The 288,358-nt window shown below is 38.9% G+C and overlaps 3 protein-coding genes, 1 long non-coding RNA gene and 2 other non-coding genes across 12 annotated transcripts; 4 read left to right on the top strand and 2 right to left on the bottom strand.

Annotated features, from left to right (window-relative positions):
* Positions 1-28,476: 28,476 nt before the first annotated feature.
* On the bottom strand, positions 28,477-28,591 carry LOC117098168. The gene has a single exon (XR_004443223.1). It is a non-coding gene; the product is annotated as a small nucleolar RNA SNORA2/SNORA34 family (small nucleolar RNA).
* A 24,482-nt stretch (positions 28,592-53,073) lies between these two features.
* On the top strand, positions 53,074-76,036 carry POPDC3 (popeye domain containing 3). Of its 5 annotated transcripts, none has more exons than XR_004442830.1 (4): positions 53,074-53,272; positions 72,166-72,536; positions 74,503-74,611; positions 75,562-76,036. XR_004442830.1 is itself a non-coding variant. In XM_033234724.1 (4 exons), the coding sequence occupies exons 2-4, from the start codon at positions 72,423-72,425 to the stop codon at positions 75,841-75,843; spliced, it is 876 nt and encodes a 291-aa protein (XP_033090615.1). In that variant the 5' UTR covers positions 53,074-53,272; positions 72,166-72,422; the 3' UTR covers positions 75,844-76,036. The 5 variants fall into 5 exon arrangements, 3 of the variants coding, with proteins under 3 accessions (XP_033090615.1, XP_033090614.1, XP_033090616.1); XR_004442829.1 differs by having other exon boundaries at positions 53,074-53,280; XM_033234724.1 differs by having other exon boundaries at positions 72,166-72,907.
* Positions 76,037-91,820: 15,784 nt separating this feature from the next.
* BVES (blood vessel epicardial substance) lies at positions 91,821-132,497 on the top strand. The gene is made up of 8 exons (XM_033234722.1): positions 91,821-92,004; positions 95,360-95,596; positions 99,684-99,808; positions 102,769-102,956; positions 103,693-103,801; positions 112,416-112,583; positions 113,448-113,589; positions 128,510-132,497. Exons 2-8 carry the CDS (start codon positions 95,371-95,373, stop codon positions 128,632-128,634), a joined length of 1,083 nt encoding a protein of 360 aa, XP_033090613.1. The 5' UTR covers positions 91,821-92,004; positions 95,360-95,370; the 3' UTR covers positions 128,635-132,497.
* Positions 132,498-145,371: 12,874 nt separating this feature from the next.
* Positions 145,372-272,017, bottom strand: LIN28B (lin-28 homolog B). 2 transcript variants are annotated; one of them, XM_033234721.1, is made up of 4 exons: positions 265,284-265,496; positions 264,252-264,439; positions 198,272-198,456; positions 145,372-150,293 (listed from the first exon to the last, which is right to left on the bottom strand). In XM_033234721.1, the coding sequence occupies exons 1-4, from the start codon at positions 265,291-265,293 to the stop codon at positions 149,930-149,932; spliced, it is 747 nt and encodes a 248-aa protein (XP_033090612.1). In that variant the 5' UTR covers positions 265,294-265,496; the 3' UTR covers positions 145,372-149,929. The 2 variants fall into 2 exon arrangements, with proteins under 2 accessions (XP_033090612.1, XP_033090611.1); XM_033234720.1 differs by lacking the exon at positions 265,284-265,496 and adding an exon at positions 271,975-272,017 and having other exon boundaries at positions 149,678-150,293.
* On the top strand, positions 178,478-178,586 carry LOC117098133. Its single transcript, XR_004443193.1, has one exon. It is a non-coding gene; the product is annotated as a U6 spliceosomal RNA (small nuclear RNA).
* A 9,333-nt stretch (positions 272,018-281,350) lies between the features above and the next one.
* Positions 281,351-286,431, top strand: LOC117097140. Of its 2 annotated transcripts, XR_004442827.1 has the most exons (4): positions 281,351-281,478; positions 282,241-282,276; positions 282,887-283,073; positions 285,725-286,431. It is a non-coding gene; the product is annotated as an uncharacterized LOC117097140 (long non-coding RNA). The 2 variants fall into 2 exon arrangements; XR_004442826.1 differs by lacking the exon at positions 281,351-281,478 and having other exon boundaries at positions 282,100-282,276.
* Positions 286,432-288,358: the final 1,927 nt, after the last annotated feature.

Genomic DNA, 288,358 nt, shown 5'->3' with positions numbered 1-288,358 from the left:
GCAGAAACCCTATAAGCCAGAAGAGAGTGGGGGCCAACATTCAACATTCTTAAAGAATTTTCAACCCAGAATTTCATATCTGCCCAAACTAAGTTTCATAAGTGAAGGAGAAATAAAATCCTCTATAGACAAGCAAAAGCTGAGAGATTTTGTCACCACCAGGCCTACTTTACAAGAGCTCCTGAAGGAAGCACTAAATATTGAAAGGAAAAACCAGTACCAACCACTGCAAAAACACACCAAAATGTAAAGACCAATGACACTATGAAGAAACTGCATCAACAAATGTGCAAAATAAATAGCTGGCATCATGATGACAGGATCAAATTCACATATAACAATATTAATCTTAAATGTAAATGTGCTAAATGCCCCAATTAAAAGACACAGACTGGCAAATTGGATAAAGAGTCAAGACCCATCAATGTGCTGTATTCAGGAGACCCATCTCATGTGCAAAGACACACATAGGCTCAGAATAAAGGGATGGAGAAATATTTACCAAGAAAATGGAAAGCAAAAAAAAAGCAGGGGTAGCAATCTTAGTCTCTGATCAAACAGACTTTAAACCAGCAGAGATCAAAAAAGACAAAGAAGGGCATTGTACAATGGTAAAGGGATCAATGCAACAAGAAGAGCTGACTATCCTAAATGTATATGCACCTAATACAGGAGCACCCAGATTCATAAAGCAAGTTTGTGGAGACTTACAAAGAGGCTTAGACTCCCACACAACAATATTGGGAGACTTTAACACCCCACTGTCAATATTAGATCAATGAGACAGAAAATTAACAAGGATATTTAGGACTTTAACTCAGCTCTGGACCAAGTGGACCAGAACTCTACAGAACTCTCCAGCCCAAATCAACAGAATATATATTCTTCTCAGCACCACATAGCACTTATTCTAAAATCAACCACATAATTGAAAGTAAAACACTCCTCAGCAAATGTAAAAGAATGGAAATCACAAGTCTCTCAGACCACAGCACAATCAAATTAGAACTCAGGATTAAGAAATTCACTCAAAACTGCACAACTACATGGAAATTGAACAACCTGCTCCTGAATGACTACTGGGTAAATAATGAAAATAAGGCAGAAATAAAGAAGTTCTTTGAAAAGTTCTGAAATTGAGGGAATAATTAATAGCCTACCAATCAACAAAAGCCCACAACCAGATGGATTCACAACAAAATTCTACCAGAGGTACAAAGAGGAGCTGGTACCATTCCTTCTGAAACTATTCCAATCAATAGAAAAAGAGGGAATCCTCCCTAACTCATTTTATGAAGCCAGTATCATCCTGACACACACACACACAAAAGAAAATTTCAGGCCAATATACCTGATGAATATCAGTGCAAAACTCTTCAAGAAAATACTGGCACACTGAATCTAGCAGCACATCAAAAATCTTATCCACCACGATCAAGTCGGCTTCATCCCTGGGATGCAAGGCCGGTTCTACATATGCAAATCAATAAATGTAATCCATCACATAAACAGAACCAATGACAAAAACCACATGATTATCTCAATAGATGCAGAAAAGGCCTTCAACAAAATTCAACAGCCCTTCATGCTAAAAACTCTCAATAAACTAGGTATTGATGGAACATATCTCAAAATAATAAGAGCTATTTATGACAAACCCACAGCCAATATCATACTGAATGGGCAAAAACTGGAAGCATCCCTTTTGAAAACCAGAACAAGAAAAGGATGCCCTTTCTCACCACTCCTATTCAACACAGTGTTGGAAGTTCTGGCCAGGGCAATCAGGCAGGAGAAAGAAATAAAGGGTATTCAATGAGGAAAAGAGGAAGTCAAATTGTCCCTGTTTGCAGATGACATGATTGTATATTTAGAAAACCCCATCATTTCAGCCCAAGAATTCCTTAAGCTGATAAGCAACTTCAGCAAAGTCTCAAGATACAAAATCAATGTGCAAAAATCACAAGCATTCCTATACACCAGTAACAGACAAGCAGAGAGCCCAATCATGAGTGAACTCCCATTCACAATTGCTACTAAGAGAATAAAATACCTAGGAATAAAACTTACAAGGGACATGAAGGACCTCTTCAAGGAGAACTACAAACCACTGTTCAAGGAAATAGGAGGGGACACAAACAAATGGAAAAACATTCCATGCTCATGGATAGGAAGAACCAATATCGTGAAAATGGCCATACTGCCCAAAGTAATTTGTAGATTCAATGCTATTCCCATCAAGCTACCATTGACTTTCTTCACAGAATTAGGAAAAACTACTTTAAATTTCCTATGGAACTAAAAAAGAGCCTATATAGCCAAGACAATCCTGAGCAAAAAGAACAAAGCTGGAGGCAACAAGCTACCCAACTTCAAACTATACTACAAGGCTACAGTAACCAAAATAGCATGGTACTCGTACCAAACAGAGATATAGACCAATGGAACAGAACAGAGCCCTCAGAAATAATACCAAACATCTACAACCATCTGATCTTTGACAAACCTGACAAAAACAAGCAATGGGGAAAAGATTCCCTATTTAATAAATAGTACTGGGAAAACTGGCTAGCCATATGCAGAAAATAGGAACTGGACCCCTTCCTTCACACCTTATACAAAAATTAACTCAAGATGGATTAAAGACTTAAATTAAAACCCCAAACCAGAAAAACCCTAGAAGAAAACCTAGGCAATGCTATTCAGGACATAGATAAGGGCAAAGACTTCAAGACTAAAACACCAAAAGCAATTGCAACAAAAGCTAAAATTGACAAATGGGATCTAATTAAACTAGATAGCTTCTGCACTGCAAAAGAAACTATCATCGGAGTGAACGGGCAACGTACAGAATGGGAGAAAATTTTTGCCATCTACTCATCTGACAAAGGGCTAATATCCAGAATATACAAGGAATTTAAATTATGAGAAAAAAGAAACACCATCAAAAAGTGAGTAAAGGATATGAACAGACACTTCTCATAAGAAGACATTTATGTAGGCAATAAATATATGAAAAAAGTTCATTATCACTGGTCATTAGAGAAATGCCAATCAAAACTACAATGAGATACCATCTTATTGAGATACCATCTCATGAGATGTTGCTGGGAGTGTAAATTAGTTCAACCATTGGGGAAGACAGTGTGGCGATTCCTCAATGATCTAGAACCAGAAATATCATTTGACCCAGCTATCCCATTACTGGGTATATACTCAAAGGATTATAAATCATTCTGCTCTAAAGACACATGCACATGTATGTTTATTGCAGCACTATTCCCAAGAGCAAAGACTTGGAACCAACCCAAATGCCCATCAATGATAGACTGGATAAAGAAAATGTAGCACATATACACCACAGAATACTATGCAGCCATAAAAAAGAATGAGTTAATGTCCTTTGCAGGGACATGGATGAATCTAGGAGCCATCATCCTCAGCAAACACAGGAACAGAAAACCAAACACCGCATGTTTTCACTCAGAAATGGGAGTTGAACAATGAGAACACATGGACACAGGGAGGGGAACATCACACACCGGGGCATGTCAGGGTTTGGGGGCAAGGGAAGGGAGAGCATTAGGACAAATACCTAATGCATGTGGGGCTTAAAACCTAGATGATGGGTTGATGGGTGCAGCAAACCACCATGGCACATGTATACCTATGTAACAAACCTGCACATTCTGCACATGTATCCCAGAACTTAAAGTAAAATTTTAAAAAATAAATACAAATAGGCTGGGCGTGGCGGCTCATGCCTGTAATCCCAGCACTTTGGGAGGCCGAGGCAGGCAGATCCCATGGTCAGGAGTTCGAGACCAGCCTGGGCAAGAGACCAGCCTGGCCAATATGGTGAAACCCCGTCTCTACTAAAAATACAGAAATTAGCCGCGCATGGTGATGGGCACCTGTAATCCCAGCTACTCAGGAGCCTGAGGCAGGAGAATTGCTTGAATCCAGGAGGCAGAGGTTGCAGTGAGCCGAGATCGCACCATTGCCCTTCAGCCTGGGCAACAGAGCGAGACTTTGACTCAAAATAAATCAATAAATTAATTAATCAAATATGAATATAAATAAATTCCCCCTTTCACATGCAAATTAAACATGTTAATATTTAATTGTATATTTTACATTTTCAGCACCCTTTTAGATACCTAAATTCATCCTCACAACATCCCTTTAAGGTAGGTGGGGTAGAAGCTATAAGGGTGGAATGTCAAAGCAAGTTGGCTGAAATCACCATGGGATCTCAGCAGTGGACAGATGGGAAATAGAAAAAAGCTAGCATGGGAAGGCCTAGAGTTGGGAGACCTGACAGTGTCGTAGGGTAAACCCCCAGAGGAAAAACTAGTGGCTCATATTACACAGGGAAGGGCCGGGCCCAGCCTGGGCCAGAAGACACCTCATCTAGACAGAGAGTGGCAGAAAGAGCTACAGGGAGCTTGTAAATCCCCAGCTGATGACTAAGGTACCCAGAGAAAGAAGATGCTGACCCGATCTGTAACAAGGTTCTGATTCAGGGAGAATATTAACCAAAACCAAGGCAGAACACTTTGCCTAATGGGCTTTTTACTCTGCCCCAAATTAGTCAGAACTACACAGAACTCAGCCTTCTGAAGACTTTAGGAACACCACTAGAAACCTGGAGACAATTATTCCCATTTTTCAACTGAAGAAGTTAAGCAATTTAATCAAGGTGGACTTTGCAGCCGGACTGCCTGGTTTCAAATCAAGATTCTATCACTCCCTGGGGTGTTAGCCACAGCAGGCTACACTGTGGTAATAAGAGGCCCCTCAAAGATATCATGGTCCAGACAGAGGAGAAGTTTGTTTTTCATCTATGAGATAGTCTGAGGAGGGGCTCCTGGTTGGTGAGAGTGATTCAAGGAACCCAGGCTCTCCTTCCACCTGTGGCTCTGCAGCCAGCTGGCAGCAGGTGAAAGAGCAGGGAGGGCCACTCCTGCTTCTTAGATTCTTTGGTCTAGAAATGGCACATTCTCTCACATTCATGGGTGGCACTCAGTCCCCCAGCCACTCCTTACTGCAAAAGGACTGAGAACTGTCAGCTGGCTATGTCCCCAGAAAGAAGAAACATAGCTGATACAATTTGGATGTGTGCCCTGCCCAAATCTCATACTGAAATGTAATCCCCAATGTTGGAGTTGGGGCCTGGTGGGAGGCGATTGGATCTTGGGGGTGGATTTCTCATGAATGTTTTAGCACTATCCTGCTTCGTACTGTCCTCACAACAGTGAGTTCTTGTGAGATCTAGCCATTTAAAAGCATGTAGCACCTCCACCAGGCTCTCTTGCTCCTGCTCTGGCCATGTGACATGCCTGCTCCTGCTTCCTCTTTTGCAATGACTGTAAGTTTCCTGAGGACTCTCTAGAAGCTGATGTCATCATAGGCTGCAGAACCATGAACCAATTAAACTTCTTTTCTCTGTGAATTACCCAGTCTCAGGTATTTCTTGATAGCAAAGCAAGAATGGCCTAATACAATATCTTAGCCAACTGTATATGTACATTAGCTATATAACCTTGAGAGAAGTACTTAGCATCTTTGTGCCTCATTTTTCCCCCAACTATAAAATGGAATTTTTATGAGGATTACCTGAGTTAAACACAGAAAGCGTGTGAATGTTCTCAGTAAGCTCCAGGCATGCTGGCTATTGTCACTGTCACCATCATCTTTGTCCTCATCATGATTATGTAAAAACTAGGTAGCAGGAATTTTTTTTTTTTTCTTTTGAGACAGAGTCTCTGTCACCCAGGCTGGAGTACAGTGGTGCAATCTTAGCTCACTGCAAACTCCACCTCCCAAGTTCAAGTGATTCTCCTGCCTCAGCCTCCCGAGTAGCTGGGACTACAGGCGCACACCACCACACCCGGCTAATATTGTATTTTTAGTAGAGATGGGGTTTCACCATGTTGGCCAGGCTGGTCTCAAACTCTTGACTTAAGTGATCCACCTGCCTAGCCTCCCAAAGTGCTGAGATTACAGGTGTGAGCCACTGTGCCCAGCCAATAGAAGGGATTTAGTCTGGGCACGGTGTCTCATGCCTGTAATCCCAGCACTTTGGGAGGGTGGGAGACCAAGGCAGGTGGATCACAAGGTCAGGAGTTCCAGATCATCCTGGCCAACATGGTGAAACCCCATCTCTACTAAAAATACAAAAATTAGCCGGGTGTGGTGGTGGGTGCCTGTAGTCCCAGCTACTCGGGAGGCTGAGGCAGGAGAATCACTTGAACTTGGGAGGCGGAGGTTGCAGTGAGCCAAGATTGCACCACTGCACTCCAGCCTGGGTGACAGAGACTCCGTCTCAAAAAAAGAAAAGAAAAGAAAAAATATAGTGGGGATTTAAATCTATATCTTTTGACTCAGAATCCAGGGAGAGTTCTTCCTGCTTTTTGACACTGCTGGTACTGTCTGGAGGATCTACATGAAATGATTCAATTCTCAGCTTTCCTCCTGAATACAAATATTATTTCTCTAAAAAGTACAAATGAGAAAGTCTGGTCACGATAATTGGAAGCAACTGCTGGGGCTAATGGAAGGACATGGCAGCCTTATTTGATTTCAGGTTATATTTCGGGCTTTTTTTCTTATATATGAAATTGTTCATTTCAGTGAAAGACCACATAAAAATGCCATACTGGGAAGAAAATCCAACTAAGAGCTCATTGTTCCCTAGGCCTGTATTTTGAGGGGGCAATATGCATATTTAATTTGTGTGTGTGTGTGTCAGAGAACAGCCCAGTATGACTCTCCCTTCACTTTTGTTTGTTAAGGAAATATCAAAGAAGCCTTGGAGCGCTTACTTGATTATTCCTTGCCCCTCTAGCCTTTCAGCTAAAGCAGATGATATCTCTCTGCTTTTAGTTAATTCTATTTCATTTGCTTGAGTATTGAGAAGAATATTAGGAAATGAAAATTTCCATCTGCAAAGACGCTGGACACTTTCAATCAGGTAAATAAAAATGAAGGGCAAATCTCATCACTCACAAACAATACGTTTTTCCTTCATTATCCTTGAGCTCTTTGACTATCTAATGTTGTCGTTTGTCTGCAGAATAAACTGCAATTTTATCATAAATGTACTGTGGTTATAACTCTGCTCTCAGGCTGCCCGTGTATCTTGCCAACTGCCTGGACTCATTTATTATCCTATCTCACCCACTCATCGGACAGGAAAATCTGCAGCGCAGTGATTCAGCCCAGCAAGACTGTCTTTGCTGGAATAATGTAAGACTAGGATTGAAGCATCAATTTCTTCTCACCAAAACAGGAAGAATTAAACAAGTTGATTTTAAAGAGACATAATCTGGTCATCTCGTTCACTTCCAAAGTCATGAAAGCGGAAAGAAAAAGTAGATTTGTACATTCTCCCCTAAATAAATACATAAACCTCTATACTCAGGAAATTCTGGGAGAATTTTTCAAGTACGTGCTGAAGGGAAGAATGCTGTGAAGTTCATGTCTGGAAAGCCTCCTGGACACTTCTGAGTACACTTCACCTGATTGGGCGGGCACCAGGAGTCTCTGGGAGGTGTGTGAGGGGACTTCAGATAGAGTAATGTGGCAGGGACTGTGATTTGTCTGCCAACATCTGCTCCCCGCTCTTTGAAAGTAATAGAATTGTAGCTTTGTATGTGGTTGTCAGGCAAGATTACGTTTCTCAGATGTCCTTGCAGTTAGGTGTAACCATGTAACTAGGTTTTCACCCAAATAATGTGAGTGGAAGTGATATGTACCCTCACCAGGTGTGGGATTAAAGACATCAACGGAGGCTCCCCCACCCTGCCTTCTCTCCTTCCGTGCAGGTTAGAACCTGAATGTGGCAGTCACAGCTTTGACAAGTGATAACATTCTAGGGTCTCGCTACTCCAGTGTGGTCAGGGAACAGAAGCATTGCATCATCTGGGAACTGTTAGAAATGCAGAATGTCAGGTCCAGTCACAGACCTACAAAAGTAGAATTGGCATTTTAATAACATTTCCAGGGGAGTCGAACATGCTTGAAGTTTGAGGCACCCTGGCCGAGGGCTGGCAGAGCCTAGACCTAGAACAAACCTGGGTCTTCATGTCTTTGTTACTGATGCTTAGATGTATCTTGATACAAGTAGCGTGACACTGTTCACAGGGTCTCATTTATCAGAACATCTTTTAAACTTGCCATGGAAGTTCCCGTCCCAAAGTAGTTCAATCTTAAACCCTACACATGCCCGCACTCGAATCAGCTTGAAGATCTACCAGGTGTGACTTCAGGACCCAAAGATATTTCCCACAACTAATTTGGGATCCTCATCCTAGAAGATACAGCCACTCAGAAACCACCAGCCAAGTCAGGAACTGGGAAAGAGGAAGAGAGTCCCTAATGAATGGTCACCCGTGGAAATTTAGACTAGAAATCAGGAGAGGAATTGCAGTGGATGAAGTTAGAACTGTAGGTCTGAGAACTCACAGGACCCTTCTAGCTGTCCATAGCAGCCACCTTCTAACTGCACTCTGCTTGCCCCCAGCTGACCCCTGCCTTTCCTGGTGGCCACAGGCCTATTCAGGACACTTCAGTCTTTGCCCTACCCAACTAAGCCCCAGAATCGTTTTAAAGTCAACATCTTATCTATAAAGAAAGTGACGGGGGCTGGGCACAGTGGCTCACACCTGTAATCCCAGCACTTTGGGAGGCTGAGGCAGGTGGATCACTTGAGGTCAGGAGTCGAGACCAGCCTGACCAACATGGTAAAACTCCGCATCTACTAAAAATACAAAAATTAGCTGGGTGTGGTGGTGCGCACCTGTAATCCTGCTACTTGGGAGGCTGAGGTTTGAGAATTGGTTGAACCTGAGATGGAGGTTGTAGTGAGCCAAGATTGCACCACTGCACTCCAGTCAGGGTGACAGAGCGAGACTGTCAGAAGAGGAAAGAGGAGAGAAGAGAGACAGAAAGAAAATGACCAAACTATTTCCAAATGATATTCCCCACGTGAATTCAATCATGTTTAACGATCTAAACAACTCAAATGGGTTGGTACAGCATATAACCCCAGACTCTGTTTGACCACTGTGTACATCTTCATACTCATCACCTCCTCATCCCAGGCCCACTCCAAGTACCCTTTCTTTGTATTCACAAAACACTTTGCCATCCCAAAAGGACATTCCCTTGTCTGTCTCCTTGATTTTGCACACAAGTTTTCCTCATGCATTTGTCAAAATTAATCCTGTTGATAACTTCATCTTTCTATTTTTGAAACCTTTTATTTAACTAATCTGAGACTTGGATTTCCTTGCAGTGTTCTGCCACTTTACCATTCATGCCCAGATTGTGCCTCTGAATACCATTCCCCACCAAAATGAACCAGGGCTCCTTGCAGAAATGGCTGATGCCAGGTCTGGGTCAGGAAATGTACAAGATACTTTGTCATGCCTCAAAGCAAGGAAGCTTTCAGAGACTTCTGGGTCATGCTAGTAGGAGTCAGGAAACAATTTGTAGTGGCTCCCACTTGCCAAAGAAGGGACAAATTGGACATTTATAAAAGTGTATTTATTTATGTGAAATATAAATTCCAATGGATTGAAATAAATCATTACATTTTTTCAAAAATCCAAAAACAAAACAGGATTTAAAACCTTCATTATCACTCTTAGAGGATCTATGGAGTCAACCCTATTCTGAAAAGCTGTTTAAAAGAGAAAGTCAAGACCATATCCTACCTCTCTTATATGCAGTCTACCTCAAGCACATAAAAGGTAATTCCTGCACCTCCCCATACTTGCACATCCCCACCTATCCCCGTCTCAACCACTTGTTTAATGGACATCCTCACCACCACCATCACTGTCTGCTCACCTAACACTGTCAGTGTGTCAGCCTCCCGAGTCAAGGGCTGGGTTCATGAGCACGGCTGCGGTCATCCCTGCTGCCTTGGGAACAGCTGCTCTGGTGCCCTGGTCCATTCTGAGGGGGTAGGCACCAAGGTACGGGCTCCTTCCATTACTTCTGGGCCCAGACAAAGTGCCAATCATTAGTGCAAGGGATCTGGCTTCTCCAGATGCTGCCCTGACCAGTCTGACAGCTCAGTCTGGTTAGAGGAGTTATACCTCAAGGAAAACTTTGACCAATGAGAGACAAAATATAGGAAATTATCAGCAGATAAGTTTGCTTCCCTTCCTCCCCTAATGATGCACAGGCAGCCTCAGAGTTGAATTATATTCACAGTATATTTGCAATAGAGCCTCAGTTTATTTTGCCCACTAGCAGTAACATTAGATGGTCAAAGAACTCAAGGGTAGGGAAGGAAAAACTAATTGTTCACAAGTAATGATATTTGCCCCCCACCTCCCTCACCTTTTTTTTTTTGAGACAGAGTCTCGCTCTTTTCCCAGGCTGGAGTGCAATGGCTCTATCTCAGCTCACTGCAACTTCCGCCTCCCAGATTCAAGTGATTCTCCTACATCAGCCTCCTGAGTAGCTGGGGTTACAGGCACATACCACCATGCCTGGCTAATTTTTGTATTTTAGTAGAGAGCAGTTTTCACCATGTTGACCAGACCGGTCTCCAACTCCTGGCCTCAAGTGACCCTCCCTCCTTGGTCTCCCAAAGTGCTGGCATTACAGGCATGAGCCACCATGCCTGGCCTGCCCTTCTATTTTTATTTGCCTCAGTGGAAGTGTCCTCTATGGAGTATTCCAAGGTGTAGTATTTCACACTGGCCCTCTGGAAAATGTTCTACATAACCAAACAACCAGTTGTGTATTTTTGTGAGGTTGTGCTGGCTCAGTAACATACCACCTTGCATTTGCTTTTCCTCATTCCCTGCCTCACTTACTTTTTCCTTCACTGCTGCTCTTGAATTGCATCTCCCAGTAAAACCTTAGTATTCAAACTTTGCCTTAGGCTTTGGGTTCTAGGGAACTAGCTAATTCATGAAGTAGCTGTGATGGTTAATACTGAAAGTCAACTTGATTGGATTGAAGGATGCAAAGTATTAATCCTGGGTGGGTCTGTGTGGGTGTTGCCAAAGGAGATTAACATTTGAGTCAGTGGGCTGGGGAAGGCCAGACCCACCCTTATTCTGGGTGGGCACCATCTAATCAGCTGCCAGCAAATATAAAGCAGGCAGGAAAACCTAGAAAGGTTAGACTGGCTTAGCCTTCCCACCTACATCTTTCTCTCATGCTGGATGTTTCCTGCCCTCAAACATCAGACTCCAAGTTGTTCAGCTTTGCGACTCAGACTCAGACTGGCTTCCTTGCTCCTCAGCTTGCAGACTGTGGAACTTTGTGATCATGTGAGTTAAAATTTAATAAACTCCCCTTTATGTATATGTCTATCCTATTAGTTCTGTCCCTCTAGAGAACCCTAATACAGATTTTCGTACCAGGACTGGTTCTAGAGGAACAGAATATTAAGGATGGAGTTCTCTTGTTGGTTTGGGGGTTTCTGGAGGTGACTGCTTAACATGATTAGACCCAAAAATGCTAAGGACTCTACTTCTAATAGTATAGAGAATACCGAGAGTCCCTGGCATGGACTGTTTAGAAAGTTAGGCAAAATAAATGTATTTGACACTCCTGATTAGTTTAGTGACTCTATACATAATATCTTTGACAATATGTGGAGAACCAAGGTACATAATGAAGCTGGCTGGTTGCTCCTAAGTTCACTAGACACAGTGATGAAAGAAAATAATGAACTCAGGGATTCTAACTCCCAGCTTCAGAAGCAGATATTGAGCCTCAAATCTTCTAAGATTGCCCTGAGTGATAGTCTTATCCCCTGCGGAGAAAGAGCTGAAATTGTAGAAAATCAGACACAAGCTCTAATCATGCAAGTGGCCGACCTGCAACGAAAGGTGCATGCACAGCCTCGCCAGGTGTCTACTGTTAAACTGAGGGCATTAATTGGAGAAGAATGGGACCCTGAAACTTGGAATGGGGACGTGAGGGATGAAGCTGGGGACTGAGCTTATAAACTCTAGTGAACCCTTTTTGCCAGAAGAAACAGCTTCCCCATCACCAGTAGTGGCAACCTTCCCTCCCTGACCTACACTGGCATCAGCCTTTCCACCTTTCTCTAAGGAGATATACCCTATGTTGCCTGAGGCAGTTGCCAGGCAAGATCATGTTGATTCTCCTCAGGAGCCACCCCCAACACCTCTGTTTGCTTCTAAAGTCCCCGCAGGCCCCTAGAAATGAGGTTGAGAGTGTGACCCATGAGGAGGTGCACTACACTCGAGAACTGCTCGAGTTCTCTAAAATGAACAGGAATCTGGAGAACAGGCATGGGAAGGGATATTAAGGGTGTGAGATAATGGAGGAAGGAACATAGAGTTGGATCAGGCTGAATTTGTTGATTTGGGCCCACTAAGTAGGGATTCTGCATTTAATGTTGCAACTCAGGGAGTTAAAAAAGGTTCTAATAGTGTACTCGCTTGGTTAGCTGAAATATGGATTAAAAGATAGCCCACTGTGAGTGAGCTGGAAATGCCTGATCTCCCTTGGTTTGATGTAGAGGAAGGGATCCAAAGGCTTAGGGAGATTGGAATGCTGAAGTGGACTAGTCACTTTAGACCTACTCATCCCAGCTGGGAGGGTCCAGAAGATATACCCTTGACCAATGCTTTGTGAAATAGATTTGTGAGGGAAGCACCTGCATTTTTAAAAAGCCCTGTAATTGCTCTTCTCTGTATGTCAGATCTAACAGTGGGAACCACAGTCACCCGACTACAAAATTTAAATACAATGGGAATAATTGGATCCCGAGAGGGCAGGGGCCAATTGGCAGCACTCAACTGTCAAAGGCAAGGTGGGCACAGCTACCATAATGGACAGCAGTGGCAAAGCAGCAATCACAATAGTCTGACTCACATACAGCTCTGGCATTGGCTAATTAATGATGGTGTTCCTAAAAATGAAATTGATAGGAAGCCTACTGCATTCCTACATAATTTATATAAGCAGAAAACTTGCAGGTCAAATGAACAAAAGACTAATTTGAACGGAGAGTTGTGGTCCCTCAGTCAATGTCCAGACTTGAGCCAGTTTACAGAGCTGGAACCCCTTGAATGAAGGGGCAGCCGGGTCTCTCTGAGGCAGGACCCTGCTATACTACCAACAATTTCTGCTAATCTTTCTCCCATCCTTCCCCAAAGACACCTGCCTTTTATCAGAATAACTGTGCACTGGGGAAAAGGAAATGATCAGACATTTCAGGGACGACTGGACACTGGCTGTGAGCTCACACTGATTCCAGGGGCTCAAATTGTCATTGTGGTCCTCCAGTTAAAGTAGGGGCTTATGGAGGTAATCAATGGAGTTTTAGCCCAGGTCCAACTTATGGTGAGTCCAGGGGGCCCCGACTCATCCCGTGTTCATTTCTCCAGTGCCAGAATGCATAATTGGCATAGACATACTTAGCAGCTGGCAGAACCCTCATATTGGCTCCCTGACTGGTAGGGTAAGGGCTATTACAGTGGGAAAGGCCAAATGGAAGCCATTAGAGCAGCCTCTACCTAGAAAAATAGTAAATCAAAAACAATACTGCATCCCTGGAGGGACTGCAGAGATTAGTGCTACCATCAAAGGCTGGAAAAACACAGGGGCAGGGCTGGCGATTTCCACATCCCCATTCAACTCTCCTATCTGGCCTGTGCAGAAGACAGATGGATCTTAGAGAATGACAGTATATTATCATAAGCTTAACCAAGTGGTGACTTCAACTGAAGCTGCTGTACCAGATGTGGTTGCGTCACCTGTGCAAATTAACACATCTCCTGGTACCTGGTATCAGTCATTGACTTGGCAAATGCCTTTTTCTTCATTCCTGTCTGTAAGGCCCACCAGAAGCAATTTGCCTTCAGCTGGCAAGGTCAGCAATATACTTTTATTGTCCTGCCTCAGGGGTATATAAAGTCTCCGGCTTTGTGTCATAATCTTATTCAGAGAGACCTTGATCACTTTTCACTTCCACAATATATTACATTGGTCCATTACATTGATGACATTATGCTGATTGGTTCCAGTGAGCAAGTAGCAGCAAACACACTGGACTTATTGGTGAGACATTCGTGCGCCACAGGATGGGAAATAAATGCAACTATAATTCAGGGACCTTCTACCTCTGTAAAATTTCTAGGGGTTCAGTGGTGTGGGGCATGTTGAGATATTCCTTCTAAGGTGAAAGATAAGTTGCTGCATTTGGTCCCTCCTACAACCAAGAAAGAGGCACAACACCTAGTGGGCCTATTTGCATTTTGGAGGCAACACATTCCTCATTTGGGTGTGTTACTCTGGCCCATTTATTGAGTGACCCAAAAAGCCTGCCAGTTTTGAGTGGGGTCCAGAACAGGAGAAGACTCTGCACCAGGTCCAGGCTGCTGTGTAAGCTGCTCTGCCACTTGGGCCATATGAGCCAGCAGATCCAATGGTGCTTGAGGTGTCAGTGGCAGAAAGAGATGCTATTTGGAGCCTTTGGCAGGCCCCCATAGGTGGATCACAGCAGAGGCCTCTAGGATTTTGGAGCAAGGTTCTGCCATCTTCTGCAGATAATTACTCTCCTTTTGAGAGACAGCTATGGTAGAAACTGAACGTTTGACTATGGGTCATCAAGTCACTATGCAACCTGAACTGCCTATCACGAACTAGGTGCTTTCTGACTCATCTAGTCATGAAGTGAGTCATGCACAGCACCATCTCATCATCAAATGGAAGTGGTATATACATGATCTGGCTCGAGAAAGACCTGAAGGCACAGGTGAATTACATGAGGAAGTGGCTCAAATGCCCATGGTCTCCACTCCTGCCACCCTGCCTTCTCTCCCCCAGCCTGCACCGATGGCCTCATGGGGAGTTCCCTATGATCAGTTGGCAGAGGAAGAGAAGACTAGAGCCTGGGTTATAGATGGTTCTGCACGATATGCAGGCACCACCCAAAAGTGGACAGCTGCAGCACTACAACCCCTTGCTAGGGCATCCCCAAAGGACAGTGGTGAAGAGAAATCTTCCCAGTGGGCAGAACTTTGAGAAATGCACCTGGCTGGGCACTTTGCATGGAAGGAGAAATGGCCAGATGTGCAATTATATGCTGATTCATGGGCTGTAGCCAATGGTTTGGCTGGATGGTCAGGGAGTTGGAAGAAGCATAATTGGAAAATTGGTAACAAAGAAATTTGGGGAAGAGGTATGTGGATATGTACCTCTCTGAGTGTCAAAAACTGAAGATATTTGTATTTCATGTGAGTGCTCAGCAACAGGTTACCTCAGCAGAGGAGAATTTTAATAATCAAGTTGATAGGATGGCCTGTTTTGTGGACACCACCCAGTGTCTTTCCCCAGCCACCCGTCATCACCCAATGGACCCATGAAAAAAGTGGCCATGGTGGCAGGGATGGAGGTCATGCACGGACTCAGCAACATGGACTTCTACTCACCAAGGCTGACCTATCTACAGACACTGCTGAGTACCCAATTTGCCAGCAGCAGAGACCAACGCTGAGCCCTTGATATGGCACTGTTCCTCAGGGTGATCAGCCAGCAACCTGATGGCAGGTTGATTATATTGGACCTCTTCCATCACGAAAAGGGCAGAGGTTTGTCCTCACTGGAATAGATACTTACTCCAGATATGGATTTACCTCTCCGGCACACATGCTTCTGCCAAGACTACCATCCGTGGACACACAGAATATGTTATCCACCGTCACGGTGTTCCACACAGCATTGTCTCTGACCAAGGCACTCACTTTGTGACTGAAGAAGTGCGGCAGTGGGCGCATGCTCGTGGAATTCACTGGACTTACGATGTTCCCCATCATCCTGAAGCAACTGAATTGATAGAATGGTGGAATGGCCTTTTGAAATCACAATTACAATGCCAACTAGGTGATAATACTTTGCAGGGCTGGGGCAAAGTTCTCCAGAAGGCCATGTATGCTCTGAATCAGCATCCAGTATAGAGTAGTTTCTCCCATAGCCAGAATTCATGGGTCCAGGAATCAAGAGGTAGAAGTTAATGTGATACCACACGCCATCATCCCTGGTGATCCACTAGCAAAATTTTTGCTTCCTATTCCCCATTACGTTCTGCTGGCCTAGAGGTTTTAGTTCCAGAGGGAGGAACTCTGCCACCAGGAGACACAATGATTCCATTAAACTGGAAGTTAAGACTTACACCTGGACACTTTGGACTATTCCTACCTTAAGTCAACTGTCTAAGAAGGGAGTTACAGTGTTGGCTGGGGTGATTGACCCAGGCTATCATGATGAAATCAGTCTACTGCTCCACAATGGAGGTAAGAAGAATAAGCATAGAATACTGGTGATCCCTTGGGGCGTCTCTTAGTATTACTATGCCCTGTGATTAAGGTCAATGGGAAACTATGACAGCCCAATCCAGGCAGGACTGCAAATGGCCCAGACACTTCAGGGATGAAGGTTTGGGTCACTCCACCAGGGAAAAAACCTGCTGAGGTGCTTGCTGAAGGCAAAGGGAATACAAAATGGGTAGTAGAAGAAGGTAGTTATCAATACCAGCTACAATCACATGACCAGCTGCAGAAACGAGGACTGTAATTGTCATGAGTATTTCTTTTGTTAAAAACACATTTGTGGCCATTCGCAGTGGCTCAGGCCTGTAATCCCAGCACTTTGGGAGGCTGAGGTGGGCAGATCACGAGGGCGGGAGATCGAGACCATCCTGGCTAACATGGTGAAACACTGTCTCTACTAAAAAATACAAAAACCTAGCCAGGCGAGGTGGCAGGTGCCTGTAGTCCCAGCTACTCAGGAGGCTGAGTCAGGAGAATGGCGTGAACCCAGGAGGCGGAGCTTGCAGTGAGCCGAGGTGGCACCACTGCACTCCAGCCTGGGCGACAGAACGAGACTCCGTCTCAAAAAAAAACAAACCTCCCCTCCCATTTGTACATGTATACTTGTACTAGGAAAATAACTTCGTTTTATTTCCTTTTCCTTTATCATGTGACATAACATTTATTGACTTCATATCAGCATTTAAGTGTTGTTAACTTTATGAAATAGCATTTGGGTTGCGGATCGGTGCATTTCCAGTTGTATGAAAGATAGTTGTATTATGTTAGGCACAATTATGACCTTATTGTCTTTATTGGAAGATTATGTAGATCTCAGGAGATACATTTGGGTTCAAGTTGACAGGGGGTGCACTTGTGATGGCTAATACCGAGTGTCAACTTGATTGGATTGAAGAATGCAAAGTATTGTTCCTGGGTGTGTCTGTTGCCAAAGGAGATTAAGATTTGAGTTAGTGGGCTGGGAAAGGCAACCTACCTTTAACCTGGGTGGGCACCATCTCATCAGCTGCCAGCAAATATAAAGCAGGCAGAAAAATGTGAAATGGTTAGACTGGCTTAGTCTCCCCACATACATCTTTCTCCCATACTGTGTGCTTCCTGTCCTTGAACATCAGATTCTAAGTTCTTTGGTTTTGTTTGTTTTTGTTTTTTTTGAGACAGAGTCTCGCTCTGTCGCCCAGGCTGAAGTGCAGTGGTGGATCTCGGCTCACTGCAAGCTCCGCCTCCCAGGTCACACCATTCTCCTGCCTCAGCCTCCCAAGTAGCTGGGACTACAGGAGCCTGCCACCATGTCCGGCTAATTTTTGTATTTTTAGTAGAGATGGGGTTTCACTGTGTTAGCCAGGATGGTCTTGATCTCCTGACCTTATGATCCGCCCGCCTCAGCCTCCCAAAGTGCTGGGATTACAGACGTGAGCCACAGCTCCCGGCCCAGACTCCAGGTTCTTCAGCTTTGGGACTCGGACTGGCTTCCTTGCTTCTCAGCTTGCTGACAGCCTATTGTGGGACCTGGTGATCATGTGAGTTACTACTACTTAATAAACTTCCTTTTAAATACATATATCTATCTTATTAGTTCTATCCCTCTATAGAACTCTAATACAGTAACCAAATGTTTGAAGAAGCAAACATCTGACATTATTTCGGTTAATAGATGAAGAAATTATACAACTAGATTGTCACCATTTTATAATCTCTTATAATAGATTATTTTTCATCTATCAATGGCTGATAATATCACAAGAAGAGAGATAAGTAGATATCTATCTATCAGGTGGTGTGTTACTGAGCTGGCACTACCTCACACAAATACACAACCCATTTTTGGGTTACATAGGACATTTTCCAGAGGGCCAGTATGAAATCCTACACCTCAGAATAGTCCATAGGGGATACTTCCACTCAGGTAAATAAAATGGAAGCAGGCAGAGAGAATGTCTCCATTGTCTGTGGTGGGAAGAAAGATCTTTCTCCTTTTCCTATCTCACTTTCTAATCTACTTCCTTATTACTCTAAACATAACCACCATCCCTAGTTAATTACTGTATTTATGTGAAGACGGGCAACAGACAGATGTGTATAAATTTGTGCAAATACGTACACACTGTATTCCTACGTTTCTTATGTAATCCTAGTTACACAATTTGCATTCCTTGAGGGCAAAACACCTCCTCCAGTGTTTCATCTCCTAATCCTCCAGATCACATAAAACAGGCTTCTAGGGACTGTGGGTGGACACTTGGTGAAATTTATGAATTAACTGGGAAAGTTACTGTAGAGAATATCATCATTTGCTCAGTCCTTCCAGGAAATGAGGATTTTTATGAATAGGGTATATTAATAAAAAGCTGTCTCGATGGGTTTCACAACGTTATTTTCGTCACTAACACTTTCACAATCTCAAAACACAATTCTCCACATTTAATAAGAAATGAATGGTAAAAGATTTAAGAGATTATCTTTTATTGCATGAAACAATTATCTTATACAGGAATTCCATTTTGTTATGAGCTGGAAATGATCTCAATCCATGTAAACAGATCTGTACAAGATTTAGTGTTTTTTTTTGTATTGACACAGGCATCGTCAGAATTCAAGGCATGCCTTCATTTCCTTGGAGTATAAAAGAGGCAGAAATAGGAACCCGGATTTGTCCTGTTAGAGAATAAATATATGTACGCATGTGTTTTACACTGGGCTTTTCAAGGAAAAATATTGGTGTAGGTAGCATGGTCTTTCATTGCAGATACTTCTCTCCTGTCTAGTGTTCATAGAATCAATGCTTGTGCCAAAACATTTTGTTTCATGGAGCACTTGGACTTTTGCCATAATGAGGATCTATGAATCTTACAAGGTCAGTGTGAAGGTTATCAATAAAGACCCAGAGTCTGCAAATCAATCGTAGCCAACTGAGTTGTAGGATGGCTATTAGAAGAACACCATTGTCAGCAGAATTGTAACTAAATGAAGAAAAATAATGACTTTCTCAACCTGAGTGCAAAAAGTGACTGGCTTGTTAACAGGCTGCACAGAACCAGCATGAATTGTGATTTGCAAGACTTCTCAGAAAGGCCAAGTTTGTTTTATTCTTTACTATTGACTGAGGTTCACAGTATAAACTTCATTTGGACTTTTTCTAGTTATTTTTCTCATTAGCCTTATTTTTAAATGTAATTACAACGCCTACCTGTGATAAGAAAAGGACTCGTTTCATTGAGTTATTTGTAATAACTCAAAGAGACTAATATGGAAATCAGCATTCACCAATCTGCCCTATTCCTTTAATGGATATTTAAAATCTATGTTTATATATGAAAACTGCCACTTCTATTTCTTAGCAGATAAGGATAAACCAATGACAAAGTTCTGTTCAAAGGCTTTCAGTAACATTTAGGTGTGGATACTCATATCAGGCAGATCCTAAAATTCACTGAATAACAAATAGTTTGATAAAATATGGCTAATAAATTACTGGGAGTGTTAACACATAGTAAGAATACATTTTTAACAGATAATGCAATAATTATATTTCATGAGACTTGGAATTGTTTTGATGAGAAAAGTAGGTAGAATAATAAAAGTTTTTCAGAAGATAGACTTAATATTTTTCACATCAACTTTAAAGTATTTACAGATAGTAAATAAGATGTATCCATTTAAATGTAAAGTTTGATGAGTCTGACAAACATACACATACATGGCTATCACTACATGGAAGATATGAAACCGTTCCTTCACCCCAAAAAGACTCCTCATGCCATTTTGCATTTATTCCTCCTTCCCACTGGCAACCAGTGATCTAATTTCTGTCCATTTAGATTTTTTCCTTTTCTAGGATTTCATTTAATTGGTGTCATACAAATGTACAGACTGTAACTGTCTTTTGTTCAGCTTAATGTTTTTGAGATTCATCTATGTTTTGGCATGAAAAAAGTGCTTTATTTGTTTTTATTGCTAAGTGGTAACCATTGGGCATATCTTTCAAATCTATTTGAGCAGTTGTTTTTGACTCATAATAGAATGTAGTGAACTCAGAATTTCCTACTTTATTAACAGTTAGCTGCTGACTCTTGATTAGGTGCATCCAACTGTCATCACCATTAAAAGGTCCAGATGGTCGGGCTGACCATGATTTTGGTTAAACTGATACAAGAAAATGGTATTTCAAAGCTTAAAAGAACTGGGTAAAAACTAAGTTGGTATGATTATAAGGTCCAGTGGTTTATCACCACTATTATGGCAGGTACACTGCTTAAAAATTTTTTTTTTTTTTTTTTTTTTTTGCCTCATTGAATATGGTGAATAAGAAACCATCTTCATATCAACTTCTGGCTTTTTATTTCCTGTCCTTTGCAAGTTGGCATGGTCCTTTTGTGTTCCTTAGGGACACTTAATTATTTTAAAGTTAAAACACTGCATATTTTTATCAGTTTAAAGGTTTATATATTTAAAATATAAAAGAATAAAAACAAAAACATTATGAAAGAAAAACAAAATTCCTAGTCTGAGAAACATATATGTCATCTACGTTTGTCAGCAAACCTCTACAATTAACTTAAAACCTGAAGTTCATCCATATAGATATGAATTGGATACCAGCAGGGAAAAAAGAAAAGCAACTAGTTGGAATAGCAATTGTGGAAGATTTTTTTCATTTACTTTTTTTTATATCACCAATAAGTTTGTGTAATAAGCATAATGTTTAAAAATATACTTAGAGACAAAAGAAATTCTCAGTCAAAAAATTAGCACAAAAATATGAGCTAGAATAAAGTCTTCTTGAATTTCTTTTCATGAAAAGAAAATTGAAAAGTAGTTTGTGCTACCAAATCACTAGTGTTATATTTTTCATAAAATGAGTCAAAACAGTTTAATTGAGTAAGCAGGGACTCAGTGAGGATGTGGTGTGCAAAGCAGATTCCTGCCTCCCATTGGCCTCATGTTCTAGTGTGTGGTGAGAGAGACAGCAAACAAAATAAAAACCAAATAGATCTATTTTGTAATGTTAGAGAAGAAGAAATGTAAAGCAGGGTCAGTAGCTAGAGAATGACAGGGCCCATTTTAAATAGGGTGGTCTGGAAAGGGCTCTCTGAGGAGACCTGAGGAAGGGAACTTCATGAAGATCTGGGAGAGAAGATACTAAGCAGAGGGAAGAGTAAAGGCAGTTTATTCCCTCACTGTGGCCTACACGATTCAAGCAATTATGGTCCAATCGGGTCTGGATTATGGATGCTCCAAATAAATGAAAATCACTTCATCAAACTGCAATCACACACCCAAACACACGCACACTCCCCACCCCCCACCCCAACAAGCCAACCAAGAATGTAACTTAGCTAAATGGTTCTCAAATTGTCATGTGCACAAGAATCCCCTGGAGATTCTGCTAAAATAACAAGTGAATATGGCAGGACAATCGGTAGTCAGCCAGGCACATCGTTAGCTCTCATTTTCTACTGGGGGTGATCGGGCTTCAACCTTCTTTGAGCATAAACTTTCAGTAAAGGACAATTTGCTGGTGTGGATCCAGTATTTGCTATACTATCTCTTTACCTTTTCTATAAATCTAAAACCATTCTGAAATTAAAAGTTTGTTTAAAAAGCAAGACTGCCCCATTCTGATGATTTCTGAAACTGGGTGTGGTGATCTCCAGTCTCTGACTCAAGAGGATTCCCCTCCCTCCTTCCTGCACTGGGCTTTATAAAGGAAGTAGTTTTTATTTGATCATTTGTTTTTTAATATTTTTAATTCTGACTTTGTGGTCAGTGAAGGGATGATAGACAACAGTAAGGAAAGATACCTTAGGCAACAATGAACAAGCAATCCTATGTTTGGCAGTAAGATTGGGTCCTCATCAACATACACCAAACACCGCCAACAGCAAAAGGCAAATTGACTGCCGCCAGTCTTCATGTGAAAGTCAAAACTGACCTGTCTCTGGGTCCTTCTATCAAATCACCTCATCAACTTCACTATTTTTTTTTTTTTTTTTTAAATAATCACCATGGCCAGGCATGGTGGCTCATGTCTGTAATCCTAGCACTTCGGGAGGCCAAGGCAGGAGGATCCCTTGAGCCCAGGAGTTCAAGACCAGCTTGGGCAACATAGGCGGACCCTATCTTATAAAAAAATACATAAATTAAGTAACCACCCTACTATACTGGCAATTTCTGAGTCTCCCAGGAAATGTTGATATTTTATAAGACAGGCTACCAGAAACTCTTTCAAAGCCCTGTCAGGGTATTACCAGCTCATCTCTGAAGCACATAATTTTTCATCTTTGATGTCAGAAAAGGCGAATGGAAAGATTCATCAAGTGACAATAAGGAAAAAAGTAGAAAATGTGACACTCACACTAAGAACCTTTTTAAAAGGTCTATTGTTTTTCTGTCTTGGTATAGCTTTACATGTGGATTTGTCTTCCATAAAAGAGGCAAGTACACAATTAATCAAAGATACAGATGAAAAGTCATGCTGTTTACCTTTATATCCTAGAAAACTATTCCCAGCATTGTTTATTTTAGCACTGCTAGCACATGTTGAAATGAATTAGAATAATAAAGGTAAGATCTTTAGGGGTCATATACCTATTTTTATCCTGAGGAAGTAAATATAGTAACTACAGTGGTTCCAAATTACAAGTTGTTGGGGGTGGGGGGGAGATATGAAAAAGTACACGCAGTTATGATAGAGTCAGAAATCTATGAACTAACTTGAGATGACATACTAGAAAAATACAGAGAGCTACACACTTCTAAACTTTCGCTATTAGAGATATTTATGATAAAGTGGCCTGAAATCTGTATGAACGTCAAAAGGAATGAACACTTTTCTCCTAAAAGTTGTCACTATGTTGTTCTCCATAAATATTTCCCTGTGTCTAATGAATTCCCCAACTTACAAGTTGTTTGATCAGAGGTAAAGCTCACCTTCCACCATGCGAGTTGAAATTACCAGATACCCTCAAAGCATTATTTGCAGTTTTAACAACCTAGGCCTCATCAGACAAACATACCCACTCCAGACTGTGAAACAGGAGAAGCAGAGGAGCTGGGATAGCAGGGAATCATCTCCAGCAGCAGCACCCAGAGTTCGGGGACCACAGCAGCACGGTGCTACAATGGAGTGTCCTGTCCAGTGCACAAGCTATAAAATTTAATGTTTGGGGTGCCAATGGCAGTGACCTTACCAGATCTACTTCATGGTATAGTATTAGATGTCTAGTATCCAGATGAATTGGGCTACCTGATTTCAGTGAGGATGCCACAATCCAGCCCTCCTGGTATTTCTGTGAGCTATCCAATATTCTTACAATAAACTTTTCTTTTAAATCAAGATGGCTTGTTTTTCTTGCAACAGCATTTTAACTGACTGCAGGCCATAAACTCCAAAGAAATAGAAAGGAATCTGAGATTGATCACCCAGCCTGGTAGGGATAAAAGGCAATGAAAATCCAGCTAGTATTGAAAAATTGGGAAGGGAAGGGACTCTGGCTGACTCAAGACCAGCAGAGGTGAAACAACTGATTTCATTATTTCCCCATGGTCATCCAGAATGAAGTGCCCACTGAGTCATTATGGCCTTAGAGCAGTTTCTCAACCACAGCACTATTAACACTTGAGGCTGGATCATTTTTGTTGTGGGGTTATCCCATGTGTTGTAGGATATTTAGCAACATTCCTGGCCTCTGCCCACTAGATGCCAATAGTACCCCCACACTCAGTAATAACAACTAATGTCTTCAGATACTTCCAAATATCCCCTGGAGGGCAAAATTGCCCCTGGTTGAGAAGCACTGCCATAAAGAACATGAAGAAGCTGATGAATTAAAATGACTTTGGAGTGGGTAACTTAATTAAAGAGAATGACAATCCAGAATTTTTAGTCCAAGAGGATGGAGAGAAAGCCAGCGACTCCATTTGACGTTTGCCAAAAGACTCCTTTATCTCATACAGCTCTAAAGGTCAATCTTGAGCTTGAACCATGCTCCCAACCCAGTGGGACCAGAGGTACTCAGAGCTACAAATGGGAGGCCATATGGAAGCTGTGGACCCTGGTTTATAGCATTTGCCAATTTCCATACAAGCTAGCTCCTGCATACCACATGTCATGGCCAATTTCCCCCTTAGCCCCTTTCTGCTTTCTTCCTTCTCTTCTACAGGTAGTAATCCAAGGAGCACACCCTGACAAAACTCCTACTCTCCAATCTCTGTCTTAGAGTCTGCTTCCAACCTGCAACCAATGTGACTCAAGCATAGTGAACCCCAAGAAGGGAGAGGATAAACTCCCATTATCGAGATAAAAGACTTCACCATTCAAATCATGAAGAGCCCTGTTCATCATAAAAAGTAGTTTAAAATTTATCTTGTTGTCAATGGGGAGATAGGGAAGTGTTTTAAATAGGGCACTAACAATACTAAACAGTTTAGGAAGGTTATTCTGAAACAGAACAGAGAGTAGAGTGGCAATTACTGTTGTAATTGTTCCAGCTGGGACAGCTAGAGTGGGGCTAGAGGAAAGCCCAGAATAAATTGATAGGATTTGATAACTAATTACACATGAGGTTGGGGGAGAACGAAGAGTCAAAGATTTAAGATTACCGCTAGTTTGGGAGACTGATCAGGTGAGGTCATGGCACAGAATTTAGGAGGATAAATTTTCAATGTGTTGAACTTAAGGTATCGCCACATGGACTATCAAGGTGGAGATACTCAGCAGGGGTGTGTGTACAGTCCCAGGCCACATAACAGCCTTTCTGTCCACAACGGACCACATACACAACAGTGGTCTTTTAAGATTATAATGGAGCTGATACAGTCCTATCACTCAGTACTTACCGTACCTTTTGTAGTTATTTTTAGACTGTATTCCTATTTAAAACAATCAAACAAAAAAAAGCTAACTGGGGCCAGGCATGGTGGCTCATGCCTGTAATCCCAGCACTTTGGGAAGTTAAGACTGGAGATTGCTTGAGCCCAGGAGTTTGGGACCAGCCCGGGCAACATAGCAAGACCCTTCCTCTACAGTAAATAAATAAAATGGAAAGCTAACTGTAAAACAGCCCCAGGCAGTTCCTTCAGGTCTTCCAGAGGCATTGTTGTCAGGAGATGTCAGCTCCTCCACGTGTGTTAGTGCCCCCGAAGGCCTTCCAGTGGGACAAGATGTGGACGTGGAAGGCAATGATATTGACGATCCTGATCTCTACAGGTGTACCTTTTAAAATCTTTGATACCATATTTTTACTATACCTTTTCTATGTTGATATGTTTTGATACAAATACTTACAATTATGTTACAATTGCCTAGGAGCAATAGGCTACACCATATAGCAGAGTAGTAGCATAGTAGGCCAGCTCACCTAGGTTTCTGTAAGTGGATTCTGTGATTTTTACACAATGACGAAATCACCTAACAATGCGTTTCTCAGAATGTATTCCTGACATTAAGCAAAGTATAGCTGTATTTATAGACACAGGCAGCCTTCTGTATCTGTGGCTTCTGCACCTGTGGATTCAGCTGACCATGAATCAAAAATATTCAGAAAAAAATGAATTGTTTGTACCGAACATGTACAGACTTTGTCATTCCCAAACACCACAATATAACAACTATTTACATTGCATTTACATTGTATTAGTTATTATAAATAATCTAGAGATGATTTAAATATATGGAAGCACATGCATAGGATATATGCAAATATCATTTTCTATCAAAAACTTAAACATCCATGGATTTTGGTATCTGCAAGGGGTCCTGAAACCAATCCCCCATGGATACTGAGGGAGGACTATATATACAAATGATTATATATTTAAATAATCTGTACATATAAAATACATTACATCATGTATTATTTACATTTATACCCCCTCCTAGGTTAAAAGCAAGGTTATATAAATTCATACAACAGGATAAAAAACAGATGAAACATTTAGGCAAAGGGAATTGAGGTGAATTTAATACACAAAAGACAGATCTTAAACAGCTACAGATAGGCCACCAAATCTGTCCTGAATTTCCTAGTGGCAAAACAGAGGGAAACTGTTACAATTTTTTTTTTTTTTTTTTTTTGAGACAGAGTTTTGTTCTTGTTGCTCAGGCTAGAGTACTGCAACCTCCACCCACCCCAGGTTTAAGCAATTCTCCTGCCACAGCGTCTCAAGGAGCTGGGATTACAGGCGCCTGCCACCATGCCCGGTCAATTTTTTTTTTTTTTTTAAAGTAGAGACAGGGTTTCACCACGTCGGCCAGGCCAGTCTCAAACTCCTGACCTCAGGTGATCCACCCACCTTGGCTTCCCAAAGTGCTAGGATTACAGGAACGAGCTGCTGCACCCAGCCCTGTTATGATTTTTATTGTTACGGTTTATTTTGGTCTTAAAGTTTCTCTGGCAACAGTGGCCATATAACTCAAGTTAGCCACACTCTAGGAGAGTCGAAAGTTAGCTTCCAGTGTGATGGTCAGGTGAGACACAATGAAGAGATCAAACCAAAATCCATGAAACAGAAGAAACTTATCACTTACAGAAGCAGAGAGGTTAGGAGGGCTGACGAAAAGTCTGGAGGCAGCAGGGAGCTCAACCATCGGGTGGTGAGTGAGAGAGAGGAGCTGCGGGATAATACCTCTATTAAGGCCCACGAGGATTAGCATTTGCATTTTCCCAAGAGAGTTGTGGATTGGCTAATTTAAGGAAAGCATGTGAGAAGAGGGAAAACCTATTTGAATGACTGGTGTTGACCGCTAGGTTTTATCGAGGTTAGCAGCTGTGGAGGTTTTGGGTGAACGGAATGAGGAACGAGTGGGCTCAACAGTATACAACCACACAGGGAGGGGAAGTTTTAACTGGGCCAAAGGTGGTGCAGTACCACTGGGTTTGAAACAACTTAGGGCTAAAAATGGATGCTGAGGCAGCAATGATGTTAAAGTTATAACAGAAACACAGTCAAGCACATGGTTCACTGAGACTGTAGGTTAAAAGCAAGTCAACGCTTCCGAGAATCACCTGTTTTAGGGTAGTGAGCTCTGACGGAAGCACCTTTAAGGCAAACCAGCAGTTGCATATACAGAAAAAGGAGGCTTAGAAGAGGGGCTTTCATTAGAGATGAAGATGGGGGAGCCAAGGAGTACGGGTGCTAGTGATGACCACAGGCACAAGGAGAGTGTGTAACAGCAAGAAAAGGACCAAAGATGGAACCCTAGGCAACACTGGCATTGAAAAGGAAAGCTAGAGAACCAGGGAAAGTGAAAGAACAGGGAAAAATAAGCTGCCACAGGAAAAATAAGGTATCACAGCTATAAGAATTGCAGATATAGGCTGGGCATGGTGGCTCACACCTCTAATCCTAGCACTTTGGGAAGCCGAGGCGGGTGGATTACCTGAGGTCAGGAGTTCAAGACCAGCCTGGCCAACAGGGTGAAACCTCATCTCTACTAAAAATACAAAAATTAGCTGGGTGTAGTGGCAGGCGTCTATAATTCCAGCTACTCGGGAGGCAGAAGCAGGAGAATCCGTTGAACCCGAGAGGCAGACGTTGCAGTGAGCTGAGATTGTGCCATTGCACCTGGGCAACAAGAGTGAGACTGTCTCAAAAAATAAATAAATAAAAAAAGAATCGCAGATATGCTGTTTGGGAGTACTTGCAAGTATATTTTATTCCATTCCATTGTCTACTGAATGAAAGCAGAAACTATAGTCTTGAAATCTACCAATAATAGCCTTCAAATGCTTGTCTGGGGGAAAAAAATTCAGCAATCTCCTATCTATCTTCAAAAACACAGAAAAGGCCACTGTCATTAACATAACCTCAAATACAAAGGAATATTAGATTATGTCAATGATACCATGGTTATTACGATACGACTAAAGTAACTGGCAGTGGCAGAATGTCTATATAAATTATTAATAGTTGCTATCTCAACTCTGATTTTAAAGTAAAATATTTTATATTCACTTCAGGAATGACTGAGTCTTCAGAAAACAATATTTTTGACGAATAAGTTTCTTCCACTCCGCTGTCTTAAAAGTATAAAACTTTGGTTCAGTGTTTTTTTTTTTTTTTTAATATTTTACAGATATTTTGGAATCCAAGTATTAAGACTATACATAAATATTAGCCCACATCTATGAAAAATGACTCATGTTTCTTTCTAATGAATTGACCACTACATTTCCGAAGTTATGAAATGGCCAACAGACCACAGAAAGACAATTCTTTAGGCTCCTGCAGGTTCAGTGTTTTTTATTTGCCTCACAGATAAATTCCTCTCTATATCCTATGTAACAGAAGAATCACTAGCTTTATCTATGGATTAGCTGATAAATGAAATCAGGTGATCTCTGCCCTGTGGAACTGTGAGACTTGCCTACTCTCTGAGAAAGAAGGCTTGTGGGAATCAGTTCAAGAGGTCATTGCAGGCTCTGCTTGCCTCAAGCAGTGGGAGGAGACACCATGAAATACAAAGATATAACGTAAATAAAAATGATAGTGCCTCCCTAATCCAAATAGTTTCTGAGAAGTCTTCAGCCAATGAAAATGTCATGGGGAAAAATACACTATTTTACATCAGATTTTTAATAGAAAATAGGAGTAGGTTGTGCATCTTGTATGAGAAAGGAATGAACAGATGTAAAATGCACCCATATGAAAAGCCCATTGGAGAGAACTGGATGATTAATACTCTACAAACAGGTTGGGACAGCATGATTGATCTCCATCTCAGAATGAAAACCTACGATGCAGAAAATGAGGTTAAAATGAAAAATGAAGGAATCCTGACAAACAACAGAATAATGGATAATCTGTGTTTAAAGTAAGGACATAAATTAAAATGTAGAACTGAACTCTTCTTTTTAAGGAATTCAAGAATCTACAGACAAGTCTTGGTGAGTAAGCAGATGTGGAATGCTTCCTTAGAGAACTTGGAATTTTTCTCTAGCACAAGACAAACCATAGCTCTAGAATGAAATGACCCACTGCATTTCTTAGTAAGATGATGATGCTTTACTAGAAACAGCAACAACAAAAATGTACAGAGAGAGCAAGGGCAAGGAATGGAAGCCACCTAGATTTTTCTTTGTGGTAGATGCAGAGGAATAATTTAGGGTTCCCAGGAAAATAGTTGTGCTCAGGTGAAATTATTTGCAGAAATTAAAAACAAACTAGAACTAAACTTGCTGTTTGATAATATTCTAATAACATTATTAATAATTAAAAGATCACCGGCCGGGCATGGTGGCTCATGCCTATAATCCCAGCACTTTAGGAGGCCAGGTGGGCGAATCACTTAAGGTCAGGAGTTCGAGACCAGCCTGGCCAAAATAGTGAAACCCGTCTCTACTAAAAAAGACAAACATTGGTTGGGCACGGTGGCTCACGCCTCTAATCCCAGCACTTTGGGAGGCCGAGTTGGGTGGATCACAAGGTCAAGCGATAGAGACTATCCTGGCCAACATGGTGTATTTGTAGTCTCTACTAAAAATACAAAAATTAGCTGGGCATGGTGGCAAGCACCACTGCACTCCAGCCTGGTGACAGAGTGAGACTCTATTTAAAAAAACACAAAAAAAAACAAAAACAAAAAAACCCCACAAAAATTAGCCAAATGTGGTCTTGCATGCCTGTAATCCCAGCTACTTGGGAGGCTAAGGCACGAGAGTCACTTGAACCTGGGAGGCAGAGGTTGCAGTGAGCGGCGATTGCATCACTGCGCTCCAGCCTGGGCAACAAATTGAGACCCTGTCTCAAAAAAACAAACAAAGAAACAGATCACCTACCAGCTGCCAGCAAGGTGGTAGGTATGACTTTCCTTTCTACAGATGGAGAAACAGGCTTAGAGTAGACAGTCGATGAAGACAACTGTCAGAGAATAGGATTAATTACTATATGGGTCAGACTTCTGATGGCCTAAAGGGCACAGTGTGCTTCATAATCCTGCAGTATATCTTAAAGGGAAGGAGTGTTTTCCTACCCTTAGAAGAATAAGTATCTTCATTTTCCTATTCCCATTTCTCACGAGTAAGACCATGAGCTTTCTGGAAAAAGTTATTAAAAAGCTACTTTCATTATGTTAACCCTTTTTGTTAGCACAAACCTTTTAAAACAAACAAACAAACAAGAGCAGCATCAGGTAGATATTTTCTTTATTTACTTAAATAAATTTTGTGGCTATTATATTTCACTTTAATTTTTTGTAATATAAAAATTTATAGAAATATATATACAAAAAGTACACACATAAAAGGATACAGTCCAATGAATTTTCATGAAATGAACACATGTATGTATAAGCTTTCAGATTAAAAAAAAAAAATAGAACACGACCAGATCCCCAGAAGTTCCCTTGTGCCCATTCGCTGTCACTAACCTCTCAAGGGTAACAGTCATCTTGACTCCTAACACAATTGTCTTAGTCTGTTTTCTGTTTCTATAACATAATACAACAGACAGGATAACTTATAAAGAAAAGAAATGTATTTCTTACAGTTTTTGGAGGCTGGGAAGTCCAAGAGTATGACATCAGCACCTGGCGAGGGTCAGCCCATGACAGGAGGGCAAGAACAAGAGAGCCAAAGAGAGCTCACCTTTATAACAAAGCCACTCCCACACTAACAAACTCACTCCTGTGACAGTGACAATCCATTCATGAAGGCAGAACCCTCAATAATCTGTTAATCCATTCATGAGGGCAAAGGGATTAACTTTCCAACACATCAACTTTTGGGGAACACATTTAAACCAAAGTGACAATAAATTAGTTGTGTCTGTTACTGAACCTCATGTTTAAGTGCAGTTGCACAGATTCGCATATTATCTTGAGCTTCTCTCATTCGATGATCTCTGTATTTATGAGGATCATTCATATAGTTGGATATGGTTATAGTTTGTTCATTGTTGTATGGTATTCCACAATTTATCTATCCTACCATAATAGATATGTGGTGTTGTTTTCAAATTTTGACGGGAAAAATGCTGCTATGTATACTTCTGTGTCTTTTTGGCAGATATGTGGGAGCCATTTTGTAATCATTCGGACTTATTGGCTATACTTTTGAGGACTCTGAATGGAACTTAAAAGCATACAATCTCTCTTTTCAATGTGCATTCCTCTTGTGTTATGTACCTAGACAATATATCTTGCACATGGTCAAATGATAAATCTAGGAGGAGTGGAATTATTATTTTTTAATTTTAATTTTAATTTTGAGTTCTGGGATACATGTGCAGGATGTGTAGGTTTGTTGCACAGGTAAACATGTGCCGTGGTGATTTGCTGCACCAATCAACCCATCACCTAGCACTAGCTATTTTTCCTAATACACTCCCTCCCCCGACTCGACCCCCTCAACAGGCCCCAGTGTGTGTTGTTCCCCTCCTTGTGTTCATGTGATCTCCTTTTTCAGCTCCTACTTAAAAGTGAGAACACGTGGTGTTTGACTTTCTGTTCCTGTGTTAGTTTGCTCCCCGCTTGATCCATGTCCATGCAAAGAACATGGTCTTATTCCTTTTTATGGCTGCATAGTATTAGGAGTGTAATTATTAATATATACTCGGATCAACAATGTAGAAAGGTTTTTTTTAATCATGAATTCAGTTTATTTAGGAGTGTTTAGGTATTTCACTTATTTTTGAGTCAGTTTTGTCAAGTTATAGACACACTCCTAGGAAATTATAATCGTAATTATGACAAGGCTGGCCATAATTGATGGAGCTGATAGGTATAGGTGTTCATTATTTCACCCTCTTCATTTTTGTATAAGTTTGAAATTTTTCATAACAGAATTTTTTAAAGTTCCCAGCAACGAGAACCATGAGTCACATATATTTTATGAGCATATTTTTTGATCTACTTAAGAGTTAATTTTAAAAATTAAAAAGTGGGCTGGGCATGGTGGCTCATGCCTGTAATCCCAGCACTTAGGGAGGCCAAGGTCAGCAGATCACTTGAGGTCAGGAGTTTGAGACCATCCTGGCCAACATGGTGAAACCCCATCTCTACTAAAAATACAAATATTAGCCAGGTGTGGTGGTACGCACCTGTGGTCCCAGCTACCCAGGAGGCTGAGGCAGGAGGATTGCTTGAACCTGGGAGGAGGAGGTTGCAGTGAGCCAAGATCATGCCACTGCACTCCAGCCTGGGCAACAGAGTGAGACTGTCTTAAAAAAGAAAAAAAGGATTAAAAAGTGAATTAAGTGAATTCAGGAGCCAGGGAGGTGGGGTTCATACCTGAAATCTTAGCACTTTGGGCAGGAGGATCACTTGAGGCCAGGAGTTCAAGACCAGCCTGGGCAATATAGCAAGACCCTGTCTCTACAGAAATACAAAAATCACATGGCTGTAGTCCTAGCTACTTGGGAGGATTAGGCAGGAGGATCATCCCAGGAGTTCAAGGCTGTATTGAACTATGATCATGCTCAATGACTGCACCCCAGCCTGGGCAATACAGCATGATTCTATCTCAAATGATAAATAAATAAACAAACAAACTCAGCATTGCCAACATAAACTTGATACAACTTCTTAGATAATTTGGATACTTCCCATATCTATGTTTCCAGGGAAATACTTGGCAATTTTACCTTTGAAGAAATTTCAAATACTTTTTAGAATGAAGTGAATATGAAGAAAGAAATTATTTATGCCAATTGCTATAACATCATATAGCAAAGAATTTTAACAGCAAGAAAAATGTCAGAATCTCCCATCTTCTTGCCAAGGCCAAATTATTAAGTCCATTTATGCAAACTCAGCCTCTTCTGAAAACAGACACCAACACTCACAGCAATTTCATGTACAATTTCCTGTCTCAATTTCGCTGCTACATACCCACTACAATGCATGTCACTCCCTTCAGAACAGGCACCTCACTATATGTACCTTTATATTGGTGATCCTGCTAGAGGACCTGGCCCACAGCTCACTCTCCATAAATGGAAAGGTTAAGTATAATATTATGCCAGCTCCCACCTTCTTCACTGGCTTATGGGGAGGCTCAGAGGAGATGATGAAAGTAAAAGCCTTGTAAATTGGATGTCTAATTGTGCTTACGTCTCTGCCCCAGGTAGAAAGCAGGCAGTTCTCTTCTTTGGATTTTTCTTTTTCTTTTTTTAACCTTTCCTATAGTGCTGAAGTTCTTATCTTTAGAAAGAAACTTCTTTGAGTGGAGGAGGAGGCTCCTTCCCTCGCGCAGTCCACCACCACGGGCCGATGGAGGGGCTCTCTGCTTTCTGTCTCTTCACTCTCGGCTAGCTGGGTCTGCCCAGAATGGAATAAAGAGGCTGAAGTCAAAAGAGCACAGGAAAAGCCCTGGCTTGCTGCCACTCATGCCACGGCTGTCGCTGCAGGGACATGTTACTCAGAGTATTTTGGCATAAACTGTCACCATGAGGAGCATGGTGGGAACGCATGGGCAGGTGCTATATCGTTACTAAAGGGCACAAAATAATGGGGATTATTCTCTGTGGCCTTATTCAATTTAAGGTACAGCCATCCCTTGAAGATATTGTGGGTTTGGTTCCAGACCACCACAATGAAGCGAATACTGCAATAAAGTGAGTCACAAAAATTATTTGGTTTCCCAAGCATATAAAAGTTATGTTTATACTATACTGTAGTCTAAGTGTGCAATAACATTATATTTTTAAAAAGCGAGGTACACACCTTAGTTATCAAATACCTTATTGCCAAGAAATGTTACAGATCATCTGAGCCTTCATTGAGTTGTACTTTTTTGCTGATGGAGGGTCTTGCCTTGATGTTGATGGCTGCTGACTGATGGAGATGGTGACTGCTGAAGCTTGTAGTGGCTGTGCAATTTCTTAAAATAAGACAACAATGAAGTTTGCTGCATCTATTGACTCTTTCAAAGATTTCTCTTACCAGCTAATGCTGTTTGATGGCATTTTACCCACAGCAGAACTTCTTTCAAAATTGACCAAGGGTGGTGGCTCATGCCTGTCATCCCAGCACTTTGGGAGACCGAGGCGGCAGATCACTTGAGGTCAGGGGTTCAAGACCAGCCTGGCCAACATGGTGAAACCTCGTCTCTACTAAAAATACAAAACCTAGCCAGGGTTGGTGGCAGTCACCTGTAATCCCAGCTACTCGGGAGGCTGAGGCAGGAGAATCGCTTGAACCTGGGAGGTGGAGGTTGCAGTGAGCCAAGATTGCACCACTGCACTCCAGCCTGGGTGACAGAGCGAGATTCCATCTTAAAAAAAAAAAAAATTGGAGTCAATCCCCTCAAACTGGCCACTGCTTTATCAATTAAGTTTATGGAATATTCTAAAACCTTTGTTATCATTTTAACAATGTTCATAGCATCTTCACCAGGAGTAGATTCCATCCCAAGAAACCACTTTATTTATTCATCCCTAAAACGCAACTCACCATCCATTCAAGTTTTATCATGAGAGTGCAACAATTCAATCATATCTACGGTTTCCACTTCTAATTCTAGTTCTATTGCTATTTCCACCCCATCTGTACGGACTGCCTCCAAGACTCTGAAATCTTGAACCCTTCAGAGTCATCCATGAGGGTTGGAATCAACTTCTTCCAAACTCCTGTTAATGTGGATATTTTGACCTCCTCCTATGAATCATGAATGTTCTTTTTTTTTTTTTTTTTTTTTTTTTTGAGATGGAGTCTCACTCCATTGCCCCGGCTGGAGTGCAATGGCATGATCTTGTCTCACTGCAATCTCTGCCTCCTGAGTTCAAGTGATTTTCTTGCGTTAGCCTCCCAAGTAGCTGGGATTACAGGCGTGCACTACCAACCCCAGCTATTTTCTTATTTTTTATTTTTTGTATTTTTAGTAGAGACAGGGTTTCACCATGTTGGCGAGGCTGGTCTTGATCTCCTGACCTCAAGTGATCTGCCCGCCTCAGCCTCCCAAAACGCTGGGATTAGAGGCATGAGTCACTGAACCCAGTGGAATCATGAATATTCTTAATGGCATTTAGAATGGTGAATCCTTTCCAGAAGGTTTTCAATTTATTTTGCCAGATCCATCAGAAGAATCACTACCTATGGGAGCTATATCCTTGTTAAATGTCTTTCTTTTTCTTTCTTTCTTTCTTTTTTTTTTTTTTTTTTTTTGATACAGGTTCTTGCTGTGTTACCAGGCTGGAGTGCAGTGGCACGATCTCACGATCTCGGCTCACTGCAACCTCCGCCTCCCAGATTCAAGCGATTCTCCTGCCTCAACCTCCCAAGTAATTGGGACTACAGGTGAATGCCACCATACCCAGCTAATTTTTGCACTTTTAGTAGAGACAAGGTTTCACCATGTTGGCCAGGATGGTCTCAAAATGTATTTCTTAAATAAGACTTGAAAGTCAAAATTACTCCTTCATCCATTGGTTCTATGTCAGCAGGCATGAAAACATTTATATCCTTATATATCTCTGTCAGAGCTCTCAGATGAGTGGGTGCATTGTCAATAAGAAGTCATCTTTTGAGAAAGATCTTTTTTGCTAAGCAGTGGGTCTCAACTATGGGCTTAAAATATTCAGTAAAGCATGCTGCAAACAGATGTGCTATCTTCCAGGCTTTGTTGTTCTGTTTATAGAGGACAGGCAGAGCAGATTTAGCATAATTCTTAAGGTCCCTAGGATTTTTGGAATGATGAATAAGTATTAGCCCCTAACAAGAGAGTCAAGCTTTGAAGCCAGGCATTAACTTCTCTTCTCTAGATGGCATCTTCTTCCAATAGAAGGCTATTATTCTGTCTACATTGAAAATCTGTTGTTTAGTGTAGCCACCTTCAAAAATGACCTTAGCTAGATCTTCTGGAGAATTTGCTGCAGCTTCTACATCAGCACTTCCTGCTGCAGCTTTCACTTTTATGTTATGGCTTCTTTCCTTAAACCTCTTGAACCATCTTCTGCTAGCTTCACAGTTTTCTTTTGCAGCTTCCTCACCTCCCTCAGCTTTCATAGAATTGAAGAGAGTTAGGGCCAGCTCTGGATTAGGCTGTGGCTTAAGAGAATGTTGTGGCCGTTTTGATCTTTCATCCAGACCACTCAAACTTTCTCCATATCAGCAATAAGGCTGTTTCACTTTCTAATCATTTGTGTATTCACTGGAGTAGCACTTTTGATTTCTTTCAAGAACTTTTCTTTGCATTCACAACTTGGCTAACTCGTTGGTGCAAAAGGCCTGGCTGTCAGCCTATCACAAAGTTTTTTGAGGTGGAGCCTTGCTCTGTCACCAGGCTGGAGTACAGTGGCGCCATCTCAGCTCGCTGCAACCTCCGCATCCCGGGTTCAAGTGATTCCCCTGCCTCAGTCTCCCAGGTAGCTGGGATTACAGGCACGCGCCACTATGTCCAGCTAATTTTTTGTATTTTAGTAGAAACGGGGTTTCACCATGTTGGCCAAGATGGTCTCAATCTCCTGACCTTGTGATCCGCCTGCCTCGGCCTCCCAAAGTGCTGGGATTACAGGTGTGAGTCACCACTGCCTATCACAAATTTTGACATGCCTTCCTCACTAAGCTTAATTATAGCTAGTTTTGATTTGAAGTGAGATATGTGACTCTCCCTTTAACCTGAACACTTAAAGGCTATTGTAGGATTATTAATTGGCCTAATTCCATTATTGTTATATCTCAGGGAATGAGGAAACTGGAGGGGGGAGAGGGAGTCAGGGGAAAGGCCGGTTGATGGAGCAGTCAGAACACACACAACACATTAAGTTTGCCATCTTATGTGGGTGTGGCTTGTGGTATCCCAAAACAATTGTAATAATAACATAAAAAATCACTGACCACAGGTCACCATAACAGGCATAATAATAATGAAAAAGTTTGAAATATTGTGAGAATTACCAAATGTGAAACAGAGACAAGAAATGAATACATGCTGTTGGAAAATGGTGTCAATAGACTTGCTTCATGTAGGATTGCTACAAACATTCACTCAAAAAAAAAAAAAAAAAAAGCCAGGTGCGGTGGCTCACACCTGTAATCCCAGCACTTCAGGAGGCCAACGCAGGTGGATCTCTTGAGGTCAGGAGTTTAAGACCAACCTGGCCAACATGGTAAAACCCCGTCTCTATTAAAAATACAAAAATTAGCCAGGTGTGGTGGCGCGTGCCTGTAGTCCCAGTTACTCAGGAGGCTGAGGCAGGAGAATCGCTTGAACCTAGGAGGCAGAGGCTGTAGTGAGCTGAGACTGCACCACTGTACTTCAGCCTAGGCGATAGAGTGAGATTCTGCCCCCCGCCAAAAATAATAATAATAATAATAAAATAAATAAATAAAAGCAGCATCTGTGAAATGCAATAAAGTGAAATCCAGTTAAGCAAGCAATGCATGTATCTTATCCCATGTTCAATCTTTACGATCTCCCAGGCTCAAGCAATCCTCCCACCTCAGCCTCCCAAGTAGGGACCACAAGCATGTACCACCACATCTGGCTAATTTTTTGTGTGTTTTATAGAGACAGTTTGTCTCTATGTTGTGCAGGCTGGTCTTGAACTCCTAGCTTCAAGAGATCCTCCCTTCTTGGCCTCCGAAAGAGCTAGGATCACAGGTGTGAGCCACTGCACTCGGCCTTTTGCTCCTGATGAGATAAGAGAAACTTGAGAGATTACTTTTTATTTCTCCTTCTTTTGCCCTTCCATCTTCAAGACAGAATAAAAGAGTGAATATTATATTTCACAGGGATATGGAATTATTGCAGTTAAATTTGAGGTAAGTATTTAACATTCCAGTTTGTAATTTAAATTGATTTCTCTGTGCAGATCAAGAAACAAAAGAGGGTTTTGGAATGAAGTCCAATGGAGTTCAATGACCAGCCATACTGGGCAGATTTTGTAAAGCCCCAAGTAAGAAATAGTCTATATATACTGTTTTTGAGCTGTTCAGATGAATTTTTATGACTTCTCCTTTGTCTGGTAGATATTTGTTTTTCCGTGTGGTATAAAGTAGATTAATGAAAGAGTTTCACACCCAAGAACAGCTAAAGGATAATTTTACATCTGAATATATCGATGTCCTTAGGGCCACTTCTTTCCTTCCCACCACTGTGACAGCTCTACTTTTCCTATCCTCTTGTTGTGATTCCGGCCACATTCTCTCATCTCACCCGGAATACAAATGCACAATGTTGCCAACTCTAGATCGTAGGAGCTAATAATCTATCCTTGTAGCTCAGAAATTTTATGATACCTTCCACAGAGGACCTCCCCAACCCCGCTTTAGCCCCAAGATCAATTTACTCTTTAAGCCAAAAATCTCAGTTCATCAGGAGACTCATGCATCAGATACACTTTATAAAATGTACCTGGCTATCAGATATGTCTTACTAGAAATGTGTCATAGGGCCACATACATGTTGACAAGCTCTGTTTTCTTTGTTCAGTAGGTCATTAGTGTTTTCTGAAAAACTGGAGAGAGAAATAACCTCTTTTCCCACCCCTTTCCACCCATCTCTGTTCTACACACATGGCAACCAGATCTGACCCATTTGTTTCTGTGCCTCTGAGATGGAGGGGAAGTAGGAGCTGTTCAAACTTAAGATTAGTTGCTTTGGTTACCATTTCCACTGTAAATTGGTTCATTTTTGTTTTCTTCTCTCAATCACCCATTTTAGTTAATGAACAGAAGGTCACACAATGAAGAAATTCATATGTCCTGAAATGGTATGTGTCTATGCACACGTGTGTATATTATATGTGTTGTTTAGGTAACTTAGAAAAAAGCATACTTGAAAGATAAACCAGTAAGAACCTGGAACTGATGTCCTATAACTTGTTTTCCTGTTGCATTAAACATTGACTACAATCACATACTTGCCAGTGGCCAACTGAATTTAAAAGCAAAACATGCATAGCATAGGCTAATATAGTCCCTTCCCAGATTCCAGAGAATAGCTTGCGGTAGCTCTGTTTCATTAAAGGAAGGTTGGCTCTGTTGCAAGAATGGCTTGCTCATTCTGCTGATGAAGTAGTTGTATTAATGTGCCAGAAACAAAATAACAATCTGGGGACGATTTCTATAAAACTTGGTGTTTCATTCAAATGTGATTAACACAACCAAGATTTTTTTTTGCCCTTGCTACTGTGAAATAACTCAGAGTCAGAGATTGAGTTCATAAGGGCTAATCTTCTGTCTACATTTGAAGAAGTGTACCCATCAATTTTCCTTCCTTTGTGTATTAGTCTGTTTTGCATTGCTATAAAGAAATACCTGGAGATCAGGTAATTTATGTAGAAAAGAAGTTTATTTTGGCTCACAGTTCAGCAGATTGTACAAGAAGCATAATGTATATAGAAGCACAAAGCTCATGCTTCTAGTGACGGCCTCAGGAAGCTTACAATGACGGCAGAAGGCGAAGGAGGAGCAGGCATTTCACATGATGAGAGATGGAGCAATAGAGAGGGAGGGAGAGAGGTCCTAGACTTTTTAAACAACCAGCTCTCACATGAACTAGCAGAGTGAGAACTTGCTCATCACCAAGGGGAGGGCACAAAGTCATTCATGAAAGATCTATCCCCATGACCCAAACACCAGGCCCCACCTCCAACACTGGTGATCACATTTCATTCCAGTTAACGTGAGAATTGGAAGGCATTAATATCCAAGCCATATCACTTTGGATACTAGTTTTTGAGAGAGCCATAAATAAGCCTCTTATTTTTTCAGTTTGAGGATTTTTTAATGAGGATCAGAGTATAGAATCTGCCACATCGGAGGGTAACCTAGGGATGCAGGGTACTCAGAGATCAACGACTATGCACATTTTGTAACAAAATAGCTATGAGACAGATACTGACTTTTAAAGCTGTGCTGTGGCAAGTCAGAAGCTGTAAACATAGCCTTGTCTTTATACTTTGAGAATCAGTAGAGGATTGTGGTTAAATACACATGGGCATCAGGATGACTCAAAGTTTTAACACTGCCTCCATCACTTTAGATTCTACTTGGAACAGAAGCTAGATGCTGGAGACTGCTCTATGTGTCAATTTCTCATCAACCAATCTCGCTAAGAAATTGAACAAGATAGTTTAACCCTTTTCCTGTTTAGGAAAAAAAAAAGTGCGACTCGCTGCTAGCACTCATTTAATTTTACATAAACATGCTCTTTGAGGCTGAAGCACATCTGACTGGTTTTCAATGTGAAAATAAAATATAAAAACTGTTCTTGGAGTTATTTCTAAACAGAACTAACATCAGAATTGTCTATTTTGGAAAAATCGGGTTCATTAAATGAATCTTTGGCCAACAACTGTTTGAGAATGATGCTAACATCCTGTGTAGGAATGCTGTTTTCTAGGATTTGACATTTTTAGCAATCGAGAATCGCTGTATTTTGTAAATGGAAATACCACAGCTAAAAATAGTATGCTATAGCTGTAATCTCAGCACTTTGAGAGGCCAAGGTGGGCAGATCACTTAAGGTCAGGAGTTCAAGACCAGCCCGGCCAACATGGTGAAACCTCATCTCTACTGAAAATACAAACATTAGCCGGGCGCAGTGGCTCACACCTGTAATCCCAGCACTTTGGGAAGCCAAGGCGGGCAGATCATTTGAGGTCAGGAGTTCGAGACCAGCCTGGTCAACATAGTGAAACCCTGTCTACTAAAAATACAAAAAATTAGCTGGCCTTGGTGGCGGGCGCCTGCCATCCCAGCTACTCTGGAGTCTGAGGCACGAGAATCGCTTGAAGCCGGGATACAAAGGTTGCAGTGAGCCAAGATTGTGCCACTGGGCAACAGAGTAAGACTCTGTCTCAAAACAAACAAACAAACAAAAACCAGAATGCTATAAATAGAATGATATGTTTTGTTTCCAAAGTTGATATACTATAGTGATGTGAAAATAATAATAAAAGCAAGACCTTTAGTGGCCAAGTTATCTTGGGGTAAACACTGCTGCTGCTAGCACTGCTGGCAAGTATTCTCGGGGTAAAGGGGAAAGGGTTTTAAGTAAAGTTCCTAATTCAAAGTAAGTGCTCAACAAATGGTAGCTACTCCTACTAGTTGCTTAACTATTAAATGAATATAATAATTATACCTTAGGTGATAGTAAAGATTTTGCACTAAATCAGAGGAAATAGTGAGAATTTATCTTATTTAAGTTAATGTTAATTCAAAATGTTAATACACAAATTAATTTTCTCCATAATTCACACTGTCTTATTCATGTATACTTAGTAGATTGCATTTTTATAAAAAACACCACTTAGTGATCTGAAACAGCTGATGTACAGGAAGCTTTCTGAATCAAGCTGACTCAGAAGGTGGCAAAACAACTCAGTGTTTGGGTACAGAACATGATTTCTATTTTAAATATCTTAATCCTTTAGACTTCAGTTTCTCTACCAGCCAGGATCCAAGATGGAAGGAGCAAGGAAACTCATCAAATTGCCCTTCCCTGATTTTCCATCAAGTGGTGGAGCCAGGGGTAAAAAGACAAATTATTGATTTAGGTTGGGGCAAAAGTAATCCTGGTTTTTAGCATTACTTTTAATGTCAAAAAAACTGTGACTACTTTTGCCACAATTTGATTGATAACCTCCAAATGTGCATTTAACTACTGTGCTATACTGCTTCCCACGTTAGAATAAAGACAAGCCTGTGCTAGAAGTCCCCAACCAGAAACACCCCAGAAAAGTGACATGGTACAGTGGTGAAAGGTGTGGCTTCTCAGAACCTGCTGCCTGAGTAGGAATCCAGCTCGGCCACACGTGCTGCTGTGAAACCGTGGGGAAATTAATCTTTCTATGCCTGAGCTTCCTTATCCAGAAAAGGAGAATGGAAACAATACCTGCTTATAAGTTCACAGGAGGATTACATGCCTTACTACATGTAACCTGCTTAGAACGATGCCTGATTATAAGTGGTTGTTATCTACCTCATTGAGCATATGGAAAATATCCTAAGGTTTTAGGGGTTTTTCTTCATCTGTTTGTTATTAGATCTAAAGAAACTTGCTTCATTTGCAACGTATTTTTTTTGTTTGTCTTAAAAATCTGGGGATGCACCTTTTATCTCAAACATTGACTACTTCAAACACTGCTCATATATATATATATATTTTTCTATTTCACAGGGATTTCCAGTGATTGAAGGAGATATTCTAAATCAAGTTCTCTTTCCCTGAGGCCTATAAACGTTATTTATCTTTGGGGCAATGGTTCCAAAATCACTAAACTTAAAAAAAGAAAAAAGATCATAGGAACTGCTTTGTAAGCTGCAGAGAACTGTAAAATAGTAAGGCAAACTCTTACCCAGGGGAATTGCAGTTTATCATGGAGCGAGGTTCAGCATTTCGGGCAAAAATTAAAGACAGTTAAAATTACCCCTGAAAATCCCTTAGAATACAGGACAGTTCTGTTTTTCAGTAAGTTCACTGTAGTCACTTTTTTCTTCAGCATTGGAAAAGATCACATTTCTTCCATTGAACACTTGATGATGTGATTGTCTTGTATGTAAGCACCTTTTATATGAAATATATACAACATAAACCAAGCATTTTCTATATACCACCTCACTCCTCATATGACCTTATGAAGTAATATTATTATTTTGGAGACAGAGTCTCGCTCTGTCGCCAGGCTGGAGTGTAGTAGCACGATCTTGGCCCACTGCAACCTCCGCCTCCTGGGTTCAAGCGATTCTCCTGCCTCAGCCTCCCGAGTAGCTGGGATAACAGGCACATGCCACCATGCCCAGCTAATTTTTGTATTTTTAATACAGACAGGGTTTCACCATGTTGGCCAGGATGGTCTCAATCTCCTGACCTTGTGATCCACCCGCCTCAGCCTCCCCAAGTGGTGGGATTACTGGTGTGAGCCATCGTGCCTGGCCATGAAGTATTATTATTCTTCCTCTTTTACCTTTGAAGAACTGAGGCAAAGTAAACCCCTTGCCAGTGATCACCAGCAGGCGAACTGTGGAACAGAATCTTGTTTTCAGTTCTCTTAGCCATCGAAGCCCCTACTTTCCCTCTATGGGGTGCTCCCGAGGCCTAGCATTACTGCTACATGGCATTGAGGGATACAAGCTGCCTTTTCCTCTGCTCAAGACTGCTTAGTACCTATTGGAGGAAACACTGAGTTCAGAGCTACTCAGCTTCAATTCAGTACAATACAAAGAAACTGGAGACAGTCCAGAGAAGACTAAGGAACTGATTTTTCTGAAAGAAGTCCCAAGAGGGATTCCGTTTAGGAGTGGAAAGATTTAGAGTGGAACAGAAGGCATTACTGGGTTTTAGGTCCATAAATAAGTGATGCAAGGAAGCTGAGGAAGACTCAGCGCTGGCAGTCTTCACTGTTTGGTTGCAACCCTCCTTAAAGATGGGCTGGATGGGCGCCCTACAAAGACATCTTTCTATCTGGCGATTCTAGGAATCCACCCCCAGACATCACTAATAAATGTGGCAAAGTGAGAGAGATCAGATACACTCAGGTGGTTCCTGGAACGCCTGTATAAAGGGGGAACACACATTACTGTCTTCCTCTCGTTGAACGATGAGGAAATGAGACCCAGAGACACAATTCACAGGAAAAGTGACTGTTCAACAGGACTTTTTCCAGGCCAGGCAGCCCCAAAGGAGCTACTTCACTTGTGCAGGGTTCCAAGGACACTACTGAGTGAGAGAGGATGCCACTACCTACGTGCCAAGTGTCCAGGCCTCCCCTCCTGGCCTGGAGGAAGTGCAAGGAGGATACTTAGTCACCCGAATCAGGGGGTTGGTGTGATGAGGGGGTTTGTCAGATGTTCCTGATGGCTGGTGCCAGCTACCTGTGACCCCCGGACAAGCCCACTTCCTCTACAGAAATAGGCCTGTGAAGGAGACCAATTACTCAAATTGCCTGGTCCATAATAAAGTCAGGATCCTTTCTTGTGGCCTTGCTCTCTCTAAAGAGTTCTTTGTCTTTCAATTGCTTTTATCAAATTATACATAGTTCAAGATTTAAAAAGGAAAAAAACAGAAGGCATAAAAAGATAAATATCACTTCTAATATCAAAGATTGTATATTTAATATATATAATTTTTTCTTAAGAAACTCATATAATAATCTATCATACAGATAATGGTAATAACAATAATGATGAAAGGTGCCAGTTGCTGTGCCAGTGCTTAATTTGCATCATCTTGCTTATAAAAGCCAACCTAGAGAGGAAAAGTCTGACACTTCCTCCAGGTCCAATCCAGTATGGCACCTTTAAGGGGTCAGATACTTTCTTTTTGCTTTCCTTGGGAAAAAAAAAAAAAAAAGCTAAATATCTAATGATGCTTAACATTGAAATCATCTTATCGTCTTAATTATAGCCTCCAAGGTTGTGGCTAATATTAAAACCTAGGAAGAGCCAGTGAAAATTAACGTGAAGATAAGCCTCTGATCAGTAAGGCCCCTCTGGGCTCTAAGAAAATGAAAATTCAACAATTGCCTACCCCACTTAACCACCAAGCCAGTGGTAAAATTAGCAGCCTGATCTGAGAACTGTTTCTGGAGCTTGTGCTTCAGCTGCATTTCGTTTTGACGATCTTCTGTAAGATCTACTGTTCTTTTTAGTTCTGCAATTTTTAGTCTTGTAACTGTTGAGGGTTTTTGTCTTGTACCTGTTAAAGATGATACTGGTACAAACATTCTGCTAACATTTGTGAAAGGTATAATTTTAAAAAGGCCAACGTGTCTAAACAAAAATGTTTTCAACTACAATTTCTCAATAGAATTGGGTTTGAAGCATACTATAATATGGAAAAATAATCAATAAAAATCTTAAAGTCCTTACAGAGGAATCCAACTTTTCATCTTCTTACTTTCTCTTCACTTTTGTTGGTTTGTATTTCTATTTTTCAATGACTTCCTTTTTCTCTACTAATTCTGAACATCAATTCTCCCTCTAGAACTCATATATAATTTGTGATTTAAAAATCCCATTAGGATATTGAATTACTATTTTTTATTTATTTTATTATTTAATATATCTTGAGACAGGATCTCGCTCTGTTGCCCAAGCTGAACTACAAAGACACGATCACAGCTCACTGCAGCCTCAACCTCCCAGGCTCAAGCCTCCTGTCTCAGCCACCCTAGTAACTGGGACTACAGGCGCACACCACTGCACCCAACTAATTTTTGTGTGTTTTGTAGAGACAGGGTTTTGCCATGTTGCCTAGGCTGGTCTCAAACTTCTGAGTTCAAGCAAACTGCCCACCTCAATGTCCCAGAGTGCTGGGATTGCAGACATGAGCCACTGATGACTGGCCAGGCTACTGAATTTCAAAATGTGCTTTCTTAATTAAAATCTTAGCAACAAGACCTAATAGAGGGCTTACTATTGTGAGACACTTTTTGCATACTATTTTTTTCTCTTTGCACTGTGTTTCAATTCCAACTATTACTTATAGTAATAGTTGGTAGAAAATTAGACATATTCCATTCGCCATTCCCACATATTAAAGCAACTTCTATATCAGAGTGACTTCAGATAGTAGTGTGCTTTGCTGAACTGTATCTTAAAGTTTTCCTATTCCCCTGACCAAATCTCCAGCTCAGGTCCTGCTGCCCTAAGGCCTGCTGGGCTCCTACCTACCTAAAAAACAATTGTCACTCTCAGTTCTGGGAGCAGCTCTGACAGTCTTGCCTCTGACAGTCTTGCCTCTGACATGTGTGAAGAGGAGAGAAGCTCAAGCACTTTCTATGAGCAAGATTGCAGGAAGAGTAAGGAGGTGGATGGAGTCTTTACAAGAACAAGAAATGCTTTGATCTATAGCTATGAAATGGACTTGATATTTTAATGAGGGAAAGAGTCAGCTTCTGAGACCGAAAAAGGAGGGAGACAGATAGATGGACATTGAAAACAAAAGCAAAAGGGTTAGAAATAAATTTAGTCAGGGAGACACAGACTGGTACACTGAATATGAAAAACATTGCAGAAAGAAATTAGAGAAGACCTAAATAAATGTTCATGTATTGGAAGACTTAAGATAGCAATATTACCCAAAGTGTTTTACAGATCTTTATAATTCCTATTAAAATACTAATGACTCTTTTTAAGACACTGAACAAATCATAACATTCATATAGATTGCAGGGGACCACAAATAGCCAAAACAATCTTGAAAAAGGAAAAAAAAAAGGTTGGAAGACTCATAATTCCTGATTTCAAAACTTAGTAGAAAAAAAATTACTAAGTAATCATAACAGTGTGGTACTGGCATTAAGAAAAGACATATAGGCTGGGCAATGCCATGGCTCATGCCTGTAATCCCAGCACTTTGGGAGCCTCAGACGTATGGATCACCTGAGGTCAGGAGTTGGAGACCAGCCTGACCAACACGGTGAAACCTTGTCTCTACTAAAAATACAAAAATTAGCCAGGCGTGGTGGCATGTGCCTGTAATCCCAGCTACTCAGGAGGCTGAGGCAGGAGAATCGCTTGGACCCAGGAGGCAGAGGTTGCAGTGAGCCAAGATCACGCCACTGCACTCCAGCCTGGGTGACAGAGTGAGACTGTGTCCCTTGCCTCACCCCCCCCCAAAATAGACATATAGATCAATATATGAGATAAAATTAAAATTGAGAGTCCAGAAATAACCCATATATCGATAGTTGATTTCAATAAAGGTGCCAATATCACTCCATAGGAAAAGAATAGACTTTTCAACAAATATTGCTGAGACAACTGGATATCTACATGCAAAACAATGAAGTTGGGTATATATAAATATAGATACAAAATATATCCACAAGATATACACAAACTAACTCAAAATGAATCAATAGACTAAATATAAGATTTTAAACCATAAACTTCTAAAACTCTTACAAGAAAACAGGGATAAATCTTCATGACCTTGGATTTGGTGACGAATTATTACATATGATCTCAAAAGAAAGTACAAGCAACAAAAGAAAAAATAAATACATTAGAAATCAGCAAGATTAAAAACCTTTTGGGCATTATGGCCAGGCACAGTGTCTCATGCCTATAATCATAGCACTTTGGGAGGCCAAGGTGGGGGGATTGCCTCAGCTCGGGAGTTCAAGACCAGCCTGAGCAACATGTTGAAACCCCATCTTTACTAAAATACAAAAAATCAGCCGGTGTGGTGGCGTGCAACTGTAGTCCCAGCTAATCGGGAGGCTGAAGCAGGAGAACTGCTTGAACCCGGGAGATGGAGGTTGCAGTGAGCTGAGATCATGCCACTGCACTCCAGCCTGGGTGACAAAGTGAAACTCTGTCTCAAAAAACAAAGCAAACAAAATAAAAAACTTTTGGGCATCAAAGGACATTATTAAGATAATGAGAAGACCATCCGCAGAAAGAGAGAAAACACTTGAAAGCTGTATACTTTTTTTTTTTTTTTTGAGACAGAATCTCACTTTGTTGCCCAGGCTGGAGTGAAATGGCATGATCTCGGCTCACTGCAACCTCCGCTTCCTGGGTTCAAGCGATTCTCTTCCCTCAGTCTCCTGAGTAGCTGGGATTACAGGTGCCCGCCACCATGCCCAGCTAATTTTTGTAGTTTTAGTCAAGATGGGGTTCACCATGTTGGCCAGGCTGGTCTTGAACTCCTGACCTTGGGTGATTCGCCCACCTCAGCCTCCCAAAGTGCTGATATTACAGGTGTGAGCCACCATGTCCAGCTGAAAGTCATATATCTGATAGAGGTTGTCTGGTATCCAAAATATATAAAGAACTCTTACAACTCAACAACAAAAAGATAGGCAACCCAACTGAAAAATTGGCAAAGGACTTAAACAGGCATTCCTCTAAAGATATGGAAATGCCCAACAACCACATGAAATGACATTCAACATCATGAGTCATTAGAGATGCAAATCAAAACAATGAGATACTACTTCACACCCACTAAAATAGCTATATTTTTTAAAAAAGAAAATAATAAGTGTTGCCAAGAATGTGGAGAAATAAGAACACTCATAAATTGTTAGTAGGACTGTAAAATGATACAGTTGTTATAGAAAACAGTGTGGTAGTTCCTTAAAAAAATAAACATAGAATTACCATATGACCCAGCAATTCTTCCCCAAGGTGTATAGGCAAAAGTATTCAAACAAAAACTTACACAAAAATGTTAACAGCAGCACTATTCACAATACTCAAATGGTGGAAATGCCCAAATGTTCATCATCAGAAAATGGATTAACAAAATATGGCATAATAAACAATGTAATATTATTTAGACATAAAAAGGAAGAAATTCCTACATGCTACAATGTGGATTAATCTCAAAAACATTATGCCAAGTGAAAGAAACCAGACATACAATGTCATACATTGTATGATTCCATTTATATGAAACATCTAGAACAGGAAAATCCATAGAGACAAAAAGCCGGTCAGTGGTTGCCAGGGGAGAAAGGGGAATTGGAAAGTGAAGGTTTTATGTATATGGAGTTTTCCTTTGGAGAGATTAAATGTTTTGAGCTAGAGAGAGGTGTTGGTTGCACAACACTTAATGTACTAAATGTTACTGACTTGTACATTTTGAGATGGTTACTTTTATGTTACGGCTATTTTACATCAATTTTTTTTAAAACATGGTTGGCCACTAACATACAACCCACTATATTGTCATTGGCAATGACATTGGCAGTTATTTTGTAAATGTACATTTGCTGACAGATTTTTTATAATCTTCATTATGAATCAGGTTACAAATTAAATTTTAAAGATTATAAATTTTACATTAAAACAAATTATAAATTTTTACAAAGCAGATGAGCAAACAAAAGAACAGAAGAAACTGAAAGAGAGGGAACAGAGGCAGGAAACATGAGGGAGGAGAGAGAGAAGGAGGAGGAAGAAAAGGAAAATGCAAGAAAAGAGAGGAGAACAGGAATATGAAAGAGAGTTAGAGCAAAAATTTTAAAGTTGGGTAATATCAGGTATCAGTGGGGGGTGTGAAGAAAGAAGAGTGCAGGCAAGAGCACTCTCCTACATACCTGGTAGGGATATAAATGGACATATACACTCTGGAGAACGATTTGTCAGTAGCAAATAAAATGAAAATGAACACACTCAGAGCCCTACTTCTGAGCATATATTCTGGAGAAATAATCACATATGTGTCCAAGGAACACGCACACATTTGTTTGCTACATCAAATACTAGAAACAGGCTGAGTGACGTGGCTCATGCCTGTAATCCCAGCACTTTGGGAGGCCAAGGCAGGTGGATCACTTGAGGTCAGGAGTTCAAGACCAGCCTGACCAACATGGTGAAACTCCACCTCTATTAAAAAACACAAAAATTAGCTGGGTGTGGTGGCAGGTGCCTATAATCCCAGTTACTTGGGAGGCTGAAGCAGGAGAAGTGCTTAAACCCAGGAGGCAGAGGTTGCAGTTGCAGTGAGCCAAGACTGTACCACTGCGCTACTCCAGCCTGGGCGGCACAATGAGACTGTGTCTCAAAAAAAAAAAATCCTACAAACAATCTAAATAGTTAAGAGGATGGATGCACTGTTATATGTTTGTGAAAACAAGTAAAAATCTAAGCTGTTGGAACTTTAAAACATTTTGAGCCTTAAGGGAATCCTGATTATGGGATCTGAGTCACATGTAAATAGGCAGCTTTATAAAGTAGGCAGCTGTGACCTTTGTTTCTCTGATGATAGATTAGCCTTTTTCCTTACCTATGTTGTTTTGTAAAATGTTATAAACGACTAAGGGGCACCAGGGAAGACCCCTTCTCTCTTAACTGTTGACCTTCATTATAAAGTAACTTCCCTCTTTCCTCTTTCACAGACTTCATGACTAGCACATTGTCTAAGATGGAATGTTAAATACACTCTTTCAAATAGGAAAAGAAAATAAACTTATGGAAAAGAAAACAACTTGTAACTAATTAAATTGTTGTAACTCATAAGCCAGCCTTGTATAGAAAATGTTATAATCCCACTAAGTTTCTTTGTTTTCTGCCTGTATATGCAAGATCTTAACTCTGGAGCACTGACTCCCTTCCTTTGGAGTCTGTGTTATCTGAACAGCATTCTCAGCTTTTCAGGTGAATAAAGGCTTTTAAACTGGATTCTGATCCTTTCCATTATTTCAGGTAGACGTACTAATAATATGGTAGTATATAGTCATTTTAAAAGACGAATTTTATATATACTATATATGTGAAAAGATAAATGAACTTCAAGGTATTTTGTCGTCTGGAAAAGATAGTTGGCAGATACAGTATGATGCCAAGCAATATAACTTAGTATATCACATTATATTCATGTATTACTTATATAATAAAATGTATAATAACAAAAAATGGAGGGATACAGAAAAAGAGAACTCTGCCATCATCAAGGTAAGAAAATGTACGTGAAGGAGTAAGAAAGAGAGAAATCAGAACGCAGCAGGGCAGCAGTATTTAACACAAAATTTTCAAACAGGGGTTGTACTCTATATAATATACTGTCAAAATTTGGGGCAGTGGGTGCATTTAGGAGTACAGGCATGGATTAAGTGGATCCTCTGCTTAGGGTTTCACAAAACTGCAATTTTGGTGTCATTGGTCTGTGTTCTCATGTGGATGATTGGGGAAAGATTTACTTCCAAGTTCACTTAGACTGTTGACAGAATTCATTTCCTGGAGTTTGTAGGACTTCTTGCTGGTTGGCTATGGGCCAGAAGCTGCCTTACAGCGCCTAGAGGCTGCCCATGGTTCCTCACCATGTGGACTTGGCAAGCATGGCCACTGCCTTCATCAGGCCAGACAGGACAGTCTCTAGAGAGAGTCTGTTCATAAGAGAGAGTCTTTTATAATGTAATGTGGTAGTCATGGGAGTGATATCCATCACCTTTGTTATATTTACTTTCAGAAGCAAGTCACAAGTCCAAACCCCTCTTAGGAGGACGGGACCCAATACAAGTATGAACATGAAGAGATACTGGGAATCAGAAACCATTGGGGCCACTGAAGAATCTGTCACACAGGCATATATTTGTTGCATTGAGACAGGGAAGCTATTTTAAGATGGTGTGGTGAAAAAGGATAAAAGCTCCTTACTCAGGCTCTAACTTATCCTACTCTCAGTCAATCGGTAACAAAAGACCCAAGAAGCTGTTAACTGCAAGCTCCTATTTCAGAGGGCTAGGGACTTCCCCAGATCCCCACCTGTACAGTTAGACTCCAACCTACAGTTACCCCTTCCTCACTTTAATGCTAAAAATTACTCCTGGGGTGGAGATTTAAAACGCTAATGCTACATATGATGTATGAAAAAGCACATTGGGCCACTGTGCAAGCACTAGAAAAACTCCTCCTATAGGTGCCCTGATGTAACCCCCCCATAGAAAGATCCTATAAAACTCACCCACACACTAGCCTCAGAGCAGTTCGTTCCTTTGCCTTTCTTGGTGCTGACTCCCTTGCGCACAAGCTGAATACACTTTCCTTTGCTACCATGTTTGGTGATCTCTTTTAATCTCTATCATGGGAGATCATAAGAACCCAGGGCAACAGTAACAGCTTCTGAGTTTTTTTAATTAAAAATAACTGTAATATAATCCTTGAATTTTTAAAATGTAGGGCACTAAAGTAAAACCTAAATCCAGAGTACATCTGACCTCAAAGTTCATGGCCTTCTCACTTCCCTGGCCATAGTTTAAAGGTATACATATATAATATATATAATATATATACACACACACACACACACACACACCCCATGGACTACATCCAGTTCAAACTGGATTTCCAACATTTCAGCAAATCTCTGGAATGAAGAGTGTAAGTAAAGGCCTAGGAGTCACCTGGTTTCTACCCATTTCTGGGTTGTAAGAATATGTATATTTCTTGATCCTCAGTTCCAGCATCAATTAAAGGGAGTTAATTTTACCATCTATATTCATTGTTTTTGTGGTTACCCTGGAACTCAAAAAAGACACCGATTGCTCAATAAATGCTTGTTCCTGGAGTCACTATTACCAATATGGTTATATAAAATGAAAGTGAGCGAGAAGAAAGGAGATGAAATTCTTAAAATTAGTGGCGTGTTTTACTGGTCGTCACCAACCCTCAACCCTCACATTTGTTCCATCACAAAAACAAAACAAAACTTTGCTAATTGCAAAGGAAGAAAAAAATGCATGTGATTGCTTTAAAAAATGTATGCATTTGGTTATTACTGATATGAGTTTGTCATTTGTGTTTTTAAATTTTTTCCTTTTATGATTGTCTATGCCCTTTACTCGTTTGCTTTTGGAGATGTTCACTGATTTGAATATAGATATTTTATTGGTTGGGTGTGGTGCAATCCTAAGCTTTGGAGGCTGAGTCAGGAGGATACTTGGGCCCAGGAGGTCGAGATAGAAGTGAGCCGTGATCGCCACTGCACTCCAGCCTGGGTGACAGAGAGAGACCTCATCTCTAAGAAGAAAAGAAATACTATATTTACCTCTCTCTTTCTCTCTGTCCAATACACCCAGATATTCCCGTCCCCACTATGGTGATTTACCTCTTCATTTTGTTTACGCTGTGTGTGGAGTGGGAGTGAGAGAGCCAGCGTGCAGTTGCCTTGGTTCAGCAGCCAGCCCATCGCTCCTGCCTAGTGTGACTGTGAATACTAGGTGTATGTTACAACCGGGAGCCGTGTATACTCGGGGAAGCGCATCTTTGGAAACTTTGGTCTGTAGCGGCCGCCAGGATTCTCTGCAGCCCCGCACCCCGGTGGCCGAACCGCCTGCCCCGGCCCAGACACTGCAGCCGCGCCCGCCCACCCGGCTGCGCCCCGGGGCGCGCGCCCGTGCCCGGCCCCCGTCCGCGCCGCCGCGCCGCCCCGGAGCCCGCTGCGGTCACGCTGCGCCCGGCGTCGCGGGGTGGGCGGCGAGGCACTCGCAAAGCGGGTGCTGAGGGCGTCCGCGCGGGCCATCCGCGTCCAGGGCGCTCCGCCGGTAAACTTCTGCGGGCGCCGGGCTGGAGCTCCACGCAGGGCCGGGAAGGAAAGGTAAGAAGGTGAGTCCGGGGGCGCTGCGGCCGCCGCCTTCCGAGCTGTCCGCACCCTCGCACCTCGCGGCCGCTTGGGGCAACTTAGCGGGCGCGACTTCTGCTGGGCCGGCGACCCCTGCGAGCGCTTGCGTCTCGCTGCTCCGCGTTCCCGCGCTGCCCGCGCCGCTCCCTTCCCGGCTCCCGTCAACTCCGCGCCCTAGGGTCTGGGGTCTGGGGTCTGGGGTCCAGTCTGCGCAGCTAGCTGCTCGCAGCTCGGAAGTCTAGGGGTGTCCTCTGCTGCGGTTCCTATCCGCGCCGACCCCTGGAGAAGGCGAGTCGTCTGCCCTAGAGGCTTCTGGGCGAATGTTCCTCCCAGATCTTCTCCCGCAGGTCCTACTCTGGCCCCAGGCACCCTGGAGTCCAAATAAACAGGCCAGGTTTGCAAGGAAGAAAAGCCGTTCCTAGGGGCCCTTATCAGTCTTGGGTTTCCTGGGGAAGTCATGCCACCGCCGGGAGTTTCCTTTCCCCTGTCTGTAAGCAAAGGGCCTGACTGGTGTCAGTGCTCTCACACTGTTGTCACAGAGTTGGGGGTACGAAAAAGCTGCCTCATCAAAGGTCGCGCTGACCTGTTTTCTCTATTTGGGGATCCCCTGCCAAAAAAGAAATTTGCCAATTAGTAAGTTGTCTTATCACCATGTCGGTTACAGTGGTATAGTTTTGATGGTCTGTATTTTAGGCAAAGATGAAAGACACAATCAAAATACAGTAAGGGGCAGTGCCAAAAATTTAGTCAGAAGACATTTGCAGAAAGTGAAAAATTCTGTTTGTAAATAATAAATGGAAAAGTAGAATTAGAAGCCCCCTTTTGAACGCAATTTGATTTACTAAACTTCGTTGCTTCCTGACTTTTCACTCTAATATCAGTAGTTAGATATTTTGAATTTGCAAGCCTACAAACTGCAATTGAGTTTTATAGCAGCCTTAAAAAATTATTGTTGCCTGTTCATACTAAGGTGGCTATTTTTTCTTCTTGTTTTTAATTCTACAGACTGTTGCGTGAAAATATCCTCTTGTGAGAGTACAATAACTTGGCATTGTTCTTTGTGACAATAGAAAGCCAAACAAGAACTACGTGAGACAGAAAATATAAACAAAAAATTGGATCTCAGTTTCCATATTTGCAAATTGAAGAGCTCTGGATGATCCCAGATTCCAGATATCTCTTAGGTTCTTTCCTGTCCTGAAAAATTGTGGGTGGGTATGTGTGTGTGTCTTCAGGAGCTTGGGATACAAATATTAATTGAAATCTAAGATATTCTCTGTCTTCAAAATTTTATACATTTAAATGGGAAATATTTGATAGTTGAGTTTCTTTAATCATATCAGTCCCTCAAAATAGCTGAATCATGGTGCATCCTCTGCCTCTAAATGGTTACATTCTATGCTATTAAATAAAAATGTGTCATGGGAAACAAAAATCGCATACTTTTCACCACAAGACTGACACACTAGATAGGATTGACACAGTAGATAGGGTTGACACACTAGAGCGCTGATGCCTGCTTATTTTGAAAGTCTCTAGGAAAAATTAAGAATGTTATGAAGCATTTGCTACAGTATGTGAGCGTAACACATAAGCAACATGGCAGGCAAGAGATTTCAAAACTACTTTGGAAATATCCATGATAGATCTGAAAGTCTATAAACTGCAGTTGAGATCACATTTGGTAATTATGGTCATTGGTCAGCTCGGATTATGAGCTCTCTCGAGAGAATGAATTTCCCTCCAATTAACAGAAGAGTATATTGAATCACTGATTAGATTGTTTTAAAGGAAGAGAGAAAATGTCTCTCCCTTTTATCTAAGTAGTTATAAGAAAAAGTCTTACAGGTAAAATTATATTATGTGTTTTCTAAATTAAATAAATAAATAACGAAAAGTTCCTGACTGAAGTTACCTGTAAAAATGCAGGGTCCTCCTCCAAACCAGAAAATCCAGGGATTAATTCACACAGACTTACAGCAATACTTTCTTATTTTGTGTTCTTCAACAGGGTAATAACCTCCAGTGACTCTGGCACACTGAAATTGGCTAGGATGGGATCATGAAGGAAGGGGTTGTGGGGTAGTAGTATTGGAAGGACAAGCAACTGGCTATGCTTATAGAAGAATCTCCATCCCTCTGAGCTTCATTTTCCACTCTGAACAATGCTGACAATAATATGTAGGTTTCAGAGTTGCTGTGACTCCTAAATGGATCTGTGTTTGTAGGAACTAGTAACCTGCACAGAGAAAAGAGCACAGCTAATCTTGGTTCTTCCTGTCTTTCTTGGAAGGTGTTTGTTTCCTAGCTGAACAAGTTGCAGCTGAATTGTAGATAACAGCTTTTGCTTTTAATTTCAAAAATTCTATGTGGCAAAATCTTGATAATTGTTGAGTCTGGGTAACAAGTATATGGGAATTTATTGTATACTATTTTGTCTATTTTTGTGTGTGTTCAAAATTATTCATCAGAAAAAAAATTTAAGTGCGAATCTGAAAAAAAACCCAACACTTTGAGTTATTTCTAGTCCAGAATTTCATTTTATATTGTATGTTTCATTTTACATTGTATTTTTAAATTAGTGAATATTTAAATATAAAGAAATATAAATTATGTACTATATAGGGAGTGGATGGGCAGCGACTGGTCCTGGAGAACAATCCATGGCAGTCTTCAAATTTTTGTGTGGAATTTTTCTTTATTATGAAACAATCTAAAGAAAATATGACAGTGTTGATGTTTGTTAATTCTGTTTGTTGGGTTCATGGATTTTTTGAAGTTTTTATATTTAAAATTTTTTTACATTGATATACAATCACCATATTGTTTCCCAAAATAATTATAATACAAATAATGCAGCTATTTTTAAAAAGGTAAAAATAGTTTCTATACCACCATCAAGACATATTCATCTTTAACATGAAGTGAAAATCATTGCATATGTCTTTCTATTTTTATACAAATAGGATATATTGGCCAGGCTTGGTGGCTTACGCCTGTAATCCCAGCACTTTGGGAGGCTGAGGCAGGCGGATCACCTGAGGTCAGGAGTTTGAGACCAGCCTGGACAACGTGGTGAAACCCTGTATCTACTAAAAATACAAAAATTAGCCAGGCATGGTTGCCCGCGCCTGTAGTCCCAGCTACTTGGGAGGCTGAGGCAGGAGAATCATTTGAACCTGGGAGGTGGAGGTTGCAGTGAGCCAAGATCGCACCACTGCACTCCAGCCTAGGTGACAGAGCAAAGCTCTGTCTTAAAAAAAAAAAAAAAAAAAAAAAAAAAGTCAATCGATTAAAAAGAAATGCTTTTATAAAAAATAGAATTGTTAAATAAGCAGGACGCCATTGGCCTGAGGCTTTCTCCCTACTTTGAGTTCCTATGTGAAAAACTAACTTTGTACATAAACAAACAAATCTAACTCAAGAGTATATTTTTTGTAATATATAAAAATATACTTTTTAAAATATATTACATTATATATTAAAATAGCCAGGTTTCAGCCAATCATAGGCAGCCAGCTCATCACACCATGCCCAAATAAAGCAGATGCAGAGCTGTAGCCAATCGAGTGATTTTGGTTTTTTACTTCTGTGATCAGTTTATAAAAACTGCAGCTCATGCTGCTGGATAGAGCTCTGTGAACCTCTTCTGGTTCTGAGTGCTGCCTGATTTGTGAGTTGTTCGTTGTTCAGGTAAACTGTTAAATTTATCTAAAGTTTTAACAGGATGATACTATATATGCTTTTTAAAATAAAAAAATTATGATATTTTTAACAGAAGAAACTGTAGTGAAAGTGAAGGAATTGCTGAATTTGACATCAGTATTCCTTCATCCTGAGAGATAACAGATTCTAAACAAGTCTTCCAAACTAAGAGAAAAGATTCTGAATACATCTTGAGATCAAGATTTTTAAAGCATACATTTATTTAGACAGAGGCTCCTTATTATAAAGGATGGAACACTGGGCACTTTTACATTACCTATAGTTTCACTTCTACTCATATCCCAATTTTTATTATTTGTTTATTATTTATTTATTGAGATAGTCTCGCTCTGTCACCCCAGGCTGGAGTGCAGTGGTGCGATCTCAGCCCACTGCAACCTCTGCCTCCTGGGTTCAAGCGATTCCCCTGCCTCAGCCTCCCGAGTAGCTGGGATTACAGGCATGCACCATGCCACCCAGCTAATTTTTGTACTTTTAGTAGAGATGGGGTTTCACCATATTGCCCAACCTAGTCTCAAACTCCTGACCTCAGGTGATCCTCCCGCCTTGTCCTCCCAAAGTGCTGGGATTACAGGCATGAGCCACTGCACCCGGCCTATTTTTTATTATTTTTTTAAATTTTGGAGACAGGGTCACACTCTGTCACCCAGGCTGAGTGTAGTGGTATGATCAAGTTCACGGTAACCTCAGCCTCCCAGGCTCAAGCAGTCCTTCCACCTCAGCCTCCCATGTAGCTGGGACGACAAGCACACACCACCACACCCAGCTTTTTTTTTTTTTTTTTTTGGGTAGAGTTAGGGTCTCACTATGTTGCCCAGGCTGATCTCAAACTCCTAGGCTCAAGGCATCCTCCCGCCTCAGCCTCCCAAAGTGCTGGGATTACAGGCATAAGCCACTATACCCAGCCCCAATTTTAAAAATATGTTTATATTGTGAGGATCTATAACATTTGCATTGGGTTTTGTAAACTTCATTTCTGATACAATTTTTTTTTTTTTTTGAGATGGAGTCTTGCTCTGTTGCCCAGGCTAGAGTGCAGAGGTGTGATGTTGGCTCACTGCAACCTCAGCCTCCCAGGTTCAAGCGATTCTTCTGCCTCAGCCTCCTTAGTAGCTGGGATTACAGGCATGTACCACCACGCCCAGCTAATTTTTGTATTTTTAGTAGAGACAGGTTTTACCATGTTGGTCAGGCTGGTCTCGAACTCCTGACCTTGTGATCCACCCGCCTCGGCCTCCCAAAGTGCTGGGATTACAGGTGTGAGACACCACGCCTGGCCATTTCAGATATAATTTACTCTCATTTTTATAACTAAATGAAATCATGATGAATCACTGGTTCTTTTACCATGGCATCTCAAGTATCAAGTTTTGATTCATCCTTTGATTGGCTAGATTTTGTCAATGTGTTTGTTTCCAAGAAGGGCTCATTTCCTGTGTCTTTTTATGTTTGAAATGTCCATGTTTCTTTCCAGACAGTCCCTGACTCACAATGGTTTGACTTAACCATTTTTCAACTTTATAACGGCACAGAGACAATACACATTCAGTATGCTAAACTTTTGGTGTGGTTACACCCAAGTAAACACATCATCAACATAAATTGAAAATATTGTAAGTCCAACATGTGTTTTCAGCTTATGATATTTGCAACTTACCATGAGTTCACTGTACATTGGGGAGCATCTGTACTTGAATGACCATTTGGCTGGCTATACCATTTTTGAGCCAGTTTCCTTACCTCCGGATTATATAGCCCTTGCTCCATTCACTGCTAGCATCTAATGTGGCTGTAGAGAAGTCTAAGGTTGGTTTCAAAATTTCTGGCTGGGTGCTGTGGCTCACGCCTGTAATTCCAGCACTTTGGGAGGCCAAGGCGGGCAGATCACTTGAAGTCAGGAGTTCAAGACCAGGCTGGCCAACATTGTAAAACCCCATCTCTACTAAAAATACAAAAAATTAGCCAGATGTGGTATCATGCACCTTTAATCCCAATTACTTGCAAGGGTGAGGCAGGTGAATTACTTGAACCCCAGAGGTGGAAGTTGCAGTGAGCCGAGATTGTGCCATTGCACTCCAGCCTGGGGCAAAGAGGGAAACTCCATCTAAAACAAAATTTCTTCCTTACAATTGATTTGCTTTTTCTGCCTGGAGTCCTAAAGTATCCTTTCTAATCCTGAAGTGTAATAATTCAGGCTATATCATTGTTAAGCTCTATATCAATTTTTCATGGAACCTGGTGCATTCCTTCTGTTTCTATCCTTTCTATTGGAATAATCTGTTGTTCTTAATTTCAGAGTTTTTTTTTTTCCCATTATAAATGCTTTTTCTTTCCCATTTTGTAATTCTCTACTTCAAAGACACCAATTATTCTTACACTATGTCATCTTTGTTCTCCATAATGATTATATTATCTTGTTTTAATTTCTCCTCTGTTTTCTTCATTCACCATACTTGTCTAAATGATTAAAATGTAACTGATTTATAAATGAAAGTGTAGCATGGTATAAACAGAAGCAGGTTAGGTATGAGGATATTTGGATTCTAACTTGGCCAAGTCTTTCTTAAAGAGGTTTTCTTGCTTGAAAAATAGGAAAACAACTAACCCTCCCTCCTGCCCCCCCAGTATTTTTGGAGCTATGAAATAATATACATGTAGTAGTCCACGCAGGTTCTGACACAGGGTTGCTACTCAAAAGATGCTGGTAGTTATTACTTATTCCTCCATTCAAGATGGAGGAGGGGTGGTGTTAGAATTCAAGTTCCATACACATTTTACATTATAATTGTTCTGGAAGTCACAATGCATGAAGGATAGATAGTACCTTTTTCCCTCTTGTTATAAAAGGAAATTTAACCTCCATGAGAAAAAGAGAAAAACAGAAGCACTTTAAAACATTCTGTTTGGAATTTATTTTGTGGAATCTCAGCTTATTTTCTGTTGTTTGTATTCATTTTCAAGTTTATATTAAATCTTGGTAATGCATGGAAACCCACCAACTAGTGGACCATCCTTGATCAATACTTGGTCAGATATGAAAGGAAATTTAAGCTAATGATTCTAATCTCATTAAGACTTTAGACTGCTTTAAAATGTAGCATTTATTTAAAATTTAGTATGCAACAACTGACTTTAAATGAGTTTTAATGGCTGGGCACAGTGGCTCACGCCTGTAATCCCAGCACTTTGGGAGGCCAAGGTGGGAGGATTACTTGAGTCTGGGAGTTTAAGACCAGGCTGGGCAACACAGGGAGACTCCATCTCTAATTTAATAAAATAAATAAAATAAGTGTTAGGTAGTTTATTTGTAGATAAAGTGTATTTTTAGTAATATTTAAAATAGACCTCAGTTTTGAAGACGACTTAAATAGTGTTAACATTTGAATTTCACTAAAATGCAGGCTCCATGAGGACAGGATTTTAATGAATAATAATAATTATTATTATTATTATTTGAGAAAGGGTCTTTCTCTGTCACCCAAGCTGGAGTGCAGTGGTGTGATCACAGCTCTCTGCAACCTTGACCTCCTGGGCTTAAGTGGTTCGCCTGCCTCAGCCTCCTGAGTAGCTCGGAATACAAGTGCATGCCACCATGCCCACCAAATTTTTTTTATTTTTTGTAGAGCTGGGGTCTCACTTTGTTGCTCAGGCTGGTCTTAAACTCCTGTGCTCAAGCACTCCTCCCACCTCGGCCTCCCAAAGTGCTGGGATTATAGGCAGGAGCCACTATACCTGCCCTAAATTATTGCATATATTAATTGACTATTTTTATGGCCATTTGAGAGCTAATGATACAGTTAATTATGTTATAATGCATGTTTTGAAAGTAAGCATTATTCCAACAAAATTGACATATATTAGGGAACGATTTGGGCATAATACAACTTTTGTGTTTGCTTATGCATGTTTTACCCAGAAGAAACACTGGGTGAATGCATTAGATTGCAACTAGCTGACCTAAGCTATGTAGGGATACACAAAATGCAAAATGCAAACACATACTTCTCAAACATCTACCAGCTCTCTTGGTTTGCCATGTATTATTCTGAAAATTTACACTTTGCTGTCCTTTCACACTTGTGAACTTTCCTATGTAAAAACATGCTCATTCTAGGATTTAAGGGCTGAGAAAGAGTGCAGTTTTTTATTCCTTCTTCCACCACTTCACTGTAACTCACAAATTGCAACCATTCCCATACCACTTCCCTAGCAAAATTTTGGCGTTCTTTTTTTTAAGATCAAGTGCCATATTTGTGTATTTTAAAGCATTTAACATAAATAGATAGATAAGCTGTGCTATTGTTTTTATTAAATTCCTATCTTTTAAAGAATGTGCCACTGATGAAGATTTAAAGTGTTATATCCCTAACCCCATTTTCTTGTGAGCCCTGTGGTGGTTACTGCACAGTTTAGTATAGTGCAGCGACTGTTCAGAATCATATGTTGTTGGGTTACAGTAGAATTGACTCTAGTTGATTAAAGTAGCGTAGGAGTGCTATTAAGTGTCATGCTGTCGAGACAATAAGGGTGATATCTACATCTGGCATACTCTCTACTAAAAGAGTCCACCTGGTTATTTAGCCAGAAAAAAAAGAAAAGGCAGAGATTATGGCTAATTAGCTATCATACATGATCTTGTTAGGGCTGTTTGCCAGGAAGGAACTTGAGAACTTGATCTAAACATAGAAAACGTGAGTTCATTTTCTGCATATAGGTCACTTGGAGTACAGGAAAGCACAGGTGTCTACCATTGATTCATATAAAGAAACGACTGCTTGATGTATCTAGTTTCTCTTGCATCTTTCATCAGGAATCTCTCTTTAGTAAACTTACTGCATGATGTCATAGCAGCTCATCAAAAGGGAGTGGCTTCCTGCTTATGCCTTTAGCCATTTCCAGGATATGGAGAAGTCAGAAGAACTTGAGCAGAGCCTGTCAATTATTTAAAACAGTCTAATGGCAAGCTTGAGAAGTAGAGATTTACTGCTGCTTCTTCAAATTAAGGATTTTTGCAACTATAGGGCTGAGTGACTCGTAGGACATACCCTCCTAGCCCTCTGAGCCTCAAAAAACTGTAGTTTCTTAAGAAGACATTTAAATTATTGAATCTAAACTGAAGAAAGAAAATAAGAATGTTGTTGATTTGTTTTGTTCCAGTAAATCCAGATATTTGTTGAAATTATACATGTAGCAGGATATTTTGGTGGTGAAGAGAGCAGACACTGGCATCTACCTGCCTGGGAGTGAATCTGGGCTCTATCATTCGTGTTTCCTTAGGCAACCAACTTAACTTTCCTAATACCTCAATTTTCACATCTTTAAAAACTGGACAATAAAACTATGTGCTCAGTAAATGCTAGATGCTCGGGGTAGCACATGAGAATCAGGAAGATGAGAGCTGGATATTGCCTTCCCAATGCTGAAGTCATCTGGCCTTGGTGGCGTCACACAATTTGAAGAAATACAGAGTTAATTATTTTGAGTTTCTCTGGGCTGTATTTTGAGTGTCAATCTCTGAATGTATCTGAAACGGTTAAGTATTTGCCCTATCTTTAGGGCTCAATGTTACAAAGAACTGACTGATCAACCATGAAAACCATGGTATTCCAGGAATTTTGGAGATTGGTATATGAATGTCATAACTATTGTGGAAGTTCCCCATGTGTTCAAATGCTTAACGGTATAGTGACTACCTGACTGTATGAAAGGAAAACCTCTTCAGTGACACTGGGAACCACAGTGAATTTAATGTAATTCCCAGGGTCTCTCATAGGGTCTTGTTTTCCAGGTTCTATCAAGGAATGATTCTCACCTGATTTTCCTGATTTAAATCTAGCAAGGATTGAGTGTCTTCAGCTTCACAGATCTATATTCTGATTCCATTGTAAAATATAGATTATTAGATTAATGAAAAGCCTCATATACAGTGAGTACTTATAACTGTTTATGTGTGTGTTCAGTTTTCTGTTGCTGTATAAAAAATGATTACAAACTTAACATCTTAAAACAATAAACATTTGTTATCAGTTTTTGTGGGTTGGGAGTCCAGGCACTGTTGAGCTGGATCTTCTGCTCAGGACCTCCCAAGCCTGCAATCAAGCTGTCAGACACTCTGAGCTTCTTCTTTGGAGTATAGGGTCCTCTTCCAAGCTTCTCAGATGGTTCACAGAATACAGTTCCTTGTGGTTGTAGTACTAAAATCCCAGTTATCTTGCTAACTGTTGGCTGGGACTTCTTCAAGCTCATAGAGGCTGCCTGCTGTTCCTTTCCTTGTAAACCCCACAGGCAGTTCACACATGGATGTTCGCCTTCTTCCAGTAGGAGTACATCGATCACTCTGACATCCAATCTCTCTCCAGTCCTACGATGGAGTCCTATATAACTTAACATAATCATGAGAGTGACTATTCCACCACCATTTGCCATATAATGTTACCTAATCAAGGGAGCATCTATCCCATTCCATTCACGGGTTCTGCCCACACTCAAGGAGAGGGAATGACACAGGGCATGTATACCAGGAGGGTGGGAATGTTGAGAGCATCTTAGAATTCTGCCTGCCACAGTGTGTGATAAAATGAGAGATAAATCATGGGTAGAGATAAATGTGATGTTAGCTGAGACATGAGAACAGAAAAATATCCAGTGTAGCCTGTCCGCATGTTTTTTGATTTCCTCAAGTCTCAAGGAGACTCCAAGATCTCATTGATAAGGAGGATCAAAGGCATGCTCCAGCCAAAGAGACTGGTGGCACATGAAGAGTCTCCAAGTATTGTGTGAAAGCAAAGGCTGGCATGGATACTCTGGAATCCACATCAGAAGATGAAATGAGAAAATGAAACCATGTAATATAATTGCTTGGGAAGGGGGAACTCTCCTCAGGCAAAAGGAAAAAAGTGATACTTCCCTTGGTAGGATAAAGGAGCCAAGTGCTATACTGGGGTTGGCCACCCCTGTAGGCAGAAACCAGATGGTGACATCTATGCTTTGGGTAACATCTGACTGATGGCAGCATATGAGTATTGTAACCTATACCACTTACATTTCCGTCAACACTCCGTTCTGAATCTTGGATAATTCTTCCACATTTATACACTTATGCATTATACATATGCAATGTTTGCATAGCATCATGCCAAGTCTTCTCATTTCTTCTGTTACTTGAGAGACTCTAGACCAGCATTGTCCAATAGAAATATAATGTAAGTCACATAAGCAACATTTTTTTAAAGTAAGAACAAATGAAGACAGCTTTAATAATAGGTTTTATTTAACCCACTATTTCTAAAACTATCATTTCAATATGTAATCAATATAAACATTAATGACTTATTCTTTACTTTTTTTTTGAGGCTGAGTCTCGCTCTGCAGCTTATTGCAACCTCTGCCTCCCAGGTTCAAGCAATTCTCCTGCCTCAGCCTCCCAAGTAGCTGGGATTATAGGCGCCCACCATCACACCTGGCTAATTTTTGTATTTTTAGTAGAGATGGGGTCTCACCATGTTGACCAGGCTGGTCTTGAACTCCTGGCCTCAAGTGATGGGATTACAGGCGTGAGCCACCGCACCCAGCCCATTCTTTACTTTTGTACAGTCTTCACAATCTATTGTGAAGACTTTCATTTCTCCCTATGCTCTTTTTCAATAACCTTAACAACCCCAGTTTTTATTTAGCATTGACCTGTGTGATGTGTGATAGTAACTGCTAATTCTCTCTCCCTTTATCCTACCCTTTATCCTCTGCTGTAAATTCTGCTAGACTCAGAAAATCAGATTAAACATGGCTAAAACTGAGTTCCTTTTTCCTCTGACTTATTCCCTAACTTCAAGATCTTGCATAACTCCAAAATGTCTTCAACCCTTCTTTGTTCCTCTGTCTCAATAGATCCTTTCACTTCTTCTTCATATTCTTCATAGTCTAATAGATGCCTCCTTTTTTTTTTTTTTAAATTCAACAACTGTTGATTCAGGAGCTTTCTGACTTACTAACCCTTATTCCCAAGCTTATTTCAAACACGGTTTTCCTACTTGTGCACTCATCTTTATCAGTCAATAAATGTTTACTAAAGACCACTTTGTGCTAGACAGAGAAATATTTCAAATATATTTAAATATATATATACACACACAATGATCAATAAAGCTGTTATTCTACACACACACACACACACACACACACCACCTAAGCTCATTTTTTTTTTTTTTTTTTGAGACGGAGTCTAGCTCTGTCGCCCAGGCTGGAGTGCAGTGGCGCGATCTCCGCTCACTGCAAGCTCCGCCTCCTGGGTTTACGCCATTCTCCTGCCTCAGCCTCCCGAGTAGCTGGGACTACAGGCGCCCACCATCTCACCCGGCTAGTTTTTTGTATTTTTTAGTAGAGACGGGGTTTCACCGTGTAGACCAGGATGGTCTCGATCTCCTGACCTCATGATCCACCCGTCTCGGCCTCCCAAAGTGCTGGGATTACAGGCTTGAGCCACCGTGCCTGGCCCTAAGCTCATTTTTTTAATGCTTGAATATGTAACCCAACTGAAAAAAAATTAAAAAATTGTGATGCTTTAAAAAGGAAAAATACATAATGGTCAATATGACACAATCTATGATGGAGGCTATGTAGACAGATAAAAAGGCCATTAAAAACTCAGCTTACAAGATGCACTTCAAGCTACCATGGTCAGGAAAGGCTGCTGCAAAATGTCCACGAGCCTTCATCCCTCTTGGACTGATGAGTGTATGGAAGGAAAACATCTTTTCACCAGGGCAAAGGATGGAAGTGAGAACACATGAAGAGAAAATGTGCCTTTCCAGCTCCTTAAAAACAAGGATTAAAATCCAGATCCTTTATTATGTGGAATGTTCTGGTGTCTCTTTTCCCTCCCCCGCCCCCACCTGTCACCTCCTTCCTATCTCTTAGATTTGTTCAACAGTTCTTAACCCTGGTTGAACATCAAAATCCCTGGGAATTTTGTGAAAAAATTCAGTGCCCCGCCGACAAAACAGGCCAGTTAAGTAGCAGTCTCTGGAGCTGGGCCCCAAACACCTGGTGTTAAGACCTGCAGTTCTGCCACTCGGCTCTATATTTTGACCTATGTTTGGAATCATCTTCTACACATCATATGGAGTCATGTCGTTTTAGAGCTCTTATGATGTCCAATTCTTTCATTTTACCAATGAAGAAACCGGTCTAAGGAGATTAAAATCACATAGCTTTGGGAGGCTGAGGCGGGCGGATCACGAGGTCAGGAGATCGAGACCATCCTGGCTAACACGGTGAAACCCCGTCTCTACTAAAAAAAAAAATACAAAAAACTAGCCGGGCGAGGTGGCGGGTGCCTGTAGTCCCAGCTACTCGGGAGGCTGAGGCAGGAGAATGGCGTAAACCCGGGAGGCGGAGCTTGCAGTGAGCTGAGATCTGGCCACTGCACTCCAGCCTGGGTGGCAGAGTGAGACTCCGTCTCAAAAAAAAAAAAAAAAATCACATAGCTATCTAGGGATACAGCTAAGACTAGAACCCTTCTCTTGAGTAGTAATCAAGCTGGATAGACTAGATAAGAGAATGGTGAGCTAACACCGCACTACATCCCACCAACAGAAAACAGGACGGAAGCACATGACGTTGAGTAATCAGCATGGAAGGACAGCCAGCTGTCAGGCAAAAATGGACAAAGCTGAAGTCCTACAAACGTGTTTGGCAAGGGTAATTCAGACGTCATTCAGGAATAGCATAAAACAATGCCTGTCAAACTTTAGTGTGCAGAAGAATCAACTGAGAGCTTATTAGAAATTCATCTTCCTGGGTCCTACTGCAGTGAGTCTGGCTCAGTTTTCTTGGGTTGGGCCAGAGAAGGGGCATGTTTAACAGGTTACCCAGGTGATTCTGATGCAGATGATCTGAGGACACCCTTGCAGTTTAGGAAGCACTAAACATTGAGGTAGAAGATTGATGATGGCTTCCCAGAAACAGGCTCTTTGACCACTAGACCATGAAGACTCAGGAGAAGCATGGTTACTGGTCTGTATCTACCACCAGTAGGAAGTCAGAACACACAAGATAGGGGAGAATAACACAGAGATCACCCCTGCAGAAATGAGTAAGTTTAGAATTTATAATTTAAAGATTGATAGCAGCCAAAAGTGACTCATCAGTATTTCTGTCTTCAGTTGTAATCATCTGGGGGAAAGAAGGTTTTTGAAAACTATACTCTCGGCCGGGCGCAGTGGCTCATGCCTGCAATCCCAATACTTTGGGAGGCCGAGGTGGGCGGATCACTTGAGGTTGAGTTCATGACCAGCCTGGCCAACATGGTGAAACCCCGTCTCTACTAAAAATACAAAAATTAGCTGGGGTGGTGGCACATGCCTCTAATCCCAGCTACTTAAGAGGCTGAGGCAGGAGAATCACTTGAACCCGGGAGGCGGAGGTTGTAGTGAGCCGAGATTGCACCACTGCACTCCAGCCTGGGTGACAGAGCGAGACTCCATCTCAAAAAAAAAAAAAAAAAAAACACCACCAACAAAACCATACTCTCCTAATGGCCCAACTCTGTAACACAAAACCAACAAGTATAGTGATGCTATTTCTATATTGTTTTCAAATTTGCAAATCATATTTAATATAGGTTTTTGTTTCAACCTCCAGTACTCTTTAGGTAGATAGAATAGGATGATATTTCCTCTGCTTTACTGATGAATAAACATGCCGGAGCTCACCTATGTGGCAGAGAGGAGGCTAAAGCTACATTTTCTAAATCTTTTTGTAGTGGAAGCAAAATAATGTGGTATAGACTATGAGCTTTGGAATCAGGCAGACCTGGGTGCAATCTTAGTTCCATTATAAGCAAAGTGACCCTGAACAACTTATTTTTTCTCTGAATTTAAATTTTCTTATCTGTAAAATGGAGATAATAGTACTTTCCTCCTGGGGTTGTTAAATAATTTTAAAAATATGCCTGGCACATAGTTGCTGGGTAAATGTACCACCTCAAGGACAAGTCAAAAAAAACAGCTTAAGAAATGAGAATTTAGCTTAGGGAACACATGCCAAAGTTGAGAGCTGATCCCAATTAATGAGTAGAATATTGATGGAATGTTGAGTTTGTGGGTTGCTTAGCAACCAAAACTCACTCAATACCACTGACTGCCCGAGTTGTTGTTTTTAATCAAAGCAGTAAACTGTTCTTAAGGAGTTCAAGGTTGTGAACAGACATAAGGATTCCCTTATGCATTTGGGGTTGTGCCAGGCATTTTGAAAAAGTGATGCCCCAGCTCCTCTGTGTTCTTGCACTTAAACATCTTGGACATTTGGATCTCCCCATTTCTGTGCCCATAGATGACAGAAGATGTTACAACATCTGTTACATTGGATAGAGGGAGAAGGGAGAAGGCAGAGTGCTTGCACTTCTATACCAATGTATTAAGCCAAACTTATGGAGTGCTAGGGCTCAGAAATACAAAAGCATTTGTCTTTGCCCCTGCTGCCCTTTAGAATTTCAGTCTAGGAGAGGAAACCAGTCAATATTGAATAATACAGCAAATGATTCATGAGCAGCTCTCTGTGTCCCCAGCAATATTCTAAGAGTTACAAACTGAACAGTACAAGAACATATTAGGGTAAGTCTGAAATATCTATGGTTAGGATTTTTATTTTCTTGGCAAAGCAGCCCTGGAAGAATATCCCTGTTAGGTTCCCCAAAACATTAATACTTGATTCACAGTCTTGAGAGCTGGCACTGAGTGTTGGAGAGGGTCTAAAGAGGGGCGGAGGGGAACTGGAGCTCCATGCCACCACCTCTTTTACCTGAAGCCAGAGACTCAACCAATCTGTGCCCTTCTTTTCTCATTAGTAAGCTGGGCATAATGATTTAGATTCTGCCTCCCTCGTGGCAATGAGTGTGATGCAATGAGATAATAAATGCATAAGTTCTATTGCAATAAATGCAGTTTGTAGCTAATTTGCCAGCAGGTTTACATTGCATGTCATTGAGCATCCTTGTATCTTCATTTACATTTCCTATTCCTGTATAACTCATAATCTTAACAATTTAAAGAGAAAAAAAAAAAAAACAGATGAGCTTGGAACAACTGTGTTTATTTGCACTTGAGTTTGTCTTCATCATTTGTAGCTCAGTGTGCTAACTTCTTTTGCAGTGAAGATCAACTTTAGTGCTTAGGAAAGAAATCCATTGTGCCACTTTGGCATGTGAGCATTTATTTACGCAAAATATGACCTCAGGCCTACAGGCCTTTAAGGCAGACAGCTGGTTGATGAATCATGTTGAACATTCATATAGTGCTGCTGGCACAAGTCAGAAGGACACTCCTGCTCATCACCTGCCCCTGTCAGTTCTTCCACTTCTAATAAAGCATATCTGTTTTGGTGACCAAATAAAAACACACCAAGTGGAGAAGGGCTGGGTGTGGAGTAATTTAATCCGGGCAAGTCAGCACGCTGCATTGAGCGGTACAGTATCAAGGATAAAAAGATGGGTTGGTAACAGCTGAATGAAACGAAGTAGATTAGAAAGGTGGAAGCACAGTTCCCCTTATAATCATAATGGGTCATGACCCTGGAATGTAGGAGCCCCAATATATCCTACAAATCAAGATTTTTAAGGAGACAGGGTTCCCAAAAGTTCCCTTCTGAATTGCCACGAACGTTTTACATGGCCTTTCTCTATTAGCATCATTTAACATTTCGCTGAGGAATATAAATTTTTAAGGAAGTTGAAACCAAAGTTCAGAGCTCCACTAGCAAATCTTTTTAATACTGGCTTTCGTGGGTGTGTTTGGTATCCTGAAAAATTGATTGATTTAAAATGCCCTAGTTTTGAAACAGCAGGGAGACTGACATTTGCAGCCTGGTATTTTGCAATTCTCACTACTCATTGTATTTTTAAAATAATTTTTCTTTGTTGTCATATCCAATAGAATAGAATTTTGTGCTTTGTTTAGAAGAGGAGAAACTGAACATGTTCAGGATGCTGGCCTGTCTTGAATTTCATCACTATCATCTCATAGATTGATTGGTGGGGAGAATAATTAGGGATATGCAGGATGTTTGAAATGTAATTGAAAACAAGTAAAAACAACAATATGACTATAAGTTGTAAGTCTAAGTGTTTTTTTTCTTTTTTTTTAAATGATTCACCTGGCAGTGTTCTTTTTTTTTTTTTTTTTTTTTTTTTTTTTTGAGGCGGAGTCTCACTCTGTCGCCCGGACTGGAGTGCAGTGGCCAGATCTCAGCTCACTGCAAGCTCTGCCTCCTGGGTTTATGCCATTCTCCTGCCTCAGCCTCCTGAGTAGCTGGGACTACAGGCGCCCGCCACCTCGCCCGGCTAGTTTTTGTATTTTTAGTAGAGACGGGGTTTCACCGTGTTAGCCAGGATGGTCTCGATCTCCTGACCTCGTGATCCACCCGTCTCGGCCTCCCAAAGTGCTGGGATTACAGGCTTGAGCCACCGCGCCCGGCCCGTTCTTAAAGTCATTACTTACTGAGAAAAGAATCACTAAGATAAAAAATCAGGAACTTCAACAACAGCTCCTTTATTTCCATTTCTACTTCTGTCGGTGATTACACTGTTCCATTTTTTTTTACTCCAGCTAAGTTATTTTCACCTCTGTGTATTTTTTCCCCGATGGGGCAAGATCTGTGATATCTGATAGTTTATTAACAGGTGTGCTGGAAATAATCTATTTCAAAAATAAAACACTAAATATAGCACACAAGTTCAAGGCTTTTGAATGTTACCATGGTTTTAAAAAATCAATGTCATGAATGCTTTACACTGAAATCATTTATTGTTAGGAAACCGGGTGGCAAATGATACATATATCCTGTAGCTCTGTCATCATAGCTAATGCTCTCCTGACTCAGATTACATATTAGCATTTCCACCATATGGCTGAAAGGCTAGAGAATATATGTGCAGAGGAACAGAGCTGGTAATATTTTTGACCATCTGGTAAATAAATACATAACAGGAATATTAATATTTATTTAGTCATATGATGCAAACTTTAACCTGAAATAACTACTAATACAACAAAGTAGTACTACATTTATGTTTCTCAAATAATTTCGATCTAATTTATTAAACATTTTCACAGTCAATTAATGCTCTTAGAATGTGACTTCTAATTATGTTTCTTATGTTTATTGATACAGTAGGGTTCCTTTTCATGCCAAATTTAAAAATCTTTCATGAGAGGCCACATGATTGGACCCAGCACATGGGCATGAGCGCCAAAGTTCTGCTCTGCCAGTGACCACTGTGTGGCCTGGGATAAATTACCTGACCTCTCTAAGCCTCAAATTCATGTGTAAGTGGTGAATGACCTATTATCAGATAGTATCCCTCAAAGGGTGGGCCATGGAGAACCAAGGATTAACACATCAGAATCACATGGGGAGCTTAAAATACAAACATCTGGGTCCTGCCTGCAATGATTCTGATTCATGTATCTGGAAGCAGTCCATGAATCTGCAATTTTATATATATATACACACACACATATACAGACACACACATATGTACACACATATACGTGTCTGTGTGTGTGTAAATATATATATATATTTTTTTAATACAGAGTCTTACTCTTTCACCTAGGCTGAAGTGCAGTGGTGCGATCTTGGCTCACTGAAGCCTCTGTCTCCCAAGTCCAAGTGATTCTTGTGCCTCAGCATCTTGAGTAGCTGGGATCCCAGGCGCACGCCACCACGCCCGGGTAATTTTTGTATTTTTAGTAGAGACAGGGTTTCGCCATGTTGGCCAGGCTGGTCTCAAACGTCCGGACTCAAGTGATCCACCCGCCTCAGCCTCCCAAAGGGATAGGATTCCAGGCACACGCCACCTCGCCCGGCCCACATTTTTAGTCACTGTCCCAGGTGATTCTGAGGTATACTGAATCACTCCCATAGAGACGAGATTAATATAGAGCACTTAGCTACCTTGAAAAATACGTAGCTAATTTTAATAAATATACTTTTTAGACCATAGAAATTTAACACCCAACAGCACTTGTGCTTAAAATACTCTAACTTCATAGAAAATAGGAGGTTAGCTTGCTCTGCTGATCATTAAATATACCTCACAGTTCTCCTTTTTGTTTAATTAGATCCTTTATCTTTTTTCTCTTGCATAGAAAATAGCAAAATATTTGCGGACTGGATCCAAATCAGGAGCCCAGATGAACTTAAAGAAGCAAGCATGGGATTCTTAGTTTTTCAAGATCCATACACACGAAGCCTTTAATCAGCACCAACTCCAGTGTCCAAGTTTTCTCTGGTTTTGTGAAGACTGAGCAAAACTCCCATGATGGAAAGAAAACCAAAGGACTTAGTTACCTGTTTCAGTGTCATCTAAAGTCAACTGAAAAGTGAAGCAGGCAGTAATATAGCCATGGAAAGAAATTCAAGTTTATGGAAGAACCTAATAGATGAACACCCAGTCTGCACAACCTGGAAGCAAGAGGCCGAAGGAGCCATTTATCATCTTGCCAGTATTTTGTTTGTAGTAGGTTTCATGGGTGGCAGTGGATTCTTCGGGCTCCTTTATGTCTTCAGTTTGCTGGGGTTGGGTTTTCTCTGTTCTGCTGTCTGGGCTTGGGTAGATGTCTGTGCAGCCGACATATTTTCCTGGAATTTTGTCCTCTTTGTCATCTGCTTCATGCAATTTGTTCATATTGCATATCAAGTTCGCAGCGTAACCTTTGCCCGAGAATTCCAAGTGCTGTACAGCTCCCTTTTCCAGCCCCTGGGGATCTCTTTGCCTGTCTTCAGAACGATTGCTTTGAGCTCTGAAGTGGTTACTTTGGAAAAGGAACACTGTTATGCCATGCAGGGGAAAACTTCCATTGATAAACTCTCCTTGCTTGTTTCAGGAAGGTTTGTACCTTTGGTGCTTGCATGTCTTTCCTCAAGTATTAGTTGTTTGTATTTCTTTCCACTATATTTTTCCATCTCAGTATTGCATAGTCCTTGGTGGCATTTAGCACCCTGAGGCTTGAGGAACTCTTCGATACATGAGTCACAGGCAGCCATTTAGAGTATATGGCATTATTTACTTGAAGCAGAAAATAATCAAGAGCCTTAATATTTCATCTTAGAAATCAAATTACATGAAACTTAAAATTAAAGTATGAATTTGTTTATCTGGATATGATATTTGTTTCCTAGATAATTACTGAAAGTCAAGAAGAGGATGATGTCAGCTTGAATTAATAGAATACTTATATTGGCGTGCAAAGTATTTTAAAGACTCTTTGATAGGGCATTCTTTTAAGTAACAGAGAACATTTAAAATTTTATTATTATCTTTTATTCTTCAGTACATTCTAGCAATTGCCCATGGGAAGCAGGCGGGGGGACACTTCAGGCACATACATAGAAATCTAAACTTTGAAAATAGGCCAGGTGTGGTGGCTCACACCTATAATCCCAGCACTTTGGGAGGCCGAGGCAGGATAATCACCTGAGGTCAGCGGTTCAAGACCAGCCTGGCCAACATTGTGAAACTCCCATCTCTAACTATAAATACAAAAACAAAATTATCCAGGCATGGTGGCATGTGCCTGTAGTCCCAGTTACTCGGGATGGTGAGGCAGGATAATTGCTTGAGCCTGGGTGGGAGGTGGAAGTTGCAGTGAGCTGAGATCATGCCACTACACTCCAGCCTAAGCAACAGAATGAGACTCTATCTCAAAAATAAAATAAACTTTGAAAACAAAGTTTGGGAGAGGAAACAATAGTGGGATTACTCATGGTTTTCAAAAAGTTAAACATTTGGCTTACAGGCCAAGCGTGGTGGCTCATGCCTGTAATCCCAGCACTTTGGGAGGCCAAGGCTAGTGGATCACTTGAGGTCAGGAGTTCGAGACCAGCCTGGCCAACATGGGGAAACCCCATCTCTACTAAAAATACAAAAAACTTAGCTGGACATCGTGGTGCATGCTTGTAATCCCAGCTACTCGGGAGGCTGAGGCATGAGAATCGCTTCAACCTGGGAGGAGGACGTTCCAGGGAGCCGAGATCATGCCACTGCACTCCACACTGGGCAACAGACTGAGACTCCGTCTCAAAAAATAAATAAATAAAAATTTGGTTGACAGAGGTACTTGCAGAACTCCTCTATGTTAAATGTTTCCCTACTTAATGTAAAATCTGACAGAGTCCATTAAAACGTTTTATTGAAGCATAATATGCATGCATACATAGATATATATCATAAATGTACAACTTGATGCATTTTCTGAATTTCACTCAATATTCCAGAATCCTGACTGTGTAAGGAACGTGAGAACATGAATCTTACAGGATATTATGTCACTTATTATAATGTATGAATTTAATATTTGCCTTTCAAAATCGTAAAGGGCAAAAGAGTCATCAGGGATGTGAAATACACTTCCTCTACCCCCACCCCTCCCCAGTTAGTCTGTCTTTCTCTTTCCCTTATAAATGTTGTTCTTGTGTTTTGATAGGATCAGAGTGACAGTTGATGGCGAATTTCTGCATTACATTTTCCCCCTTCAGTTCCTGGATTCTCCTGAGTGGGATTCACTGAGACCCACAGAGGAAGGCATTTTTCAGGTAAGGGATACCAGACCACACAGTTAGCACTCCCTCTTTCAAACAGATGTTTGTTTAATAATAAGTAACCAAACAGAACAATGGATAAGAAAAGAATATTTTAAGACTTTGGAATGTACTTTGCAGCATACATGACTTCCCAATTCTGTTGGACTCCTGATGATTAATGCCATTTTATAGGTCCAGTGATGAGAAGAGCAGGTGCTACATATGACAGAAAGGAGGCTGTGATCAATACTTTAAGCTATACTTTGCATAACTGCATGTTTAGGAATTAAAATATAATTGAGATTTGACTAAACACTGCTAATGCGACAGTCTAGAAAACATCAAGAACAAAAACTGCACTTATTAAAAAATAAATGATTTTTTAAATTTAAAATGCCAGTGGATTTCACTTGTTTTCCAGCAACAGAATGCTAAACTTACTGTCGTTACTCTGCTGCCACGTCTGGCAGTTTTGAAAGATAATCATTTCAGCAGGTTTCATTTATTTTGTTACACAATTTTCTTATAAATATATGTGTGTATGCAGCACACTCAAATATGTATGCAAATTAGGTATATACATTCTATTTTTGCTGCAGAAACTGCATTAGGGTTAAATGTCCGCAATCTTCAGAATTGACTTGGAAATATTTCTGTAACATTAGCCAACTTTTTAAAAAAATATCAAGTAGTTCTCCCTTCAATGAAAGAAATATAGATACTGGGACTTAGAAAAACAGATAGATTGAAGATGGCTAGAACATTGTGATTATTCATATTATAGATTATATATATAGTGACAAATTTTATAGTTTCGATTTTTGCAATATATTGTAGGTCAGTGGGCTTTTTCAACCGTAAAAAGGCAGCAGGTGAAATTAATTTAACATTTGGGGTAGAAAAAATGTGGCAGAAGTTTTCTTGCTTCCACATCTGTTTATGTGTGGTCTTGTGTTTTTTAGGTAACCCTCACTGCAGAAACTGATTGTCGATATGTGTCTTGGAGGAGAAAGAAATTGTATCTGCTCTTTGCTCAGCATCGTTATATCTCCCGCTTGTTTTCAGTGCTAATTGGCAGTGACATTGCAGATAAACTCTATGCCTTGAATGACAGGGTATATATAGGAAAAAGATATCACTATGATATTCGGCTACCCAACTTCTATCAAATGTCAAGTCCAGAAATACGCAGATCACCCCTGACACAACATTTTCGGAATTCCAGACGATACTGTGATAAATGACATCAGAGTCTGAAATGTATAAGTATAAAAAAAGACTCTCTCTTCATCATTCCCCAAATGAAATAGGAAAATACAAAAAGAAAGAGCTCCCTAATATTTTTATAAATCAAATTCAGGAGTGAGATACCATTGCTAACTGTTTTATTCCTTTCAACAACTGCATTGTAAATAAATTTTACAAATGTTTCTTGTATTTCTTATTGTTATAATTGAGGAGGGGGTAGATGACTATGGGCAGTTTGCCCTTTTCTGCATCAAACCTGGGAGAATGAAATTCCACATTTTCATTCTTTTCTCACATTTACTCAAATGCATTGTCTTGCCCTATAGACTCAGTGGTTGCTTCTCAAGAAGCAGCCAGCAAGTATTCTCAGCCTGAGGGTGGGTTGCTACTGTCCACATAAGCATTTCCAGAATTCACTTTTTTGCTACAACCTCCAGTGAAAGGAAGATATATTACTGTGGTGGGCAGCAATTATTTATTTTAAATGTGCAGTTACTTGATATGACTAAAAAGTAGAATAAATGCAAGAGATAATATGTGAATCCTGAAGCCTATTTTATTGCTAGAAAATAAAATAACATTTAAAAAGAAGCATTTCGTGGAAAACAAAGCTGCCTGATCATTACTAAAAGAGTACTCCTGAACCAATAGTAAAAATGTTGCATGGTGTTTCAGTTTCAGGTGTTCAGCAGAAAGAGCTTTCAGTGGTGTGAATGGGCAGTGAGGGTTCACAGGGACTGCAGAGCCCATCACACAAACACAAGGGTCTGCCTCATAGCAAGTGCTTCAGCTTTGTGAAGAAGAGCTTAAGAAAGAACCCTAGTTGCAGATCTGATCCCCTCCTTTGGAAAACTGGTTTTCTGAAGATCCCATGCAGACTATATTCTCTGATACATTATCAAATATTTAACAAGTGTATATTGAGCACCTTCTATGGCTCTAGGTGCTGACCTGGGCATGGGGATACATCAGGTAACAGATGCAGATCCCACCCCTCATAGAGCTTACATTCTGGGGATGCCGGAGACATAATAAAGTAAATCAGAAAAACCTATATTTAGAAGGTGATAGTACCAAGGGGAGTGATAAATTAGAGAAGATGGATAAGAAAGGGCATTGCAATTTTCACAGGGTGGTCAAGGAAAGCCTCCACAAGAAGGAATGTTTGAAGACCTGAAAGAGGCAATGGAAGAATCCATGCAGATATCTGGGGGAAGAGCAATTTGGGCAAAGGGGACAGCAACTGAGCAGGCCCTTAGGCATGAGCATGACTGGCCTGTTCCAGGAGCAGCTGGAAGGCTAGCGTGGCTGGCACAGAATGAAGAGAAACTAACTGCAGGCGGACTGGGTAAGGCCTAAATAAGTCATGGTAAGGATTTTGATTTTTTCTAAGAGTGACCAGAAGCCATTGTAGGGTCTGAAGTAGAAGAGTGATATGATCTGCCCCATGTTTTAATAGGATCACTCTGGCTAGCCTGCTGAGAATAGACTAGGGGGAGGAGAGAAAAGAGTGAACTTGGAAAGTAAAATGAGGATTAAGAGTGAGATGCCTGCTAGACACTGAAGTAGAGTAGACAGCTGGAGATAAGAGCCTGGAGTTCCAAAGAAAAGTCTGGGCTCTAGACAGCTTTGGGAGTATTTAGCATATACATGGTGTTTAAAGCCATTAGTCTCCATGAGGTGGCCAAAAGAGTGAGTGTAGATTCCGAAGAAAAATGGTCTGAAGGCTTGCCTTGGAGCACTCCATTTTTAGGGGAACAAAGAGATGAGGAAGAGTCAGCAAAGGATTTGAGGAGGAGCAGCCAATGAGGTGGAAAGAAAATGAGGAGAGCCTGGGATCCTGGAAGCCAAGCAAAAAGAATTTCTGGGAGAAGGGAGTGATGAACTGTCTCAGATGTGGCTGAGAGGCCTGAGAATGAACCACTGGGTTAAGCAACATGGAAGTCATGGGGGAACTTAACAAGAGCAGTTTTGGTGGAGTGAGCAGGAACAAAAACTTGACTAAAGCAGGCTGAAGGAGAATGAGAGGCACGAAGTTGGAACAGTAAGGGTAGGTAAGGTTTTCAAGGAGTTTTGATGTGAACTGAAACAGAAATGGTCAATAGCCTGGGCAGAAAGTGGGGTCAAGAGAGGGGGTTGTTATTGATTTTCAGATAACATGGCACATTTGCATGCAGATGGAAATGATCCAGAAGTGAGGAGTGAACTGCGGGAGTAATGACCTTGAGCAGGTGATGGGATCCAGTGGCCTTAAACAGAAATGTGGACAATTCTTCATTAATAAAAAGAGAAGAGTATCTGGGAGAGTAGTTGCTGGCAAGTGGGAGATGTGGTGAGAGGTTGTGGTATACAGACACAATTTTCAGCCACAGAAAATAATGAAATACTGTCATTTCCAACGACATGGATGGAACTGGAGGACAATATTTTAAGTGAAATAAGCCAGGTACAGAGAGACAAATATTGCATGTTCTCACTCATTTGTGGGAGCTGAAAAAAAAAAAGCTGAATTCATGGAAATAGAAAGTAGAATGATGGTGACTAGATACTCAGAAGGGTAGTGGGTAAAGGGGGTATGAAGTGGAATCGTTAATGGATACAAAAATACCATTAGATAGAATGAATAAGATCTAGTATTCAGTAGCACAATAAATAGGGTGACTATAATTAACAACAAATTACTGCGTATTTTTAATAACCAAAAGAGCAGAATTATAATGTTCCCAATGCAAAAAATTGATAAATGCTTGAAGTGACAAGTATTCCAATTACCCTGACTCAATCATTACACATTGTATGCCTGTATCAAATATCACATGTACCCCAGAAATATATACAACGATTATGTACCCATAACAATTGTTAAATGTTTTAAAAAGATGTTTCTTGCCATTTTAGACAGTTATATTCTTTTTAATTTAATTAATTAATTAATTTATTTTTGCAAAGAGGTCTCACTCCATCACCCAGGCTGGAGTGCAGTGGCATGACCACGGCTCACTGCAGCCTAGAACTCCCAGGCTCAAGTGACGCTCCCACCTCAGCCTCCCAAGTAGCTACAACTACCATGGTATGTGCCACTACGCCCTGCTAATATTTTTTTAAGAGATGGGGTCTCGCCGTGTTGCCCAGGGTGATCTTGAACTCCTAATTCCTCCCTGGATTGAACGCAATGTTGCTTGGGTAGGTGGTCTCTGGGTATCTGGGCTGATGGCCCCTAGAGTGTGGTTGGCTATTCTACTGACTCTGACTTGGGGGCCTCTGCCTTCTTCCCCTACTGCTATGGTCTGACCCAAAGCATTTCCCACCCATCAGACCACTCAGTGTTTCTGAATGAATGAATGAGTTCTGAATGAATCTCAGGGTTAAACCTTCCCTCTGCTCCACCATCTCTTTCCACTCCTTCCAAACCTATCTTTTCCGAGTTGTTCCTGTTCCATCATTAATCAGCTAGATAGGACAGGGGAGAAGTGGATGCTGGTGATGGGGAGTGTGAGGGTGGGCAGTGGGGTGGGGTGTCATTGTCATGGTGAGGGCTCACCATAATTCTAATAAAGGAATATAACCTGGTAGAATATTAAGTGTCACTTTGTTATTTATTCTATTAGAAAAATAATGGCCAGATGCGGTGGCTCACGCCTGTAATCCCAGCCCTTTGGGAGGCTGAGGTGGGTGGATCACAAAGTCAGGAGATCGAGACCGTGGTGAAACCCCATCTCTACTAAAAATACAAAAAATTAGCCGGGCGCGGTGGCAGGCGCCTGTAGTCCCAGCTACTCGGGAGACTGAGGCAGGAGAATGGCATGAACCCGGGAGGCAGAGCCTTGCAGTGAACTGAGATTGCACCACTGCAGTCCAGCCTGGGTGACAGAGTGAGACTCCATCAAAAAAAAAAAAGAAAAAAGAAAAAAGAAAAAGAATGTATTATAAACAAGTTAGAATAGAAAAAAGAAAGGACAATCATTCCACTATCCTAACCCAATTTCTATTAACATATTGGTGTACATTTCTTCTACTGTTTTCCCCATTCATAATTTAACTTGTAAAACACAATTTTAAAAAAGGTTTACTGTTTCTTCTATTGGAGAATTTACCGAGTTCCAAATATATGTAAATCACGTGCTAAGCACCATGGAGATATGAAAGATAAATCCGATACACTTCTTATCCTCCAGAAACTTTCGACCTAGAGGGAGAAAAAGACTTTTACATAAATATGTAAAAGGTAGCAAGTGATAAAGGCCATAACAGAGATAGAGAAAAATGGCTCTAGGGAATCACACATCTGTAGTGTCACCTTAAAACAACTGGGAATCACATGCCAGCATGTTAAGTCATCAATAATGTAAGTACTGAATGCCAAGTCATTAACAGCAATATTTTCTGTTTTATTTTTCCCATTCAACATCAATGTTCTGGGTATTACGTTTTATTTATTTATTAAACCAAGTCATTTGAAACCTTTAAAACGTGAAAAATTTCCTGATTCACACTGTAATGCTCTATTGCTTTTAGATGCCATTTTCTAAGCTTATAATATATTCATACACTTCTACTCAGATGACTTAGTATGGCTGATGTAAAAGATATTAAGACATCCTATGTTGTGGCATGCAGTAAAACTGCATAATAGTTCTCTATATCTCATGTAAACCCAAATCATCTTCTGTCAGAAACTGCTCTATCAAAAGTATTTCTATTCTTCCCATACTCTCAAAAGAGATTCAGTGGCTCTAAAATCTTTTGCAAAGCATGATCTTTTTGTTCTTTCATGGGAGTGAGGGTGCCTATAGTTTTCAAACTAAATAGCATTTGCAATCACTTTGTGTGGTTCTAAATTATATCAAATATGTTTGACCTTAGACTAGAGAAATGTTTCATCATGTTTACCAATTTTTTATGCAAAATGATAAAACTGCTGGATGTGGCTCATAAATATTTTATTAGGTGTTATATATGTATTAAACTAGAGAGGTGTCTTATTTTCATGAATTTATTACAATTTAAGTAGTAGTAATAATAAAAATTTGCATTTAAATAATTCTTTTCTCCTGGGAAGTGAGTGCTTTTGCACATCAATTAACGCTGGATGGCAGCGTCATTATTCCCAACTTTATTTTATTATTCCATCTTTATGATGTGCTGCTTTGGGTTTTTGTTTCTAGCCTTATGTCCAATTACTTGGCTGGCTATTATCAGGCCTCACACTTGCCTCCCAAACCAGCCTTTTTGGAGGATTAATTGTATAAAAGAATGATACAGAACTCTATGTCACATAGTAGAAACTCTATGATAATTGAAAGTTCTGTTTTCACCAGATATAGATTAAAAGTCCTTACATGGCTTCACTTTCTTTTTTTTTTTTTTTTTTGAGATGGAGTCTCACTTTGTTACCCGGGCTGGAGTGCAGTGATAAGATCTCAGCTTACTGCAACCTCTGCCTCCTGGGTTCAGCAATTCTTCTGCCTCAGCCTCCTGAGTAGCTGGGATTATAGTTGTATTTTTAGTAGACACTGGGTTTCACCATGTTGGCCAGGCTGGTCTTGAACTCCTGACCTCAGGTGATCCACCCACCTTGGCCTCCCAAAGTGCTGGGATTACAGGTGTTAGCCACTGTGCCCAGCCTATAGCTTCATTTTCAACCAATCAAAATCTTATCTATACCACTAAATTACATACTATTAAAAATTGTCGAAAGTTATTTTTCTACCATTAACAAGTTTTCCTTTCTAACCACTAAATACCTCATATAAAGCAGTTGCTTACACACTAAATAAAATGGTACCTTTAAAAGTGTTGTCCTCAGAGACTAAATGGTTGTTGGCATTTCTCTTCTCTGAAAGTGGACATGCTTGAGATTTATAGATGGGCTTTACAGGTCTGTAAATTCCTAGAAGTTCCCAACAGGGAAAGAACAAAAGACAAGCAAGGTTGTAACTATAGCTGGTGCCAGACATTTGGGGTATCTGCCTAGGCCCCGATCCAGTTTTGTTTTGAGGATCCAATCTGGCCCAGAGATTGAATCCTTCTGGTTACAGGTTGAAGCTTCTTAGGGAATTGAGTGGAATTCAGGGTCACTTCTCTGATCCTCTTTTTATACTTACCTTTTTTATTTAAAACAAGATTTTGTTATGCCTGGTTTACTTATAATAATTTCCTTCTCTTTGAAACAATTTCCAAAAGGATTAGGAAATCCTATGAAATGCTTCATCTGTGGCCTTTGTTTGTTATTATTAATATTTAAAACAAATATTCACAAATGTAATTCTTCTGTTTTAGAAGAAAAGCTATGTGAAAGAGAATAGACAGAGAGGAGATCAGGGATCTCGTTTTTGACAGTATAGTTACTGTATACACATTTCTGCCAACCCCAAGATGGTGAATTACTGTAACTTAGCTCTGCCAACTGTCCAGTTTCTACAATCTAGCCTGTTGCATATTTCATAAGTTTGCTTTTGAAGCCAATATCTTTTTTTTCTTTTTTTTTTTTTTTTGAGACGGAGTCTCACTCTGTGGCCTAGGCTGGAGTGCAGTGGCACAATCTCAGCTCACTGCAAGCTCCGCCTCCCGGGTTCACACCATTCTCCTGCCTCAGCCTCCCGAGTAGCTGGGACTACAGGCGCCCACCACCATGCCCAGCTAATTTTTTGTATTTTTAGTAGAGACGGGTTTCACCGTGTTAGCCAGGATGGTCTAGATCTCCTGACCTCGTGATCTGCTGGCTATTCCAGGGAAATCCCAAACTACTGGAAATTTTAGCATGCATCAAAGTCTTATAATGTATAAGCAAGTTTCATTTAAAATACTTTGTGTATTCTGTATTCCATCTATTTAAAACAGGCAAATACATAGAAAAATGAAACTACATTTTAGCTACTTCATGTGTTCACAGGATAGTTTAACTATTTCTTCAGACTAGGGAATTTTGATGATTCAAATTCATTTCCATTAAACAATTAAACTAGAATTCAAATAATTTTTATGAATTTGAACCATGTGCAGGGCACTATTAGGGGGATACAAGAGATATGCAATTATGCTACCAAGAACTAGATGCCAGGCATTTTAAAAAACAATCTCTAAAAGTCAAAATCATCTTGGTAACTATGAGTTATCTTCTCAGTTTTATAGACAAGTAAACTGAGGCTCAGAAGAAATAATTATCTGAATACACATACAGCTTATTAAATACAAAACTGTTGTTCAAATCCAGCTGCTAATTCCAAAGCTACCACTCTTTGAACTACCTTAATAATTCACTATCTTCTTAAAGTTCGGGGTCAGTTTTTAAAATTTTGGTTGTGTGTGTGTGGGTTTTTTTTTTTTTTTTAAGACTGAGTCTCGCTCTGTCACCAGGCTGGAGTATAGTGGTGCGATCTCAGCTCACTGCAACCTCCGCCTCCTGGGTTCAAGCAATTCTCCTGCCTCGGCCTCCCAAGTAGCTGGGACTACAGGCGTACACCACCACGCCCGGCTAATTTTTGTACTTTTAATAGAGACAGGGTTTCACCATGTTGGCCAGGATGGTATCAATCTCTTGACCTCGTGATCCACCCACCTCGGCCTCCAAAATTGCTGGGATTACAGGTGTGAGCCACTGTGCCCGGCCGCGTGTGTTTTTTTCCATTGTGTTTTGTTTGTTTGTTTTTTGAGACAGGGTCTTGCTCTGCCGCCCTTGCTGGAGTGCAGTTATGTGATCACAGCTCACTACAGCCTCAGCCTCCCAGGCTCAAGGGATCCTCCCCTCAGCTGAGGTGAGGAGCTCAGACTGAGACTACAGGCGCCAAGTCGCCATGCTGGCCCATTTGTAGAGATAGGGTTTTGCCATGTTACCCAAGCTGGTCTCAAACTTTTGGGCTCAAGCAAACAGCCTGCCTCAGCCTCCTAAAGTGCTGGGGTCACAGGCACGAGCCACCATACCCAGCCTGTGTGTCACTTCTTTTAGGAGCTGTGAAGCCTTTTGGTGAAAGTTTATTATCCAATGATTAAATTGTTACATGACTTCTTTAGGGAGTTTCTCCCTGCATTTAACATTAACAATATTTGGACACTGCAATTTTTAGACGGCAGGACTTGTGAAACAATACAAAAGTTAAGGCCCTTTGCTTTGAGATGTTGTTTCTAGTTTTCTATCTAACAAAAATATAGATCTGTTGAGTGCATAACCTGCTTGGTTATTTTGAACAAAGTAAGTAATTGAATCAATTTATGAAGTAAAAAACACACCTATTAGAATGGCTAGAATTCCCCACCCCACCCTACAAAAAAATGATAGTATTAAATGTTAGTAAACATGTGAAGCAACAGGAACTGTCATTCATTGCTAGTGAGATTGCAAAATGGTGCAGCTACTTTGGAAGACAGTTTGGAAGGTTTCTTACAAACCTAAACGTAGTCTTACCATATGATCCTAAGTATTTACCCAACTGAGTCGAAAATATATGCACACAAAAAACTCCACACAAATGTTTATATATGTTTAGACATAATTTGCCAAAACTGGAAGAAACCAAGATGTCCTTAAAATGGTAAATGAATATATGAACTGTGATACATCCAGTAATAAAAAGATATGGGCTATTAAAACTCAAAAAGACATGAAGGTTACAACTGATACCACAGAAACAGAAAAGATCATAAGACACTACTATGAATAATTATATGCCCACAAATTGGGTAACCTAAAATAAATAAATAAACAGCTAGAAACAGACAACCTACCAAAACTAAGTCACAAAGTAATAGAAAATCTAGACAGACCAACAACGGTGAGGAGAATGAATAGTAATAAAGACTCAACGAGAAAAGTATAGGACCAAATGACTTCACTGGTGAGTTTTACCAAATATTTAAAGCTTCAATCTTTAACTTTTAATTTAACATCAGTCTTTTTCAAACTCTTCCAGAAAGCTAAAGAGGAGAGAACACTTCCAAATACGTTTTATGGGCCCAGCATTATCCTCACACCAAAGCCAGATAAGGACACCACAAGAAAAGAAAATGACAGGCTAATATCCCCGATGAACATAGATGCAAAAATCCTCAACAAAATACTAGCAAACTGATTTCAACAACACATTAAAGATATCGTACACCCTGATCAAGGGGGTTTTATCCCTGGGATGCAAGGATAGTTCAACATGTACAAATAAATAAATATGATACACCACAGTGACTGAATGAAACACAAGCACCATATGATGATCATTTCAGTAACTGCAGAAAAACATCTGACAAAATTCAACATCCTTTCATGGTAAAAACTCTCAAAAGGAACGTTCCTCAACACAATAAAGGCCATATATCACAAGCCCACAGCTAACATCACACTCAGTGGAGAAGGCTAAAAGCTGACTGGGCATGGTGGCTCATGCCTGTAATTCCAACACTTTGGGAAGCCGATGTAGGAAGATCACTTGAGGTCAGGAGTTTGAGACCAGCCTGGCCAACACAGTGAGCAGTGAGACCTGTCTCTGAAAAAATGTAAAAATTAGCAGGGTGTGGCAGCACACAGCATTAGTTGCAGTTACTCAGGAGGCTGACAGAAGAGGATTACTTGAGCCCAGAGTTCAAAGCTACAGTGAGCTATGATCATGCCACTGCATACTAGACTAGGCAACACAGCAAGACCTCGTCTCAAAAAAACAAAGAAAAAGGAAAAGCTGAAGTCAGGAACAAGATAAGTATGTCTTGTCTTCTATTTAAGACAGTACTGAAAGTCCTCGCTGGGGCAGAAAAAGGAATACAAGGCTTCCAAATCAGATAGGAAGAAGTAAAATTGTATGTTTGCAGAAGACATGATCTTATATTAAAAAACCCTGTATACTCCACCAAAAACTATTAAAACTAATAAGCGCATTCGGTAAAATTAAAGGATATAATATCAACATGTGAAAATCAGTTGTATTTCTATATGTGAATAACAACCTATCTGAAATGAGGTAGCAATCTCATTGACAACAGCATCAAAACAATAAAATATTTAGCAATTAATTTAACCAAGAACATGAAAGACCTATACACGAAAAGTATAAAACATTGATGAAATAAATTAAAGAAGACACAAATAAATGAAAATATGTCCTACGTTCATGGTTTGGAAGAATTAATATTATTAAAATGTCTATACTACCAAGAGTAATCTATAAACTCAATGCATTTTCTATCAGAATTCCAATGGCATTTTTCACAGAGATAGAAAAAAATCCTAAAATTCGCATGGAACTACAAAAGGCCCCAAATAGGACAGGCGCCGTGGCTCACCATGCCTGTAATCCCTCCCAGTACTTTGGGAGTCCCAGGTGGGTGGATCATGTGCAGTCAGGAGTTCGAGACCAGCCTGGCCAACATGGGGAAACCGCGTCTCTACTGAAAATACAAAACTTAGCCAGGCATGGTGATGGGCACCTGTAATCCCAGCTACTTGGGAGGCTATGGCAGGAGAATCGCTTGAACCCAGGAGGCAGAGATTGCAGTTAGCCGAGATCGCACCACTGCACTCCAGCCTGGCCGACAGAGCGAGACTCCATCTCAAAAAAACAAAACCAAACAAAACAAAACCCAAATAGCCAAAGCAATCTTGAGAAAGAACAACAAAGCTTGGGGCATCACATTTCCTTATTTCAAGCTGTATTACAAACCTGCAGTAATCAGAACAGTATGGTACCAGCATAAAATCACACGGATAGACCAATGTAACAGAACAGCCCAAAATGAGGCCATGTGTTTATGATCAAGTAATTTTTGATAAGAGCACCAAAAATATACAATGGGGGAAAGATAGTATCTTTAATAAATTGTTTCGGGAAGACTGACTATTGGACCCTTATCTTATACCACTCACATAAATTAACTCCAAATGGATTAAAGACTTAAATGAAACCATAAAACTACTAGAAGAAAATGTAATAAAAAAAAAAAAAGAAAATGTAAGAAAAGGTATTCTTGACATTGGTCTTGGCCATGACCTTTTATATATGATACCAAAAGCAAAAACAAACAAGTGGGATTCCATCAAACTTAAAGGCTTCTGCACAGCAAAGGAAACAATCAACAAAATGAAAAGGCAACTTATGGAATGGGAGAAGATATTTGCAAACCATACCTCTGATAAGGGGTTAATATCCAAAATATGTAAGAAATTTACAGCAATAAATAGATAAATAAATAGTAGGCAAAGGACCTCAACAGACATTTTTCCAAAGACATACAAATGGCTCACAGATACACGAAAAGGCGTTCACCATTACTATCATTAGAGAAATGCAAATCAAAACTACAATGACATAATCGCCTCACACCTGTCAGAATAGCTACTATCAAAAAGACAAGAGATAACAAGTATTGGCCAGAATGTGAAGAAAAGGGAGCCCCTGTGCATTGTTGGTGAGAGTGTAAATTGGTATAGCCATTATGGAAAACAGTATAGAGGTTCCTCGAAAAATTAAAAATATAATTACCATATGATCCAACAAGCCCACTTCTAGGTATAAATTGAAGGAAATAAAATCAGTATCTCAAAGAGATATCTGCACTCCCACGTTCATTGCAGCAGTATTAACAACAGCCAAGACAGGGAAACAATGTAAGTGTCCGCTGAGGAAGGAATGGATAACGAAAATGTGGCATATGTACACAATGAAATATTATCCAGCCATAAAAGAAGGAAATTCTTTCATTTGTAACATGAATAAAAATGGAGGGCTTACACTAAGTGAAATAAGTCAGATAGAGACAGACAAATGTTGAATGATCTCACTCATGCATGGAATCTAAAAAAGTTGAACTCACAGAAACAGAGAATACAGTCCAGGGGCTGAAGAGTGGGGAAACTGGGGGAGAACGTGGTCAAAGGGTACAAACTTCCAGTTATAAGATGAATAAGCTCTGGGGATCCAATGTATGGAGTAGTGACTCTAGTTAGCCGTATTGTATTTCATAACTGAATTTGCTAAGAGAGTAGATCTTACATGTTCTCACTACACACATAGAAATGGTAACTGAGGTGACAAATGTGTCAACTAATTTGATTGTGGCAATCATTTCACAATATATAGATATATCACATTAAAAAAAAGGCATGGAGAAAACTTAAATGCATACTGCTTAGTGAAAGAAGCCAATCTGAAAAGGCAATACATCATATAATGCCAACAATAGGATATTTTGGAAAAGGCAAAACTATGAAGACAGTAAAAAGATCAGTGGTTGCCAGAGGTGTGGGAGGAGGATAGACAGAGGGATGAAGAACTGGAGCACAGTAGATTGAGATTGTTCTGTATGATACTGTAATGGTAGATACATGACATTATACATTTGGCAAAACCCGCAGAATCTATAGCATGAAGAGTGAACCATAAAGCAAACTACAGACCTTTGTTAATAATGGTGGATCAATTTGAGTTCTCCCTTTGTGACACACATACCACACTAATGCAAGGTGTTAATAATGGGGGAAGCTATCTGCTCAGTCATCTGTAAACTTAAACTGGTCTTTAAAAAAGTCCATTAATTTTTTAAAAATCAAAAGAAATGCAAAAGCAATCAGTGAAGTTGGTTTTCAAACTGGTCACTGAAAAGGTTAATGCAACAATTCATGAGAGGAATGTGGGTTCAGAAACCAGTCGTGACCAGAACTGTCTGCTATGAGACTATCAGAAGTAGCTATAGTCTCCATGCAATTAGTAATAACAGTTGAAATAAAGTCTACACTGATGTATGCCATGGGCAGATTTATAGATAAGGAAGATAATTATACTTATGTGAGTACTTGTTTTTTTGTTTTTTGTTTGAGACAGAGTCTCACTCTATCGCCCAGGATGGAGTGCAGTGGTGTGATCTCGGCTGATCGCAACCTCTGTCTCCCGGGTTCAAGCGATTCCTGACCCTCAGCCTCCAGCGTAGCTGGATTACAGGCATGCACCACCATGCCAGGCTAATTTTTGTAGTTTTTGGTAGAAATGGGGTTTCACCATGTTGGCTAGAACTCCTGACCTCAGGTGATCTGCCCATTTCGGCCTCCCAATACATGAGTACTTTTAAAACAAGTGACTCCCTCAGATCTTGTTTTATTTTCACAAAACTTATTCTATCTGAACTTTGAAGTCTCATTAAGGTTTTATCCAACTGGTAAAAGTAGACTAGGATGCCTATGGAGAAATAAAGGTAAAAATAATGATGTCAATCTAACACTAGCCAGAGTTTTTACAGAGGAGACAGACTGTCCTGTATTTCGTTATTTATGCTTCTTACCCTTTTCATTCTACACGTATGTGCAAATTAGCTTCTTGCTTCATATTAACTTTCAAATAGCACTCGGAAGCTTTCAATCTGACCTTTCTGTGGCCAGCAGGAGACCAGGGAGCTTAAGGTATTCCCATATCCTGGTTTCTGTGTCTAGAATTCTTGCTTTGAATTTTATAAAGCTACTATTCATACATCTGAGATAAGAAATTCAAATACAGTAAGATACTCATTATAAATAATGGTTTTAATCCTAGATGGGTTATAGTGAGGGGATTAGGTTTTTTCCAATCTTCACTTTCTATAGAACACAGACTCAAAGAAAACAGAGACTCTGTCAAAGGCTAGAACTCAAATCTTACGATAATTCAGTGCTCTTTGCATAAAAACATGCTGTCTTTATATGATCTACATGCCTTACAGGTATCCTATCCTGAAGGTAAGCAGTGGGTGTGTAATAGGTGACAATATATCTGAGTCACTTATAACACTGCCTGGCACAAAGCATACCCTATGTGAGGGGTCAGTAAGCTGCTTCTGCAGAGCCAGAGAGTAAACATTTTAGGCTTTGCCGGCTGTAAGGTTTCTGTTGTAACTAATCAAAGCTGCGTTGGCAGCATGAAAGCAGCCATAAAAATGAACGTGACCAGGTTCCAATAAAACTTTATGGACACTGAATTCGTATTTTATATAATGTTCACATATTATGAAATATTTTTCTAATTTTTTTCAACCATAAAAAACGCAAAAATGGATGTAAAAACAGGCAGTGTGCTGGGGTTTTGGGGCATAGTTGGCTTTATACAATTAGTAGACATTATGATGTCTATAATATCTTTCTAGAAATTATTTTTAATGGTTGCTTAAACATAGAGTCTGTTTCTATGTTTTTTATTTTTAATGGCTGCCTAAACTGGTAGGACTGGGAGGATTCAAACCCAGCTTGTGTGACATCAAGGCCCACGCTCTTTCATAAACAAGATTGTCTGGATGTTCTATAATTTACTTAGTCCCCTGTGGTAAGAATTTAGGCTATTTCCAATATTCATTATTATAATTCACCCTCCAGTGAACATCTGTGTAGTTAAGTCTTTACGTGCACATAGTATTATACCCATACCTTAGAATGTATTTAGTGGTAGCTATCAAAACGGCTGGCAGAGGCGTGCGCGCGCCTGTAATCCCAGCTACTCGGGAGGCTAAGGCAGGAGAATCACTTGAACCCGGGGGGCGGAGTTTGCAGTGAGCCCAGATCGCGCCATTGCACTCCAGCTTGGGCAACAAGAGCAAAACTGTCTCAAAAAAAAGGTTGACAGAGCATCTAAAGAAACAGACTCTAAAGAAGTAATCTCAAAAAGTAATCTTTTACGGTTACAAGAAAGTTCAGACATACTAGAAAAGGAGTTTTATAAATACAATATATATACATAGAACTTACGTCCCAAACACCATTTTAAGACCTTTATATATAATTACACCATTTAGTCCTCAAAACAATACTATGAAGTGCAGGTACAATTATCACTATCATCATCATCATTATCCCCATGTTCCTAAAAGGAAACTGAGGCACAGAAGGGCTAGGTAACTTCTCCAAGGTCACACAGTAAACTGGTAGGAGAGGGAGGATTCAAACCCAGCTTGTGTGACATCAAGGCCCACTCTCTTTCATACCAGGCTGCACCATCTCTTTAACCAGATACTTGCCCAGTGTGCACCTCCAGGTACTCTTTATAATGTGCCTTCACACAATCGGTGGTGGTCTTTGTTATACTGAGATCACATTTCACATGCATGAACGACCTCATACTCTAATAACTGGTGCCAATTTTAACCCATAATGGGACACTTTTGGTGGAAACTGGCTACCCATCTAACCTTCCTCTATTGTCCTACAAGACACCCCCGCACCAACGCCAATTCTTCATTAACTTTCCCTGTTTTTCTTACCCAAAATAGCTGTCTAGTAAACAACAGAGGTAGATTGGAGCATACTCTCATGTCTTATTTTCCAGTGTATGGCCCCAAATCTACATTCAGGTGGTGCTTTGCCTACAATGGAGGGCCCTGTACCGCCTGGGATGGCTAGTTTCGATTAAGTACCTTTCTTTGAAAACAAAAACAGTGGCACGTGTCAGAAGTCCCTCCCGCGCGGCCTCTTTCCCCTCTTCTTCCGCAGCAGGAGGCCTGGCCCCCGCGTCCTGCACCCGTCTGGACCAAACGTTCAGCCTGCCCCTTCCAGACTCGGACGGGAACTCGCGCGCACTCCGGGGTATTCCCTGTTTGTACTGAGTTACACGCGAATCTCCCAAAAAGGAGATATGCGAATGGGCCGTCCAACTTTGAAGGGAAACGAGGATTCCCTTTCTCATTTTCTCTCCTGATTTCTCTCCCTAACCGGACCACACTTCTCGAATGATCCCCGTGGGGAGGAACGAAAAATGCCGCCGGTCCCACGAAACTGCCGCCCCCTACTCATGCCCGAACAAGGATAGAATCTTCTAGCAAGGGAACAAAAAAATAAATAAGCGGGCGTTTCAAACCGAGTCCTCGGGTGTGCAGACTCGTCGCGGAGTCGCAAGCCGAGCGGGCAGTCCTGGCCGCGGCGCGGGGCTCCGCCCGCCGGGGGGCGCGGGGCGGCTGGCGCGTGCGCGGTACGGCCCCAGCCCTGGCCGCCGCCGCCCGCCGCCGCCCGCCGCCGCCGCCGCCGTCGCGATGCCTATTTTAGTCAAAGCGGCTCCGGGCGTGGGGACCCGGCCCGGGCAGCGGAGCTTCCGGACTCGCCGACCCGCCGAGGAGGGCGCGTCGGGCTCCCGTCGAGCAGCTGAGCCCGTGTTCCCCGCGTCCCGCGCGCCGAAGCTGCTGCTCCGAACTTTGGTCGGCGCTGCCCAGGCTCCCCGCCAGGGACCAGCCAGGTAAGGATGGGAGGCGCAGCTACAGCCTGCTGTCCCCTTGCACCGGGCTGTGTGCGGCCTCGCGCTCCCCTGGCTAAATCAGGAAGCGAAAGTTGGATCTCAGCCCCTCGGGGACCAACTTTGTCGGCCCAGGGGGCTGTTGCTTGTTCTCCGCGCCCGGGCAGCCGGGGTCGCCGCCCTCTGTCCCTCCTCGCTGGCCGCGCCCTCGAGGGGCTCCCGGTCCTTGAAGGCCGCCCTGCTCCCCGGGTCTGGGCCCTGCGGCCACAGAGACCCTCAGGGGTCAGCGGCCGCCGCTTGGGTCAGGCAGCCCTAGCGTCCTCGGGCCCTCGGCCCCACCGAGTGCTGGCTCCCGCGCTCTGCGGCGGGCATGCCCCTTGGTGAGCTCCGCTTCTGCTCTCCCCGCCGCCGGATCCCCGGGATTCCTCCTCGCCCCCTGTAGGGCCACCGCGTGCAGCGCAGAGCCTGCGTGCAGGCGGGCGCGCGGTGTCGCCCACTCTGTCCCCGCTCCGAGAATAGGGTGGGCCACGGCGCTCACTCCTCACCCCCGCGTCCCGAGAGCTCCTGGCCGAGGAGGACCGTTGCGGCGGACCTTCCTCCTTTAAGGAGCGAGGTCAGAGGGCCCCGGGAGAGCGCCGATGGCTGGTGACCGGAGGTCCACGCCACCCACCCGCAACCTCCTTCCCCGAGCCTTTGGGAACGGGTTGTTGGCCAGACAAGTCCCAGAAACTGCCTCCTTTGAAGCATGAATAAGTGCGAAAAGACTCTTAGCAATGTAATGCCATTTGCCATTCGGAAGATGTGTGAAGATTCAGTTAGAATTACAGAATGAATTAACTCGACTAGCAAGACTTGCCCGTTGCAGTTATCTTTTTCCTTTTTTTAGTTTGGTAAAGGTTTAATGTTAGTTTCAGCATTTAGCTATTTAGCCCTACAATCACTTATTGAAAACCGATAAACAGAACTTTACAAGTATGGATAACTTAAGGACTTCAGCTTTGATGATCTGATGAGGGAAAGATGATTTCTCTTGATTTAGTCAAAATTAATCAGAAAAGTTTACCAATTTAGCAGTCTAACCTCTTTCCACCTATTCTCTGTATAAGAATTGTTCAGTGTAAGCCACTAAACGATTAAGTGGTAATCAGAGTAAACTGATCTGATCAATATTTTCAACAATAGGTAACTGGCATTTCACAATAGACAATTATGTAGATATATAGATACATCTATATGCCTTTGCGTGTATCTCTGTATATACATATCTCTTTAATAAGGTGTGGTGCATCAAAACATGTTTAGGATGACCCTGCCTTCTAAAAGTTGCTAATAATATTTTCTGGTTCTTGGGTCATAATTGTAGTTTTCCTGTCATTTTCCTTGGACCAGATATTGAATTATAGTGGATTAATAGGCAATACAGGTGAAATTGGGTGAACTCAAGGGGAATATGTATTGATTGATTGATTATGTAAATGTATGTTAGAACCATAGGCTATTAAAATTTTCCCTATTCCAAGGAAGAAACAGACTGGAGGAGCAGAAATGGCTTTCCCTGGCTTATGTGGCTCCCTGGTGGCTTGTGGTATAGAACCTGACTCAACCTCAGGAAGTCTAGGCACTCTCCTGGCTTTATTACTGAGATGTGAGGAGACTGAACAGTGATTTCTAAAAGTATTTGTCAGGTTGAGGTTCCTTCAGAGTGGCTTTCTTCCCTGCCTCAGTGGCCTCCTCTACAGAGGCTAGGCCTTGGGAGTACATAGATAGATAAATATTGTCCCTGCCTCATAGAGGACAAACAGGACAATGGGAGTGTAGGTACATTCTACAGTGCTGTTGAAATGGTAGTTATTATTAAGCTATGTAATGCTAGGGTAGGTGATGTTAGGTTATGAGTGATAGAGGACATGTCATATCATTCTCTCTCCTGCAGAAGTTACGAGATTCATTCTCCTTTGGCCTTGAAAAGCAAACTTTGTATAAATGGAGTTATTAAAATAATGATCTTCCCCCTCTCCATCCTGATAGGCTTATATATTTGCTGATTTTAGACATTTGGAAAATAGGTAAATTTTTGTTTCTTCCCTTTTTGTAGCAAATCAGTATCTAAGTCAACTATTACTATTATATTTACGAGCTATTTCAACATTTTGTGAAAAGATCTTCAGTTGACTTGATCATTTCATTCACAATTTGTAAATTGGTGTGTTTGTTTTTTTATCAGCTTTAAGCTGTGGAATTCTTTCACATTTGTCTGTTAACATCCTTTCAAAATACCCATTTTGTACCAATTATTCTACTACCTAAAACCTTTACTTTAGTATGTTAAGAACAAGCAGTAGAGAAGTAAGATTAATTGCATGACCTTATTTTGAAAGAAATACATATTTCTAAATTTAGATGTATTTAGGGTCCCCATTTGGAATTTTCCTGAAGCAGAATAATTCATATATTCTGTGAACCTACATAGTGTTTGGCAAGGACCAGATTTGTGCAATTAATAATAGAGTTTCTTTTAAGGACCAGAGACTGAAGACAGGTAACATAGGAAATGGTTTTATATAAGCATGTGTAAAATGTGTATTTTTAAAATGTACTTGCTATGGACTTTAATATGTATAAGTAAACTGGAAGTTTACTACTTTTTAATTTGTGATATGCTACCAACTAGAATTATTATGGGAAATAAAGTAGAGATTTAAATTAGACAATAAAAGTTTCATGTTGTATCTCTCTGTGTACATATAAATGTTTATATGGCTATGTATTATTTGCATATATGATAATGTATTATGTATGTATGGTACAGTGATTTAATGGCGGTATACAAATAGAGCCTTCTAAATATCCTAAGCCTTCAGACAGATGTGAGGGTATTCATATTTTTTTAAGTATTCAAATAATTAGTTTTCTAGTTATTTTTCCTGTGTTTGGATTCAGTCACCAGTGGGAATTTGATGGAAGACTTGACTAAATAACTTTGTAATTACCATGGTTTATGAACATTGGTGATTGTCTTCAAGACTAATTCCCTCACTCCTCCCTTCCCTACAAGTCTGTATATGTATATATGTGCCTATGAGGGAATAGTTGTGCGCTATGCTAAGTATAATGATAAGTATGTATCATTTCATTTAATCATAAGGCATATGAGGTATTATTATCATCCTTTAACAGGTAAGGAACTGAATACATTTAATATGTGACAGAGTTGGGATTTGAATCTGGGTCTGTCTAATTCATAAGCACTAAATAAGTCTATTTAATTCACAGAAATAATTTTGTTATAATACCTATGGAAGTAAAAAGATACAATTACCATTTTTATGATTTTACTTTTGTTTACTTGTTTTTACAGGAATTTTCAAAATGAATTATACAGAGTCCAGCCCATTGAGAGAATCAACTGCCATAGGTTTTACACCTGAGTTAGAAAGCATCATACCTGTGCCTTCCAATGAGACCGCTTGTGAAAATTGGAGAGAGATACATCATCTGGTTTTTCATGTAGCAAATATTTGTTTTGCAGTTGGGTTGGTTATTCCAACTACTCTTCACCTGCATATGATATTTCTTAGGGGAATGTTAACTCTAGGTAAGATACCTAACTAATATTTTATGTAACTTTTCTGTAACTGACATAAGATGGGCTTTGCATTGAGATCTTCAGAGTATTCTTTGTCAGGCCCATAGCAAGCCAAAAAATGTAAGTCTTCATTAATGAATTAGCAGTATATCAATTAGCTTAGAGCATAGGCCTTCACATGCCATCTCTCTCCCTTACTTACTTTGTTTATATGTGCTTTCATGTGTTCTTTAGGTTTTCCAGATACCAGAAAATTCATTCATGTGTAAGAGTGTGGACTTTAGAGCCAAATTGTGTGATTCAAATCCTGGTTCTACATCTTGTTAACTGTAACTTGGGCAAATGATTTAATCTTTCTACTGCCTCAGTTTCCTCATGTATCAGATAAGGGTAAAAATAATACCACCTCCCAAAGTTGTTATGAATTAAATGTGTGTCATATATATATTTAACTTGGAATATTGCCTGCACATAGTAAATACTGTATAGTTTTAACTATTATTACTTGAAAAGATATTTGCTGTGGGCGGTAAAGAATCATTGGGAACAAAAACAATTACCCAGATACAGTAGTTCAAATAAAACAAATTTTTTTTTGGTCCCAGTAACCCTAATGAAGCAAGTTAAATTAATTCACATCAGAATATTAAAACAATTGAATCTGTTACTTTAGCCAGTGATTCTTGACAAATTACTCTCTATGTGATTACTTCCCTAATGGCCCATTTATTCAGGTGCATTTTTTAGCACCTGTGATGTGTCAGAAAAAGATTAAGGAAGGCTGTCTTCATCCTTGAGAAAGACACTCTTGTGGGGGCTGGTAGAGAAACAGATGGGCAATCCCAGTATGGCGTATCAGATGCTGGGATGTAAGTGTGCACACATTATCTAGGGGGACACGGAGAAGGTGATAGGCTCAGTAGGAGGGCAGAGCAGGATCCCACTGAGGAGGTGACATGGGACCTGGATTTTGGAAGATGAGCAGGATTTCTCTAAGTGAGTATGTGCAGTATCCAAGCAAAGAGCACAGAAGAGAAGGAAATTGAGCATATTGGGATGAACATAGAGCAGTGCATTGTGCTTAAAAATGTATGATAAATGGGCTGGACACAGTGGCTCATGCCTGTAATCCCAGCACTGTGGGAGGCCGAGGTGGGCAGATTACCTGAAGTTAGGAGTTTGAGACCAGCTTGGCCAACATGGTGAAACCTTGTCTCTACTAAAAGTACAAAAACTAGCTGGACATGGTGGCAGGCGCTTGTAATCCCAGCTACTCAAGAGGCTGAGGCAGAAGAATCACTTGAACCCAGGAGACAGAGGTTGCAGTGGGCCAAGATTGGGCCACTTGGAATTTTCCTGAAGCAGAATAATTCATATATTCTGTAAAACTACATAGTGTTTGGCAAGGACCAAATTTGTGCAATTAATAAGAGTTTTTTTTAAGGACCAGAGACCGAAGACAGGTAACATAGGAAATGGTTTTATATAAGTATGTGTAAAATGTATATTTTTTAAATGTACTTGCTATGGATTTTAATATGTATAAGTAAACTGGTGACAGATTGCTCTGTCCTACCTGGTGACAGAACTAGACTCCGCCTCAAAAAAAAAAAAAAAGTGATAAATGACAAGGGAAAAGAGGCTGGAAGGATAGTAGAAGCTTGTGGGACCTCTGTGGCTGTGTGACTGTGACCTGTGAGTAAGGTGAGGACTGCAGCAGTAGGAACAGGGAGTTGAATGGAAAAAAAAAAAACTGTACCGTATAAAAAAGCAAACATCAATTGTGAATTTTAAGACAGAGTTTCGGTGGTGGAGTGAACCAAAGATATTATCAAATCTAACACTTTATTCTGTAAATGCAGAAAGAGAAACCTAGGCTAGGCATAGTAGCTAATGCCTGTAGTCCCAGCACTTTTGGAGGCTGAAGTGAGAGTATCTCTTGAAGCCAGGAGTTCAAAACCAGCCTGGGCAATGTAGTGAGACCCTATGTCTACAAAAAATTTAAAAAGTAGCTGGGCATGGTGACACACATCTGTGGTCCCAGCTGTTTGGGAGGGTGCAGTGGGAGGATGGCTTGAGCCTGGAATATCGAGACTACTGCACTCCAGCCTGGGTGAGCGAGCAAGACCCTGTCTCAAAAAAAAAAAAAAAAAAATTAAAAAAAGTGAAACTTAGACAAATAAAATGACCCATCCAGAATTAAGATGGAGAAAAAAACGGCCAAACCAGGACTATAATTCAGGTCCTCCATTTTTTCTCTATCCTCCCATTGTATACCTTGTCTCCTTTAAATTAAAATATTTTAAATTGCTTCACTATTTGCTATGAAATATTACTTAAAGAATATTTAAATTTTTACATTTGGGGCTTTAGGTGCCTCAAATCATTCTTGTGAAATAAAAAATTGCAAGTGAATAACTTTTAAAGTGTGAGGTTAGCTTTTGTGAGTATGCGTGTGTCAATGATTTTATCTTAATGATAGTTTTATTTTAAATATATACACTGTATTAACTCTCCTACCATAAAATTGATCAAAAGAAACTGGGAATATTTTATATAAGGTAAGAGAATCAATAAGAAAACACAGGAAGATTCTCAGAGTTAGATGGATAATCACTAAGGGAAAATTCAGATGGCTAAAACATTTTGGTAAAATATGCAGGCTCACCAGTAATCATGGAAATGCAAAATAAAGTATACATAATTCCTCACTATCAAGTTAGGAGTTTTCACATTTTATAATACAGTCATGCATCGTATAACGAAAGTGGTCCCATAGTATAGTACCACATGTTCACCTTTTCCATGTTTAGATATAATTAGATATACAAATACTTACCATTGTGTTATAGTTGCCTGCAATATTCAATATTCAATACAGTAACAAGCTGCACTGTACTGATTTACACCCTATAGTGTAGTAGACTGTGCCATCTGGGTTTATGTACGTATGCTCTATGATGTTCACACAGCAACAAAATCATCTAACGAAATATTTCTCAGAATGTATCCCTGTCATTGAGCGACACATGACTATACTGACAACTTGATATTGGCATTTCTAACTAGTAGGATTGCAAATTTGTACAAACATTTTGAAAAACAATTCTTCAATATTGTAAAAAACTATAAAGTTCATTCCCTAGGTTCACCTTCAGGTAATCCAGACTAAGTAAACAATCACAAATACAGAAAAATTTGTATGTATAAAATTTTTTTTCCACTTGTTAAAAATTATACCCTCAGAATCTTGTCTTTCCAGCAGTAGGGGGAGGGTTAAATAAGTTATGGTTTAATCAGTTGCAGTCATTTAAAACTGTGCTTGCAAAGAGTTTAATGAAATGGGAAAATCACTGGAATAAGTTAAAAAGGAGATTTTAAAATTGTATGTGTGCTAGGTTTGCCATCAGGTAAAACTGTATGAAAACTAATTCTGTAAGGCAGAATTAAATTATATGATATTTAATGGCCTTTTTTAAGTAGTAGAAGTATGGACTTTTCCCCTTTAAAAATATTTTTTATACTTTGTATTTCCTGTGTATTTTTAATACAGATTTTATTCAACAAAGCATATATTTGGGGTTTTTTTTGGTCACTGGACAAAAAACAAAATGAAACGATGTGATATTTGGCTTAGGTAGTTCTGAAATGTGTTTGATTTATAGTAGTCCCCACATCCAGTGGGGGATTCACTTTCGGTGGTCAACAACAGTCCAATAATATTAAATGGAAAATACCAAGAATAAACAATTCATAAGTTTTAAGTGCAAGACATTCTGATTAGTGCAATGAAATCTTGCAGTGTTCTGCTCTATCCTGCCTGGGATGTGAATCATCCCTTTGTCCAACTTATCCACACTTTCTGTGTTACCCACCCAGTAGTCACTTATTAGCTGTTTTGGGTATCAGAACAATAAAACATAGTGTTTATAGAGTTGTGTACTACCCATGGTTTCAGGCATCCACTGGGGGGTCTTAGAAAGTATTACCTTCAGAAAAGGGAGGACTACTGTATATATAGAGGATATCAAGTTTATTAAGCTCCCTGCTTAGGCTCTTCTAGATTATCTAACAGGTTAACTTTGCTCTTCAACAGGATGTACCCTTTATATTGTCTGGGCCACTCTCTACCGATGTGCCTTGGATATAATGATCTGGAACTCTGTGTTCTTGGGTGTCAACATTTTGCATCTGTCATATCTTTTATACAAGAAGAGACCGGTAATTACTAAAATTAATTAATAAGGAAGTGATTTTAAAGCTAAAACTTTGAAAGGTACTTTGTTCACACTTAAAAGTAAGCATCTAGCATGTTTAGTCACTTTAATATCATTTCTCTGAAGTTTAGGCTTTCAGTTTACATATGCCTGAAAGTGAAACATTTTAGTACCATGAAATTTGTTCTACATATGAGTTTTTAGAACTTTAAAAATCATTAGCATATGAGAGAACATGAATAATATTCTCCTTTTTAAGTCATATTACTTGATTTTTTTGTATTGATATTCAGATGTTACCTGGAAATATCATTGCCTAGTTACAAAGTTATTTACTAATAGGCAACTTCTGTAAACATTCTAATGATTTACAGGTAGTTCATGCTAGTTTTTAGTGTAATAACTATATATTTTTCTAATGCCCAAAATATTCATTTAAGGAAGTCACCAAATTTGGTGGGTTGCTACCAAAACACCAGTCTTTAACTTTTTCTTTTCAACTCTGATTTATCTTGTTGTATTCCTTGATCATATCAAGAACAAAAATAGAGTAGGAAAACAGCAGGGTCCTAGAAATCACCCCATATGTATTTACTGACTTTCCTAAGCACAGCAAACATTCAGTATAAAAGATATAATGCTTGCCTTAATCTTACGTTTGGGGCCAGATTTGCATGTAGAAAACTATCAGAAAACAAGACGATTCATAGAAGATTCTAATTTGAATGATACAGATGATATGTAATAGGCATTCAACTAGACTGTAACCTCGTCCAGACATAGTGATTGAGTCTGTGTTGTTTTACTGTATTACTCAGTTTTCTCTAGGTTATACTATGTAATGAATCTCAATGCTATATAACAGCAAATGGGCTTTTTTTCTCACCCACCTTGTATCTTGACTCTGGCAGCTATGTGTCAGCTGTGATTCTGTTCTATGCATCTCATTCATTTCAGGGTCTGTACTGAAGCAGCAGGTTCTATTTGGACCGTGCATTCTCATAGCAGAGGGAAAAGTACTAGAAAGCAAAAGAGAGACACCCGATGTCTCTTAAAACTTCTGCTCAAAAGGGACATATATTGTTTCTGTTCACATTTCATTGGCAAAAACGAGTGACATGGCCAAGTTTGATAATATGGGGCATGGGGTGGAGTAAGGGGATGTACAGTCCTCTTACAGAGGTTGGGAGCAGTGAATAATTGGGAACAGTAATCTGACCCACTAACTGTTGTATCCACTTTTGCTGTCGAACATGATTGGCACACAGTAGGTGCTCAAAAAAACCTTTGATGAGTAAATGCTTTCAAAGAAGAAAAGAATTAGGCCAAGTGAAGTGGCTTATGCCTGTAATCCCAACACTTTAGGAAGCCTAGGTGGGTGGATCACCTGAGGTCAGGAGTTCAAGACCAGCCTGGCCAACATAGCAAAACCCTGTCTCTACTGAAAAATACAAAAATTAGCCGGCATGGTGGTGCACACCTGGAGTCCCAGCTACTCAGAGGCTGAGGCACAAGAATCGCTTGAACCCAGGAGGCGGAAGTTGCAATGAGCCGAGATTGTGCCACTGCACTCCAGCCTGGGTGACAGAGCGACACTCTTGTCTAAAAAAAAGAAGGAAAATAATTAATAAGAGGGCTTCATGCGGCTGGGCACCGTGGCTCATGCCTGTAATTCCAGCACTTTGGGAGGCCTAGGTTGGAATGTCACTTGAGCCCAAGAGTTTGAGACCAGCCTGTGCAACATAACAAGACCCTGTCTCTACAAAAACATTTAAAAATCAGGTGGATGCAGTAGCACACACTGTTGTCTCAGCTTCTCGGGAGGATCACTGGAACCCAGGAGTCTGAGACTGCGGTGAGCTATGATCACACCACTGCACTCCAGCACAGGCAACAGAATGAGACTCCGTCTCCAAAAAATAAATACATAAAAAGGGCTTGATCTGAGAGTTACGGGATGAGCAGATTATGAATAAATCATATTAAATGCTCATTACTAGAGGTTTGGAGTAGAAGAGGTGGATAATGATTGCATTTTCTGAATGTCAGAACTTGCTGGAACCCCAAAATTTAAGGTTCAGAAGTTGCTAATGTGATCATAGCATCAAATAGGTTAAATCACTTAGTATCTGTGCTTTTGTTTCTTCTCATACTATAAATCTACTTTTTTGAAAAATACAAATGCTGGATTTTCCTCACAATGAAACAGCAGGACAAGTAGGAGCATTGCAAATGCTACAGTGACATCAGGTTGTAGCAGCTGTCATGATCCGAGTCTATAGGCTTCATATCGTGCCTGGCAGAGATACAGTGCAGTATGGTTTTCCATCCACCTAATTAGTGTGGCTTCCAGAGACTAATGCTGGGCCCAAAGGTGGGGCATGACCTGGGCTTTGGAGAATCTTACAACAAAAATGATTAAGCCATTTTGTTTTTCTCTTCCTCCAGTAGCCAGCCTTATTTGCCAGTGGGTTCTCCATTTTACAGAGTTCATTTTAGCTTAGGATGAAACTTCTACACTAAGACTCTTACACCGTTTTATTTTTCCTTCACTTTGCTTGAGAGTACATAAATGTGAGCAGTGATTGCAGCTGTGCATTTTTGTTTTTCTATATTGGTGCATTAAGTAATTACGTGGAGATAAAATGCTTAATGTATGTGTTACTTTTGTAGACTGCTCTCAAACTCTTGGACTCAAGTGATCCTCCCACCTCAGCCTCCCAAAGTGCCAGAACTACAGGCATGAACCACCTCACATGACCTAACCGTACCCTTTTAGGATCTAAAGTATAAACTTCTATCACCATTTCACTTGCTGTGTAAGATTCTGTTGGCCTCAATACAGAAGGGTGATGGTATATATCAAAGATTTCTTTATTCTCAAAACCATATTTGGACCACAGAGGTCAGTGTTTTGGGGTTGCCGCTGCATTGGTACAGCATCTAGTCATTGCTACATTTCAGGTAAAGATTGAAAAGGAACTCAGTGGCATCTACCGGCGGTTGTTTGAACCACTCCGTGTGCCTCCAGATTTGTTCAGAAGACTAACTGGACAGTTTTGCATGATCCAAAACTTGAAAAAGGGCCAGACTTATGCTGCAGAGGATAAAACCTCAGTTGATGACCGTCTGAGTATTCTCTTAAAGGGAAAGTAAGTGTTCTGCGGAAATCAGAATTCCTAGTTTACCTTTACTCTTTTCATGGCCTCTGGGAAGGAAATGAATGGAAGGAAATGTTGCCAATGAATGGAGGAAGTAGTCACAGAATTTGTTGTTGGTGGAATTTTATGCTACAACTACACTTTACAACACTGCAGAGCAACATGTTAAAGCCGGGTTGAATGTACTGCTCTGAATCTTGATGTCAGGATTTTCAATTGCAAGTATTTTAACCATTTTTGACCTTTTATTAAAAATGAATGAGTCAAAATTGAAGTGGATTTAAATTAGACATTGAAATTCAAAAAGCCTATGCATGCTTCAGAGTTAATTTGTCTTGAATATCACAAAAATGCAACTTCTAGGAATATCAGCCTTTCGCAGTGAGAGTCAGTCTCTGCTGTGCTGGCATTGTTATTAATGACACCTCTTTCCCTCTCAGAAGTGTCCCAGCTAGAGTAACAGATTATATGGTCACTTCCATTACACGAGCAATAGTTACCACTAGATGGCATACATCTGACTCAATATTGGACATTGTTTTTTTCTTTCTCCAACGTTATTTTTTGAAATACTTGTGCCTCAAGAAGTGCTTTTAGTTCTGTCCATCATCTGTGGAATTTTAAACACTGTACTACAAAATAAAATCGCATAAGATTATAGCAGTTTTAAGGATCGTGATGGTATTTGTGAAATATTGCTTTTATTAATATTAATTTCTGTTATCAGAATGAAGGTCTCCTATCGAGGACATTTTCTGCATAACATTTACCCCTGTGCCTTTATAGATTCTCCTGAATTTAGATCAACTCAGATGCACAAAGGTGAAAAATTCCAGGTACGTTTTCACATGATTTTTAAGGAGATTGAAGCTAGTTTGCCTCTCATTCAGAATCCAGAGGATATTAATAGAAACACAGCTATGAGTTATTGGAGAAAAGAAACAAGTTTACCATAGGGCGTGTATAGTATTGTCTCTTTTTTTTTTTTTTTGAGACGGAGTCTCGCACTGTTGCCCAGACTGGAGTGCAGTGGTGCAATCTCAGCTCACTGCAAGCTCCGTCTCCCGGGTTCACGCCATTCTCCTGCCTCAGCCTCCCGAGTAGCTGGAACTACAGGCACCCGCCACCACGCCTGGCTAATTTTTTGTATTTTTAGTAGAGAGGGGGTTTCACCATGTTAGCCAGAATGGTCTCAATCTCCTGACCTCATGACCTGCGCGCCTCGGCTTCCCAAAGTGCTGGGATTACAGGCGTGAGCCACCACATCTGGCCTAAAAAATACTGTATATATTATATGTACAGAAAATGTTCTAGAAAGATATATTCTAACTTTGTCATAATGTTATTTATAGACTGTGTTTGATTGCTTTTTTAAACTTTTTTTGCTTATTTGAATTTTTATAAGTTTTTCTATAGAAAACGTCTTATGCTTTATTAGCAAAAAGGAAAATGTGAGTTGTAGATAGTCAGTGTTCTTAAACCATGTAATTGACATTTATTGGGGAGAACCAGAAAACTGGCTTTGCCTTAGGGAATTAATTTTGTTAATTCTTATGGAAGAAATCTAATCACTAAACTCTTGTACTTAATGAATATGTTTAAGGGTAAAGAATGAAGTTCTTCATGATGGCAGTAATTTGAACGTGGACTACTTAGTGTGACTCCTTTTGTGTTAAAACAAATTGCTCTGGCCGGGCGCGGTGGCTCATACCTGTAATCCTAGCCCATTGGGAGGCCGAGGTGGGCAGATCACGAGGTCAGGAGATCGAGACCATCCTGGCTAACATGGCGAAACTCCGTCTCTACTAAAAATACAAAAAATTAGCCGGGCGTGCTGGCAGGCGCCTGCAATCCCAGTTACTCCGGAGGCTGAGGCAGGAGAATGGCATGAACCCGGGAGGCAGAGCTGCAGTGAGCCAAGATCGTGCCACTGCACTCCAGCCTGGGAGACAGAGCGAGACTCTGTCTCAAAAAAAAAAAAAAAAAATTGCTCCATTACCTGGCACTTTGTTCTGATTCTTTCTGTAAGTGTCCAGCCCTCCTATTATATTCATTCACTTTGTTATTGGAAGGAAATTAACCAAGAAAAGAAATGGGTGAGAGTTTCCTTTAGTCTCAGCTTCTGGATTAAGAGCAGTAAGGGAATGTCTTGGGATTGCTTATGGGCAAGTAGGTAAATCTATTTAGGTAAGAAATGGAAATAAAGAGGCTATTACTACCTGAGGGAGGATGAAATGTTAGTGTTTCTTGATGACAGTCTTATTTTAGAGTCTCATTTTGGGATGCTATACAGTTTGGGATGCAACAAAAGTGGAGATAAAAGAACATTTACAGACATACAGTTTAGTTTATATCATTTACGATGGTTTCAGCCCTGCCCTGCTCCCACCCTTCCTGAATAACTGGCCTGAGTAATCATGCAGCTTGTTCGTTATGTGCATTTACTAAAAGGTTGCATATAGATTCACTGTTACGCAACGTTCTTCCCAAGCTGGCTGCGCTTACAATACAGGAGACAGCTAATGCTGTGTCCTCGTCCTCTCTACACTCTCACCTTTTCAGCTTTGCTGTGAGATTTATGTTCTTATTTTGTCTTTAATCACCAGCATCTACAAACTGGTGCAGGACCACATCTTTTTTCTCTCCTTCTTTCCTGTGACCTTTTTACACTTTCTTCTTCCAAAGTCCAACATTTATTGCCTGTATTTCTTTTGCCTCTATTTCTCTGTGTATAGTAGCAGGTTGTTTTGTGTGATAACTATCTCATATAATCCTGAAGAGACGGGGATTTGAGGATGGGGTGGGAATTGAACCTGCTTTGTTTCCAAAATCAAAGTGGTCCCCAAGAGGCCAGAAATACTAATATACTATCTTTTCCACTGGACTTCAGATTATATTTATAATTAAGTCAACAAAAAGGAATTCCTACCACTAGCTACAGTTCTCTTTCTTCTTGGGGACTAGGAATTGGATTTTGGTAGTTGAGAATTATTCCCAGTAATTATTACAAAGATTCCAAAATCGTGACCAAAATTTTATAGTACCATAGCTTGGTGAAGAAAATGTATTCAGCTTTTCCTAATGCCAGTCAGCTTTTCTCTGCATAGAGTCTCGTGTGGCATTTCCTGATTGGCCAGTAGATTAAAACTAGCATCATCAAGCCTGTGTCCTGTATAGCTGGAGCCATCAGAGTAAGCCCTTGGGAGAGACTGTACTTTGATTGTTTACAAAATGTTCCTGTTGGCAGATCCTCGAGAGTAATAAATAGCTGTTACACGTCTGTGTAGGAGTATGTATATTGCCACTTACCCATGCAAGTTCCCAAATGAAAAATGTCACATTCTCCCAGAGCCAACTTCTCACTACCTGTGCCGATGGCAGAGGACGCTTGAAATTATCAGCCATCAGGCTTCTTCACCTTCACACTTTTTAGCTGCTAAACTCATCCTTCCCTAACTCTGACCAGTTAAAGGTGTTGGATGAGGAGCTACTTCCTTTGAATTTCTCTTTCTTTAAATTCATTCCGTGGTCAGGGTGCTCATGAATTGTACAATAGGATGAAAAGGAGGAAAGAGAATGCAAGTGGACTCAATGACTGTCCCTTGAGATTGCACAACAGGTGTTGCTCAGGTAAATATGTAGTAATTATCATGATAATAAGCATAGCGATAGAGCTGAGAAAACAGATTCTGAACTTACAGTTTGTTATCCCTAGGAACTTATAGTGATTTTGGTACTTATAGCCCAGAGTTGCTGTTTATAAGTATTCATAGAATCTTGAGTATTATTATTACAAAAGATAAAAGTAGGCTGGGCGTGGCAGCCTACGCCTGTAATCCCGGCACTTTGGGAGGCCAAGGTGGGTGGATCACCTGAGGTCAGGAGTTTGAGACCAGCCTGGCCAACATGGTGAAACCTCATGTCTACAAAAATTGGCTGGGCATGGTGGCAGGTGCCTGTAATCCCAGCCCCTCAGGAGGCTGAGGCAGGAGAATCGCTTGAACCCAGGAGGCAGAGGCTGAGGCAGAGGCTGAGGCAGGAGAATCGCTTGAACCCGGGAGGCAGAGGCTGAGGCAGGAGAATCGCTTGAACCCGGGAGGCCGAGATCACGCCACTGCACTCCAGCCTGGGCGACAGAGTGAGACTCCATCTCGGAAAAAAAAAAAAAAGGATAAAAGTAGTGTTTTATTTGGTTTCTTCTTCTTTATGTAGATGTTTTATATTAAGTGAGCTTTACTGTTTACAAGCTTTTCTTTTGTATTCTATCTCATGCTGCTGCCTTCCCATAGCCAATAGCATGCCCTGGTGTTGCAAAGCCCAAAAATCAAAGTTTTACTGACTTTAAGGGGAGAGGAATGTCTTGCAGGTATATGTCCATGCTCTTGTAAAAGAAATGAACACAGACATTTCTCAAAAGAAGACATGCATACAGCCAACAGACACATGAAAAAATGCTCGTCATCACTGGCCATCAGAGAAATGCAAATCAAAACCACAATGAGATACCATCTCACACCAGTTAGAATGGCAATCATTAAAAAGTCAGGAAACAACAGATGCTGGAGAGGATGTGGAGAAATAGGAACACTTTTACACTGTTGGTGGGATTGTAAACTAGTTCAACCATTATGGAAAACAGTATGGCAAATCCTCAAGGATCTAGAACTAGAAGTACCATATGACCCAGCCATCCCATTATTGGGTATATACCCACAGGATTATAAATCATGCTGCTATAAAGACACATGCACACATATGTTCATTGCAGCACTATTCACAATAGCAAAGACTTGGAATCAACCCAAATGTCCATCAGTGACAGACTGGATTAAGAAAATGTGGCACATATACACCATGGAATACTATGCAGTCATAAAAAAGGATGAGTTTGTGTCCTTTGTAGGGACATGGATGCAGCTGGAAACCATCATTCTCAGCAAACTATCGCAAGAACAGAAAACCAAATACCGCATGTTCTCACTCATAGGTGGGAACTGAACAATGAGATCACTTGGACTCGGGAAGGGGAACGTCACACACCGGAGCCTATTATGGGGAGCAGGGAGGGGGGAGGGATTGCATTGGGAGTTATACCTGATGTAAATGATGAGTTGATGGGTGCTGACGAGTTGATGAGTGCAGCACTCCAACATGGCACAAGTATACATATGTAACAAACCTGCATGTTGTGCACATGTACCCTAGAACTTAAAGCATAATAATAATAAATTAAATAAATAAATAAATATTTAGGAAAAAAAAGAAATGAACACTCAGTTTAATGGCATTGAAAGAAAACATTATCTTAACTAAATATTTTGGTGGAGCTGTGAAGCGATTTCCTCTGCCACTTTTGAATCTGTGTTATTTTAGTGCTTAGGAGAACTCAGTCAGCATCAGTAGAATAGACCACTTCTAGGATATTTTAGTGTTTGGTGTATGAAATGCAGTATGATGCATGCAAAAAGTATTAAATGATTTCCTCAGAACAGCCAGCCAGTCCTATTGCCACACTGCGGTTTCTGATTCTAGCACAGGTGGCAGATCCCTCAGAGACCTTTGTTTCCAGCAGTGGAGCCCAGTGTCTTCTCTTTCTGACAGGCTGTAGAATTGGTTTGGAATCTAAAGGGAGGAACTGATCCAGTATCTTGTGGTAATCATGGCAAACCTGTTTGCAAATGCTTAGTCTAATTCTCGACCTGAAAGATGTCCTTTTATGTCTTCTGTTGCCATATTTGCTTTTATTTCTTCAGTAAAATTCTTCACAAGGACATAAGCATAGCACTGCTAAAATGCCTAATAAGTAAATTTATTTTATGGAAACTTTTAAAATTCTCATATTGCTTTATAAGATATTCTCATAAAAAATACACTTTGCTTGACTGTTGTGACAGGAAATCATTAAATAAAACTGTCTATTTGGTAGAAATGAAGCATTAGGTATCAAGTAAAATGACCTCAGTCAGCACTTAACTGCTGGCTTCCAACTAAATCCATGTTTTTATGGGTCTGTAAGTTACTCATATGAACTAAGTACAGCTTATTATTTGAATACTGTTATTTTATATTCAATAATAACTTAAACAGGTCAAAAGTAATTTTTTAACCATCAATAAAAAGTGAACTTGCTAAGGAAATTACAGTGTCATTGTAAAAGTTTCATTGCCTCAGTGGAAACTTGAGGTAATTCAGAAGGCTGAAGAAAAAGTTAACGGCCTTATGTATCATCTAAATATAATTTCTTCATCTTCTGGATGATTTCCATTACCTCTTTTAACTCCTTCTCCCATTGTTTTCCAGAGTCCCGGGTGACATCTTTGCCCAACAAAGGGACGTCAGTCCTAACTGTCTTTAGCGCTTGGGTGCTTGGCTGGGGCCTCATGAGGACCCCATGCTCACTTTTCCGTTATTACGCCAGGAGTATTTTTTAGCTGCCTTCCATTTATGCACCCGCCTGATACCGTTTGTAGGAATTCCCCAGGGGCAGTTTGCTGATACTCCTCTTCCTGTAAATTGTGACATGTTTTTTATCCTGTTTCTTTATTAGCAGCCTCCTCCACTAGAATGTAGGCTTCATGGCATGTGTTCAGCCGTTCTTTGCATGAGGGGCTGTTGTGGACTGCACAGCTAACCTCGTAGTCACTAGGCAGAAATACTTTCTATGAAATGGTATTGATGAGTATTGGGTATATCGGGTAGATTTTGACCTGGTGGGAAAATACATTTGGGCTGAAAGTCAAAAGTGCTCACAGTACCACTAATTTTTTTTTTTTTTTTTGAAATGGAGTCTCACTCTGTCCCCCAGGCTGGAGTGCAGCGGCGCCATCTCGGCTCACTGCAAGCTCCGCCTCCCGGTTCAAGTTATTATTGTGCCTCAGCCTCCTGAATAGCTGGAATTACAGGCGCCTGCCACCACGCCTGGCTAATTTTTTGTACTTTTAGTAGAGACGGGGTTTCACCATGTTGGCCCAGGCTGGTCTCGAGCTCCTGGCCTCAAGTGATCTGCCCATCTCAGCCTCCCAAGTTAGCTGGGACTATAGGCACATGCCAGCAGGCCCGGCTAATTTTTGTATGTTTTGTAGAGCCACTCTACCACTAATTAATATGTGTTTGTGAGTTTTTTGGTCCTTCTCATTTGGCATCTAAAAAATGGAGAAGAGTATTACTTGTCTTATTTTAAACAGACTTTTGAGGATCCACTTACATGATAGATATGAAAGCACCTTAAAGTTTAAAAGTACATATACAAAGTGAGTGGCATTATGTGCAACTGTCACCTGCTAGTCATTCTCGACCACTTTCCCCTGTTCTATAGTTGTCAGAACACTTACTGCCACCTGAAATGGTCATATTTCTTTATTAATTATCATCCTTTTCCACTAGAATGTAAGCTTCACGGGGCAAGCATCTTGTCTTTCTTGTTCACCACTGTAACTTCATACCTTGAAGAGTATCTAGCATAAAGTACATGCATAGTAATGTACATCGAAAGAATGAATGAAATTTAGTGTTTCATCAAGTCTTAGACGCTGATGCACTTCTTAAAAACAAATCCATTTGGTTTTGGAAATTCCTACTTTTTATATAGTAAAAAAACACAAGCTTTTTTTCCTAGGAACCTTGACACCACTTTTTAAAGTAGCCAGACATTCTTAATTTGCCAACGATCAGATTTCAGCTTGTTGAAGTAAGGAGACAAGCTGGGGTTTTCGTTTTCTGTCTTGGTAGACGTACATACCCCCTTGTCCTCTGAAATGTGTTTACTTTTGTGACAAAAGGGACAGAGCTTCTTTGGAAACATTTGCTCTGAGGCTCAGCTAGGACTGGATGTCAGTTTAACAAACCTTTTATTAGGACAGAAATTGGTTTTTGCCTTCTACAGTATTTGTGTTCATTTGTTTTGTTTTTGTTTTTGAGATGAGGTCTCATGCTGTCACCCAGGGATCTCCTGCTGCCACTGTATGATCGAGTGTAGTTGTGTGATCATGGTTCACCGCAGCCTCGACCTTCCTGGGCTTAGGTGATCCTCCCACCTCAGCCTCCCAAGTAACTGGGACCACAGGCACATGCCACCATGTCCAGCTAATTTGTGTATGTTTTGTAGAGCCAGGGTTTTGCCATGTTGTGTGTTCATTTGCTTAAGTCCTTCATACAATAGTCATGCATTGAGCACCACTCCATGTTGGAAGTCAGGCATTCAGACAGACATGAAGATAGACAATCCCTCGCTTCACAGTGCTTAGAACAGGCAGATTTGTCAACTGATTAGCTTGGAATTACTAATAGGATTTAAGCCATAATGAAGCTTACAGGAGTGTTAACTGATAGAAGAGGACTACATGGGAGGAAGGGCTTCCTGACACTGAGTTGTGAGGACATGGCCCCTCACTTTGGCAGAGGGATTTATTTGAGGGATGCTTGAGCTCTGTGTTGTGCAGTTATAGTACCTTTCTGCTTTCCTATGTACAATACTGAAAGAAAGGGGGTATGATTTCCAGTTCTGAGCTAATTCAGGGTTGTCTGTGAATATCTCTAATGGGCTAGCCTGGATCTAACCTTGAAATGTGACACTCGAGAAACACCTATGACAGAAGGACCCTCACCAACCATATTCATCAGCAACAGCCGGGGGCCCTTGAAGTTTTCTCAGTCTTTAGTGTATATTTGCAGAGTTGGATGGGCAGAAGGTCTTTCATCTATAACTTGCCTCGTGAATCTTACCCAGTTCATCTGCTTGAAGCTGTATTTTTGAACTTCATTGTAATGTACAGGGTGTAAAGAAATATTTCGTGTAAGTTATATGTCCAGTGGCATCCTCAGTTGAATACATGCTCTGGCAGCGGTAACAATACAGTGGCCATTCTTCTGTCACCAGACCTCACAAAACAAAACAACAATGAAACCCAGAGAATTTGCTTTTATTTAGTCTGGAGACTGCTTTTGTAAAAACATAATTTTATACATGTAGAAGCCTGTGTGCATTAAGTCTTAATTTAATTTGACAAATCATTGTTTTTGTTTTGTTTTGTTTTGTTTTTTGAGACAGAGTCTCGGTCCGTCGCTGGGGCTGGAGTGCAGTGGCCGGATCTCAGCTCACTGCAAGCTCTGCCTCCCGGGTTCCCGCCATTCTCCTGCCTCAGCCTCCGGAGTAGCTGGGACTACAGGCGCCCGCCACCACACCCGGCTAGTTTTTTGTATTTTTTAGTAGAGACGGGGTTTCACCGTGTTAGCCAGGATGGTCTCGATCTCCTGACCTCGTGATCCGCCCGTCTCGGCCTCCCAAAGTGCTGGGATTACAGGCTTGAGCCACCGCACCCGGCCTTTAATTTGACAAATCATTGTTATGATAATGCCCACTAAATCATTCCTACTTTTCTCTTCTAAATCACTACAGTCGTAATTCATATACATAGAAGTACTTTATTCTTTGCATGCTTGTTTCTTTGGCAGGTCACCATTATTGCAGATGATAACTGCAGATTTTTATGCTGGTCAAGAGAAAGATTAACATACTTTCTGGAATCAGAACCTTTCTTATATGAAATCTTTAGGTATCTTATTGGAAAAGACATTACAAATAAGCTCTACTCATTGAATGATCCCACCTTAAATGATAAAGTAAGTGTCTTCTGAGTTTATTTTGTTAAATAAATATGTATATGAGGTATATTTCACTTTATGAAATATGTTTTCCTGAATTTTTAGTAACCATATGTTAAATGCACTGGGGATACTTGTAATCTTGAGAGGAGAAAGTATTTTGTAATGATTAGATTTGCTGTTACTTAGTAAGGAGTCTGTAATTGTCAGGGACTAGTGTTTATGGTGATAAGGCACCCTCTTCATCAAGAGCATGTTAAGGAAGATGGTAAAGGAGTAAGAGAGGATAGAGGATGGAGTAGGTTAGGGAGGACAGGGCAGCTGGAGGTTTGCAGACCGAGAAAGGCTGACAGACCCCAGCGATCAGGAAGTTGGCCTTGGAACCCTGCTGTCTTCCAGTCTTGCATATCTTCAGGTCAGGCCAGAAGGTGAAAGGAGAGGTGTAGAGCTGCATAGATCTTCAACAGTTTTCAATTTGATCTTAATTTTCCTGTATCTTTTTAGAAAGAAATTAAAATGATTACAAGAGAGAATTTTAAAAAATATCATTTCTCTGATAAGTACTGTTACCCAGTGACAATTGAGTATATGTGCCCTTTCAAAATCATCTTATTGGGCTGTTTATCAAATTAAGCTGGTGCTTATTTTAGTTAATGATTTAGCTTGTTATAAATAGGCTACTAAGTATATTTGATTTTTTATAATATATTTATAGTAATAGCTAATAATAAAAATCATAGCTTATATTTATTGGTCACCTAATATGTATCGGTATTCTTTTTTTATGCCCTGGCATATTTCTCGGAAAAGTACATGCTGCTTAAATGGAATATATGATTCAACTCCCATAAATCTCAGAAAGCTTAAAACTTTGCTTTGTAGAAAGCCAAAAAGCTGGAACATCAGCTCAGCCTCTGCACACAGATCTCCATGTTGGAAATGAGGAACAGTATAGCCAGCTCCAGTGACAGTGATGACGGCTTGCACCAGTTTCTTCGGGGTACCTCCAGCATGTCCTCTCTTCGTAAGTTATCCCAAAACTGATACTACTCCAGAGTTCTGATGGATATTTCTGGACATAGACAAATGGCAACTTTGATTAGAAAAATAACTTTGCAGGTAACTATTTGGCAACCTAAAGGTAACAATAAAAACAATCAAATTTTGTTTAGCATTTCCCCCATATTGCATATGAGCTAAAAGCCAACTTTAGAACTCTTATTTCTGTTTCAGAAATTGTTCACTGATTTTGCCATATACTTTGCTTAAATAGTGGCTCACCAGCTGGGCACGGTGGCTTATGCCTGTAATCCTAGCACTTTGGGAGGCTGAAGTGGGCAGATCACAAGGTCAGGAGATCGAGACCATCCTGACTAATACGGTGAAACTCCATCTCTACTAAAAATACAAAAAAAAAAAAAAAATAGCTGGGCATGGTGGTGGGCGCCTGTAGTCTCAGCTACTAGGGAGGCTGAGGCAGGAGAATGGCGTGAACCCAGGAGGTGGAGCCTGCAGTGAGCTGAGATCGTGCCACTGCACTCCAGCCTGGGCAACAGAGCGAGATTCTGTCTCAAAAAAAAAAAAAAAAAAAAAAAGTGGCTCACCAGAATACTCTGAAAGAGTCCACATGGTTTGGTTTGGTTGCTTTGGTTTTGTTTGGTTTTGTTGCCATTTGGTTTTGTTACTTTCATGACTTTAGTTAGAGTGAAGGTCTAGACCCAGAAATGTTTTGAAAAATGGTAGACAAATAAATGCTGGATGTTCTGCTGCTGGCTAGTTATCTCAGTATGAGTGCCATGAGTTAAAAAGTGATTGGTAACTGGAATATTCCTAAAGACAAAGGAGATCACTAAACACCCTTGTGAGTTACCTCATTCACACACCTGGCCAGTGGCACATTTTCCAGGATTCTTCCATAGTTTAGATTGTTTCAAAACATTTTAAGTAGCACAAACAACCCAGATGTTGAAAATTAGTAAGTAAAATGAGAAAAACTAAATTAAGCATTAAATGCTTAATATTAAGAATTAGTCTAAGAATGATAGTATAAAAACTTTGAACAAATTCATATGAAATAGCAAAAAGGCAGACATTCTTCCATTGCATGAATTAAAAACTATTTGTATTTCTAATTGTATTTTAAACCAAATTAACTTTTAAAAAATGCAAACACATTAAACAATTCTTTATGTAAATAGATCTTGTAACTTTGTATGCCTCAGATAAGTTAGATTGGGGATTTTAAGTATTATATAGTCAGGAGAGGCTGGAATTTACAAGGCCATGTAATTGGTGTGTAGGAAAGAAAAAACTTTACCTCTTCCCTTTTAGGGTTGTTTTTGGGCTGGACCTGAGAATTAAATTGACATAAGACAGATTAACAAGAGAAAAGGATACACATTTAATACAAGTTGTATGAGTTTGTGTTAAAAGCTCATACGGGTTTTACATGGCACAAAAGCTTTCATAAGGAAATGAAGACCTGAAAAAGCAAACAGTTTATAGTGAATTGGACAAAGAATAGTAAGTTGTGAAAAAGCAACTAAATTATGCTGGAAGACTTGAAGACAAAAGAGTTATTTTAATAAAGGCTTGTACAGAATTCTCTCTGCCTCAACATCTTGATGATAAGAATGTTGTTTTCCTTCTAATATTTTTGGAGGTCACCTTTCATACAAGAATTTCATCTCCTGTTTTTTTTTTTGTTGTTGTTTTTTTGTGGGGTTGGGAGATTGTTTTTTTGTTTGTTTTTTGTTTTTTGTGTTTGTTTTTTTGAAGCAGTGTCGCTTTTTGTCACCCAGGCTGGAGTGCAGTGGCACAATTACAGGTCACTGCAGCCTTGAACTCCTGGGCTCAAGGGAACCTTGTCTCTATAAAAATTTAAAAAATTGCTGGGTGTTGTGGTGCAGGCCTGTAGTCCTAGCTACTCAACAGGCTGAGGCAGGAGGATCCCACCCGCCTCGGCCTCCCAAAGTGCTGGGATTTCAGGCGTGAGCCACTGCACCTGGCCTGCATAGTAACTTTTTGAAGGTATTAACTAAAGCTTATATGAAGGTCGGGAGCTGCACTTCCCTACTCTTGGGGCTCAGCCAAAGGACCAGCTGCCATCTGGATCATTGCCATTGTGACTGCAGAGGGAAGACAGTGGTGGCAGATTTACAAGATGGCTGTTAAAGCTCCTGTTCCAAAGGAGCAAGTACCTCTTCCGTGCATGTTCCCTCGGCCACAGAAGTCACTTGCCAGAACCAACATCAATGGATAGATCATTTAACCCGCCTGCAGGGGCTGTGAAGGGGCTAATGAGAAACAAAACAGGTAGAAAGCTGGACTATAACACAATCTACTATAGCAAGTGTTATGTCATTTTACAGATGAGGAAATGGGGAATATGAGATGCTTATTCACTTGCTCCCCTTCCATAGTGACTGGTTCTGCAATACAAACCTAGGGATCCCGTCTGATTCCAAAGCTCATGTTTGGCCAGGCACAGTGCCTCACACCTGTAGTCTCAGCACTTTGGGAGGTTGAGGCTGGAGGATCGCTTGAGCCCAGGAGTTCAAGACCAGCCTGGGCAACATAATAAGACCCCTTCTCTACAAAAAAATTAAAACATTATCCAGGCATGGTGATACAGGCCTGTGATTTCATCTTCTTGGGAGGCTGAGGTGAGAGGATTGCTTGAGCCAGGGAAGTCAACATTGCAGTGAGCCATAATTGAGCCACTGCACCAAAGCCTGGGTAACAGAGTGAGACCCTGTATCGAAAAGAAAAAAGAAAAAGAAAAACAGAAGCTCATGCTTGTAGACCAGATTACCTCTGTGGTTTTTTTAAATGCACGTAACAGTTGACTTGTGTTTTTAGATGTACAGGTAACCTTCACATCTGTTCTTGCATTTGAACCTGACAGCTGTGTGAGCTAGGCACAGGAGCTGTTATTATTTGCCTCTTTGCAGATGAGTCCACCTAGAGTTGGTGAAGGTAGTGACTCGTCCTGAACCACTTTTTCTCAACTCCCACCTACTTTTCTGGGGTAACCTGTCATCCCGATTCCTTCCTTGTGATCAAGTAGTGCTGCAGATAGGTTTTCGTAGATGGGTTAATATAATCCATTTTAGTGAACATTTTTGCCTGATTCTTAGCACTGGAGTACTAGGGTCCTACTTAGGAACATGTGAAATTATCCAATGATAATCTCCAGTGTCATTTAGCTTTTAGTTAGAGTACTTACAGAATTACAAGCAGTGTCACTCCATACAAAATTAAATATACCTTATACCTTATATACCTTATACCTTAAACCTTTTTACATTGTTCCACCTATTCATTAACCCAAATCTAGGTCGGTTTAAACATTAACATGCATATGAATATTTATAATTATTTTTCGAATCACGATCTGAATAGCATGGGCACATTGCATTCAGCCGCTACACCTCGGGGCTCCCTTTCCAGTCTCTCTGTCTCTCTGTCTCTGTGTGTGTGTTTCTGCATATGTTTTTATTTTGGTTTTTTGGTTTGTCCTGTAGAACAGCAGATTCTTAAATGTGCATATGAATCACCTGGAGATCTTGTTAAAGATCCTGATGTAGCAGGCTGGGGTGGGGGTTTGGGAGTGCACAGGTTTAACCAGTGCCCAGGTGATACCAGTGTGGCTGTTCTGTGAACTACGCTTTGAGTAGGGAGGCTGTAGAATTTTCCACCTTCTGGAATTTTGCTGAGTTCATCCCCATGGTGGTGATTATGGTGTTCTTGTCTTTCTCATCTGCCTGGTAGTTGGGTCTAGAAGCTTGCATAAATTCTGGTAAAGGCTACTTTAAAGATCTCAATCAGTAATGCAACAAATATACTTCATAACTTTACACAGCAAATGTTCAGTAAAGCAGAAATATGGATCAGAAAAAGGTGGAGGAAAACTAAGTGACCTGTTTTAATGAAATTGCTGCTGCTCCCATATCTCATGTTGTACTCTGCTTTTATATATGCCACACAACACTAAATCCGCAGCAAGGTCTCTACTCCTTTCCACACAGATTCTGTATTCCCACTCCAAATTGTCATTTAAAGGGAAGAAAGTGAAGTCATGAGATAGCCTGAGAAAAAGTCATTTTTCTCTCTGTTTTTTCAATACATAATTCATTTAACTCTTTCACTTTCTCATTGCTTTGTTTACTGGGTTTCATGTTTGCAAACATGGAACATAGTGAGATAGGAAGAGAGGAAGAGACAAACTGTATGAGATGTGTGAGAATCTTTAGTGCCAGTGTATGTCGGAAAGCTTTCTTCTCTTGGCTTCTGGACCAAGGAGTTGCTCATCAGCGTACCTTGTTGTCATCTTCTTGTCATCTTCTCTCCTCGTTAGCTCCCTTCATGTATAAAACACACACATTCACACAGATGGATTGTATTAGCAATTCCATCAGTAGTAAGTGCTGCCCAGCTCAGGCATTGCTATGGTAACAGGAAGACATATGTTTCCTTGAATGTTACAGAACTGTATTTTACTTAATTGGGGTTAAATAACTTATCATTTGGATTTTTTTTTTAATCACAAGACAATATAGGCAATGCAATTGGTTAGAACTCATCTTTGAAAAAGCTTGTTTAAACCATGTCTTTTTTCATGAAATAAAAATTATGTTGTTTTTAAAGATGCTGTGAGATCTTTAGAGAGATGTTTCTTATTAAGATCTTTGTAAGTGGCCGGGCGCGGTGGCTCAAGCCTGTAATCCCAGCACTTTGGGAGGCCGAGACGGGCGGATACGAGGTCAGGAGATCGAGACCATCCTGGCTAGCATGGTGAAACCCCGTCTCTACTAAAAATACAAAAACTAGCCGGGCGAGGTGGCGGGCGCCTGTAGTCCCAGCTACTTGGGAGGCTGAGGCAGGAGAATGGCGTAAACCCGGGAGGTGGAGCTTGCAGTGAGCTGAGATCTGGCCACTGCACTCCAGTCCGGGCGACAAAGCGAGACTCCGCCTCAAAAAAAAAAGATCTTTGTAAGTATTTTGTTTGTTATTAGTGTCAAGACAGTACTACATTGGCCAGGCACACTGGCTTACGCCTATAATCCCAGCACTTTGGGAGGTCAAGGCAGGAGGATCTCTTGACCCCAGGAGTTCAAGACGAGCATGGGGAAGATAGCAAGACCCCCCTTTCTACAAAAAATTTTTTTTAATTATATGGAGGTGGTGGCATGCGTCTGTGGTCCCAGCTACTTAGGAGACTGAGCTAAGAGGACCACTTTAGCCTGGGAGATCTAGGCTGCAGTGAGCCATCGTCTTGCCACTACACTCCAGCCTGGGTGAAAGAGTGAGACCCTGTCTCAAAGAAAAAAAAAAAAGATGCTGCTGTGGACAGTCTACTAATGTCATATGACCTAGTTGTACAAATATTTAGTTAGCTTGCAGTCTGAAAAGGCTAGCAGTATGTCTGAGAGAAACTAATAGGTTTCTCTCGGTTCTCTTCTGTGTTTGTTTACCTGGAAAGATGCAAAAAGCCATTACAGCATTCTTAGTTTCGAGGCTGGTTTCATGAAATAATCTGTTCAGCTCAATTTGTATTTCATTCCTGTTGTGAGCAACCATAAACTTACAAACAGTAAGCTTTACATGAATTCTGCAGAGAGGTAGAAAGATGTGATTAGGCAGCAGGTTTCTGGGAGATGAGCCTGAACAACTCTCAGACATACCCAGATGGCTAGAGAAAAGCAACACCCTCATTTTGTAGATGAGTAAAATGCAGTTTAGGGAGATCAGTGTGAGCATAAACTTGTTTGGGGATATTCACCTCCTGCTGCAGCAGCTGCCACATCCTGACCACTTTCATCCGGGTTCTCAGTGAATCCTCGCAACCACCCTGTGAGGCGGGTGTTTCATTTTCCGCTTTTAGGCTTAGGCATGTGACCCTGTCTCTCCCAGCCAGTAGAGGCTGTGCTCTCTCATGCCAGTGCCTCCCTCCTCGCCCCAGGAGGGGGCTTCTATCCTCACGCAGCATTTTCTTACCTGTAAAATCTTATCTGAAGGTATTTTATACAGTTGTACATTTTTAGTCTGTTAGTCAAATTTTTTTAAATTATCAAGTTAATATACATAGATATCACGTGGTTAAAAAAAACCTTACAATGAAAAGAACTGACTCCCCTCCAAGCTGATCTTAGTCCTACTCCCAAGGAACAATCACTTTGAAACACTTGTTACCCACAGTGCTAATCTTTTTTTTTTGAGAAAGGGTCTCACTCTGTCATCCAGGCTAGAGTGCAGTGGCCACATCACAGCTCACTGCATCCTCCACCTCCCAGGCTCAAGATGTCCTCCCGCCTCAGCCTTCCGAGTGGCTGGGACTACAGGTGCGTGCCACCATGCCTGGCTGATTTTTGTATTTTTTTTGTAGAGACCAGGTCTTGCTATGTTGCCCAGGCTGGTCTCAAATTCCTGGGCTCAAGTGATCTGTCCGTCTTGGCCTCCCAAAGTACTGGGATTCTAGGCAAGTGACTACCTTCTCACCAACTCTAGGTGGACTTAGTAACTTTTATCTACTGACCTACTTAGCTCACTGCTAACTTCCCCTCCGCTTTCTGCTCAACATGGTGAGGTCACTACTTTTTGTTCTTTTATTGTTTAACTTTGTAACATTAAACAATGCACTTAAATCTCTGTTTCTTCTTCTTGCTGGACTAATTTTAAAGGTGAGGGACATTAGGGCTGGGCCCAATGGCTCACTCCTGTAGTCTTCACACTTTTGGAGGCCAAGGCAGGCAGATCAGTTGAGCCCAGGAGTTCAAGACCAGCCTGGTCAACACGGCGAAACCCTGTCTCTACAAAACATGTAAAAAATAGCTGAGCATGGTGGCCTGCCTGTGCCTGTAATCCCAGCTACTCAGGAGACTGAGGACCACCTGAGCCTGAGGAGGTTGAAGTTGCAGTGAGCCAAGATTGTGCCACTGCATTCCAGCCTGGGCACAGAGTGAGACCCTGCTCAAAAAAAATAATTTTTTTTAAAAGGTGAGGACATTAGCATCCCTACTTTCTTATTCTTCCCCCTTCTACCTTCTAACTGTTCTGGGTCTCTTCTTTTACTTTGAAATGGTCAAGTTGTTATATGTTCTCTTTTATAACTGCAAATAGCCTTTGTCTATGAATTGTTCCACAAAGTCTGGGACAAATAAACAATGTTGAGATTATTGTGCTTTATGTAGAACCAAGTAGTGGGCAATGCTTACATTTATTTCTGTTTCCAGTGTCATGACTCTTGTTCAGTTCAAAGGAGACTGTTCCTAAAAATCAAGTTCAAGTGGATTCTTCTTTGGTATACAACATGACAGTCATGCCACGGTTTACTTTATGCCTTGACTCTCTTTTTTCCCCTAAGGTTGTTTCATTGCCTTGCTGTTGTGGGACACATTCACCATATCCCTGGGGTCTTCAGGCTTCTTCCTCATTCTCTCTTTTAGGTGAAGCCCATTTCATTTTTTCTTCAAGTCTCTGAGTGGTTGTCCTTTGTTTGAACCCTGCCTTTTCATGTGGCTTATTGTTTCTACGGGCATTTCTAGCTGCCTTCCTTTTCCTCATCCTTGCCTTTTCTGTCCTCATACCCTTTCTCCCGGCTCTGTGGCCCATGTTTCCTAGAGACTTTCCTTACAGAGGCTGCCGTCCTCCAGCCTCATCCTGGACGGATTGTTCTCTGGGCTGTTGCATGGCTGCCAGCCTGGATCCTGCCCTCACTTTTCTCCTGGATTCATTCACCTTCTCCTCTACCCTGTTTCTTCTATGTGAGCAGGAAGGGGCCGCAGCACTTTTGCTCCTCCTTGGTTGCTCACACCACACCTTGTGGTCTGCAGCTCAAGGCCCTGATGGTGCATCCGAGTAGTTAGGGACTGATGTGAGAATGTGCTCTTGGGGCCGAGTAGACCTCATCACGGGACCCACTAAGCTACTCCAAACTCCGCATTTGCCCTAATTTTTATGCTTTGCTTGAGTTCCTCAGTGCTGGTGCTGAGTGTATTAAAGGAAACATTTGGTGCACAGGCCAAAGCTACCCTTCAGTATTGTTGTTCAGAAAGCTTCAATTCAAACTCAGTTTCCTCAATTAAAAAAAACTTAGGATATAATAAGCAAAGACAGGAAAAGAAATAATTCTTTCCAGAAAAAAAAAAAAGCCATTAAAGCCTTCCCCATTCCCATTCTTCAGAAATTGTACAATCTAATTAAAATTCTAAACTCCTGTAGGTTTTTAATTACTTGCTAAAGCAGTTGGCCAGATGGTTAAACATAATAAAAATAATAACGTTTTGAAAGAAATGGAGCAAACGTCATTAAAGTTAACAGGGGAGAAAAGAAAATCTTAGCACATTATATTAACTTACAGAAATGTTGCTCCTTTTTAAAAAGTGTGTTTCTTAAGCAAGGATAAAAGTCACCTGACACATTTCACATCATGGTATTCTACTTACTTGAAGCTCAGATTTGAGACAGTTTGTTCATCCTTTGGAATAGGCATGACCTTCTAGATTTAAGAACAGCAAATGTTTACTTTTACTTCCTAGGAGAGGCCCTCAGGCCCTCCTGTAATTAGAAGTACACTGAAATAGAAATAAGATTAATAGGGACAGAATCTTACCTCATTTTTTCTTACCCTGTATGCCGGAGATTTGACTGTCCTATAAGAGCTCCCTGGTTCATGTATAAAAAGGCCTGCTCTCATTATGTTAAGTGAAATAAACCAGGCACAGAAAGACAAACTTCACATGTTCTCACATATTTGTAGAAGCTAAAAACTAAAAGAACTGAACTCTAGGACAGAGAGAGTAGAAGGATGGTTATCAGAGGCTGGAAAAGGTAATGGGGGTGGAGGGAGGTAGAGGGGAAGTGGAGATGGTTAATGGATACAAAAAATAGGTAGAAAGAATGAATAAGACCTGGTATTTGCTAGCACAACAGGATAACTATAGTAAAAAATAAGATACCTTTTTAAAATAACTAAAAGAGTAAGTTGGATTGTTTGTAACACAAAGGATAAATGCTTGAGGTGATAGATAGCCTGTTTACCCTGATGTGATTATTTCACATTGCATTCCTGTATCAAAATATCTCATGTAACTCATACATATATATATCCACTATGTACCCACAAACATTTTAAACTAAAAAAAAGTTTTTGTAAGGCCTTCTATGGTTCTTTAACTCAAGACTCTGGAAGACAGAGAAGGATCTGCAGGGCAGCCCCAGCCTGCCCTCCACGGAGGTCGATGTTTCGTCTGCCGTTGTAGCCGGTGACCCTCAGGGACATGGAGTGGGTCTTAACGATGGGTTCCCCTCCTTCCTCACCAGCACGCAGCCCTAGCTGCTGTCTGAACGGTTCTGCCCAGGAGAGACTCTGCTGGCCGTATCTGAAGCCCCTTGTGAGAGCCCACGGTTTGGTCACCCCCTGCCATCCGGCAGAAGCAGAGGTATCCACTGTTAGCTCAGGGCTCTCACTGCTGTCTCAGTCTTCCACATGTGCTCAATGGCCTTGACTTGGAGTTTTTCTTTCTCAGCCACAGCACGGCAGCCTGGTGCTACAGTTCTGTTTCCCACCTGAACATACTGCGACTGTGGCAGACAGCCCAGGGCACAATTCTGCTCCACTGGCTGTACCTTCTCGATGCCTTGGTCCTTGTGGAAGTCCTTTGAGCAGAGGATTTTTTTGCCACTTGGTCTAATACGAAACATCCCTCCAGCAACAGTAACTCTTGACGTAACTGTTTAACAGTTTCACACCTGTGAAGTCTGGATTGCAGTTCAGTATGATACTGTTTATATGCTTTCATAATAAAATGTATTAACTGGTAGGTAGAAGGTGATTATAGCTAACAGAAAAAAAATTACTACCAAAGTCTTTTCCTGATCACAGTAAATACAACAGGATGGAGTTAACCACTCTGCCTCCCAACTGTAAAAATAGTTTTAATAGAAAACTAAGAATCAATTTTCTGGGAAATTTATGGGTATGGAATTATTTGCCCCTCTACAATTGGGAATAAATGAAAAGTAAAGTATTCTACAGAGATCATGAACCTTACAGTAACATCCTTAAAGGACAAAAGTGATTTGAAAAAGCACTTTACTAAAGATAAGCTCTATTTTTTCCTCTCTCTTCTCATGTTCTCACACCTCTAGAAGATAGTTGGGCCTCTGGGCAAATTTCTGATGATCCGTGAGTACATAAAATTAATGAAAAGCCAGGCACACCTGTAGAAGTTATTTATTAATGTTCAACTTGTGAAATGTAAGAGCATTCCTTTGAAATATAATATTCCCTCATTTTTTTTTTTTTTGTTCATATATAAATTGGTTTTGGATGTATTAGGGCTTCAAAGAAATAATTTCCAGCTATATAGGGATGGACTCTGGGTCTTTCCATTGAACCAGTAAGTCTCCTGATGGGGCCAGAGAGCCCCATGTCTAGGGGCCAGGTGAGCCCCTCACTCCTCAAAGCCGGCCTTTCTGGTGGCCATGACAGTTGCAGATTCTGAGGCAGGGCAGGTGATCCTTTTGTCTTCCTGGATGTGAATGTTATACTTGGCCCTCAGTGGTACAGAAGGCCAGGCTAACGGGTTGGTACAAAGAGTGGACACTGTGATTCTGATTCCAAGTGAGGGGTTGGCAGCCAGCTGGCACCGGGTAGTCCCTGGAAGTGGCAGGTTGGGCTGTGCTCCTGTCTGCCAGTGTGTGTACCATGGTGGAAAAAGCAACAAGGCAATGTTGTTGTAAGCATAGGGACTTGCCAGGGGGATTGCAGATTCTCAGCCACAAAGCTTGAAATGAAAGTGAGTCAAGAACTTTTGTAGAAAATTTCCATCTTTCCAGGCTGTTAGGGCTCCCTGGTTATAGCTAACAGGACACCTCTGCTCCTTCTAGGATGTGTTCTAAGTGGTTCACACCCTGGTGAGAAATAAGCTCATTCATGGCATCTACCCCTCTCTGTTTGTTTTCACGGATGTCTTTGCTCTAGCTTCTGAGTATACAGTAGAAATAATAGTACAGATGTGGTTTGGGCGAATTGCTCTGAAAAGTGCTTTGAGTTTCTGAGAAATAAAATAAGACAGCATGAAAGACCAGGCGTGATTCCTTTTTATTTCCCCAACATTTAACTCATTGTCTAGCACCTTGTGGTCACTCCCTGATTCCTTTTACTTATTGGATGAAAACACTGTAGCAGGTGATGGTGCTATTAAGCCTATTGATATTCCCTTGAGAGAACAGTGTTCTTGTCCATGCTCTAAGCAGTGTCAAATCAATTCTACCAAAGTGATTTCCTTCAGGGGACACACTACAGAGTGGAGTGATGACAGTCCCTTTTCCTAATGAGATTTACTGGACCCTGAAGCCTGCCTGTGCTTGAGGAATGCTGGCGATGCCCCACTGGGAGACCCGCCAGAGATTAAAGGTGATACCCATGTCTTTTTCCCTCATCCTCAGGATCCTTTCTCAGGTTCCCTATGTGGCCTTTCAGAGGAGAGATTTTTTCATCACTGTGTACTTAAGGACATGATCAAGGTCCTGGCTATGTGTGGGGTACTTCTGTGAGGCTGCAGGAGAAAAGAGGCCTTGGTTACAGCATTCAAGATGCCTGTTTTCTAATAAGGAAGAGATGCAAGTACGGCAACCACAATGTGACACGGAACATGTAAGGGCTGAAGCTATTGAGGTGAAGAGGGTAGAATCTTCCCACAGGAGTCAGGAAGGGTTACACATAAAGGAGGTGGAGTTTGAACCCTGCTTGAGGAAACGATAGGAGTTTGGTGGTTAGGGATGGGAGCGAAGGAACCATTCCAAGTAGAGGGAAAAAAGCAAGAGGAAAAGAGGAGGATGGGCTGGATTTGAAGAGCAGTGAGTTTGCAAGAGCTTGGACTGGAAGAGGGAGGGAGGCCCAACTTGGAGGTCCCTGGATGTCACCCCAAGGATTGTGAATGACTCTCATTATCCCTTTAATGTTATATAGTAAGTTCCACAGCTCTTCTTCTTCCCCAGCAAACATGGTGGGAGTAGAATAAATTCTTTCACAGAAAAGCTGAAAACTCTTGGGAAGTTGTTACTTAACCATTTCCTTTTGTGTTGAGTCCTCCCTTCATTTTCTCTCAGTGAAAAAAAATGCAAGGATAGGTGAGAGAGTTGGGAGGGTCGGATAGCATTGTGGCTCCAGAGTATAGATAGCTGCCTCAGTATAACTGTAGGATGTCCCTCCTGGTTTGATAGGTGAGCTTAAAAACCAGAAACCACTTAGTCCTACTTCCTCAGACGAAATAAACTGGGTTTGTTTCTGTTAAGCTATTATACAATTATGTCTAAATACGATTTATTATTGATTTGGTTTAATGCTCTTAGACATGCCATCTTATTGTTTGTTCTGAGAGTTTTGTCTCATTGTAGTTACTCAGCCTAAGTTAATATTTTATGAGACCCAGTGATAACTTAAGGCTAAAAATATGATAGAAGCCAGGGCTATTTTTTTGTTTTTAAAGACAATTTTGCTACACTCAGGAGAGCTAAGATTGAGAAACACAAACCCCCATTTGAGCACAAGGCCTACTTCCTTTATTGACCGTTCTTATGAGCAATGATGAATTGTAACAGATTTTCTCATTACTAAGTCCATAGCCTTCCAAAGACTATAGTAATCGATTTTTATATTCTTACAAATATTTACAAAGTGGTTATTACATCCCAGGTACTGATCTAAGAACTTCACAAATATCAAGCTGTTTTATCCTTATAACAACCATATGAAATGGGTGCTGTTATTATTCCTATTTTACAGACAAGGAAATTAAGGCACAAAGACTCATTATTAAGTCCATAGCCTTCCAAAGACTATAGTAATTGATTTTTATATTCTTACAAATATTTACAAAGTGGTTATTACATCCCAGGTACTGATCTAAGAACTTCACAAATATCAAGCTGTTTTATCCTTATAACAACCATATGAAATGGGTGCTGTTATTATTCCTATTTTACAGACAAGGAAATTAAGGCACAAAGAAGTAAAGTAACTTGTCCAGGGTCACACAGATAGTATTCACTGCCATATGAGTAGACATGTGAAGTAAAGGTTGTGTTTGGTGTGTTTGATGTCGCTGGGAAAGGGGAAGAATTTGCCTGAGAATTTCCCATGCTGTGCCCTATGCAGAATTGGGTTCTTGGACCATTTTATTAGACGCTTCTTTTCTACAGTTTATGTCAGTAGTTGTCATTCAAGAAACTCAGTATTTTTGCTGTGAATGTCTGTAAGTGAACAGTTTCCATATATGTACAGCAAGTATACATTAGCTGTACCACAGTCGAGCCCTGAATATTTTCTTATGTTAGAAGATGTGACTGGTAGCAGCATTTCCCCAGATGTATAGCAGTGACTGGACAGTTAATAAGAAATGACATTTTGTCATATGTTCTATAGGCCCAACACCCTGCTAAGCACATCGTATGCATTATTCAGTTTAATCCTTCCAGCAATCCCATGGAGCAGATCCTAAGAATATCCCCTTTTTATAGATATGGAAACAGAGGCCTAGAAAGGTATTGTAATTGAGTGCAGGTTGCAGAGTAGGGATTTGAACCCTGGAACTATTTCCTGAGCCTCTGGTCTTGACCACTCTGCATGCTCCCTCCCCATGTGCCATACCAGGGGCCAGGAATGACCACTCACTCATGACTGAGTGCCAGGGCAAAGTCTTTGCTGCTGTCTCAGCCTCCCTCCAGGAGTGGCCGTGTGGCATGCTCATGGCCCATGGCCCTCCTTGCTGGTTGTGGCATTCTCCGGGTTGTGCTGGCCAACCCGGATGTCTGCTCCTGACTCCTGGCAGTGAATGACAGCTGATCTTGACAAGCTTCTGTGATCATCTTGTGGCAGATCTGCTTCATGTCTTAATAGATCCTCCACTCGCTTTTGCTGTTAGCACGTGTTGAAAGAGCCAGGTTTCACCCCATGTCCCTCCACCATCAACCTTCTCCCCAGCTAGGTTCAGCATTTGTGGGCTGCCTGAATGCCATTCCACCGTATGACTGGGCAGCAGGGAGATGGGTGTGGGTGGAGCAGGTGGAAACCCAGACAACATGGATCCTGACAGTGATGGTGGTGACTGTAAGGAGGGGAGTTTATGCAGTCACGTTAGCTGCTCGTTAGGCACCTTGAGAGGCCTATTGATAATGACTTCTACTCTTACTTTTAGATGTATTTTCTTCTACACCAAGCATGGTATCCATGGTAGATGCTCGATAAGCATTTGGTGAATGCATGAGCCAGTGAGTGACTGAATGAATGAATTGTTGCCTGGTTCCTTTGATTAAATGGCATCCTAAAAGGCCCTGGGGATGCGTTTTCTCCTGTTGCTACCTGGGATTGTGTTTCCTCCACTCGGCTCTTCCCTCCTGAATGCCTGGCCTTTCTTCCTCTTCCCCTTTCTCCTTTGCGTATCAGCCCAGGGAGTGGCTGGACTCCATGGTGGAGGCAAGAAATGTGTTTTAGGTGATATTACAGATGGCGATAGGTTCCATAATTTTAGAATAGAAGTATTCTTTGGGGAAATTAGGAGTTAAATCAACTTTCAGGGGCTAATATGAGACCCAAGCGCCCACGTATGATATTAATGTAGGAACATGCATTTTGAGTCCTAAACAGACTGTGGGGCAAATCCCTGAGAACAGAATATATTTGAGCAGCTCAGATCATCCAAGCACGTGCAGTGGAATCTGTCCCTCATCTGTGCTCCTGACTGAGAGTCTCTTCTTGACTTGGTGGTTTTCCTGAGATGCTGGATTGAAATAGAATGGTTTCTGGAAATTGTGTTCTTGGTACTTAGTGATAGATTCCTACGGTTTTGTTTTCCAGTTGGAATTTATAATTGATACATCACACCAGTGTCTGGGCAGACTGTGCCTTCAGTGGTTTTCCCTCCTGTATCTTTCCACAGATGTGTCATCCCCACACCAGCGAGCCTCTGCCAAGATGAAACCGATAGAAGAAGGAGCAGAAGATGACGATGAGGTCTTTGAACCAGCATCTCCAAATACATTGAAACTCCATCAGCTGCCTTGATCAGAGAGAGAATTCAGATTACCAAGATGGAACGTGTCTTGAAGAGATCCTGAAAAATACCAGCACTTTTTCGTGGCTTTTAGGTTATTCTGCTTTTTTAGTGCATCCAGACTGGTAGCGTCTGAGGGAGGAAGTGAGGAAGGGTCAAGGATGGATGGGTTCTTTCACTTACCCTTTTTATTAGTCAGCTTTTAAATTAATTGTTTTACTGAGCCTTCTGACTATGCCTTGTTCTCTTTTGAGATATATATTTTCACAGTCTTTTCTAGATATATTGTTTTGACTTAACAAATCTTAGCAATCTCTCAATGCCTTTTCACTTACTTTTTTCCAAGTTGTGATTCTTTTTCCTCACAGTCTTTTTTGTTCCATGGCAATGGGGTTGTCCATTTGATAATTTTAACAAACAATGTAAGTTTAAATTTGAGGCGAAGGTAACGTGAAAAAGCAGGGAATCTCAAATTTTATTCCATATTTTTTAACAGGACGTTTTAGAGAAAGGTGTGATTTGACTGGTTTCATTTTTCTCCCAGGCCGGAAGTATTACCCCACTGGATCACCTTCCTTACTTGGGCTCTGTGTCGATAACTTGATAATGAACACAACTCTCAGACTTGACTCACATTACCCTTGTATTATGCCGTTTATAAACTGCTCTGAAACCTGAAGCGGGAAAGATAACAGATGGTTTCTGAGCATGGGGTTAACCTCCAGCCAAACTCAACTTCCTTGGGATTTGGAGTCACCTTGTCCTGCACACACTGGTGTGGGAAACACTTTATGTAGGTTGGGAGGACAGGGGAGTTAAATGGCTGGGCAGGTGCCACAGGATGCAGTGACTGAAAGATCCGCTTCATTCTTTGGTCTGTATTCTGAAGTTCCAGATTGTTCATCTAGAGGCAGAGACGTCGCTTTTAAAAAAGTGCCAGATGCCCCAGTGCCAGAGCTGTGAACGTGAACACAGTGGACGGCAGAGGGTTTACCACAGGCCAGGCTGTGGACACCCAACCCAGATACTGCAGTGAGGGCCTTCATTCCAGAGCTCTCTTTTCTACTGAAATCATGGTTTAGTAAACAGTGGCGTTGGGCTGGTGGGAAATGCATAACTGGTCAGTGTGTCTGGTCAGCGTGGCTGTGGCACTTGGCCAGGACACTCCGTTGAGTGAAGCTCGTTGATTGGCCATGCTGGTCATGTCTCTTTTGCTTCATCCACTAGAACCAACTTTGAGTCAGTCCCCTGTTAGGTTAAACGGCTAAGAAAAGTTCCAAATGAAATTGTTTTCAGGTGAACTGAGCCAAAAGCAGCAACTCTTCCCATGAGGTGATTTCTGTTAGAGGAGGCATATAAATAAGCTCATCTATGGTCACCTCATTTTCCTAAATATGTTTTTAAAGCAATTATTTTAGTAATTTCATTTGAGTTAAATTTACATGCTCGGTCACTCATTGAGAAAATTTACGCAGAGTCTGAATCCAGTTTCTGACATCTTCATCAGATGTTGGTTTATTGACATCACAGTAAAAAGGCTGCTGTTGACCGGACACGGTGGCTCACACCTGTAATCACAGCACTTTGGGAGGCCAAGGTGGATGGATTACTTAAGCCCAGGAGTTCAAGACCAGCCTGGGCAAGACCAGCCTGGGCAACATGGCTAAACCCCATCTCTACAAACAAAATTAGCTGGGTGTGGTGGTGCACACCTGTATTCCAGCTACTCAGAAGGCTAAGGTAGGAGGTTCGCTTGAACCTGAGAGGTTGAGGTTGCAGTGAGCCCAGATCACACCACTGCACTCTAGCCTGGGCAACAGAGTGAGACCCTATTTCAAAAAAAAGGCTGCTTTCACTGTACTGCTGCAGCACTTTCTTCAGGTAGCTAAATTAGGAACTTGTTTTGGAGAAATGAAGCAAAGGTGAATGACAGCCTAGGCTTTGAAATTATAAAGCTCTCTCAAGTTGAACTCTCACGCTCTCACTCTCACCCTCTCCCTGTACCTGAGAGCACAGGTGTGACTGTGACATCATAGCCGATACTACTTTCCTTTACCCACTGGGGTAAAGTTAGGCAACCCATTTAGTTTACACATGCATAAGACTAATTTACAAAATCACTCTATACAGTCATTAGATGTAACATCCTTCCCTGAGTAGAAAATAATGGAGTAATGGATGTGTTTGGAGATTATTTTCTGTAATGCTGGGAACAAACCTGTTTTAAAGCACAGTGCTAAAAGTAGGTGACATAAGACCATTTACTGTTTTTATTAAAGTGTGTGTGTGTATCAGTGTCTCAATGTGAAGATTGTAATCTCAAGGTTAGGACTCTTAAAAGAGCCACTTAGCCTGAATGGGAAACATGAAACTATTTTTAAATACACACCTCTAAGGAAGACAGTGAGACTCTGAAAAAAGGTATAAGGCATTGAGAAGCCCTCCCATATAGACTTGATTGCAAGAAGCAGATAAGAAGACAGAAAAGTGTTTTAAATGTAAGATCTCCTATGGAGTACTTTAAATTCATTTATACAAATGAATAAGTATATCTTTGTATAACGCATAAATACATAGATAAAAACACGTTTGCTGCCAGAGTTCCCAGTAAGATGCTTCCTGTGTTTTTTAGCCTTTACTTAGCTGAATGATCAAAGTTCAGAAAATGGTCTGTAAAAGTTACTCCATATACAACCCCATATCTACTAGTTTTAAATCTGGAGTGTAATATTTATATTAGAATGTATATGTCATTTAAAATATTTTGAAAGCCCTCATAAATATTTATATTTACTAAACTAATAGCATAGACACTATATAAATCTGCAGTGATGCTAAAATAAATTAGTAATAATGGGTGCTATATAATTATTTTTAGTTATCATCCCTGGCTCTCTGGAATCTTCTCCATTTCTCCCTATCACTCAATTTCATTTTAATCATTGGACACCTTTGCGTTTTGCTGCTAACTGTGTGTATGTCACCCTCTTTATATCTGGTGTTCCCACTTGTCTGAAGCTCTCTTGGTCTTAGAACCTGGAGCTGCAGATTCCACCATGTCAGCTCCCATCACAGCCCCAAAGACAGAGTCACTTGGTTGCTGGAAGAATCTTTGGGGAAAGCTGGTACAGCCTACACACTGACCTGTCCCCAGTGTTTCCAGGTAATGACTTGGCACTCCAGAGGTTTCATGTTGTTGCGTGTGGTGGCTCCAAGCCAAGCGCCTGGCATACAGGTCAGCCCCTACCAGCAGGGCGTGGTGTCATCCTCTTCTCGCCATGTTGCAGCCCCAAGGTCTCACCATTTTGTGGTTTTTAGAAACCCATTTTCTTGGTCATTTTTATAAAGCTGCTTTATAGATATCTTTGATCCTGGCATGCCTTGGTTTCCTCTCCCTTCCGTCTTTCCAATCCTGGTTTCCCCGCACCTCTTTTAGTAATTCTCAAATCAAAGTCCCAAGAATTTGGAATGGTAGGATGCTGTGCGGGGAGCTCGAGGCTGAGGCGTAATCACCACTTCGGTTCTGCTCCTCGGGACACGCTTCCTTACTCACGGCAGCCATGTTGGATTGTCACAGAGCCCCGAATACTGTCTAGAGAGACACACTGTAGGTATCATAAATTTTAAGAAATCTGCTTTTAAGTACTGTTTATAGGTTTTTCTGTTACACTTGCAACCTAGTTTTAAAAAACATGAGGATTTTATGAAAGCTTTATACAGACCTTTATAGGAAACTCATTCTTTGATTTTAGGTACTGTTTAAATTGATAACACTTACTTTATAATAAAGATGCTTTTTGTCTGGATACAGCCTTATAGTTTAAAATATCTTCATATATTGCCACTTGATCAAATAAATTTCTTACTTAGAAAATGTGTATATTTTTTATTTCATCCCTCTTCCATGTATCTAGCTTGTTCGAGTGCTGTGCCCAAAGGCCGAGGTTGTGGGGACTGCCCTGGTGCAGGCCACTGTGTTCTGAGCGGACCAACAGGGGCAGTGCTCACGGGTCGGTGATGCCTAACTTCAAAGGTCCTGCCATCCTGGCTGCTTTGACTGTGAAAAAAGAAAAATGGCCAGAAGGCAGTGTAGACAGTGTTGACTAGATGCAGCAATGAAGAAGCCTTCAGAGTTTTACTGACGGGACTTGGTGGACTTCAGCTTTTTATCCACTGCGTCTGAACATTCACTCCCTTCTAGCTTCCTAAGATTCAACAATAAGAGAAGTCACATGTAGGAGTCAGAAAACCTCCCTGGGTCTGTTCTGTGGTGGACGAGGGGGACAGTCTTTCTATTCTTTGAGAAACCCACATTTTCTCCCATAAGCTGTCCTAGGTATTGGAATGGAAACTTGACAGCCCATCTTTTGGCCTTGAGTAGCAAGCCCTTGGCATCTAACACACTCGCCCTAGTTGGCCTCAAGGATAGGCCCAAATGGAAGGAGCATCTTACACCATGAGAGAAATTAATTCTGTCACTCAACAGGCCATGGCATCTAGGCCTGATGTCCGGGTTTCCAGCCCTGAACTTTGTGCTGAGCCAGCTTTTGACCAGCTTCCCCTTACCTAAGACTGTGTTGTAAGAGCTGGGAGTCTCCACTGATGTCCACTTGGGGGTTTTCTGTGGACAGACATGGCTACAGCCCACCAGAAGATAAAGCTGACAGTACTTGGCTATTCTTGAGAACAGAAGTGGTGGTGAGGGAGGGGGCATGTCAGAGATTTCTGGCTTATGTTACTGCTGGTGATTCTCTGGCCAGGAACATGGCAGAGCACCAGGTTTGAATGCAAAGCCTGAGTATGTTTTCTTCATGGTAAGTTCGAGGGGCCTTGAGAATAATGAAGAGATGTCAAGCAGGCAATTGGGTAAGTCAGCCTGGAACTCAGTGAAGGGATCTGGGCTGAAGATACAGATTTCCAAGGTGAAGACATCACTGTGAGTTTACCAGCTTCCTAATACATAAAGATTTTTCTAGTTAAGGTTTTTTCTTTTCCTCGTTCCTAGCACCCCCCCCCCATGAATGAATGAATGAATAATAATAAATGAGTGAATTTTGGATCTTTTATTCTGAAACGTGTTAACATTTGAAAGATCTGCATAAGTGAGCCAGTATTTTTTAAGTGATCAACACATGATGTTGTAAAGTCACACACATGGATATAAGATCTATTCCAAGCACAAGCTAGACCAGTGCAGTGGCACAAAACTGCCATTAACAGGGTTTCAGACTCCACACTGCAAACAACCTTTACGAAAGATTATTCCTTTTCCACTCCCACTGCTTCACTTGACTAACCTTAAAAAAAAGAAAAAAGAAACTATTAAGTATAGAGTTTCTTGTAGTATCAAGAATAACCTCAGCTGGCTGGGCGTGGTGGCTCATGCCTGTAATCCCAACACTTCGGGGAGGCCAAGGTGGGTGGATCACTTAAGGTCAGGAATTCAAGACCAGCACGGGCAACATGACAAAACCACATCTCTACTAAAAGAACAAAAATTAGCCAGGTGTGGTGGTGCGCACCTACAATCCCAGCTACTCAGGAGAATTGCTGGAACCCAGGAGGCAGAAGCTGCAGTGAGCAGAGATCATGCCACAGAACTCCAGCCTGGGTGACAGAGCAAGACTGTCTCAAAAAAAAAAAAAAAAAAAAAATCCAATTATCTCAAGATTATTAAAGTACTTACTCTGTCCTCCTACCTTTTCCAAAATCTATGTGAGACTAGGTTTTCTTCATATACTTCAACCAGAACAATAGGCTACAATCCATTGAATGCAGGGCAGATGTGAACATCCAGCTCTTCTATGGAGCCACACTTCTAAAAGAATTGCAAAAGCGTAAAACAATGCCACTGTATGCTTTTTTGTTTTATAAAATAGTGATTTTATAAATTTTATAAATAGAAAAGTGTTCTTCATGTTAACATGTAATAAGTTATTTATTATTTTCAAGCAGAATGACGAATGTCATCATTCTCTAAGCGCCTCTGTTTCTAGCCCCTGTGGCTCTCCCCGGATTCCTGCAATAGAACCCCACCTTGTTTCTCCACCCCTGGCCTTGCATTTTCCAGTCAACCTTTGTGCTGCTATCGGAATGATCTGAAAATTTGCCAACAGAATTGAAAACCTTCCGATGGAGCTTCCTTTCCTGCAGAGAAAAGGCCACACTCTCTGCATGACCACCAAGGCCCTTCCCATACCCAATCACCTGCACCCAGCCAAGGCGGTGACTTCTCCATCCCCTGAACTCATCACACAGGAGCCCACCTCTACCCGAAATGCCCACATTTCTCATCCAGCGGTGCCCCCAGGGTAAACTCTCACACCTCTGTGGATCTGCTCTTCCCTCCTTTGCTGCCCTCTGTGGCTTATGCACACAGTATGGTTGGTTGTATGGCAGCCACAGCAGGGACGTTTGCTTAGGTCTCAGTGTCTCTTCATATCATTGTTGAATCTAGCAACGCTGTTTCACTTATCTATTTGAACCCTCAACAGTACTGTCAGTGTGGGAGGGCAGGCCCTGTGTCCCCTTTTTAGAAGGGAGAGAAGGTGGGTACAGAGAAGATGGTAAGTGATTAACCCAAGGTCACGCTGGCAGGTCCCAAACATACGTGGTCTGTTCACTTTCCTAGTTCTGCTTGTAACTCTGGTTCTTTTTTTTTTTTTTTTAGAGACAGGTTCTTGCTCTGTTGTCCAGACTGGAGTGCAGTGGCGTGATCATAGCTCACTGCAGCTTTGAACTCCCGGATTCAAGTGATCCTCCCAGATCAGCTTCTCCAATAGCTGGGACCACAAGTGCACACCAGCATGCCTGGCTAACTTTTTTTTTTGGTAGAGATGGGATCTCGCTATGCTTCTCAGTCTGTGTCTTCAACTCTGAGAAACCGACTTATTTTCTATTTATTCTACTCCTACTCTATGCTTAGGCCTTGTTCTCATCCCAGTTTTGGGCCATGTTCACAGTTCCAGCGTCATCCATAGCAGCGTCCTCTTGGTTGCTGCACCACTGGGTCTTGGATTTTGTTTTGCGTTTTTCGTATTTTGTTTGTTTGCTTGTTTTTGAGACAGGTTCTTGCTCTGTTGCCCAGGCTGGAGTGCAGTGGTGCAATCTCAGCTCACTGTAGCCTCAACCTGCCAGGGTCCAGTGATCCTCCCACCTCGGCCTCCCGAGAAGCTGGGACTAGAGGCGTGCGCCACTATGCCTGGGTAGTTTTTGTAATTTTTTGTTGAGATGGGGTCTCACCGTGTTCCCCAGGCTGGTCTCAAACTCCTGAACTCAAGCGATCTGCCCACCTTGGCCTCCCAAAGTGCTAGGATTACAGGTGTGAGCCGCCGTGCCCAGCTGGATCCTGGATGTTAAACACTATGTTAATATTTTCTTGCTGTTCACTGAGGACAAATATATTCCACTGACTTCCAAGTTCTCCCAGCTTTCTTCTTCATCGTGTCATGAGAAAATTCACATCTTTCCCACTTCTAGTTGTGTCTTCCTGATTTTCTTCGTCTATTCGCTCGTCCCGGCTGCCTGTTAAATGCCACGGTGCTCATCATTGCTGGGCCAGTGCACGGGGCCTGCTCCCAGGAGGACATAGCACCTTGACTCCGGATTTTACCTTCTGACTCCTTGATTGGCAGGCCAACAGAACCAAAAGTGGTTTGAACTGGGCTAAACTATCTCACGTCCAAGTCCATGGAGGTCCCACGACTGTAAAACAGCTCTTATAAGAAGGGACCTTGAATGGGGAAGTGATGATAGCCATTTGATTCTTGATATTTATCTGCAAATGAGGAAAGCATACTGAGCTGTTCACAACTGTTGGTGACTACATTATAATTATTTCATTTGTGTAGAGACTGGCTAAGGCAAGACCTCAGAAGGATCTCAGGGAACAAACCTCAGGTTCAACCTCCCAGGGGCCCAGCTACACTGTGCAGAAAACAGAACTATAATTCACTCATCTGCTATGACATTACATCTCTTAAAATTGCTTCTGTAGGCCGGGCGCGGTGGCTCATGCCTGTAATCCCAGCACTTTGGGAGGCTGAGGCAGGGAGATCCCTTGAGCCCAGGAGTTCAAGACCAGCCTGGCCAACATGGCGAAACTCTGTCTCTACAAAAAAACACAAAAATGAGCCCGGCATGGTAGTGCATGCCTATAATCCCAGCTACTGGGGAGGCTGGGGTGGGAGGATTACTTGAGCCTGGGAGGCGGAGCTTGCAGTGAGTTGAGCTCATGTCACTGTACTCCAATGCTCTCTGGGCAATGGAATGAGACCCTATCTCATAAAAAGAAAAAAAGAATCACTTCTGTTGTCTTGGGGACCTATTTTTTTTTAATGTGCTTCTCACTACTTTTATTGTTCTCACCCGATCCCTTCTAACTTTTCGTATTAGGGCTGATATGTTTTGTTAGTAAGAACGATTAGATGTAATGGGAGATAGTGAGAACAGCATGTATTGAGGGCCTATTATTTACCAGAGACTGCATTTAAAATACATGATTTAGTATTTTCACAATGATTGTGCAAGGTAGTTATGATCACCACTTTGCAGAAGAGGAAACTGAAGCTCAAATAGATTGAATTTACCAAGACAATTCAGCAAGTCACAAAGCCAGGACTTCCTCCCAGACCTCTGAGACTGAGGCCCCGCCTGTCTGCGGCCCTCTTTCTCTCCAGTGCTCCTGGAGGTTGAGTGTGAGGACACCAGCGTATCTGCTTCCCAGCTCCTTTCCTTAGGTTATCAAGGAGTTTTCATACTAAAATAGAAAAATGTAAGACTCTCTTATTTTTTGTACATGTATTTATATAGATGGGCATTTTCTTAGAAAAAAGAAAAATTAAACTCTGACATTGGCCTTTAAAATTATCTACCAATTCCTGTGAAAAAATGGGGTCCTAGTATATTTTGTCCCAAACTGATTTCTTATCTATATTGTTTACCTCCACTTCCCTCATAGATGGAAGCAGCTGAAAAGCACAGGCCTGAAAAAGGAGGCAGAGTCCTGCCCTGGATGTGGCTTGGAGGTTGGACAGAAGCAGTTCTGAGTGCTGGCTCTGACAGTGTGATCTTAGGCAACGCTGTGAAGCCTTCAGAGCCACTGTGTCCTCACATATACACGGGAACCTTTCCTAACACATAGCTCGCACCCAGTACATGTTTGATCTCCTCTTTCCCTTTTTCCTTTGTCAAATCGAATCCTTAAGCCTTCTGGAATCTTGGTAGCCACGGTCCTTGTAAAGAGCCTTATAAAGGTCAGTGCCAGGACCCACAGGACAGACAGGGCAGGGGATTATTACCAGGGCTCCTTCTGCTTATAGCAGAAATGGCTGGAGGCCTGAGCGGCCCACACTCACGGCTGCAATCTCACTGGACCTGTTTGCCTGGGGCAGGGAGAAGAGCCAATTCCAACTTAGATAAGTGGCTCCAGAAAGCACTAGGCAGAGAGAGGGGGCTGCAGAGACCTCTCTGAGGCAGCCAGTGGATGGATAGCACTGGTGTAACAGTGAAGCAGGAAAAAAACTAACACAACTAACTCCATTTGTTTAAAGGGCCTGTTCCCATTCCTGCACGCAGCCTAGGATAATTTTAGAGAACTGAGATAAAACACAAAAACAGCGATCATGTAGCTTTTGAAACCAGCTCTGAGATTAAAGGGGAAGTATATATGTACTTTTTAAAAAATAAACCAACTACTTTGGTAAAGGTTTACAGGAGCATTGTGACCTGACCAAGGACCAGGAAGTTCTGAACCCCCTGGGACCCTTGCTGGCACTCAGATGTCGGCGATTATTGGTCACCTCTTGATCCGAAAAAGTTATGTTGAGGATAACTTTCTTTTTGTTTTGAGACAGAGCCTCCCTCTGTTGTCCAGGCTGGAGTGTGGTGGCACTATCACAGCTCACTGCAGCCTTGATCTCCTGGCTTCAAGTGATCCTACCGCCTCAGCCTCCCAAGAAGCTGGAACTACAGGCACGCACCACCACGCTTCGCTAATTTTTGTATTTTTTGTAGAGACGAAGTTTTGCCGTGTTGCCAGGGCAGGATGCCGATGCCGCTGTTAAGGGAACCACACTTTGAGGTCCTCTTGACCACTTTGAGGTCTGATCATTTGAGTCTACCTCCTGCACCCATTGGGCAGATGAAAAACACAGCCAGGAAAATGGAACCCAAGAAAAACTAGAACCCAAGTATTCTTGTTCACAGTCCAATTAAAAGCAGCTTGTATTTATTGGCTCCTGGCCAGCTTTCAGACTTTTTATAAAAGAATCACTCAGGGAACCAGTTAAAAGTCTAGCTCCAAGAGCCCACCCTCACAGATACTGATGCAATATACCCGGGACAGTGGGTTTAGCCTGGGGTGCACATTGGGATAAAAGATTCGAATGCCATTCATCTGGGCATCGGGAGTCTTAAAAGCTCCCCAGGTGATCCATATGGATGGGAACTTTGAGAAACTGGTCTGGGGTGAGGTCCAGGAACTTCCTTGCACAAGCACGCCAGGATTGGGTAGAACTCCTGGCAGGTCCAGACTTTGCAGGCTAGTGCATTCATAACCTTGCTTCCCACTGTAAGAAACACAGCCAGGCGCAGTGGCTCACGCCTGTAATCCCAGCACTTTGGGAGGCTGCAGCAGGTGGATTACTTGAGTCAGGAGTTCCAGACCAGCCTGGTCACCATGGTGAAACCCCACCTGTACTAAATATACAAAAATTAGCCAGGCATGGTGCGCGCCTGTAATCCCAACTACTCAGGAGGCTGAGGCAGGAGAATTGCTCGAACCCGGGAGGCAGAGGTTGCAGCAGTGAGCTGAGATTGCGCCATTGCACTCCAGCCTGGGAAACAAAAGCAAAACTCTGTCTCAAAAAAAAAAAAAAAAAAAAAAAGGCCGGGTGCGGTGGCTCACTCCTCTAATCCCAGCACTTTGGGAGGCCAAGGTGGGTGGATCACGAGGTCAGGAGACGGAGACCATCCTGGGCAACATGGTGAAACCCCGTCTCTACTAGAAATACAAAAATTAGCTGGGCGTGGCGGCATGTGCCTGTAATCCCAGCTACTCGGGCTGGGTAACTCCCTCCCACAACACCTGGGAATTATAAGCACTACAATTCAAGATGAGACTTGGGTGAGGAAACAGCCAAACCATATCACAGAGTCTCACTATGTTCATCAGGCGAACTCCTGGCCTCAAGTGATCCCTCCAGGTTGGCCTCCAAAGCACTGGGATTTCAGGCGTGAGCCACCATGCTTGGGAGAAGCTTTATATTGCTCATAGCTTGAAAGGTGGGGGAGAAATGTATGGGATAACAATGCAGTATGATTATTTAATGTAACTGAATGTTTACAGTCCTGTGGTTTCTTATTACAAGAAGACTTTTAGAAACACTTTTTTCTAGACGAGTTACCAATATCTGATTATCTCTTCAGTATTGTGAACTGTGTTGACAGCCCGTCTTCTGCATAAGAGCTCAAAAGGCATTACTTATAATTACACATTTTTTTCAGTCAGAAAATTTCCTATGTAAGTTTATCAATCATATGGATATTCAGATACTCAAGAGTATTACAGCTATGAGGGGATGGAAAATAAAATGTTTCAGAGAGCAAGTGAAGAGTGCCCTCTGGTGGTGGCAAGCAACAACTGAAGTGCATCATGTTCAATCTTTATTCAGAATTAGTAAATTCCGGTTCTACAGTTAAAAGTCAGACTTTCACCTTAACCATAAGGAATTTTTACACTTCTAAAGGCCCACTGCACATTGGAGTACATTATGACATGCTTTTTAGATTGTGTTATATAGGACATCTTTTACATAAGCCTTGAAGAAAATTTTAGTAGGGATAGTGTTCCATTAAGAAATAATGTCGGCCGGGCGCGGTGGCTGAAGCCTGTAATCCCAGCACTTTGGGAGGCCGAGACGGGCGGATCACAAGGTCAGGAGATCGAGACCATCCTGGCTAACACGGTGAAACCCCGTCTCTACTAAAAATACAAAAACTAGCCGGGCGAGATGGCGGGCGCCTGTAGTCCCAGCTACTCGGGAGGCTGAGGCAGGAGAATGGCGTAAACCCGGGAGGCGGAGCTTGCAGTGAGCTGAGATCTGGCCACTGCACTCCAGTCCCGGCCACAGAGCGAGACTCCGCCTCAAAAAAAAAAAAAAAAAAAAGAAATAACGTCTTACTAAAAAGAAACACTGCAGGTTGTCAATATAGTCCCTTTAAATGGCATCTCTTTTTAAATTATTTTTTAGTTTCTGTGGGTATGTAGTAGGCGTATATATTTACAGGGTACATGAGATATTTTGGTAGAGCCATGCAATGCGTAATAACCACATCATGGAAAATTGAGTATCCATCTAAATGGGATCTCTTATATAATCTGACATTGGCCCACAGTCTGTTATTACTTATTTTTGTTGTTGTTGTTTACTGATTCCCTTCTAAAGAAACTCGTGGAATCTTCTCCAGCAGATTTTGGAAATTACCATCTAGGATGGTCAGGTATGATCCTAGACGGAGACAGACTACTGAACCAGATGCCAGTCCAGGGTCCCTTCCCACTGTTTGGTTTTATGTTACATTTTCCCCAGCCCCATTAGTGCTGTGCAGTCTCAGCAAACAAAAGCCACCTAAGGAAACAGAGCGTGGGCCGGGCACATCGTCAGAACACCGCCGCAGGAGCTTCTCACGTGGCAGCCCCTCCCCTGCATTTTCCAAGATTTTTAGTGAGGAAATTGATTATTATCGAAATTAGATTTTTATTAATATTGTTTTAAATGGATTTTTTTGGGCAAGTTTGATTGCTTTTGGGCAGAAGCAGTTTAACATGGGACTAGCGAAACTAATATCTGAACTAGTTAATGAAAGTTGTGGAGAATTAATTTCACGAAGAAATGAGAGAACTTAAGAGCCGATGTGGAGATTGATAACTATAAGGGTTTAATATGTGGCCCGATGATCTCAATGAAAGAGTGATAAATGGCCAGGCACAGTGGCTCACATCCCTAAACTAGCACTTTGGGAGGCTGAGGTGGGTGGATTGCCTGAGCCCAGAAGTTTGAGACCAGCCTGGGCAACATGGCAAAACCCTGTCTCTACTAAAAACACAAAACATTAGCTGAGAGCGGTGGTGCGCACCTGGAATCCCAGTTACTTGGGAGGCTGAGACACAAGAATAGCTTGAACCCGGGAGGCAGAGGTTGCAGTGAGCTGAGATCATACCACTGCACTCCAGCCTGGGTAAGAGAGTGAGATTGCGTCAAAAAAAAAAAAAAAAAAGAGAGAGAGAGAAAAAGAAAAAGAAAGAAAGAAGAAAGAAAAGAGAGAAAGAGAAAGAAAGAAAAAGAAAAGAAAAACAAAAAGAAAGAAGAAAGAGATAAATAACACTTGAAATATCTGACATACTGGCAGTGAGGGAGAGGCCACACTTCTAGAAGTAAAGGTGAAAAAGCAGTATGAAAGGACAGGTCAACAGTATGTCTATTTGCACCAAGTCAGACAGAAATGTGGTTTGATACTTAAGTGTGAAATAGTCTTTCCCTGGACTTTGACTTTGGGCATTGTCCTTACTTTAACAGGCCTCTTCCTTCTTCTTGACAAAAGAAAACAAATCATGTGATTTGGGATGTAAGCAAAACCTCCAAGGTTGGAGTTTGTGTTTTAAATAACTTTTACAAACTGGAGCAGGCGTATATAGTTACAGATGCTGAGCAGCTCAGAAATTAAGTAGAAATGGAAGCCCTTGGCCTTCAGAAAACAGCCCACATCTTTCAGAAATTTTGAGTAATTTTAGAAACAAAACACACTATAAATATAATAAACTATCCTCTACTGTGTTAAGAAACATGCCTGCTATGCAGCCACAGAAACATTTACCATTTCCCAGGCAGTCCAAACTAATTCAGAAAGTGTGTGTGTTGTGTGTGTGTGTGTGTGTGTGTGTGAGAGAGAGAGGAGACAGGATGAGAAAGGGCAACATACTGATTTCTAAATTGAGGATGACAGAAATTACATTTGAGCAACTGTGAAAGTTTTAAGAATTTTCAGGCTGGGCGCGGTGGCTCAAGCCTGTAATCCCAGCACTTTGGGAGGCCGAGACGGGCGGATCACGAGGTCAGGAGATCGAGACCATCCTGGCTAACACGGTGAAACCCTGTCTCTACTAAAAAATACAAAAACTAGCCGGGCAAGGTGGCGGGCGCCTGTAGTCCCAGCTACTCGGGAGGCTGAGGCAGGAGAATGGCATAAACCCGGGAGGCGGAGCTTGCAGTGAGCTGAGCTCTGGCCACTGCACTCCAGTCCGGGCGACAGAGCGAGACTCCGCCTCAAAAAAAAAAAAAAAAAAAGAATTTTCAATTATTTCTAGAAAGCAAAGCAAACAAGAAACCCCACAGAGTTTTTGAGGAATGTTTTACAAAACTAACAGGCAATCAGGAGCAGAATCGATCACAAAACGGTGGCTATCATACAGCACTGCTTTGATTTAGTAGCCTAGCAAGCAAAAGCTTCATACAAAGGCCCTTACAAAAAGCTTACACGGGAGACACAGACAGGGGCAGGAAACATAGTACTCTGTACAGAGAAGGGCAGCCTGGAATTCTGGCTGGGTCTTCCTGTTATCCTGAATGTGCCTTACAGCTCTTCTTTATTCAAAAAAAAAAGCAACATTAATTATGTAAGCATATTGGACTATTTGTTTTAATGATCACATTCTTCTATGTATCAACTCTGGTAGGGCGTGGTGGTTCACGCCTGTAATCCCAGCACTTTTGGAGGCCAAGGCAGATGGATCACCCGAGGTCAGGAGTTCGAGAACCAGCCTGGCTAACATGGTGAAATCCTCTACTAAAAATACAAAATCAGCCGGATGCAGAGGCATGCGCCTACAGTCCCAGCTGGAGAATCGCTTGAACCCGGAAGGTGGAGGTTGCAGTGAGCCGAGATTGTGCCACTGGTCTCCAGCCTGGTGACAGAGCGAGAATATGTCTCAAAAAAAACACACTCTCGTGTATATGTGTGTGTGTATACATATATATATAACCAGAAGAAAATTAAAAATGCTAATGGTTATTTCTGGGCAATGGGATTATGTGTATATATATGTCTATATATATGTATATATACACACATATGTCTATATATATTTTATATACACACACATATATATGTCTATATATATATATATATATATATTTCAAGCTTTTCAGCCAGGTGTGGTGGCTCACGCCTGTAATCCCAACACTTTGGGAGGCTGAGGTGGGATCCTTGAAGCCAGGAGTTAAAGATTAGCCTGGCTAACATAGGGAAACAGTCCCTACAAAAAATTTACAAATTGGCCAGCGGGGGGGTGGTTCATACCTGTAATTCCAGCACTTTGGGAGGCCAAGGCAGAAGGATCAATTGAGCCCAGGAGTTCAAGACCAGCCTGGGCCACAAGATAGAAAATTTTTGTTTTGTGATTTTACCATCTCTACAAAAAATGCAAAAAAATAGCCAGGCATGGTGGTGTAGGCCTATAGTCCCAGCTACTTGGGAGACTGAGCTGGAAGAATCACTTGAGCCTGGGGAGGTTGAGGCTGCACTCCAGCTTGGGTGACCAAGACCCTGTCTCACAAAAAGAAAAAAAAAAAATTTTCCATATACTAAATATAAATTAAAAGCTGTTATTGTTTACTTTCAGATGATGGGATTACATATATTTTTAAGGTTTAAAGGTTTTCCATATTCTCGAAAGCACAAAAAGCCCTTCACATTCAAAGAAAAGTGAATCATACATGGTTGTACAAGAATGTGAACATACTTAACAATCAAAAATGGTTAAGGCTAGGCATGGTGGCTCACTTGTAATCCCAGTCCTTTGGGAGGCTGAGGAGAGAGGACTGCTTGAAGCCAGGAGTTAAAGACCAGCCTGGGCAGCAAAGCAAGATTCCATCTCTCTAAAAAAAAAAAAAAAAATTAGCTAGGCATGGTGCGCATCTGTAGTCCAGCTACTCAAGAGGCTGAAGTGGGAGGATCGCTCAAATCTAGGAATTGAGCCTGCAGTAAGCTACAATTGCACCACTGCACTCCAGCCTGGGCAACAGAATGAGACCTCATCTTAAAAAAAAAAAAAAAAAAAAGGTTAAGACAGTAAATTTCATGTTATGTGATTTTACCAAATTTTAAAATAAAATAAGAAGAGTTATAACAGATCATCAAAAAAAAAAGAAAGCATCCAGCTGTAGAGAGGAAAATAAGTTTGATTGTGGAACTGGCCAATTTATAGAACTCAATAGTTTTACCAAATGGTTTGTTATAGTACATCAATACTGCATTCATGGTTTGATAAATCTACATTCACATTTTAGATATTTGGTACTGATATAATTTGCCTTTTTCTTTTCAAATTATTAGAAAAAAACCTGTAGAAAAATTCTAAAATGATTTCTTCAATAGGCTTTGAATATTTTGCTTCAAACCACTCTTCCTGACCATGTGAAGTATGTGCCTTTATTCATTCACAAGCTTGCACAATCTCTGCTGGACAATTCTGAGTGATGGCAGCTTCCACCTTTCCTTCTTCTTTCACTTAGACTACATTTATTCAGCATCTGTATTGTTGGAGTAAGTTCCACGTTAATACTCACCACTGAGGATATGTTAATACCATTTAACTTATGCTCCAACTGATGTAAAACACTGCCTAAATGGCCTTTTATCCTTTCACTTAGTAAGAACACACATCATAAAAAAATCTCCAAAACCCATCATAAATGCCAACGTTATATGTTTTATTTTTAATCAAGTAATTTTTTAAAACCCCAGCATATCCATAATTGACAGAATAAGACATTAGGCATGAAATGAGAATATAAAACCCAGAGTGTACAGAAAGGCAAACAGTGCTTCAGTCCCTCCAGATGACTGCACGCAAGTGAAATGCATTCCAAACATCTACCCCTTATCTTTTAAAAACATACAGTTCAAGTGTTTTTATTTTCACTTGTAAACAGCATGAATCAAAATGGACAATGAGGTAATCTAAATACTACACAGGATAATTTTAAAACACTAGATAAAACACCATTATTAAAGACATATAAAAATCAGGGTTCACTTTGGTCTCTAGTATGGTTAGAGTTGTTAATACCAAAAAACAACACATACTAATTGAAGCCAGCTTGGTGGTAGGTGCCAGTGGCTGATAGATGGAAGTGATTCAAGAGGTAGTCAACACCATCATTTTCAAGCTGGTAACTCTCACAAGTGTTAAGCCACAGATGCATTAAATATCATAATACTTTCTCACAGTACAGTACTTTACCATAACTTGCAGCTTTGTTCCAAATATAAAATTTTAAAATGAATCATAGGTCAACTTCTCACTCTAACTGAACAATTATGACACAGATCATACAACCACCACATCTTAAAGAGGCTGTTGACAGCTATGTAAGACAGAGTTTGATGCTTTTAACAAGATGTTCTTCTCTAAAACAAATAAATCTCATTAAGACATCTAGAAAATTAAAGTCAGTGCAGCTGCACTTGTACATACTTTCCCAAATTTTATAACCAAAGGGGAAATACACATATATATTTTATGATAAACATTTCTTAGAGAAAACAGATAAATTAATTTAAATTAACTTTAAGACTTAATGAGATTTCCCATGTCCTGTATAATTCATCTTACAGTGAATGTTACAAAGTCTATTAACACTTATGGGCTCCTATTCACAAACTAAATACAACCAGCAGTAACTTGGGGCCGCCCTGGTGCAAAATAAAACTGAGCCAGAATAAAAATAATATTGGCAATATTGGAGGTGGACTGATGCTAATAACATGACATTTCTTGATCTTTTTTCTTACATTGCACACTAAACTTCCAAGTTATAAGCAGGTAAAAATCTTTCTAAATCTTTCAACTGCAAAAATACATCCAAGGTCTTCTAGTGAAGACTCGAAATCCAAGTATAAAAATGTTTTCATTATAGTCTGCCATGTAGCAAATGATCAGTTTACAGGGCTAAGAGACTGGCAATGCATCTTCTTTAGGAATTACATTTGTGTTGACATGAGGGTGAGGTCAAGAGATAACTGAATTCACAGACCTGCTGCCCCACCATTAGTAATCCCTGCAAAGTGATGCTTCACACAGACCCTTTTCCCTCAATAGCTAGTAATGGCATTGCATGTTCATTCCTTGGCAAGCCAGTGCTAGTTAGTTATGTGCCTGGGGCTATAATGCTGCAATACACTTGGCTTCAGGGCAGCACAGACAGTAAATGAAGGACATTGGCATCTTTTAAACTCTTTGCCTAAGCACAAATACCTGCATAAACCAACCCCTCTCCCTGCTACCCCTTCCGACCTCCGCCTCTGGGCAAAGAGATGCTTCTAAGACTGCTTCCGTGTTCTGTTTTGCTTAAGTTCTTAAGTTGAACAGTGCCCATAATTCTTTAAACTAAATACATGATTATTTTAAGGAGATGTTTGGAGACTTTGCTAACTAAAAGGAGATGCTTCATTATTCACAAGTGTTTGTCAGAAACATGCAGTTGTGGATTGCTATTTATAATACAGATAAAAAGGTTCTGTACCAGAGAATTATCAGCCACCTGTAAGGCTGGAACAGCATACATACAGGTGTGCTATGCATCAACTATGAGGTAGCCTTTTGCTGTAAACAGAATATTTTACCTATGTAAATGATCAATGTGTTCACATCAGTGATATTCACATATGCACGGAGTTGAGGGAATCTGCTTTAGAGGAGTTTTCACATGAAATAAAAATAGGGTAACTGATATCTGATATTCAAAAATTTTGATCTATGTCAAACTCAGAGGTAGTTACTATCATCAGTACATAATACTTATATAAAGGTATAAGTTATTTGGTTTGTTTTGAGTAAGCAGGACTGTAGACTAGTCTGTAAAGAAACAACAAAAATATTATATGGTATGTTCCCTGAGCAAAGTTCTTTGTCCTGAGTATGTTATGTAATAGTGATAATATTCTCATATAAAAAATAAACCCCAACTTCCAACCATAAGATAGGTTTGGTATGTGCTCTTAGTTCAGTCTGGTAAGATGATGAAAAGGATTTCAAATTGCACCCATAAAGACCATAGTTCTCAAGTGTTTCTATTTTTTACCATGATTTTAGCTCTAAATTTCTTTTTGTAAACAGGAAATGTCCAATTTTCAAGTCCATAATTTCCTATTTCCATAAGGTGAAGGAACTTTGGTTTGAGTTTTCAAAGTGACTTATCTATCATGTTTTGCATTTTTACTGTTAACCTGCTTATTATACCTGCTAAAAATTGAGCAATGCTTATCATGTTTTGCATTTTACTGTTAACTTGCTTATTATGCCTGCTAAAAATTAAGCAATGCCACTTTGATTTGTCTACATAATTTAAATAAGCTTGAAATCCTCACATAAGGCAAGGAAGTACTTCTCTACAGCTATATCACATTCAATATCGTCAAAGGTAAGCTTTGCATCACAGCACACCGATATTTCAGTGTATACCACGCAGATTCTCACAATCACTGTTGTGAAATTCAAGCTGAGTTGTAAAGGACTGGCAACCCAACCTGAGGCATTTTCTTCTTATGGTGGCTTGCTGAAACAGCAGCAACTATATACGTCTCCCATGACAGGACAGGAGGGAGAGGAAGTAGAAACTGTTCAGCGGAATATGTCTCATTTGAGTCATGCTATTTTTATTTAATTATCTGAGCTTACACCAACAGGCTCATACATTATAATTATAATGCTTAGTATTATTCCCAATATTAAGCACTATAATTAACTGGTACCTTCTTGCAGATGTTTCAGAAATTTGCCCATAACATCTAGAGCCAGGATGACCCCAAAATAATTTTTTTTCCATGACAGAAACCTAATGGGACCAATACTATGACTGGTCCCTAGCCAGTTTATCACTCTGAGAACCAACCTGAGAAGATTCTCCCTAGCACTGAATGTTCATCCTGTATCCACCATATAGGTTACTTCAGAATACGCATTGGAGGTAACTTCCATAGGTTCACAGTTACTGTATAAAATACTTTCAATTCTCTGGTGGGAGAGGTTTGGTACCTCTGCCCCAGGCTTGTCACTCTTGTTAACTGCCACTGAACACTGCCTTTTTTCATATCATTCACAGGTCATATATATTGGGCAATTGTGAACATCCATTTAATTTTAATTCTCAACCCTGGTATTTCATTCATTTCTGTGCTGCTTGTTTGTTTTAGAAAGAAGTTAGATAACTCTCCAGGAGGAACAAAAAAAACAGCCACCAAAAATATACGTCAAACCATTGGAGTTCTCTAAGGTCTTCAGCAGTAAATAAGGAGGGCTACCTGCTCTAAGCAATGGGTAGAAGATTGACTTAGCCAAGGGAAGCTGCTGTTGCCACACAATCCCTTACAACTCTCACAACATGGAAAAGGTTACAAGAAGCTGGTATTAAAATACTACTGAAAACAAGTCACTAAGATTATCCTCCCCTTCATTTCTCTTAATAGGCATCTAATTTTACAATCAAACATAGAATTTAAAACAGTGAAATATCGGCACAAATTACACATTCATTGTCTTTTGTGGAGTTATGTATCCCAGAATCAAAAAAGCTTATGGCAGTCAGAGGCATACGAAGTTAAGGTACTGCCTTCAAAGAGGGGGGAAAAATATCACTCCAGAAATTTCAAGAAAAAGAGGCAATCACAAATTCAGGAGAACTGGATGTCTTAAAAACCTATAGTGTACCCCATAGTTGGCAGCTCTGAGATCTGAAGTATCCTTTGGTTCACACAAAAAGTAACAGTCATGTTTTTATTTTTATATAATATAAAAGAAGTGGTATTTCAAGAAAACTCCAGTGGGTTAAATTTAAAACTATCTATAATGCTTCACATGGGTTTTCAATTCTTGGAAATATCCAATTACATGAGGGAGGGTGTGTGCTTTGATCTATACACAAATATATAAAGACAAAGGCTCTTTATATATGTGTCTACATTTCTATATAAAATTCTCATGTGCACACACAGACTCAGGCTCTCCCCCTCTCATACATGCACACATATTGACAGACATAGTATTTTACTCTCTGAATTAACATAAAACATGACACCCTGCTGAAATATAATTTGCTTAGAGTGATTTGTCTGTTTAAAAAATTCACAGTTCCCCAATAGTAGTTAAAATCCCAGGTCAGCTACTGTTTGTGAAATACTGTTCCCCTATACTTGCATGAGGTAGACTTTGCAACAGGGTAAAAGGAAAGAACATATGAAGAAGACCTGTTATGTCTTTTTCCTTTTTTGAACTGAAGGCCCCTTTTTGCTTTGCTCTTCTGGTGCTGTAGATGACTTTGTGGAGGAAGCTTCTTGAGGTGACCTGCCTGACCGTTCTGAGATCTCTGCCCTAGCCTCCTGAGGTGGTGATGTACAGCCATGCCCGCCTCCCACTTCTCGAGGGAGAGTTGAAGTGCATGGCTGGGATTCTGCTTCCTGTCTTCCCTGAGAACTCACAGGTGGCTGTGCAACATTTTTATGTGGGCAGTTTGCCACCATGTGCATGATGCTCTGACAGTAATGGCACTTCTTTGGCTGAGGAGGTAGACTACATTCCTTAGCATGATGATCAAGGCCACCACAGTTGTAGCATCTGCAAGGCAAAAAGATGAAAATATCTTAGAAGTAGGCAGCATGTATCCAAAAACACATTTTAAAATGTGAAGACACACAAACTATCAATGAGACAAGCTTATTTTAATGTGCCTTCTTAAAAGTATTTATCATTGTTGACACTGGTTACACTGTTGGTTCAAAGACTATCTCCAAAATGTTCTTGTGAGGTTAAAAACTTAGTTGTGTGAGACATAACTAAACACAGTGAAAAACAAGAGTATTAAAACACGAAAGAATATTTAATCACTTCCATATAGAAATGATTCCTTTAAATTTGACACTATCTGGTCATTTTAAAAGAACCATTTAGCCCACTAGAGGGCAGCGAATATTCAACAAAAAACCACCAGCCAGTTTTAAAAACAAGAGTGTAGAAATACAGCTGTTGGCATGATACAAAGCGGCAATTCACTCAGAAATTGGGAAAATTTTAGACCAAATTAAATTTTAAGAGTTTAACACTTCTTTGAATGTTAATTATTTTGACTGCAGAAACCAGCTTAAATGGAAAAAAATGTTTTCCTTTGTATAAAATTAAGTAGTGCAGTGAAATTTGATATTTAAGAAAGTCAGAGTCTAGTCAGAAAGTCAGGATGATATCTGGCAAATTACCAAGCAATTTTAGAGCAATAGAGTAAATGTCTGAATCAGAACAGTGCTAAAAAAAGAAAGCTTCTAAATACTTAGATTGAATTAATAAAAGTTCATGCTAGTTCAATGATGAGAAAAGTTTACTTTCTTTTCCTTTTGTAAGAAATTAGCTTTCTTTCAGGGTGATCTCTTTTAGTTAAAATAAATGGAAATCTATCCATAATATGTGAATGCACACTGAAGACATGGCTTTGTATTAGATGTCTGAAAGTTCGTTCAGCTTTTAGTTTGGCAAGGAAAAGCTAAGCAAGAAAATTTATTCAGAGGTATATTTGTTCAATTTCAATCAGATTTTCTTCTAAAATTCTATATTAAAAATAACAAAAGACCATAAGTGGAAGAAACTAAGAAAAATTTATATTTACTAAAGGTTTTCAATCTGATTGTTAAACATGGAATTTGTTTAATGACTTGTCTCCAAATGAAATGTTTTAAGAGCTATTTTATTTTCCAAATACATTTATGACTCCATAAATTTCATTTATGAAGCACAAAGAACAACAGGTTATAATTTTTTTTTTTTTTTTTTGAGATACAATCTCACTCTGTTGCCCAGGCCAGAGTGCAGTGATCTTGGTTCACTGCAACATCCGCCTCCTGGGTTTGGATGACTCTCCTGCCTCAGCCTCAGGAGTAGCTAGGATTGCAGGCATGTGCCACCATGCCCGGCTAGTTTTTGTATTTTTGGTAGAGACAGGCTTTCACCATGTTTGGCCAGGCTGGTCTCGAACTCCTGACTTCAAGTGATCCGCCTGCCTCTACCTCCCAAAGTGCTGGGATTACAGGCGTAAGCCACGGCACCCGGACAGGTTATAACGTTTTTAAAAAATAATAAAATGTGTTAACTGGCTGGGCGGCGGTAGGTCACGCTTGTAATCCCAGCACTTTGGGAGACCAAGATTGGGAGGCAGATTACGAGGTCAGGAGATCCAGACCATTCTGGCCAGCATGGTGAAACCCTGACTCTACTAAAAATACAAAAATTAGCTGGGCGTAGTGGCGCACGCTTGTAGTCCCAAGCTACTCGGGAGGCTGAGGCAGGAGAATTGCTTGAACCTGGGAGGCGGAGGTTGCAGTGAGAAGAGATTGCGTCACTGCACTCTAGCCTGGTGACAGAGTGAGACTCCATCTCCAAATAAAAAACAGAAAAACAAAAAACAAACAAACAAAAAATAAAAGGGTTAACTGAGTAAACTGGTTTAAGTCCAGACTGACAACAAAAAATGAAGTATGATGACTTATATTTGTATGTGTGTGAGAACATCAAACAATAATTTATACTACCTTATATTTCAAAGACAAACTAATGTACTAACAACCTACTAAGCAGTATATATAGGATATTTAGTATTTTATCTTCTGGGATAAATTAAATGGTGAACTTTTTAAGTGGCAAAAATTAGGGTAACTATTGCCTGCTTCTCCAGTTAGCAATGTTACCTTATGTAATTTAGAATAATGAATTTATAAGATGGGCTTTTATTCTTTGCAACAATTAACAAGTATTTATCTTAGGACAGACTGAATTATATTTTCAAAAAGGGGAAAAAAGAAATCACATGTTGTAGTTAAATTATTCATTGTACAATTACATATCTTAATATAATATAGCAGATTTAATAGTTTCAGCCATATGTTCTATGAGAGTGTAAGATTAAATAATCAAGATTACTCACTAATGCTTAAAATTCAGGTTCTCAAAATAACAACACTCAAAAATGACATATTTGAAAGATATAACCACATGACTTATAATAATATATTTTCCCACACAGTTCTCCTCTACAATAGAGAAGTGAATTCTTAAATTAAATTTGCCCATCTATAAAGTATCTTCTTTTGAATTAAATTCACTTCCTTGAGGATACCTTCCACTCAGGAGCTCATTTTCAAAGAGAGAAAAAAGAGGTTAAGGGCTTCAGTAATAGGCTGGCTCTCCGGCGGACACATCGGTTTTATCAGTCACCGTGGTGGGCACTGCGCTATCCAATTCAGGGAACCATTCTGCCCGCTCACTGACCAGGAGCCTGATGTCAGTACTCTGCTTTCACAACTGCGATCTTCAATTACCCTCTATCTGTGCATTCACCATTAGATTTGAGCTATAAAAGTTATTTTTAAGGACGCTATGTAATTTTGGTTTCCTTACATTTTGATCTGCATAGTTAATTCACCCCCTTGGCTTTTCTGATATGTGCTATCATTAGGCCAGACTGTCTTCCGCACTGAAAAGATTTGCATTTAGTGTCTATGTGCTTAGCCTTAAAAGGGGAGGAGTGGTATTTATATTCTCTTCTATTTAATCATTCCGTGTCAATCACTCTTACTAAGAGTAGAGATCACTCTCCATTATGAAACCTCTTCCTTCCCAAGGGACTGACACCAAAATAGAAATGTTCAGCTACGTTGCAGCTCACAAATTATACCACAACTATATACTCCATACAAGCTATACATGATTTTAGTCCCCTTTGTTCACCCTCCATACTTTTCCACATCAGTTTGCCTTTGTAGTCTGAATGAATTTTACACTGTGATGTGAGCATAAAAATAGCATGTCTGTCCATGTTTAGCTACATGCTTAAGAAATATAAGGACATAGTCTCACACAAGCAAAAGACCATACAAAGAAAACTATACTCATACTTTATTATATATTCTCATAGTCCAACATAAAATATAAAATTATTCATGTTAAGTACTTTATTAAATGCTGAACCAATAGCACAAAGGGTATTTTCTCATGCATTACAAGTAAAGATAAAATAGGCCAGGCGCAGTGGCTCACGCCTGTAATCCCAGCACTTTTGGGAGGCTGAGGTGGGCAGATCACTTAAGGTCAGGAGTTTGAGACCAGCCTGGTCAACATGGCAAAACCCCATCTCCACTAAAAATACAAAAAATTAGCCAGGTGTGGCGGGGCACACCTGTAGTTCCAGCTACTCAGGAGGCTGGGGCAGGAGAATTGCTTGAACCAGGGAGGCAGAGGTTGCAGTGAGCCAAGATTGCTCCACTGCACTCCAGCCTGGGTAACACGGCTAGACTCTGTTTTAACAAACAAACAAAGATAAAATAAACAAAAATGTTCACTTTAATCTTAGAAAGTTATCAAGTTCTTCATAAAATCATTTTATAAATACTGTTATTCTAATGAGCTAGCACATTCTACAAGTATTATTTCTTATTTAAGGAACATTTAAAGATAGAAGATAAATAACAATCAAATCAAAGCCAACTTTTTTGAGACACTAGCAAAATAAGATTTAAAACTTAATATTTTAAGACCGGGTGCGGTGGCTCACGTCTGTAATCACAGCACTTTGGGAGGCCAAGGCGGGCAGATCACGAGGTCAGGAGATCGAGACTATCCTGGCTAACATGGTGAAACCCTGTCTCTACTAAAAATAACAAAAAATTAGCTGGGCGTGGTGGCAGACGCCTGTAGTCCCAGTTACTCAGGAGGCTGAGGCAGGAGAATGGTGTGAACCTGGGAGGCGGAGTTTGCAGCGAGCCGAGATCGTACCACTGCACTCCAGCCTGCGCAACACAGAGAGACTCCCCCGTCTCACAAAAAAGAAAAGATTTTAAATGAAAGAATGGCAACAATAGATAGAATACAGGCACTTATGATGGCCAAATAAATAAAAACAAATTGTTTAGACCTTTAGAACCATTTAATTATATTCTGAAGTAATTACGAGTTTTTAAAAACCAAGTCCAAACACCTACCTACACTAGTTAATAAGTTAATCAAAACATACCCAAATTTCTGAGGATTTCATCAAAAAATGAAAATTCTGATTCAGAAATCAGAATTCAGATCTGCTACGACCATTAAAAAGTTTGCATTTTTTGATCCAAACTGAGTAAGCAGATATTTTCAAATGATATCAGCAATAACGGAGCTGAGCACAGCTGACAATCACTAGGTTAAAAGATAGACATTAATTTTTAAATAATATTCCAATAGTGTAAATGAAAATACTCATCAGTTATATTTTCCCCCTTGATCCAGAGAGTGATTAAAAAAATCGGGAAGAGGGGCGATACCACAGAGGAAGATCCAGATTTGCTTGTCTAAAAGTATAATGGAAAAAAATCTATCTTAGGGTTCTTCTCAGTACTTGAACATTTTAACTTAATAAGAATTTATATGTAAACTCAAATCCACATTCTGAGGGTCTGATGCAGGCATTAAGGATAATTTTGACAGTGATCTGTAAGCTTCTGAAGGGGAAGAAACTGTTGAAAGATAGTACGTAAAGCAGTATCAGGGACAGAGAAAGAGTAGTGAAAGAAGTGCGAGCTTTGGGCAGGAAGAAGGTACAAACATAGAAAAGGAATTATGTAAAAATTCTTGGGAAAAACAGACTAAAAAAGGATTAATAAAGTTACCAAACGGGAGGCAGAGGAGCTAAAGAAAAGTCACAGATTGAAAAAAATTTCAGGAACTAAATTGGAGGAAAAATAATTCTTTGAAGAGATCATTTTAAACCTTGGTACAGGTTCAACTAAAATCCAGAAATGATACTAATAACATTCCTAAGCTCTATTATTTTTTATTCTAATGTTTTAATACTTGTTATTTAATTAAAATTGTGTGCCAATCAACTGAACACATGGAAGCCAGCTGCTGGTGGGGAGGTGGGTGGGCAGAAAGGTTATTAGAGAACCACACAGAGCTGACAAGCAAAGGATCCAGAGCATATGATGGAAGCAATCTGCCTACCCTGTACCTCCTGAAGGTAAGAGGGGCAGATCCTGGAACCAGTCTTCCAGAAGAAGGCCCCATTTTGTTCTGACTGATTCTACACAATCTAAACATTTGGGTAACTCCACAGGACCCGCCCCAAAGTACCAAGACAGAAGTCAGGAAAGTTTGATGAGTCACAGAACTAGTAAGTCTCTTTAATAGTGTACATGTCTTCTGACCTCCATCAACCTATGTGTTAACGAATTAGTTTCTTTTATTTCATTCTTCGCATAACCAAATTCATAAGACTGTAAGCCGGTTAAACAATAACAATTTTAGTAAAGTTAATTTTTATTTAAGTATGTTTTCCATAGTTAAATTTTTATATATTCTAAGTACAGTGGTAAAATACTGAGTTTTCAAAAATAGTTGGTGATAACGATGATTTACGTTCTTTTAAAAAGTTTCCTAGATAATAAATACACATTTAACATCAGAAAAGTTTTCATTTGGATCACATTTAACATCAGAAAAGTTTTCATTTGGATCTTCAGGAATATAGAAGCCAGCATCATGCCCCTCTTTTACCTTAATTTATGCTAAAAACAAAATATTCTATATACAGAAGGACTAAACATACTTTAACATACTTTTAAGATAATTAAAATGGTTAATAACAGAAATAATAAACAGGTTCAATTCACTGAGAGCTTACTAAATTCCAGACACTGTGCTAAAGGTTTTTAATGTGTTACATAATTTAATCCTCCCCCAAACCTTATGAATTGGGAACTACAATATCTAAATTGTATGGATGAAGAAATTTAGAGATTACCTAGAAGGGAATTTTAATTGAAAGCAATTAAATTTCACTTTTTTGATTATATAAAAATGTTATACCCAAGAATATTGATGTAATTTTATTATATGTAAGTCTAAAATATCTAGGATCTGGTATTTAAAACACTAATACACACACACACACACACACACACACACACACACAAAGAAGTGAAGTAGATTTTTCTTGAGACTTTGTTACTGGGGAGGTCAGCGTCTTTCTTTGAGCATCCCATCTATAAAACAAAAGACTGGGAGTAGTCCAGTCCAGATTTTTTTCACTGCCAAGGCTGGATTTTCTTTTCATCTCTCCTACACTTTACATGTTGAAAAACCTGGTCTAAAAAATGTGTGAATACTTTTTCTATTCTCTTTCATCAATATGTTTAAGATTGTAAATTGGAATTTCAAGCTGACATGCTATATGATCAGTGCTATTAAACTGACTCAATAAAATTCCAGTCAAAAGAGAGAAGATGGAAATTTTAGTTAGCCCATTAAATCATACTGCAGTGTGAATGATTTGTTTAGGCCCTGAAATATTGCAATCAGATTCTATTGTTTGGAGTGAATGTAAATTGAGACTGCCTCTCTTGGAGGACAATTTGACAGCATATTTGAAAATATTAATACATATACTATCTGACCTAGTAATTCTCACTCTAGGAATTTGCTCTACAGGAATATTCACTGATAAACACAATGATTCAGGTACTAAGATATTAATAAGAGCATTGGCCATACTGGTAAAAAGTTAGAAAAATTAAATTATAATAACAATGCTAACAATAACCAATTGTTATTATTAAGCTATAAACTTGTTAAAATAAAAAATAAAGCCACATATACCAAAAAACATTTGCAGATAGTAGAATAATGAAATAATTTTTTAAAAATTGAGGTAAATTTATATGTATTGACATGGAAAGATCTCCAAGACAAACTGTTAAGCAAAAAAAGCGAACCCCGGCATAATACGTAAATACAGTATGATCACATTTATGTTTCAAAGACATTAGACATGATTATAAGTAATTGTGTGCATTTTCAAATGCATGTAAAAACCGGCCAGATGCAGTGGCTCATGCCTGTAATCTCAGCACTTTGGAAGGCCTAGGTGGGCCTTCCTCATCACAAGGTCAGGAGTTTGAGATCAGTCTGGGCAACACAGTGAAATTCCGTCTCTACTAACAACACAAAACTTAGCCAGGCATGGTAGTGCATGCCTATAATTCCAGCTACTCGGGAGGCTGAGGTAGGAGAATCACTTGAACCCAGGAGGCAGAGGTTGCAGTGAGCCGAGATTGCACCACTGCACTCCAGCCTGGGTGACAAGGCAAGACTCCATCAAATGAATAAATGAATGAATGAATGAATGAATGAATGAAAAAACCATTGGGAGGGAAGACAGTGAATTGACAAAGAGTGGCTACATCCAGGGAAAATAGTATAGTGAAAGGGCATTTCATTTTTTTTTTTTTGAGACAAGGTCTAGCTCTGATGCCCAGGCTGGAATGCAGTGGTGTGATAACGGCTCACTGCAGCCCGGACCTCCCAGACTCAATCATCCTCTACCTCACACTCCCTAGCAGCTGAGACTACAGGTGTACACCACCTGTGTGTGTGTGTGTGTGTGTCATTTTATTGGTAGAGACAGAGTTTTGCCATGTTGCCTGGGCTGGTGTCTTAACTCCTGGGCTCAAGCAGTCCCTCCCATCTTGGCCTCCCAATGTGCTAGGATTACAGGCATTAGCCACCATGCCTTGCTGGCATTTCACTTTTTCTCTGTAAATTTTTGTATAATTTCTTTTTTAAATAACAAGAAAGAACTTATATATTACTTATGTAATTAAAAAAGAAAGAGAGCAATTATAATTATAAAACTCCATTGCCATTTTGTAATTGACCTTCATTATTATTGCTAGTCATCTGACAGTAAGCCTGTCTACCAGTGACTCAGAATCATTTTGGAAGCTTTCAAAAAATACTAATGCCTGGGTCCTACTCTAGACCAATTAAATCAGAATCTTTGAGGATGATGCCCTAAGCATAACTACTTTTTAAGTTTCCCAGGAGATGGTGATGTGCAGCTACTTGAGAACTACAGCTATTAACAAACACAAGTGTTGCACTGACAATCTTACCACTACATTTCCCACTACAAGGAATGTGGTTCAAAAGAGAATACATCTCTCAAAACAGTTTTCAACAGGTTACTCACTCATGCCTCAGAAAGGAAAAGAGGGGAGGAATGGAAGGAGGGAAGGAGGAAAGGAAAGAGAAGGAAAGAATGGAGTAAGTGAGGGAGGGAAGAAGTGTGTGTATATATCTCTTATTTCCTTATTGAGAATGGATCCTTGAAATTTCTGGTTGTGATGGCAGAAAAGCTCCTCAACCTTTTACCATCACTGATCCCTGGAAGGTACACACTGCAAAAACCCACTGAGTTTAACTTCAGATATGGTTTCTCTGTTCAATTTATAATTTATCAATCAAGAACAGGTTCAATGTATACTTGTGTCATCAAAATGGATGGTAACTTACAGCTTTTTTTTTTTTTTTTTTGAGACAGGGTCTTGCTCTGTTACCCAGGCTGGACTGCAGTGGCACAATCAGGGCTCAGCATCCCTCAGCAGCTGGGACTACAGGTGCGTGCCAACACGCTTGGCTAATTTTTTTTTTTAATTCTTTTTGTAGAGACGGGCTGGCACTTTGTTACCCAGTCTGGTCTTGAACTCCTGGGCTCAAGTAATCCTCCCACCTTGGTTCTCCAAAGTGCTGGGATTAGAGGCACGAGCCACTGCACCTACCCAATTTACAGCTCCTTAATCAATAGCTACTTTCCCTAAATTTCACCATCATTACGAATTAACAATTACTAATTTCCCATAACTCTTTTAATTCTCCATCTTCTATTGCCTACATTTAAAATAATTTTGACCAGCATATAAATTTGTTTAGTATGGACATGCTCTTGCAAACATTTCTCCTCATGGCCAAATTCTGATTTTTTGTTTGTTTTGTTTTTTTGAGATAGGGTCTCACTCTGTTGCCCAGGCTGGAGTGCAGTGGCATGATCTTGGCTCACTGCAACCTCCACCTCCCACGTTCAAATGATTCTCATGCCTCAGCCTCCTGGGTAGCTGGGATTACAGGTGTGCACCACCACACCCAGCTAATTTTTTGTATTTTTAGTAGAGTCAGGGTTTCACTATGTTGGCCAGGCTGGTCTCAAACTCCTGGCCTCAAGTGATCTGCTTGCCTCGGCCTCCCAAAGTGCTGGGATTACAGGTGTGAGCCACTGCGTTTGGCCTCTGTTGGCATTTAAATAGAAAATTACTTTCTTGTCAGTATAAATATAATAACAAGATCTCTGTTTTTTATAAAAATGATTAAGTATGTAATTTTTTAAAACGCTATCTAATGTCTAAACTACATTGTGCTTAAAAGAATGCCATTAATAACTACTGCTCACTCTGTTTTCTATACCCAAAGAAAAGGAAGTCCATAAAAGATAGTATTTAAACCTATTTAATCAGACCACCCTATGGGTAGGTGCTCAATATTATTAAACAAAAAGCAAAATTCAGTTAGTATAATTGCCATTTGGTTCTTTCTGTTGCATAACAAATCGTGTGTTTGGATAGCTCTGTATTGTCTAGTACTATATAGCGTAACAAGCAGGGATCAGCCTGTGGTGACATGGCACCAAAGTAAATTCAAACTCTGAACTGCTGGCAGTAGAAATGAATGTCCTATGTCTCCCCTAAAGCTCAGTTTTCAGATCAACTAAACTAATTTTTTAAAAAATTTATCAACTAGTGTTCTAACCTCTTTTATCATCTGATTATATGATGAGAAATTAACTAGATACATTGTTTGCTAGTGGATTCAACTGCTTATAATATTCATTTAATCATTTTCATAGAATCAAATGAAAACCAAATGGACAAAAAAAAAAAACTGAAGAATATCTTCTATGTGCACAACTTTGTATTAGATGCCAATGAAAGGTATGTGAATAGTTAGCCGGATGGTTAAGATTTACACATTTTATCTCATTTAATATCTTCTCCTGACTGGTTTTCAGATTGCCTTAGGTTTATTAGCTTTTGGACACTTTCTCTGATTAATGCCATTAACTATCTCATAACATCAGTGAAAATGCACTGAAGTATACTGAAAACCAGCTAAAATACAGTAATAGCTCTATTCACAAACCTTTCATCATCTTATAAAAACAAGAAGATAAGATGAAAAATGTGGGGAATGGGTATGTAATGAATGGTGGTGCAGGTCACTGAGAAATGGGGATGAAACGTAGCAGTTTTAAAAGCAAACGAGACATGGAAGGGGAGAGAAATCACTGGAGGCATGGGGGCAAAGGGCAGCATTTTTCATATAAGGGCATTTCAATCAAGCATAGTTATAAACCAGACATTTTTATATATCATTCCATTATGTTTAAAAGTACTTGGTAGATTCTGTGTCAAATCAATGGAACAATACTCATTTGTTCAAAGTTTTCTACTTTGCACTATAACTTGAGAAGGAGCATAATAATGAATTCTAGGTCATAAGTTAAAACTTTATTTCAAATAGAAATGTTATCTCTCTCTTACATGACAAACAACATCTCAGACAGATAATCTGTTCTGGCTAATGGAAAAGTTTAGAAAAAAGAGAGAGAGAGAGAAAGATGTACTCAAACACAGATAACTTCATGCTTTCCAATTTCCTGGGAGTAAAAGCAGTTTGTTATGAAATAGGACCCAATCTCATATGCAGTGGGCACTCGGCCAGTGCTGCTTTCAGAACCCAAGATAACTAAGAAGGAGTGTCCAGTTCAGGAGTAACACACACACACATACACAAATAAATAAAAGCCACATGCATTTTTGCTGTTGTAGTGTTGTAACTATCCTAACTGCAGGTATACATTCATCCTTGTTGGAAGCAAGGTCAGTTTATTGACTCTATTTGGTCTTACTGACCTTTAAGTTAAAGTGTTTTAAAAGGTTAGTACTACTATCAATTATGAAAGGAAGGGAACACGTTCAATGTTTAACTTATCTTGAAATGGTTAAAATTAGCTGCTTGCTTAGATGGAAGAATCAGATTATAATACGCAGTCTGGAAATGTCTGTTCATTTATTATAGCAGCCTTGCCGAAAACTTAAACCACCAGGGCTGCTTGCTTTTTTCACCAGACTATTTCAAATTCACAGTGTCAGAGGTGTGACATCTGCTGTAAATAAGCATCAGCTCAGCCTGAAGAAATACAATTCCACTAGAGCTTTGTGTCAACTCTTATAAAGGTTTTTTCTTCTCATTGCATGATTTCTTTTAGGCTTTGGTTCTGTAGCCAGCATTCTTTTTATCTATTAATATAACATTATTTTGTAAGTCATTCTAAAGTTGTATCTTTCATGTGTGTGTGTGTGTGTGTGTGTGTGTGTGTGTATGTTGAGCCTTTTATTCATATATATATATACACACACACACACACATATATAAAATGTCTTTACTATTAGGACATTTGACCAGAGCAGAAGAAATTTTAAAAGAAGAATTTCATCATGATTACCTGATAAGTGAGGCAATAATTTGTTATCTAGAGAAGTAGATGTAAATGTCCGAACAATATATACAAAAATTTTAATACCATATTAAAAATACCTTAGGTATACAAAATAAGGACTACAAAATAGTGACTAGCACACATTTTATCACATACACTTCTCCATTAAAACACAGAAGGAACAGAGAACATGAGAAATTCCAAAGGAAAGAAAGACGTATAGAAGTCAAGAATCAATTTTGTTGGCATGACTGATGTACTGTACATAGAAGATTAGATAACAGCTTCAAATTTATACTGGTTGTTCGCAAGCCAGGGGCAAAAGGGCGCTAGATTAAAAAATGTTACCCTAGTTTTAGCAAAGTAAGTATCTTCTGGGTTACTCAAAACTTTGAAGTTACCTATGACTGAGTTACCTTTGATGCAACTAATAATGCTGGTAGAATCTCAGTTTTTATGAAGACAGAATGTTAAAACACCTCTCTATTGCTGTATGACTGACTTACTACTGAATTACTAGCACTTACTACTAACTACTAGCACTTCCTACTTACTACCTAATTATTTTTTGAGACAGAGTCTTGCTCTGTCACCCAGACTGGAGTGCAATGGCACCATCACAGCTCACTACAGCCTAGAGCTCCTCGGCTCAAGTGATCCTCTTGCCTCAGCCTCCCAAGTAGCTGGGACTACAAGTGTGTGCCACCATGCCTTGGCTAATTTTTGTATTTTTAGTAGAGACGAGGTCTCACTATGTTGCCTAGGCTGGTCTCAAACTTCTAGGCTAGGCTCAAGTGATCCACCTACCTTGGCCTCCCAAAGTGCTGGGATTACAGCTATGAGCCAGAACACCCCCAGACCCCTGAATTATTACTATATTATTGAATTAGTAAGAAATATTAATAATCTGTCCATTTTGACAATGTTTATATTAATAGCATTAAAAGTATTTATAGAGGGCCAGTGGTCTTAGAACACAGTGCCTGGTATGATTTAACCAAAATGTGTTCTTAGTACGAATTCATGTGCAAGAGTCAAAAGAAGACTGTCCCAAGCCATCACCTGTCTCTACAGCTACACAGCAATCAGAAGCAGTTAAAACCATTTTGCTCAAGTCAGAAAGCAAAGGCTTCTAATGATCGATAAGTTTGATCTCCCATTCCAGCACCAGCTACCGCTGAGGAAAATGATGAAGTATAAATGAGAAGTAAACGACCTCTGTCCATTTCTCCCTCCAGTCCAATTGGTCTTCCAGTGACAGACTACACATTGCCTTTTGTCAAGAATCAGCAGTTCTTCAACTGTTTACCATATACGTAAGTAAAAATTAAACAAGCAAAACTGTTACCAGGTTCAGATAACCTCTGTAAACTGTGTAGGTTTTACTTTAAAATTAGAGCTCAAGACAATGTTCTTTGCCTCATGGCTACTTCCTTTCCTCCTCTTTGCTGATTGAGGACACCCTTCATGACATAATCTTTCTATGACTAAAGCCTGATGGTCAAGCTGCTAAGACAGCCCTATAGATCTTTTCTCTGATCACAGATCCCTTAAGGGATCTTATCTTCCTATTTGAACATTTCAAGGCTGTGACCCTGTGAATACACAGCCACTGGTGGAGGTAAAATTTGAAGGTAAGTATGGGAAGAGCAGTTGAATCCCCGGATAGAACAGATTGTTTATAAAAGTCCAAATACTCTTAATAACTTCTAATCATTAGGGCTAGATTCTACAAGTTAACAGATTTATTTGCACATATTCTGTAAGCCAAAAAATGGCTTTGTTATGAGTACAGTTCCTTAAGTATTTGAATGATGAGTTTTCATCTCCTTTGGTCACCCTCTAGATTTGGCTGGAGGAACTTTTCATGAAGAACTTGGCTTATTCTCTTAGTGGAACAAGAGAAACAAAGCCACTGAGTATTTTTTTCTAGATTTTTCTTTAAAAAATATTAAATGATACCCTGACTGGTGTGATAAAAGGAGGTAAATTTGCTTGGGCAATACTTGAGCTTTTTATTCAAAAAATATATTTATTTCAGAAAATAAACATTTGAAAATATGATAGCTACAAATGGCAGTGTTATTTATCACTCTGAATGTAAAGTTCTCTTTATGTGTTTGACACGTAATTTGAATGAATGCAATATATGTGTGGGGGAAAGCTGTGCTTCAGTGGAAAACATCTGGAACCCAGCTTCTGGATTATCTGATTCTGATTCTAAGAGGGTTATTTTACAGCTCTTCCCATGACTGACAGAAATACAACATCATTTTTCTCTAGAGAGGGGCAAATTCTATCCTGGAGGGTGGAGAGTCAATTGATTTCCCTTGCCCACTGTGGAAGAAGCCAGTTTGGGTTTCATTTGCATATTCATGTCAATATACCTGATCTACAAATATGTCTGTTCTTTGATTCTCCTTTGAACAAATTACAACATTTGGTTCTCTTACTGAACTGAGTTAAATAAATTCTTTAACACTTGTTCATCTGATATTTGCATAAAAACCATAATGCTGCGTTTTAAAAAAATTATCCTTTAACATACAGTAAATATGCACCACAGAGCCACTACATGAGATGCAATAAACATTTACAAGCACTTTTAGGCACAAAGACTTCTAGATCACCAACTAGCTTTAACATTGAGTTACTGGACCCAATTCTAGTTTTTTTGTTTCTTCTCAGTGATTTTATTTTTCCTGTATCTTGAAATAATCTGACCTTTCATAGTATTGGGACTTATTTCCAACTACACAAAAAGATAAAATAATTAGAATATAATTATAACTATTATATTTAATAAGACATATTGGAAAATATTATTTGGAAAAAAAATTTTGTTTAAGACTGAGTCTATGTTGCCCAGGCTGGATTGCAGGGGTTATTCATAGGCGTGACTGTAGCACAGTGTGGCCTCAAACACCTGGCCTCAAATGATCCTTTCAAGTAGATATGTGCCACTGTGCCCAGCAAGTGATGATACAATAGAGAAATAAATCATCGCTATTTTACTATCCTTTACTTTACTTTTCTTACTTTTATTTTGAGATGGAGTCTTGCTCTGTCGCCCAGGCGGGAGTGCAGTGGTGCGATCTTGGCTCACTGCAACCTCCGCCTCCCGGGTTCAAGCAATTCTCATGCCTCAGTTTCTCGAGCAGCTGGGATTACAGGCATGCGCCACCACACCCAGCTAATTGTTGTATTTTTAGTAGAGATGGGGTTTTACCATGTTGGCCAGGCTGGGCTTATAACTCCTGACCTCAAGTGATCCACCCTTCTCAGCTTTGCTTAAAGTATTGCCTGATGTTCCAAGAATGTACCAAATACATTGGGACAGTGTTTTTTATAATCTTTTTCTTTTTAACCTTACATTGAATGCAGCTGAGAATTCAGAAATTTTCATTTCTGTCCATAATAGCAGAGAGAAGATGAATAAGAACATAAATACAAAAAGATAGCTAGCAGTATTCTAGACTCTAATGATAATGATAAAATTGTATAAACTAAATCTCAGAGTATGAGCCTTTATATAAGACAAACAAATAAATATTCACTAAATCAATGAGTAAACAATATTATTTCTAAGGACAAAAAGGAAATTTGCTACCCAGTCAGTCATTCTACAGGATGTCATCATGCAATTATTTTTGGACAAAAATTTTTACTAAAAGAACACGTGACAGTATTTTAGCTTTTATGAGGTTTGTACTAAGAAATTTACATAACAAACTGTACATAAGAAATATGGCTCATAAGTGGACAAATGCTTAAGGCACTGACTGAAAGGAAATAGCATAGAAATGAAAAAAATCAATTGAATATATCATTCTAATCAATGTCTAAAAATGAAAATGTTTTGCTATCATCGGCTAAAGAAAATGACCACCTTCTGACAAAATTACGAGCCATGAAAACTTTCAAAAGTATTTCATTTTGAGGATGTAAATGCAAGAACCACCAGGAGCAATAAGCTGGAACCTCTTAGAAATGTATTTGAAAACTGAATCAGTATTTACAAAATAGTATGTTCCAGGGTCATCCATGCACAATTACTTGCATTCAACGGAAATCACCCATTATGAAAATGAGTATCTTCATACCAGAAACACATGCAAGAAAAATTTGAGTTTGTTAAATTCTTGCTAATTTCCAATGCAGTTTTTAAAGCAGGCTTTGATTTACATATCTGTAAATTACTTGTAATATCACTTAAAAATATATTTTAAACAGTCCATTGGCTCAAATGGTAACTGTTGCTGACGACTGTTCTTCCTGTATAGCAATAGCTAATAAATGCAGACTTTGTTAAATGCTGTAAGATAGAAAGTGTTACGTCTTTTCCAAAAATGATATAATCAAAAACAAAACAAAACAGAACATAACAATAACACAAGCATAATTACTGAGAGTGAGAGGGATGACTTTGTAAAAGAGTTGGCCTAGCTGCAACATAGTACTTAAAAGTTATTTTAAAATGAGTAAGGTTTAGGCTGATTCTGAGAGCCCTGCCTTGGAGTCAGCCCTGCTTCGCAAGGAGCAGTACCATTTAAGAAAAATTCCTGTCTAAAATAAATAATTACATTAAAATAAAAATAAAAATGAGTAAGGTTTAAACAGATGCAGAGATGGGAAAGAAAATATACCAGGCAAATAAATGGCCTGAGTATGACACCAAAGTAGAAAAGCAGAGGACGTTTAGGAAGTCAAGTTGGCTGGCTTGGAAACGAAAATGGAAACAAAGACTACTGAGCAGAATATTAAATATATTTTACAATTTAACATTTTTTAAACTTTGATCTTACAGTAGGAAAAAAACCCTAAGTTCCAAAGTTTATGTACACATTGTTCATGACCTCAAATCTAATATAAAAGGGAATCCAGGATTTCAGCCTGTAACTCAGGTGGAAGTCCATGATAAAACCACCTAATCTCTCTGGGTTTCCTCATCTATAAGTAAGCTTCATACTTCAAGAATTCATTTTTAAAGATGAACATAATTTCCACTTACTTCATTTGGCTGCTGTTGGTCTTAAATGAGATACATATTTTAAAATGTTTTGTGAACTATAAAGCTTTGTATATACATGGTAGGTGAAATTTCTCTACTAGTGGTAAGACAATTCATGGTAGATGAATTGAAGCCCTCATTAACTGGGGGGTGGGGTGGGGGGAGCGAGAGCAAAAATAACAGAAGAAGCTTAAAATATTTTTTTCTTTACAAGAATCCTACAGAGATCAAACTAAATAGCCCAACAATGATACTACATATGTATATCTTATGAATGCTCTATAATTAATTTCTATTTTCCATTGCTTGTCTACTGGGATTTTCTTAACCATCTCCTACTCTTCCATTTTGATGAGATATTAGTAAATTAATTTGCTTTGTTGCAGATGCCATGCATTTCTTCCTGTATGTAGTTCACTGTCTAAATATTTAATATTTTTCTGCTTTATCCCTTGGAGTCCGTAAAAATCAAATTGCAGGGTAACTTAGTTTATATAAATTCTATCAGAAAAGTTGCAGATAAAGAAAATGATAAAGTAGACTATCTTTGTGTAGTACAGTTTTAAGTACTGGGAATTTGCTGACTATTCCTATATTCTAGGGACTATTCTTTCATCTGGTTTTCAGAACATTAAATTGGTTTTCTTTCTACCTTACTGATATTATTTTCCTATCTTGTTCTCAGTACCTTTCCAGAGTCACCAAGATCTAGACTTATATTTGTCTACCAACTCCCTTTTGAAAAATTAATCAACTTCCTATATACAAACTACTTTCTTTAGTCTGACACTCACAAATTATTCCCACTTTTATGTTTCCTTGTAATCTCAAACTCAGCTCATCTCTTCCAGTTCATTTAGACCCACTCCTAGTTTCCAAATCTCTTCCAATAAGTTCTACATTTATCATTGCATTCACAGTGTGTACTGGTATAATGCCTGGTTGGTTCAAAGAAATGGAAAAGGCACTATTGAAAAAGTCACTATATTCTGGGCTTTAAAACATCATGCTTACTGGAAGTTAACTCTCCTAAACCATGAAGTCATCTCAGCTTTCTGTCCATTTGGGAGTAGATTCTTGATCTCTGGCCTTCAAGGCATGTCACAGATCAGTCACGGTAACTGATACTCCAGGTGCATCTATCAGTCTGCTTGTACCACTCAGTCACCAACCACTGTGACCATATTTATATTACTGTGGACAATATAAATGAAACGAACAAACAAAAAATTAATTATAGGTCAAGCACAGTGGCTCACTCTTATAATCTCAACAACTTTGGGAGGCAGAGGTGGGCAGATTGCTTGAGCCCAGTAGGTTGAGGCTGCAGTGAGCCATGATCTGCACTCCAGCCTGGGCAAAAAAGCGAGACCCTATCTCAACAAAGAAACAAACAAACAAAAAAAACGAATTAGCAAATCAGTCATCTTCACCTTGTATTATTAAAAAATAAGAGTAAAAGGTCAGGCACAGTGGCTCACGCCTGTAATCCCAGCACTCTGGGAGGCCGAGGCAGGTGGATCACCTGAGGTCGGGAGTTGGAGACCAGCCTGACTAACATGGAGAAGCCCCATCTCTACTAAAAATAAAAAATTAGCCAGCTGTGGTGGTGCATGTCTGTGATCCCAGCTACTCAGGAGGCTGAGGCAGGAGAATCACTTGAACCGGGGAGGCGGAGGTTGCGGTGAGCTGAGATTGCACCATTGCACCCCAGCCTGGGCAACAAGAACGAAACTCTGTCTTAAAAAAAAAAAAAAAAGAAATAGAGTAACATTACAATAAAAAGAATGAAAAGGGAAAATATTATAAGATGCTGGAATGTAAGGATGAAAAAATAATATTTAGTACTAAAGGACAGCATCATTAAAGTGGAAGAAATGCAAAATGATTAGTGTCAAATGTAATAAAAACATGAATTCCTATTTGCCATACTTTTTGGGCCAAATAGTATTGTCATACATTTTAGTAATATTTTAGAGTAACAGGCACCCACTGAGCTATAATGTAACTCCATGGCAGAAGCTTCATCTTCTGGGCAAAACTACCACACAGTTCAATTTCCCTTCATCTATTCAATTTTTTTGTCAAGTCTTACTAAGCTTCAATTACCACTATAAGGATTTTTCAATAAAATAGTAATGGAAAAACTATAAGTTAACCACATGTGGATGTGCATCTCTGGAGACACAACGAGTCTGAAGCTTGAAGAGAGATGCTAAGGTTGAAGTCACAGACTTGGGAGACATCACTGAAAGAACAGACAGTAGCTAAAGCTCAGAGATCACCTAGCAAAATGTGAAGAGTGAAACAATAACTGCAGCCAAACCTTTCAGGAAATCCACTATTTAATAACTTTCAGGTGGAGCAACCAGTTAGAAGTTCTAAGAAGGAACAGTCAGAAAAGTAGAAGGAAGACAAGAAAAGAGATATTTCCCTAGTTTAAAAAAAAAAAAAATATATATATATATATATACAGTTTTGCATTCGAGAAAGTGGCTAATAGAGAGATCAAACAAGATGAGGTATTAAAATAGGCTGCTGGATTTAGCAAGTAGGAGATAGTAAGAGGCCACAGATAGAACATAAAATGAATACAAAAGAATTAAGGAACTAAAATTAAACCATAGCGCCAGTATCAAACTTCCTCAAAGTCAGAGAAGCATATCTTAGGAAACAGATCTTCCTAGGGGACTCACTTCCTCAGAAAAGCAGCCCTTTCCAAAGCCATGTACTATATATTCTTTTGAAAATCACCAGAGTCCAACAGAAAAACAGACAATGGACATGAACAGGCAATTCACAAAAAGAGAAAGAAAAATGGCACAAATACTGTAAAAATATCCACAGGAGGAAAAGCGCAAATTTTAAAAGGCAACAGCCACACATTAAAATTACATTATATATAACATAATTACATTACATACAAAAATACACTTCATTTCCTTCAAAGTAGCATATAAAATACTCTGAACAACCACACCACTTAAAAACAACTAAATGCTGGAAAAAATATTTCTAAAGCATCCTTTGAACTGCTTTGCTGATGGCACTGAAAAGTCAGTGATGCTCAGAAGCCAAAAACAAAGTGAAAGCAGAAAACTAGGGAGGTAAGTGGAGCACTGAAATAGCCTCTCATTCTGGAGACATCTACAAAATACTAGCAACAATCTGAAGCTTTCACCTTGTAAATTGGACGATGCAGCAGAGGAGTTAGAAAACAAAGCCTAAGATCTGTCCAGAATTAGGAGTCTAACAGAAGATCCTGTCCCACAGAAAGCTGGAACCTCCACCCAAAATTATACTCAGAATGTAAAGATCAATGAAAAGTAGTTACCTCAAAGACGGGAAAGGCAAGATAACTTTTCTGCTCCCAACTATGTGGTGGGAGGAAGAGAAAACGATCTCCCCCCTTGAGAACTGATATCACAAGCCAGATGCTATATGGTGTTGCAGCTCATGTGGGGCTACAACTCAAGCTGAGAATTTCTTTTTAAATGGTTCCCAGTTGGTACAAGTACCTCTAGGCACATGATAAAATAAACACATACCCTCCTCAGAGAAAATGCACTTTAAAGCCAGGAGTCAAAAAATTCCTGTAGACACAAGCTCAAGAAATATGAATTTCTGGTTTAAAAAATCAGAGAAGACAAAATAATTAAATAAATAAGGGACCATGAGCTGCAGCCAGTACAATTAGATCCAAAGTGTTCAGATATTGAATTGCTCAGACTATAAAATAAGTATGTTTTAATTTGTTTAAAGCAACACTTCTTAACACTACTAGATCAATATTTCCTTTTTATAATAAATATTTTTGTAATGCCCCATTCTTAAACTGAAATAAATTTAAAGTAATCTCTATATACATATAATTTAAACTATCTATATTCCTTAACCATAATATATAGAAAAAAGTAATTTATAGTAAACCAATACACACTTCAATTTTAAAATGTAGTGGTAAAACTACACAAGAATACAGTAAAATAACAATGCTTGTACTTATCTATGATAAATAAATTGACTTTAAGCCATTCCACGCAAGTAAAAGAAAATGAAAGAAGAGGTACATGGGTATACCAAGATAAAAATTATCCTGAGTAATATACATATATAGAAAGAGGAAGAAAAATCACCTTGATTGAAGCAGCATAACATGTCACGGCAAATTAAACACTCAACACTGCAAAAATGAGAAATATAACACTCTTCAAATGAGCTACATTTTAGGTATAAGTGTAGGAGCCAAATAATTTCCTATGCTGTCAGATGGCAGATGATACTGATGATGTGTAGCAGAAAACATACCACATCTATTTTAATTCAACCTCATGCTGAGACATAAATTCAGCGTCACACATATAAAAAGACTTTAGAGACCAGATCCTTTAATAGGTGATGGGGAATAGCTGATGGATTGGAAAACAAAAACTAATACAAGAGGTTATAAATAAATTATCTCTGGAAATGGTACCACAGTCAGGCTGTAAAACAACCTGCAACCCCCAAATAAATTTCTACATGTAGTTTTTACATTACAGATATTTTATCTCTGTATTACAAAGAAGTTATGAATACTGTATATAGGTTCAATGGGCTTCTGAATATGATAGACTTAGACTTATTCTTCTGCAGTCTACAGCTTTAACACTGGGAAAGATATGAGGCAACTGTTTACTGTCACTGGACAGGACAATAGGTAGTAAAAAAACTGTAGTGCTTGATAGAAGGGAAACACTCAAAGTAAGCCCAGATGTTTGCCCTAGCTGTCTGCCTGGGTAGACTTTTGGGACTAAGGGGCAAGAAGACAATGAAACACAAGCACAGCAGTGATCTCAGTGAGCCATAAAGGCATAAATTTCAGCTCAGAGTTTCTAAAGCAGTTGGAATTCATGGGACAGGATACTGGAGAGAAGAGATCTGTACAAATCCTGTACCTTTCCCTCCTTATTCTTAATTAAAGACCAGGTTGCATGTGTACAGGTTGAGACCCTTCAAAACACAGCAGCAGACTTTGTTGTTTGGCAGAGAGATAAGCAAAAATATCCAAGGCCACAAAATGCTGGGAGATACTGGACTGACCTAGCGAGAAGTAAAGAAACCACTGGATTTTAAATCGAGAAACACAGGCATTTCACTTGAGATCCTAGTAAACTCATGACTTAGGAATAAGGATTATACTCTATGTACCCTATGACTGCATTCTAGGACTAAGCAAATGAAAATAGATCTACCATAATCTAGAATAAAAACAAAACTGGCAGAGCAAAAACTGTCTACCAGAACAAAAGTCAACATCTTGTAGAGAAGACAAATGACTCGGACTCCCTACAATCTATCAGCCCAACATTCTACATACAATAAAAAAATTACTAGGCATGAAAAGCAGCAGGAAAAAGTGACTCATATTTAAGGAAAAAAGTAGTCAAGATCTTAAAAAGACCCAAATGTTAGAAATAGCAGGAAGTAACTCAAAATAGCTATCATAAATATGCTCTACAACTTAAAAGAAAAGATGGACATAATGAATGAACAAATGAGGAATAGTCGTAGAAAAATAGTAAGAACAGAGGCTGGGCACAGTGGCTCATGCTTATAATCCCAGCACCTTGGGAGGACTGCTTGAGCCCAGGAGTTCAGACCAGCCTGGGCAACATGGTGAAATCCTGTCTCTACCAAAAAAAAAAAAAAAAAAAAAAAAAAAAAGCCAGGCATGCTGGTGTGCACATACTCAGGAGGCTGAGATGGGAGGACTGCTTGAACCTGGGAGGTTGAGACTGCAGTGAGCCATGATCATGCCACTGCACTCTGACTGGGGCTGGAAGGAAGACCCTGTCTGAAGGAAGGAGGGAAGGAAGAAAGACAGGCTATTAAAACAACAACAACCAGGAATATTAGAACTGAAAACTACAATATCTAAAATGAAAATATTCATGGATTAATAGTAACTTAGAAACTGAAGAAAAACGTAGTGAACTTAAAAAGCAGATTATAAAGAAATAGCACAAACTGAATCAAAGAAAATAAAGAAATTTGAATATAATAAATATGAAGATATTTTTGCTTATCTCTCTGCCAGACAACAAAGCCTGCTGCTGTGCTTTGAAGGGCCTCAACCTGTGCACATGCAACTTGGCCCTTAATCAAGACTAAGGAGGGAGGGGTACAGGAGTTCTCCTTTGCACAGATCTCTTCTCTCCAGCATCCTGTCCCATGAATTCCAACTGCTTTAGAAACCCTGAGTTGAATTTTACAGTTCTAAATATGAATCTATTCATATTTTACAGTTCTTTATTTTCTTTTTAAGATACTGTTATTCATAGTGACATGAGGGACAATATGAAATAGTCTGATATATATATATATGTAATTAGAATCTCAGATGAAGAAGAATGGAGAAGAACAAAAAACACACGAAGAAATGATGGCCAAACATTTCCCCAGTTTTATGAAAAACATTGTGGATCAACAAATCCAAAAAGCTCAGAGAACCCAAAACATAATAAATACAAATAAACCCCCCAAAACTCCACACTTTGGCACATCATAATTCAGCTACTTAAAGCCCAAATAAAGGAGTAAGAAAAAAGATACATTTTATACTATGGAACAAATAAATGAATAATATATAACATCCTCTCAGAAATAATGAAGACCAGCTGACAAGGGGACATCTTAAAAGTAGTTAAAAAAAAAACCTTTCAATTGAGAATTCTAAATCTATTAAAAATACCTTTTAAAAATGAGGGCAAAATAAAGATATCTGAGTGAATTTTTGGCCAGCAGACTTCACAAGAAGCAATGCTAAAAATAAATAAATCAATAAATAAAATTTTTAAAAAAGATGTTCACATTCAAGAAATATGTAAACTCATGGAAACTCACTGGTTTGCACCCCGGGTGTATGAATTCCCCAACGGGGGGCACCCCAAAGTGGCAAGAAGTCCCCCGGGGCATGGGGATAGGACAAAAGGTGATGAATGTCCCTCCATTCCTCAGAGTTCCTAGGACCTAAGTTGATTGCTCTCCAGGTTTCAGGTTGTCACTCTCCCACTCCCTCCACAGAATCAGTCAGTCCCACTCCGGTACCTATGGGTTCACCTTTTTTTCATCATCCCCTAGTGTCTCCAAGACATTTTGTCCATAAAAGCAAGGTGAAATGGGGATAAAGACAGGTCTACAGAAAGTAATAAATAAAACTACAAATGAGAGATGTGTACAGGAAATGCTATCTATTTAAAGCAAAAGTAATAACACTGAATTGTGGGACTTACCAATTATGTCAAAATAAAAAATGTATGCCATATGCACCGAGAATGACACCAGGGTGGTGGTGAATGGAATTGAATTTTGGTAGCACTGTTACATTTTATAGCAAATGAAACAATATTAACCAAAAAGATTGCAGAAAAAAAATACAAAAACAATTATAGCATTGTTACATTGTATTATCTTTTTACATTTTATAGCAAATGAAACAATACTGACCAAAAAGATGGCAGAAAACAAATACAAACAAAACCAAATGAGAAAAAGACAAAACAGAGCAAAATGGCAGACCTGCATCTAACCATATCAATAATTACATTAAGTACAAATGGTCTCAAATCCCAATTAAAAGGTACAGATCATCAGGTTTGATTTAAAAACACACACACTAATTATATCTTGACTGCAAGAGACATATTTTAAATATAAGTCACAGATATGTTGAAATTAAAAGCAAACAAACAGTAGACCGGGTACAGTGTCTCACGCCTATAATCCCAGTACTTTGGGAGGCTGCGGCGGGTGGATCGCCTGAGATCAGGTGTTTGAGACCAGTGTGGCCAACATGGTGAAACCCTGTCTCTACTAAAAATATAGAAATTAGCCAGGCATGGTGGCAGGTGCCTGTAATCCCAGCCTGTAATCCTGAGTATGGTAGGCTGAGGCAGAATTACTTGAACCTGGGAGGCGGAGGTTGCAGTGAGCCGAGATTGTGCCACTGCACTCCAGCCTGGGCAACAAGAGCGAAACACCATCTCAAAATACACACACACACACACACCCCACATATATACACACCCACATACACATCATACAAACAACCATAAAAAGTTGGTGTGGCTGTATCAGTGTCAGACAAAGGATATTACAGGGGAGGTGGGACATTTCATAAACATAAAGGGTCAATTCATCAGGAAGACATAATATTCCCAATATGAATGCAATGAATCTGCTGTTAATGCAGTTTCAAAGCACATGAAGCAAACACTGTTAGCACTCAAAGAAGAAACAGATAAATCCACAATCATAGTTGAAATTTAACATTCCTTTCCAGTAACAAGTAAGTTTATGAGTGCACGCACACACACGCACCATAAAGACATAGATTTGGGCTACACTATCAACCACCATTATCTAATTAACACTATAGAACCATGCACTCAACATCAGCTGAATATTCATTCTTTTCAGGTGCACGTGAGCCACTGTCTAGGATAGAACATATCTTGGAACAAAAAAAGTCAGTAAATTTCACAACGTGGAAATCTTACAAAATACACACGTTTTCTGACCACAACAGAATTAAGTTAGAAATAAATAAGAAATAGAGAAATTCCAAAATATTTTAATAATACAATATACTTTTAAATAACACTTAGATCAAAGAAGAAATCACAAGGAAAATAAAAATGAAAACAAAATAAATTAAACTTTGCGAAATGCAGCTAAAGCAGTGTTTAGGGGAAAATTTAAAACTTTATCTGTTTATGTTAGAAAAGAAGGTTTAAAAATCAATGGTCTAAGTTTTTACCTAAAGAAGCTAGAAAAAGAGAAAAATAAACCAAAAGTAAATAAATTAAGTAATTAAGAGCAGAAACCAATGAAATAGAAAACAATATAAAAAAATTAACAAAGTCAAAAATTGGCTGGAAAGGATTAATAAAAATGAATAAACTCCTAGTTAGAATGATCAAGAAACAAGAGAGAAGAAATCAATTGCTATTATCAGCAATGAAAAAGTGAATATTGATATGTGTCTTGTAGTCATTAAGAGGACATAAAGGAATATTATAAACAATTTTATGCTAAAGCATTCCACAGCTTACATAAAAAGGACTCGTTTCTTAAAGAAACAAAACATAAGAAAACTGATCTTCAATGCAGCAGTATTGGAAAGCAGGGCCTAATAGGAAGTATTTGGGTCATGGGGGCACTGTCCTTATGAATGGATTAATGTTATTATCCTGGAAATGGGTTCATTCTCATAGGAATGGGTTCTCTGTAAAAGGACAAGTGTGGTATCCTTTTCTCCCTTTGCTCTCCCACCATGACACAGCAAGAGGGCACTTGCCACATGTCTGCCCCTTGATCTTGGACTTCCCAGCCTCCAAAACTGTGAGCCAATAAATTTTTTTTCATTATAAATTACCTAATCAGTGGTATTCTTTTATAGTAGCACAAAATAGACTAAGACACCATCTCACCAAGAATAAAATCAAACTTCATAAACCATGGTCTACATGACCCTGCCAATTTCTCAGCCCTAATCTTGGACCTCTCTTCTCATCAATCAATTCACTCAGTCATACTGGCTGGCCTGCCACTCCTCAAACATGCTCAATTCATTAATGCCTCAGAATCTTTGCACAGGTTTTCCTTTTTAATAAAAATCACTTCCCCCAGATCTTTACAAGGCTTGTTCCCTTACTTCATGTCTCTGCTCAGATGTCACCTCTTCAGGCATTTCCTGATCACTTAATCTAAAACATTCCAACTATTACTTTGTCCTCTTACCCTGCTATAGTTTTCTTCACAGCATTTATCACTACCTGACATCATATTATATACATTTATTAATAAATCTGTTTTTACTTATTTGCCTCACATTCTAAAATCTGTGCTACAGGACAGCAAGACCCTTGTATGTCCCATTCTCTGCTCCAACTTCATTGTCTAGAACAGCTCCAACTTCATTGCCTGGTCCATGGCAGGCACTCAAAAAAAATTGGTAAAATGAAAGAATTTACAGATGAGAAACTAGATAGAGGGAAAGATAACTGCCCAGGATTATTACAACTACTTTAATAAATATTAACTAAGTAGTTACTTTGTACCCATGACACAGTAGTGAATAAGGCAGATCAGGTCCTTGTTCTCATGGAGATTACACTTCAAAAGAACTCGTATTATAGGTCTTTCTATTGCAGACATTTCTTTGAAACTTAAAAAAAAAAATTCCCGGAGAATGAAAGCAAGCTAATATACAACATTCCTCAGCAATTCAATTACAACCAGTTGTCCCAGCTTTTTCTTTTTCTTTCTTTTCTTTTTTTTTTTGAGATGGAGTCTCATTCTGTCGCCCAGGCTGGAGTGCAATGGCATGATCTCAGCTCACTGCAACCTCCACCTCCCAGGTTCAAGTGAGTCTCCTGCCTCACCCTCCTGAGTAGCTGGGATTACAGGTGTGCGCCACCATGCCTGGTTAATTTTTGTATTTTTAGTAGAGATAGGGTTTCACCATGTTGGCCAGGCTGGTCTTGATCTCCTGACCTTGTGATCCACCCGACTGGGCCTTTCAAAGTGCTGGGATTACAGGCATGAGCCACTGTGCCTGGCCCTCAGCTTTTTCTTTTACTCATTATTAACTACTTTTTTTTTTCTTTTAGATATATTTACTTATTAGTCTACATGAATCCGATGTACCATTTCTTTTCTTTCTTTTTTTTAATCTAAGGTCTTGCTTTGTTGTCTAGGCTGGTCTCAAACTCCTGGTCTCAAGCAATCCTCCCACCTCAGCTTCCCAAACTGCTGGGATTACGGCCACGAGCCACCACTGCTAGCCCTATATACCTTTTAAAGCATCATTTGTAAAACACAGTCTTACATATTTTATATCGTGTCTTGAACTTCCTAATAAAACCAAGTACCGAAATCAACATTTCTCAGAGATTTTGGTGATCTCTATCTAAAAGAAAAAGAATTTTAAAGGAAATTTATGAGGCCATTCATTGTCCTGAAAATATAAAAATATACAGTGATTTAAAAACATTGTAAAATCATTTAGTATTAGTTACAATTACTAACTATAAAAATGCCACTGAAAAAATAGAACAAAAACCATATAGAGATGAAAGAAGAGATGGGTTTTAATTTTTAAAAAGGTGTTATTAGATAAGCACATTATGTACTGATGACTTGGAGAGTCATGGTAAAGTTCACAGCTCTGAGTTCTGGCAAGGTTTTGCTCAGCATCCTACCAACTGGACTTTGAAAAGCAGCCTAACCATGCACTACAGCACACCCAGACTTCCTTCCTAAGGCAAAAAATGAGTAACTGGTTTAGCATTGTCCAAGTGTGTACAGATATGGTTAACTTTTTTAACGTACAGTGAGTGGGTGCTTGCTTTGCCAGCACATATACTAAAGTTGGAACAATACAGAGAAGATTAGTATGGCCCCTATACAAGAATGACATACAGGGCCAGGCATGGTGGCTCACACCTATAATCCCAGCAGTTTGGGAGGCTGAGGCAGGCAGATCACTTGAAGTCAGGAGTTCGACACCAGCCTGGCCAACATGGTGAAACCCCGTCTCTACTAATACAAAAACTAGCTGGGCAAGGTGCTGCATGTCTTTATCCCAGCTACTCGGGAGGCTGAGGGAGGAGAATCGCTTGAACCCAGGAGGCAAAGGTTGCAGTGAGCCAATATTGTGTCCCTGCACTCCAGTCTGGGTGACAAGAGCGAGACTCCATCTCAAAAAAAAAAAAAAAAGACATACAAATTTATGAAGTATTCCATATTAAATAATAATAGTTATTAAATAAATAGAGTGAGTGGATTTAGGAATACTCAGGATTTAAACAGGCTTACCTACATAAGATATACGTAGAATAAAAAGAAAATAGTACCTTCAGGTATTTCTGAAACTTTTCTTAATCTATGATGTGATTATTTACCTGCTTCTTCTATTACTGCTCCTAACAGTTTAGCATTAGACTATTCATGGCACATATACTTGTAGCTATAAATGTCATATGCATTTTTTTTAAGAGATAGGGTCGGCCAGGTGCGGTGGCTCAAACCGGTAATCCCAGCACTTTGGGAGGCCGACACAGGCAGATCACGAGGTCAGGAGATTGAAATCATCCTGGTTAACATGGTGAAACCCCATCTCTACTAAAAATACAAAAGATTAGCTGGGCGTGGTAGTGGGCGCCTGTAGTCCCAGCTACTCGGGAGACTGAGGCAGGAGAATGGTGTGAACCTGGGAGGCAGAGCTTGCAGTGAGCCGAGATCGCGCCACTGCACTCCAACCTGGGTGACAGAGCGAGACTCCGTCTCAAAAACAAACAAACAACAACAACAACAACAACAACAACAAAGAGATAGGGTCACACTATATTGCCTGAGCTGGTCTCAAACTCCTGGGCTCAAGTGTTCCTCCCATCTCAGCTTGCCAAGTAGCTGAGATTACATGTGCGAGCCATTGCACTTGATCCAAAAATTCCAACGACTAGAAATACAACTTTAAAATGTAACCATTAAGATCATTTCCATTGGGTATAACGTACACTATTTGGGCAACAGGTACATTAAAGTTAGGCTTCACTACTATACCATCTAACCAAAAGCCACTTGTACCCCTGAAACTACTAAAATAAAAATATTTTGAAAACTAAAATAGTAATTTCCAATGACTATATTAAATCAATTTTTAGAGCATGAAAAAAATTAGATCAAGTCATATGAAATAGTTTATAAGCTATCATTAGATTTATATCTTCACTGTGGGAATTGAAATTTCTATTTATAGTACTATACTTTGGATTTACAAACTGCAAAACTGAGATTCCTGTACCACAAGTATTTCATGAATAAAACAATTTGAATTCCTATCAAAATACCAATGAGAGTTGATAATAATGGGAAGAAAGTGATTTTGAAGTTCATCTTTAAAAATAAATGAAAACAGCAATAATAATATCTCAGAACAGTAATAAAGGGAGATTTACTTCTTGAGGAATTAAAAGGTATTACAAAAATACAGAAATTAAAACTAGTGGAAGAAAGAGTAGGACAAGCTGTAAAAGTAGAGAGCCCTGAAACATACATATTAGCAGTAACACAAGGAAGCAATCATCAAATAACAGAAGAACTTTCACTAATCAACAGAGTTCAACAAGAGATGCTGAGTAAGGGGGAATTCAGAACAGAGCTTCTTAATCTTTATATAAAGTAACAAATAAAATTTTTGATGGATTTAAAAATTAATACAAGGAAAACAGGAAAAATGTAATTATTTGATCACTGAATAGGTAAAACACAAAGGCGGAAACAAAATGGAAAAACAATAAAATGGATATACCACAAAGTATCATAGAGGATACAGTTATTATTATTTGTGGGTAAAAATGTGTCATACCTTGAAAACCATGAATATATTGAAAAACTATTAAAAATCAACAAAAGAGCCAGGTGCAACACTTTGGGAGGCTGTAATCCCAGCACTTTGGGAGGCTGAGGAGGGCAGATCACTCGAACTCAGGAGTTTGAGACTAGCCTAGGCAGCATGGTGAAACCCCATCTCTACTAAAAATACAAAAATTAGCAGGGCATGGTGGTGTACACCTGTAATCCCAGCTACATAAGTGGCTCAGGCAGGATAACTGCTTGAACCCAGGAGGGGAGGCTGCAGTAAGCTGAGATCCTGCCACTGCACTCCAGCTTGGGTGACAGAGTGAGACCCTGTCTCTAAAAAACAAAAAACAAAAAAAATCAACAAAAGAAGTTTTTAAAGTAGCTGGTTAAAAATTATCAATCTTACTAAGTTTATAAAAATAAGAGGAGGGAAGATTTCATTTTTAATAGTATATACACACACACAGACAAACATATCCCAGGGTAGGCTTCATACTGAGCTTAGTTTTACTCATGTTTTCTTTTGTACTAACTCTGTATAGTTTTAGTTTTTTGGTTTTTTTTTCGAGACAGAGTGCTCTCGAGTAGCTGGGACTACAGGCGTGCGCCACCATGCCTGGCTAATTTTTGTAATTTTAGTAAAGATGTGGTTTCACCATGTTTGCCAGGCTGGTCTCGAACTCCTGACCTCAAGGGATCCACCTGCCTCAGCCTCCCAAAGTGCTGGGATTATAGGCGTGAGCCATCGCACCTGGCCAGTTTCAGTTTTCTTCATTTAGATTCTGTGTATCTCTCATTAAGTTTTATTCCTAGGTATTTTCACTCTTTTGTTCCTTTAGCAAATGGAATATATTCTTCCAGTAAGCAGAGGACCGTTCAGAGGTTCTTTCCTTGGTTACCCATCCTTCAGCCCCCATCTCCCAGAGCAGAGGGGCTGGGCTTTGATAGCTTGCTTACTGTCAGCTCACAAGAGCAGAAATCACAAATCACTTCCATAAATCAGAGGTTTGTCTCTGTTTTAAAAGAGGCGAAAAGTCGCCTCTGTACTCATGTTAAGGGAAGAAAAACCACAATGAGAGGGGAGAAAAACTCCAGTATTTCATAGGGACAAGGTAACCTGAGGGAGAGAACTGCATTTTTAGAAAACGTGGCTCCCACTAACATCTGAAGAGAATTTTTAACATAAACCAGTTTAGGACAGAAAAAAAGGCTCTTTGGAACTAAAAACATGATCTCAAATTTTGAAACTAAATAGAAAACAAAACAGTGAAAGAAGACAGTCACATCTGAGAAGTCAGTCGATGTTCTAGAAGAACTCAATTAATGTTCAAAATAATGATCTTACAAAAGAAAGCAAGACGATAGATGAAAATGCTGAGAAAAGACATGAAACTTTAGGAGCACTAATAGCTGTATAACCAGATTTTCAGGAGAAAAGGAAAAAAATAAAGAAACATATAAACAAATAACACAGGAAAATTCTAAACACATGAAGAAAGGAATATTTAGTACAGGTGACACTGTTTTTGTAGCAAGGCCTTCCAGTGAAGGAAGTGGTATATTAACTTAGATTATAGTCTTCTTGAAAGAAGCTCAACAAGCTCATTGTCTTCTTGAAAACCAGTAACAGTTTACAGACTGGCTACTCTGTAATCCAGTGCTATTTTACATGTATCAGTTATTTTTGCCTAACCCCCCATTCAGTGCCTCTATTCATAATGGCACTTTTTCTTCTGGAGAATCCTTTTTCCCCTACTTTTAATCCTTGTAGTTTAGATGAGGGTGGGAGTTCACCTGACTCCCCAGCATAGAGCGGGCAAATGATTCATGTCTAGCAAATCAGATTATCACATTCTAGGCTAGATCAACAAAATTAATTCTGAACTTCTGTAAGAATTGCTGGGAATTCTATCCCTCTTGGCAGTAGGATTGAGCACTCAAATCCAGATGTATCTGAACTATTTTAATTCCTGGAATTATAAACTATGTGATTCAACAAATTTCTTCCCACATCACCCTCCCACGCCAAGCCAAGGGATCTCAAACTTAGAGTATATCAAAATTACCCAGAGGTTTGATGGAAAAAAGAAGAAAAAAAAAACACAATAGCTGAGCTCAACACTCCAGGTTAAGTCTAGGGTCAGGCCTTGGAGTGCGCATTTTAAACAAGATCCCATGTGATGCTAATGCTGGTCCAAAAATGACACTGAGAACAACTACCTTCAGCCACAGTGAGTTCATTTGTGTAACTTGCACCTGAAAGACTTATGACCAATATACCTCCAGTTAGATGATAAACAACAACCCTTTAACAGCACTGGATTTCAGAGTAGCCAGCACAGTGAAAATCAAAACTAAATATCAAATTATCTAGAAAATAACAAAAATACCTAGAACTTCATACTGAAAACTGTGCAAAACAATTGAGTTTTTCCTAAAAGAATATTTATGGTCTGAAATCCTTATTACCTATAAAAATAAAGATTGAAGATAAATTAAGCATCCAACTTATGAAAATAGAAAAAAAAAACAAAATTAACAAAGAAGACATTATACAAGTGAGATCTGAAAGAAACAAAAAACAGGCAAAATTGGAGATAAAATAAAAGGTAATTATTTGAAAAGGTAAACTCATGAGATGCCTAAATGAGAAAAAAATAAAATAAAAACATAAAACATTAGGAATTATTAAAATCCAATTGTAGGCCAGGTGTGGTGGCTCACACCAGTAATCCCAGCACTCTAGGAGGCTGAGGCGGGAGGATTACTTGAGCCCAGGAGTTCAAGAACAGCCTGGGCAACATGGTGAAACTCTGTATCTACTAAAAAAAAAAAAAAAAAATTATTGGTTGTGTTGGTGTGTGCCTGTAATCCAAACTGTTCAGGAGGCTGAGGTGGGAGAATCACCTGAGCCCAGGAGATCGAGGCTGCAGTGAGCCAAGATTCCACCACTGTGCTCCAGCCTGGGCAACCAGAGTGAGAACCTGTCTCCAAAAAAAAAAAAAAAAAATTCCAATTGCATATAAGGAAGAAATTTAAGTAAGAAAATCTTATTTATCTTATTTCAAAGTTAGGCACAAATTAGAAAATCCAATGGAAGTAAATAATTTCTTAGTAAAATATACTAAATCTGATCTAAAAGGAAACAGAAAACTCTGATATGAGAAACTGCTAGACAATTTTTTTAACTACAAAATGTGAAGGGCTTTGGTGTTTATAGCTTAGTTCTATTACCTTTTAAAGTTGTGGGCTTTAAATTATTTTGATCATGCACATTTATTAGTAAGAATTTTTTTTGAACACCTACCCCATTATATGTATATTTGTGTGTATTTATATATCAGGTACAAACTAGTATACATTACAAAACATAAAAATAAAAGGTATAAAGTAAATAAATATAAACACAAGTTGTGATGTTTTTCCCATGAAAGAAATCTATTATTTATCACTTAAGAGGAGACTACTACTTAAATTATTATGTTAAACTATATAGCAACACAGAGACAGGAAACTCACTAATTCATGAGACTAGAATAATCTTAATATAACTTACTAAAACTTGAAGAGGAAAGTACACAAAAAGTCCTAGTTCATGTATGACTGATAAATATTATGAAACTGAATAATCAAATGACTAAAAAGGGTCTCACTCCATCACAGAAATGTAAGAATGCTTTAACTTCATAAAATCTAGAGATGTAACTCACTTTATCAATATACTAGAAAATTACATAAATTATGTCAAGAGATGCTGAAAACATTTTTGATATAATAATTTAGCAGCCATCCATGGTAAAAACTCTGAGTAAACGAGAAGAAAAAGAAAGCAATTTAAACATGATTATTTACTGAAAAACAACAGCAAACATCAAACTAAACTTGAAATACTAAAGCCATTTTCATTAAATTGGAAGACAGAATGCTTGCTGTCATCAGCATCATTCAACACTGCTTAGGAAGTTCGAGTGTATTCCTAAGAAAATAATAGGTGTAACTCTTGGAGAAGAGACAAAACTTTCCCCTAAATCTTTATACAGCTTTTCTCTACAGTAGGCAAGAACCATTTAAAACTGAAGAAAAAAAATTCATTCAAAATAGCATCAAAAACTACAATACCTAAAAATAAATATAATAAGGTATGGAATCTATTGTATATGAATATCCTACTGAAGGATTCAAAATAACTTGAACAAATGGTTAAATATAATCTGTATACTCCCATAATCCCACTCTCTTCTCTGCCCCTTAAGAGTAAGTACTAACATGAATTTGGGGTTTATCATGTTTTCACATTTTTGCCACACATGTAAGTATCCATACATAATACACAATATCATTTGATGGTTTTAAAAAATATAGATGGAGTAATATTTCACACACTGTGTGCAACCTACATTTTTATTCAACAATACAGTGGGGTTTTTAAAAAAGGAGTTATCCTTGAGATATAGCTCTAATATGTTCACTTTAACTGCCATATCATCCTAAGAATACACTATAATTTAAAAACTCTCATTTACAGACATTTAGGTTGTTTCTAGTTTTTTGTTACTACAAACAATGCTGTAAGTAACATTTTTGGATAATTCTTTGTGTTTGAATGACCATGTGTGAAAATGACCATGACCCACATTGAGAAAACATCTTGAATCTTGATTCAGTACTCACACAAATACACACACCACAACTCGTAAGTTTATGAAACAAGTTACTCTTACTACATGCAATGTACGCTGATGATTTTTATTCTATCTCATTTTTTAAAATTAATAACTCTGGTCATAACCCATCAAATAGATCTCAAAGCCACCAGGGGGTCCCAACCCAGTTTGAAAAACACTGCCATGGAAAAGTCTACCCAGAAGTGGAGTAAAATGATATGAACAATCTTCCACCAGATATTGCCAAATTGCTCTAGAAGTGGTAGTGTCAAGAATCCCATCACTATTGTGGAACATTCTTTACAATGCTGGTATTGTCAGACTTTGAAATTTCTGCTAGTTCAACGTGAGTGAAATGATGTCTCATTAGGTTAGCAATGCCACACATTTTTTCAGTGAATACTTTTCTTTATGAATTACTGTTTACTTGTTCATTTCTATCAGGCTTTGTTTTTTTCTTTTTGATTTGCAGTGCTTTTTGGATATTAATTCTTTATCAATTACATGCATTGCAAACATCTTTTCCCACTCTATCTAAGTTTATTTATATTACTGATGCTAGATTGTTCAATATCAGTTTGGTTACGGTTAGCACCTGTATTTCAGAGAATCTCCTTCTCTGGATGGTTCTGAGGTAGAGTCAACCAAAAGATAAACTTGTACAAGATTTGGAAGTGAAGAAGTCATTATTCTTGGACCTGGCCAGACTTCGTAACAGACACAGACCTGCCCAGCAGGTCCCAGCTGTTCTCTCTGGTGCCCTGTGCTCAGCATGTCTTCCCAACTGTTGGCCCTGCTGACCAACAGCAGCCTGCCACTGGTCCACTCGGTGGCAGTAGCTTCCATAGGCCTCTCCAGAAACTCCCTCTTCCAGTTCCCTTTTCATAATCAGATGTGCCTGGCTTTTGGAATTCCCTGCAAGCTCTGATTTGTATCCCCAGCACAGTGCTTCTGAAGACTGGTTAATGACTATTTCTCTAATCCACTGACTCTTCCATTCCCCTGCAACTCCCACATTATGTATAACGCATACATCCCTAATTTCTATAGATACTTTGAGTGGTTTTATCTGTCTGACTGAAACCTTTGCCTGGTAGATTAAATTTTAAAGCAGCCAATTTTATTAATCTTATCCCTTATGGTTTGTACTGTTTGTACCTTCTTTTAAAAAGATCTTTCCCAAACCTAAGATCACAGGAATATATTCTCCTGTACTTTCTTCTAATATTGTAAAGTTTTGCCTTATGTCTTTAAAAATGGTATAAGGTAGGGATCCAATCTTACTCTTTCTCTACAAACAGACAATTTTCCCAGGACCATTTATATATATATATAATGAATTTAATATAAATAAGGTAACCCTATTATTCCAACAAAAAGAAACATCTCTTTATGAGAACAGTTCAAGTTGTAGCTCTTGGTGGGGCACAGTAGCTCACATCTGTAATCCCAGCACTTTGGGAGGCCAAGGCAGGCGTATCACTTGAGGTCAGGAGTTTGAGACTAGCCTGGGCAACATGGCAAAACCCAGTCTCTAAAAAAGGATTAAAAAATTAGGGCATGGTGGTGCACATGTGTAGTCCCAGCTACTTGGGAGGCTGAGGTGAAAGGATCACTTGAACTTGAGAGGTGGAGGTTGCAGTGAGCTGAGATTGCACCACCGCACTCCAGCCTGGGTAACAGAGTGAGACCCTGTCTCAAAAAAAAAGAAAAGAGAGGGGAGGGGAGAGAAGGGGGGGGAGGGGACAGAAGGGGAGAGGAGGGGTGACAAGGGGAGGGGAGGGGGAAAAAGGGGAGGGGAGGGAAGGAGAGAAAAGTTGTAGCTCTTAATCTGTTATTTTAACCAAATTTCAAAAATTTAAATTCCAATGTGAATTTGGAAGAATCTTTACATAAGCTCTTCAAATTTATCAGACCAGAATCTGACTTGCATATCCTTATTATGTAGAATTTAAAAAGTCTAGCTGGAGACTGCTGAAAACTTTGTGATTCCCCTAGATTGTTACTTGGGTTTGGGATGCAGAACTAGTATTTCAGTGGAAGGATTCAGCAGTGCAAGTAACAAAATTTTCTGTTAATCAGTCTTCATCTTGATCAGCTCTTATTCTGTTCACACAGGAACAGAATGGATGTCATAGTTAGCAGATATAAATCATGATAATTTATGTTTAAATTTAAGATATTTAAGCATAATTTTTAAAATTTAAGTGACATTAAAATTCACAAGTGATACTCTGAACAATGTCATAATGTTCATTTAAACATCTACATACTTAATATTAGAGGCTAAATTAATTTCCTTTTTAGAATGGATATCAAATTTCTAAAGTACTACCAAATTATCACAATACCCTTGTACTGAAATCATACAATAAATAAATAATCTGACTTCACCAAGGCTACAGTCTAAAGGAAGAAAGCTAAGTTACTTCTTAAATCCATAATTTCTACTTGAACTATTATTAGACTTGCTTCTGGAACTTTTCTTCTGTAGGCATTATTTTATTATTTATTATGCTGAGACTACAACAGCAATCAGAAAATCAACGTAAAATTCTGATTATTTGCCACTTGGCTTCTGACCATTCCAATAAGGCATCTTGGGAGACCTATGCAGCGCCAAATGAAGCTCAGCTCCACACAATGTCTGGCAGAGGGTGATGAGAATGGCACATTGTCTGCCCGGTCTGAACAGAGGTCACAGCAGGGAGAGCATCTGCTAAGATAATGTGAATGAAGGAAACAACTATAATTGCCTCATTAAGAGATCCCTGGCCAAATAATCACAAGAAGAAAGGACTTGGATAACCATCCTAAAATTAGGCTATAATAAAGAAACTTGGGATAGAATTAAAAATACAGAAGAATTAAGAAGACTTGGGTATTCTATCGGTTTTACTAATTTCCTTAGTCACCATATGGATAACTGAAAATTTGGATGCAATAGTTCAGTTATTCAGCTCGAGCCTTTGCCAGTCATTAGTAGCAAGTACAAGATGCAAATTCACAGCTGTCCAGGATACAAACAAATGTAAAATAAAGAGTTGTGGGGAATTTCTTATGGGGATCAAAATAGAGAAACTAAGAAGGGATATCTACTGATCTATAGTTCAGAATTACAATGAAAAAAGGCACACAACTAAAAGACATAAGGAACATTTTAAAGGGGAAAGACAAAATTTAAAAGAGCAGTCTCAAAAAGGCAAAGGAGAAAAATGAATTGTCTCTGCCTAATCAATTTACCTTCTTTGACTTTCTACCTCCATCTTTTAAAACAACTTTTTTCCCAAAAGTCAACATTGTATAATTACAACTAAATCCTCAGTCACTTCATATTACCATGTGTATATATTTTATGCAACAGTGTTGATAAATTAAATATTTCATAGTAAAAGCTGAAGTAAATATTTTCCCAATTTAAATTTAAATTAAGTATACAAACACACACAAGACTAAAATGTACTGATATTGTGACAAACTATTTTCACACTTCCCGATATTTTGAAGGTAAGCTATGTGAACTTAATTTGTATTATGCAGCTAAAATTTATTACTATATAAATAGTACCTTGAAGTAAATTATAGTTATTAAACTTTTCTAATTCCAACAAACACAATAAAATTAGCTTGTTATAACCATAAGCCAGGTTTAAAATAAGCAAACTGTTTGATGACTTTGATGTTTTGCACCCAAAATGTGCTGGCTAATTTTTCCATTCCATTTGCCATTCCAGTCTTTAGACTGCCTTAATCTTCTGCCCTCAGATGTTGACCTTGTAAGAATAGGGGTCATAGGTCAGAATAGACAGACCTCAAAGGATCTGGACTATCAATTCATGCCTGAAAGATTTCTCTGCCACAATAGGAACCTACTAAACAGCAAATTCCTAAATCTAATCACACAAGTATCAGGGTGAAACAGTTATTTATTGGAATTTGTTGATCTACATTTCAAACATCTCTATCATCTAAAAAGCATTTTTATTTTTATTTGGGAAAAGAATCTGGGATATAATACATATAAAAAGTAAAATCACTGACACAATTTTTAAAGTAAAACAGATATTCTTTAATAAAATGACACCATAAACCTAAACATGGATTTTTTTCTGTTTTCAGGAATGCTATGGAGATTTCAAAAATATAATACTAGATTTCCCAAGCATAAAGTACCTGGAAAAATGTCAAATTATACCACTGAGATAATGAGTGGAAGAGGTTATATTGCTGTAGAGGTGGGTGGGAGTGGGGCAGAATTACCACTAGTTAGTTTTCAGCTTAGTTGCCCTAAAACTGAATGAGGACAATAAATAAATATTTTTCTGTTTAATAAACAAATGTGAATTTACAGCACCTCAGTAAGGAAGCCTATACTGATTTTCTTAATCCCCAAAACAAAAACTTCATGGCTACTAAAACTTTCTTGCAAATTTAAAGAATTTAAGGCCACAAAATTATGGCTCTGCAAAAATAACTTTACTACCACACATCTCCACTTTTTTTTAAAAAAAGGCAAGTTAACTCATGAGCTAAGAATGAATTAGACATAATTGGTTTCTGTTTCTGTTCACCTTGGTCTTTCTGATCATAAATGATAAACACAGCATGATGTACCATTTTAGTACTGATTACAAGGAATGTTAAATTTCACAATCAATTTTTAAATCTAAATGAGGAGCATCTTAAAAATGATAAATTAATGAATTCTTCTAATATGATCAAAGTAAAGAAATTCTCCATGCTTCCAAGCCGAAAGTAGTAACATCAAACATCTTTTTCTTTTAACAGTCTATTAGCCTTCTTTCTAAACAAAATATATTACCACTTTAACTCATGTAGAAAATCAAAAAGCTTACTCATACTAATGTAGTTATAAAAACTAAATATTGAACAAAATGAAATAAAAGCAGTAGAATGTATTATTTTCTAAGTTATTTTTAAAAACTCAAGTCAACATTATTATGAATAACACTTCTTGGAATATGTGGTTGGGTCAAAATATGTAGAAGGTTAAGAAGAACACAAAAGACAGTCACTACACTAAAAAATTGGAATTAAAAAAGGAGGTAAAAAAAGAAACCATAAACAGTTAAAAAATAAAGCTATATGTATACACCCAATATACACACTACATATCCATGCACTTTGTGTTCTTTAAAATTATACACATTTTTATTCACCAAGTATTAAGGAGTATAAGCATTTAAACTATATATAAAAAAGATTTCCAGACCAGTCATTTTAGTCTAAATCCTTTTTACATATTTAACATATCTGTTAATATAAACTAAAATTATATACTTAATTCTGTACTATAGGCTGACATGATTATTTCATATAAATAATAGAAATCAACTGTGGCAAAGAAAATAATTCTACCACCCTCACCCACAATTTCATTATGTTGGAAGTCACTCACTTCTTTTTCTTCATAGTAAATTGTGTTTGTAAAGAGAACAAAAGGTCCCAAGTATAGGCTAGTTTTATAGAAGAAATATAGTGTTTCTTAATTTTTTATTAACAATCTTCACTTTATTATAAAGAGAGCTGTATAGAGTTGTTAAGTTTCTTTACTCTTTTTGTAATGAACATAAGAAAAACTAAATAGAAAAAATAAATCTTAAATTATTTCATTTGAAATGTTAAGACAACTTTTCAAATGTGGAGGATTTAAAATAACACAATATTTACTACCTTGAGTAACTAGACAGTAGTAAGTGGACACTAAATTGAGCAGAATTTTAAGAGAGAATAAAATAATCCCATTTCCTTTTATAAACAGTCTACTAATAATTAAAATGGAATCTTCAAAATTATTTTACATTTTTTTGCCACAGGGAGTAAGTCTTCACAAAACATGATTCTACCTTATATACAAATATTAGAATTGAACAAATAATTTCTCAAGTGATGAAATCATATTTGGAATTTGTTAAACATATTAATTCCATGTAATCAAAACTTCGGAATTTCAATTTTTAACCAAAAATGACAGAAACTAAACTTTCTAATCTAAAAATATTTCAAGAAAAAGGATATTCTTTTCAATAAATGATGTGTGAACAATTCATATTACACATGGCAGAAATGAACCTCTACCTAGGCCTTACACTTTATGTAAAAACTAACTCTAAATGGATCATTGATGTAAACAGAAAATGTAAAGATTGATAAATCGTCTTCAAAAACTTTTGTTCTATAAAAGATATTTAAGAGATTGAAACGACAAGCCACAGATGGGGAGAAAACATCTGCAAATCATGTATCTGGCAAAAAACTTTGTATCCACAATATATACAAAGAGTTCTTAAAGTACAATAAGAGAACACACAACCCACCAAAAAATGCGCAAAACATATGAAGAAACAGTTTGTCAGAGAGTATATGAGGATGACACAAAAATAAATATAAAGATGCTTAATATCAGTAGCTATCAGAGAAATGAAAAATTAAAACTATGATGAGGTATCACCACACGCCTAACAGAATGTTTAAAAAAAAATTTTTTTTTTTTTTTTGAGACAGGGTCTTGCTTTCACCCTGGCTAGAGTGCAGTAGCCTGATCATGGCCCACTGCATCTTTGACATCTCAGGCTCAAGTGATCCTCCCATCTCAGTACAAGTAGCTGGGACTACAGGGGTGCACCACCATACCCAGCTAATTTTTTTACTTTTTACAGTGACCGGGTTTCTCCATGTTACCCAGGCTGGGTTCAAACTTCTGGGTTCAAGCAATTCACTGGCCTTGGCCTCCCAAAGTGCTGGAGTTAAAGGCGTAAGCCACCACATGGGGCCAAAATTTTAAAAAACTGGCAATACCAAATGCTGGCAAAGATGGCAGGCAGCTGGAACTCTCACATACCGGTCGGTGGTGGGAATGCAAAAGAAAACAATTATTCTGGAAAACAATTTGGCAGTTTTTTATAAAGTTAAACATACATATATGACCTTATTATGCAGCAATCCCACTCCAAAACTGAAAACAAATCTTCACACACCTGTGCACAAATGTTTATTTATGGCTGTTCTATTCAAAATGGTCACAACTGGACACCACTCAAATGTCCTTCAATAGATGAGTAAGTAAACAGTGTTATAGCTATAAAATGGAATACTATTCAGCAAAAAAGTGAACTACTGATCCACTCAACAGCTTGGATGAATTTCAAAGATATTATGCTGAGTGAAAAAATGCAATTTCAAAAGGTTACACACTGTATGACTCCACTTATATGTCATTCACAAAAACACAAAACTACAGTGAAAGAATAGGTCAGTGGCTGCCAGGGGTTATACGTGGGGAAGGGGTAACCATTATAGATTAGAGGGAGTTTTTTTGGGGCAATAAACCTTCTGAATTTGGATTATGGTACTGACTACAGGGATGTATATGTGTGTTAAAATTCATCTAACTGAATACCAAAAGCAAAAAAGTTAATTTGCACTTTGGGAGGCTGAGGTGGGCGGATTACGAGGTCAGGAGATCGAGACCATCCTGGCTAACATGGTGAAACCCAGTCTCCACTAAAAAAACACAAAAAATTAGCCGACCGTGGTGGCGGGTGCCTGTGGTCCTGGTTACTCAGGAGGCTGAGGCAGGAGAATGGCACGAACTCGGGAGGCAGAGCTTGCAGTGAGCCGAGATTGCACCACTGCACTCCAGCCTGGGCGACAGAGCCAGACTCCATCTCAAAAAAAAACAACAAAAAACAACAACAACAAAAACCGAAAAAAGTCAATTTTACTATATGACAATTTAATATTATGTACATATTTATATACAGAAATATACCAATGCTTACTTCCAAATTTAATGTAAATTAACTGGAATTCTAGCTTTTTGGTCATCAGCAGACCAAATCAATTATTTAATTCATTATTTCAAATATTTTGTAGCTATAAGGTCAGTATGAAAGTATCTTACACCAGTAAGAAAGTACTCAAAAAGTGATGAGGACCCATCAAAAGGACACAGAAACCAGCCTGAAGGGCCTCCTACTGGTCACATCTGGGAAATTTGAGCAGTAAAATAAATAATGATGGTTACAGATTATAACTTTCAGAAAAATGCAGAAATCCATGGTTCAGACTAACAATGAAAATTTAAGTTTGATGGTGAGCGGGATATTTACATAGTCTTAAAATATCTCCCCACAAAATGCTTATTTAAAAAGGGAAAAGAAGCCACTTTAAATATATAAGGTGGGCATACATGTTTGGTGGCCATACCATTTTTCCTACCTTTTTGTAGTCTAAAAATTTTCGTAATAAAAGTCAAAAATAAAATAAAGTAGAAGGAAATAAAAATAATCACAGGAAGTATTAGGGAAAAAACAGTGTAACAGAAGTTAATCCAAGAGGCAGGGTGCAGTAGTTCACACCTGTAATCCAAGCGCTTTGGGAGGTTGAGGCGGGCGAATCACCTGAGGTCAGGGATTCGAGACCAGCCTGGCCAACATGGTGAAAACCCATCTCTATTAAAAACACAAAATTAGCCAGGCATAGTGGTGCACACCTGTAGTCCCAGCTACTCGGGAGGCTGAGGCAGGAGAATTGCTTGAACCCAGGAGGCAGAGGTTGCAGTGAGCCTAGATCACACCACTGCACTCCAGACTGGGCGACAAGAGCAAACCTCTGTCTCAAGAAAAAAAAAAAAAGAAAGAAAGAAGAAATTAATTCAAGAGCCTGTTCTTTGAAATATAATACATTATCTTATCAAGAAAAAATAGCAATAGGAAGTAACTAGAGAATCAGAATATTTTATAAGATTTTTAAGGCTGCTTCACATAATTGTACTAATAAACATAAAATCTGGATCAAAGCACAATTTTATTCTCATTACTAAAATTGTCTCAGGAAATAACCATGAAATAAATCAAGAAAGTTGTCAAAGATCTTCGAAGTTTTTTAAACATTTGGGGAGCAAATCATGCTTTGGTAACTGTTCCAGCCATCAGCTGACAAAGATCCATTTCTTGCTACCACACTGTCAAATCTCGTTTTTTCATGATGTCAGTTTCTATGCAGGAGTCTCTATGTTTATGGAATATTGTATTGTACGTTGCCTCTACATCATTTTGTAAAAACAAGCAGCACATGGAAAATTGGAATTGCTAATCCTATTGACAAAAATTATGGACACCCTTAGCTTAACAGAAAGTTGGAAATTATTAGATACTAAGTGTATCAAAGCTTTAATCACAATAAGACACACAGTAAGAGTAAGCGGTTGGAGCAGTTATTCACTTCTGACCACCACCACCTCGTACCTTGCCAGATCAGTAACTCAACTACAATTCTTTGACTCTACTGCAACCCACACCCCATGTGCTTACTTATCACCTTTTCAATGTCTTCACTCTTTATACCGTTTATATTCTATCATCCATCATTACATTTGCTGCTCTGCATACATCTCCAGTGCCCTTTGTCATTCTCAACTAGGAAAAACCCCAACTCTACTTAAATCATTTTAATGACTATTTCACAGCTATAGCCATGAAGTCAACAATGGCTGGAGAAAGAACACAATCTTCATGCCCACTATTCTTATGTGGGTCTTTGGCACAGCCTGAAATTCTACCTCTTTTCTATAATATGTTCATTCTTCTATTTTATACGTCTTTCTTGTTAGATTTCCAAACCTACTCTTCTACCATTACTCTCAGTTGATGACTGTGCTTCAAGTTAAAAAAAAAAAAACAGCATAAAAAAGAGAAATCTCGCCTTATCCTACCTTTATATCTATCTACCACCTGCATCTGTGTCCATAAGCTATGCCTTTCCTCCAGGTTTGTAAGAATGAACTTTCTGTTATCACATGACCAGCTCCTCCACTTGTGCTTTAAATCCCTATACTGTCACCCACTCAAGGAAATCACTCCAGTAATTGTTCTCCTCTCTCTTGCATGTTCAATCTTTCCTTTGCGCTAGACCATTCCTACGAACATATAAACATGTTATAAATTCTTCCATTTAGCTACTGCTTTGTTTCTCTCCTCTCATTTATTATAGAAACACTTCTCAAAAGATTGTATGTACTTACTGTCTCTGCTTCCTCTGTTTTCATTCTCTGTATGGAATGCAACCCACGAAGGCTTTCACCCCCACCAGTCCATTGAGCCGGTTCTTGTCAACTTCAGACCTCAATAATGACTTTCATGTTGCCAAGTGGTCAAGTTTCAATGGTTATCTTCTTACTTGATCATTTCACCATCAGCATCATTTAACACACCTGATACCCTTTCTTGAAATATTTTCTTTCCCTGACTTCTGGGATAATATTCTATCTTGATTTCCCTCCTATTTCTCACCTTCTTACTTAGTGCCCTTTGCTGTTCCTCCCTCTTCTTGACTCTTAAATGCTAGAGTGCCCCAGGGCTTAGTACTCTTCTTGCCTGTGTGTACTCACTGTGATGGTGATCTTATTTCCTCTTGTGGCTGTAAATATCATCTTTTTGCTAAATGTTGTCAATTTTTTAACTCCAGTGGTGGGACTCTATATAGTGCATCCATCTGCCTAATATACATTTTCACTTGGATGTGCATTATGTATCTCTAATTAAATGTCTGAAACTATACTTTTGATTTCCTGCTCCTTCTATAGGTTTCCCGTCTTGATAAATCTCCATCTTTCCTGTTGAATAGGTCAAAAAACCTTGGAGTCACCCTAGACTCTTCTCCTCTGATAGTCCACATCTAATCAATCCATCAGTAAATTACATGGTCTCTTCCTTCAAAACATATCGGAATTTTCATTCACCACTTCTACTGCTACTACCCTTGTCCAAACCACCACTATCTCTTTTCTGTATTATTGGAACTGCTTCTTTACTGGTCTTTCAGCTTCTATCCTTGCCTCTCCACACTGTGTTGTCATCACAGCTGCCAGAATGATACTCTGAGTAAATCAGATCTTGTTACTTTTCGACCTAAAATTTCCCAATGACTTCCTATTTTCTCTAGGATCAAAGTCCTTACAATGGTTGACAAGATCCAATATGAAAAAATGTCCTGCTGTCTTACGCTTCAAATCTCAACCTCCACTATTCTCCCTCTCATACTGATTCTAACCCAGAATTGGAAAGTAAAGCGTTCTAGAACTACTTTGTTAAAGATTTTATTTAAAGACATCGAAAAATAAAGGACTGTTTTATTTTACTTTGCTTTACTTGTACATATTTAAGTATGTATACAGGTATTATCTCCATGGGAGCAGAAAACCACTTTAATAGCTAAGTGTATCATTAAACTTTCACACATATTCATGGACTTCCTTTTGTACAAAATGAGCTCCTAAAAATGTCAATGAAAAAATTTATTGTCTCACTGATTTTCAAACCAATAGGAAAATATGAAATAGGCAACAAGTGCTACAGAGATAACTGGTTACCAATTTGGAGAGAAAAGAAAAGCTAGACCTTTACAGCCCTTTTCTTCAAGAGCAAATTAGATTACAAAGAGAAGAGACACTTAAGTGTAAAATATAAATTAACTAAAATAATATTAAAAATATAAATGAATGTAGTATATTTTTAATTTTGTAGTTCGGAAAATGAGATAGCAATCAAAGTCAGATAACATCAAGGAGAGAGTCACAGACTTGTCTGTAAAAAATTCAAAACTTCAAAATGCTTTAAAAAAAAACTACTATCATTAAAGCTAAAATATATTTCACAAGCTAAAAAAAATTCTTATTTTTTATTTGAGAAAAAAGATTCATATCCTAAATATATCAAGAGAACTTAGAAATCAATAATAACAAATGAACATCTCAACAGAAAATGGTCAATGGACAAGAAATGTACAATTCTTGGAAGAAAAAATAAAAATGAAAACATATAAAATATATTCAACCTCCAAAGTAATCAAATAATGTAAAAACAAACAAATAATGAGCTGCATCTCTAACCTATGTAACTGGAAAAGGTTTAAAAAACGACAACATTCAATGAGCTGTCTGACTTTCAGAGGTGTTACATACTGGCCCACTAATCATTTCTGGGGAGCAGTTTAGAAATAGGTATCGAAATTTTTAAAATACATATTTTTTTGATCCAGACTTTTTACTATTAAGTATTTACCCTAAAGATACAATCAGACTGGGTGGGCGTGGTGGCTCAAGCCTGTAATCCCAGCACTGTGGGAGGCCGAGGCAGGCGGATCACGAGGTCAGGAGATCAAGACCATCCTGGCTAACACGGTGAAACCCTGTCTCTACTAAAAATACAAAAAAAAAAAAAAAATAGCCGGGCGAGGTGGCGGGCGCCTGTAGTCTCAGCTACTCGGGAGGCTGAGGCAGGAGAATCGCAAAAACCCAGGAGGCAGAGCTTGCAGTGAGCCGAGAATGCGCCACTGCACTCTAGCCTAGGTGACAGAGCGAGACTCCGTCTCAAAAAATAAATAAAAAAAATTTAAAAAAAAGATATAATCAGACAACTTTTCAAAAATGTACATCTAAGAGTTCCCACAGTGGTATTACTGATCAATTCAAAATACAAGAGGTAGCTTAAATATCCATTAATATATTATTATTTATATTTTGGTACATTCATATAGTAAAATTTATGAAGTGATAACAATTGACATGAAATATTCTATAATATACTATTAGGTGAAAAAATCAAGTTTCAAAATATGATATATATTATAATTCCTACCTCTAATTAGGATTTCAAGTGATTTTTTCCTCTTTATGGTTTTTTTACATTACTTGGACTTTCTATATGTGAGCTGTCTTCTAAAAACAGACAAAACAATAGGTACATTTTCATTTGAAAAAAGCGGTGAGGTGTTGGCAAATTCTGGGTGTAAAAAGGGACACCTCTGTCTACTGGGAACTTCAACTCCTCAACTGTTGTCTCAGAACAGTCTGGTGGAAAAGGTGGTCAAGGGACTATTCAGTGCTTAATGCTGAAGGCTCAGTTCAGTACATTCTGTAGATAATTCAAATCGCAAGATAATCTATATTTCTGATATTTAATATATTCTACATGATGGTGGTTTCCTTTGACTAGACAATATAAAATGCAGTAAGATAAAAACATTTTCAGAAATCCTTTCCAAATACAATAAACTGATAAATTAACAAAGTAAAAATGATTACCTATCTCCCTTTGGTTTTCTTTTCTGTAGTGTCTTCCCTTTGGGTCTTCTTTCACTTCCTAAACAGGGGATCCCACCAGGTCCTGTTACCCGTATTGATTCAAGGCCTTTGGAAGATTTTTTAAATGTGAATTCCACTGGTTCTCCTTCTTTTAGGCTTCTAAATCCTTCCATGAATAGTTTGCTCTGTAAAGAGCAGAAGAGGGTAGGGGAGAGAAAGAGAGATCAAAATTATTATTGCTTTATAAATTATCTCTATAATTTTAACAAAGAAAGATACTCTGTTATACATTACAAAAATATAAAGTCTTAAGTTCAGTGAAACACATACCATTTTAAAATTTCTTTTTGCAATACTGGCAGTGGGAGAAAAAAATTTTTAAGGCAATTTGGCAATACTTAGAAAAATTTAAATGTGCATATTCTTTGTCCCAGCAATTCCACAATTAATAATTCTACTACAGACATACACAAAGGCTCAAAAAGACACCACAGCACTGACTGGTAAAAAATTACATCTATCTGAATGTCTATCAATGGGAAACTGATTAAATAATTAATATAATAGCACCACATAACATTATTAAGCCATTAAGAGAAGTTTTATTAGTTCTACACGTTCTAATGTAGAAAGATAAGCACGTAATACGGTTGAGTAAAAAAAAAAAAAAAAAGAGTTAAAGAACTGTGTCTACCATAATGCTATCTATGTAAAATTTTAATTTTGTTTATTTATTTTTGATATGGGACTCACTATGTTGCCCAAGCTGGTCTTGAACTTCTGAGATTTTCTAGCCTCAGCCTTCTGAGTAACTGAGGTAACAGGAACATGCAGAGTCCAGCTAAAGTTTTTAAAAGATGTATGTTTATTATATAGAGACGTGGTCTGAAACAACAGACACTAAAGAGTCGTTTTCTCCAGTCCTATTCTAGAAAGGTAGAAAAGTTTTCTGGTATATACATTACTGCATTGTTTGAGCTTTTTATAATTTGAAAGGAAACCAGATTTCATATTTGAAAGATAGCTGACTTTTTGTAAAAATAACAATGTTCACCAATTACAAAATTGTTAACGTTGGTTTCAAATATTATTTGGCTCTTTCAATCCTCTTTTCATCAAAGTCAATGTGCCAATTCAAAATACACTAAAAATAATTCAATTAGTAGTTTTATTTTTTCAAATCCCTCTGTGTACATTTTACAGGAATAATTGAGAACATCATGTAGTTTTTAAAGACTCTTCTGAATTGCTGGGGCAACAGAAATAAAACATATGATGGGAGAAATCCTTAGTTCAAGTCCAGTTCTTTAAATAGACTGCTATATTGCTTTGAATAAGCCATTTGCTATCTTTTCTGTTTATTTGTAAATTCAAAAGATTTGAGTTCTGAGTAACAACAAGACCATGAGAAAAAGGTTTCGTGGTCAAGTAAGTTTGTAAAACACTGTATGTTGTTTCTCTGTGAGAGACTCATGTTAGCATATTAAAATCTCAGAAATGTTCTCACCTCCCCAACTCCCACGAAACTAAGAATCTTGTTTAACTCAGCAGTTTCCTGACCTAATTGATCCCAGAGCCCCTTCTTTAAGTACAGATGATGAACATACTTAGAAAAATACTGAACCAGAAAATTTTCACTTCTCCAAGTTCATGACTCTAAAGGCAACTAAATAATTACATGGAACCAAATTATTACATAGAACAAATAAAAATAAAACTTAAAAAATTCATTGCAAAACGAGACCATTCATTGTGCAAGCAAGACAGCCCATGAAAACAGGGTTATTAACCTGCTTCTAGTGCAGGTCACCTGACAGAGTGAAACCCTTCATGTGGAAGTCTGCAATTTGGCAGCACCTTTTCTGCTCTCTGATGAAATGTTGGGGGAAAAAAAATCACAACTGCCTACATTCTTTAAAATAACGAAGTATTATTATTAAAGCTATTTTAACATTTCTAAAGCATCTTCTCATTTTTTTCCTAAGCTTTCTCTTCACTAATTATAAATAGCTATTTTGCTTTCATTTCCTTTCTTCCTCTTCACTCAAGAAAGTACAGATTATTTCTCTTTTATGGATGAAATGGAGCACAGTTCAACTACTGAAATTACAAGAACAAAGAAACAGCATTTTTTATTAGAGCTATCATATGTTCATATGTTTTGTTTCGGTAACAAAAACTATCACTGGGCTAAGCGCGGTAGCTCACACCTGTAATCCCAGCACGTTGGGAGGCCGAGGCAGGCAGATTGCCTGAGGTCAGGAGTTTGAGACAAGCCTGGCCAACGTGGCAAAACCCTGTCTCTACTAAAAATTACAAAAAATTAGCTGGTTGTGGTGGCACCTGCCTATAATCCCAGCTACTTGGGATGCTGAGGCAGAAGAATCGGTTGAACCTGGGAGGTGGAGGTTGCAGCGAGCGAAGATCAACATCATGTCACTGCACTCTAGCCTGGGCAACGGAGCAAGACCCTGTCTCAAAAAAAACCCAACCAAACAAACAAACAAACAAAACTCTATCACTTATCTCCTCATAGCTCTTAGTGCACTTTCCCAGAAGTTGGTGCATAGTTCCTAGTGAACCCAATTAAGCTGGTATACTTTCTCTTAATTTAATTTTCCATTATTAAGATTTTTGATAGGCATAAGTGAACTGCTTTTCCAAATCTAAAGTAAAATTCCAGCTCTTACAAATCACTAAATTCTAGCTGTTCTTCATGATATTCTGAAAGAATACTTTAAAAAGATCTGTCATACATGTCCCCCTCCCCAAATCAGTACAAAAGGCAATTTAGTTTCATAATACTTCACAAAATATATATATATATATACATATTCATAAGAAACTATAATGGCTTTGCAAGAAAAAGACAAGGATTCACAGAGAATATCCTGTCTTTGCTATTATACCAAAATAGCTGCTACATAGATGGGAAAGATTGTTGAAAGGTAAGGAATTAGTTCACTATATTTGTTCCCCCAAAAATCAACTTATCCCCTTAACTTGCCAATTTTTATTAAAGGTTTCTCCATTTTTCCAATTACACTGGTTCCAATGCTTACTTTTACCCAAACCATTTATGGAATCTTGTTTATTTTTGCTTCCTATCTCTCCTGTTTCATCTGCCCCATCTAATTCATTGGATTGCTATGATCCTACTTCAGGTCTTAACTATTGCTGGGATTCAGAAAACAATACAACAAAAAAGAAAACTTTAGAAGCTCAAGTTTTTCTCTGACCTTCTCCAGTCTTCCTGTTTCTCAGTCTCATCTCCCCGCAAGGCTAGTCATAGAAACTGGAATCCCTCTTCCCCAACGTAGGGTATAGAAACCAGAACCCCTTTTCCCCAAAGCCGCCATAAAACCTAAAAATATTACTCTAATTCCATCCCCACCCTAACCTTTCTGTGCAAAAACTGACCTACCTTGTTTGACTCTAGGTCAATAAGACCTCCAATCAGAGAAGGTCCTGCTCATACCCAGAAGGCAGGAATGCATGCTCAGAGAGGCCAAGAAAAATCTAGACAGGCAGACCTTGCTGGGCTTCCCTACTCAGTCTATTAGCATTAGATCATACATAATCTTTTTGTCCAATTATATTTCTTTACAGCTGTCCATACTTTGTTAGACACATGCCTAAAAATGTACAATTTCCCCTGTATTTTTGGATCCTCATTCTGAAGGCTCCTGTGTCACAATATAACTATGATGAAATAAACTTGTAAGTCTTTTCTCCTATTAATCTGCCTCTTGTCAGTAATTTTTAGTGAATCTTCAGAAGGCAAAGCGAAAGTTTACACTATCTTCTACTAAGGTAAGTGTAATAGTTTCTTCAGTGGCATCTCAGCATCCAAACTGCTTGTTACTCTACATCATCTTCCATACCTGCACATTCTCTCTCAATAAATCTTAGCATGTTAGTCCCTTGTCTCAAAAATCTACAATTCTGCTTAGGTTGTAGGTGAGATCCGTCATAATCTTACCTTACTTACATTTTCCACTTCCTTTCCCATTACTCTAAAACACAGCCCCTCCATTAGTAAAACTGGATAACATATTTCTCTGAATATTTTCTCATTTCAGTATTCTAGCTTATTCTGGTAGGGGATGTACTCTCCTAGTTATGGCTGTCTATTAAAATCTTGCTTGGTAAGACCTCAACAGCAAGGCAAAAATAGACAAAAAAGACTTAAACTAAAAAGTCTCCTTCTTCACAGCGAAAGGAATAATGAACAGAGTGAACAGACACCCTGTGGAATGGGAGAAAATATTTGCAAATTAGTTATCTGACAGGTGATTAATACCCAAAACATACAAGGAACTCAAACAACTTAACAAAAAATAGTGAGCAAAGAACGTGAATAGACATTTTTCAAATAAGACATACAAAAGGCCAACAGGTGTAGGAAAAATACTCAACATCACATCACTAATCATCAGAGAACCACAATGAAATATCATCTTACCACAGTCAGAATGGCTATTATTAAAAAGATGTTAGCAAGGATGTGGGAAAAAGGGAACTCCTATATACTGTTAGTAGGAATGCAAATTAGTACAACCTTTATAGAAAACAGCATGAAGATTTACCAAAGAACTAAAAATGGAATTACTATTTGATTTAGCAATCCCACTACCGGGTATCGACCCAAAGGGAAAGAAATCAATATATCAAAGATAACCACACTTGTATGTTTTGCGCGGCACTATTCAGAATAGCAGACGTGGAATCAACCTAACTATCAATGGATAAGTGGATAAAGAAAATGTGGTATATACATACACAATGTATATTATTCCACGTGAAAAAGAACAAAATCATGTCTTCTGCAGCAACGTTAATGGACTGGAGGTCATTATCTTAAGTGAAAAAAGCCAGGCACAGAAAGTCAAATATCACATGCTCTCACTCATAAGTGGATGCTAAAAAATTTGTACACATGGATGTACAGAGTGCAATGACAGGCCAGGCACGGTGGCTCACGCCTGTAATCCCAGCACTTTGGGAGGCTGAGGTGGGTGGATCACGAGGAAAGGAAATCAAGACCATCCTGGCTAACACGGTGAAACCCCGTTTCTACTAAAAATACAAAAAAAATTAGCCGGGCAGGGTGGCAGGCATCTGCAGTCCCAGCTACTCAGGAGGCTGAGGCAAGAGAACGGTGTGAACCCAGCAGGCAGAACTTGCAGCGAGCCAAGATCGCGCCACTGCACACCAGCCTGGGCGACAGAGCAAGACTTCGTTTCAAAAAAAAAGAGTGGAATGATAGACAATAGAGACTCAGAGAGGTGAGGGGTTGGGAGGGAGGCAGATGATGAGAATCCAATTTTTAAAATTCATTCTTGCACATATTTATTTAAGAATTATATAAATATTGGCTTTCAGCCTGGGTGCAGTGGCTCATGCCTGTAATCCCAACACTTTGCGAGGCCGAGGCAGGTGGACTGCTTGAGCTCAGGAGTTCCAGGCCAGCCTGTGCAACGTGGCCAAACCCCATCTCTACAAAAAATACAAAAAATTAGCTGGGCATGGTGGCACACATTTGAGGTCCCAGCTACTAGGGAGGCTGCAGTGAGCTGAGGTTGCAATACTGCACTCCAGCCTGGGTGACAGAGACCCTAACTCGGGGTGCGGGGGGGAAAATCCTTGCTATATTTGCTTTCTGCCTCCCAATCAACCATTTCAAAATTACTTTTAAAGAATATTAACAGGGGACAGGTGCAGTGGCTAATGCCTATAATCTCAACACTTTGGAAGGCTAAGGTGGGAGAATTGCTTGAACCATGGTCAAGGTTGCAGCTCCCCATGATTACGACACTGCACTCCTGCTTGGGCAACAGAACAAAACCCATTCTCAAAAAAACTTAAAAGAAAAAAAAAAAGAATAACATGAATAAGGAGTCAACTGAAAATAGTCCAAATGCTATCATTTATTTGCCAAGTATTTCTACCCAGGGCTCCAGATAGTAATGGGTTCTCTCTCTTGACACAGGCTTTTTCTCTCCAACTAGATTGGGACGTGGCTACAGTTTAATAACTGATTCTCCTTAGAAATAAGAGTAATTTTTTTTCTGTAGGAGGCATAAACTGACTTCCAGTTCAAGACGGCATGCTAGACAACTGAGGTGCCTCACGTTACTGTTTAAAAGCCATCAAAATGACAAACTAGTAGAAAGAAATATTCACAATAAGAAGGGAATGAGAGAGATGCATCAGCAGAAAACCAAATTCGATAAATTTCTAGAAGTTTGAGTGCTGACTGATAACTGAGTTGAAGGAGCCACACCCAAGAAAATTAACAAAAGGAGCTGCAGCAGAAGTAGGAACCAAGATTCCTAACAGGACACTGAGAAACTCTGCTTACACACATGTATGATGAAGGGCAAGAACGAGCAATGGGCTTGAAAACAGGGAGGTTAATGAGCAGTTTTGTAAGGACCAGATTCCCATTTCATCCTCACATACCATTCCTACCTACACACGTGAAAACAGGCAAACATGGCCTTAAGGCAAATAATATGAGGCTCTTCTCTAAAGAGACTGAAGGAAATACCCAGGCAAGTGGTAAAATATTGGATCCTGTGCATACACCACTATTCATTTTGACAATAAGACCACTGGTGTAAAAACTGGCTCTCTCTCCACTGGACCTTAAATCATTCCTATCCCTCTTTCATGTATCTGAAGGGTCAACCAAGAATCATAAAACATACAGTATAATTAAGAAAGACCAGATGGGAGTGGTGGCTCACGCCTGTAATCCCAGCATTTTGGGAGGCTGAGGGGGGTGGACTGCCTAAGGTCAGGAGTTCGAGACCAGCCTGGCCAACATAGTGAAACCTCGTCTCTACTAAAAATACAAAAAAATTAGCTGGGTGTGGTGGTGGGCGCTTGTAATCCCAGCTACTAGGGAAGCTGAGGCAGGAGAATCACTTGAACATGTGAGGCAGAGGTTGCAGTGAGCCGAGATCGCACCACTGCACTCCAGCCTTAGTAAGAAGAGAAACAAGAAATACAGAGGATGAATCCAAAAAGACAAATATTTAACTTTAGCTTGATTTGCAGGGAAAGAGAATAGATAAAAAAGAGAAAGAAAAATTATGAAATCAATAATACAAAGCAGGGGTGTATACCATGTAGAAGCATTATAGAAGCTTTACACATGAGGTGTATTTTTGAGTGCATGGAGAGAGAGTAACATTCTAATGGAGACTGGAGACTGAAGACGGTAGTCCAAATTGAGCTAATGGTACCATAAACTTGTGCAGCAGGAATAGTTAATACAATGCTTGAGGATGGCAAGGAGAGTAGTTTAAGTGTATCACTGTGAAGGTAGAAATCAAAAATGAGGTTGAAAAATGCAAGCTAGAGTCATATCACGCAATTTTATTTTTTTTAAGAGGCAGGGTCTCACTCTTTGCCCAGGCTGCAGTGCAGGAGTATAATCACAGTTCACCGTAGTCTTGACCTCCTGGACTCAATCAAGCAATCCTCCTGCCTCCACCTCTCAAGTAGCTAGGACCACAAGTGCACCCTACCATGCTTGGCTACTCTGAAAATTTTTCTGTAGAGATGGAGTCTCACTGTGTTGCCAAGACCAGTTTCACTAGGCTGGTGTTGAACTCTGGCCTCAAGTAATCCTCCTGCCTCAGGCACCCGAAGTGTTGGGATTACAGGCATGAGCTAGCATACTCAGCCACGGAAATTTTTGATTTACATTTTAAGCACTTTATTATGTCTAACACAAATATTTCTTTCTAAAATTATTTCTGTATTTTCAAATTTCAACTTATTTGAGATTTACGGGGTACATGTGTAGGTCTGTCACATGGGTATACTGCACGATGCTGAGGTTTGGGGTATGATTGATCCCATCACCCAGGTAATGAGCATAGTACCCAACAGTTTTTCAGCCCTGGCCCCCCTTCCTCCCCTCCTTTTCTAGTAGTCCCCAGTGTCTATTGTTGCCATATTTATGTCCATGAGAACCCATGTTTAGTTCCCACTTATAAGTGAGAACATGCAATATTTGGATTTCTGCTCCCTCATTAATTTGCTTAGAATAATGGCCTCCAGCTGCAAAAACTGAAAAAACACCCAGAGCCCCAGTTTCCTTGTCTGTAAACTAGGGATAATACACAAAATATCTCGTAAGGTTATTATTGGATCCCAAATAAATGTACAATGCCTAGAACAATGCTCAGTACATTGACCAGTAGTTCAATAAACACTTTAAACTATTTTTATAAGTATCCCGTCTGCTTCCCTATCTGCTGACACAGTGATGGAAGAGGTGGGAGAAGACAAACATGTATGGAGAATCTATTCAGTAACAGGTACTGTGCTGAATGCTTTCATCTGCTATCTCATATGCTCAACCCACCCTTTCCCCTCACCCACACTTGGCAAATATCTGTACATTACTGAGTTTCAGTTTAAACATTACCTCATCATCAAAGCCTTTATGATATTCTTAAGCAAATACGGGTACTCCTTTTCCAGTGCTCCAATTATATATGGTATATATCACCATTATAACACACCATACTACATTATAATGTGTCTGTTTTCTTTTCCTTTCCTTTTCTTTTTTTTTTTTTTTTTGACACAGAGTCTTGCTCTGTCACTCAGACTGGAGTACAGCAGCACAATCTTGGCTCACTCCAACCTCCACCACTCAGGTTCAAGGGCTCCTCCCACTTCAGGCTCCTGAGTTGCTGGGACCACAGGTGTGTACCACCACACCCAGCTGGTTTTGTTTTTGTTTTTTTGATTTTCATAAAAAAAAAATCAAATGGGGGTCTCACCAAGTTGCTCAGGCTGGTCTTGAACTACTGAGCTCAGGCGATCCACCCAACTTGGACTCACAAAGGGCTGGGATTATAGGCATGAGCCACCGCACTCGGCTAATGTGTCTGTTTTCTTATAAAGCTACTAACTTCTTGAAAGGAAATATCATAATTTTTCATTTACATGTCTAAAACCATCCCTGAAACATAGCAGGTGTTCAGTATATATTTGAAGCAGAGAGGGAGAATCAGGATGGTGGGGAACAAGGGAAAGAAGGAGGGAGGCAGAAAAAGTAGCTGTGACTTTTTCTCACTTAGATGAGGAAATCACGAGTCCCAGGGTCCTATCTTATGAGAGGCAGAACAAAGACTCAATGCCAGATCATTTGACATAAAAAGCCCTTGTCTATCATGATGCTTAACATAACATTCTCTGGAATATTTCAAATGTCCCTCAACAACATAATCACAATATTAAAGTTTAGAATCTTGAAACTACATGCCACAGGTAGACCACCCTACTCAACCCATGCTCACCTTTTATCCTTTAATTTTCTGAACTTTTAAAAATTTACTATAAAACTTCTTAGCTGACACAATGAATCATAAGAAATGAGTGCTTTTATGATAGAGTATTTTGTTTTATTGCTCCTCTTTGAAAATAAGAGGTATTAAATAGATGATGGCTAAAGAAACTTTTTAAATCCCTATCAAATCTATACTTTTATGGTATTAATGTTGCACTGTTGAAATAATACTATATTTCAAGTAGATTTTACAAAAATATCTCTGATTTTACATGGAGTGGCAGAACAGTATATCTACGTACACTATCTAATTTAAGGATGTATACTATAAGCCTAGAACACTGTTTTTCATTATACTCCCCATAGTGAGCTTTGTTTCCTATTTTCCTCTCCATGTGAAATTATAATACCACAGATATACTGAATATTTACTTACATACTGTAGCTCTGTGGAAGACTACAAACCACTACAGTATCTGGGATGGTACTGCCTCTACGAGAACCAATTTTCATTTCTTTGTTGTGATATCATGCTCTGAGAATGCATGTCCTCAACCACTTAAAAATGCAAAAATGTGTAAATGAAAAGCCAGTGGATAAATTAAAATGGAATTTTAAAAATATCATATTAACACAGCAGCAGAAAGACATAAAAAAGTTACCAAAGAAATGAGATAAACAGAAGAATATCAAAGTGGTAGATCTAAATCCAACCATATGAACAGTTACATTAGGTGTTAAATGCAGAGATTTATCAAATTGATAAAAAGCAAGACCCGACTATTTGCTGTCTACATCTACAAAAGAGCCACTTTAACTATAAAGATATAAAAAAATTAAAAATCAGAGCATAGAAAAAGACAACCATGTAAACAATAAATAATAAGGCTACAGCTGTGTTATATTACTAAAAGCAGACTTAAAGAGTATTATCAAAAATAAAGAAGGACATTTCCTAATAGAATTTTAAAAAACTCATTAAGAAGGCCTAACAATTATTAATGTGTATGTGCCCAGTAACAGAGCTTTGAGATGCACAAATCAAGAATTGACAGAATTATAAAGAGAATGAGACAAATTCCAAGCATAGCTGGAGATTTTTTTATCAGCCACCCTCTACAGTTAACAGAACAACTGGGGAAAAAATTCATTTAAGACACATTAGCTATTAAAAAATATCAACAAGCAATTTAACCTATTTGAGATTCATTTGTTCTCTGATCAAAAGAGAAGTAAAACAGAAACCATCATGATAAATAAAAAGATAATTATAAATATTTGTAATTACATGGTATACTTTTAATTGATCTGATAATGCAAAAAAAAAAAACACAGGAACTTAAAAAATTTTTAAACTGATAATAAAAAATACAACATATCAAAATTTGTGGGATGCAGCTAAAACCATTCATGAAGGAAAATTTAGATTTAAGTTTATTTGTTTATTTATAACAAGGCCAGGTACAGTGGCTTACATCTATAATCCAACACTCTGGGAAGCCCAGGCAGGAGGACTGCTTGAGGCCAGGTGTTCATGACCGCCTGGGAAACTTAGTAAAACCCTATTTCTATAAAAAAAAATTTAAGGCTGGGCACAGTGGCTCACACCTGTAATTCCAGTGTTTGGGAAGCTGAGGTAGGCAGATCACCTGAGGTCAGGAGTTCAAGACAAACCTGGCCAACATGATGAAACCCCAATCTCTACCAAAAATACAAGAAAAAATTAGCCAGGCATGGTGGTGCATGCCTGTAATCCCAGCTATGCAGGAGGCTGAGGCAGGAGAATTGCTTGCACCCGGGAAACAGAGGTTACAGTGAGCCGAGATCACGCCATTGCACTCCAGTCTGGGCAACAAGAGTGAAACTCTGTCTCAAAATATATATATATATTTTAAATTGGCTAGGCATAGTGGCACATGCCTGTATTCCCAGATAACGTGGGAGGATCACTTGAGCCTAAGAGGTTAAGGCTATAAGTGAGACGTGATTGTGCCATTGTATTCCAGCCTGGGCAACAGAGTGAGATCCTGTCTTAAAAAACAAAATAAAATAGAGAGGTTTCAAAGAACGTCATAGGGTTTCACATAAAGAAGCTACAGAAAGTGCAAAGGAAACTCAAAGTTTGTAGAAGAAAATAATGAACATAAATTAATAAAAGAGGGTAAAAAACAATAGAGCAAAGTAAAGACAGCTAAAAGTCAGTGTTTTCAACAAAATTGATAAACCCTTAGGTATAAAGACAAGAAAAAAATAAAGAACACAAATTATCAAAATCAGGAATCAAAGAGGGCCTTTCGTCACCAATCCCACATACATTAAAAGGAGAGCAAAGAAATATTACAAATAAATGATTGCAAAAAAATTGATAACTTAGATCATCTCTAGGAACAAAAGGTCACTTAAAAATAGATTAAGTTGTATAAATTCTTTTTTATTAAAGCTAACAAAATGTAAATTCTTTTTTTTTTTTTGAGACAGGTTCTGACTGCCATGGCCCAGGCTGAAGTGCAGTGGTGTGACCCCACTCACTGCAGCCTCAACTTCCTGGTAATCCTCCCACCTCAGTCTCTCAAGTAGCTGGGACGACAGGCACATGCCACCACACTGGGCTTATTTTTTGTAGACACACGGTTTCGCCATGTTGTCCAGGTTGGTCTCGAACTCCTAGGCTCAAGCAATCCTCCCGCCTCAACCTCCCAAGGTGCTGGGATTATAGGTATATAGAGCCACTGCACTTGGCCAGAATGTAACTTGATTTTTAAAAGTGAGCAAAAGACTTGAATTGATATGCCTACTAAAAAAAGATACGTAAATAGAAAATAAGCACATGAGTAATCAACATCATTAGGCTTCAAAAAAAAAAAAAAGGGAATTAAAACCACAATGCAGCTGGGTGCAGTGGCTCATGCCTGTAATCCCAGTAGTTTGGGAGGCGGAGGCGGGTGGATCACCTGAGGTCAGGAGTTTATGACCAGCCTGACCAACATGGAGACACCCCGTCTCTACTAAAAACACAAAATTAGCCAGGCATGGTGGTGCACGCCTGTAATCCCAGCTACTCGGGAGGCTGAGGCAGGAGACAGGATAATCGAACCTGGGCAGCGGAGGTTGCAGTGAGCTGAGATCACGCCACTGCACCCCAGCCTAGGCAATAAGAGCAAAACTCTGTCTCAAAACAAACAAACAACAACAACAAAAAACCACCATGCAATACACAGTCACTAAAACGGCTCAAAAGTTGGTGAGGATGTGGAACAACTAAAATTCTACACATTGCTGGTAGGAATATAAAATGGTAGATCTACTTTGGAAAAAGTTCTGCAATCTCCTATAGAATTAAACATATACTCACCCTATGACCCCAGTTTCCACAGTTAGGCTTTTATGCAAGACAAATTAAAACACGTGTTCACACAAAGACTTGTGTGCAAATGTATATTAGGGGTTTATCCATAATAGCCCAAACCTGAAAACAGTGTAGATATCCTTCAATGATAGAATAAACAAATTTTGCTATGTACAATACTACTGAGCAATAAAAAGGAATGAATCACTGGGATATACATCATAATCGTTGTCAAAAACTGTGAAGGGTGTTTGGTTTTACCTCAAGTACAGGCTAGCAAATAAATTAGCCTGCCAAAATTTCACAGAAGGTGGTAGAATGTATGATACTACAAGGTCAGGTCAGAAACAAAGGATAGGCTTTTTTTTTGGAGATAGTCTTGCTCTGTCGCCCAAGCTGGAGTGTAACGGTGTGATCTCGGCTCACTGTAACCTCCACCTGCCGGGTTCAAGCGATTCTTCTCCCTCAGCCTCCTGAGTAGCTGGGATTACAGGCACCTGGCACCATGCCCAGCTAATTTTTGTATTTTTCAGTAGAGATGGGGTTTCACCATGTTGGTCAGGCTGGTCTCGAACTCCTGACCTCAGGTGATCCACCTGCCTCCGCCTCCCAGAGTGCTAGGATTACAGGTGTGAGCCACCGCACCTATCCCAAGGTCAGTTTATTTTATTTTTTGTTTGAGACGGAGTCTTGCTCCATCACCCAGGCTAAAGTGCAATGGCACAATCTCGGCTCACTGCAATCTCTGCCTCCCGGGTTCAAGCAATTCTCCTGCCTTAGCCTCCATAGTAGCTGGGATTACAGGCACCTGCCACCACACCCAGCGAATTTTTGTATTTTTAGTACAGATGGGGTTTCACCATTTTGGCCAGGCTGGTCTCTCCTGACCTTGTGATCCACCTGCCTCGGCTTCCTAAAGTGCTAGGATTACAGGCATGAGACACCACGCCTGGCCGACAGTTTGTTTGTTTGTTGGTTTGTTTATTTATTTATTTATTTATTTATTGGAGAGATGGAGTCTTGCTCCTTCACCCAGGCTGGAGTGCAATGGCACGATCTCAGCTAACTGCAACCTCCACCTCCCAGGTTCAAGTGATTCTCCTGCCTCAGCTTCCAGCTGGGATTACAGGCACGTGCCACTGCAACCTCCATCTCCCAGGTTCAAAGCAATTCTCCTGCCTCAGCTTCCAGCTGGGGTTATAGGCGCGTGCCACTGGGCCCGGCTAATTTTTGTATTTTTAGTAGAGATGCGGTTTCTCCATGTTGGCAAGGCTGGTTTTGAACTCCTGACCTAAGGTGATCCGCCTGCCTCGGCCTCCCAAAGGACAGTTTATTTTTAACAAGAGCAGTTGCTTCAATTCCCACAGGGTGATGTAAAGAAGGTCAGAGACAGAGAGTTACATTAACAAGAGAGGAACACTGCCGGGCAGGCACAGTGGCTCACGCCTATACTCCTAGCACTTTGGGAAACTGAGGTAGGCAGATCGCTTGGGCCCAGGAATTCAACACCAACCTGGCAACATGGTGAAATCCCATCTCTACAAAAAATACAAAAATTACCTGGGCATTGTGACATGTCTGTAGTCCTGGCTACTCTAGAGGCTGAAGTGTGAGGATCACCAGAGCCTAGGGAGACAGAAGCTGCAGTGAGCCATGATCATGCCACTGCACTACAGCTTGGGCAATAGAGTGAGACTCTATCTAAAAAAAAAAAAAAAAAAAAAAAAAAAACAAACGTGGCTGGGCGCGGTGGCTCACGCCTGTAATCCCAGCACTTTGGGAGGCCGAGGTGGGTGGATCACAAGGTCAGGAGATCGAGACCATCCTGGCTAACACGGTGAAACCACGTCTTTACTAAAAATACAAAATATCAGCTGGGCGTGGTGGTGGGCGCCTGTAGTCCCAGCTACTAAGGAGGCTGAGGCAGGAGAATGGCATTAACCTGGGAGGTGGAGCTTGCAGTGAGCCGGGATCATGCCACTGTACTCCAGCCTGGGTGACAGAGCGAGACTCCATCTCAAAAAAAAAAAAAAAAAAAAGCAAAGAAGGAGGAACACTGATGTTAGTTAGGGAACCTGAATTTTTTATAATGGGCAGTAAGCATACTGGACCTTTATTTTGGAAGGAAACACAATCTCTGTGTTCCAAGGCTGTTAGCATATTATAAACATTTGGGAAAACACAGTCTGGAACAAAGGAAAGTCAGCCTCACTCACAAGAGATGCAGCAATCTGAGAGATGTAGGGAAAGTTATCTCCGAACAATAGGAAGTAAAAACAGCTTTACAAAAAAATGAGTACACTGTAATTCCATTTATTTGAAGTTCTAGAACAGACAATATTAACTTATAGTATGAACAAAATGAAAATAATTGTTGCCTGTGGGTGGATATGTGAACTGACTAAAGAGGGACATGAAGGATCTTTCTGGAATGAGATAATGTTCCATGTCTTGAGATGGGTTTGAGTTATGAAAGGGTAGCCATGTGTTACAGTTATTGAATGGTGTACTTACAATTTCACTGTGTATCAATTTTACCTCAAAAAAGATAGTGAACTCTAGTTAATGATATGCATGCTGGAAAATTTAGAGATTATATTGATGTCTGCAGCTTCTTTTCAAATATAGCAAAAAGATAAACAGATGGATCCATAGAGGGATAATAGATGCAGAGTTATATAAAGTATACAAAAATGAGTATTGTGCTCCTTGTTAAAATTCTTTCAACCTCCTATGTTTCAAAAACTTGTTTAAAAATATTAGAAAAAATATCTTTGATACAGATACTTTATGGGTGAGAGATATGTTGGTTTGCTTAAATTTAAAAATGAGAAAGTAGTAAGTTGACACTGAAACTGTTATCATTCTAACTTTTTTTTTTTTTTGAGTCAGTGTCTGGCTCTGTTGCCCAGACTGGAGTGTAATAGCATAGTCTCAGCTCACTGCAACCTCCACCTCCCAGGCTCAAGTGATCCACCCACCACAGCCTCATGAGTAGCTGGGACTATAGGTACACACCACCATGTCCTGCTAATTTCTGTAAATTTTTTTGTAGAGATAGGGTTTCATCATGTTGCCCAGGCTGGTCTCAAACTCCTGGGTTCAAGCGATCTGTCTGCCTGGCTTATTCTTACTACTATGAAGTATTCAGTAAGAATAGCACGTGCATGGAACTTATATTGGATGCTATCAACAGATTTTAGACAATATTCGAGTGACTGACAATCTGACATTTTATATTGTTCACGTAATTGGAAAATGGGAGAAGGCAGATGAAGAGACAGAGAGATGAACAAGAAGAAATGAATATGAATATGAATGAAACAGAATAAATGAGTATAAGAACTCTGAAGTGAACCTGCGGAATTATTTTCAGACTAGAGTCTTGGCTGCTGAGCTGATGAATGAATTTGAAAGGCAGCAGGAAAGTGATTTAGACATCAACAAATGAGAATACAGATCATGAAACTAAAAAGAACAATTGATACAGAGAAACTGCTTTCCTTTTTAGCATATTTTCTGAGGAGTTATATTTGATTCTTTCCTCCAAGGCAGTTTCAGCCATCCTCATAGAGCTGATCTGGCTTTGAGAACATGCGCTATTCGCCTTTTGTTGTAATGACGGTTGATGGGACAGGTAGTACAGAAAATGAACAATAAGAAGTGTGTCTACTTTTCTTTTAGAGCTCAGAAAAATTAGCTGTACTCAATACAGCTGTACAGGTAATAGAAAATTTCAAACTTATCTTTGGCTTTACTTAATGTAAAAATAACACGCCTCTCCCCTAAAAACGCTAAAACTTTGGCTTTCCACAATCTCCCCACCATCATATGAAACAGTGATTTTGAAACTGTTCTATCTTTAAAACTCTGGAGATCAGGGAAATGCTTCAAAGATTCTAAAACAATTTATTTGAATTTATATTTTTAAATATATTTTTAAAGTATCTTAAAATCTGTGACATATAACATGCACTATTACACACTCAAAACTAAGTCAATGGAATCCCTAACACATAACTTGGTACCACCAGGTTCATACATTTTTTTGGTGCAGATTTCAGAATAGTTTCTACTGGTAGCTTTCAGTGCATATGTTTTGATTTAGAATATTACAGCTCTGTATTTGTCATTCATTAAAGTCCCTGGCTTGTGCATAGCCATTCACACACACAAAAAACATGAAAGAGTAGTTAGTTCTAAAGTACTTGTGATATTAAATGATGTGGTAAGTCCCAGGCACCGAATGTAATCCTCGGTTGTTGATAAACAAGTGAACATAAAACATGCCTTATTATAATAACTTGTTAGTTCCTCGTAGTTGAATGTCACTGTGTATGTGAAGTAAAAATACCCTTAGAGCTAGAAGTGGTTTCTTTTTTCTTTTTTTTTTTTAACCAAAATCCGGACATTTAAAAAGAAATGTGTCAAGTCTTCAGACTCAAAGTAAAACAAATTCCATTAAATTAGCAACATTGCATTCTTCAACTGCTTCCACTATGTAGATAATACACAAAATAACAAAAATAAAGTTGTTATTCAACAGCAAGCAAACATTATGTTACCTGATATTGGCATGCTTTTTTTTTTTTTCCCTGAGACAGAGTCTCACTCTGTCCCCCAGGCTAGAGTGCAGTGGTGCAATCTTAGCTCACCACAAATGCCACCTCCTGGGGTTCACACCATTCTCCTACCTCAGCCTTCCGAGTAGGTGGGACCACAGGTGCCCACCACCACGCCCAGCTAATTTTTTGTAGTTTTAGTAGAGACAGAGTTTCACTGTGTTAGCCAGGATGGTCTCGATCTCCTGACCTCATGATACACCCACCTCAGCCTCCCCAAGTGCTGGGATTACAGGCGTGAGCCACCGCACCCGGCCTGGCATGCTCTTTTATGAAAATAAAAATTGTCCAAACACACATGAGTTTCAAATAATGAAATTTAGTGAAGAGTTTGTATGATCACTCTCAAGATACAATATCATTTTCAAACACAGAATGAAAATAATTCCGTTAATTTATTTTTAGTGTACATTTAATAATTTAGTGGTTTGGAAAGCAATTTTATTGCTTAAAATAACCTACTATATTGAATATGGGGGGGGAACAGGCATAGACAAGGAAGAAGCTCACAGATTTAGCAATGTGATGGTATAATGTTACTATGTCAGCAATAAAATTAAAGTTTGGACACAAGGCACGAAATTAAACATGACTGAAATTTTATCTGACAGAGGGCATTAACATACTTGAGGTGTTTCTTAATGACAACATAGAACAATTTATGATTTTTAAAGGGGCTGGGTGTGGTGGCTCACGCCTCTAAGGCCAAGGCAAAAGGATTGCCTGAGGCCAGGCATTAGAGACCAGCGTGGGCAACACAGTGAGACCCTTCTGTCTACAAAAATTTTTTTTAGGGGGCAGGCATCCTGGCTCATGCCCATGATCCCAGCACTTCTAGACCAGCCTGGACCATATTGTGAGACCCCATCTCTACAAAACAAACAAAAATTTGCCAGGTGTGGTAGTGTGTATCTGTAGTCCCAGTTACTCAGGAGGCTAAGGTGGGAGGATCTCTTGAGCCCAGAAATTAAAGGCTGTTGTGAGCTATGATCACATTACTGCACTCCAGCCTGGGCAATGGAGTGAGACACTCTTAAAAAAAAAAAAAAAAAGGCCGGGCGCGGTGGCTCAAGCCTGTAATCCCAGCACTTTGGGAGGCCGAGACGGGCGGATCACGAGGTCAGGAGATCGAGACCATCCTGGCTAACATGGTGAAACCCCGTCTCTACTAAAAAAAAAAAAAAAAAAAAAAAAAGAGGTATATGTAAAAATATACATGGTTTATTTTCAACAAAGAAAGAACATTTAAATTAGCTGAGGAACCTGGTCGTTTAAAATCTCCAAATTGGACATTTATAATTCAAGAATGCAAGCAGTTATTAAATATTGCCAATGATGCAATACAGAAACAAAAATGTCCCACGATTCTTTCAAGCATCTGACTCTGTTTCAATAAAGCTACCACCTCTAAATTATTTATCTTAAACTACTATTGGGGAAAATAGCTCCCAAATGATTTCATTAACTGTACATTTACTTAACACAGTAATTTTTTTTTTTTGTTTTTGTTTTTGTTTTTTTTTTGAGACGGAGTCTCGCTCTGTCGCCCAGGTTGGAGTGCAGTGGCCGGATCTCAGCTCACTGCAAGCTCCGCCTCCCGGGTTCACGCCATTCTCCTGCCTCAGCCTCCGGAGTAGCTGGGACTACAGGCGCCCGCCACCTCGCCCGGCTAGTTTTTTGTATTTTTTAGTAGAGACGGGGTTTCACAGTGTTAGCCAGGATGGTCTCGATCTCCTGACCTCGTGATCCGCCCGTCTCGGCCTCCCAAAGTGCTGGGATTACAGGCTTGAGCCACCGCGCCCGGCTTTAACACAGTAATTTTTAACAAGTTGTTAGGGTGAATGGCAATTCTCAAGTATTGCAGTCATATAATTTGAAGCTGAAAGAGACTTTAGACATCTCACTCTTAGAAGATATGTATATTATAAAATCCATTAAAATGGCAAGAGCATATATGAACTATAGAACATGTGTAAGTAGAATGCCATTACAGTTGTTACATTCTGGTCGCCCTTATCTTCAGGACAAAAGGCAGGCTTGCATTTCCCTACTGTCTTTTACATTAGGCATGGCCATGTAACTTACTTTGGCTAATGAAAGGTGAGTAGAAATAGCTTAGGTACTTTTGGGCAGAAACCGTAAGAGCCAGCTAGTGCAAACTCTGCTGTATCCCTTTTCCTGCTTCAAAACTTATGGAAGCAAGTTTCAAGATCCATCATCTGGGTCCTGAAGTTGAGAGGACCATGACTAGAGGACCCTGCAGACCACACTAAACATGTAGTGCCAGAGAGATAAAACCTTTATTGTGTTACGGCACTGAAAATGTGGGGTCATATGTTACCAAAACATAATCTAGGCCAGGCGTGGTGGCTCACGCCTGTAATCCCAACACTTTGGGAGGCCAAAGTAGGTGGATCATCTGAGGTCAGGAGTTCGAGACCAGCCTGACCAACATGGTGAAACCTCGTCTCTACTAAAAATACAAAATTAGCCTGGCGTGGTGGCAGGTGCCTGTAGTCCCAGCTACTCAGGAGGCTGAGACAGGAGAATTGCTTGAACCTGGGAGGCGGAGGTTGCAGTGAGCTGAGATTGTGCCACAACACTCCAGCCTGGGCAACAGAGCGAGAGTCTGTCTCAAAAAAAACAAAATCAAAACAAAATAAACAAACAAAAAACATAATCTAGACTATGCTGAGTGGAACAAAAATTGGAACCTAAAAGTGAATTATGGCCACTTGGTGTTATCTTAGGGTAAGTAAAAAATACACTGGTTGGCAATCCATGCTATGTAGTGTTAGTGTTTAGTAAAAATGTCATACATCAAAAAGCTAGGTCACTCTTAAAAATGGACAGCCAAGAATTACCAATCACTTCAACATGAGAGAAAGGAGCTCAAACAAGCAAACAGAAAAAAGGAACGTAAAAGAAACAGACACAAAGTCAGGAGAATAAATCTTTACCAACTGCAATTAATATTGTTCAGCTGGATGAAAGATTGTAATGCATCTATGAAATGAGTCAGAAGTCTCCTGAAATCAAGAAAGAGCTCTTGAAAATTAAACTATTATTAGAGAAATTTAAAGAATCAACACAAGTGTTAGCAAATTGATTAAATCCTCCAAAAAGAACACAGAAAAAATGATGAACAACAAGAGTGTATTAGTCCATTCTCACATTGCTATAAAGAAGTACCTGAGACTGGGTAATTCATGAAGAAAAGATGTTTAATTGACTCACAGTTCCACAGGCTTCACAGGAAGCATGACTGGGAGGCCTTAGGAAACTTACAGTCATGGCAGATGGCAAAGGGGAAGCAAGCACTTTCTTCACATGGCAGCAGGAGAGACAGAGAGAGAGCCAAGGGACACTGCCACCCACTTTTATTCAATAAACCATCATATCTAGTGAGAACTCACTATCATGAGAACAGCAAGGGAGAAATCAATTTGACATGAGACTTGAGCAGGGACACAAATTGAAATCGTATCAAAGAGCAAAAAAGGTTAAAGTAAAACATCCACCAGTAGCAGTTACAAAAAAAGAGAACTAAGAAAGGAGAATACTTTATTGAGAATAGTTCTATGAACAGAAGGATATGAGTTTTCACAATTAAAGGATCAAGTGATAAAAAAAATTAATTAAAAACCCTGCAAAATCACTGTGAAACCTCGGAATAACCCAGGGAGGAAGAAAAAAGAAAATCCCTAAAAGCTTCTAGGAAGAGAACAAAAAAGGTAGAGGGGTCTCATAAAAAGAAATAAGAATCAGAAGGGCACCTGAGTTGTCAACAGTAACAGCAAACACCAGAAGATAAATAAAACAATACTTTGAGAATGTGGGGGGAAAAGTATTTCCATATTAATTCTATACCTGGCCAAACTATCAGACAAATAGAGTCTTTAAAAGTTTGCCTCCTTATTTCCCTTTCTATGAAGGAGTTTAAAGATATGTTCAATCAAAACCTGGGAGAATAAATATGATGAAGACATGTGATCTAAAAGTAGTAAGGAGGAAAGGAAATTCCCCAAGATGAAACTAAAGGAAAGCATGAGACAACAGCTATCAAGCAGGCCTATATAAAACAACAGAGTCTGGATTGGAGCAGGAGTATGGTAAACTATAGGAATGATTTTTCAAGGAACAACAACAACAAAAATTGGCAGATGCCCTGATATGTTTGAAGCTGAGTAGACTTCTAGTTCTGTTAAGATTTTAGAGACATATTAATGATATTTACATGGGAAATTAAGCAAAAGCAAAAAGCAATTATAACCCTAAAAGTTGTTTTTCACACACACACAAAAATAACTATATACTGTGATTCTGCCGCAAACAATATTTATGTAGCTACAACAAAATAAATACTCAATATTTATCTAACCAAAATATGGGCTAAACTTTATTTTTGGAAGAGTGGTGAAAAGTGGTTTGAAACAGCTAAATTCTCATTTTCTGCAGTAAGAAGTTCATGAATAATATCTGAGGGGAAAAAAAAGATACAGCAGTATGAATACCATATACCAAAAGAGACAGCTACCCAATTTAAACACGGTTGTCTGTACAAAAAAGAAAGAGGGAGTGGAGAGGAAAAGGGCATAAAATTGCTTTTCCTTTTTCCTTCTTAGCTGTGATAGTTAATACTGAGTGTCAACTTGATTGGATTCAAGGATGCAAAGTATGGATCCTGGGTGTGTCTGTGAGGGTGTTGCCAAAGGAGATTAACATTTGAGTCAATGGGCTGGGAAAGGCTGACCCACCCTTAATATGGGTGGGCACCATCTCATCAGCTGCCAGCGAGGCTAGAATATAATGCAGGCAGAAAAACATGAAAAGACTAGACTGGCCTAGCCTCCCAGCCTACATCTTTCTCCTGTGCTGGATGCTTCCTGCCTTTGAACATCAGACTGCATGTTCTTCAGTTTTGGGACTCGGAATGGCTTTCCTTGCTCCTCAGTGTGCAGACTGCCTATTGTGGGACCCTGTGATTGTGTGAGTTAATACTTAATAAACTCCCCTTTATATATCTGTATATTTACATCTATCCTATTTAGTGCTGTCCCTCTAGAGAACCCTGAGAAATACTTTAGCCTTGTAGAACAATTGATTTTTTTTTAAATTATTGCTTTGTAAAATTAAATTGAAAAAACAAAGTCAGGCTGGGTGCAGTGGTTCATGCATATAATACCAGCACTTTGGGAGGCCGAGGTGGGTGGATCACTTGAGGTCAGGAGTTCGAGACCAGCCTGGCTAACATATAGTGAAATCCTGTCCCTACTAAAAATACAAAACTTAGCTGGGCATAGGTGGCGCACCCCTGTAGTCCCAGCTACTTGGGAAGCTGAGGCAGGAGAATCACTCAAACCAGGGAGTGCTGACCAACAGAACTTTACACAATCATGGATATGGTCTATATTTGCTCCATCCAAGATGGTAGATACTAACTAGTCATGTGACTATTGCACACTTACTGTTAGTGCAACTATGGAGTCAAATATTTTATTTTTTATTAATTTCAGTTTAAATAGCCGGAGATGGGCAGGAATTACCATTTTGAATAATGCAGTCCTAGAGTTATATCACAATCTGAGGTAGTCTGCAGAGGAGGACTGAAAATAGATTCCATCTCTACCCCGTTCAACCCTATTAATGTAAAAGAATTATCATAGACAGTGATTATGAGATATCATATTATTTTAAAATGTATTTTCTTAATCCTGAACACCTTCATCTTCCAATCTATGTATCAGAGAGTAGGATCTTATACATCACAGGAGAAAACCTTTATGGTTAATGCAAAGTTGGGTAAAAAATGAACCAACCCTTCTCCTGCAAAAAAAAAAAAAAAAAAAAACCAGAGAATCTCTTCAAGTGCTCAGCCTGCTCCAATGATCACAGAAGGGTCAGAAAGCCCCGGGGGATCTTTCCAGGCATAAAACAAGTTCAACAACTCTACTCTAATTCTTTCACTAAATTCGCTGGATACATGTAAGTCAAGGGCCCAGCTTCACCCTAATGCAGTTTTTACATTACCGCAAACTGTTCCAAATAACCAGACACAAAAGAAAAATATGCAATTTTAGACAAGGGCTGCATTAATTTATAATTGTGCTATGTACTTTCTCCCCTCCCCAGTTTCTAATATTTGAATATTTGTCTAAAAATAAATTCTCTTCCAGCTAGAGATCGAGTTTTTTTGTAATATAAAGAAAAACTTGAAGAGCTCATTTTATTCTTAAGGATATCATAACATCTTCTTAATTAGCTCATCATCTTTCAGTAATACTGATTTCATTTCTATGATATTTTCATTAGCACATTTCCCCGTAACTTCTTTCTCCTTGTCTTCCCTACTGATTTGTTCATCGCAGTTCATTGACCTTGCTAATAATTCTTCCATTCTCTTACACATGTCCCTTTTCCCTTAGAATCCTGGTAATATTTTTATTCCTGATACTTATCAAACCTAAACAGTATTTTGGAAATGCACTGACTATCTGCTATAGAAAAAAAACATATACATAGTGATTATTCGTCTCCAAATGCACTCTGATTTCTCCCAGCTTTCTCACCTAGCTCTGAGAAGACCCACAAGGTCGTAGATAAGAAAATATGTAGATAGATGGTCCAATGCAGTTAGTTACCATCATAAATAAGTCAGGCATAAACATCACTGACAGTCATCTTCAGTATAAAAAAGTGTGATTTATGTATATCCCAAGGCCAAATGATTTATATGTGTTCCACAGGCAGAGCATGTAGACACTGTTCATACCCACATAACTGTGGTAGTCAGCTTGCTTAAAAATATACATAGTAACTCAGGGTCAAAGCTACCACAGACAAAACTTCAAAAATATTTTAAGAAGAAAGGGCATCTGATCAACCTAGAAGATCTACTTGTTTACTATCTGCATATGATGGTAGCAATGACTGAAGCAACAGCAGTTGGTCAAAGCCTTCTAAAAAGATGATTTTAAAAAAATAAAAATACAAATAACAAAATATATACATATATGTCAATATATATTTTTTCATATCTGCCATCGATAAACTGTTTTTAAAATTTAAAAGAATTAGTTATCTGAATTGGAGTTCAACAAGGTGAAACTCGGAATACAAAAGTAACATATCAAGGTAGTTTGACTCAGTAGTGTGACCTTAGTCATATTACTTCAGCTTTCTGTACATAACAGCAATTCTGAATTAGGGTTGTTGTAAGAATTAGATGAGTTAGGGCCGGACACGGTGACTCAAGCCTGTAATCCCAGCACTTTGGGAGGCCGAGACGGGTAGATCACGAGGTCAGGCGATTGAGACCATCCTGGCTAACACGGTGAAACCCCGTCTCTACTAAAAAAAAAAACAAAAAACTAGCCGGGCGAGGTGGCGGGAGCCTGTAGTCCCAGCTACTCGGGAGGCTGAGTCAGGAGAATGGCGTGAACCCGGGAGGCGGAGCTTGCAGTGAGCTGAGATCCGGCCACTGCACTCCAGCCTGGGCTGTACAGAGAGAGACTCCGTCTCAAAAAAAAAAGAATTAGACGAGTTAATATATGTCAACTGCTTAGAACAACTGGCATATCGTACATCTTATACTTAGTGATTATTATTCTAGGTCAAGAAAGGATTTTCCATTTTTTATTTAATAAATATTTAACATTTTTATTCTCTATTATTTAAATTATTTTACCTATTAAATTAAAACACTAGTGCAACAGAAATCCAGTTACAACATAGCTCTTTTATACATAAAAAGGTCTCTTGAACAATTAGCCTTGAAGGGCAAAACTAGTTCTGACCAGACCAGCATTAAAATAGAATTTTGCATGCAAATGTGCTAACATTTTAAAGGCATTTATAAGTGACTGCTATTGCTTTGTTTTCTAATCATCACAAATACTACCCATTCACTTTAGAAAATATAGAAAAGAAAAACAGAAAGTAAAACACACCTCGAAATCTCACCACACTACTGTGACCATTTTATTTTTTTAACACTCTGTTACCACTATATACCCAAAACTTGCATTTTTTCATACACACAGAGAGATGGGAGATATAACTGTTTTTTTAAACACGGCTCCTTCTATACCCAATGCTTCATACTATACTTTTTTCATTTAGGAAGGTAACATGCATGGAACTGAACATTTTAAAACCATGGTTTTAGCAGCCAAATATGCCCCCTCCCCCCACCTTTTTTGCACATAAACTCTTATTTGAATCTTCTGTATTAGAAGAATAGAGACAAAACATTCTGGTTGAAGCAGAACGGATATGTGCTCAGCTTTCCCCTTCCCTGGTGGTCCTCAAAAGGAGTGCCAAGGAAATCAAAGGAACTTCTGAATACAGTTAACAATGTAATCCCAGCACTTTGGGAGGCCGAGGCGGGCGGATCACCTAAGGTTGAGAGTTCGAGACCTGCTTGACCAACATGGAGAAACTCCATCTCTACTAAAAATACAAAATTAGCCAGGTATGGTGGCACATGCCTGCAATCCCAGCTACTCGGGGGCTGAGACAGGAGAATCGTTTGAACCCAGGAGGCGGAAGTTGCATTGACCCGAGATAGTGCCAATGCACTCCAGCCTGGGCAAAAAGAACTCTGTCTCAAAAAAAAAAAAAACTTCCTTTGTTCAGCACCAGAAGACAGGGTAAAACAAACAACAATAAAAAAACTTCCTTTGCTTAAATTGGCTACACAGTATACACGCCATTACACTGATGTTCATAATTTAATCACCTCATGATGAACATTTCTTTCTAATTCTGTGTTGTAAGTGCTATAATAAATATATTTGTGCATATCCATTCTAATTTACATGCTTTTGATATAGATTACAAATTATTACCTAGAAATTTGTATCAGTATATAAATTTCTGTCCATTTCTCTTCAAGCTTGCTAGTATTACGTATTATCATTAAAACAGGCCAGGTTAGGTGGGTTATGCAACATTTTAGGAGGCTGAGGTGGGATGACTGCCTGAGGCCAGGAGTTCAAGACCAGCCTGGGAATCACAGCAAGATCCTATCTCTACAAAAAATACAAAATCAGTTGGAAGTCGTGTCACAGGCCTGTAGCCTCAGCTGCTCTGGAGGGTGAGGCAGGAGGATCTCCTGAGCCCCAGAGTTCAAGGCTGCAATGAGCTATGAGTATGCCACTGAACTCTAGCCCCCACCTCAAAAAATAAATAAATAAATCAGATAATAACATTGCCAAACTTTCATCTACTAAATGTCATTTTCAAATTTCAATTCTTTAATTTCTATATTTGTATCTTCATGAATGTCCATATTCCTGTCCTTTGCCCATTTTCGATAAGGATGCCTGTTTTTTCTTACTAATTTTCAAGAGTTCTGTACACTGCAAGGATTTTACTCTTTTGTCTGTGCATTATAAGTCATTTTCTTACTTTGCAATTGGCCTTTCAATTACCTAAGAAGTTTCTACAAGCTATTTAAGTCTAATAATAAAAACACGGTTAAAATGACAAAGATCCTTAGTCATGCACAGTATCCAAAAAATTACCTGGTTTACCGTACACACATATTTAATTTATACATAACTTACTCACTTTAAATATTTTAGACCCCAATGTGTTAAGTAATCTGTCTTTATGACATTAAAATATATTTTGAATAAAATATTTCACTCATTAAATGGCCATCATTACTTTTATAAATAATAGGTTATCTAAATATAAAAATGACTTTAAATGTCAACATCAGTGAATGATAAATGATATTGGATTCTAAGAGGAAATGAATGGCAAGAAGAAATTAATTTTTTATACAGGCAGTTGTAACATGACACAGCTGCCAAGTATGGAGAGAAAAAAGTAGTTAAAAATAAATGGTGAAGGTAAACAAATTTTAAAATCACAAATAATTATTATTATCTATATTTTAACAATAAACTACTATACAAATAATACAATTAAACCAGCTAACCCTAAATTATTTTGGAATATGCTCATTGTTAAGTATGTTCTGTTTAACACTGAAAAATCTAAACAAAATGATAATAAAATGTTAACAGATTTACATCCCTCTTTTAGTTGAACTTTATGCTTTATGAATAAAATGTAGTCACAGGACTTCAATTACATAATAGGTTAAATTTTACTGCAATGAACTTCAATTATTTCTGGGTTTTAACCTTGTGGGGTCTTATAACATGAAACATGTCTTAAAAACATGGGTCTTGAATTAGGTGTTTATTTTAATATTCTGTTATTGTATGGTTTGATCAGTATTATACATTTTAGCTAAAACTATTCTAATTATGACTAAAACAAGTTAAATGGATAACAAAAGGACTTAATTTTACAGCATAAAAGAGTTTAAAACAGTATTTCAACAATAAGGCTTTTCCAATAATGAAATCTTTTTTTCCTCAGTTTATTATTGTATTTAAATAAGACAGTCTTTTCAAAAGCGTGTAAAAGAAGACAAGCTTATCAAAAAGGCACAAGGGAATAAATTAAGGACAAAAGACTACTGCTGCTTCCGATGAATGCCACCAACACTAATGGGGATGCTAGGCATATAGATCCAGAAGGGTTAGCCTTAGCTAATGTGCTAAGATAATTTTTGCGGGATATGAACCCGGCCATGTGCAGATTATCAATTCTGATTTCAGTACATGTATGAGCTTCTTACCATTAGAAATTCTACCATCATTATTCTCTATCATCATCACCAAATGTCAAACCTCTCAACCTGAAAACATTTTATCATTTTAGAAGTCAGGTCTATATTTCAACTTTCAGGCTATCTCACAGAAATAACGTGTGGATGTGCGGGGGTGTTACATATTTTTGTTGGTACTATATTATATTGGTCAACTGAGAAACTAAACATATAGATACAGTTCAATTTTGTTATCATCAAGGTTCAATTTTTTATTCTTCCTTTCACTCCATCTTATCTATATATATAAAATACAATATCAATAAATCACAATATTTATATATCAGAACAATAAAAATAAAATTATAACCATGTAAAAATGTTTTATGGACAAACTTTTTTTTTTTTTTTTTTTTTGAGACGGAGTCTGGTTCTGTTGCCCAGGCTGGAGTGCAGTGGCGCGACCTCGGCTCACTGCAAGCTCTGCCTCCCAGGTTCACGCCATTCTCCTGCCGCAGCCTCCCAAGTAGCTGGGACTACAGGCGCCTGCCACCACGCCTGGCTAATTTTTTGTATTTTTAGTACAGACGGGGTTTCATGGTGTTAGCCAGGATGGTCTTAATCTCCTGACCTTACGATCCACCCACCTCTCCCTCCCAAAGTGCTGGGATTACAGGCATGAACCACTGCGCCTGGTCTTTCTTTTCTTTTTAAGAAACAAGGTTTCACTCTATCACCCAGGTTGAAGTGCAGTGGCTCATTCGTAGCTCATGCAGCCTCAAACTCCTGGGGTGAAGTGAACTTCCTACCTTAGCTTCCCCCAAGTAGCTGGGACCACAGGTGCATGCCCCCTTACCTGGCTTGGACAAACATTTTTAAGAAAAATAAAGTTGGCCAGGCGCGGTGGCTCATGCCTGTAATCCCCGCACTTTGGGAGGCTGAGGCGGGTGGACCACGAGGTCAGGAGATCGAGACCATCCTTGCTAACACGGTGAAACCTCGTCTCTACTAAAAATACAAAAAATTAGCCAGGCGTGGTGGCGGATGCCTGCAGTCCCAGCTACTCGGGAGGCTGAGGCAAGAGAATGGCGTGAACCCTGGCAGCGGAGCTTGCAGTGAGCCGAGATCGGGCCACTGCACTCCAGCCTGGGCGACAGAGCGAGACACCATCTTAAAAAAGAAAAAGAAAACAAAAAGCAAGTTATCTGAAATAGAATTACAGGCAAGGTAAAATGTTCATTAAACGATTAAGGGAGAGTTTTGTCCACAAACACTACTTTCATCATACCTGGTTAAGGAATCTACATGAAGGATATTCCAAAGTTTATCAATTAAAACCATATACTACCTGGTTTTTCCTTACTTTACTACCCCTCTACACCTCCTTAATCACTGTCCTTAGTGTATTCCCAATACAGACTTACTAGAGCACTTCCTAACAACACCAAACATTTGTCTCTGCCACCAAGACTTTGCTAAATTCTTCTCTTCACTTATCACTGTTATATACTGAGAAAGACAAAAGCAGCCCTTCACAGTCAGGAGCTGTCTTGGCACTATCTGTTAGGCCAAGAGTGTTCTGTTGAACATAAACAATTTCAGAGAACACTAACATCAGACAAGAACATTCTGTGACCTTATCTGAACAGAGACAAAAAACAAGAACACTGTCCAAACCAGAAATGATCAAACGCTCCCCTCTTCTGGCTAATAAAGTTGTTTAACAATTTCTAGTTTTGGCCCTGCTATATTCCTCTTTCTAGATAAGAATTATTAAGATACCCAACCACAGAATGACTCCTGCTTTCTGATGAACATCCAGTCCAAAGCAAATCCCTGCTTCCTTAACCCTCAGCAAATCCCCTAACATAAACTCAAGTCCCATAAGTCCTTTCTAACACCCTCCTATTGAGATGCTATAAGATTCCACATGATGTGCCGTGTGTCTCATTGCTGCAAGTTATAAACCTGATTTTGTTTGATTCACATGTGTTTCTAGTGGGGTATGCATGTGTGTGTGTGTGTATATATATATAGTATATAATAATTTTTAAATATTTTTTAAAACTTACTCAAAAGACACGGTATCAAAGAAGCTTCCCTTCATTATATAAGCCCAAGCTATTTTTAGTTTGGCTTTAGCTCAGTTTATCTTTAGTTTTTCATGTTTTTACAGTTCTTCCTACATGTATTTATTTATATGCTGTTGAGAAAAATGTTTCCATTAAACGCACATATATATTTGCCCTCTACTTCCAAAACAGAAGATAAGCTTTTTGTGGATCCAAACATTTATATCGTTCTATCACTATGAAGAAAGTATATCACTAATCCCTCTTATTTACTGGTACTTTGCAAAGTTCTGTTCTGCAATGTTTAGAGTGGGAAGATTCTCTAAATTTTCTATTTCACTTCCACTTAAATCTGATGATTCCCATATCTATAACTAGAACCCAGATCTTGACTTCTCAGACCCACATGAATATATCCAACTGGCTGGTCACAGGGCCTGCATAGTTACATTTCTAAAACAGATTTCATATCTGGCCCCCCCAAATCTGAGGATCCCTCTCCTTCACTATAATTTTCATGCTTCTGTCTGTCTATTCCACTCAATCAACTCAAGCTAGAAATGTAATAAGTCATTCATATGCTTGCCTCCTCTCTCACCCTCTACAACCAATAGTTTACCAAATCCTAAGTATTTTCTCATTAAATCTCTAATGTTCCTGTTTGTGTCCAGTGTTACTGCTTTGGTTAAGGTCTCCTTCACCCTTTTCCTACAAATGCAGTTCTCTTACCTTCCTTCAATGCATCCTCAATATACAGGCTGAGTATCCCTTATCCAAAATGCTTGGAACCAGAAGTGTTTCAGATTTTGGATATTTCTGGGATTTTGAAATATTTGCATTATACTTACCAGCTGAGCATCCCTAATCCCCAAAATCCAAAATGCTCCAGTATTTCCTTTGGACACTAAGTTGGTGCTTAAACACTTTTGGATCTTAGAGGATTTTGGATTTGAGATTTTCCAGTTAGGGATAACTCAGTCTGCAATACAGCAAGAACCATTTATAGTGAAAATCTGTTCAAACTAGTTGCCCGCTTAAAATCCTTCAAAGGCTCCTAGTGTCAATCAGTTTAAAGCCAACCTTTCAATAAGTTAAAGGCCAACCTTTCCATCCCTCTTACCTCTTCAACCAACTGTTTCACACCGTCCTCTCATCCTTTGCCCATACTCAACTATTTAAAATGTTCTAAAAATGCCAGGCTCTGAATGTAATGCTGTCTCTGTTGAGAATTACTTCCTGACAAAGATCCTTCTCTTACAAGTTTCAACTTAATAATCACCTCTTATATAATATTTTTAACACCCTGATAAATGAAAAACCTTTCCTTTTGGGATTCCAATATACAAATTTTCCCAACAGGATCTACGTCACTTTTATGAACGATTTGTAGCTTTCTCTCCTATTCCAAACCACAAGGTCCTTGAAGACACAGACCATGACTGAATTCATTTTTATATCCTAAATTTCTAACACAATGCCTGGCACAAAACAAAATGGAACGGGTAAGTTAAATAACTGATTTGCTAATTCTTAGTAAAACAATTTTATTTTGTCACAAATCTTCACTTAAGAGTATGGTTAAAAGTTAAAAAATGTTTCTATCGGCCGGGCGCAGTGGCTCACGCCTATAATCCCAGCACTTTGGGAGGCCGAGGTGGGCGGATCACAAGGTCAGGAGATTGAGACCATTCTGGCTAACACAGTGAAACCCCTGTCTCTACTAAAAATACAAAAAATTAGCCGGGCATGGTAGCAGGCACCTGTAGTCCCAGCTACTTGGGAGGCTGCGGCAGGAGAATGGCGTGAACCCAGGAGGCGGAGCTTGCAGTGAGCCAAGATTGCGCCACTGCACTCCAGCTTAGGTGACAGAGTGAGACTCTGTCTCAAAAAAAAAAAAAAAAGTTTTTATCAAGAACTGGTATAGTTTAATGATACCTTTAGAGATAAATATTCTCTGCTCAATGCTATAAGAAAAAGTAACTTTCCAAGATGATCGGTTTATGGCTTTTGGAATTATTATTTGTACTGACGCTCACAAAATTAAGGCTCTTAACTATTTTTTTTTTTTTTGAGACAGTCTCGCTCTGTCGTCCAGGCTGGAGTGCAGTGATGCAATCTCAGCTCACTGCAACCTCCGCCTCCCAGGTTAAAGGGATTCTTGTGCCTCAGCCTCCCGAGTAGCTGGGACTACAGGTGCATGCCACCACACCTGGCTAGTTTTTGTATTTTGTAGAGCCAGGGTTTCACCGTCTTGGCCAGGCTGGTCTTGAACTCCTGGGCCTCAAGCAATCCACTCACCTCGGCCTCCCAAAGTGTTGGGATTACAGGCTTGAGCCACTGCCCCCAGCCAAAGCTCTTAACTTTAAAATCCTGAAACAAACAAATTAAACAGTGGCCTTTTATTCAACAATAAAATCTTGTTTTGTTTTTTTGAGAAAGGATCTTGTTCTGCCACCAAGGCTAGAATGCAGTGGTGTGATCATAGCTCACTGCAGTCTTGAACTCCTGAGCTAAAGTGATCTCCTGCCTCAGCCTCCCAAGTAGCTCAGACTACAGGTCCACTCCACCATGTCCAGCTAATTTTTATTTTTTATTTTGGTAGAAACAGGGTCTTGCTATGTTGCACAGGCTGGTCCTGAACTCGCCTCATGTGATCTTCCCACCTCAGTCTTCCTAAGTGCTGGGATTACATGAGTCACCATGCCGGGTTCCAACAGTAAAACTAATCTTAATACTACCAATAAAAACACATCATTTCAGGGACTTTTAAAAGTTAAAGAAAATATTTTAAAGCTTTAAAAATAAGATGAAAGAAAACAGTTTAATAATCTCAGAATAAGAAAATAATTCTGAAACAAAATACAAGAGGCAAAAGTCATATACGAAGGCTGATAAATTCAACTATATTAAAATAAACAACTCAAGAGACACCATGAGATTCTTGGGAGAATAAAAAAGTAATAATTCAAAGTTGTCTGAAATAAATTGAGGACGCACAGTGTAACCTCCAGTGTCACCACTAAAAAAAAAATTTGAGAAAAGTAAAAATTAAAACTAATAGAGAAGAAAAACATAGTAGTAAAAAATACTTGATCAGGCCAGACACAATGGCTTGTGCCTATAATCCCACAACTTTGGGAGGCCAAGGTGGGAAGACTATCTGAGCACAGGAGTTCAAAACCAGCCTAGGTACCATAGGGAGATCCCGTCTCTACCAACAAAATTTTTTTTAATTATCCAGATGTGGTGGTGCATGCCTGTGATCGCAGCTACTCAGGAGGCTGAGGTGGAAGGATCGCTTGAGCCTGGGAAGTTAAGGCTGAAATGAGCCATGATCATGCCACTGCATTCCAGCCTGGGTGACAGAGTAAGACCCTGTTAAAAACAAAAACAAACAAAAAAACCCACACACACAACAAAAACTTAATCCAAAAGCAAGCAAGAAGGAATAATGACAAAGAACAGAAAAAACAACTTGAAAACAAATAGCAAGGTTGCAGACCTAAACCAAGTAATATTAATTGTTATATAAGATGTAAACGAGGTCAGGTACAGTGGCTCACGCCTGTAATCCCAGCACTTTGGGAGGCTGATGGGGGCAGATCACCTGAGGTCAGAAGTTCAAGACCAGCCTGACCAACATGGAGAAACCCTGTCACTACTAAAAATACAAAATTAGCCGGGTGTGGTGATGCATGCCTGTAATCCCAGCTACTTGGGAGGCTGAGGCAGGAGAATCACTTGAATCCAAAGGCGGAGGTTACAGTGAGCTGAGATCGCACCATTGAACTCCAGTCTGGGCAACAAGAGTAAAACTCCGTCTCAAAAAAAAAAAAAGATGTGAACGAATTAAAGACTCCAATTAAAAGACTAAAATTTTCAAAATACATAATGAAGTCTCATATATATGACGTTTACAAGAGGCACACTAAAATAAGGTAACAGAAAAGTTAAATTCAAAAGGATAATAAAATTATACCAGGTGAAACACTCATCCAAAGATAGCCAGTATAACCATATTATTATCAGATGAAATGGACTTTAAAGCAAGAATATTAAGAGAATATAGGACATTTAACAATGAAATATAATTAAAACAGGAAAATATAACAATCCTAATGTGGATGCACCTAATAACACAGCTTAACAGATAAGCGGATGTTGATGGAACTAAAGATACATAATCATTGTTGAGAATTTTAAACACATTTCTCTTAGAAATAGACAGAAAAAGCAAACAAAAAAATTAGTAAGGATATAGATTTGAATATGACTAATTAGCTTAACCTAATAAATATATGTAAAATGCTATGCCTGCAAACTGCAGAATATACATTATTTTCAAATGCATATACTATGACCACATTCTGAGCTACATACCAGATCTCAACAAATCCTGAATGGATTAAAATAATACAGAATATATTATCTAATCATTATGGAATTAAATGTGGCTCAATTACAGAAAAGTGACTACCAAAACTCCAAATATTTAGAAACTCAGCAACATACTTTCAAAATGGCCTATGAGCCAAAGAAGAAATCACAATGAAAATTAAAATGTATTTTTCACTGAATGGTAATGAAAACACAACATATCAAACTGTGAGAAATGTGGTTAAAGTAGTCTCAGATGGAAATGAATAGCTTTAACTACATTTACAGAAAAGAAGGGTTTAAAATCAATAACCTAAAATTTCATTTCACTGGCTGGGCATGGTGGCTCAAGCCTGTAATCCTAGCACTTTGGGAGGCCGAGGCAGGTGGATCACTTGAAGCCAGGAATTCGTGACCAGCTGGGCCAACATGGCGAAATTCCATCTCTACTAAAAATACAAAAATTAGCCAGACATGGTGGCGCAGGGCCTGTAATCCCAGCTACTCAGGCTGATGCATGAGAACTGCCTGAGACTGGGAGGCGGAGGCTGCAGCAAACCTAGATCGTGCCACTGCCCTCTACCCTGGGCAAGAGACTCTGTCTCAAAAAAAAAAAAAAAAACCAAGTAAAATAAAAATAAAATAAAATTTCAGACAGCTAAGAAAGCACAAAGTAGTAGGACCAGACATGGTGGCTCAGGCCTGTAATCCCAGCACTTTGGGAGGCCAAGGTGGGCGGATTGCTTGAGGTCAAGAGATTGAGACAAGCCTGGTCAACATGGCACAACCCTGGCTCTACTAAAATTACAAAAATTGGCCAGCCATGGTGGTGCACACCTATAATCAATCTCAGCTTCTCAGGAAGCTGAGGCAGGAGAATCACTTAAACCAAGAGGTGGAGGTTGCAGTAAGCCGAGACTGTACTACTGCACTACTCCGACAGAGAGATACGCTGTCTCAAAAAAATAAAAATAAAATAAGAACAAATTAATCACCAGGAAATTGGATGGAAGGAAATATTCAAGAGCAGAAATCAAGAAATAGAAAGCAGAAATAAAATAAAAAAAAATCAACAAAGTCAAAAATAAAATAAATATATCCCCAGCAAGATTAATCAAGACAGAGAAAACACAAATTTCCAATATAAGGAAAGAAGGCAGGAACATGACCGCAGATCATATAGAAAGTATGAAGAAAATGTGAGGCCATTATGGACTCTTTGATGGTGACAGACTTGAAAATTTACATGAAATATACAAATTCCCTGAAAAACACAACTTGCAAAGGTTGACATGGGAAGAAAAGAAAATCTAGGTAGTGGCTGGGCATAGTGGATCACGACTATAATCCCAGCACTTTGGGAGGCCAAGGCAGCTAGATCACCTGAGGTCAGAAGTTTGAGACCAGCCTGGCCAACATGGGGAAACCCCATCTCTACTAAAAATACAAAAAAGTTAGCCTGGCATGGTGGCAGGCACCTGTAAGCTCAGCTACTCATGAGGCTGAGGCAGGAGAATCCCTTGAACCTGGGAGATGGAGGTTGCAGTGAGTTGAGATCGTGCCATTGCACTTCAACCTGGGTAACAGAGTAGACTCTGTCTCAGAAAAAAAAAAAAAAATCTAGGTAGTCCTCCCATATGTAGTTTAAAAATCAAATCGATTAAACTTTCTACAAAGAAAACTACAGGCCACGTGGCTGCACTGGTAGACTCTTCCAAACATATAAGGTAAAAAAAAAAAGTACAAGTCTTACGAAAACTCTTCCAAGGAATAGAAAAAAGATGAAAGGCTTCTCAACAAATCTTATAAATTAGGCTTTATATCTGGATACCAAAACAATTTACCACATTAACAGAATGAAGCCAAATACCATAAGGTCATCTCCATCCATGCAGAAAAGGCATTTGATAAAACATTTGTTCATAATAAAAACTATCAGCAAACTAGGAATGAAAGGTCATAATTTGACATATTTATAAAAACTCTATAGCTAATATCATGCTTAATGATGAGTTATTAAACATATCCCCCTGAGTTGTGAACAAGAGAAAGATGCCCACTATCATCACTTCTAGGTAATAACCTAGTGAATGAAAAAATTTTAAAAAATAGAAGAATATTGATGGCCAGGAACGGTGGCTCATGCCTGTAATCCCAGCACTTTGAAAAGCCGAGGTGGGCGGATCACTTGAGGTCAGGAGATCGAGACTAGCCTGGCCAACATGGTGAAACCGTCTCTATTAAAATTTAAAAATTAGCCAAACATGGTGGTAGGCACCTGTAATCCCAGCTATTCAGAAGGCTGGAGCAGGAGATGACTTGAATCCAGGAGGCGGAGGTGGCAGTGAGCCAAGATGGCACCACTGCACTCCACCCGGGGGGAACAGAGCAAGACTCCATCTTAAAAAAAAAAAAAAAAAAAAAGCGTATTGAGATGGGAAAACAAGTTTATAAAATTATTATTATTTGAAAATGACATGACTGTATACACAGATAAATTTTAAATCTACAGGAAAAAGAGGTATATAAAGTATGTATAATAATTTATAAAATGATTGGGTGCAGTGGCTCACACCTATAATCCCAATACTTTGTGAGGCCAAGGCAGGAGAACTGCTTGAGCCCAGGAGTTCAACAATGCCAGCCTGGGAACAAAGAGAAATAAAAAAAATTTGTCTTGGCATAGTGGTGTGAGCCTGTAGTCCCAGCTACTAAGGAGGCTGAGGCGGAAGGATCCCTTGAGCCCAAGAGTTTGAGGTTGCACCACTGCATTCCAGCCCGAGTGATTGAGCAAGACTCTGTCTCTCCATCCCCACCAAAAATAAGTGTAAAAACTACACAAATCAATAAGAAAATTTAGCAAGGTTGCAAAATGCAAGGGCGATATTAAAAAATCAATTATTCTTATGTAGAGTAAAAAACAAGTGGAAAATAAAATGTGAAAAAAAAACTATTTAACAAGAGCATCAAAAAATCAAATATACAGGAATAATCTAATTAAAGACTTACAAGACTTCTGTACTAAAAACCGAAAACATCTCTCAGAGAAATTAATGAAGCTTTAAATAAATAAAAGGACAAACATGTTCATGGATTTGTTAAAGTCAAAATAAAAATGTAGAAATGATGAGTCTCTAAATTTAATGTTTTACTTGGGAAAAAAGAACTGCAATTCAGGGTATACATGCTTTGCAATTCAGGGTATACATCTCTTTGTCTGAAGAACAAAGAGAGGGTGAGACGATTTTTAAAAAAAGAAAAGTTAGGTATTGCTCTTTGAGAAAGTTTGTTGACACTAGTAAGTGTGTGGGGAGCTGGCAAGCTCAAATTGGTGAGTGGTGAGCCAGGGTAGTGGGCAAAATTAGTCCCAGAGTTGCAGCAAGTTATTTCAGAATCTAAAGGTAAAACTGGTTTCGGATTGCAACAAGCAGTTTCAACTGTCAGGCTTACAGAGAATTACATTCTTGGAGCAACGTTTTGTATTCTGAGAGCTTTTTCCCCTGGTTTCTCAACTCTATTTTAGTTGGATATGACAAGAATGACCAATTCTTACAACTAGCTTTCACAGATTGAGCACCTCAATATGAAGACGTCATTTCTCCCCTAAAATGAACCACTGATGTAAAGCATTCACAGCCAAAACCCCCACAGAGATTTTTTTTTTTTTTTTTGGGAGAAATGAACAAGTTGACTATCTAATTTGTAAGAAGAAGAAAAAGACCTAAAATAAAGAGACAATATGGGGAAATATGAGATTTGAGAACTTAAAACTACCAGATGCTGTCTTACTATAAAGTAACAATAATTGGGAGTATAACGCCAGAACAAGGATAGATAAAAAGGCCAGTGAATTAGCAGACCCACTATATTAGTCCGTTCTTGCACTGCTATAAAGAAATAACCTGAAACTGGGTAATTTATATAGAAAAGAGGTTTAAATGGCTCACGGTTCCTCAAGCTGTACAGGAAGCATATCTTGGGAGGCCTCAGGAAACTTACAATCATGGCAGAAGGCAAAGGGGAAGCAGGCACATCTTACATGGCCAAAGCAGAGGGAAGAGAGCAAAGGGGGAAGTGCTACACACTTTTAAACAACCAATCTCGTGAGAACTCACCCACTATCACAAGAACAGCAAGTAGAAAATCTGCCCCCAGGCCGGGCGCGGTGGCTCAAGCCTGTAATCCCAGCATTGGGAGGCCGAGAAGGGCGGATCACGAGGTCAGGAGATCGAGACCATCCTGGCTAATACGGCGAAACCCCGTCTCTACTAAAAAAATACAAAAAACTAGCCGGGCGACGAGGCGGAGGCCTGTAGTCCCAGCTACTCGGGAGGCTGAGACAGGAGAATGGCGTGAACCGGGGAGGCGGAGCTTGCAGTGAGCGAAGATCCAGCCACTGCACTCCAGCCTGGGCGGCAGAGCAAGACTCCATCTCAAAAAAAAAAAAAAGAAAAAAGAAAAAGAAAAAGAAAATCTGCCCCCATAATCCTATCCACTAGGCCCCTCCGCCAACATTGCAGATTACAATTCAAACATGAGATTTGGGCAGGAACACAAATCCAAACCGTATCACCCACACATATGCAATCACCTGATTTATGACAAAGGTTCCAGTGTAATTCACTGGAGAGAGGATCATATTTTAAATCTAGGGTGTTGGGTCAACTGAATACTCTCATAAGACAAAACAAATAAGCCTTGACAGTTACTTGACTAGGTGCTCAAAAATTAACTGTATATGGATCATAGATGTAAATGTAAAGCTAAACCTGTAAAATGTGTGGAAGAAAACACAGGAAAATGTCTTCATGACCATGGGGTAGACAAAGATGTCTTAAACAGGATGTAAGAACACTATCTGTAAAAGAAAATATATAATATGATATATAACATAAAATATAACACATTGGACTTAATCAAAATTTAAAACTATTCTATTTATCCAAAGAAACTATCAAGGTAAAAAAGGCAAGTCACATATTGAGAAGATATGTGCTGAACAAGTATATAAAAAACTGTATCATATCAAGATATGTACTATCAAGAATATATAAAGAACTCATACAAATCAATAAAAAAGAACAATCAATTAGAGTATAGGCAAAACACACTTAAACAGGAATTCGAACAAACACACCTTAAGTTCCTTCAGTGTACTATATTTAGCTCATATACCTTTGTCCTGTCATGTTTTTCAATGACTTTCTACTCCTCATCAAACCTAGTATTAAAAACACTCAGGCTTAACAGTTGCTTCAGGTCTTAATTTAACTATGAATGCTTCTGTGTCACATAAAGCTTATATTAAATAAATGTATATGCTTTTCTTTGTCAATCTCTCATTTGTTAGTCCAATTTACAAGCTCTAGCCTGAGAACCTAGAAGAGTAAGACAAAAATATTTTTTTTCCCTCCCCTACAGTTTGTCACTGTGCATTTTTTCTCAAATCCACATTCAGTGATTTCACACTGGTAGCTTAAAATTGGCCATGGTGGAAGTATTTATACCATGGAAATTAGGAAATGCTACAAATCAGGACTTGATTTGTTTTCTTAATTGTCTAGACACTTAAGAAAGTGATAGAGAAAATGTTAATAAGGCAGATAAAATTTAACAGTGTGTCATGTCTATAGCAGTTACATTGTAAATAGCACAAAAATTTAGGAAACATTTCTACAGTATTCAAAAACTGTTATCTAATTCAGCAAACAAGTCACTCATAACATTCTCAATGAATAAAGTTCTGACATACATCTTTGTCTTTGTTGTTTTACTTTTGTGTTACTAACTAGTATCAAAAAATATTACTTAACATACATTTAAAAATTATACTACTTTGGGAGGCCAAGGTGGGAGGACTGTTTGAGGCCAGGTGTTCAAGACCAGCCTGGTCAGCATAATGAGCCCCTGACTCTACAAAAACTAAAAAATAATTAGCTGGGCATGGTGGTGCACAGGCAGAGTCCTAGCTACTTGAGAGGCTCAGGTGGGAGGATCGCTTGGGCCCAGGAGTTGGAGACTGCAGTGAGCCACTGCACCTCAGCCTGGGTGACAGAGTGAGACCCTGTCTCAAAAAGAAAAAAAAAAGAAAGTAAGAAATATACTCATTCATCAACTGCAAGCACAGTCTGGCTAGAGATACAAGAGTTGAGGTAAAGCTAACAAAAGCATTCCAAGACAATCGACTGACTACACAGGATTTATAATGGGTACTGTATGTTTATTATTTACAAATTGTGTGCTATTTTTTAATCAGTAAAATGTGTAACACATACACACAATTATTCCTCTGGAGAAAAAGCTAATTATTAAACATTTAACAAATCACCTATTTTTTTTAAATGCATACTGGGCTACAAAGAAAAATTAAAATCACTTATTCAGAGAAAGTTCTTGTATATCTAAATCACTTTTCTTTCTAGTTGTAGAATGAAAGGTGTAGTCTACAGTTGGAAGAATTTTAGGCAGCTGTTACTATAGTCACATTTTCAAATTGCAGCTGGATACTCTAGTACAACGGTAGTATGGTATGAGGATTGGTGCCAGTAAGTAAGCTGTTTGTGATTTACTTGTCATGGTCCGTAAGTACATAAATTGAAAATAAGCATTTGTATACAAGTATTTGGTGTGTAGTCGATCAGAAAAAATTTTAAAAACACCTGGAGAATCGGCCAGGCATGGTGGCTCACACCTGTGATCCAAGCACTTCGGGAGGCCGAGGTGAGTGGATCACTTGAGGTCAGGAGTTTGAGACCAGCCTGGCCAACATGGTGAAACCCCATCTCTACTAAAAATGCAAAGTTAGCTGGCAGTGGTAGTACGTGCCTGTAATCCCAGCAACTTGGGAGGCTGAGGCAGGGGAATTGCTTGAAACTGGGAGGTGGAGGTTGCAGTGAGCTGAGATAGCACCACTGCACTCCAGCCTGGGCAACAAGAGCGAAACTCCATCTCCAAAAAAAAAAAAAAAAAAAAAAAAAAAACTTGGAGAATCACTGTGCTAGCACACCAAGATCTGTCCAAGATTTGACAGTAAAACTGACAATAATCTGTTAAGTAACTAAGATAGCTGCCTTTAAGCAAATTTTGCTGCTACTCAAGGAAAGGTAGCCAGCTGCTACTGGGCAAAGGCCATTCCCAGAAGCTACTAGTGAAAGAGGAATGTATATCATTTATCATTGTTTTTCTTTCTTTTTTTCCTCACAGAAACTACCCCAACCAAATTTCAGCTTCCCTACACCATCACCACTACCACCATCTACCAATTTTGAGCTATCTTCACTCCCCTTTTAAGATACCCAGATGCATGGTTGATGCTTTCTAAATATTCACCTGATGTTAGCTCATCTGTTACGCTATTTTTCTATGATGAGCCATCTCCTTGCCAGCTTTTCTGCATACCTTGAATATTACTTAGGTGTCTGGCTCTGTAAAATAAAAACATATAATTGAAAATGTTTAGAAAGACCAGGTGTTACGGCCAGCAGTTTGGGAGGTCAAAGAAGGATGATCACTTGAGGTCAGCAGTTCAAAACCAGCCTGGGAAACATAATAAGACCCTGAAAGAAAAAAATTAGCCAGGCATGGTAGTGTACACCTGTAGTCCTAGCTACATGAAAGGCTGAAGGTGGGAAGATCACTTGAGCTCAGAAGCTTGAGGTTACAGCAAGCTATGATCACAACACTGTACTTCGACCTGGACAGCAGAGCGAGACCCTGTCTCTAAAATAAATAAATAAATAAAAATGTTTAGAAGATGTTTTAAAGACCTTTAAATTTTTTAACTTAATAATTATAAGATAAACAGTCAAGGTGTTAATATTGATTAATATAAAGATTACTGTCAGCCAAGAATTTCCCAGTACTTGTCTCTATGCAACCACATATGGCCCATGAGATGATTTTTCAAAATGGGAGGGGCGGTCAATGTTCAACAAGTATGGAAAAGGCTACATCTTATCTTCCTATTATGGAGACTGACAGCATACTATAGTATGATAAAGCACTGATATGTCATATATTAAATAAAAGGATTGAATTTTGTATTGCCAAGAATTTCCCAAACTTACTTAACAACTTTTGCTTTTCTTTTAGGAATTTACAATAACTAATGCACCATAGAACTATTTATTTGTAAAACATGCTTTTGGGGCATTAACTGTCATTCAGTCTCATCACTGAACTGGAGGCCATTCAAATTAGTAATTAATTCCTCCTTTTTTTTGAGATGGAGTCTTGCTGTATCACCCAAGCTGGAGTGCAATGGTGCAACCTCTGCGTCCCAGGTTCAAGCGATTCTCCTGTCTCAGCCTCCTGAGTAGCTGGGACTACAGGCGTGTGCCATCACGCCCAGCTAGTTTTTCGTATTTTTAGTAGAGACAGGGTTTTGCCTTGTTAGCCAGGATGGTCTCTATCTCCTAACCTCGTGATCCGCCCACCTCGGCCTCCCAAAGTGTTGGGATTACAGGCATGAGCCACCTCGCCCAGGCCCTAATTCCTTCTTATGATAATCCTAGTATATCCATTATCACTATGCACAAACACCTTTATGTAAAGTCTAAAGGATATTCTAAATAAATCTATCTGACCAGTTTGTAAATAGTCTTATCACACAACCTTACTTGTAGGCTAACTTGGCTGCTCAAACTTGTTCATGACCTAATGACTAGCTCTTTTAACTCTGTTTAATTCTAAGATGCTTGCCATGTTTAAATAAATGTACCTATAAAAAGAGCAACAAGTAACTGTCCCTTGTTTTTCTCAGTATCCTGGGATCGATATTAAAATTGCTTTCTCTTCCTTTTTGCTGGAAAGTCAGTAAGAGCTAGGAAATAGATACACTCATTTTGATTTGCAGTCACTGTCTTTTGAATTGGAAGCGGCTTTACAAATCGCCCTGTACAAGTATACACATCATCTAGAATTGCTGAGGATATATGAATTACAAGAAATTAGCTCTTTACTCTCCAGTACAAATGAGATAACTGAAAACCAAGAATTAAAAGTTTATAATAAAAGGGCAAAGTGATAGGAACAGAAGAAGAGCAGATGTAAGCAGCCATGGGCAAATGAGTAAAATTTCCGGTTAGTTTTCTTTTGTTAAGAGCAGTTTCTCCTGTAAAGAACAATTGATTAATCAGAGAACTGACAAGGATCACAGGAACCTGGTCAATTTCTGTTAGCAGCCAGCTCCATGTGTTAAAGACTTTGAAGCAGAAAGACATGGATTATCAATTCCCTACAGAAGCTTTTAACACCAGAAAAGAGTAAATGGGGGTAGAAGTTGAGGAAAAAGGGGAGAAAAAAAACCCAAGTGGTGAGAGGAGCAAATACGGGTAGAATGATTTTAAAATAGCAGTGTTTTCAGAAGGATGGGAAATAATAGCACATACACACAAAAAAGGCTAAGGTGAATTATAATGTGAAAAGTTATGTCCTGCATCCTTCATGACACTGTATTTTTACCAGCTAAAATAAAATGTTCCAGAACCTGTTGTGGTGTCCAATCTTAGTTCTGCTTGGCATTATCTTAAGAATGGGCTAAACACCCAGAAGACAAGAGAGAAAATATATAGCATGAAATATACAGCAGAATATGAAAACATTTGGCATATATTTTAATATATAGTAGGAATAAAATTAGTAACAGATTAGAAATGGGCTGTTTCTAGTGGCTCTGCTGATAAAATGAGTAGAACAGCCAACAATTTATATGGATATGATATGAAAAGGTTAATTCAGTTTGTGTGCAGAGGAAGTATCCCAGTGTATAGAGAAGATACATGAGTGACCTCCAATAAATATGTGGATAAGCAGATAATGAATCCATCACTGTAGAAAAAGGAACATTTACAGAAAGCATAAAGGCTGTTTCCTTTCACATTGAATGAAAATTCTTCCTTTAACATCAGTTTTAAATATCTGTCATGCAGGACAGAACCTGAAGTACATTTGCCATTTAAATTCAGGTCAGCATATGACCTTCTAATCATAAAAGGAATATATACATTTGTGCATCTCTGAAACCAATCTGGGATGATAAAGTTGAGAGAGGCTCCTGGGAACTCCCCTACATCACACAAAATTTCAAGATCAAAAGACTGTTAACACCTACGTTTTAACACCTGCATCATTTTTGCTACCAGAATGCTTTTCCTCATTGCTCTGTGGTCAGACAAAACATCTTCCTTTCTCAAAGAAACAAAAACTCATCTCTCTCAACTGCAAATGACACTACAAAGGTACTTTATATACCACGGTTACACACACAGATTCATCAAAACTTGTATAAAGCTATATATTTTAATAACGTAATTACTTCATGCATTTTATTAAATTTAGGAAAACTACATTATGGAATTTTAAATACATTTTGGGAGTGAAACTGATCTCTAAGTATGGTTAACAGAATTGAATTCCGTATTAGCTAGGAGTAAAAATATTAACTTGCCTATTAAAGAGGACCTATTAATAAATTTTTATTCAAAAGCACATCAATCCTATGTTTCTCATGTTAAGATAAAGACCTATTACTATAATTTTGTTGTTTTTCTTCTCTAACCAGGTGACAAAATTTCCCAAAGCACTTAAATTTTTAAAAATAATAAATGGCTCACATGTTCAGAATAATGAAATTACAAGTGGACCAAAGAAAGAAATAATATAGAATATCAGGTTTACTCATTTTTAAAGATGTATACTTCATGAACAAATATAATTTAGAATCTGTCACTCAAATGCATAGTGTATGTTTCTCTACATTTTCTTTTTTAATTTCCAAATTTATATATCTGTTTTTCTATATAATTTGATTAATTTTAAACTCATAATATAATATGACAAAGTAAATTGAAAGTTAATTTCCCTATTTGTATAAAAAGTCTTAAGCTAATAGCATAAATACCTGATTCAGAAACAGCTTTTTTTTTAACAAGAAAAATAAAATATACCAAAGGATAAGCGGTGGTTATCTCTGAGTGATAGAATAATGCATGATTTTAAAAATCATTTTTGGCTGGGCACGGTGTCTCACACCTGTAATCCAGCATTTTGGGAGGCCGAGGCAGGTGGATGACTTGAGGTCAGGAGTTCGACACTAGCCTGGCCAACATGGTGCAACCCCGTCTCTACTAAAAACAGAAAAATTAGCTGGGTGTGGTGGCGCACACCTGTCATCAGCTACTTGGGAGGCCGAGGCAGGAGAATCACTTGAGCCTGGGAGGTGGAGATTGTAGTGAGCCAAGATAGAACCACTGCATTCCAGCCTGGGCAACAGAGTGAGATTCTGTATCAAAAAATAATAATAATAAATTAAATTTAAAAATAAAAATAAAAATCATCTTTATATTCTTTTTCTCCAAATATCCTATAATCACATGTACTACACTTATAATCAGCACAATATGTAACACCCTAAAAATAAAAATGCTAAAATGTTTCATGTTTAGTCCATATCATTACTTAAATCTTAAATAACTTACTGGTAGTTTCTAATGTTTAGACTCTCTAAAAACTAGTAACTAAAAACTAGTAACTGCTCCCTTCAGACTGAATAGGCCAACTTATGTATCACTCTCCTAGACTTACAATAGTTGCCATATTTACACTAAAAAGTCTATGCCCCTTATACTGGGGGTGGAGCCACTTTTCCCAGTGGCATATGGGGATACAGGTAAATACATGAATAAAATAACCTGGGGTTTTGATCAGAAGGAGGAAGGGAAGAAATGGATATTGGATATGCAACCAACAGTGTTCACTACAAAAGTCTTTGGTGCCAATTTCTTTTATTCTATTAAATTTCACCTTGTGTGGTTAGTCCCACTTATCTGCTACAGGGATTAAGATTTGGCTCTGTCATCCCTTATATCAGATTCACTCTGCATTACAGCAATTGTAGCATATCTACATTTTTTTAATTAAAAAAAAAAAAGACAGGATACCCTTATTCTCCTTTCAGATACTGGAAGAGACACTTAAAATACATGAACACTAATCCTCACAATCCTATAAAATTAGTATTACTGATTTCTATAAATAAGAAATCTGAGTTAAAGTAATTTGGCAAAATTCAAGCAGCTGATAAGCATGAGAGTTGGGATTCAAACACAGATCTCTCCCATTTCAAGGCGTCTACTAGTTACATTTTATACCATCTCATCTTCCCAGCGAGACTGCCACTTCAAAATATTTATTGAACATCCAGTTCAATGTTTTTTGGACTTAAAAAGAGAATCAGACAGATAGCTCCTCCCCCTCCAATGAACTGCAGATACTTTAGACTTAGCGGTAAACTATAGTAACGAATAGGACACAGAAGCCACCATCTTTTCCACTTAAATAAAGAAGGTGGGGGGCAGTAGCCTAAAAGTATCTTGGATTTCCAGAGTTTACCATATATAACTCAATGCATAATGAACATGTAAGAGTGGTATTAAAAGCAGATGGAATATAGGTTAAACACTTCGTTTTCTTAAACAAGAAGAATTAATATATATTCTCTTGGACACTGAATCCAGTTTATGTTCTAGAAACTCTATCTTTTTACCCAATGGAAGACAGGAAAAAAACTCCTAATGTATTATGCTTTTTTTCATTGTTCAAGAAATGTTCTGCAGTAATCCCAGCACTTTGGGAGGCCAAGGTGGGGGGATCACGAGTCAGGAGTTCAAGATCAGCCTGGCTAACATAGTGAAACCCCATCTCTACTAAAAATACAAAAATTAGCCAGGCATGGTGGCGCACGTCTGTACTCCCAGCCATTCAGGAGGCTGAGGCAGGAGAATCACTTGAACCTGGGAGGTGGAGGTTGCAGTGAGCCAAGATCACATCATTGCACTCCAGCCTCGCTGACAGAGTGATAGTCTGTCTCAACAACAACAACAACAAAAAGAAAGGCATACACCTAAGTACTGCTAGAATACCAAATTTAATAAAACAATTTCCACGTGAAGTTTACAATTCAGGAGAAAAAAGGAAACAAAATAATAATAATAGAAGACAGTCTATGACAAATGACCCATTATTTACAAAGGGTTTTAAAGTTTATAAGAAGGAAGTAAGCAATTCTGGCTAGAAAGCCCTTGGAGAAAGAAGGTTCTGACTTTGGGGCGAGGTTCTGAAGGATGGCAATGATTTCTAAAAGTGAATGTAGGAAGGAATTTGGGAGAAAATACTGTTTATGCAAAGGAAAAGTGGCAAAGTGAAGGGTATGTTTACAAAATGGCAGGCCCTATTTGACAAAGCAAACAATTTAAATAAGAAATATGAGAACAAAGATTTTAAAAGTGGATTCACTCAGGAGGCTGAGGTAGAGGATCACTTGAGTCTCGGAGTACAAGATTATACACAGTGAGCTACAATCATGTCACTGTACTTCAACCTGAAAGACAGAGCAAGACCCCTCCTCAAAAAATAAAAAATAAAAAGTACATTCAATCAGATCATCAAGAGCTTAAATATCTGGCTAAGATGTCTAAATTTTATTCAGAAAACAAATAGGCAATGAAACTTTACGGAGAGTGAATATTTTAAATAAATTCTCCAACAGCAATGTTCAGCATAAGGGCTTATAAAAAGTATAAGCCTGCCCATCACAAGCCGGTCCCAACCCTGGCTTAAGCTTCATCTTCCACCTCCTTCCCCTTTGCCCTTCACCCATCGAGTCCCCATGCTCTAACCAGACATGGGCCTTTCCAAGAGGCTCTTTAACCTCTCCACATCTTTGCTCACTTACAATATGAACTGCCTTCTCAGGCTGACAATTTCCTAGGTATTTTCAAGGCCCATCTCAAATGGACTCTTCCTTTATCAAAGCCTTCCCTGCTACTAAAAGCATTGGCAATTGCTACCATAATGCTCTCATCTTGGCACTTAACACTCTGTGGGAACTGTTGGTCACATGTGCATACACATGACTATAAGCTCTTAAAGGGAGAGACTGGATATTACTGATCTTTGTCATCTTAACACTTTGTAAGGCTAATGTTCAATAAAGTTCCATCGTCCTTCCTGCCACAATTCCTCTGCACACAACTCCTTCTTCTGTTAGAATGCTCTTTTTCTTGTTTTTTTGCCTACTCATTCTTCATTCCTCATCACAAATTTACTGCCCCAAAGCAGCCTTTCTTACCCAGAGACTAGGCCAGGCCCCTCACCATTATACACTCAAAGCACCATATACCTTTTCTTCATCACACTAATTCTACTTTCATTTGTGTGATGAAATTGTCTGATCCCTTAACTGGTCTTTAAGCTCCAGGAGGTCAGAAACCCTCTGCTTTTTGCTCATATCTGTATCTCTAGCATCTAGCACAAAGTAAGTAATTAATATAAAATTAAAATAGCTACATGTGGCTAGAACCCAGAGATTTAACAGCTCTATTCTGGGGTGATACTCCTGGCTCAACTGTGTGAAATTAGGCAATTAGCCATTCTATGATCATTTTCTTCATCAGGACACAGCACAATAGGCTAGGCACAGTGGTTCATGCCTGTAATCTTAGCACTTTGGGAGGCCAAGGTGGGGTAATTGGATTGCTTGAGCTTAGGAACTTGAGACCAGCCTGGACAACGTGGTGAAACCCCAAATCTACAAAAAAAAATAAAAAATAAAAAAGAAGAAGAAGAAGAAGAAGAAAACAATTAGCTGAGCATGGTGGCACACACCTGTAGTCCCAGCCATGCAAAAGAGGCTGAGGTGGGAGGTTCACCTGAGCCTGGGGAGGATGAGGCTGCAATGAGCTGTGATCACACCACCACACCACTGTACTCCAGCCTGGGAGACAGAGCAAGGTCTGTGTCCCAAAAAAAAAAAAAAAAAAAAGCATAGTACTTGGCACATGCAAGCACTCTGTAAAAGTTACACTATCATCACTGTGTTGTCACTATTTATATCATAATTTTCATAATTACTATAATACTGTCTTCAGTTTAACAGTTCTCTCAGGTGGCAGAACAGAAGGCTTGGTAGAGAGAAGTTAAACCAGTGGCTTTGGATAATCAGTTAAGAAGAAATGGAGGCAAATCGGGGTCTATGCCTAGGGATTGGTAGCAGTGGGGATTTACTGTTAGCAAGCATTTAAAACAAAATATCAGTGTTAATCTATAAAACTATATAACTATAAATGTTAATCTGCAGAGGAATTAATACAGGGAGGAACGAATGATTATAATCTAACTATTTTTAGATATTATTAAATATTAGATATATCTATTTGATAGAATAATCAAAGATATTACTCTATCTTTTGATAGAATAATCTATTTTTATATTACCTTGAATCTACTTAGCTATTATATGTTTGTATTTATCCTTTAAACAAACAATATTCAAAAATTTCAAAATATCCAGGGCTGGGCACAGTGGCTCACTCCTGTAATCCCAGTATTTTGGGAGGCCAAAGTGGGCAGATCACTTGAGGTCAGGAGTTCAAGACCAGCCTGGCCAACATGGTGAAACCCCATGTCTACTAAAAATACAAAAATTATCTGGGTGTGGTAGCAGGTGCCTGTAATCCCAGCTTAGGAGGCTGAGGCAGGAGAACCACTTGAATTCAGGAGGCAGAGGTTGTAGTGAACAGAGATCATGCCAGTGCACTCCAACCTGGGCAAGAATGAGACTCCATCTCAAAAAAAAAAAAAAAAAATTCAAAATATCCTTGATTCTTCCATAAAACATAGGTTTTATGCAATATTTATATTATCTTTCAAATATAGATTGTGACTTCTAAAATCCTGTTTGAGCTAATTGTGAGATTTATAACCATACTGTGTAAGTTTTTCAAACTAGTCAACAAGTATAAGAGCCTTAAATCCACGTGGAGCTAAGTAAAGAGATTACCCTTTAAGATGAAGAAAAGCCAACAGCAATACCTATACCACAATGGAAGAAACTTGGGCCCTTCAGGGATCTTACACTACGGTTTATAGTGTCTATTCCACTGAATCTGCATTTTCTTTTTCTTTCTTTTTTTTTTTTTTTGAGATGGAGTCTCGCTCTGTCGCCCAGGCTGGAGTGCGGTGGCGCGATATTGGCTCACTGCAACCTCTGCCTCCTGGGTTCAAGCGATTCTTCTGCCTCAGCCTCCAGAGTAGCAGGGACTACAGGCACATGCCACCACACCAGGCTAAATTTTGTATTTTTAGCAGAGATGGGGTTTCACCATATTGGCCAGGCTCATCTCGAACTCCTGACCTCGTGATCTGCCCGCCTGGCCTCCCAAAGTGCTGGGATTACAGGCATGAGCACTGTGCCTGGCCTGAATCTGCATTTTCTTACTCATCTTGGAAAACAACCAACTTCTCAGTCTTTTTAAGGAAGTAAGCAATTAAAACATTTCTAGATCTACTGATATCAATTTATTTTCATTATTAGCCTATTTTATGAGTCAGTCTGTGGTTTTAAAAGCTTTCTTCTAGGTAAAAATATGCTAGAAACACAAACACTAGATGACAAATGATATACAGTAAAATACTTCATATATGCTTTCTTTGGAAATTCAGGTAATATCAATAAGTGTGTAGAAATGTTAAAACTACTTAATCATCCAATGCTCTTGTTGAGAACTCTCTCTTCTTCCATGTTGGAAAAATCATTAGCCTTTAGAAAAGGTATAAAAGAATTAACCAAACCTAAGTAAAGACAGAAATGTGGTAAAGAACTGGATTTGACTTTGCTAATACCTAAACAGACAGAACAGACATCTTTTTTCATGACAGCAATAGCCAGCTGTATCAAAAATAAATTCTAAAGTAATTTAGGATAAATTCTAAAACTCTATTATCTGTTATTAACTTCTTCTAAACTACACTCTTTGTCAAGGAATGACACTTCTGCTATAGACAGACACTTTCTGCTGAGTGACTGCTTTTTCCTGGTATCTCTAAAGCCAGGGCCTCAGGCTTCCTTCCCAAAGGGGAGTGGGGGTAGGAGGAAAAAAGAGAGGAGAAGGAGACTATAAAGAAAGAGACCACTTAAGGCTGTAGTAATTCCTGGTGGCAGATCAAATTATAATGATAGGGCAGGGAATAATTTGGGGACAGCATAAAGCACCAATAATTTGGGTAATTTCATTTTTCTATTTACACTGAAAATTGAACAATATAAATAAAAATAATGAACGCTATTCTATTAAATTCTCACTCTGAAAACATTATTCCATGTTTTAAGAGATTTTGGAGTATATATTCAACACTAAATATCAAAGGAAATTCTGAATTACTATTAGGAACATTAATGGCTTAACAGTGACCAGACATTTTTAAAACTAAAGACAGAGAGGATGGAAAAGTGGTCACTGTCTACAGAGAGGATGGAAAAGTGGTCACTGTCTAACAAGACAATTTCCCAAACATCATTTGTTAAGTCTCTTTTTTTTTTTTTGAGACAGAGTCTCACTCTATCCCCCAGGCTGGAGTACAGTGGCATGATCACGGCTCGCTGCAACCTCTGACTCCCGAGTTCAAGTGATTCTCACACCTCAGCCTCTTGAGTAGCTGGGATTACAGGCACCTGCCACTACACCTGGCTAATTTTTGTATTTTTAGTAGAGATGGAGTTTTGCCATGTTGGCCAGGCAGGTCTCAAACTCCTGACCTCACGTGATCTGCTCACCTCGGCCTCCTAAAGTGCTAGGATTACAGGCATGAGCCACCACACCTGGCCTCATTTGTTAAGATTTTTAAATATCATATCCTTAAAAAATAAATACTGAACTCTAAAAAATATGTACTGAAACAGATATCTGCATCTATTTGGCTGTTCACATATTTCAACTATTTGAAAATTTATTTATTTAGTATTAATTTTATTTTAGAAGAAACAAAATCCAGAAATCAAATAATTCATTAAACTTATACTTATAGTAACCCACATGAAAACAAGTAGCAACATATCTAATGGTGTTACCCCCCTAGCAAACTAACCTGGTATTTTTGACAAAACATGAAGACACTTAAAACCCAAATACATTCATTTTAAAAACTACTTTTCTCCACAGAAGTTAAACAAAAATTTGGAAGGAAGAAAACAGGTGTAAAGGGGAAAACCCTCAACTTTTCACCTTTTGCTTCTAAGTTTTGTTATTAATTAGTACCAAATTTTGTTAGGTTTTTTTTTTTTTTTTAAAGCCTGTGTCACACAAAAAAAACAAGGTAGCACTTCTTTAAAAACAGGCTTTTGTTTACCTTTTTATTTTAAAACTTACAGTAGGCCAGGCATAGTGGCTCACATCTATAATCCTGGCACTTTGGGCGGTCAAGGTGGATTACCTGAGGTCAGGAGTTCCAAGACCAGCCTGGCCAACGAAACCCCATTGTCTATTAAAAAATACAAAAATTAGCCAGGTGTGGTGGCACACGCCTGTAGTCCCAGATACTCAGGAGGTTGAAGCAGGAGAGACTGAGGCTGCAGTGAGAGACTGTGCCACTGCACTACAGACTTCGAGACAGAGCGAGACCCTATCACAAACAAACAAACAAATAAATAAATAACACTAATTCTAGGATACAAATAATTTCAACAATAAACGTTAGTACTAGATTTAAATGCTTAATAATAGTTGTTAGTGTTTTCTGGATACCTTGCTAATCAAAATAACAAATGAGAGAGGATCATGGATTTGAAAGATTTAGTATTCTAAACCTTTCCAAAAAGCAAAATTTCAGTGACAACTTAAGCATTAATTAAAATATCAATAAAAATTTAAATTTAATTAAGTAAACAGAAGACACATTCAATTGTAGACGACATAAAAAATAAATCAATTGCTGTAAATTTTAATGTCAATGAAAGCACAGACCAATGCATTAATTACAGACTTCATACCTGATCCTAGTTCTTGCAAGGCTGATAACTCACCGTCATCAACAGAAACTTAAGTAGCCTTTCTATGTACCTCAACAAATCTTGTATTTAACCTTTAAAGGTAAAATAAACTTACCACAAAACACTATTAAAAATTAAAAGATGACTTTGTTTCTCTCATTATTCATCCTAAAAGCAGACCAAAAGATTGTATTTATAAATCTGGTTAACTTAAAAGTTATCTTGGATTGATAGGAAGATCATATGACCAAATATCATTGTCTTTTAAGATCTACAAGACTATGAAAATTTAAGGAAGAATTTTTTACATAAACAATAAATACTCATTGAAATAAAATATTTTAAACAAAAATGCCTATTAGATTTTAAAATATAATTACTTATGTCAAGGGTGGTCTACACAGTATTCTTAGAAGTCTTTTAAAAATACTTATTTGCATAAAAATACACCAATAAATGACATATTTTAAAAATCAATGGCAGAGAGGGTACTATTTTTGAAACTATTGTTGTTTCAAATATTTTAGTTATTATTTGGAGACAGCTATACTATTTACTAAAATAGAATTTAAACATTTAAATACAAGTAGCTTAAGAACAAATTAAAATAACTTTAAAGATGGAATATTTAATGGTTCACAATAAACTAGAACATCATGACTAAGTCACCAAATTAGGAATAAGCATCAAACAGGTATCCTCATTTAACTTTATAAAAACTTATGTAAATATCATAGGAGGTGGATTGGATTTTCTTCCAAACAGCTAGCTACCCTATGCTAACTGTTAGGAGGTAGGTCAGAAGAGCAAGAAGAAATACATCTAATTAATTCCCTCTTGTATTTTACATGTAGTCCTATAATGTATTTCTTTCTTTTGTTCTGCCAGCAATTATTTCTTGCTAATGTCTCCCAACCACCACCTCTACTTTCTCTACAGTATGAGTTCTGGGAAACAAGCTACAGTTTAGAAATCTCAAATGATACTAAAAGATAACTGATAGAAAAATAAGTAACTAAGAAACTACCACGGTATAGATTAGAAGGTGCATATTATTTTAAAAATCTATGTAGTAGTAATTTTTTTCAGCTTCCTAAAAAACTACAGCATGGAGGTAATGTAAGGTAAAGCATATGAAATTAAACAAGGCACGTATCAATAAATATTTTCTCAAAGTTTTATGCTTCATTCTGAGATTCACTTCAATCCTATCTGTGACCAACTAAAAGGGAAGTCACATGACTTAAGCAATGAAAGAGAAAGTTTTCTTTCCTTTCCTTTCTACAGGAAGAAACAAAAGCTTGGTATTAGCTACCCAAAGCCAATGGGTGGGGCCTGAAAACCAAAAAATTATACTGAATTAAGATTAATCTTAATAGAGGCCCACTTTAACCTTCTGAAAACATCAAAAATGCAAAGATTGCAGCCAGCACTTAAATAAAATAACAAGCATTTAATACAAATTAGGTTTTACAACTAGAAAATTCTTCAGGGACAAAATTCAGTTTATAAACAACGTTGAAGCTTTTATTGGGGTAAAATCACCTAACTGTGATTCCTTATACAGATACACACACCATCCCCCACTGGCACACAGATATTTCACAAGCCTCTTGAATAAATAGGAGTATCCAATGTCCAGGGTGATGGGTGGTCCTGAGGTCCTGAACCACAGCTGTATACTTTTAAGGGATGCTAAGATAAGAACAAAGTGTTTTGTGTTTGTTTAAACCTGGGTCTAGATGTAGTCTTTGCACCATTATTGGAACAGCTCATAAACTTGTGCTGTTATTAATTCAGGGAAGCTTTAAATGTCTGCATAAATGCTAGAAATTAAGTACATCAAAATAAAATAGGGCTTTTTATAGCTCTCATTCAAATTAATTCAATTTACTTAAAAGTAATCATTACATTTCAAAAGTGGTAAATCTGAACCTAAGAGAAAAACATCACAGGACCGCACTTTCACTACCAACAGGATACCATACCATATAAAATAACATGTATTTAAAGTATATACATCAAATAAGCTGCAATGCAATGAAAAACTTCTTAAGATAATGAAATTAACCCATGGACAGTCCCAATAAAGAATCAACTATTATGCCCATTTTTATGCTGCAGGCTTTATGTATGTCCAATATAAAGAGTTGTTTGTGGGGTTTTTTGTTGTTGTTGTTTTGTTTTGTTTCCCAGAGCAGAAAGCAGGCTTTACAAGTGGCCCAAGGAAAAGATAAGCAATGAATAGTTCTGACCCTGGCTTCTGTGGCTTGATCAAGTGGGCCTGCAACCTGAGCCAAAGGGCACAAATTCCTCACCATTCAAAATTCTTCAATGGCATGGGGGAGGAAACAGTGAAAGGGGCAAACATGCAAATCCAAGTGTCCTTAGATTGAGTATTCAACGAAAATTTTTAATTAGAGAGCCAATACTGTGACTAAATTTCTAACGCTCAGTTTAATCAATCCCTGAAAAGAGAAGCTTTTTTTCTTGTGAAAACTGAAAAAGATGCACTTAAAAAAAAAATGTATGGCTTACACTGAGCTGTGTTATGTATATGTCTCTAATATCATTTAATCTATTTAAAGGAGCTGTTGAAAAGTGTGACGAATTTGGAAGGATCAGTGCTTATATATCATAAAAAATGTATTATTAAAATCACACAGGAAGAAAAGTTGATATAATTCATTCCAAGCTTTACAATATATTAATGATCTATTAAATATTTAAAGTGATAGCTATAACTATGTTGCCAGACTTCTGTTACAGACTGAACTAAGGATAAAGACAATTCATTTGAATGGGAAAAAAAAAAAAGCTAAGATAAAATAATTTAAGCATTATAGGATCTGGGAACATTCTATTCACTATATCTAACGGCCTAGGAAATTGCTTACAAAAGCTTAAAAAAAAATGATCATTAACAAATCTTGGCCAAAGTAAAAGTAATTTGAAATTTATATGGAGTCTTTGTATCCTATAACACCATAAAATGAAATAGCAATCTTAAGAGTTATTACCAAATTAAACTTACAAGATTTAAAAATAGTCTAACTTTAACAAAAGTAATAAATTAAAGTGGGTTTTGATTTTTTAAAGTGGGCTGTTATGACAAAAGATTTAAAGCAGCTGGTAGAAATTAAGTGTATTATTAATAGCACAATAAATTAATGATTCTAAGCACTGGCAAAAAGTTTCTCCACATGAAATGTGAAAAACATTATTTTAATACTATTGGAAAATCATTGCATTTAGCTCAAAATTTTAAAACTAATATTTGCTTTTTATCTTAGCTATCCCAAAATTAAATTGGTAGAGGCTGTATAGTTAGACTTCATAACAAGAAGTGAATAGAACACAGGAAAAATGATCCTTTGCTTTTATGCCTTATATGCAATTAATGAGAATTAACTGGAAAAAACTTAAAGTTTGCTAAAATGAAAATACCAAACCAACAATGTTTCACTTAGTAAGTGATAAAAATTAGTTAACTTTACTGAACCACGATTTTTATAATCATTTTTTAAAAGTTAATACTTTTCTATGACGTTAAGCCATCTTGTTGATTCACATTTCTAAAAATGTTTATACAAGCTGAGCAAAGTGGCTCACATCTGTAATCCCAGCACTTAAGGAGGCAGAGGCAGCAGGATCACCTGAAGCCAGGAGTTCTAAACCAGCCTGGTCAAGAAGGCAAACTCCTGTCTCTACAAAAAATTTTAAAAATTCGCCAGGCACAGTGGCATGTGCCAGGCATGGTGGTACACACCTGTCGTCCCAGCTACTCTAAAGGCTGAGGTGGGAGGATCCCTTGAGCCCAGAAGCTCGAGACCAGACTGTGAAACAGGGAGACCACATTGCTACAAATATAATAAAAAACATCAGCTCGGCATGGTGGTGCACGCCTGTAGTCCCAGCTATGCAGAAGGCTCAGGTTGGATAATTGCTGGAGCCAGGAGTTTGAAGTGGCAGCAGGCTATAATACCACCACTGCACGCCAGCCTGGGTGACTGAGGAAGACCCTGTTTCTAAAAAATGATAATAATAATAACAAAATAATTAATTAAATAAAAAATTTTAAAATGTTTATACAAAAACCGAGTCGGGATCGAAATTCAATACATTTCTTTTCTTTTTGAGAGGGAGTTTTGCTCTTGTTGCCTGGAGTGCAATGGCATGATCTTGGTTCACTGCAACCTCCGCCTCCGGGGTTGAAGTGATTCTCCTGCCTCAGCCTTCCAAATAGCTCGGATTACAAGCATGCGTCACCAGGCCTGTCTAATTTTTTGTATTTTTAGTAGAGACAGGGTTTTACCATGTTGGCCAGGCTGGTCTCGAATTCCTGACCTCAAGTGATCCACACCCCTCAGCCTCCCAAAGTGCTGGGATTACAGGCATGAGCCACTACACCTGACCAATTCAATAAATTTCTGACAAGAAACATGAACATCAATAAGCCTAATTATGCACTTTAAGTAAGCAATGAGATTACAGCACATGAAAAAATATCATAATGATAAATGTAATTAATATTATATTGAAGATCAGTAAAATGTATATGAATTAATCTCATTCACAAGCACAGAAACTACCAGGATAAAGGTTAATTTTCAGGCAGAAAAAAACTAGAGAAAATCAAAGTGAGGTCAGGCTTGGTGACTCATGCTGTAAATCTCTGCAACTTTGGCAGGCTGAGGTGGGAGGATCCCTTAAGCCCAGGAGTTAGAGACCAGCCTGGGCAACATAGGGAGACCCCATCTCTACAAATACAATAAAAAATATCAGCCAGGAATGGTGATGCACACCTATAGTCCCAGCATCTCAGAAGGCTCAGGTGGGATAATTGCTTGAGTCAGGAGTTTGAGGTTGCAGTGAGCCATGATCCCACCACTGCACTCCAGCCTGGGAAAGAGCAATACACTGTCTCAAAACAAAAACCAGAAAAATTCATAATTAAAATGATTAATAAAAACACAGCTCTTGAAAAAAAGATTAAAACTAAAACCTGAGATCGTTAGGGTTTTTTAATTATTTTCATGTGTATTATTTCAATTGACCCTTACCATAACCCTCTAAAATGAAGAGGAAAATATTATTTATCACATTTTACCCATGAGAACACTGAAGCTCCCAGGAAGTGACCAGCCAAAAGTTATAAACCAACCAAGTGGCAGAGCCGAAGTCAAATACTCATTCCCATGGTTTTTTCTCTCACAATACCACACTACTTCTCCTTTCTAATAATAATTATGTACAATACACCTTGAGTCCCTACTATCTGCCAAGTTTGTGTTAGGTGCTTTACATATGTAATAACACGTAATCCTCCTAACAGCCCTATACAAAGTGGGTACTATTTTTGTCCTCCCATTTATAGGCCATTGAGACACTGACAAGGTAACTTATTTCCCTCACAGGTATCTAATAAACTGGGATTTGAATACTGATTTGACCAGAATCTTTATCATTCTATACTATCTTACAAAGATTAAATAATTATTAATCAAAAAATGGTATTAAATTATCACAGCAGGCCTATTTAAAACAGTATTTTTCTTTAGCTTATAATGAACACACAAAATACATATGTACACAGGTAAAATCTTAAACAGGTAAAATCTTATGTTACAACAATTATTAAAACCAAAATATCTGTATAACAAAAATATTTCCAAGCTGCAGTTTATATCCTGATATTTTAAGCAATATTCTAGGCCTGGCGCAGTTGCTCATGCTTGTAATCCCAGAACGTTGGGAGGCCAAGGCGGGAGGATCACTTGAGCCCAGGAAGTTAAGGCTTCAGTGAGCTATGATCCTGCCACTGCACTCTAGCCTAGGCAACAGAGTGAGACCTCATCTCAAAAAAAATAATTTTAGAGACCGTATTGCTCTGTCATCCAGACTGGAGTGCAGTGGAGCGATCTCAGCTCATTGTGGCCTCTGCTTCCTGGGCTCAAGAAGTGATCCTCTTACCTCAGCCTCCATGACAGCTGGGACCACAGGTGCATGCCATCATGCCTAGCTAATTTTTTTGGTAGGTATGGAGTTTTGCCATGTTACCCAGGCTGGTCTAAAACTCCTGGGCTCAATCCGCCAGCCTCAGCCTCCCAAAGTGCTGGGATTACAGGCATGAGCCACCATGCTCAGCCAAAAGAATTATTTTAAATAACAAAAACAGTATTCTATACCAGAAAACTATAATAAAAAGCCTTAGCGTCAACTGTAATGGAAATTAAACTATTAATATACAACACATTTTGCCCAATTTGTAAAAAAACACATAAAAGACCAGCTTAATTATCCACCATGAGTATACACCACTGACAATAATTTAACCATGATTCTTTTGGCAAAGACCAGTTTACATTAGTTTATTTTCTCAACAGACACTTAGTAGGCAATTTATATAACATTACCTCTACTCTTCAAAACAACTTAAAAAGTTAGGTATTATTACTCCAACTAACAGAAAATTATAGAAAAAATTATAAGACTAAATCTATCAATTATTTGTAAATCTTATTTAGCAAATATTTCCAAATTGTCAAATATTTAGATATTGAAAAGGAAGAAGCAATAATCAGACTGTCCTCCAATTTGAGATAAACAATTAGATGTATCCTGATGTATCAAAATGCAACACGGGACTTTCATTACTTGTTTGATAAGCTACTCATTAAAAGATCATTTTTAAATGTACCCCGCTCACCTGCAATGTACTTTCTTAAACACATTACTGTTATCAACTTTTATGATATTAGAAGATGCTATAATCAAATTATTTTAGGGAGGAATATAAATCAGTTAAGTTTCTTATGCACTGTAAATGGTACAATGCCATCTATTGTAACTATATATTAAATAAGCTGAATTTCCTGTTACTCAAAACTCAGGGGAAATATCTCAAGGTATAAAGAATGATAGTCTTTGATAATGATAAAATATTCCATATTTCATTCCAAATCAAGTATAAATATAACATTTAAGATAACTTTCCAGTTTAATTCATCAGAAGTATCTTCACTTTGTTTAGGTTATTCTCAGTTTAGACGTAAAAATACAATACATCAAGCTAGGCATGGTGGTGTATGCCTGTAGTCCCAGCTACTACGGAGGCTGAGGAGCGAGTATCTCTTGAGACTAGCTAGGAGTTTCAGGTCAGCCTGGACAACTTAGTCTCAAAGAAACAAAAACAATACAGTGCATCTTATTTCTAACTAGCAACTTTTAAGTTAATCACAACACCAAAAGAGCTGGTCAATTAAAGTAGACATAACTATCTGTAATATTTCTAACTATCTCTGAAGAGGAAGAATTCAACCAAATCCAAATAATGTTTTGTTGCTGCCTGAAAGCAACAAAAATTACAGTGAAGGACTCAATTTTTAATCTACCAAGTTGAACGCAGATAACAAACTTTTAATTTCTCATGAAACCTAAGAACTCTGAGACAAGTTAAAGACATGTTTTAAAAGGTTACACTGAATACTTGTGATTTGACACTCACATTTTTATTTAAAAAATAATTATTTGATTTACTGCGTTCATTTGTTGTGAATAGTCTTTTAAAATAAAAGAGGAATCGAAAATTAGCGAGAACATGCAACACCAAAGGCTAGCACTAATGTAAGCTATGGACTCTGTGTGATTATGATGTGTCAATGTACATTCATTAATTGAAACAAATGTGCCACTCTTGGTAAGGGATGTTGATAATGGAGGATGCTATGCATTTGAAGGGGCAAGGGTACATGGAAAAATCTATGTATTTTCCTCTTAATTTTGCTGTGAACCTAAAACTGCTCTTTAAAAAGGTAGGAGAAAAATATTTAAGAAGTACACCAATAATCTTTAAAATAGGAGGAAGGACTACATCTTCAATATGTACCTAATTCACATTTCACATTTAAATTGAATCCGAATATCTTTGTAGAACTTAAATACATGAAAAAGAGTGTGAAAAATGCACCACCACTTGAAAATCAAAGTATCTTTAGGGCTACATTAATAAATCTTATAAAATTTTGTTTTATAATAAATGCCTTTAAATGTGACGTTACGATTAAACGACCTTAAAGCACTTAGCCTAGGATTCTCTGAAATTGGTGAACTGGGCAAACCATCTTAAAAATCTGGTAGGTTATAAACCATTTTAAAAATATTAAAATGCATAACTCACTATACAAATGAGTTGTAACTGTTTATGATAACATTTTTAAGTTTCCGAGACTTTTTTTTTAACTGGCATATTAAGCAGTCCAGAGAAAAATAATAATCATACATATTCTTCATGTGAAAAATGATTTTATCCTTAACTATAACAAAACTAAATATGGCTAGTTAATCAGCAATGAAATATTACGAAAAGACCTTAATGAACATACTGAAATAAATTTGTTTTCCTACATTGTATAATTAATTAAATATATAAGAACTCTGTATTAGAGCAACTGATTGAACTGTGTGTAAGAAATATTTCATATATTTAAGTATTAGTCATCTCTAAATGTTTTCATATCTCTTACTGTTAATGTTTTAACTCAGTAACAATAACGATTCTTATTTTTTCTATTTCCATTACTCCTTGAGATGTTTTTGAAGCAAAGGAACATAAAATAGATAAAGCCTTTCTAATGTGGGCATTTGAATTATCCATAAACATCAAAATCTAATTCAAAAATAAAGACCATAAGAAGAAAACACCAATATTTGTAAGGTAAATGAAGATGAATAAAGGTAAATTACTAATAAATATTTAGGCCTACTGAGTAATGGTAGCTAAATTGCAGTCATTTTGAAATTACTCTTTTTCCTTGAGAAAAAAAGAGATACAAACATTATGCATACATTATGAAATAAATGAAATACATTTACGTAAACAATTGCATCATATTTGATGGCAAGGAATTCCAAGTATATATACACCCAATATGTGAAGAAAGTATTATTATGCACATAAGCTGAGGAGACAGCAATAAGGAGAACGTATTCTACATCTCCCTAGAACAAAATCAAATTCAAATGATCATTTTATCTTATTAGATAACGACTTTGGAAATAAATATTAAAATCTATAGAAAAACCTATATAACAAACATCAATAGGTAGTTATTAGGTTAACACTGCCCTTCTCCAAAAGAGATCTAATATTTAATTACCATTCTATTCTTCTAAAGTACCATCGAACATTTAAGTCTTATTAAGAACTTTTAACATTTCAAAAAACTGCCAGTAACATTCTCCAGGTAATGTAAATGTTATCCTAAATCTAACCGTGATTTTAAAAAATGTAAGAAACTGGTAGGAGTATTAATTACTGGCACTTACTAAATAATCATATTCTAATTTATGAAATCACCTTAGTAAGAATCTATACTTACAGCCGGGCACGGTGGCTCACGCCTATAATCCCAGCACTTTGGAAGGCGGAGGCAGGCGGATCACGAGGTTAGGAGTTCGAGACCAGCCTGGCCAACACAGTGAAACCCCATCTCTACTAAAAATACAAAAAATTAGCCAGGCGTGGTGGTGGGCACCTGTAATCCCAGTTACTCGGGAGCTGAGGCAGCAGAATCGCTTGAACCCACGAGGCAGAGGTTGCAGTGAGCCAAGATCTTACCACTGCACTCCAGCCTGGGTGACAGTGCAAGACTCCATCTCAAAAAAAAAAAGAATCTAGACTTAACAAATCTGTATTAACCACATATATCTTTACTTCATTTGAAACAAATCTGTGTTTGCATTAGATACTTAAGAAATTCTTAAGAATTTATATTTAAAAATAAAATAATCAAAAATTTCCTATTTTATTAAATATTTTTTAAAAACTCCAACAGTGAGATATGACAAAATTCACAAATATAATACTTATATATTTTGTTAAATATTTAAAAATAAAATATTCATTATTGAACTGTATCAATGTTTCACAATTAACATGGGTCAGAATACATATTTTCACATAATAAAAATAGGAACTAGTTAAATTACAAGTTAACATTAGAAAATCAAATGAATACTGTCATTTTAAACCATCAATGGTTACATACCATCCTCAAACAGCAGAATCTCACAGCATTTATCAACATGTCTAAAGAGAGATAAAGTACAGCACCTAGGCATGTGTTTCTTTTTGAGGATTTGGTGACATCACAGGAACTACAAGAAAGTTTGACTGTATTACTGCCAATAAATTTTAAGTAGAATTATGTAACTATAAATATACATAACTACAAATACACAGCTCAATTTTAAAACACACATATATACATTCTCTTTATTTTGAAGCAACTGAATACGTCTTGATATATGGTTACTTGCAATCACTATTTTTAAGAGAAAAAGTATCCCAGGTGCCTTAGCATAAATTTTTATATATTTATTAAAGACACAAATAATTTGGTTTTTATTTCCCCAAATACACATTATTAAAAATGCTTCAGAATACTTCAAAAGAAAAATCCAATGACACATGTGCTTCCAAACACTCCAAAAAAAACTGTCATATATTTAAAATATTTTGAGTAGATACAGGTACAGTTGAACATTTAAAATACCTAATCATCTATGATACATATCCTTTCACAACAAAATAGTACATAGATATAAAACCTGGAATGTTTTCAAAAATGCTTATAGAACTAAAATGGCCTCTCAAATAGTAATAAAAATTTTTTTAATTCTATGAAATAGTCTTGAATTGCAACCTTATTCCACAAGGGATGCACACATAATACCTATATCATTTACAACCATCTAACTGTTACTTGTAGTTGCTTGGCTAACATCAGTAGGATTCCTGCCTTCTTCAAAACAATTATTCACACAATTTACACACAATGAATGTAAATTACAATATAAGAAACCTCTTTAGGCATCATTTAATACTGTCCTTTTAATATATACATGAACTGTATGTATATACTGTATGTAACTGAAGATTAAGTCAACTATTTAAAAATCAATGTTTATAGTCTAGAAACAGCTATATATTAAAAAAACTTTAACAGCTATATGTTTTAATTCAGTGAATAGAGGAATGTTTACCAATATATAATCATTAAATAGTGTAAACACAAATGTCTCATGGATCTAAACATTAACACTGGTTAATAAAATATCTTAACATTTGAATATTTTAGAAGGTAAACACAGAAAATCAAATTACAAAAAGGTGTGACCAGACAAAGAAGAAAAGGACTATTTTTTCATTCATCTATAAAACAAATTTATGAGATCGTAAAAAACAATTTAACAGCCTAAAGAAGGTTCAAAGGGGGAAGAAAGAGCCTGAGAGAAAATGGATTTGTCAATGATTTTTGTCATCCAGTCTTAGAAGGGAAAAAACAGAAAATGTAGCTTCATTTTGCACTATAAAATAGGAAGCATAAAATCCAGTAGTCTGTATGTGGACTCGTATTTGTGTATTTAAACCCTGTTTCAATTCACAGATTATGCTGATCCTTCCACATATAAACAGCCAATAATGATGGCCAGGCCTTCAGGAAAGGAAAACACACACCACACAGCAAGGTCAGGAAGCTACCAAGCACCAAAGGACAACAGATCAAAACAGAATGGTTTCATATGTTTCTATTGTTTATATATTTAATTTGAAGATGATATTCCTTAGGGAAGGGGGTATAAATATTACTAGGAACATGCAACACAGTACCAAATATATACTTTTCAAGCAAATATACCAAGTATTTCATGCATGTATCTGTCAGTCAATCTGCAGTATTAACAGTCATTCATTCAATTCTTTTTAACTTAGATATCATGCCAAAATAAACCTCTTTAGTCCTAAACCTCTTTATTTCTAACTATGAATTCGCTACAGAAAATTTATATTTACCTTTTTTTGAGGAAACAATCAGGCTTCCATAAAAGTATCTTTTTTATTATAAAGGGATTAAGCAGTAGAGAGGAGTAAAGGCAGAAGAAGTATTAATTCATTATTTCCTGGATAAAATTTTGAAAATGGGAAGCAATGAAATTCTGTTTGGTATTAAAACATCTTTAAAAATTACAACACAATATAAGCAAAGATTGAAATTTACCCCAAGTAGCAGATCAGCACATTTTAAACACACAAGCTAGAGCCGCCTCTGGCCACATGTTTTTTTGAGTTCAGTCTCTTAAAGAGACAGTATACTTAGACCACTGACTACATGGAGCACATTTCTAAAATGTTTGTCAAGCATCCCTCTATTGCACGCATTTCTTTAAAATCATACTAGGTCAACAGTGTTCTATTTTATTTTACTATGAAGTCAAATTATTTTTATCTGAGTCTACAAAATGACTACTGGACAGGCAGCGATGAAATAATAAAGGGAGCTACTGTGACTAGAGGTGTCTAAAATAAGGCAATCTATACATTTCTTTCCACAGCAAACTGTTTCACTTTGTTTTTTCAACCTTAAAATGATCATGTTTCTTCATGTTTCTACCCATTCACCAGATACAGGCGACAGAGTATATTGTATAGATAATACCGGAAGCTACATGAACACTAGTTCGCTGTAGATTGAAGCAGGGGGAAATGCTAATAACATCAACCTGAATATATATAGTGAAATTTCAAATATTTTCTTTTCTCTTTAGACAGAAAACCCAGGAAAAGGCCCATACACGTACCCTAAACGCTGCACTACCTAGTGATTTCAGGGAAGATTTTGTCTTTCAATATATCGAAGGGCATCTTCTTGTACGTCTATTGGCATAACTACTGATCAGCTCCTCCACATGGAAAAAGATGAAGAAGGGGGGGAAAAAAAAGCTTGGCTTACTTGGTGTACAAATACATCGACTGGAATATCCAAGGGGCTTCCCTCTCGGTTTATCATGGAGATGAATCCAAATCCCATGCGCACATTGAACCACTTACAGTGGCCAGATCCGCGCAAAACCTGGGATTCCTCCTCTGCCGGCTCCGGCAGCTTCCCGGGCTCTTCTCCACCACCTTTGCTCGCCCCGCCTGAGAAGGAACAGGACAAAAAAAGTCAGTCTGTATTCCCATTCAATGTGCATTCAAAGATTTGGAAAAAAAAAAAAAAAAAGTTGCCTGCCTGGGGTTGTAAGGGAAGAGTAACAAAAAAAAATTTTTTTTAAATGGCTTGATTTCTTTTCTCCTACAGAAAATATTTAAAATATAAAGGGTTAAAAGAAAAGCGGGGGAGGGGGAAGCCACACTGTTCTATCGATCACACCAACTTCCACGTTTCTATACATACGTGTACTTTTTCATTTAACTCCACTTTTCAGCCACATTTTACATTACAACATGCGATACTTTACTTGTATATTGCTGATTTAATACTGATCCCATTGACAAAGAGAAATTTTCAGCAAAACTATTCTCTCCGGCGGGCACGAGGAGGCAAGAAATCATGAAGATGGTTTAGAGCTACTAGTTAAGGCACATGGGGCAGCAGTGAATCCAGTGTTATTTGCAATGTGCATTCCCCTCCCCCCTATAACTTTCAATTAAAGTTGGGGTGGAATGGGGGAGGGGGCAGGTGTATAAAAGTTTTCTTGGGCTCACTAGCTGAAACTGCGCTTAATCACACTCACACAATTCAAACAATAGCCCCCTGAAAGCTTTTCAAGTTGTGAATCAGTGTGGGCGGTACAAAACATTTTTGGAGATCTATAACAATAGGTTTGCAGAAAGCCCCACTGCGTGATGGGGGGTTGGGAGGTAATGCCCAGTATTGGGGTAAAAGGGGAAGGGAGGACGGTCAAAGAAGGGTGGGAGAGGGGGAGGGGGAGGAGAAAAGAAGAAAGAAATTCACAGTAAAACAATAGAAAAGAAAATTAACCTTCGGCCATGTTGCCCCACGGGCCCTCAGCTCCAAACTCGTGAGATGAAAACTTTCCCTTTGGAACGGAGTGATCTTCTGCATCAATCTAACATCTTGATTTTGTGCGATCACAAATTTAGCTCGCATGGTCTAATGTGCTTTCCTTCTTTTGATTTTTTTCTCTCCTCTCTCCAGTTTCTGGCCCCCTGAGCACACGTGACTTTGTCAATTACATGCTTTCTTGCGACTAATTTCACCTCGTATCCTTAAGGGGCTGGCAAGAGGAAGAGATAACCAATCGCCATTTCATCTGCTGACATCAAAATAATTTATGAATGAACACGAAAAACTCAAACATGCTATCTTAAAGACAATTTGGAACGCTTCTTTAGGGTAAATCAGAATGCTGATTTTGTGCTTCTACTTAAACACAATGGAGGGTCCTTGTGAATCATAGATTTAGAAAAAAAGGCACAGTCATATATGTGCACACGCGTGCCTTACACACAAGCCTGACTAAATAAAATCATGGGAGGGGGTCGTTTAAATAAAACAACCGATGTTAACGCTTTTTTTTCCCCTTAAGAATTCAGCTATTCCATGGCAGTAAACCTGCTTGGAACGCTAATTTCATACTTAATTCAATTCTTAGAGGAAAATATATAATTTATAAAAGATCTAATTAAACCTAATTACATCCCCATGAAACTTTAGATTATGAAAACCTACACCTAGGAAAAGGCAGAGGCACATAAGTTACCTGATTATGCCCGAAATATTTTCAAATTTAAAATAAAATCCTACTAGAAAAATCGTTATCACCTTCATATAGTCAAATTGTGTTTAAGTAAACCATTTTGGAAAATTTTAGAGGGGGTTGGTAAGGAATTGTACTTCACAGGTTTCTCTGCCATCTCTTTCCGGGGGAGGAGATGTGATTAATGACTTCCTAAATAACAGCCCAGTTTTCCAGCCTAACATAGAGTGAACCTCAATCAGTGGCGATTGTTCCCCAAGAGCCGGAGGACATAGGGCAGGAGGGGGAGGGGATCTCCAGGCAGGGGAGGTGAAGAGGAGCCGCCAGGATAGGCGGCAGCAGAGTCAGAGAAAGAGGTGGGAGAGAAAAAAAGCCGGCGCAGGCAGGGGGTGGGGTGGAGAAAGAAGGACAAGTGGGAGAAAAAAGGTAAATTCATATCATATTGACTTGTACCCTGACATTTTAAAAGTCCACTACCAATGGCCAGAAGAGTTGAATAAACGAAAATGTAATAACGGATGAAGCTCCTACTGTCCTTCCTCGACTGACCCCAGCTTCAAAAATGCCTACCCCTTTACCTTTCAAACTGGTTCAAACGATTGATTACAAGATGCTGGCAACAGTATTACTGCCCTTATTGAATACAACAATAAATATTATAGATTAAAAATGCTTTTTCTTTTAAAAAATAAAATATTACCTGTTTTAAAACCTTAAAACGCACCACCAGACTTGCCTACCCCACCCCCCATTTTCTTAAACAAGCAGTTTACCAAGAAACTAACTGTTCAGATACCACTTCCTTCGACAAAGCTACTGAGTTGACCCTCCCCCACCATGCCAGCAATCCCCCTCCCAGTCTCTTCAAACACGTCCACACTCCAGCACAGTTTTTCACACAAGCTAAAATGTAGGGATTATGAATCGAAGAGCTATGGAAAAAGCTGTATCCACTTATTTATACTCCCTCCCCATATTAAACAACTAAATATAAATTTAATTGGCTCAGATTGGAAAATGGATGTATAAAAAATAGAAGTTATTTTCAGCTGTTTGTGATAAAAGGTTTAATCAAAACTAATCAATTTGGAAAGATTTTTTTTTTTGTATGTTACTCCTTTTGTTATTTCTCTTTAGGAAAAAGGGCTACTTTCTCATTTTATTTATTTTGGGAGGAATAATCATGTGCCAGCTGTTAGGGAGAAAAGAAAAGGTGCAAAAATCCAATGACTTTGAAAGTTCAACAAAAGCGCAAGGCTATGAAAAAATTATTTACTAACAAAACATTTACTAGGCATTATTTTGATGGTAGAAATTACCTCTATTATACTGATTACACTGACAAGAAAGTAATCTCAATGATAGCATTACAGGCTAAGTTTGTGACATAATATGAAATCGAGAAAGTAATTTATATGTTTTTCATATTTTAATAATCACTTTAAAAAATCAACGTCCGGTATCAGAGGAAAAAATCTCAGAAAGTATTCATGTAAATTGAGGTGAAGTGCTATTATTTACATAAAAGTAATGATCACAAAATTCACAGGCCAGTATAGTTTAGCTTTGTAAAATATTCACTTAAGTTTGCTTTTAATTAGAAAACAGTTTAGTCATTATAAAACCAAAATCATAACATGTAGGTAGATCCAGAATCTGTTTATTGTTAAATTTGATGAAATTCAAATTTATTTTGAATGTGGATGCAAAGTGTGGGATACCACAACTGAACTACACTGTACAGCAGAGTTATGAGATTCACAGTCTTGCCTGATTGGGGGCCTCCAGTATTAGTGGAATTAAGGTAAGGTTCACTGGAGTGGTCACTGGTGTCAGAGGTTATCGACTCATTCATTTCCTGAGAGGGACATCAGCCTTTCAAGTTGTGTAGAAGGCTTTTTCCAACTGGGAACCCTGAAATATCCTCTAAAATTCGTTCATGAAGAATTTAAGACAAATGCATTTACATACCTTGGGGGAGGGTTTAAGAAAGGGGAAGAGAAGAGGCGAGGGAAGGGTAGAGGGGAAAAGGAATAAGAAAGCAAAGAAGTTGGAAAGGGAGAGAAGTAAAAGAAGGAGACACATTGAGAAACACAAAATAATCACTCAGCAATTAAAGAATATGGCACTGTCTTTTCTGCACCTTCCCCCCAAACTTTTGAGCCTAAGATCCTTTTAAAATATAAATTGCCCATAAGCTCTTAAAGCTCCTAGAGTGCTTCCTTCACATAAAGTCGTCCTGAGTCTCCTAGAATGCTTTCCAATTTGTCACTTTCCTGAAGTCTTCTGGTTTTAATTTTTTTCTCATTTCCTACTTGTTTTTAGTCCCTGAAAGACCTGTGTTTGACTCAAAAGGCGTGTTTTATTCCTGCAAAAGCCAAATACTTTATAACTTGACTTATAGTTCTTTCAAAATGTCTTTAAAATGAGTTCAAGTAGCCACAAAGAATCGTCAATGTACTGGGGGGGAAAGCCTGTTGGCTATCACAATCTTCCCCATTTAAAAAACAAGGTACACGTTTTCCCAGACTTTTTTCCCCCAACAGTACAAGGAGCCGAAAGAGGTGCGAGAGCCCACCGTCGTTGTTTTCAACTATAAGGAATGAGTGACTTCTGTTAAAGCAGAAACAATGCTTCGGTTCTTCTTAAAACTAGGAGGAGGGGCTGTGGCAATGCGGCAAGTGACTCCACCCGTCCTCTCCTCCCCGCAAATAAGGCGGGGTCTGTAGCCCAGCGCTGCCATCGCAACCCGCCTCTCCAGGCAGGTCGCTCCCCAGGCGGCCCAGACCTGAGACCCCAGACCCTGCGCCAGCAGATCTGAGCTTTCCCTCCACCTTCTGCAGCTTCCTCTCACCTTTCTCTCCCCAGTCACTTTTCCCTTTATTCCTCACTTTACCATCTCCTCTCCCTAGGCGGTGTAGATCCAAAGAAGGCTGGTGATTTCTCACTAAGGGACTTTTACATCTGTCATCTTGCCCCAAGAACACCAAACAAAAGAAACCCCTGCCTTCACCACTATGGCAAAACACTATGCACAACCTATTTTTACTGAATTTCCAGACGTGTATCATTTATAATTTGATCCCTTTTCCTATGAGATGCCAGAATCTCCTAAAGCTAAGATAACTGCAGTCAAAGAGAGGGAATCCGAACCCAAGAAAATGACCACCCCCACCCCCACCGGGCCATGCCTAAAACTGAGCTGTCTTCCAGCAAACCCGGCGCCGTCCTTTCAGGAAGCCGCGATGGCAAACGTCGCCCTGGGCCTTCGGAGGATCAAGAAAAAACGTCGGCGGGAAGGGGCTGGACGCGCGGCTGGGGGCGATTTTCGGGATCACTCTCTGCCCCTGGCAAGATCTCCCCTGCCTGAAAACCGCCGACCCGCCCGTCGGGCAAACTGTCCTGATTCCTTCCACCCCGTTTCGGTAAACCACTTGGCGGTAACTTTCTTGACATTCCTACGACATGGAGTCAAATGCAAGGCGCGCCCGACTGGGTGCGTGGGTCTTGCAGCAAAGGCACTTCAGAATATAGTTGGGTCGCTTTGCTTTTGTTTCCAAAAAGCGAAATTCTATTCTCATTTAATTTCCTTGTCTGGAGGCAAAATGCTCTGGCTTCACACAATTGGTCCAATGTTGGAAATTGAGACTTTCCTTAAATACCTTAACACACTTTCCCCAGAATAATAAAGTAAAATTATGGAAATACAGAAACGGATTAGCATAAATTTTAAGTTTCCCGGACAAATTGCCTTTGTATTTCAAAATTTGCCTTTATATTTCAAAATTACCCTTTACATTTCAAAATTTGCAAATGCTTCCTTCTCTTTGGTCAGTTATGTTTCAGCAAAACATTGAGAACAAAATCCAGAAAAGGGGCATTATTTTAAGACTGACATTTTGTAGAAAAAGTATTTTTTAACTCTTTTTAAAAATTATACATAATAGCTGTAGAAAGTATCTTTTTAAAAACTTGGAATAGCAAAAATCCTATTACGTTAACATACTTCTCTCCCAATAAGCAGGAAAAATATTTTCCAAACTGTGCTCAACAAATACTTTCTTAAATGACTTTAATTAGAATAGTAACAGGTTAGAAAAATCATTTAGTACTAAGTTTTACATTACTTTGCCCAGAATGGCACAAAAGTAAGCTTCATGTTTTAGCTGCAAAATGAAAGCATTTTTCAACTGTACTACTTGAACATGTATGTTTCCTAATTTAAAGGTCCTTTTTGCAATAAATACCGTGAGTCTGTGGAGCAAACACTAAATAATGTTAATGTACTATTCTTTCTTCCTCTCTCAAGCAATTAATAAAAGTATTCTTTTAAGTTCTATTTCATCAAAAGAAGTAATCAACTGAAATAAGAATGTGGACCGTCTCCCAAGTATTTATTTCAATATTTACCCTTTGGGTTTATTTGGAGGGAGAGGGCAAGTATATCAAAAATGAAAGAGGAAAGAAGAGTGGCAGGGTAAAAGATGAGACAAGTTAAAAGAAATCTTCAGGCTTTAAAGATGCCTGAAGCAAATCAGCATGTGTGAGAAGCAAATCTGTGGAGAAAAAGCATCAGCTAGAAAATGGAGGCCAGAATTCTGGTCCTATTTACCAATCTGTGGCTTTGGGCTAATCACTAAACTTCTCTGGGACTCAGTTTCTTCATCTGTAAAGTGAGGAAACTGGACCAGCGAATATTCAAAGTCTCTTAAGTTGAAACGTAATCTCTAGAAATAACCATTCTTCTGGTGAAAGTGGTACCTTTCCCCTCCAATCCTTTTTAATCACAAGGAAATACAGACATGAAACTTTATTGCAGTCACTTAACACATTGGTGTTAACATTATTTCCCAGCAGAAAAGAAAAAGGTCTCTGAACTGGCCCAACCGCAGTCGATAATATGGGGAAAAAAAAAAAAAACATAAATAAATGAAAAGAAAACAATAATAAGAGGAAACTAGCTGGTATACTAAAACATTTGTAGCAACTTTTGAGAATCTTCTTTTTCATGATACTAGAGTATCATCTCTATGTCAAGATTCACTCTAAAAAAAAGCAGTTTCTCAAATGGAAATCCTATCATGGTTTCCTCGTTAAACTTTTTGATCCTTACTGCTTTCCTCTTGCTACTCACAATCCTATATTGAAAAGTTTAATAACAGAATAACATCATTTTACCTGTAGTTATTATTAATATTCATATACTTTGCAATATCACAGCTCCTATGCATGCCTTCAAAGTGGTACTTTGGTCAAGCCAGAGTAATAAATTATTATCAAAATAAGATTGTTACTAAAAAATGGTACTATAACTTTTAAGTTAATTTTAATAATATAAGAAAGCATGTCAAAAGTCTGAGTTTAAAATATTAAAGTTTAAATGACTCAGTTTTGCAGTATCAAAACAAGGAGCAAATTCTGATATATGTTCATGAAAAGCAAGACAGAGCTTCCTGGATAAGAAAAATTTCCTCAAAATGTCTAATATATTATATTGTGCTATTTCTGCTATGATAAATTATTTTAAAACAGCACCATGTCTCCATTTTTAATTTAATTCAGCAAATATTTGTTAGTGCCTATTTTACTTTGGGAGTTACAAAAATGACCAAGCCATGAATACTTTTCATTCATCTTCATAAGCATTTAAATATCTATTATCTATGTTGCTTGAGTTACAGCAAAAGATATCACAAAATACAATACTGCTAAAAGTGGGGGTGGGGGAAAGTGGTTAGTTAGAAGAGGTTGTCTACATAATTCTTATGGGAATACCAGTTTTTTAGATGGAGTGATCAGGATGGAGTATAAGAGGACTTGGTACCCATCTTGCCAAAGTAGAAAGGATGGAGAATTCCTGAGGGCTGTCAAGTTCTCATATGCCTCTAGTGATCTTGATCTTTTAAAACATTAATTAAACAAAATATTTAAAAAAAAAAAAAAAAGACTAACCTGGGGCTGATGAAACCTGGTTGAATGACCTCATCCTCTTCTGAAGAACCTAAAATCAGAGAGCTCAAGTCAGTACTACATTAATTGCCTATTTAATTGCCTCTTCTTCATCCTAATGGCCATTAGAAAGCAATAAAATGCCCAGGTTTAGACTCTGTGAAGAGACCTGTAAACCTTTTTTTACAGTTTAAGACTCACCTAGCAAAATTAGATAACCAATTGGCATATACTTGCCTTTTATATCTAGTAGAGGACACTAATTTAAAGAACATTTAAAACATTTAAAACCATTAAGATGCAGTCAAAAGATCCCAATTTCATGAACCATGCAGTTTAAATTTTAATATTTAATTTTACACTGTAATTTTAAAATACTAGTATTTTTTCCAAGCACAGTTAAAATCTACTTAACCTAGAATATCATGTTTCTTGAAGAACTAACTTATTTGACTTTTTTCAGATATATTTTAGAAGATAAATCATGAGAATCTAATGATGATACTGTAAAATTGATATTGGGGCTGTTGCAGTCAAGTGACTGAAAAATTACATTAATGGTAATACATTTAATCATTAAGTATATTTTAAAATATCTAATACACGTTTTAACTCATTTTTAAGTGGATTAATATTTTTTAAAAAGCAAACAGTTCTCATTTTTTAAATATGAGTAAATACTGATGTTTCTAATATATCCATTGGCAGATGCCACAACACAATAAAACTTGCGATAAAGAGGCCACATAGTAATGAAGTATAGTGATTGGAAGAGGAACTCCTGGCGACTACTAAATTATTGTTTTTATCCTTGGGTCAGTTATTAAGGTTTGCAAAACAGATTGATGTGAACATGCATGCACTCACCTGCTACACCAAGAGTTGTCTTTCCTTAACTAAGTTTTACACACTATACCTACTATATCAACTCACACAAAAAAAGTAAAACCATTCTGTGAAAATTCTTTAAGTTGCAATCTCTCTTCTCAAAAGGAAATGGAGAATTTTCCAAGTGCAAAGTTCTACTGAATGTTGACCCAAGGTTCTTTTTACAAAGGATGACAATCCCACTGAGTCAGATTTGAAGAGAATAGAGGAAGAATATGAACAAAAGGCACGTGAACTTCTGTATATTAAATCCTTCAGTTATCCTGTGTTTTCAACCAAAAGACACAAGATAATGACAGATTCTAACTATAAAAAAATTCTTTACAGACACTTAATGAAATAGAGCTTTCCTTTACATTGATCCTGTATTAAGTTTTATTTTGCACATACGGCTTATGTCTGAGTATATTTAATTATTGTACATAAATATTTCAGCACAACTGTAGCTTATGCCTTTCTGTTCTAATAGTCCACAGCCTATTCTTAATGCTACCTGCTTATATTTAGAGAAGAATTCAAGCCAACATATTTTAAAGATGTGTAAATACAATAGATAGGGTTAGTAAAAAAAAAATAAATAAAATCTTTGCAAATAATTTTGACAAATCACCACACATAGTAGGTTTAATAAAGTCAAAATCAAATAATGCAAGAAAGTTGGCTAAATAATGCTGTTTAATTCAAGAGCTCTAACTGTTAGCTTTTGGGGTTTTCTTAAAAAAGCCAATTTGACTCATAATAACATTCAGATTTTTCACTATTCAAACTTACATATGATGTCCTTGGTTATACTAGTTTTAACAGTAATGCCCACTTCAAAGGAAAAGTAACAGGAAATTATTTCACAGTTGTTTTTCACTATTAATGGTTTAAAATCGTTCAAAAACAAGAGTAGAAAAAACAGAATTAAGTTTAAATAGAAATATTATCATGTATCCATCCAATATTGACTGAACAACTATGATAGGAATGAGACAGGTATAAGCTGTAAAATATTTATAATTTTAAATGTTCATATTCTTATTCTAGGTGACTGTTTTTTGAAATGAAATATCAGGAGTTAAAATAACTCTTCAAATGCATGAATACTCCAAAAACAGCCACTCATATTTTATACATGAGTATTTATATTTAATTTTTTTTTTTTAGACAGAGTTTTGCTCCTGTTGCCCAGGCTGGAGTGCGATGATGTGATCTTGGCTCCCTGCAACCTTTGCCTCCCAGGTTTAAGCGATTCTCCTGCCTCAGCCTCCCGAGTAGCTGGGATTACAGGCATATGCCACCACGCCTGGCTAATTTTTGTATCTTTAGTAGAGACGGGATTTCACTATGTTGGCCAGGCTGGCCTCAAACTCCTGACCTTGTGATCCACCCACCTCAGCCTCCCAAAGTGCTGGGATTACAGACATGAGCCACCGTGCCCGGCCTTGTATTTAATAAATTTTGGTAAAATATTTTATTTAATAGAGTTAATTATGTTTTCTTAGAAAACAAAAACCTAAACCTGTGAAATCCCAAAATACACTTCTCTGCCCCTATACTAGAATAATCTCCGTTCATCATTTAGATCTCTACTTAGAGCTCTTTTTCATACTGTTCCATACTGAATACAATGTCTCTACCATGTAATAGTGTACTATGGTTTAACAGTCCATGAAAATGTTCTCTCTCCCCACTGAACTCTATGCTCTGTGATTAGAGAGACTGTGTATATTTAGCTCGTTATCATAATTCTGGCATTATTTTGTGTTCATTATATTTTTTGAACCAATGACAATGAATTCCTGTACCTGGGTTGATTATTCCTAGGTTGGCTTTTACAAAAAAAAAATGGACTTGTACACAAAATGTTTTGTTAAACTATCTTTTCATAAAAAACAATTGGATAGGCAATTCATCACTTATAAATATAAAATACATATATTATAAATATAAAATACATATATACAAAATAATTCCAATTATTTTATTTTAAATATATGACTTACTGCTATAGGAGTGCCTAACTTATAAGGAGTATCCATCACAAACATTCTTAGATTTCACACTTCTTCCTAATAAAATATATAACAATATTCTTCACAATTATACACTGTTCATTATTAAAATCCACTGTTGTAACTAAATGTAAAGGAAACTGATTGCTATTATGAATTATATATTGTAATTCACTCAAAAATTGCCAGTTGGTGCAGTGGCTCATGCCTGTAATCCTAGCACTTTGGGAGGCCAAGGCAGGTAGATCACCTGAGGTCCAGAGTTCGAGACCAGCCTGGCCAACATGGTGAAGCCCATCTGTACTAAAAATACATGAATTAGCCAGGCATGGTCATGCATGCCTGTAATCCTAGCTACTCAGGAGGCTGAAGCAGGAGAACTGCCTGAACCCGGGAGACAGGGGTTGCAGTGAGCCAAGATCCTGCCACTCCACTCCAGCCTGGGTGACACATGAGACTCTGTCTCAAAAAATAAAAATAAAAATTGCCAAGCTGTTAAGTTCAGAGAAATGAAGTGATGAATAAAAATAAAATACTACTACATTTCACATTACTCACAATTTTATTTCAATTCACATCACGCTAACTTTTACTTCTAATACTAACAAATGCAAAAGTTAAAGTTGCAAAAATGATTTAACAATCAGGAGTAGTATTCACCATAATAAGAAAAATTATTTCATTACTTATTCTCATCCCCAGAATTTTTCAACATATTAAAAAATACTTAAGATAATTTTTAGTTTCTGTTATGGTCAGTATTTTCTAAAATAACATAAGTGTAAATTAGATTATAACTTACTATAATAAATATTCACTTTATGGTTCAAAGAAAAATTAATCTACAGTATGTCTCAACTATCACTAAACTACATTCTTTGGAAGGCAACATAGATTTTTCTTTCCTAGCAAGAGAAAATGTTTTAAAATAACACTACTTAAAATCATATAGCAAACATATTAATATTACACTAACACCAGAGTAAAACCCAAAGTACAATACTGATTTAAATTGACTATAACTTAAAATATAACATACACATCAGATAAAATATTAAACATGAAAGTTCGACACTGAAGTGAATGCCAGTGCTTTATGAAAGTTGTTTCCTTACATTGTCCTTTAAACAAACATTTAATATCTATTAAAAACCTTACTGTAATTATTCGCAATTAGTCAACAGACTAAATTCAAATGCTGCCTCAGTAAAATCAGGATAAATTATTTTGCAATTTAACTGAACATCCTACTACAATCATAGATGTAGCTGGAAATGTTGCTAATGTACCCTCAATCATACGCAGGAACAGAAAATCTAAACAAAATAATCTACTTAAAAGTAAGAGAAATAGTTACACATGACTTTGTACAGTTTAAAAATATTAGGCTATTGGAGTTTGAAAACAAGCTTCACATTCGGTTAAATATTTTTAACATTACCAAGAGAAGAGAAAATTTTATATTAGGAAAAAAATCTCAAAGTTGCATTATTTCTTGTATTTATAGAGTATATGATTTAATTTATAATATATCATAGGAAACACTCAACCTTAAATTGGAGAGTAGTATTTTGGCACTGCTGAATCATGGAGATAAACTTAATTTTCTCAACCATATTACAATTATAAATTTTATTGGTTTCATATAAGATATGGACAGCTCTATCATTCTCTTCAAATACTGTAATAAAAAGAATTATTTTGGAAAATAAAAACAAATGAATAATAATTTGAGACAACTGGCATATTTTCAAAATTGTTTAAAGACAATATTATGGCACAGATAGCAGCTGGTAAACACAATTCTTTAGCTTAACTGTAAGCTACAATACAGTTGAGCCACAGCACAGTTAGTTTTGCTAATGTGTTTGTATTTCCCAATATGAAATAATAGCTTTATGTAATCAAGCTCACAGCCCAGTCATTATTAGATCACATTAAAGAAAAGTAAAAGAAAGCTATAGTGGTTTCAGATCAAAAAGATCAAAATAATGGCAAAATTCCTGCCTTAAAAAAGGTAATCACATATACTTTGAAGGCCCATCATAACTTTAAGACAAAACTTTAAAATGGCTTTTTGATATAGTAAACAAAAATGATTCTAGGTAAAACTGAACACTTCTTTTAATTACAATAAGAAAATTTTATTGACATACATTTTAAGTTTTAATATACAACATTATTAATGGTTCAAAATTTATATCATCACCAGAGATTAACAACTAAATGAGAACTTTTAGTGTATTCTTAATATTTTCAATAAACATTTTAATAAAGATAAAGAGACACTTTACAAGTACTCATCCTTACAACACTGGGTGACCTACTGATGTAATAAATGTAGTATCATATAAAAAAGGATTTTAACTAACAGAGGAGATTATAACAGACTAATATAAAAGATAAAACATAATTTACAGATTTTTTCTAAAATGTTAAATACACAAAATATCTATTTTTAACCTATACAGTCTAGAATATTTTAGTTAAAATGTTTTTGTAAAGTCTGAACAACTGATGCAAAGAAAAATGTCTGAAAAACATAAAAGTAGCATTTCAGCTCTTGCCTTTCCAAACAACTCTGTAAAATACTGATTTGAAAATATCTAGAAAATTGTAAACATGTTTTTCCACCATTAGAACTGGCCATTCAACATCAAGTCTTTTTCTCCATATAATTAAGCTTTTGTTCTGCTAAGAAAAAACTAGAAACTGATTGCTTGAAAATGAGCTGCATGCCCTTTGTCCTGATTTGTCACCTTTGACCCTTAATTTGATGATCCTGCATATCAATCCATTCTATTTTTAGAAGAATCATGTCAATGTTCTATGCTTAAAATAGTACTTCTTACTGATATATTAAATGTATTACAACATTCCTTTTCAGGTAATTTCTACAATGGTTTCATACTAGTACTCATTTCATATAACGTAGAGCACAGTAATATTGTAAGCAGTGAAAGCCTGGTGTTTGTCCTGTTTCAAACAATGGAAAATTTCCCCCAAATAACAGGTCAATATCACTATAATTTCAAAATTTATATTCTTATTTTAAAAATTATTTAATGTTTTTAAGTGGAATTTTTTTCATGAATGATTTCTAATTTAAGTTTGATATCACATATTTTGATGTTGGTTTTGATAGTGCCAGAATATGAACCTAAATCAAAAACTGCAAATATCAAGTTCATACTCTACCTTACGGGTAGTGTCAATTAAAACTGTACAGTTTTTGAGTTAAATAACTAGTTGCTTAAACGGGTTTTAAGAATCTTGGCATCATCTCCAAGTGGCAGCTTTCAAAGAAAGAGAAAACCTCTAGCATTGATTCTATTGATTTTACTGACATTATTCAAAATCAATGTTACACAGTAAATTAATATACTTTAGGGATAACATTTCTCTATCACAATTTCTGATGATTCCAATTCAACTAGGTGAAAAGCAAAAAAATAAAAGTATTTATGAAATATATATGCATATATTTCCTATAATCACGATGCTACTTAATCCCTACATAATTTCTGTGTACTGTACAGTTTTCAGTCAGATTTAGCAGGGACCAATATGGCTGTCTTGATTCAGCACTGTGGCCAGCGACTTTGTCGAGCATCATCGTGTCAGAGAAATCCAACACAATAATGTACATGTATACAAGTACATGGTGGGCAAAGTTCCTCAAAACAATAAGATTCTGTATTTCATATATTTCAAGACCTATTCATATAAATCAACCTTAAGTATTTGAACGTAAAGAATTTCCATTGTTCTTGGCAAGCTAGAAATTCCTTACTTTATGGTTCATCAAAAACAGTAGCTATTTGTAAAAAAAATATAGTCCCTTTAAAATGCAAGAAAATAAGATACAGGTTCAAAAGCATTTAAACAAGAAAACTGAGTATTTGAGAATTTTAAAAGAAAATTAAATTCTATTAAAAAATACTTAATAAGAAAACTCTTTAGTTGTCCAAAAATTTTTAACGCCACTTTCATAATCAATAATTTAATTACTTCTAAATTGATTCATCTCTGTATGCTCATGTTTCATTTTTTAAATTAATTCAACTTTGGATTAAGATGTTTATAGATCATTTCCTGACCTGAACTTGCTAATATAGTCCCCAAATTTAGTAGCTGTGCCTAGCGCTTCAATTATTTTTAAAGAGACATCAGTCTCACACCTGAAGACTGTTATTCATACATGTTTTATTTAATAACTTTTTTCCTTTAATTATGATTTGTAAATTATGACAGCAGTGTGTCACAAATCCCTAATAATGTTACCAGATGAGATATCAAGCATTGTCAAACTTTTAGGCAGTTAAGATCTGTTTAGTCTTCTCTTTCTTCAGAGTAAACCGGAAAAAAAAAAAAGCCAAACTTAAATTCACTGTATTTTGGGATTTACATGTGCAACACACTTAAAAATTATTCTGAAGACTGACTTTGAGCATTACTATTTTAAATCTCGATTTGCTTCCCTTACAAAGCATGACTGACATATCTCATATCTCGCCTCACAACCTAGCGATTTTTTAATTTAAATCCTGACTAATTTCACAACAAACTTTTTATTGTTTCTGAAAGAAGTCTAGCAGAGAATATATATAATAAGACACCATACAGTCTGACAAGGATTAATGAGAATATAATTATTGAATCATTTGGTTCCAGATCTATTAATTGAGAAGCAGCTATAAAGTTACCAAGAACCAATATGCATTACAACCCGATCCAATTCCTTAAATTTTTATGATCCTATATTGTCAAGCAAAGATTAGCTGATCCTACTTGTAAGATGGAAAAGTCAAATAAAACTTTTTTATTTATTGGTAGTATAGCTCCTTCCCACTAAGTGCTAGAAGAGGCCTTGTGTCAGTTTCATTTCTAAAGCTCTGTAGGAAATTAGGCACACTGCAAAGATAAATAATTTGGGAAGCAAGAACTTTCCCTAAGATGGACAAGGGTGTAATTATTATTGAAAATGGAATACTGATTATTATATTCACTTTTGTTAATTTATCATATGACTCTATAAAATCTATGCAAATTCACAACAGAAGAAAAAAATGGCATAAATTTCATAGCAAATTTTATATTTTTAAAATCATACGAATTGGCATATATTTCCAAGAATTCACCCTTAACTTTTAAAATTTCCCTGAAAGCTTTCATAAAACTGCGATGTTTTGTACTTATTGTTGGACGTAAAAATGTGCTTTTTAAAAAAGCACTTTTGCATTATCATCTAAGTAAATATGGTAATAACTAGCACCCAAAAAATGAAACATTAAGATTTTCTTGATTAGAGCAAAAATCACTTTACGTCGTATTTTTTCCAGCAATGTTGTAAAACGTTTTAAATTCATTCTAACACTAGTTGTCAGGTGTAATTTTCACTTCCATAGCACTTGTGATCGAGAAATAAAAAACTACAATAGAATAGGAGCATAATTTATTTTTCCCTTGCATTAACAATAATAGGTATAAAAATCTTCAGTGGAGAATTTAGGTCCATGAACAGTAATACTTGGCAACCTTAAAAACCTATGATGAAAACAAATCCACAAAGAACTGAAGGGAACTCAAGGAAACACAGGCACCTAAGATTTCATTCTGTGTTACATGAAACAATTCAAAATGGCGGACTTACTATTACTTACATTTAAGAAATTTCCGCAATAAGGGCACTAAATACATACTGTTAGATTTTACCCAAAAACACTCAATATTTACCAACGTGCAATTTTTAAAAAAAGTTTTTGGAGTACAAATCCTCATAAAGCCCCGCATCCAATGTTCCAGTCAGTAGTCAGTTAATGCTCCTGCAAACGTATCATTTCTTCTTTGGTTTTTCCTTTTCAAAAACAACCTAAATCCAAGTGCGTTGTTCCCCGTTCTTTTCAAAATCCTTAATTTTAATTCATGAATTTACATCACCGATACCGAAGCAAAAACGATCCCCGACGCCTGCCCGGTACAAAGCAGCTCGGTTTGCGGAGCGCGAAAGGGAGGTGCGCACGCCCCCTGGCGGCGCGGCCCCGTGCGTCCCAGAGGAGCCCGCACCGGCCGCGAGGACAAGCCGCCGGGACCCCAGCCTGCGCCGCACCCTCGCGCCCGAATGGCCTGCGCCCCCGCCCTGCCCCGCCCCGCTCTCCCGCTCCTAGCCGGCTTTGGCCGCCCGGCAGCAAGCGCAGCGGCGAGCCCGGGCGGCCGCTCTGGCAGCGCGGTGCCCATACCGGGCGCCGACCCAGCAGCACGGAGCGGGGAGAGAAAGGTGTGAACCCGGAAGTACATCGACTGCCCGCGTCTTAGTGGCAGCACCGGGGCAATAAATCAGGGCCAGCAAAGGAAAGACGCTGCGCGCCGGCTCCCGAACCGCAACTTGTTGCGAGACCTGTCACTTCCCCGCGGTGCCCAGTCCTCGCCCCTCCCAGGCGCTCGCGCCTCCTCTTTTCTTCCTGCTCCTCAGCACGGAGCTCCCCTCGACGTTGCTCACGTGCCAGACTCGGGACCGCGAGCGGCGTCCGCACCCGCACGCACACCCGGCCACGCTCGCACTCGCGCGGCCGCGGGGCCGGCTGCTTACCTCCGGGGCCTCATGGTCGCGTCGCTAGCCTGGGTGTGAAAGGGGGAGAGGGTGTGAGGACGTGTGTGGCGTTCAGTCCCGGAGGACTGGGCGGAGGAAGGGGCCTGGAGTCTGTCACTTCCTGAGGGAGCGCGGAGGTCGAGAGACCTGTGAGGCGTGCGGCGTGGCCGGGAGGGTCAGCACATTGTGAGCCGGCAAGGGGACGCGGAACAGCCGGGCCGCGCGCGGCCACCGGGCGGAGAATCTGCTGTCGCCACCGCTCCGCCGCCGCAGCCCGGCGAGTGGCGGGGCGCGGGGAGGAGGGGGCTGAGCCGGGTTGGGGAGCGCGGGGCGCGGCGGCGGCACCAGGCGGTTCGACTGGAGCCCTGCGTCAGCCGGCGGCACGCGCACACCTGCCCGCCGCCGTTCCCGGCCGCGTCATTGGCTGCCGGCGCCGAGCGCGCGAGATTGAACCTTCCATTCATTCCAGGGCCAGGCGGGCGCGCGCGGCCGCGCTGGAGCTTTACCGCGGGCGTCCCCGAGCCCCCGAGGCGCGTTCCCGCGCAGGCTCGGGCGCGCACGGCCGCTGCCGCCGTTTGTTCTGGTGGAGGCTGCGAGTGCCTGGGCCTGTGACTCCCGGCTCTCCGCGCGCAGCGTCGGTCCGGGAGGGAAGCTCACATGGCCCTCCCTGGGGTGTGACTGGAGGGAGGCGGGACGATGCTACTACTTGCTCCCCAACCTGACACCTTGGTGCGGTAAAAATGTAAGAAGGTAACAAAACCATATCTGAAGCCCAGGTCTTTTCTTTTACTACAGATGCCCTGGACATCATACCGAACAGCACAATTCAAGGTAATAATAGTCATGTATTTTAGAATTCAGTGAGCATCGTAGACAATGCCAGAAGTTTGGGGAACCTACTGTCAGCTGTTCCTATTCCTAAACAATAAGATACTCAACATCAAATTGGATGATACAAACTTAATAATCATCACTCAAAGAGCCACAAGATCTGGGGCCCAAAATACTGTGATATACACACAGTGTTGGTATTTTGGTATATGTTAACAAAATATCACTGCTTTCTCTCCTGTAATTTTCCACCTGATAATTTTATAGTTCTTTTTTATACTTTGGTTAGTTTCTCATCAGACTTTCAGAACTAAACAGTACTAGTCAATCATTATCTGACCAGCTACAAAAATCGAATATAGCCTTGTAATCTGGACTGTTCTGTGGAACTGATTAAAGGGATTAAATATTTCAGCAAACTAAAAATGTGTTCAAAAATTTAAAATATAGGACATAAAAACAAAAGTGGAAAACTTTTCAAATGAAAACAGTTTCATTTGAAAATAACTAATAAAGGCCAGTTCACTGGCTACTGTTGTATAACTAAAAGGCAAATCTGCAAACCGTTGCTGTGTGATGATGCATTTCTCCCTTCCAATTTCTGGATTAGGATTAAGAAACCAATTTATCTATCAAGGGTAACCACAGTCTAGAAAAAAGCATCTCTGGCCTGGGAGTGAGATCAATGCAGACAGACTGATCAGAAGCAAAATCCTGTTGTGACCCCTCCTAAGAATTTTCCACATGGGCTACCACCTTCAGCAAATTCCCTGGATGGCTGCTCAACTTTCCATTGGGTTAGTGGAGTGAATACCACTTACTTTAAAGATGCTTTTTCACTGGCAAGTATGTAAAGTATCTCTTACATTACTTTGCTAAGTAGTACAGAGGATTCTTTCAGATACAATTCTTAGTTATAATCATTGTATCAATTTACACTATGATTCCAAATATAATTTAGAGGAAAAAGATGTGGACATAGATTACTGGAAATGAAAAACAGCAATTATCACCATCTGAAATGTGATATGCTTTGACTTTAAAGCATTATAGTAGGTTTTTACTTATGAGTAGAGCTTACAAATGCACTTATAGAATGAGCTCTTTTTAATAGCTATGTTTTTAGGTATTTTGTAAGCCTTTCAGCATTTAAGTGTGATGCATATTTATGCAGTACCTATTTAAAGTCCTGAGAAAAATTGTAAACAGAAAATAAAAAATTAAAACACCACCCAGGGTTAGTATCCCAGCACTGAAGAGGTCATCCTTCTTTTCGATTTCAAACTAGTTATCATCATGCCGTCATGCTGCTGTGACACAAGTAAGAAAATGGGACATTATAATATTTAATGTATTATTTTATATAAGGTACCTGAAAGGGGTGATGATGAACATTGATGGGCTAAGCATTTATTAAGGAGTATGTTAGCATGATTAGAAATGAATGAAAAGCCATAAGAACAAAGGAATTTATCGTTTATGTATGGCTCTTGGCAATTTCTTTTTCTTTTCGCGTGTTTTTTTTTTTTTTCTTTAGGCAGGGTCTCACTATGTCCCCCAGGCTTAAGTGCAGTAGTGCAATCTTGGCTCACTACAGCTTCCACCTTCTGGGTTCAAGGGATTCTCATGCCTAAGTCTCCTAAGTAGCTGGAATTACAGGCCTGCGCTACCACGCCCAGCTAATTTTTGTATTTTTAGTAGAGACGGAGTTTCGCCATGTTGCCCACGCTGGTCTGAAACTTCTGGCCTCAAGCAGTCTGCCCATCTGGCCCTTCAAAGTGCTGGGATTACAAGTGTGAGCCACCATGCCTGACCGGGGCAATTTCCTTCTAAAAGTGAAACTTGGCAATTTCTTTCTAAAAGTGAATCCTTCTACCTGGGACCATGGTGATAATTTATTTTACTTTATTTCCAACCTCCCCTTTTTTAGAGACGCGGTCTCACTCTTGGTGTACAGTAACACCTTCCTAGCTCACTGCAGCTTCGACCCTCCTGGGCACAAGTGAGAATCCATCTTCAACCTCCTGAGTGGCGGGGACTACAAGTGCCTAAGTTTTTTGGGTTTTTTTATGCCTTTTTTTTTTTTTTTTTTGTAGAGACAGGTTCTTGCTCTGTTACCCAGGCTATTCTCAAACTTCTGGTGGCAAGATATGCTTGTGGCTTTGGCCTCCCAGATCACTGGGATTACAGGCGTGAACCACTGTGCTCGGCCTGCTTTCCTTTTAGCATATATCTAATAATTATTCCCAAAGAGAACAGGCTCTTACTCTTAATATCTCCAATGCCTACAACGGTTCCTAGAATATGGTAGTGTCTGAACACACCCTGATTATAGTTTCAAGGAAATACTTAGCAAGACCTTTAGAAAACATAAAATGCAGTGATTCATATTTCTTTTGCCCTCTATTTTTTTATGACTGGAGTATATGGAAGCAAATCCCAGGCATCATGTCATTTTACTTATGAATTACAAGTATTGAGTGTTATAATGTTGAAAAACTAGGCTTATATATTTATTATACTACATTAAAACAATTTGAAAAATAGAGTTGGCCTGGCGCGGTGGCTCACGCCTGTAATCCCAGCACTTTGGGAGGCCGAGGCGGGCGGATCACTCGAGCCCAAGAGTTGGGGACCAGACTGACCAGCATGGTGAAACCGTCTCTACAACAAATCAGGCAGGCTTGGTGGCGGGCGCCTGTAGTCCCTGCTGCTGGTACTCAGGAGACAGCCGGGAAGCGGAGGCTGCAGCGAGCAGACACTGTGGCCCTGCACCCCAGCCTGGGCAAAATGGTCACCGCTTCTCTACAAAATACTAGCTGGGCGTGGTGGCGCGCGCCCGCGGTTGTGGCTATTGGGGAGGCTGAGGTCGCCCGCCCGCCCGACCGACCCGTAGGCAGAGGTTTCAGAAAGCTAAGATCGCGCCTCTGAACTCCAGCCTGGGCGACAGAGTGAGATCCTATCTCAAAAAAAAGAAAGAAAGAAAGAAAGAGAGAGTTTAAAAATAAACTGACCTGGCGGCGGTGGCTCATGCTCGTAATCCCAGCACCTTCCTCAGAGGCTGACGTGGCGAATCGCTTGAGCCCAGGAGTTCAAGACCAGCCTGCGGAAAATGGCGACCTGGCTCGCTACAAAATATTCGCTGGGCGTGGTCCGCGCGCCTGTAGTCCCAGCTATTGGGGAGGCTGAGGTGGGAGGATCGCTCCAGCACGGGGGCGAAGGTTGCAGTGAGCCAAGATTGCGCCACTGCACTTCAGCCTGGGCAACAGTGCGATCCCGTCCTAAAATGGAAGAAAGGAAAAGAGAGATTTAAAAAGGTTGGCCAGGTGCAGTGGCGCACGCCTGTAATCCCAGCACTTAAGGAGACCGAGATGGGCAGATCGCTTGAGCACAGAAGTTCCACACCAGCCTGGGCAACACGGTGAATAGCATTGTATTTGCTTTCTAGGGTAGCTGAAACAACAAAATTAACGTCTCACAGATCTGAAGGCTTCCGTGTCGATTCTGGACTGTGATAAGAATCTGTGCCATGCCTCTCTCCTGGCTTCTGGTAGACTCGGGCATTCCTTAGCTTGTAAATGGCTGCTGCTTGTGTCATCACATTGTCTTCCCTCTCTACTTATCTGTCCCCATGCCCCAATTTTTCCTTTTCAGGCGCCAGTCAGATTAGGACCCACCCTAATGATCTCATCTTAACTTGATTAACTACAAGGACCCTATTTTTAAGTCAGTCCACATTTACAGAGACTGGGGGGTAGGGCTTCGACATCTTTTTGGAGGGACGCAGTTCAACCCATAACAAGAATCGTTGTTAGAAGTGGATGATTTTGCTTCTTCACTGAAAAATTAGTATCATTCTGCAGAGAACTGACTTGCTGCACATGGCACAGATTTTTCGCATTTATCATAGTAAAAGAAATCAGTCACGAAAGGTTGTTTTAGACTGCTACATACCTATCACAAATATAAATTATTTTCAACATTAAAAGTTAATAAAGCAAGCACTGTCACCCAAATTATATGATATCTATTGAGCACTCCCTTGTGTACAGAAGAGGAAAATGAAAAATGAACAGGAAGTTTAACATTCATAAAAATTGTTGGCTGCGTGCGGTGGCTCACTCCTGTAATCCCAGCACTTTGGGAGACCAAGGTGGGTGGATAACCTGAGGTCAGGAGTTTGATACCAGCGGGCCAACATGGTGAAACCCCATCTCTACTAAAAATACAAACATTAGCCGGGCGTGGTGGCGGGCTTCTGTAATCCCAGCTACTCCGGGGGCTGAGGCGGGAAAATCGCTTGAACCGGGGAGGCAAAGATTGCAGTGAGCCGAGATTGCGCCACTGCATTCCAGCCCGGCGACAGAGCAAGACTCCCTCTCAAGAAAAATAATAATAACTCATAAAAATTGTGACAAATTTGTGTTTGCCTGTTGAACTGGCAAAAATCCTAAAGTTTGACGACACACTGCGTTAAAATACAGATTTAAAGTTTTAAAATAATTTTTTGGTGAGGCTCTAGGTAAACCCATACTTGGATACATTGCTGGTGGGAGTACCAAGGGGGCACAACATTTAGAGAGGAAAATTTGGTGAAATCGAAATCTCTCAGAATTTAAAATATACTCTATGACTTAGCAATCCCTTTCCTGGGAAATTATCCTACAGATATAAGCGCATCTTATACACATAATAGGAAATGATGTGTATACCTGGATTGATTTTTATAATAGCAAAAGAATGGAAATAACCTACGTGTCCACCTACAAGGGCTGAATGAATAAACAATGGTACATTGAGATGTAAAATCCTTCTGTGTATTTATATGGGAAGAGCTCCACAATACATTGTTAAGTACAGGAAGCTGCATGCCAAACATCACATATGCTGCTTTTGTGTGAGAAAGGAAGGGGATAATCAGAATATATGTAATACTTATTTATATAATTGTAATAATTATGTAATATATTTATATACAGAAACACTCAGAAAGATATATAAGAAACTAAACGATTGCCTATTGTGGGCAGATAGGGAGATCAGAATGGATGGAAGTAGGTGTGGGAACAGTATGTTACATAGTTTTGATTTTTCAGCCATGTGAACGTACAACTTATTTTTAAAAATTTAGTAAGAACAATAAGGTTATGAAAAACTATTGATGCTACTTCTAGGAACAATGCCTTTAAAAACCTGTATTTTGAAAACTCAGTTGCTAGAATAGATAACCTCAAAAACAATGGATAGATAAAGCAAACGTGGCAAAATCTTGATAACTGTTATCTGGGTAATGGATATGTGGCATTGTACTAGTCTCTCTAGTTTTATCTATATTTGCACATTTTCACATTTAAATGTTCTCTCAATAATCAAAATTTATGAAATTTCATAAGAGGTATCCTTAAAGTGTTATTTTAAAATTGTTAATGACTAAATATTCTAGGCTCTGGGAAGAATCTATGTAATTCAGAGCTTTAAGGTAGGTGCTAGAAACAGCCAGTAAAGCCTCCTTTGAATAGATGGTCTTGCCAAGTATGTGGACCGGAAAAAAAGAATGCTTGGCAGAAAGACTATTTATGATTACAGTTCAGTCATATATGAATCTACAAAACCCAACTTTTTAAAATAAAACTTCTTTATCCACCTCCAACTTCTGAAAAAAATCATTGTTCATTTTTTAATTTTTATTTAAAATTTTTAAAGCTGTATTTTAAATTATTAGAGCCATGGTGTAAAGGTTTTTATCTTACACCACTATCAGTTTTTTTTTAAAAAGTGCTATGCCCACACCTCTGTAGAGGAGACAAAATATCTTATCCTTCCATCCTTCTTAGGTTCATTAGCCAGGGCCCTGTAAATTAGACTAACAAATGATGCAGGAGCCTTTGTAAGATAATGAAGAACTGGAGAAATAATTCCACCTAAGCATTTTTATAGTAGGTTTGTTGAAGAGTGGAGAGTCTTGGGAAAATGTGATAGGACAAAAAGATCTGAGCTAACAGTGGTAAACTGGGAGAAATTTCGTGTGTTCTGTTTGTTTGGATTCCCCTGAGGGTGCCTCCATCTTCAGAGATAAAGATGC

This window comes from Trachypithecus francoisi, unplaced genomic scaffold (assembly GCF_009764315.1).
Source record: "Trachypithecus francoisi isolate TF-2019V2 unplaced genomic scaffold, Tfra_2.0 Lachesis_group15, whole genome shotgun sequence".
NCBI lineage: Eukaryota > Metazoa > Chordata > Mammalia > Primates > Cercopithecidae > Trachypithecus > Trachypithecus francoisi.
The sequence above is the reverse complement of the archived record's forward strand: the minus strand, read 5'-3'. Positions and strand labels throughout refer to the sequence as shown.

Bases quoted from the DNA above. Each gene is read 5' to 3' on its own strand.
- POPDC3 (XM_033234724.1), top strand. From the start codon at position 72,423: ATGGAAAGAAATTCAAGTTTATGGAAGAACCTAATAGATGAACACCCA. The intron at 72,908-74,502 runs GTTTGTACCTTT...GTGTTTTGATAG, and splicing joins TCCTTGCTTGTTTCAGGAAG to GATCAGAGTGACAGTTGATG. The intron at 74,612-75,561 runs GTAAGGGATACC...TGTGTTTTTTAG, and splicing joins CAGAGGAAGGCATTTTTCAG to GTAACCCTCACTGCAGAAAC.
- BVES (XM_033234722.1), top strand. From the start codon at position 95,371: ATGAATTATACAGAGTCCAGCCCATTGAGAGAATCAACTGCCATAGGT. The intron at 102,957-103,692 runs GTAAGTGTTCTG...TTCTGTTATCAG, and splicing joins AGTATTCTCTTAAAGGGAAA to AATGAAGGTCTCCTATCGAG. The intron at 112,584-113,447 runs GTAAGTGTCTTC...TTTGCTTTGTAG, and splicing joins ATCCCACCTTAAATGATAAA to AAAGCCAAAAAGCTGGAACA.
- LIN28B (XM_033234720.1), bottom strand. From the start codon at position 272,008: ATGAGGTCATTCAACCAGGTTTCATCAGCCCCAG. The intron at 198,457-264,251 runs GTAAGCCAAGCT...TGCTCTTTACAG, and splicing joins TCGATGTATTTGTACACCAA to AGCAAACTATTCATGGAAGG. The intron at 150,294-198,271 runs GTAATCATTTTT...TTTGCCTTGCAG, and splicing joins AGAAAACCAAAGGGAGATAG to ATGCTACAACTGTGGTGGCC.